General features: G+C 41.1%; 1 protein-coding gene and 1 pseudogene across 1 annotated transcript; one reads left to right on the top strand and one right to left on the bottom strand.

The window, feature by feature from the left end:
- Positions 1 to 100,433: 100,433 nt before the first annotated feature.
- LOC138813146 (RNA-binding protein with multiple splicing 2 pseudogene) lies at positions 100,434 to 101,818 on the bottom strand (annotated as a pseudogene).
- Positions 101,819 to 130,094: 28,276 nt separating this feature from the next.
- On the top strand, positions 130,095 to 226,851 carry Hs3st3a1 (heparan sulfate-glucosamine 3-sulfotransferase 3A1). Its single transcript, XM_070001401.1, has 2 exons — positions 130,095 to 131,604; positions 223,179 to 226,851. Exons 1-2 carry the CDS (start codon positions 130,991 to 130,993, stop codon positions 223,798 to 223,800), a joined length of 1,236 nt encoding a protein of 411 aa, XP_069857502.1. The 5' UTR covers positions 130,095 to 130,990; the 3' UTR covers positions 223,801 to 226,851.
- Positions 226,852 to 288,358: the final 61,507 nt, after the last annotated feature.

Raw genomic sequence — 288,358 nt, 5'->3', positions numbered from 1 at the left:
GGGCCAAAGATTCGTCACCATGGAATTCTTTAGCCACATCCTTTATGCTCTGACCCCTGTGCTCTGCCCAACTCTGATCACAAAGATGGTGACTTTGAAGTTAGCTCAGACAGCAGGCTTTGGTGGTAATCCCAGGAAAGCTGACAGCTTTCATCAGGCTGGTAGTAAACCCTTGATAGGAGATATTGAGACAGGGATTTGGGGACACAGGCTTCTTCCTTGCTAATTCTAGGCCCTCACGTTGCTACTTAAAACTGCCTGTATTTGAAGTTAAGGCAAAAGTGTTTTAGTTTTCATTCTTCTTCAATGTTTTTGTATTTTTATTTTTTTATATATGTTCTTTTGTTTTAAAAAAAAATCTTTTTTGTGTTTCTTTTATTGATTGTGGGGCCTGAACTTAGGGTCTGAGCTCTTTTTGAACCACAGCTCCACTTCTGATTTTCTGATGATTAATTGGAGATAAGAGTCTCATGGACTTTTCTGCCCATGCTGGCTTTGAACCATGATCCTCTGATCTCAGCCTCCTGAGTGGCTAGGATTATAGGAGTGAGCTCCAGAGCCTGGCTTCATTTTCTTCTTCTTCTTCTTGCTGTTGTTGTTATCTTTAAGTAGTTGTACAAAGGAGCTGCCATTTAACAAACTCATTTATGGATACAATATTATCTTGAGCAATGTCACCCTTTTCAACAACTCAATTTTGATTAAATACTCCTGATGCAAATGCTTCTTAGAAAAACTGTACTCCTTTCATCGGGCTCTCAGCATGGCTAGTTGTGAGCTGAAAATCATCTTTCTCTGTGGTAGGCTGCTGAGCACAGCCAAAGGCATCCAGTACCCACCAACATTCTGCTACATGTTGAATGCAACATTCCCTTGCTCTGATTTTCATTCTGTTTCACTTGTTCAGTAATGTTCAGGCTTTATACTTATCCCCTTCTTTTTCACATTGTCTTGCCTGCAGGACTTAATTGGGTGATTGGTGCTCCATTTGGGGTCTGAAGCTTACTCATAAGTCCCATGCATTGGAGGCTTGGTGCTATTGGGAGGTGGAAGAACTTTTAAGAGGTGGGTCTTAGTGGGAGGCAGTTAAGTTATTGGAGGTGTGCCCATGTAGGTAACTGTGAAACCCCTGTCCCTTCTTCTTGCTCTAGTTCATTTGCTTTCTTGCCATAAATCAGGTGGACTTGCTCCACTAATCATGATGAGCTCCTGCTATCTGCCATCATGTTTTGCTTTTCCAGGCCCCAAAGTAAAGGAGTCAGACAACTATGTTCTGAAGCCTTTAAACTCTTTAGCCAAAATATACCTTTTCTCTTTAGGAGTTAATTACCTTAGCATTTCTTTCTTTCTCTTCTTCCCTCTCTCCCTCCCTCCCTCCCTCCCTCTCTCCCTCCCTCCCTCCCTCCCTCCCTCCCTCCCTCCCTCCCTCCCTCCCTCCCTCCTTCACTCCTTCCTTCCTTCCTTCCTTCCTTCCTTCCTTCCTTCCTTCCTTCCTTCCTTCCTTCCTTCCTTCCTTCCTTCCTTCCTACTTTCTTGTTTTCACTGTGTGCTGGTTTTGGAGCTTGAGCTCAGGGCCTGGGTGCTGACCCTGAGCTTTTTAGCTCAAGTCTAGCACTCTACCTCTTGAGTCCCAGTTCCACTTCGGCCTTTTTAGTGGTTAATTGGAGATAAGAGTCTCACAGACTTTCCTACCTAGGCTGGTTTTGAACCATGATCCTCAGATCTCAGCTTCCTGAGATCTACTTAAGATTACAAGTATCAGCCACTGGCACCCAGCTTGGTATTTCTTATAGTAATGAAAGGTTGACTAACAAGAGCAATTTAGAGGTTTAGAAGCAAGATTACCAGATGGGTTGGGGCTCTTTTAGACATCGACACCCCTCTCTGGCAATTTTACCCTGTATTCGGGGAACTGTGGTGTATGATGTGGTGGTCGATGCTTAGTGAAATAAGAAAGGAAGCTTTGAGAAGAAACCTCAGTCTTGCTCCGATTGCCTTTCTTGACTGCTAGCTAGTACTCATATGTCTTAGAAAGATCTAATTTGAATTCGACTTGATGGTTCCCAGGTACAGTCCTGCCTCCCACCAAGAGTAAATAAATGGTCTCTTTGTAGCAACTCCAAAAATTCCAGATCATGGGGACATCTTGCAATTCTGCCCACATGCGGTGGCCAAGGAAAGACTTCCCAGTGAAGAGCTCGCTTTGAGTCTCTCAGTGTCTGCTCACACTCAAAATATCATATATGTCCTTGTGGATGCCCCTGATAAAGAGGTGGTTCTCACCCCAAAGTGGATGGAGTGGATGGAATAATGCCAGATCAGAATGGAACACAATTTGCCGCCAATTAATTGTTTAGTTCTAGAATTTTCTATTTAATACCTTTGGGCAATAATTGGCTGTGGGTGTTTGAAATCTTAGAGAACAAAGCGGTGGGTGAAGAGCAACTTCTGTATGTCTAGATTATAGTCTCACCCCACAGCTTCCCCCATTTATTGAGATGTTTATAAAAAAAAGTCTTCCCTCTTTTTGGTTCTTCTTGCCTAGGCTTGTTGTGGCTGCAAGGGTAAGAAGGAAAAGGAGGCCATCCTCTAGGCGATACTGTTCATTAGCAGTCCCTACCCAATCATGCAGGAAGCGAGAACAAGCAATCTAACACGCAGAAGAAGAAATGTGCTTTATTCCAAGAGGCATCCACAATGTAACTTAGCTTTGTCCTGGAATGACTTTTAAGAACTTTTGGACAGTGACAATAACCAGACCGAGGAGCTAGGGGATTGGGAAGGGACTTTTATTCACATAACAAGCAAAACCCAATTCCCTGGGAAATGATGGCCGATGTGTCTTTGTAGACAGAGCTACAGATCCTGCTCCAAGCTTAGGGGAGACCACACTGCCATCTTCAAGGCCATTCTGTGATGCAGCCTGTCCTAAATCATACTGTCATCACTGCAGTACATTCTGTTCCTTTATGAGATGGCCTGGGATGCAAAAATCAGAGAGTAGCCTTGCAAAGAAAAAAAAAATCCCTGGTGTCTCATTGAATTCTTTCCCGATTCAGACCATTCCCCACACAGCTTTGATAATGGCCTCTGCCCATTTGAACGGTATTTTATGATCAGGTTTTAAGAGTAATCCATCCATGACTGTTTGTCTGCCTGGAACTTAAAAACAACAACAACAATGATGTCCAGAGAAAACCAATAAACCAGCCCTTTTCAACTTGCATTTTATTTATTTATTTATTTATTTTCAGATCTGTCTTGGAGTCTCAGTTTTCCCTGTTCTTGGGATAAGGGAGCCTTTACAGGATGGCTAGACTGGCCAAGTGCTGACATAGATGGCAGCTGCCTGTGATTCCTTGATGGGCCTTTTCCAGAGGGAAGATTGATGGGAGTAAGCAAAGCCCTCATTAGGTGAGTCACAGCATTAATAAAAGGTACAGATTGCAGAGTGGTGTTTATTTCAGTGTTGATGGAAACCAGGGCTCCATGGCTTTGAATCAGAAATAAACGTGGGCCAGACACGTTGAACTTGGATCAGATCTGAAATCTAGGCATTCATTTCTCTCCCACAGCAAACCCAAAGCCAGATCACACCACTGCCTGCTTTGCCCCTATGGACATTGGGTTCTTCAGCCCCAGTGTTTGCTGTGCCGTTTTCAAAGCTGCCCTTGCCCTTCTCTGATTGTGATGTGAATGAGCTTTCCATCATAAAGAAGGGTCTTGTGGTCAGAATCAAGTGGTCCTAGGTTTGAATCATACTCTGTCACTTTCAATCTGTATTGAAAGTTGGTTTGCTATTGAACTTCTTCAAGGTTATGACACCCTCACTATATTCATTGATTCATCTTCCTCCTTTGGGTTCTGTGTCCTTAGATTCTCCAACTTATTTGTGAGGTTAATAAATAGCATCTCCACCATAGGACCTGCAGATTAAGCCAGGCAACATAGCTAATAAAGTGATTGTGATACTAGGCCCATGATAAGAGCATCAGAAATGTCAACTCTGTGATGTGGGAATATAGAATGAGAAAGTGTCATGGTCTCAAGTCGCAGAGTTATGACCGGATGCCATAGCATGTTTTAACAAGCTCTCCTGACCTCGAGTCAGTGTTCTTGCAGAAGCACCTGTGGGACAGGACATAGAACCAAAGATATGTTCTGTGTTGTCCTGCTCGCTTTCCAAGAAAGGATTGTGTCTCACACTTCCTTTCTGATTCTCATTATTTTGTGTATACTCACCCTGATTTCTTTGTCAACTGCTGGGGCACTCTAATGAGAAAAGTAAGGTTGTAACATTTCCATCCTTACTGACCAAGTTAGTAATAGTTTACCTGAAACAACCCAGATGCAAAATGTCTCAGCTGGGCACTGGTGACTCACTCCTGCAACCCTAGCTACTCAGGAAGATGAGATCTGAGGATCACAGTTCAAAGCCAACCCAGGCAAAAAAGTCCCAATTAACCACTCAAATCCTTGAAGTAGTGCTGTGGCTCAAAGTGGTAGAGCACTAGCCTTGAGCATAAGAGCTCAGGAATGGCCACCAGGCCCTGAGTTCAAAACCCCACAACAGACCGAAAAGGTATCTCAGACATCAGAGAATACATGCACATATGTATGTGTATATGTGTGTGTATTTAACTATTTTAGGAATGCTACCCAAGTCTGAGCACTTGTTCATGCTTCATATACGTCTTACATACACAGCTTGAAGGTAATTTTATAATTTTTGACACATCTATGATTCTTTTCTTTCTTTCTTTATATTATATATTTATTGATGCAAGAAGCTATATAAGAAAAAATCACTCTCCTTAAGGCATACTTAGAAGTAAATGATTGTACAAATGATTGAACACATGGATACTATCACAGCCTATGTAAGACTGAATAAAAATATTAAAGAAGTAAAGCAATTGGAAATGATTTATTAAACAGCACTCTAAACATTCATACAGGGAAACCAAAGGAGGATATTCTTAGAAAAGGATTACAAGGGCTCAATAGCTATGTGCCTATGATCAGATAAAATGATGTCTATCAAAATGAACTCCAAGAAATGGGAACAGGAGGTTTTTAATGTATTGTTTTCAGTTCTTTTTCGTTCTTTCTTTTTTTGGTTTATTCCCCTTTGTTGCTATATTTGCTTTCTGTCCCCTTTGTCTTCTATATAAGTTTATCTGATTTGAGGAGGGGAAGGGTAAGCACAGAAATAGTAAAGCAGATGAATTTACCTGCTCTGGTCACAAATGCAGATCAAAAGATAGAAATAAGATCCAGGTGAGGATGTTTCACACCTATAATACCAGCACTGAGGAGGAAAAATCTCACACTTGAGATCAGTTTGGGTTACATTGCCAGTGCAATGTAGCCTAGCACTGGCTAGGCCATCCAGGGTTACATAGTGAGACTCAAAATCAAAGACATGCATAAATTTGAGAACTGACAAATTTAAAACCAAGACTCAGAAAGTACCATCATTTGTGCTATTAAATCATTACCTAAGCAAGGCACTGGTAGCTCATGCTTGTAATCCTAGCTATTCAGGACACTGTGATCTAAGGATTGAAGTTTGAAGCCAGCCCAGGCAGAAACTCCTATCCCCACTAAACTACCAAGAATGCCAGAAGTAGAGCTGTGGCTCAAGTGATAGAGCACTAGCCTTGAGCAAACATAGCTCAGGGATAGAGCCCAGACCCTAAGTTCAAGCCCCAGGACTGGCATTAAAAAACAACCATCAACTATATCTACATTTCTTCTTCTGACATCATTATAATGTTTTTAGAAGCCATAGACATGAGGTAATCAATATCAACTTTTTTTATAGTATTGAGTTTTGAACTCAGGATCTCCCACTAACTAGGCAGACACTCTAGCACTTGAGTTCCATTTATAACTATTTTTTTTCTTTAGTTAGTTTTCAAAGAGGGTCTCATGTTTTCCTCTGAGTCCAGCTTGGGACCACAACTTACCTACCTAGGCCTTCTATGTAGTTGGAATGATAGGCAGGAATTCAGCTTGTTGTTTGAGATGGGGTCTCTCTAACTTTTGCCCTGGAGGTATCCTCCTGATCTCCACTTTCCAAGTAGTTGGGGTTGTAAGTGTGGGCCACCTTGCCCAGCCCACATGATGACCTTTATACTTAAGTATCAGCAAACAATTCAAGAGAATTCTGGTCCTTACTTCCCTTAAGTCATGGATCTAAGCCTCTATTTTGAAAGTCACAACTTCCTGTGGTCTCATTATACCCAAATTTTGGCTGACACCAGTTACAGGAAGATTGGAGTGCAATTTTCCACTTTAGAACATCATGACAACATTAAAAAAAATGGATTTTGGATTTGGGATTTTTCAGATCATGGATTATGTTCAACCTATAGTTATTACAGCCAGGTGGCAAGATCATACATAGAATTGGGCACCAAACATGGTATGTCCGTGCACAAGATTGGCATTAGTTTTACATTAAAAGGTGGCAATCGGTAGGTGACCTGTTCAATATTTTAGTAATTGACTGCTTTTTTTGGTTCTGTTCTGTTTTGTTTTGTTTTGTTTGCACAGAGACAGCCTTGAAGTTTGCTTAAAGGATAAATAAGAGTTAGTTTAGTGCAGGGGTGAAGAAGGAAGCGCTCCATGACAGAAAGAAGGCTGCCTCCAAGGGCTTTGCAGTTGAAGGCTGCAGGAGTAGAAAAGGGAAAAGGAGAGGCAGGGAAGGGAGGTCCAAGCAACCCATAGTAAACACTCCTCTGCATCATGCTAAGGATTTTAGAAGGTGTTCTAAAGGCAGTGACTCCCTCTGTAGCAGGACACACTGACGTAGGTGATTTGAGGCAGTTCTGCGGCTAGCCCTGGGCTTAACACGGAGAGAAATTTGATACAGAAGGAAAACATATCGCTTAATGTATAAAAGCACTCTTTCATGACCAAATAAGGCACCCAACGTCACTCAGGCCATATGTGATTCTTAGGTCATGGTCAGCCAGTGTGTTCATTCCTTAGTAATTTCTAAAGTTAAAAGTTTAATGATTACAAGAAATATTAGAAAAAAATGGAACTGACTCTACAATCCTGGGATAAAAGGAGAGAAAATATAGAGAAATATTGAAAAATATGTCTCCGTAAGATTGATAGCCACCTGAGTAGCTAGGTTTCTAGGCAGGAGTCATCAGCACTCAACATCAGCATTTTCCAGGGTTTCAAAGAAAGAACTATGAAGAGCTAACTTGTAATGTTAATTTTTGTGATGTATATAACAAAGGACTACTTTCCAAAGCATAAGTAGTTTGCTAAATCACCAGGAACACAAGGAATGGCTGTGTGGGTTAATGGTAGCTCAAATAGGATGAAGGACCTTGACTCGCTGAGAATCTCTATGCTTCAATGATATATAAGAAGTACACAGGACCTACTGGCACACAGTGGGCTTCATTTGTTGAATGAATGTGAGATGACCATTAGTTTCAGTAGCATTTCAAAAGAATGTTTTATATATGTGTGCTAGTACTGGAGTTTGAATTCAGGGCCTTATACTCTCTGTTTGTTTGTTTTTTTCCTTGCTCAGAGCTGGTGATCTACCACTTGTGCCAAACCTTGAGCCCTACATTTTGCTGGTTAGTTAATTGGCAATAAGAGTTTCTTGGACTTTGCTTTCTTGAACTGATTCTGAATTAAGATCCTCAGTTCTTAGCCTCTGAAGTAGCTAAGATTACAGGTGTTAGCTGTTGTCACCCACCAAGAGAATTATTTTTTAAAACTCCTAAGATTAATTTTTCAATGATTAATTTAGTCAAGATTAAAGATATTGTCAGAGTTAGAGAAGATGTGGGAGATTTATAAATAGAAATAATCTCCACTAAGGAGAAACCAACTACTACATGTTAAAAATATATCTGCATAGAATGAAATACTCAATAGCCATACAAAAAGTTTATATTTGGGACTGAAACTTTTAAATGATAAAAATAATTCAAGAAGAACTGAATAATTTTACCATTAAGTGGGATATGTGCTTGTGTCTGAGCTTGGATCAGGAACTAGAAGATGCAAATGAGGGCCAAAAGTTAACTATTTTAATCACAGTTCTCAACCAGACTGGAAATGGTTCATGGATGTTTTATTTGTGTACCAAATGAGGCAGCTCAGAGCTATGCACTATGTGATCTCCCCAGCAGGAGTAGGCCCAGGTACCTATGGAGGTGAGCCACTCTTGAACATACTCTGAACTGACTTCCTTCCCTTCTTCCTCTTACCTCCTCCCTTTCCTGCAGGCAACCCCTGGGCTTGCTTCCAAAACAAACAACTTCCATCCCAGTCTCCTCAGCACCTGCTTTTGGGGCAATCCATCTCAGGACAAAATGTTTATTTTGACAATAAAAGGTAATGTACAGATCACATTCCCTTCTTCCTATCGTTCCGAATCTTCTAAATGTGGTACACCGAGTACGTGACCAGCCAAAGACAAAACATCAGTGAGCAAAATCCTCTCACATCACATGGCAGGAACTTCCTCTGTGCTTTCTTAGAATCAGAAAAATAACACACAAGTCCTACGAATGAAAGATGCTCTTTCTCCAACATCAAGAAGCAATTCTTTTGGCTATTTGCAGACTGCATTATCATTTGGAAGGTATATTCACCTACATGGCACAAGAGGAGAATCTCTAAATGTGGTAGATTTTCCCCCAATTCAGGGAAGGCAAATAGGAAGAGAAAAGCTGCCTCTAATCTCTCCACAGGCTGTTGTTTAATGAAGCTGTGACAGAGGGGAGTTATCAGAACCCTTCCTCAGCTGATTCTCTCTTTTCCACCCGGGACCTCCAAGAGGAACACGGAGGAGCCATTTCATTCATCCATCACTTGTATACATTCTCAGTTATTCTCTGCCAATCATTGAGGCAGATGAGGAAAAGAATGAAGTAAAAAGACAGCAGATCTCACATTGTTGTCAGAGGATAGATGAAGAACCAACCAGCCAACTAAGGGGACAATGAAGGGATGACAAAAAGTCTATTTTGTGTTGCTATCACGCAATATCAGAGACTGGTTGATCCATGAAGAAAGAGGTTTCCTAAATTCACAGTTGCAGGAGCTGGGAAGTCCGAGGGCCGAGTAGCAGCCTCTAGAGAGGGCTGTTACTGGGTGATTTCACATAGCACAAAAGTGGACAGGCACAAGTGCTCGGAAAAGAAGAAAGCTATGGGGATAATGATGAGCTCTGTCGCCATTGCTCTGGTGATAACTAATTGGATTAGATCCTATGTGGAAAAAAAATGCATTAATCCCTCTTAAGGACCCAATGGCTTCTAAGAGGGCTTGCCTGTCAACACTACTGCAGTGGCCATGAAATTTCAACTTCAGTTTCTAGAGGACAAACCACAGCAGGTTGTTACGCTGGAGTAAATTAAAACAATGAAGAGGGCAGCCGAGACTTGAAGGAAGACACCAACTCTGAAGAACTGGGGAAGCTTCTAGGTTTAAAGGAAGAATGAGAATCATCCAAAACTGGCTGAGAGCTGCCGAGGTGGAGGTTCATATGAGGGACAAGTGAGCAATGGAGAAAAGAGGGCTATCATTTTGTAGAACAGCAAAACAAGCACTCAAACCCCACACATACTAAAATACCTTCACGTTTAAATATAGAAGCGCTAGCCCATTGTGCAACTTCCCTGCCAGAAAAGAAAGCAACCTCCTATATACTTTTGGTTGGAGTAAATATTGGCACCAACTTTTGTGGGAGTTTTTTGTTTGTTTGGTTTTGTTTTTGTCTTTTATGCTGGCACTGGGGCTTGAACTCAGGATCTCCTGTTTTTGCTTTGTTACTTTTCACTCAAAGCTGGTGTTCTACTGCTTGAACCACACCTCCATTCCAGGTTTTTTTGCTGGTTAATTGAAGATAAGAGTTTCTGGGATTTGTCTGCCTGGGCTGGCTTTGATCCTCAGATCTCAGCCTCTTGTATAGCTAGGATTATAGGTTTACGCCACCAGTGCCTGGCTTGTTAGAAATGATTTAGAAGGTAATTTGACACTATGTGTTTTATACCTTTGAGTTCATATCTTTCTACATTGTAATTTGCAATTTTGTATGCATGTTTCATTTTGCCCTAACTAGATAATGAAAATAATTTATCTGTTGCTTCCTGATAATTCCTATCGTGTCACATATAATTTATAGATGAGTACTCGGCTTTTTGGCAGAAGAGACCTAGTAGCACACAGTCTAAAAACCAAATATTATACAATTATGCAGATATTTCAAGGTGGAATTAAGCAGAGAACCCAAGTTCTTATAGCAGTCATGAAAATGTTGACTCAAATGGAAGAAACCAGCTAAAGCCTATATTATTTTTTTTTCTTTTAATTAAAAGTGTGTTGCTTGAACCTTGTCCAACCTAGGCCTTTCTGGCATTTTTTAAGCCATACTTTTGGGTTCCAAAATTTTCACCATTGATCATATTTTATACCCACTCAGATGGGGAGAAACACAGGTAGGTCTGTGTGCATTCAATGAGCAAGTGTGTGCCAGAGCCAGACTTCCATCACTTCCCCCAGGTGAGCCCGGAAGAAGCTCTGGGCGGAAAAGTGGTATATCGCAGGCGCCAGTTTATTGCAATCAATTTTTCAGTAACTCCCCACTGGGCCAGCTTCAATCCAATAACAAAGGTTGAAAGTGTCTAAGTCTATTAAACTACCAGGTGCTTGAATTTACTTAAAATCACATATTAATTTCCTTTCCTGATCTCACTGCTGAGCTGTCAAAGCTTCATCCTTGTGTCACTAAGTCAACTGTTTGGGGGTCAATTATGTTGAATTGCTTAGCTATTAATTGGATCACAGCCCAGTAGATTGGATTTAACTCTGCAGTCTGAAAGGGTCCTGGGTTCAATCACCCCCACCCCCATCCTCTCTCTGAAAGCAACCAAAGAAATATGTTGTGTAATTGTCCTTAAAACAGAGGCATAGACACTAACATATCAACTAGAGCACAGCAGAGTGTAATGATTGTCAGCTGTGTGTCTAGGTCTCAAGAGCACTGATTTTACTTGAGCCATTAAGATAGAGGCTTGTTTGTTTTTCTTCTTAACATACCTCAATAAATGCAATGGTATATTACGTTCTCAGTTCTCCTCTCAACCCCCGTTCTTTACAACTCTCACTCTTCCATCCAAAAAAGATCATTTTTTACCAGTTACCCAAGAGCTTTCTTTACAAAGTTAAATCCTGTTCATCTCTAACACCTTTACAAGTGCCCAAACTCTCTTGCTTTAGTTTCCTGCTTTTAATGTTCTCAAAAGCCTTCTTTCCTCCCAGCCGACTGGACTGATTCCAAGAGTCCTTTCAGAGGTACTATTCATGGTGTCCATTTTCACCTAGGAAGAAGTGTGGCATCCTGAAGAAACAATGGAAGGTTCTTCTGAGCAATGATGTATTTTGCAGCTCTGAAAAACACCTGGATGTATTCTATAATATTCTTGATGCTTGAGAATGTCTCCTTCCAAGTTGGAATCCAACCCACAGCTGGAAATAGCATGTTCTTCAAATCTCCCTGCCAGAGTTAAATGTCTTCACAACATTTTAAATCATTGAAAGGCACTTAACTGCTCCAAACAAGCATGCATTCTCTCTCCACTCACACGGAGAGCATCACACAATAAACAAAGAGCATTAGAATAGCTTCAAAACCCAAGTTAGAAAGAAAAAAAAAGTAATCAGGAAAAGCAAATACTTCAGAGATTTATGAATGAAAATCTTTACCCAAACCAGATTGCAAGGAACATTAGGAAAGAATGGGCCAGCCATCCACAGTCTCACACCTGAGCTGGCGAGAATTCATGTGTTCTGGCTGACTATGCAAAGACACACACATACACACAGGCTTCTACAGAATGCATAGCACAAACGCCAATGGAACAAAGCAGAGGATTTTAAAAAGGGGAAGTGAAAAAAACCCCATAAGGCTAGGGCCCTCCCGCAGCAACACACACACACACACACACACACACACACACACACACACACACACACACACACACACACACACACACACACACACACACACACACACACACACACACACTCCATTCTCCAAAATGTTTCCCAACCATGTCATTTCTCTCTGTTGTAATCTTCTGCTCACTTTCCACGCTTTCTGGAATAAAGCTTGACTTCTCTTTCCCACTCTTTCTGGAATAAAACCAGACTTTTCTGTGAAGCTTGTTTCTAGCAAGTCACCCTGAGGTGGTCTTATGCTCACTCTATAACCATCATGTTGACTGGTGTTATGAACACAGTGGACTTACTCCAGCTCAGGCCTCTCTTGAGCTTGGTATGCTTACTGCTTGAAACCCTTGTTGGCTGGCTATTTTTTCTGAAGGCTCTTGTCTTGTAAATCCCTGATTAAATGTCATGTCAGTAGTGTTCCCCATTGGCCTGTTGAGACAGTTACTTTTAAGTGCCAATGGACCTAGCATTATTTTTGGTATATTTAGGAAGATTTTTTTTTGTCCCCCCAGAGATTAGTACACATTTGAGTAAACAAGGTAGGAAAAGACTCATCTTTAGGGTGGAGAGGCAACAATCAGGGCAGGCTGGGAACCTGGAGAAAACACATATAGAAAGCCACTTGACCCCACTGAGAGTTGAAATAGACATTTCGGCTGCTGCTTTGGCCAGCAGGACTTCAGACTCCCTAAAGTTTAGACTCTAGGACTTATCCCCGGCCCCACTGTGCTCACTATATTTTGAGTATGGACTCTGGGCTGAGGCTTACACTGTTGGCTTCCCAGTTTCAAGGCCTTTATAATTGGATTATATACCACATCTCTGGTACCCCAAAATCTTCCACCTGAAGATTGCCTGTTGTGGAACTTGGCCTCAAAAATCACATGAGGCAGTTCCTCCTAATAAATCTCCTCTTTTATATCAATGCATAAGTATTATCTGTCTGTCTGTCTCTGTCTATCTTGCTGATTCCATGTCTATGGAGAGCCCTGGAGAATACACCCAACTAAAGCATACACCATTCACTCCCAGCCAGTTTGTCTTACTTAATGGATTTTTATTTCCATGCATTTATGAGCTATATTCTGTTTACCAGTCCCTTGTTAGAATGAAATTGTTCAGGGAGTAGGGAATCTGCCTCTTCTATTCAATATGGTACCCTGAGAACTTAGAGGGCAATTGTCTAATTAGTATAGCCTCTGATGAATATTTGTTGAGTGAATAAATGACAAATGTAAAGAGCCTGCTCCAAAACATAGTGATGACTCATCAAAGCAATTCATTAGTGACCTAAATGCAATCCATTTGTCATTGCGCTTCCTGAGTGAGCTGCTTCGTGAGGAGGTAGCATAATGCCAGGGAGATGTGAAGGATGCCCGAGGAGCATATTGTTCAGAGAAATCATCTTTACTTCCAAGACTCTGCATTCAACTGAGCTAAAGCAGTGCTTCCCAATGCTGCCTTATGAGACGAATCTTCTAGGAGACCAGGGAACTGACAGCCTCCAAGATTTGTCTCCTGGAAATCTTGAGTCCGTGATGACATCTGATAATTTGACTGATTAGCAAATACCTCCAACAGCTTTGAATCAGCAAAGCATGAGGGACACTGTCTGTAGCCAGGTTGCACACTTCAGTACATGTAAGACTCCCAAAGGCCCAGGGTGATCTCTCTACCACTCAAATCAGCATTATTTGTGGGTCTAATTCATATGTCATTTCTAAAACTCTTCATTATTCCAGGATGTCTAGGTTGGCTGACTGCTTCTCTACAATGGAATCTCTCAAACTTCAATTTGTATGTGAACCATTCAGGGATCTCACTAGAATGAAGAGTCTGGCTCAGCAGGTCTTGATTGGCACTTCAGGGCCTGTTCCTTCAACCCTCTACCATGTTAGTGTTGTGGGTCCTTAGACCTAACTTTGAATAACAAAATCCTAGTACATCCACAAATGGTCCAATTCATGGTGACCTTGCCATATGTATGGTATAGAAACCATTATGGTTCTATGGAAAGAATGTGATGCTAGAATGAATAGCACACAGGCATGCCTGGAACTGAAGGATCTTGAAAGAATTCAGAAGCAAGGCCCCTCTGCTCTTTCTCTTGTCCTACTGCATACTGCCTCCTTTTGTTCCTCCAAAGTGAGTCAAAAGACAGCAAGATTCCTTTTCCCCAAGGCAAGCCAATGTCATTGGCAGAATCTAGAAAGGTCATTCACCCCTTTCTCCTTTCTCCCTTCAAGACCCTGTGGGAAGGGTCCTGGCACCATATTGGAGGAAAATGAATTCTCATGGAGAGACCAAGAAGAATCTGAACAGACAAGATGAATAGGTTTATCCTTTCAATGACTTACCATCAGATGTGCCTAGTCATATTTTTACCATCCTGGAATTAATGCCTAAGATAAAAGCTTTTCCTGAGTCTTCGAGACTTCCTTTCTGAAGAGTTGTGTGTCATGTAAAATTGTGATCAAATACATTTGTGATGTTTTTCTCTTGTTCATCTTCTTCTGTTATAGGAATATTGCTAGTGAATTTCTGATGGGTATAGAAAGGGATTGTACTTCTTAGCCCTTAGAGTAGTACTTCTTAAAGGATAGCATGTGAGTCCCTATACAACTGAATTTGTCTAATTCATTATCTTCCTCTTTTTTTTGTCAGTCATGGTGCTTGAACTCAGGGCCTGGGTGCTGTCCCTGAGCAATTTTGCTCAAGAATAGCATTCTACCACTTTGAGCCTTAGCACCACTTCTGGTTTTCTGGTGGTTAATTGGAGATAAGAATCTCAGGGACTTTTCTGCTCTGGCTAGCTTTGTACCTTGATCCTTAGGTCTCAGCCTCCTGAGTTGCTAGGATTACAGGCTTGACCCTCCAGTGCCCAGCTAATTATCTTTTTACATGAAAGCTTACTGCTTAGATTTGAGAGCTGAGTAATACATTGATTTTATTGGTGATACTGAGTTTACTTTTTTTTTTTTTTGGATCCGGTCGTGGGGCCTGAACTCTGGGCCTGGGCACTGTCCCTCAGCTCTTCACCACAAGGCTAGCGTTCTGCCACAGCACCACTTCCGGCCTTTTTTTCTTTTTGCTTATGTGGTGCTGAGGAATCAAACCCAGGGCCTCATGCATGCAAGGCAAGCACTCTACCACTGAGCCACCTTCCCAGCCCTGTACTGAGTATACTTGAGGCTCTAATTCATGTTCAGTGTGGTGCCTCATCTCCTGCAGATAGGACAGTCATGATTAAATCTAGAAATAACTATCCTTACATACAAAACTAGTACTTTGCACCATCTATTATTCCATGACAGAGTTTTCCCCAAAAACATACAAAAATAATTCAGCAAATCTTGAAATCCATAGGCTACCAAGATGGAGGACATACTTCAGATATACTCGTTGAACATCAGTTGTTTGCAACCTTGAAGGCACAATGCACATCCTCATTAATGCTTCAAATCTGATTTAGGGAGCACGTAGGTCATGGTAAAGCTAATGGTCAGTTTGGGGGTTGTGACTGTCACGGCAAGGCCTCTTTATAAGCAGAAGCTGAATACAAAGAAGGAAGCTTTCCTTGACTGGCTGTAGTCCAATGCTTTGCCTTTATTTTCAGTTAGTTAGAGACCTTTGTCGTTTTCATCAGAGAGCAATAATTGATGAGATTAGCTTCTCAATAGCTGATGCAACCTGATCCTTGGTTGATAAAGCCACTTCTCTGTGCATTACTGTACTGAAGATTGAGGGAGAAGAAAAAAAATTTATTTATTTGGTAAAGGCTACACCGTGTCCTCAAGGTGTAGAATTTAGGAGGAAAGCATTATAATTCCTTTTACCAGATCCATTGCCCCTGAGATTTGAATTATAATGCGGAGGTCTTAAACAAGAGAATTATCCTTCTAGTTTGTCCAATCTGTCAATGAGACTATTATTTTTAATTGCTACAAATGTCCTATTCACTTGAGTAAACTTCTAAGTTCTCCTTGTGGAAGAAGAAGCTATATGGAGCATGTTTATGGGGAGGACATTATCACGTAGTGGAAATAAAACCAGTTTCCCACTTGCTAACGGTGAGGAATTAATCAAACTTCCTCCATGCTTGAGGATTCAATTCCCCTCTGTGGAAAGTTGAACTTCCAGGTTCTTTCCATTTTCAAAATTCTGTGAATCCACAAGACTGTTTCCACTGCTCGGCTCCAAAAGCAGCTCTCCTTGGAAGCTGGAAGTTCACAGTTCGCGTTCATTTTCTGAGGGTCTCTGATGACTGTGAATTTTAGGACTTAAGAGATTAACGCAGCTCTGTCTTAATCTTGCAGGCTGGAGAGCTGCATTTTTGCTCTGGAGTGAAGTGAGGCTATTTGTCCTTCAAACTTGGGTCTGCAGGTACTTGTCACTGGAGACAAATTCACTTCAGAAGACTAAGAGGCTGTCGAGCCACACATGTTTATTCAGCCCCTTGCAACCAGCTCCCTTTCAGCACCTTGGTCACACCGGCGTGCAGACAGCGAGGTAATTGCCAAGTTCAATCAGTCTCCATGACGTCAGATCTGGAAAGACCTGTGAATCACTCCATTGCTAGACATGAAGGCTGAGAATGAGGTCATTCTTTAAAAATAAATAAGCATAACCTAATGTCTTTTTAAAAAAATGAATAGTCAACTAATTGCTGCTTCAGAAGAAGGAAAGCTTTGTAGAAGGGAGTAAAAAAAATGGCTCTGACATCACAGCAATGGCACAAGAAGAGCCTTCTTCTTCGAGTGAATGCCCACGTGCACACCTCTACTCACGGGTCAGCTAGCCACTCACGAATCCCCAGATCACGCTTTGTGAGACATGAAGGGGTGAGCAGAGTAATGGGTGCACAGCTGGAAAAACTTAAGAGACTGAAAAATGGCAGAGTGATACAACAGGGTACATAGTAAGAGTCTTGGCTTGGGAGGAAGGGAAGTTGCAGTCAGGGTGACTGTCTTTCTGTTTCTGAGTGTCCCTTTTTGCAGTGGAATCAATCTAAACCTGGGCTCTTACTGGTTCATCACATCAATTGCAGCAAATCGTAAAGCCTTGGCAAGGTATAAGTGGGTAGAATAAAGGTAGGATTGATGAAAGGATGGAAGGCTATGAACACATATGTGCACGCGCACATGCACATGTGCGTGCACACACCCACACCCACCCCCCCCCACAGAAACCATTCATCACTAAAGAAATTTTGGAAGTGAGGTACCTGTAGGAGAATTATATTATCCAGGCATGATGATCCTTAGGTATTAATGACTTTGAAGATGGATGTTTTTCTTCTCTATGGATTTGAATGCAGGCTGCTTTCTCCTTGCGTGATTTAAGTTGTCACCTATCAGGTTGATCCTGAAAGTGTTTCTGCAATAATTTTTGCAGTGCTAGGGGAAAAATTGATCCTTTTATAATCTCTGGAGGATACCCATTATGTTTCCATGGACAGACTCCATAAAATACTTAGGTTGAAATACATAGCTAACGTGGTAGTGGAAACGTGGTAGTGGAATCCTATGTTCTCTATTCCTGTATATAATGTTGGGGCAGTTTGCCTCTAACTTCCATCTGGACTTTCAGTGCTATGTATAGTCAGCCTGAATGTCTTTTGGGTGAACAATTTCTTTTGGGATCATTATTAAAATGGAAAGAAAGCAGGACGTCTTTGTCAAAGGAACATGGTAGCCATTACCTGAACTGCTTAGAGCCAGGGGTGTTTCAGATTATTCCAGGTTTTAAATTTTTTAATTATTAATGTTTTTGCTCATCCTAGAGCTTGAACTCAGGGCCTGGCCACTGTCCCTAAGCCTCTTTGCGCTCAAGGCTAGCACTCTACCACTTTGAGCCACAGTGCCAATTCTGGCTTTTTCTGAGTAGTTTATTGGAGATAGGAGACTCATGACTTTTCTGCCCAAGCTGGCTTGGAACTGTGATCTTCAAATCTCAGGCTCCTGAGTAGCAAGGGTTATGTATGAGCCACTGGAAAATATTTGTGTGTGTGTGTGTGTGTGTATGTGTGTGTGTGTGTGTGTGTATGTGTGGTGGGGTGTATGTATATGTATTTCCACAGACACACACACACACACACACACATACACACACACACACACACACACACACACACACACACATACGATTTCTGACCCAACTCTGAACATTAACTTCATTTATGATTCATGACCCATATGCTCCTTACATACATATATAGCCCAGTGACAATTTCTACAGTATTTTCAGTGCATGTGATTATGATCCATTAACCTTGAGATCGGGTATGAAATATTTTACTTGTGGAATGTTATCAGTGCTTTAATAAGTTTCAGATTTTAGCTGGGTACTGGCAGCTCATGCCTGTCATCCTAGCTACTCAGCAGAGTAAAGTCTGAGGATTGCAGTTTGAAGCCAGCTTGGGCAGGAAAAATCAATAAGATTCTCCAATTTACCACCCAAAAACCACAAGTGGAGCTTGTTTTGCCTTGAGCAAAAATGATCAGGGACAGCAACCCAGGCCTTGAGCAACCCAGGCCCTAGGACTAGCACCAATACAACAACAACAACAACAACAACAACAAAACATTTTTGCCATATTTTCATATATTTTGCATTTAAAGTTTTGGCTTAGAGATATTCACCCTGAATGGGATTCTCCATCAGAGTTCTAACAACTATGGGTTAGCTACAATCACATGGCTCCTGGCTTATCCTTGATATTAAGTCATAGCTAGAGGACTAACTCAGAAGAACTACCTTATAGAAAGGGTAAAATCAAAGCCAGACATCATGGTACACACTTGTAATCCCAGTACTTGGGAGGTTGACTTGTGAGCTTAGGTAGATGACACTCTGTCTCAAAAGCAAAAGTGTGAAGCCATTGTTATGGAGATTTTAACTGCTGAAGTTCAGATGACCCCATTTCCTCTTCCTCTATTTCCAGAACTTCACTGGCCCTGCTGAGAATCAACTTGCCAACTGTGCTACAGATATGAATACCAGGTCTGGCCTTGTGGCTCCTCTGTGTGGACCAAAAAGACCCATGATGAGTATTTGGGTGATAATGGCAGGAAGAAGGAAACGCATGGAAAGGATGAGGACAGAAGAGGAAAGCCTTGCATGTAAGTGGATTCCAACAACAACCGCCTTGCAAGGAAGCAGATAGGAAAGAACACTGGGCCAGAGAACCATGTCAGGAATCCACGAACAAGAAAACCATCAGAAATACGAGGTCAGATGGCTTTGCCAGTTCTCAAAGCGTGATCCCACGGGTCTCAGACTAGATCAGCCTCTGAATCAAAAACCACAAGCATGCCCTGGGAATCTGTGATTTAGACACTTTTCCAAGTACTTCTGATGCACACTGAAGTGAGGACCATGGGCTGTAGAACTCTCCGGAAGCTTAGAACTCTTTAGAAACGAGGCCCAGTTGTGCCTTTCACAGCTCTTCATCTTTACCATGTGACACTCTCTGAATAGCCGTTGACTACAGAAGGTGCCTGCAAGCTAAAGAAGGTGGCTGAGCTGTTTAGTAGTTGTGAACTCCAGGACAAATACAACCACATTCTGGGCCTCAGTTTCCCTATTTCCAAAATGAGGCATGGGCCTGGAAGATCTCTATGGTCCCTTGAGGGCTAACACTATATAGTTCTATGATCTGTCAGTGCTAGGCCTCTGCATTCCGACTACCCAAGGGAAGAAGGGGTCTGAATATACTCTTCAAGATAGCATCACGATGGGGCTGGGAAGGTGGCTCAGTGGTAGAGCGCTTGCCTTGCATGCATGAGGCCCTGGGTTCAATTCCTCAGCACCACATAAGCAAAAAAAGAAAAAAGCCGGAAGTGGCACTGTGGCTCAAGTGGTAGAGTGCTAGCCTTGAGCTGAAGAGCCTCAGCTCTTCAAGACAGCGCCCAGGCCCAGAGTTCAGGCCCACGACCAGACCCCCCCACCAAAAAAAAAGATAGTAGCACAATAAACATTTGGGCTTTATAGATTAAAAAGACCCCTAGCCTTAGGGAAAAAAAAGAAAAGAAAAAAAGAAATCCTGTGACATCATTCTCTGAAGTAAGAATGATATCTGTAACAAATACACATGCTAAATTTATCAGTCCACATTCTTGGGCAAACAATGAAGGTAGTATATTAATGTTTGTACAAAGGCGACAAGTTTTCTAGACATGTTATTCTCAAGTAAACATGGAATGATTAAATGGTAAATCCAGAGGCTACTATAATGAGATCTCCTAATAGATTGCTTGAAGAATAACATGCAATAACCATAAGTATGAGGGCCCCACCATTGGACAACATTTTGGACAGACAGCAGGTGGCACATGCCATAGGTGAGATATCTCTCTGGTTGCATTATTATTTTATTTAACAACTTTTCTTAGTGCTTTTGTATGGAAAATCTAAAACATGAAAATACTCTGCACTGGTGGCTTACACCTATAATCCTAGCTAGCTACTCGGGAGGCTGAGATTTGAGGATTTCAGTTCCAAGCCAACTCAGGCAGGGAAGTCCTTGAGATTCCTATCTCCAATCAGCCATGAAAAAGCCAGAAGAGCTGTTGCTCGAGTGATAGACTACTAGACTTGGTTGAAAAAGCTAAGGGATAGTGCTCAGGCCCTAAGTTCAAGCCTCAATATGGGCACACACAAAAAAAGAGTAAGAAAGGAAGAAATGAGAAAAGCAAGGGAGAGAGAGGGAGGGAAGAAGACTGAAGAAAGAAGAAAGGAAGGAAGGAAAGAAAGAGGGAAAAGAATAAAAGAAAGAGAATGAGCGTTCCTTTCTTCATGTTCCCCAGGCTATCTCTGATTCTGCCACTGGGTATCTCTTCCAAGAGGAAAAATAACTTTTTATTGAGGTGATTAGAGAGCAAATAAATTGTGCACCATTGCAGCTCCTGAAACAATGATCATCATTCTTCCCACCATTAGCTACTGAGGTACTCTAAGTTAGAATCATGAATTTTCTTTCGCTTTGTGTTCCACTAGTTTTCAAATATGATATTTGGCATGTAGAGCTTCTATGGTACTCTGGAATCCTAACTAGTATGCTCAAGTAAGTGACTGTAATAGTCTAGGCTAATGATCAACCATGATAGTTACTCATGGCCCTCAGATACCTGATATTCATGCTTGATAACCCAACTCAAATGCCTTCCTTCTGCCTACCTAGAGCAGTCTAATGATGATTACCCCTCTTCTTTTCTATGGTTTTTACCTGTGCATATTGGCTTTGTTTGTGATATAAAGCTACTGAATAAAAGAAAGTCTCTAGATAATTTAATCTCTACTTCAGCTATTCGCAGGCCTTTTGATGATCATGAGCTTGGCCTTGGGTACATTCTGTGTCCACAGAGAACTCAACAAGGAGACATAGACTTCCTCCGAAAAAACAGGAAGATCTGCAGTTGCCCATCAAGAAGTGGAATGTCTCCACAGAGCGATCTCCTGCCATTAAACACAACTGTTCTGCCTGGCTGGGTGTCCACGTGCTGTACCCGTTTCTCTTGGTCACTTCTGAACTCTGCAATTCAACATGTCTTACTATTTCCTGATTCAAATCAACCATGTGTCCAGCGTGTCTGTAAGCTGACTCTGGCTTGAAGAACTCAAGCTGGAGCTCCAAGTCCCTCTGGGCATTAAAGCATGTGGATCTCTGAGGAGAGAACATTTTCTTGCCAATTCACTGCTCTCAAAACAAGCTCCAGGATGGATGGCTCATTACCACAGGACTAGGAGTCCACCCCCAGCTGTGACACCATGCCCAGCTTCTGAGTGGTTTCCCCTTTCTAGCCTGTTGAGCTGAGGGATATTTCTCTCCACCCCCCTTGCCCCCCCACAATGGTGTCATACTTCATTGGTGTTAAAGTGATCATTCCAGAGAGTTTATATATTCTTGCATTTTCCAGAAATCATCCTTGGATTCCCAAACACCTACATTTACACTGCTTTGAGTTGGAACTGGCTGATGGGAGGCATTAGCTAGAAGGTCTTATCAGAGTGGTATAGAACCTTCTGGAAGTCCAAGTGTCTTCCCCAAGACCAAGTGGCTTTTCCATTCCAAAAGTAGTACCCTTCTCCCCATGCTGTATCCCATACTTTCAATTTTATTATTTAAAAATAGAAAGAAAAAAAAAGTTAGGCACCTGTAATCCTAGCTATTTAAGAAGCTGAGATCTGAGGATTGCAGTTCAAAGACAGCCTAGACAGGAAAGCCCATGAGACTCTTATCTCCAATTTACCACCAGAAAAACGAAAGTGGTGCTGTGGTTCAAAGTGATAGAGCACTAGCCTTGAGCAAAAGAGCTTAAGGGACAGCGCCCAGGCCCCAAGTTCAAGCCCCATAACCAACAACAACAACAAAAATAAAAAATATCTTTTTTTTGTTTTTTTGCCCTGGGGAATTTTAAACATAGAAATATAGATACAATATTATGTGAACTTCCCAATATCCAAATTGAACAATTATCAATGAGAATTCTTGGTGAGTCGATTCCTCTCAGGCAATCTTACAGTCAGTCTTATTTCTGATGGGGCTCAAAATAGGCTATGGCCATGTACAGAGCCTTGGCATCATTTGGGGAAATGATGGAAGTAGGAAGGTCTTTCTGATCCTGTCTTCCGAGGGAGGCTGTGGAAGCTGAGAGGGAGATGAGGAGCATCATTATCACTGATGGTAAAAGATGCAGAGGAATCTGAACACACAGGCTTGGTGTGTTCCTCCCAAGGTGGCTGACCTTTATATCCTGCTCTGTCATGGAGAACTGTGTCTCTCTGTGGCTCACCAAGAATAGCATGAAAATGCAAGCAGCCCTCCACAGCTCCATATAGGTTCTACCAAGCTGGGACCCTAAATATATTTTCAATGGTATCTGTTCTGAACCTATCCAGACCCTTTTCTTTGGCACTATTCCTTCAACAATAACTGTCATTATGATATTGATTTCCTATCTGTATTAGAAGAAACTTGAGAATGGTTTGAAGTGTACAAGAGAGACACATAGGTTCTCTAAATATGTTATATAAGTGATTTGAGCATCACTGAATTTTGGTAATTTTTTTGGAGAGTGTGAGTCGTACTTGTATTCGAAGTCAGCATCCGATGCTTGCCAAGCAGGTGCTCTACCACTTGAGCCATGCCTCCAGGCCTTTCTTGCCTTTTTATTTAAGGTAGGGTCTTATTTGATATGCAGACTAACCTGATCTGTGATCCTCCTATTTGGGTGGCTGGAGATGACAAATACGTGCCACTGTTCTCAACCACTGTGCTTCCTCGGTAGCTGGGATGACAGGTGCATGCTGCTGAGCCCAGCAACAACATGAAATCTCATGAACCTCTCTCTCCCTGAGCTGGTCCCAACCAAGACACTCCAATCTCTACCTCCAAGTAGCCAGGACAACAGGCTTGTGCCCAGTGGAATTTTGATACTTCTCATAGTCTTAGAAACAGACAGACCCCTGTGGATAATAAGAAACTGATAACTATACTCAGCATTTACTGTTTCTTAGAGGCCTTTATTTTTTGTTTCCTGAAGTTTTCTATATCATGCAAAGCTTATATTAAGGGGCTTGGAAGGTGGCTCAGTGGTAGAGTGCTTGCCTTGCATGTATGAGGCCCTGAGTTCAATTCCTCAGCACCACATAAGCAGAAAAAGCAGGAAGTGGCACTGTGGCCCAAATGGTAGAGCGCTAGCCTTGAGTTGAAGAGCTGAGGGACAGTACCAAGGCCCAGAGTTCAGACCCCATGACTGGCAAAAAAATAAGCTTATATTAAATATCTTTGTTAGCTTTCTCTTATTTACCTCTCTTTGTCTCTTGGCTGTGAACCTGGGATGGGCAGAAGGAAAGATACACTTCCTGCCTCTACATTTCTTCTGTGTCTCTCCTAAATTAATTTGAAGCAAACTCTAGACATTGTTCTATTTCACTGATAACTGTTCTACTTACTAAAAAAAAAGAATGCCTAGCCATAGAGCCACCATAACAGATCACATTGAAAAGTTCACAATACTTCTCTGATATATATGACATTCTAATTGTCCATGTAAGTATCAGATTTGGGTTTTTTTGCAACATTTTATAACATTATTATTTTAAAATAATGAGAAATGTAAGACATTGGTTATCCCAAGATCAGATTGATCTAATGATTTCAAAGTCATTAGATGGTTTGTGCATAATTAATGCTTTTGCTGCACCTACCCTGAATCCTGCACTCAGGAAGGAAGCTGAAGAAAGTCCAACTTGAACTTGGCCCAGACAAGCTGACCTCAGACAAGCAGAATCTGAATGAGAAAATTCAGGATAGGAAGAGAGATGCCTAAAACCCTGGAAGCAGAAGATCACAGGAGTAGTTTTAGAGGGCAGCAGGAACAATTGTTTTCACAGAAATTTTGTACCTTCACAACAAAATATTGAAGGATAGTATTAGACATGGGGATTGGATCTGATTCTGAAAATCCTTAAACACGAAGTTCAGAGTTTCTAGTCCATCTTTGCTGACAGTGGAAGTCCTCTGAGCTATTATTATAAAATCAATCTGACTTCATGGACAGTGGCAAAAACTAGAATGCAACATTTTTTTCCATTATTATACAAAATAAATTGAAGAGGAAGTAAGGCCTATCTGTCTTCATCTCGCCACCAGAAAATATAATTAAGGGGAAAAAAGTATCATTTAAATGATAGCTACTAACACACTGAAGATATTAAGATTCTCTATCCCTCTCCCCCCTCCCCCTCCCCGCCTCCCCCGCACCCTGGGCCATTCTAACATCATTTGTCAACAGACATCAAATTAAATTAGGGAAAAAAGAACATGACTAGCTTATGTCTCCAGCAAAGATATTTGAAGTTGTTTATTGAACTGGAATTCAATCTCCATAATTCTGTGGCTCCCTCTTTTCTTCCATCATAATTCATCTCTATAATTAAAGCCTAATGAACCAAACAATTTCTCTCCTCATAATCAAGTTCAGCTGTATGAGTAGCCAATGTCAAAATAAAATCTTTCCAGTAAAGGGAGTTAGTGCTCTTCTTCTTTTTTTTGACATTAAAAAAAATCTTTTTCTCTTGAAAGTATATTTACTTCTATTAGATTTATTTCCTTGAGCTGGCTGGGAGGTCACTAAGAGTAGCAATGGGGATTCTTGATTACCTTCAGAGTTGGTACAATGTTATCCTATTATGGGATTAATTAATGAATGGTGGCTGGGATCTAAAATATGCTGTATCATCTGTGATCTATAGAGAACCTTCTCTCCCTTGGTTATGTGCTTTACCATTGAAAAATACTGTTTCCTGGGAGACGGATGGACAAACAAGAAGAAAGATCCAGTTTTGAGTCTTCGTGCAACATTTAACTGTCTCTGGCTAATATAAGCTTAAATCAAAATGAGAAAAGCAGCAACTTCAAAGTTGAGAGAAGGATGTACTGTTTAAGACACAGATTGATGAAAGTCATTTTTAGGGAAGGAGAAAAGAGATCACTGACTAAGCTCTTCATTTACAGAAAAGCAAGCAGCCCGAGAGATGATGATTTGATGATCACAGTCAAGGCCATGATGAATCAGTGGGAAGAAAGAGGGTAAAGAGCAACATGGGCCTTTGAAGATGTGACATTTAGTAAGGGATTGCAGAATTCACTTTCTCACTATTCCTAAGTCTGGTCATTTCCAGTAGCTTTTTAGAAATGTGTTCGGAAAAACATGTTTTTCCCTCAGACCAGTTAGAATTGTTTAAGTCATAGCATTAGTAATGCAAAAAGGCTTGCTTTTTTATGTTTAGCCAGATTAGGTTATATTTATTTAAAAATTCACATCATGGTCGGGGGAATAGAAAAATGGGTGTTGCTCTTCTAATGGTGTCTTATTTTGTTCCTACAGTGACAGTTACTTGTATTCAATATACTTTATTGTATGTTCAGAAGATGCTCGTATCTTTCTCCTTAATTAGAGTGATATTTGGAAGGATTTTTCCCTATCAACTTAATCTGTATTTAAAAGCTTGAAGTGAAAAAGAAACACAATTTAAACATCTCTTGGTAAGGTAAGGTTTAAGCCCTCATCAGCTAATGTCTTTGGATATGAATGGGTGATATTCAGTTGGTATTGGAAAGGAGATGGGGTAGAGGGAATAATGTGATGAAGGCTCAGACAGAAGAATTGGGGGGGCACAGTAAGGACAGAAGGACAACTTTATCAGTCCACAACTTTTCAAGCACACCAGAGTCAGAGTAACTCAACGCCCCTCTGCTGGCATACACACTAGAGATCAGCATGCTCAAGTACTTGCCATTTCTCCCAGAAACAATAACAAAAGCCCCCCCCCCAAACTTGTTCTGTTGAAATAGTTGTAAGCATTCCATTTCATAAATTAAAAAAAGTTTAATCATTCTTATCTTACTTTTTTGGTAGCTTGCTTATTTACTTATTTATTTTAATTTTTTTGGAAGTATAGGATTTGAACTCAGGGCCGTCAGTTCACTAGGCAGGTAGGTGTTCTATTACTTGGCCCATGATTTATCTTCCCTTTGTTGAGTCATTTTTCTAATGGAGTCTTGCATTATGCCCAGGATGTCTTGCACAATGATCCCTTCAATTCTGATTGCCACAGCGCCGTGATGATGGGCTAGCGACATGTCCAGATTTTTACTAGTTGAGATAGGGTCTCATAAACTTTTTTGGGTGGGGAGGGCTAGCCTCAAACTGTTAGCTTTCCTGATCTCCACCTCCCAATTATATAAGATTACAGGAATGAGCCATCATGCCTGGATCATGTGTTTATTTATGAAATAGAGTCCTGCTATGTAGCCCAGCTGCAAATTTCCAGTCCTCCTACATCAGGCTCAAAGTGTAGGATTACAAGACTTAGCCATTATACACAGCTAATCTTTCTTTTGTTGTCTACCTTCCTTCCTTCCTTCCTTCCTTCCTTCCTTCCTTCCTTCCTTCCATTCTTCCTTCCTCCCTTCCCATCCCTTCCTCTCTCTTCTTTCTTTTTCCTTTTTTCTTTCTTGCTTGCTCTTCTTTCTTCCTTTTCTCCCCTTTTCCTTTCTCTCTCTCATACACACACACACACACACACACACACACACACACGCCTTCCTTCCTACCTTCCTACCTGCCCACTTGCTTAACATTTTTGCATAAGACTGATGCTCTACTATTGGAGTCATACCTGTATTTTTACCTCTTTTGATGATTAATCGGAGATAAGAGTCTCTGAGATTTGCCTGCTTGTGCTTCCTTTGAATCAGAATCCTCAGATCTCAACCTTCTGAGTAGTTATGATTATAGGCTTGAGCAACCAGCAGCCAGCCTTCCTTGTTTTTGACATACAATAATTGTACATGTTTGTAGTGTATGCTGTGAGGTTTTGACTCATGTATACATTGCAAAATTATGAAAGTGGAGTAATTAGCACAGCCATTATCTTAAATATTTATCATGTTATCATAATAAGAACATTCAAATTTCTCTCTCTTAGCTATTTTTAAGTATACAGTGAATTATTGGTAGATATAATCATCCTACAGTGCGTTAGACTACTAGGACTTGTTTCTCCTGTTAACTACAGGATTGCACGACTGCAAGATTGTATTCAACAGCTGCCTTCTCCCAGGTGCCCCTCCCCCTCTTCCTCCCCTCCCCCACCCCACTGTCTCCATTCACTGGAAACCACCATAGGCTGGAGAAATTAGTCCCATACACGAGTGAGATTTTATGATATTAGTTTTCTTGTGACTGGGTTATTTCAGCTAATATATTGTTGTCTAGGCACATCTATGTTGCTACAAATGACACTATTTCTTTTTTGATGGTGGGGATTGCCCGAATAATACTCTATTGTGTCTACTGGTATACAGCATATTTTCTTTATCCTTTCCTCTGTTGACAATTATTTGGGTTAACTCCTCATCTGGGTTGTTGTGAACTGTGCAGTAAACATAGGAGTGTGTGTCTCTGTAACATACTGATTTCCATTCCTTTGTGTTTCAATCCAGGAATCATAGATCTATTTTTTAGTATTCTGAACACCCTCCATACATTCTGAGGACCCTACTTGCTGCTTTCTGTAATGTTCACACTAATATGAACATTCGTTCATATGGTCTTTGAGATTCTCAATAGCTGAGCTTGTGTGTGTGTGTGTGTGTGTGTGTGTGTGTGTGTGCATGTGTGTGCCCATGTGCACCAGTCCTGGAGCTTGAACTCAGGGCCTGGGTGCTTTCCTTTTTCCTTCAAGGTTAGGGCTGTACCACTGAAAGCCACAGCTCCACTTCCAGTATTTTGGCAGTTAATTGGAGATGAAAGTCTCACAGACTTTCCTGTTCAGACTAGATTTGAACCTCAATCTTTAGATCTCAGCTTTCTGAGTAGCTAGGCTTATAGGTGGGAGCCACTGGCACCCAGTTAATAACTGAGCTTTTCAATTGACATTCATTGCCTCCATGGGACCCAAAGTTATAACCTCTTTTCTCTCCAGGATGATTCTTAAGAAGTTCAATCCAACTCTTCCTCTGTTTGTTTGTTTGTTTGTTTATCTTACTGGGGATTGAATTCAGGACCTCATACTTGCTAGCAGTCACTTTACCATGTAAGAAACACTCCAGTGCTCTTGTTTTAAGTTTTCAGATAGTCTCTCGCTCTGAACAAGGATATCCAGGAACTATGATTTTCCTACATATTCCTTCTGCATGGCTGGGATTATAGGACTGTACTACTATGCCAAGCTTCAATCTAATTTATTTTTTGTTATTATAAATATGATGTACAGAGCAGTCACAATTACATAAAACAGGTAATGAGGACATTTCTTTTTTGGACAGTGTCACTTCTTTCCTCTCTCTCTTCCAGTTTTTCCCTCCCCTCCCCATCCACAACTTGTATAGTTCCTTTTCCACATAGTGTCTAGTGAGCACCACTGCTGCATTTGTTTACCCTCTGCCCCTCCATTTCTGTGCCCCTCTTACCTTTCCAAAGACAAATAAACAAACAGGACAAAAAGAAAAGAAAACAAAAACAACAAAAAAGGGAAAACAACCCCCCCCAAAGCTATTTTACAGAAAGATGTGGTTTGTCAGTCTTTTTGTTTTAGAAAATGGGAAGGTGTAACCAAGCTAACCAGATTACAGAAATGTGTAGGCTCCTAGGAACAGTGAGATGTATTCCCTTCTCCCCTTCCCTCAGAACTCCAGAACCCTTTCCTCCTAGGGATACATGGCTGACCGTGACAGCCACCCTGGTACTCATTTCTTCTTATCTGGTGGAGACCTTCCTTTGTTTGTGTATCATAAAATCTGGGAAAGCTACACACAGCCTAGGGGCGAGCTGAGGTGTGCTGTACACTGCCTGCCTATTCCATTAGGTTTCCCTCCTGACAGGTGGGCATCCGAGCCCTCCCTGGTTCAAGCCTCCAGAATAACACTTTTTCTCTGATTATTTCTCTCAATTATTTTCCCTTCATCTTTACCCCTTTCATTTTACTCTTTCCTCTTCTAACCTTTAAACAATCATTTAAAACCTAGAATGAGCTCAAGCATGCCCCACATTTTGGAGCCACAAAAGTCCTTTGTTTGACTTGTTTCTCTTGACCTTTCACCTTCTGCCAACTCCCTGGCAGAAAATTTAACTACCCCAGTGTATAATTTGTCTGCCAATATTATAAAGAGGCCTTTTCAAAATGGCTCTGTCCTCACAGGGCATCCCAGGTACATCCATTTTTTTTTTTCTGCCAATACATGACATTTTTCTTTGTATTCACCATGGCTGACCAAGGGAGAAGAAAGTGGTTCCTTAGCTGAATGACAATTCCAGAGCCTGTTTAGATCAGGACTCTGCCAACATTTTCTTCCAAAGGAGTTATGGTATATGTGACAAGTTGGGCAAGAGACAGGCATGCAGCTTTTGTGAATAGATAGATAGATAGGTAGGTAGGTAGGTAGGTAGGTAGGTAGGTAGGTAGATAGATAGATAGATAGATAGATAGATAGATAGATAGATAGATAGATAGATAGATAGATAGATAAATAGATAGATAGATAGATAGATAGATAGATCACTAGATAACTAGTTGTTAGAGAGTTCGATGTGTAGATGATAGAGAGTTAGATAGATAGAGGAAAGATAGATGATAGATTGTTAGATGAAAGATAGATAGATAGATAGATAGATAGATAGATAGATAGATATAGATAGATAGATAGATAGATAGATAGATAGATAGATAGATAGATAGATAGATAGAAGATAGATAGATAGATCACTAGGTAGCTAGTTGTTAGAGAGTTAGATGTATAGATGATAGAGAGTTAGATAGATAGATGAAAGATAGGTGGTAGATTGATAGGTGAAAGATAGATAGATAGATAGATAGATAGATAGATAGATAGATAGATAGATAGATAGATAGATAGATAGATAGATAGAGAGCCACCAGAGTCAGACTGCAACTGCATTTTTGCTGTTGTAGCACAAGGGACTCTTAGCACATACATCAACAGATAGCTATGCCAGTGTTCCAATAAATGACTACAAAAGGAAGTGGTGGCCAAGACATGGCCAGAAGGGTTATGCTTTGCCCACCCAGTCTTAGATGATGTAACATTTTAAAACTTCTGAGGAAAATCACTAGACACAATCTCCTTCCTTGGTAAAGGGTTAGAACTGAACATAAAAACCTGTCCAGTGGCTATTGTGATATAGATAATCATTAATACTTACTGAGCAGCAACTCTATCCTAGACTGTATAATATTAAACAGCGAGCAGGAAAGAGATTTTCTCCGTTATCAGATTTTGTCGATTTTAGGAAAGAAAAACATGTCCTATACTTTCTTTGGTTCTTATTTGGGAATTGGCAAATTCAAATGATGAAAGATAGACTAGTGGTAAGTTCAAAAATCTCAAGCCTATAATCCTACCTACTTAGGATGCTGAGATTCTAGAGGATGGTAGTTCAAAGCCGGGCAGGCAGAAAAGTCAGTGAGATCCTTATCTCCAATTGCCCAGTAAAAATCTGGTCTCCAGATATGGCTGCAGTGGTAGCATACCCACCATAAGCAAGCAAACTGAGTGAGAGCACAAAGCCTTGAGTTCAAAACTAGAAACTGGCAAGAAACAAACAAAGAATTGAATTCTTTGGGACAGTTTTGCTTTTAAGAACATAACTGGGGTTCAGCAAAAACCTTTTCCTATAGCTGTCCAGTCCAATGTCTTGCTGCTACAAGTAAGCCTTATAAAATGCTGGCACGTTCTGGCTTCATTGAAGAGCCCCCAGGAAAATACAGGCAAGGTTAGAGTGAGGACAAGATTGTATGAGTCACACCCACTGGAGAGCCCAAGTGATACTGGAGTCCACAGGAGGGAGAAGCAGAACTTCTCAGGAGATAGTGATGTCTGAGCTGCTACAGACTGAGGGGGCCGGAGCTGACATGGAGGGACACAGATACCTGGGAAGAATACATCTGGCAAAGGACTCAACCAATGACAAGGCTCAGAGACAAGAAGAGTGAGTCATAGGCAAAAAACACAGTAAATATGTCTCTATGTGACAAAGAAAGCTCTGAGCACCAACCAACCCAGCCTTTTTTCACTCCTGGCTTTCCAAGCTCCCCATTAGCAAAGTTATTACCCTATGGAATTCATTGCTGGCTCCCTGGCCAGGCACAGTGGAAGGGGGCTCAGTGATCTTGTGGTCTGATCATTGAGCACAAGGCTTAATTGTGAAGGAGTGAACGTTTCAATTTTCAATACTTGGGGTGTTTTTCCAGTGCCCTCTGGAATCTGTTTCACATGCTTTTTGGGAATCTCAAGGAGTCCACATCTCCAACTTCACACTTACTGTGAAAAGCAACAACAACAACAACAAAAACCCACATCCAAACCTAGAACTCAGTTCTAAGTTTTTTTAAAAGACAAGTATAGTAGGTAGATTGCAGCCATGAGAACATTCTTGTAGCCCACCCTTGCTGAGCCTCGGACCTATGTGAACATGGAATTTATATCCTCACCCACGAGTCTAGTCTGGTCTGGGATTCACTTTTGCTTACATAGCCAGAAGGACCAGGCCTTGTTCAAGCTCACAGCTGTAGGAGGGGAGAGAATACTGCTAGATTCATAGCTGAGCTGCCTCTAACCAATTATTGAAACAGATGAATGAAAGAAAAGCATAAAAATGCATTTCCCCTAAGTGTTACAGAAGGCAAGAGCCACGGGAAACAAGACCTAAAGAAACAGGAACAAACCTGTTTGTTTTTATGCTTTGGTTTGATGCAGGATAGAGGGTACTGAGGAAGTGAGGTTAGACAACCCAGTCATAGTTCAGGCCAGCAAAGACTTTATGCACATGTTTGGAGATATGTAATATCCTCTATGTAAGCCTAGACTAGCCTGCTTGGTAGCTCTGCCAACCCATGACCCCAAGAACAGTCAGCCAAACCCATGCATATGAGAGATACCACCTACCTGTCCTCTTGGTGTCCTCTAAGTGTCGTTAGATGAGCTATATCAGAGGACCTGGTACATATGAGCAGGCCCATGGAGCTGACTGTTGGAGTAAGGAGCAAGGATTAGAGTTCCCCGGGTTGTCATTGGGGTTGGGTTTTGTTAGCCTTGGCTAACAGAAGTGATGCCATTTAGGAATGTACAGATTGGTTTCCTGCACCCACTGAAGAACTGAAAAGTAGGAAATAGTTTAAAGGAGACAGAGCAAGGTTATTTAAAAGTGATATGTAAGCTGCCCTGGCTCTTTTCATTGGTTGAGCTGGGTACCCAGAGCATTATGGGAAGAAGTGTTTGAGTGAGAACTCACAGTATTGTGGGAAGAAGAAGCATTTGAGCAGGACCTTGAGGTACCATGATAGAACACATGTTATGAGCCATGTGCTATGTCCACTTTTCAATCCCCATCTACCTAACAGTCCCCCTTTCTTTACCTCAGAATAGAAAGGACTCCTATTCCCCATGTTTTCCCTTTATCCACAGCTTTTGTCTTGCCAAAGGATCTCTCCCCAATCTTTCCCTTGTGGCCTCTCTTTAAAGCTAGTTTTCTATTAGGTTTTCCCTTTTGATTATTCATTTTTGACAGGTTCTGGTCACAGTACATGAAAATTTGTAGACCACCTCTGTACACTGACAGTGGAATCTGAATATATTTGAAAAAGTTCATGTTTTGTTTTGTTGTTGATGTTGGGGGAAAAAAGAGCAAGAAACATATTATGCCTCAGCTAACTGTGTGTGCATGGGTGTATGAGTTTTGCAGCATTCCATTCCAACCCCCCATCACAGGATGCAGGAATGGTGTATACCAAGTAACTCCAACAAAGCTGCTCAAGTAGGCTGCTTCCGAGCTTGTTTCTCAGCTAGTAGTAGAACACTGTCTACCTTTTCTAAGTGCAGAGATCACTCAGAGAGCCTGCTCCCTAACTCAATCCAGATGCATACATGGTTTTGTGGAAACAACAAAAATGTGAGTTTTGACATCAGAAGAAACCCCCCTTCTTAAAAAGTCATTGATATGTAACAGTTGTACATATTTCTAGGGTATGTTGTGACATGTGAATCTACATAAGTACACATGATGTAATGATCACACTAGCATATTCATCACCTTGGACATTACCATTTTTCTTCATGAAGATGGTCTAAGCCTCTTTTAGCTATTACAAAATATATAGTAGGAGTATGCTTTACTCCATGGAATTGCATCTCTCTGTCCATAATGGTAGTTACTCACTGAGCTCCATGTCCATTGGACAAAGGTTACTTGACATTCTTAAAAAACTGCATGCCAGTCTGTCACTGTGAATAGTATACCAATTCAGAGGGAACTCTTATGGCCAATAAGGCAAAGAAATGTCCAGGAAAAAGAAGGAATCTGATTTTATACAAAATACCAATAGGAAAAAAAAGTAAAAGTCTAAAAAATTGAAAAAAAATACCAATAGGTGTGTTTACAGCTTAACATTTTCAAAACTTTTTTTTCTTTTAGTAGTTATGACACTTGATGCTTCATTATATTTGGCTAACAAAATAACAAAGACTCAAAGCTACCCTGACTGAGCCATCAGCAATACAGTGACTGAGTGGCTGATATTCTTTAACTTCAAATCCTTTATTTTATGTGTGAATGTTGGTGTCTGTGGTAGGTACTGGGACGAATACCCCCTCAAATATGGAGGGATAATAGTACCTAAGGGTTTAGCTCAATTTGATGGAAGCAGTCAATGTGACAATGGCTGGCAAAGGAGCCCTGACTTAAGCCAGACGTCCTACAAAGCCTGAGCAAAACAGAGTATGAAAATCTACAGGACAAAACTTCATCTGATTTATTTCCATGAGATTTTAGTTTGAAGCTTTAATTTCTCCTTAGAGAATAGAATGTGGTCACATCTAATCATTCAAAAGGTTATACTCTTTCAAGAATACTTGCAACCACTACATTGTTGAGATACTTTGGGTGTTTTTTTTTTGTTTGTTTGTTTGTTTTTTTTTGGTATACATTTTATAACCCCATCCAGGCAAACAGACTCAAAACTATCACCTTTATGATTTTGTCCAACTTGCTCTCATTTGGGATCCACTTATGTCCAAGCTCAGGATTAGCTAACTTTTTCTCTAAGTGTGCAGTGTTTTCCCCCACTTTATTGAATTTTGTCTAGGGGAAGAGGAGTATTGTTCTTTGCATTTTGTAACCCTCACATCTAATGACGTTAAAGGGAGATGAGGTCTCCTCCACTAAAAAGTTAGGAATAGGTAGGCATGATAAAACAAAAATACCCCTGGGCTTTATGGGTTCTGGATCTCAAATGCATGCATCCTTCAAGGCCATGGCCAAATGTGCAGTCCCCTTAACCTCCATCCAATCAAGAGCACTTCCATATTCATGTGTGGAGATGGGGGAACCAATCATAGGGCAGCTTCCATGCTCTTGCTCCAAAGCTGAGGAACCAATCACAGAATCCTTCACAGTGCCTGTCTGCCCCTCGACCAATCAGACCAGACAGTGGAAGGGAGGGAAGGGGAGAGCGGGAGGAGAGAGAGACAGAAATAGAGACAGAGACAGACAGACAGACAGACAGAGACAGAGACCGAGACACAGAGACCGAGACACAGAGACAGACACAGACACAGAGAGACAAAGACAGGAGACACAGAGAGATAGAGACACAGACACAGAGAGACATACAGAGACAGAGAGAGATGCATAGGCAGACAGACAGACAGAGACAAAGAGACACAGAAAGAAACAGACACAGACTGCGCAGACCCTTTGTTCTCAGACACTCCTTGAACAAAGAATCTGTTTCACTGGTTTTTTTCCCCCTCTCTTTCAATAAATCTGCTCTTTCTGCTTTAAACACTATACTGCCATTAGTTCCTTAATCTGCAGAGAAAATAAACCTAAACCCTATATGATATCACAGTGTTATCCATGAAAGAATATTCAGTAAGCAAGTAAGCAGCACCTACACTAGGTAGAAGGGTGCTGGCACAATGCGAGCACTCCAGTACAGTGCATTTGGTGGCAGTGTTGCTGAGAATGGTGACTACAAGCTCCATTAAGCAATGCTGCTTGTAATGACAGCACAGCTGGGAAAATAGTATTCAACTGGAAAAGCAGCCCCATGAACAGCCAGCAGTACATGCAGACACACACACTCTGCTGAAGGCCAACTGATATTTCCAGCATCTGACCAGGAGCTTCACCTCCCACCTTTTATAGCCTTCTCTTTCCATCATTTACTGCACACAGAGTCCTGGGCCTCAGATTTGTCTGCCAGGCTCAATTCACTTGAGTGCATCATGCTTTAGCAATGGAGACTTGGAGGAGGGAAAGGTTGGCAGAAATATACTTAAGTATGTGCAGAGAGCTTTATGGTATTTTTTTTGGCCCTGCCTCTCAGGAGTTAACTTTAAATTTACTTTATGTGAAACCAGAGAAACCTCACTCTGAATAACCATTTCAGGTGGAGTTCAACATCACATCCACACTCCTCCCCACCCCCATTCTTGGGGCTTGAACTCAGACTTGGGTTGGGTGCTGTTCCTGAGCTTTTCTGCTCAAGGTTCGGACTCCACCACTTGAGCCACAGTTCCACTTTTGGCTTCTTTTGGTAGTTAATTGGATTTAAGAGTCTCATGGGTTTTCTTGCCAAGGCTGGATTTGAACTGTGATCCTCAGCTCTCTGCCTGCTGAGTAGCTAGGATTACAGGTGTGAGCCATTGGTGCCTGCCTAAACTCACAAGATTTTAATTACCTGATGACTCTCCCCCAAAACTTGTCAGGTTACCCCTGCACCCCTGGGCCCTTGAGGTCCAACATCCACTCCCAAGAATATATCAGATACATACACAGTGAATATCTGTAAATAAATTCTTCTAGTGAGAATATAGAGGAATATAAAATGTTAATTAACACTATTAATGGTGTAGATGGAAAAATAAAATAGGGCTGCTAACTAATTCATTAGGCAGCACAACATGTAAAAGAATATACTACGCAAAACAATTCTTTAATTTAAAAATATTGTGTTTTAGTTTTTGAATTGGTAACCAATGAGAAATATCCTTTCACCTTTCTTCAATGCTTAAGAGTCTTCTTTGTCCCTACACTGGTTTTATTGAGTCACCAAACATGGTTTCCTGGAATATAGCATCTCTGCTTCCTTTTTGAGATGAAATAATACTCTGAAGGGGCTTATAATGGTGACACAGATTTTTGTCCCTCACTCCAAGCTCCTGCATTTGTAACCCTGTTTTTTTGTTGGTTGCTTTTCTCCTTTATTTTTGAAGGAGTGTATGTGTTATCTCTATAACACAATCACTTGGGGTTTGGATTTTTAAAAATAACACTCAAATGTTAAGTTTTCTTTCTTCTTTCTTTCCTTCTTTCCTTTTTTTAAATCTGATGACATTAGAGAAATGATTTTTACCTTTTTGTAAAAAAAGTAAATTTTGTCAAGTGCCTATTAGATCCAGAGTAAGATCCAGAATAAGCTGTTTTGGGCTAATCTATCTTTTCCAAGTTCAAATTAAGGTGATTGAAAAAACAAATGGAATATTAGAAAATTTATAAGGACTTAGAAATATCACAACATCATCTTTTTTAATTGATAGTTTTTCTTCAGGGAAAGAAAAACTGCTTTGTACTCACATGTGCACATGGATATGTGTAGACATAAATATGCAGATTTTATTTCTTATATAAAATCGGACTCAAGTACATTACAGGGGAACTCACTTATATTTACTCAGGGCTCTTGGCTTCGAAGACAGGAAGTTAACTCATACTAATAAAACACATAAAGGGTCTTGGTGGGTCATATAAATGGAGGTAGGGGAAGGGGTTCAGGAACATTCTCTTTCAAGAGCATCTCTTCATCTGTCTCTCTCACCTATGTTAGGGTGACTTTTCTTTAATTTTATGACTTTTTCTCCACATGGGGCAATACACAGAACAGGCCGCTGGATCTCAAGCTAGCAACTGCAAAGGAAGGACAAAAGACTGGTCTTTCTCTTTCTTCTTTCTTTCTTTTCTTTCTTTCTTTCTTTTTTCTTTCTTTCTTTCTTTTTTCTTTCTTTCTTTCTTTTTTCTTTCTTTCTTTCTTTCTTTCTTTCTTTCTTTCTTTCTTTCTTTCTTTCTTTCTTTCTTTCTTTCTTTCTTTCTCTTGTTTCTTTCATTCTTCCTTCCTTTCCCTCCCCCTCCCTTAACTCTCCCTTTTTCCTCTCCCTCCCTTTCCCCTTCCCTCCCCCCTCTCCCCTCCCACTTCTTCTCTTCTCCTCCTCCACCACCTCCTCCTACTTCTTGTTGTTACTGTTCTTTTTCTAGTTGTTGTTGTTCTTGTTCTAGTTATTGTTATTCTTGTTGTTGTTCTTCTTCCTCCTTCTCTCCTCCTTTTCTCCTCTTCTTCCTCCTCCTCCTTCTCCTCATTCTCTCCTCCTTTTCTCCTCTTCCTCTTCCTCCTCCTCCTCCTCCTCCTTTTCTTCTCCTCTTCCTTCTTCTCCTCCTTCTCCTTCTCCTTCTTTTTTCTTTTTGTGCCAGTATTGGGACTTGTACTTAGGGCCTGGAATTGCTTTGTTGCTCAAGACTGGAGCTCTACCACTTGAACCACTGCTCTACTTGTGGCTTTAGGTGATCATTGGAGATAAGAGTCTCACAGACTTTTCACCCTGGGCTGGTTGTGACTTGTGATCCTTAGATCTCAGCATCCTGCATAGCTGGGATTATAGGCAGTGCCTGGCTTGTTTTTCCACATTTAGTGAATGAAAGTCCCAAGGTCCTTTGTCTATGTCCCAGTCTCTTCATAACACTCAAGCTTGTGAATTGCTTTAGTAGGCCAGAATGAGACTCTTCCCAACAGAGGTCTGTGTTCTGGGAGCAGCAGCTCCCCTAGGAAGGCAAAGGGAGTTTCCCAAAAAGGGACAAACACACACTTGGGAAAGAGTAATACAGAAAATTTGGACATTTCCAGATTGCTTCATTTTTTTTCTGTGTGGTACCTGAGTTTGAACATAGTAGCTCACATTAGCTCAGTGTGCTTGCTCACAGTTGGTGCTCTACCACTTGATCCATACCTCTAGCCTGGCTTTTTGCTAATTAATTGGAGATAGTGTTTCATACTTTTCTGCTGGGCTGGCTTCGAACTTCAGTCTTCCAGATATCAGTCCCCTGAGTAGATAGGATTACAGGTGTGATCCACCAGCACCAGCTTCCTGTTTAATTTTAATAAGCAATAGACTACTTAATGTAGACTGTTTCCAAGAGTCTGCATTCTAATTGTGTTGACTCAAAATACAAACTTTCATCAGGAACTGAATTCTGATTTGAAAGTATGATTATCTTAATAACATTATGATCATGTCCTTCTGAGCCTATTAAGTGCAAAAAAAATCTAGCAATAAATTCATTCTCTTTATTCCTACTGAGCCATTTTTTTTAAAAATCAGGAATGGTTTTAAAAAGCTTTTTGCTTGCATTATTATTTAGAGCCTGTAAGATCAACAATGCATGCAGTTTCTTAGAATTCAGGTAAGGCAGGAACAAAGTCTTAATCAATATTTTACCAAACCGACAATCAAAGCTTTGGATCTTTCTTTAGCTATGATTAGTTTCAACTCACAAAAAGATCAAATTCTCTTCCCTTGTTCTTGGTAAAAGACTTCTAGCAACCTCCTTTATCTACATTAAACTGCCTTTCCCAGCTGCAGGGAATTAAACAGGTTATGAGATTTTCCTCGCAGTAAACTTTCTGAACAAATACAACCTTACCTAACAGTTTTCCATTGTGGTGGTAGGGAAATTTTCAAAGCTTTAATGTTGCTGTGGTTCTTTTTTTGTTTTGTTTTGTTTTAGGTGTTTTTTTTTTTTTTAGTTTTTTTTCCATTAGGTTTTAATTGGCAACATTTTATAAGCAAAATTAACCAAAAGAATCAGATTTTTCATTTACACAAAGTTTCCGATTAGAAGGTCTTAATGAAACAATCCTGCTCTTGCTCTCTATGTTTCCTTTTACAGCATCTAGATGCAGGTGTTCCTGCAGGGACACGGGCATAGCTGGAGCAGGCAGAGCTGGGCCTCCATCTCCAACATATGCACACGTGCTGAGGGCATAGGGTGTATCTGAAGAGGCCTTTGTTCATGGGATTTCTGCCACTGTGAGAATGTACCTGAAACAATCAGCTAACGGGAAAGGGTTACTCAGGGTCACATTTTCAGAAGTGTTGTCTACAGTTGCTTGACTTCATTGCTTTAGGCCTGTGGGATATAGTAGGCAACATGGTGAAAGCCTGTGGTAGAGGAGGCCTGTTAATTCATTGTGGCCAGAAAACAAATAGAGAGGGAAGGAGAGAGAGAGAGAGAGAGAGAGACAGAGACAGAGACAGAGACAGAGACAGAGACAGAGACAGAGACAGAGACAGAGACAGAGACAGAGACAGAGACAGAGACAGAGGAAAAGAAGGGGAAAAAGAAAAGGGAAAATAGAGGGAATGAGTGAAAAGGTAGTCTCTTCAAAGTATACCTCTAATAGCCTACCAACCTCCCACTATGCTCCACCCCTTAAAGGTGGAGCTAGTGGCTCAATAGTGCCACAGGCATGGAACCAAGCTGGAGCTGCTTCTCTTCTAAGTCAGTGTGCTTAGATATTTGTGCCATGCTCAATCTCCTGTGTTCCCAGAGCCTTTGTCAGTTTACAAGTTCCCAGGTCCTAACTGAAAACATCAAGTAGATAAGGACTAGGCGTGGAAATTTTCGTAGATAACAAATTCCTCAGTTGATTCTGACCCACTGAAAAACAGGAATCTAAGGTCAACCCCCAAACTACATGGAGCCGAAGACAAGAGGAGTCTGAGAATGAGAATAATGGTGCTTCTTGAATGATAAAGCTTTGGCTCACTCATGCTTTGTAATGGTGACTTATGCCCCAGAGCTTGTGGGTCAAATTTTTTTGTTACAAAATCCTGTTTGATTTGGAGAATCACAACCTTTGAGGCCAGTCCAGGCAGAAAAATTTGCTTGATTCCATCTCCAAAATAGCCAGCACAAAAGCCAGATTGAAGACATGGTTCAAGTGGTAGAACACCAGCCAAAGCAACACAACTGAATATGCATGCATCTGTTCATTCAAACCCCAGTACTGCAAAAGGAAAATAATTTTAATTTGTGTGTGGTTGAATTCACAGAAACAGAAGTTACAGGTACAAAGGGCTAATTACACCTAAAGCAAAATAATGCAAAGATCTATGGTATTTCCTATATTTTTATAGTGCTCAAGGGTCGGTAGGACTTGTTAGTGATGCAGAATCTGTCTTTCCATTCAATATAGAGCAGAGAAACTAGAAGTAGTCTTGACCTCCAGCAATTACTCACAATGAACTAACATATCTATAGAACTTAGTTTGGTTCCAGTACAGATGTAATCTAATGGATAGACAATGTAGAAACAGAAAATGGGAAAGGAAAGAAAAAAATCCATGGTGACCCCAGGGGCCAGGATGCCAGTCGTATTCTTCATGCAGTTGTAACACAGAGAAACCTGAGAATGTAAGAGAGTTTCTTGAGAAATCTCAGCAAGTAATTCTGGCACTGGCACACTGTATTTTGGGTGGAAGATTAGAGACATTTCTATTTTGCAACATTTGCCATGGTCCCAATCTGAGTCACCATGTCTCATTCATAGTACCTTTTCTCTTTGAGTTCCAACAAGTGGATTTGTTGTTTCTGTTTTCCTTTGAGTGTTCTCTTTGGATTCATCCACATTGAATGAATATGTTTGGGCTCTTTTTGGTGACAAAGAAACCGAAATGCTCAGAGAGTTTCTGAGTTTGCTCCTTTAGATTTCTCCCCTCCTCCTCCTCCTCCTCCTCCTCCTCCTCCTCCTCCTCCTCCTCCTCCTCCTCCTCCTCCTCCTCCTCCTCCTCCTCCTCTTTCTTCTTCTTCTTCTCTTCTTCTCTATATCACCAGCAGGTTCCACAGCCTGAGTGCTGTGTTAATTATCCGTAAGTGTTAGTCTTAGCTTAAGGTCATCTTAAGTCTATGTAATTAAGCCCTAGTGGTACTTAACCCTCCACCTTGGCTTTGTTTCAGCAGACCATCCTCTCATTCTGTTGTTGAATTGAAGACATTCTTGCATTAATACCTGCATTCTCATTGGTGTCACTAAATGGGCAAATATGGTGTGAGCTACCAATTCCAATCCACAAAGCACTTGGCTGCAAAACTCAGTCTCTGACTCTTTCAAACTCGGAAATATAAGCATTAGAAATTCTTCAACATAAGTTAGGTGATAGGGATTGATGCCAAGGCTGAGATCTGGAAGATCACAGTTCAGTCAGCCTGGACAGAAAAATCCATGAGACTCCATCTTGGAAAAAAAAATCCAAGCTGGAAGCATGATTCAAGTAATAAAGTACCAAGAGTGAGCAAGCAAGCCAGCTGAGGAAGTTGGAGACCCTGAGTTCACACCCTTGTTACTGTAAGAAAAAAATTCTTCACCTTATAAAAATGACTCATGTTTCTCCATGAGATAGTTATCTCCATAAATTTCCTTCGCATATCTCAGGCAATCACAAATCTCCATCTACAAATACCAGCTTACCTCATATTTGGATGCTCTTCCAGTCCTTCCTCTTACACCGATTGCCAAAAACAATTAACACAGGGAGATTGGGTACATTGATTTATTGCTGTGATCCTAGGGACGTAGGAAGTGAAGATTAGGAGCATCACAGTTCAAGGCCAGCCCGACAAAACAGTGAGAGCTTTGCCTCGGCAAATAAACCAAGTATGGTGGCACACATCTGAAATGACAGCTTTGTAGACCGTGCTGGTAGAAGGATCATCGTCTGAGGCTAGCTGTGAGCCACAACATCTTTATCCAAAAAAAAAAAATAAGGAAAAAAGAAAGAGCTAAAGGCATGGCTCAATTATAGAGCACTTGCCTAGCAAGCTCAAGGCTCTGAGTTCAAACCCTAGTAATGCCTCCTTCCCCAAATTAACCCAGTGAAAAATGTTTTATTGCCCCGTGCTAGTGTCTCCCACCTGTAATCCTAGGTACTTAGAGGGGTCAGATCTGAGGATCACAGTTTGAAGCCAGCCTGGGAGGAGAAGTTCTCTTAAGACTGTCATCTCAGATTAAGCATTCACAAATCAGAAGTGGAGTTTCGGCTCCAAGGGGTAAACTACTAGCCTTGAGCCAAAGAGCTCAGTGACAGTTCTCAGGCCCTGAATGCAAGCCACACAACTGACCAGAAAAACTGTTTTATTATAAACCCATACTCTCAGCAAACGGTTAAATAATACAAATTAGAAAAAGGCAACAAAATACCTTTCTGTGTGTGCTTTTACAAACAAGGTGAGTGTGTGTGTGTGTGTGTGTGTGTGTGTGTGTGTGTGTGTGTGTGTGTGTGTGTGTGTGGCTGTTTTTTTATTTTGCTTTCCTTGCATATTTTCCCTCTAATTCTTTTTTTTGGGGAGGGGGTAAGAAAACTTGGTAGGGCTTTATTTAGTAGGCAAATGAACAAGCAAACAGGTAAGTGGGCATGCACACAAACAAGAAGGCAAAGGACAGGGGCACTGTCACAGAGTGTGGGGGATCCAAAGGAGAAACACCCCTCTAATTCTTTTAATTTCACCACAGGGGAAAGAATGTTAAAAACCTATTAAGTATCTCCACAATTTATCTTCCATGCTAGTAGAATCATATGAACAGAGACGGGGTCTCCTGGGGTCTTTCAGGGAAGTGATAGGAAGGCTGTAGCTGAGCAAATCATGCATAACAGATTCTGCCAACTTAAGTTATTTTGCCAAGTCTCCAGACTCCTTCTTCTATTGCCAAAGCAATGGATGTTTCAAAACTTTCCTCAAATTCTATGAGGTTGTCTAATAAACAACCTCCTTATTAACATAGGGGGGCTGGGCACATTGGTTCATGCCTGAAAGCCCAGGTACTCAGAAGGTAATTGGGAAGATGTCCATGATGCTTACAATGTGGTTGAAGCAACACACTAGGTCCCGTCATGTTCACCGAATTTTACTAGATCCAAATTTAAATTTCTTCTCCCTAGGCTTCATCCCCAGGACTCTTCTCCCACATGCATTTCCCCAGGTGTCTGCAGAATCCCATTCCTGAGGATTTCCCATTTCTCTTACCTCATAAGCTAGTTTCTCTTGGAGTAAGCCCCTTCTTCCTCCAGGCTGCCTAGTGCCCCAATTGGGTTTAGGGATGGGGAGATCAACAAGGGGTGCTGGCTGTGGTGAGAGTTCTAGGGGTTGCATTTGAGTGAGTTCCTCTGTTATGAGCATTCTGAATTAACATTGAGAGAGTCCTGGACAAACTGGTTTTGCATACCTGTCTTCCATTGTGCCCAGAACATCTCCTTTCTCTTTTTGCCCATGCACATTCTCTCTAGCCTAAGGAGAAGTCTAGAATCTCCATCATATCTGTTACTCCTGTTTTCTCCTAAGAAATCAGCATCCTAGCCTCGTGCCCTCCTGATGATTTTCCCTCAGCATCTCAGCCAGATCTACCCACTAGGGATGATGTGAACAACTGACAACGTCAAGGACTCCTTGTGTTTCATTTCACCCAGGAAGTGTCCCTTTCCTCCTTGAGTACATGACAGACCCAAATCCAGAATCTCCTTTGGAGGGCCTCTCTCCCAGGGCTATTTCTGGAACCTATTTGTAGTCAAGATGCACCAGAAAGCAGGTGGCACAGTGGAAACAGGGTCATTCCAGAAAGGAAAAGTAAAGGGGGGCTCTTTATAAAGTGTGGGTGTGAGAGACTCACGAGGGGCCAATCGTTGACGTAAGCAAGGAGAAAGTGAACTATTACTACTCCCATGGCCAAAGGGACAAGGGTACATATTAGGGACTGGAGAGGATGAGTAAAGGCAGCCATCTTGGGAGAGAGAGGGATTTTCAAAAGGAGACACAGCCAGTGCAGGCTGGCCTCAGGAGGAAGAGTAGCAGTGTTGTCTTTCCCTTTAAACTCTCAGCCAGTGATCCTCATTGGCTGAACCTGAGTAGGGAGAAAGAAGAAAGGGAGTCCTGGTGATGGAGCTCTCCCAAGTCAGCCAGCAAGAGGAGACCCCAGGGTGAATAACAGAGTAGAAGGGATCTGAAAGGGAAAATGAAAGATCTCCCACACAATGTGTTTCTCTTGAACTTCTGGTGTGCAGGGGTCCGTATAGATGTGTCCATATATGTGTGTACATGTGTGTGTATGTATACACAAGTATGAGCATATGTGTGTATGCATGCATGTATAGTCACGTGTGTGTGCATGTGTGTGTAAGTTATTTCAACTATCTTGTTGCTGCTGTTATGGGAAAAACCAGCTCTTTCACCTTGAGTTTAACAATGGAGAGAGTTCACCTTAGCCTTTACATTTTATTTTTATTTATTTATTTATTTATTTTTGTTTTTTTGTTTTTTTTGGTCTGGTCATGGGGCCTGAACTCTGGGCCTGGGCGCTGTCCCTCAGCTCTTCAGCTCAAGGCTAGCACTCTATCACTTGAGCCACAGCACCACTTCCGGCTTTTTTCTTTTTGCTTATGTGGTGCTGAGGAATCGAACCCAGGGCCTCATGCATGCAAGGCAAGCGCTCTATCACTGAGCCACCTTCCCAGCCCAGCCTTTACATTTTATTGTACACCGAGTATTATTTTTACTCTTTGTTTTCTCTTTTGGTCAAATTGATAGCTACTCTAACTTACTTTCTTCTTGGTACTTGGAAGTTTACTGTACTTTTCCTTTCATTTGACATTACCTCCTGTATTCTACATAGTGATTGTTGTATCTTAATAAAATATATAAACATATGTATATATATACATTAATATATAATATCTGTATATATACACATAAATACATAAACATATGTATATACATATATTAAGATATATTACTAAGATATATATGTATGTGTGTACATTAAAAAAATATATATATATACACACATATTAGTTTCTCTTGGGGACTCACTGCATCTATTTTGTCCAAAAGAATCATCTTTAGTATAGTTTTGCTTCTTCCTTCTCTACACCAAGGTTTGTGAGACAAGTACAATTGAGCTTTTTAGTTCCAGAGTATTTTAGGCTTTCTCTGCTATATATCTCCTTCTAGGATTATATTTAACACCTATCACACAAGTTCCTTGCCATTCTGTTACTGCATATTTGGAATTAATTATACATAAGTTTATGTCTCTATTCGTTTGTCATCTTCCTCATTTCAAAGTTTCTGGTTTAACATATTTTCTTGATTATAGTAAGTCTGGTGGCATTTCATACAGAAGGGGGTGCATGAGTGGATAAAGGGCATCTTTTTACGTTTACTCATATCTTTCCCGCTCTGAGAAGGATGATACTCTGTTTGAGTTTGTCACTTTTGATTGGCACTCCTTCTTTGACTGACAGGCCATGTGTACTCTAATAGTAACCTCTCTCTTCCTGTGGTGTAAACATGAACTGAAGTGCACTTGGATTCTTTTCAGTTTAGACTTGAAGTTTGAAGATTATTTTATCTCAGTATTCAAAGATATCGTATGGATTGTGGCCTTATTTTTTAATGAACGCTAATTCTATGCAGGGATTAATGAGCTCTTTCATTTGCAGACTCAGCTCTTTCTTTTCTTATGTTCTTTTTTTAAGTTATTGCCTTGCCTCTGTTTAGTTCTTTTGCAAAGGTACCTAGTGTTTAGCTTAGCTCTCCCAAATCTACCTTTCAAGTCTTTGATTATCTTCTGCAAGCATTTTTTTTTAATCTTCAGTTACCTTTTTCTTCTGTAGTTCCTTCATGATTTTAGATGTTTCTGTCTTTGATCTTTGGATCTTGTGCTCTTTCCTTATACATCTACAGAATTTTTAAACTTAAAATTCACGTTCAAGTCCTACAAAGTCTTTTGACTTTCTTTTGTTGCTGTGTTTGACTTTCTTTAAATGTCTTTGTTAATTATGTTCATGCTAAAGTGGTCAGCTGTTGGCCCTTTCGATCTTGTGCAATCCCAGAGCCCTGGGTTATTTGATCTGCTGTATTTTTCCCATCTGAGCTATTATTTCTCTTTATCTGGTTCAATGGACCCTGCAGGACTGTGTCTCATTCAGATCCTTTCTCAGGGATAGTGCAGGTAGCTAGCTATCAGCAGTTGTCAGCTTCCAGCTTGCCCCTTCCTTGGGAGTCAAACACAGTGATAGAGTACTACTTTGATCAAAATTGGGGAAGACCAACGCCAACCAGTGATGAGTCATTTCCATGAGGGAGATGTGATCTTCTTTCTTCAACCTGGGCAATTCCGAAAGGCCATTTCACCTTCAGGCTCCCTCGAGATTTACTATTTGAATTTTTTTTTTTTGAGGATCAGACTTACCTAGCACCTTTTTCTGGTCTTTCTGTCTCCCTTACAAATGTATTTTCCAAGCGCAAACTTCAGGAACCCTACACACTGCTCCCACTTCAAAACCTGTTTCTAGGGACTCCAGATGAAAACAACTGTATGATGCTCCACTTGTGACGATGTTAAATAGAAAGCTTAGCACCAATGATTTTGACAGGGCACATCCATCCCTTTTCTGTTGGGCTGTGATATAGCATCTGGTAAGTTGCTGGTCTCAGCCAGGGGCCTCATAATAACCTCACATGCTCCTCAGCTTCATTGACCTTGGTTTAAGGGAAGACCTGGCCAGTATGATCTATCTGGTATTTCTTTGCATGTCCTTTGTGGCCTCAGGTCTCTTGGACTGCCCCCTTTCCTCTGGGGTATGTACCAGTCTCTCAGGGTAGCCTTAACAAATTCCCACAGTCTGGGTCACTTCATAAACCAAAGATTTATTTCCTTGGAGTCAGATGTCCAAAGTGAAGATGTTCAGGGCCCAAGTCCTCTAGAATTTAAGGGAAAAATCCTTCCTTGTCTCTCTCAGCTTCCAAAGGCTGTCAGTACTCCCTGGTTTCCTTGACTAGTGGCCACATGACTCCCATGACCATCTTCACATCAATGTCTCTTCTAAGTCTGTATTCCCCCTTCTCCCTCCCTTCCAGTTTTCTCACCTTTGCAATCAAGGCCTGCCTGGATAACAATCCAACAGGATCACATGACAAGATCTTTAACTCAGACACATCTACAGCCCTTCTTCCAATTTTGGTGACACTTACAGGTTGCAGAGATTTAGAAGCTCACGTATGTAACTTCTTAGTAGAGTTTGTGGATTGTCTCAGGTGAAGCCTTAGTCAGAAAATACAATGTGCAAATGCAACCCATCTTCCAGTTTCCTGGTTCTTGGCAAGTCTAGGCTCATCACAGTCTCTTGCTATTTTCTCTGGTACCTAGGCACAATAAGCCCCACCCCAACACAGGAGCAGTCTGTCCAGTCACTGCATCCACAGGAAAGATCCTTTATAGTTGCAATGTCGTTGGGAAAAGACATGCGATGAGGTGAATCTGATATTTTCCCTCATGGTCTCGTCTGTTTCTATCTTTAAAAAAAAGAGCAACAGTAAATTAATATAGAAAATAATAACTTGAGGGGCTGGGAAGGTGGCTCAGTGGTAGAGCACTTGCCTTGCATGCCTGAGGCCCTGGGTTCGATTCCTCAGCACCACATAAGCAAAAAGAAAAAAAAACGGAAGTGGCTCTGTGGCTCAAGTGGTAGAGCGCTAGCCTTGAGCTGAAGAGCTGAGGGACTGCGCCCAGGCCTAGAGTTCAAGCCCCATGACTGGACCAAAAAAAAAGAGAAAATAATAACTTGAAAAGGTGTGTAGAAAACAGGTACCTTCTGAAGTATGTTAGCATAATCTGCACATTCAGATGTGACCGGGCATCCATTATTCACTACTCTGCTCTGTTTAACCACAAAAACACTACAGACAGCTTAAAGGACCAGACTTTGTATTGAAGCTCAAGTCAGAAGAAACAGACCAAAGTGAAAGAGAAGGCATCAGACAATGCTTATTTATTTAGTACTGGTTTTTGTTGTTGGCTTGTTTCCTACCTCAGCCTCTCAAGTACTGAGATTAAAGGAGTGAGTCATCATGCTCAGCTGAGAAAGTTTTCACTTAGAGGACATTTCTGGACTTGGGTATGCTTGACAAGCTTGCACCGATCAGATGGTGGGCAATCTTCCGTCATTAGATGTCACCTAATTACCTCCAGAGAAGCCATTCTCTCTCCTGCTCTTTCAAACTCAGCCCTGGAAAACAACATTTAGCACATTTAGTTAATGACCATGGAATGCAATTATAATATCACTTAATGGGTATGGAATCTGCCTTAACCTTCCTTGTTGGTGACACGTAGGGGAAGGTTACTGGTTCTCAACTCACTTCTTGCTGCTATTAAGGGATTTTATAGTTCATGAGACATTTGCTCTGTGTTCCAAGGCAGATGCACATCTTCCTTCCTTTTCTCTCTCTCCTATTTTCCTCTTTGGGAGACAATGTGTTTTGTTTTATGAATGCTCTACAGAAGAGGGGAACTGGAGACAGGGACATCGGAATAAGATCACCATGGACGAGGGTGTGCAGAGACAGAGGAACATGAGTAGGTACATTACTCATTGTAATGTATCACCCAGGTCACTAAACCATAGCAGACACTAAACCTTCAACACTTTCTCTATCCTAAGATGGATGCCTACCAAAAGCCTGAGGTGAGCTTTGATCCTTTGCCTGAACACTTTGCAAAATGAAGACACTTGCTGCAAACTGCTAGCAAGACAGATAATGTTGAGAGTTGAGAAATAGGCAAGGCACTAGTGTAAACCTAGCTACTGAGAAGATGAACATCAGAAGGCATCATGGTTGTAGGTCTAGGTTAGCCAGGGCCAAGAGTTCACAAGATTCCATCTCAACAGTAAAAGCTGGTCCTGGTGGTGGATGCTTGTCACCCTAGCTCTGGTAGATAGTGTCAATAGGAGCATCGCAGTACAGTCTGACACAGGCAAAAGGTGAGACCCTATCTAAAGAACAACCAGAGCAAAACAGACTGGAAATGTGGCTCAAGTGTTAGGTCATAGACGATCTAGCAATTGGGAAGCCCTAGGCTCAAATTCCAGTACTTATATAAATAGACAGACAGACAGACAGACAGACAGACAGACAGACAGACAGACAGACAGACAGACAGATAGATAGATAGATAGATAGATAGATAGATAGATAGATAGACAAGCAGACAGATAAATATTTGAGAAAGGTATGTTTGTGAATGGGTAATAAACAATACTCATGAAGAAAGTCTCTGTTTAAAAAATTTAAAAATACTCCTCTCCCAGCATACTTCCTTTTGAATGTTAAGTTACAAGACGAGGCAGTGTGGGAAGGGCTATCTAACTCTTGTCTTATTCTTTGGTGAGAACCTGGGATCTCTTCATGCATGGATAAAGAAAGAAAGAATAAAAGACCATGTCTGGCAAAAGGAAGTCTAAAGATCATCTGGGTTTTGAGAGTGACTCACCCATCTTAAGCAGCCAGAATCCTTGTCTAAGGATTAGTATTTATCGCCGGACATGATCGAGTGCATTTGCCCAGCTCAAGAACTGTAAAAGCTACTGATAGAAAGTCCCATAGTGAGTCTAGTTCCTGTGTGGGGAACAGGAAATATTTTTCTCTCTTTTTGCATTTTCCCCCTGTACTTTTAACTCTGTTATTCTAAAAGAAATCCTTGCTAAAACTTAAGAACAATAAAACTCATGTAATTCAGTAGTTTTATCACAGGAAACACACTCACATATGTATGTATATATATATATACATATATATATATACATATATATATATATATACATATAATAAAATCAGTAGGTCAAGGGGCTTTCTGCACTCCAATGGGGACACTATAACAGTCAAGTTACAGAAGTAACTTAAATGCCCAGGGATGATGAATAGATAAAGGAAATGATGAATAGATAAAGGACACACAATGGAATACTATCCTGTAAACAAATGAAATCATGTCTCTTGTGACAACATGGTAGTCCTACAGTTTGCAGGGCAGCATGTAAACTGAAGTAAGCCAGGAGCATAAAGGTAAAAATTCAAGAGTATATCTATAGGTAGGGTCTAAAAAATGTTGACCTCACAGAAGAATAGAACAGATGGAGGGGGGTGAGAGGACTGAAGAGAAACTTCTGGATCTGGCCTCAAGCTACCATTCTCCTACCTCAGCCTCTCAAGTAGCTAGAAGCACAAGTTGGTGCCATGATATCAGCTCATTGAACATTCCTAAATACGTTTATAATGCTCAATTTTCTAATTGACTATATGCTTTTAATGAGCAAGACTTGCTTAATATAGTAGATCCAATGTATTGAGTATTATTATAGAAGAATCTTAATTTCTTTTAAGCATTCTAATTATCTACACCAACTTTGTTTGAAATTAAAAAAAAAAACACCAACGTTTTCCATCGTGCAACCAACATGTGTAAAATGAATCACTGAGTCATGCAATTTCAATTGAGATCCTAAAACTAATCTGTCAGTTTAGGCAATACACCAATCCTTCTGCATCTTTAGAACTATTTTACAGACTATGACTAAATTTAATTGGATGCGTATCTGAAGGGTATTTTCTTCCTTTCCTCTCTGTTCCCAGGCTATTAAGATATAACCCTCCCCACATTCAGAGAAAAGGACACAATCGTGAGTCCATGGCGATGGGTGAGGGTTTCATTGGGTCAGATTGGTGAAGTCAAATAGTCAACTCTTGCCCTTTCCAAGACTTCCACTACTACTGAACTTTGTTTGAATGTTTTCCCAGTGAGATGGCTCAACACCCACAGGCTTAAAATACACCATGATCTATTCCTTCTGTCACCTTCCTTCTCCCCCTCCCCACTACCCCACTCTACCATCCTTCCCCACCACCTTAAGGTATTTTATTACTTGATAGTTCACCTAATTTGTCTCTTGATTTTACTGTAATGTGTAATATTTTTTGTCTAGCTTAATTAAAATTCTCACCCCCACATTTCTGTATGCACCTCTCTTGGTTTTGCGTTCCTTTAAGGTGCATAGCCCATGATCCAACCATCTCATCCAACCTTTCTATGATCATCGTATCTCCATCTAAACTGTCAGCTTTCCTCCTTACCTCCTCCATGTGGTCAACAGAGTTCCTAGTCACACCTTTTCCCACTTGTCTTCCCAGTGCTTCCTCCATGGAAGCCCTAATTCCACACGCTGTGGTTGTTCAAACAAGTTCAAAGACCAACTTTTGCTGCTTCATCTCCCATTAGGGTCTCGGTATCAAAGTCACATCTCTCAACCAGTACAGAATTATTTTTAAAATTATCTTCAAATAATTGTACAATCGCATTTTGTTTTAACATGTCTCTTTTTTGGGGGAGGAGGGGGTTCCAGTCATGGGACCTGAACTCTGGGGCCTGGGCTCTGTCCCTCAGCTCTTCAGTTCAAGGCTAGCACGCTACCACTTGAGCCATAGCACTACTTCCAGCTTTTTTTTCAGCTTATGTGGTACTGAGGAACCGAACCCAGGGCCTCATGCATGCAAGGCAAGCACTCTACCACTGAGCCACCTTCCCAGCCCTTAACATGTCTCTTTATGTGTAGTATGTATCTCGATCAGAGTCATCCCTTCCATCATTTCCCCCTTGCCCATCTATCACATCCTTACCTGTTACAAAAGAAATTTTGATCAATATCATTTATTCTTGTTTATTTCAAATAAGTGGCAAAGATCACTGACAGAATACATCCCAAGATGAGTAGTTGGGATGGTGGGGTTTTATTTTACCTTTATTAGTTTCTTCTACAGTGAATAGGTATGACTTCTATTTAAAAAAACAAAGTATAAAAGCTATAACATGGTCAAAGTTTGAGTCTGAGTTAATTTATGGGTTTTAAGACGTCTGGACATGTTTCTGGTCTCCAATGAATAAAATACCAAACTGTAAACAGCACAGAGAAATGCTATTTGTAAGAACAATGTAGTGACTATCATCTCATACTTGTTCTGGCACCATACTTGCAGTCTGTAGTTAACGGAGGAAGGGCTGCTTTTGCTAATGTGGGGTGTGCTTTTCTCGTGATCTTGCAAACTTTCATCCTTAGAGAACACGTGTAGAGTTAGGCCTTGAGGGCCTCACACTGCATTGGTACTTGCTGAGCCTAGGTTTTTGAGAAGGATTTCTGGTGCCTGGTAGGACCACGAGAGAAGAGGAAGGAAATGTCAGGCAACAGTTAGAGGCCTTCAGAGATATTCTTGTAAAGACTGTAAGGCCCATGATAATAGTGGAAACCCATTTCAGATCCGATGTGGGGAATTCCTGGAAGCTCCGAGAAAATCATAGAGGGGGGTACATTATAGAACACTAGAGACTTTGATTCTAAATGAGGGAGGGGAAACAAGGGAGTGATTATACAGACTGGACACAGTGGCCTAGTGGAGATAACATTCCCTCTTCCTCCTGGGAAACCCAGGTCAGCTCTGAAAGAAACACAGCCACTAAGGATCAGGAGAAGGCTGACGGGAGAAGCACCCCACCCCATGGGCAGTGACCCAACCAGATGCCAGAACCGCTAAGACTCACCCAAATGGATATAAAGGGGGACTCCCACAGGCACTGCAAATGGGCTACTGATTTCTGGGCCCCACTCTCACTTTCCTCCTCCTCCTCCTCCTCCTCCTCCTCCTCCTCCTCCTCCTCCTCCTCCTCCTCCTCTTCCTCCTCCTCCTCTTCCTCCTCTTCCTCTTCCTCCTCCTCCTCTTCCTCCTCTTCCTTTCTTTCCTCCTCATCTTCCTTTCTTTCCTCCTCCTCTTCCTCCTTCTCCTCCTTCTCTTCCTGGCCTGCAGAGCAGGTGCACAAGATCTCATACAGTATATGGTGACCTCCAGCCAAGAGTCCTTGTTGGGGGCTTATACCAATCTGCAATAGCCAAGAGGCCATTCTCACCTCCCAGGTATATTACTATCATTTTCAAATAAACTTTGTCTCTGCTCCAAATTTTCCTCTTAGTTTCTTAATTCATTCTCTCTCTCTCTCTCTCTCTCTCTCTCTCTCTCTCTCTCTCTCTCTCTCTCTCTCTCTCTCTCTCTCTCTCTCTCTCTCTCTCTCTCTCTCTCACTGTGCTAGTCATGATACTTGAACTCAGGGGCTGGGTGCTGTCCCTAAGCTTTTGTTGCTCGAGGTTAGCATGCTCCTACTTGAGATACAGCTCCACTTCTGGCTTTTTAGTAGTTAATTTGAGGTTAAGAGTCTCATGAAATATCCTGCCTGGGCCAGCTTTGAATTGCAATCCTCAGATCTCAGCCTCCTAGGATTAGAGGCATGAGCTACCGGTGTCCCACATAGTTCTTTATTTGGTGGAAGAAAAAAGACCCCAAACCTCTAGATGGAATCACGCAGGAACTGAGTAGCAGGTGAACCTCAGAAGACACCAGGATGCAGTCATAATATTCAATGTACATAGTGAGAATAGAACCAAGTAACTTGAAAGGAGGTGGGGGGGATAGCATAAATAGAAGGGGAGAATGGTAGAAAAGCTGACATTGATCAAGATGCATTGTTACACATAAATTTAACATGTTGAATTGAAATCCTTTTGTATAACTACTTAATAATAATAATAATAAATACCATTTGAGAAACACTAGATAGCTGTCTAATCACTGAGGTATAAAATATATTTTCAGAGCCATGCTTTGCCTAATTGCTCAGCAAATACACACAAATCAATCGATGCTGGAAGGGCCGTTGAATAAATAGATATCCAATAATTGTCAGACATCATAAAACTACCATATTCCAAAGGATGGAGGAAACTCACTGGACCAAGTTGAAGCTGCAAATGTATCAAACTAGGACATATTCTTTCATAACTGATATCTATATATTTCTTTTAGTGGAGACAATAATCCCAGTTACTCCATAATGGATGCCCACATATCAAATAAAGCAGGAGGGACAGTACCATTTTTAGTGTGTCAGACAGGAGGTGAATGGTGAAAAGGAGAGGACTCATTGCTACATGGGAGTGCTGACTCTAGCCTTTCTTAGGACAGAAAGCCTTGTTGGGGTTGTGCAGCAACATGAGAGGTGCAGGTGTAAATAATATCAGTATGCCGAAAGTAGGTTGGGGGAAGTCTCAGATCTGGCTGGCTGGCAGCAGGCTCTTTTCACTTCTGCCAAGAAGAGTGTGTTCCTACTCGCCACTGTCATGTGACTCATCAGAGTGCAGCCCAGTACTTTCCCGGGCACCTGCACCTCCATCCACAGCCTTCAGGGGATGGTTCTTAAAGAGATGCAAAGTCAAGTTGCCAGTATCTTTTCTGTGGGCTTTCTGAAGCCTTGGCAGGTAATTCGATCAAATTCCATTCTCCACCTGTTCCATTCTCCTCTCACCCCTGCCCTACCTGCCAAGAGAGAGAGATAAATAGAATCCAGAATGAACTGTGAACCATCTGAAGTATTGCATTCTCCTTGCTGACTGTGTCTGGCCTAAGCCCCTGGGATTTGGGGGTCAATGCTGGTCCAGGTTCTCTGGGGAGGCCATGGATGCCAGCTGTCTTACAGGTTTCTAGTCTCAAAGACCTTGAAGTAGATGCAATATGACTCCTGGCCCCTGACCCAAGGATAGAGGAAATTAGGTTATACTTTGTCATCCAGACTCCTGCTGCTCCTGCCCTGCATCTGTAAAACATTGAGAGAGAGAGAAAGAGAAAGAGACAAAACAAACACACTCAATGATGCATGCAGATCCCTTGTAGAAAGGGCAAGCACCAAACTAATAGAGTTATGCACAGAAAGAGAAGGGAAAGCATCTGAGTCATTATAAAGGCTCCTAAGTCCTACACTGTCAACATCTAATGAACACTTACTGAGTGTATGTTGTATATAGTAAGTCTCTGCCTAGTGACTTATTTCAGAGTCTGAAACATGCAAGGAGGATATAATAAGGAAAAACTCTGGTATATGACCCTACAGAATCCAGGATCTATATTTCTAGTAAGATATAAAGTTCTTTCAGGCAACAGTCTTGTCTACGAAGCTAATGAAGCTCACAGAAGGCAATGGCTGATCTTCCTATGGGAATCAGGGAAAAATTTGCCAGACAGGAACATTTCACCTACAGGATAGACAGGTGTCCATGTGTTTACCCAGAGGAGAAGACCCGCAAAGGAGGGGGAGTCAGTTTAGGAAGAGATCTGAACTGCAATTCAAATTCAGGAATTAAAATCCAGCCATAAACCTTGTCATTTGCAGCCAAGGGATATGAGCCTCAAGAGCATAATGTTAAATAAGTCAAGCATAGAAAGACAAATAACCTAACATACACCCTCATTTACATGGGGAAGCTTAAAAAACTGCCCTCATAGAGTTGAGAAAGTAGTGGTTCCCAGGGGCTGGGATGGGGGAGGAAGGAAAGAGGAAGGTTAATGGGGAAAGGGATGTCAGATAATAGGAATAACTTCTAATGCCCCATAGGGCACAGTAGATTGGCAACTATAGTTGGCAACTATTAATTGCACATTTCAAAATAACTGGCAGAAAGGGCTCTGAATATCTCTAGTACAAAGAAATGGCAAATGTTGGAGATGGTAAATATTTTTGTGATCCTCATCTGTTCATTGTATGTTATCCACATATATGGAAATATCACACTGGAGCCTATGAATATATATATATATATATATATATATATATATATATATATAATTAGGGTTAGTATGTGTCAGTAAAACACAAGCATAAAAATAACTAACTTTCCAGGTGGCGATGGCTCATGCCTGTAATCCTAGGTACTCAGAAGGCTGAGAGCTGAGGATCTGAGTTCAAAGCCTGCCCAGGGAGGAAAGTCTGTGAGACACTTATCACCAATTAACAGCAAAAAGCTGGAAGTGGAGTTATGGCTCAAGTGGTAAAGTGCCAGCCTTGAGCAAAAAAAAAAAAAAAAGAGAGCCGAAGAAGAGCTAGAGGTCCTAAGTTCAAATCTCAGTACTAGCATAAAAAGAAGAAAAAGAAGGAGGAGGAGAAAGAGAAAGAGAAGGAAGGGAAGGAGGAAGAAGAAAAAGAAGAAGGAAGAGGAGGAGGAGGAGGAGGAGGAGGAGGAGGAGGAGGAGGAGGAGGAGGAGGAGGAGGAGGAGGAGGAGGAGCTACAGAGGCTGGAAAGTGAGGTGGTAGATGATTCTGTTGTGTCCTGTGGACAATTATGGTGTTCATGGGGAGCATGGGCGTGTGTTAAGAGAAGAGGCATGATCAGATTTATTTATTTGTTTGCTTGCTTGTTTACTTGCTGTGACCAGGTGTAGAACATAGGACCTCAAGCTCTGACTTAGCTATTTTGCTCCAGGCTAGTGATTTACCGCTTAACACCTCCACGTCCAGCTTTTTGCTAGTTAATCAAAAAAAGAGAGCCCCTCAGACTTTTCTGCTCAGGCTAAATTCAAACCCAGAGCCTCAGATCTCAGCCTCCAGAGTACGTAGCATACAGGTGTGAGCCACCAGCTCCCAGTACTATTTCTGGTGTTTGACAACCATGGAAGACTTTCACAAAGTGTAGTGTATCAGGAAAGGAGACAAGGTAGAGTGAGACGGGCCTGGAGGCAGGTGGAGGCCCTGTGAGTGTTCGGAGGATATGTAAGTTGGTGGAGGTGAAGATAACCCAGTGGGTGAACTCTCACTCTCTTCTGGTTTTTAGGACATTATGAAACTCACTTTGATGCTTCTGAATGTCAGTCTGACCCTTCCTGGAAGAAGAAGAAGAAGGCAAGCACCATTTTCCTCCCAGGGCCATTTGCAGATAAAAAAAAATGCTCTCTCTGTAGGAAGTGCTGTATGTGAGTTGGGAGGAATAATAATGCTCTGATGGGAAGTAAATAGACAAAATGTCACTCCAGCTTCAAGGTAGAAGGAGGCCTGCTTTTCTTTCTGTGGGCCTCTCAGTCAAAACCTGTATGCTTGCAGCTTCCCTTCATAGGCCAAGACTGACTTCAGAGATCTTTCTCATTCCATTTGAAGATGAGTGGTGTCTCCATCTCATGGAAGTTTTTTTTTCTTTTTATAGAAAGGGAGGTGTCATTTCTCAGGTGGTCAGCAGTGGGTGGAAAGTGGTACCAGGCCTGCAGTGGAATGAATGCAGTAGTTCTTCCATATCTGAATCCATCATTCCTTATTTACTTTGCTCTTCCTCTCCTAAGCAGCACACTCATCTAGATCTATCTGGCCTGCTGCTGGCTAGACCTAGCAGCTGGGCTAGAAGAATACATTGATGGATGGCAATATACTCGTGGCATAAGTGTAGATCCTAAGACCCAGGGGAGAGAAGTAACTTGGTATTTCCTGCTTATTTATTTAGGCCACAGGATTAGTGGTTGTTGGGTGTGTCTCCGAGGTAGAACAGGATCAAGAGATTCCATAGTAGTGACTTTGTGTTTGTATTATCTAAGGGGAATCTAGGCACAGAGGGCATATCAGAGGATACAATTCTTCCTGGTCTATAAGGGAAGCCTACACTTTTCCAGTACACATTTGGCCAATTCCCTCCAATTATTATTATTATTTTCTATTTGAGGTGGAATGTCTATAATATAAAGCTAATCCTTTCAAAGTGTGCAGTTCGGCAGCACTTAGTATACTCACAGGGTTGTATAATCGGCAGCTATGACAAGTTCTAAAGCCGTCCCATCACACCCGAAGAAAATTCCTCACACATTACTCAGGTCCCTGTGGTCTCTATTGATTTACCTACTTGGATGTTTCACATAAATAAAATTGCACTTTCTATGTTATTACAGCTTCTTTCAGTGAGCATGCTATTTTTCCAACTGTCATCTTCCTCGTGGTAAAATCAGTAATTCATTTCTTTTTATGGCTGAATAATATTTTATTGTATGCTTATCCAATCACTCATCATCAGGCACAGAGTTTTCTTTCCTTTGTCTGTGTGATAGGGTTGCTACAAACAATCACCAACCAGTGTTTATTTGAAACTTTCTTGGTTTTTTTCCTTTGGACATATAGCTGGGAGTGGAATTATTGAGTGATATAAGCCCATGTTTAACTTTGAAGAAATTGCCATGGCTGCACAATTTTATTTTCTCACCAGCAATATACAATGTTTTTACTTTTTCCATGTTCTTACCAAGATGCATTATTTTGAATTTTTTTAAATAGCCATCTTCAACTCATTTTTAATTTGCATGTCCCTAATGATGAATTATGTTTAATATCTTTTAAGGTACTGTTGGTTATTTTAATACCTTCTTTGGAAAAAATATCTATTTTAGTTTTTCCCTTTAGTTTTCCCATTTCAGTTTGTTAGGTGTCTCTGTGATTGATTGATGTATTTATCTTTTAGAGGTTGAGTCATAGAAGTTCTTTATATATTTGGAATATGAGAAGCTGTACATGAGTATAATACTAATATTTATACATGAGTGTAAATACTTTCTCCTACTAGATACATTTTATATACTCAATATAGAATTTTTTTAAGAAGGATTGGGATTGGGGGGGAGGGGGGAGGCTGGGAAGGGATGTGAAGGGTAAACAAAGGAGGAGGATGCAATGCTTGGTAAGAAATGTACGCATTATCCTGCCCATGTAATTGTAACTCCTCTGTACAGTATGTTCACAAATAAAATTAAATTAAAAAAATATAGAATTTTTTTAGAAAGTCTGATTTATCTATTTTCTTTCCTTGACTGCTCATGTATTTAGTGGGAGAATTGATTGGACAAGCCAGGAGTGTGAGCATTTAACTCTATCTATCTCTATCTAGCACTGCGATATTTTTTTTCTCAAAGTGACTTGGAATTTTTGCTTTGATTACTGTGTGGTGTGAGGTAGGGATACCACTTCCTTCTTTGCATACAACATCCAACTGTCTCAACAACATTTTGTGAAGAGACTTTCCTTTCTTCCATGAGTGGCCCTGGCATCTTTTAGAAAAATCAATTGAGCAGAGATGGATGAATTGATATCTAGACATTCAATTCTTTTCCTTTTGGTCTCTCTATTCATGGCAGCCCCATCCCATTTTGGTCACTTTTAAGGTAGCACATGCTAGAGACTGGGAGTGAACAGCTTTGTGCCTTGGCTCTGAGCTTTGCCACGTGGCTTGTGTGGGCCAATAGCATGTGAGCAGGTGGACAGCAGTAGTGTTCTGAGGTGTCTTTGCGCTGTGGGACTTGTCCTTACGTGCCTCAGTCATGGCTGTGAGGACAGGCCCACACTCGCTTGCTGGAGGAAGACACTCCTGGAGCCAAGTCACCTAGTTGCCTAGCAGTGGGCAGACTGTATCAGATCACTATGAGACAACCCTTAGGCACAGGAGCAAAGGCAGCTGGAAAGAGCAAAGTGCCTAGTGCACATTTAGGAATCCCATTCTCACAAAAATAACTGTAGTTTTTATTTACCTACCTGAGCCTTTGTTCCTAAGCTCAGAGGAGTCTCAGGTATTAGTGGGTTAAAATGAGTGAAATAACTCTTCAATATCTGCATCTCTGTCTCTGTCTCTGTCTGTCTGTCTGTCTGTCTGTCTCTCTCTCTCTCTCTCTCTATATATATATATTTTTTTTTTTCTCTGCCCAAGGAACAGCAGGAATTCAAGGTAACAATTTTAAGCTGCGCCCTGGTGGCTTGCTTACCCCTATAATCCTAGCTCCTCAAGGAGGCTGAGATCTGAGGATTGCAGTTCAAAGACAGCCTGGGCAGGAAAGCCCAAGAGACTCTTATCTCCAATTGGCTACCAGAAAACCAGAAGTAGAGCTGTGGCTCAAAGTGGTAGAGTGCTAGCCGTGAGCACAAAAGCTCAGAGATAGCACCCAGGCCGTGAGTTAAGCCCTATGACCACCAATTTTTTTTTAAATAGTAAAATTAGTTAGGTAAATGATTTGAATGCTTTGGAAGTTTCTTTTATCTTTAAACACTAGCATCCAGACATTCCAGTCCTTTGAAATTTACTAGAGATACAGATAGGAGTTTTTGCTCATACAAAAACCCAGTACCGAAACAGTTACAGTGATTTTATTCATTATTGAATCAACTAGGAATAACCCAGGCTTCCATCAATTGCTGTATGGATAAACCAGCCATGGTACATCCACACAATAGACTACTACCCAGTAGGTAAAAGAAAGAAAGAGGCCAGGTGCTGGAGGCTCACACCTGTAATCCTAGCTACTCAGGAGGCTGAGATCTGAGGATCACACTTCAAAGCCAGCCCGGGCAGGAAAGTTCGTGAAACTTTTTTTTGGGGGGGGGTCCGGTTGTGGGGCCTGAACTCTGGGCCTGGGCACTGTCCCTCAGCTCTTCAGCTCAAGGCTAGTGCTCTACCACTTAAGCCACAGCGCCACTTCGGGCTTTTTTTTCTTTTTGCTTATGTGGTGCTGAGGAATCGAACCCAGGGCCTCAGGCATGCAAGGCAAGCACTCTACCACTGAGCCACCTTCCCAGCCCCGTGAAACTCTTATCTCCAATAAACCACTCAAAAAACTGTAAGTGGCACTGTGGCTCAATCAGTAGAGTGCTAACCTTGATCTGAAGGGCTGAGGGAGAACACCCAGACCCACAGTTCAAGCCCCACGACCGACCAAAATAGAAAGGAAGAAAGGAAGAAAGAAAGAAAGAAAGAAAGAAAGAGAGAGAGAGAGAGAGAGAGACAGAGAGAGAGAGAGAGAGAGAGAGAGAGAGAGAGAGAGAGAGAGAGAGAGAGAGAGAGAAATTCTGATATACACAATAAAATGGAAGAATCAAATTCATTAGGGTAAGCGAAAGTATCCAGATTCAACATATCATGTATTGTATGACCCTATCTGTATGATAATGTGAAAAAGATAAGCCATAAAAGCAATAATCACTTCCATAGCTGCCAGGATCTGAGCATGAGAAAAATACCTCATTCCTATTTTACTCAGTATGAAGAGAAACCCAAGTTTCCTGATCATAGGAAATGGTAGGGCTATGATGGTATCCATTGCTCATTTCCAATGTGGATTCTCCTCTTTGAAGTTGCCCCACTTTAAGAAGATCTTTGGTAATCCCAAGGAAATTGAAAGGAGAAAACCAAAGTTTGAAAATAATGGCAGTTAGGATCTGAAGAAAGCATATGCTATAGTTTGAATAGACTCTGACCCCAAAGGCCCATGTGTTAAAACCTTAGTCACCCACTTGAAACTTTTGGGAGGTGATGGAAACTTTAGAAGAGATTGTGGGCTCCTTATCTCTCTTCCTGTTTCTCTCTCCAATTTCCTGACTATGAAGTGAGAGCTCCATCTGCCAAAGGTCCCCATTATGGTGTGCTACTTGTCCATAGACCCAAAAGGTCTATGACTGGGAAAACAGTAACGTTCTAAACTGAGTAGAAGTAAACCTTTCTTTCATATAAGTTAATTGTCTCTGATGCTTGTTACAGCAACAGAAAACTGATTAACACTGTATATAAGTCAAACTGTCCTTGAACACTATACAAAAGCTTCAGTGAGGACAAGCATGACTACTTGTAATGCTCAGTGCAGGCCTGCCCTTCCTACAGAACTGGAACAGAGTTCTTTCTTTAGTATGTTACTTGCCAAAGAAGTCACAGTGCACACGATCTTGCACTTGTCTGCGTCTGTACACATTATGTCCACACTCATGGTGATGTGGTGATTGCAAGGAAGGAAATTGAAGATAATACATCTCACAGCTCACCCTGTCTCTAGGATCTTGCTAGGGGGTGAAATATGGCTGGAACCATACCCACTACAGATAAGGTTTCTGCTCCTCTCCCTCTCCCTCTGCCTGTCCCTCTCCTCCTCCCTCTCCCTCCCCATCTCCATCTTTCCCCCTGCCCCTTCCCTTTCCATCTTCCCCTCCCACTCCCCCTCCCTCTCCCTTGAGTTTTTTGGTAACTGTATATATCATGGATTTGTACAAGGGAAAACCAGGTGGCAGTGCCATTGCAAATGAGACACTCCGAATAACTGTCTCAGAGAATGACTGCTGATGGACAATTCACAGAACAATGAGGAAAGACCATTTTCCTTGCTCTCCATTGTCTAGTGATAAGCCCAGCAGTGTTAGCGTGATTAACATTTCATGTTCTAAGTGTATTAACTCCTCTCCCCATTCTCTCTTGTGGCTCCTTTAACATCCATCTCTTTCTTTGCCTTCATCTCTATCGATGCCTAGGGGTCACTCATCCTGAAGCTGTGCTTCTCTAGCCCCTTTCCGACTGCTCCTACATGAAATCAAAACCCATATTTACAACTCATTCTGCATTCTGACTCCAACTTCTAAAATTCATGAAGCCTTCTGAAGAAAAGTAGCTGTTCAAAATTCCAATTAAAAGACAACAAAGTTTGGGATTTGGGGATGGGGCTTAAAAACTTGACATTACTTTATAGAGGCAATCTAGCCCTTGACATGATTTAATTATCTAGAGCAACAAATTAGATATCTTTCATGCTTGGGCACTTTAATGGAGCTCTGACACCAGGAATTAAATTAAGGTAGCAGATCTAAAACACAACCTTAAAAGTCAGACAACCTGTTTCTGGAGCATTAAGCATACACATATTTATCACTTAAGGGTGATGTTATTAAATGGAGTTTATTACCTTATTCCTAAATGGACCAAACCTTGCTGATGATGATATGGCACTTTTAGTTATTTTATCTAGTCAAGTTTTACCAGGAAGAGCACTTGAGGATTAAAAACAACAACAAATTCTCAGAAGACTTTAAACGCTAGAATCCATTTTAAAGGTTTTTAATTGGAATTTTTATTTATGTACTCACACACATACAAACGCTCTCTTTTTGTATGTACTTATTTTATGTGTGGAGATTTCCAGCTGTATATGTGAGAGTTTGAGTGGTCTGCTTAAGATCATTCACCTGTTCCACTTCTTGACATGGGTGGGCATTCATTTCACGACTATATCTTAGTCTTTTGAGGCTGCTATAACAAAACAGCATATACTAGGTTGCTTATAAACAACAAAACCCTTGGATATAGACCAATTGGGGTCCCACATGTGAATTTGATGGGGGACATGGGAGGCCAAACCTTCAGACCACAGCAGCTGATCACTAAATCACACATTCATGTTTATGTAATTTGTATGTATGTCTCACATATTTAACAATCAAGGCTAAATAGCATGTGAATATCTATGCATATATAAAGGTCTATGATATGTAGGTAATGTCATGATATAAAACATACAGGTATATAAATTAATGTGGATGTTATGTATATATGTTTGGTACTGATAAATATTCATGTTCCTCAACTAGTCTGGTCCTCTACCTTGTTCCCCGACATAGGGTTGATGAAGTCCTATCTAAGATAGAAACAGACATTGAAATCAGCTATGCATTGAGAAGGGTTTATGGGATATCTTTGGAAAAACCCCAAATCCCTAGATCTTTAGGGCAGCAGACTCACAGAAAACCCAACTTTGTGGGGAATCAGTGAATGCCTCTCACAATACGAATGGTGCCAGACCTTGCATTCTAAAATCCGTCTCCCTGTTCCACAGTGCTGGGATTTCTAGAGAAACAAATGGCTATCCGGAAGAGAACATCTATTTCCCAGTTTCCCTCAGTGCTCTGTGTGATTATGTGGCCCTATCTCTGGCCACAGAAGTTGACCCTTGAAGTATGAGTTTCTGAACTTTACTCCTTAAGTACCTCTTTCCATTTTGGTATCCATGCATCGATTGCTTGGGATATGCTGGAGACCACACTCCAGCAATGAGTGGTCATTGAGCACAAAGCATCCTGACTCACTGAGAGCTTTGAGCAACAGCTGTCAAATCATCCTGGGCTTGTGCATGTATGGGAACAGCTCTGCCTTGCTTAAACTGTGGTTATGTTGAGGTTACACTTTGCCTATTTCCATCTCTAATTCTAAACAAGTCATGGCTGCTTCCATTTGGAAAAGGGGAAGGGCCAGGGACTGGGTACATTTGCAACCTTTCTGGTCGATGTTTGCAGTTATGTGGAATAAAATATTCCACTTATGATCTGATGGAGTAGGATTTTATTAGCAGAGACAGTAATAATTAAGAAGCAATAAAACCAAGGGCATTATACAGTTTTATAGAACAGCACGCTAACGGCTCTGCGTGAATTTCCTTTTTCTTCCAGAATGATACTTAAGATGAGTTTCTTTTTCTTTTTTTTTTTTTTTGATTATCCTGAGATTTTGAACTCAGAAGCCAAGCCTTGTATTTGGCTGGGAAGGTGCTCTACCACGTGAGTCACATTCCCCACCTCTTTTGTTCTGTTTTTCAGACTTGGTCTTACTTTTCTCCCTGAGTTGGCCTGGACCTCCATCCTCCTATTTATGCTTCTCACTGAAGCTGAGATGACAGATGCATGCTACCACACTCAGCCTTTTCTGTTCACATGGAGGTATCACAAGCAGTTGTACCTGGGCTGGGCTAGCACCGTGATCCTCCTGATCTCTGCCCTCTCATGTTATTAAATTATAGGTCTGAGCCACAGCTGATCTGCCGAGATGGATTTCTTAAATTACACAAATGATTAGCACTTTTGCTATCTATGCCAAAGAAACTGAAGTGTGCAATACTTCATCGTCATAGAGTGAGTTTAAGGTCAAAAGTCAAATACCTACAACACAACTGGTGGCCTCAGAGTCTGGTCTGAATTCAAGGAGATTTGGATTTAAGTCTTTGCCCCATTGCATGACTTTTGATAACCTGCTCAGTTTCTCTAAACCATGGATTCCTTCTCTGTAAAATACAGACAATAACAGCAGCCTCTCAAGTAACAATTTAGTCTATGATTCTCTGAGCATTGAATTAGTTAAAGTATGCAGTCTTGGTGTAATTGCATTCTCTCAGATGAGTAACTTATTGTCTGGTCTCTATCACTGCATGTCTAGAAACACTATGATTCCTACCCTTCACCTTTGCTGGCTCTCTACAGTGTTCTTAAGAGATATTCTGATACCCAGCTCCCCTGCTGGGCAAGACATATCCTTTCTCTCTCTCTCTCTCTCTCTCTCTCTCTCTCTCTCTCTCTCTCTCTCTCTCTCTCTCTCTCTCTCTCTCTCTCTCTCTCTCTCTCTCTAAATGATCACTATCATTGATGCTCTACCTTCGTGTTCTTTTTTGACTCCAGTCTCATGTGGAAAATAGGGAGGTGTCATTGTTATGGTCTAAAAGACAAAAAAAACATTCTAACAAAAAAATCAGGGTCTGGCATGGAATTATGCACCTCCCATTCAACTATAGAGATACATAGGGAAGAGGATTGCAGTCTCAAGCCTGCTGGTTAGGAAAAATAACCTAAAAGAAAAAAGGCTGAAAGTGGGACTTCAGGAGAAAAGCTACCTAGGCCTTGAGTTGAGGCTCCAGTACAGAGAGAGAAAGAGGGAGAGACAGACAGTGATAGAGAGACAGACAGAGACCAAGACAGATAGAAAGAGTCAGAAAGACAAAGACATACACAAAGATAGAGAAACAATGTAGACATTACAGTTACAAAAGACCCAGCAATCTGAATTAATTTAACAAAAAGAAAAGCAGGTTTATACACTCTTAATTTCCCTTGATAGCAATCCTGATTTACAACACAGAACAATTATTGTAATTCATAAGAGTGACACCAATCATCAATAAAAGGTCAAATGAAGTTTAATATGGTCTGTCAAAGGAGCTCTAAAAAATATGTAATACATTTAAAATATTTTATAAAAGAGTAATTTAAATTTTTTTTTGTCCAAAGGAACAAGCCTTAATTACCTGAAAAGCTGACTTATGCATTTCTGCCAAGTGGTACAGAATCAATGAGGCAGCGATTTTTATCATTAGGTACAGCGGCTTTAAGAAAAGACCTGCTGGCTTTGTTCACCTCAGCAATATGACCAAGAATCCACTAAAAAGCATGGTCCTTGATAAATGCTCATGGGCCTATAATCTTGCTTGCTAATGGTCAATATTATTGTATTTCCAATGGCTTCTCCCAAAAATGTGCATTAAAGATTGGCCTTTAAATTGTAAGCAATGGGAGAAATGTTGGAGGAAGTTATTTCATACAAAGGAGCAAACAAAATCCACAACTGCTCAATTGCAAATACAGAACTGATGTGTTTGACTCAGACATATACTAGTTATTGCAAATAAGAGAAACCCTGGGACCTATGTTTCTTTGGGCCTGGCTTACTTCACTTAATATAATTTTTTCCAAGTCTTTCCATTTCCTAACAAATGGTATATGTCTGAGTCAAGCAGCAAAGGTCAGATAAGTTGATGTTAGGGAAATGAACCCTAAGATATGTATTCAAATGTTTTTTTTTCTTTCATGTGATTGTTTCTAACGTATTTATAAGATTATTTCTTTGTTGCTTTGTATGTCCCTCCCCCATGGTATAACCCCTGCTTTCACTGGATTTGATGTCGGTATAATTTGTGGAGGGGAAGGGAAAAACAAATCGTTTAAATAGGGATACAGGGGCTGGGAAGGTGGATCAGTGGTTGAGCACTTGCCTTGCATGCATGAGGCCCTGGGTTCGATTCCTCAGCACCACATAAGCAGAAAATAAATAAATAAACAAATAGGGATACAGGTGGACCCATTGCAACAATGAGATGCACAAGTCGTTATGGTGAAAAATGAACTTTACAACTTTGGTGAGGGGGGGAAGGGAGGAGGAGGAGTCAGTGGGGGGGTGGGAGAGGATGGGAAGGGATGGGAAGGGGAAACAAAGTACATTTCTTATCAATGCTTGATAAGAAATGTACTCATTATCTTGCCCATGTAATTGTAACCCCTCTGTACAGTATTTTCACAATAAAAAATGACAAAAAATTGATGTATTTTACATTTTAAAGTATATAATTTAGTCCAGAAATGTGTTTTGAGAAACAGTTCAGGGATATTTTTTCACAAAATCCTTGAATTAATAACTATTCTAGCAAGAAAGGGAATCTTCTTTGGTCTAATAAAAACATAATTTGGAAATATGTCTAAATAACAGAGAAAGAGAGAAGTTGTCATGTTGAAGTGTAAATTATAGTTTAACAACTACAAGTGAAACCAACAATACCATAACATATAATTCAATTATACACATAGTTTTATTAGCATATATTAATTGTACAAAGGGTTTCATTGTGTCATTTCAATTCGTGCATATCATGGCTGATCAACTTCATACTTGGTATTTTCTCTTATCTCTTTTTTCCTCTTGTTTTTTTTTTTCCAGTTTTTAGTTGGTTTCATTGTGCTATTTTCTTTGCCATCCTAGAGACTTGAATTGAAGGTATGTCACATGTTAAGCCAATGCTCTACCATTGAGCCACATCCCCAACACTTGCAAAAAGGGCTGGAAGCGTGGCTAAAGTGGTAGAGCACCTGCCTAGCAAGCTGAGATACTTGAGCACAAAACACAATACCTTAAAATATCTCAGACAAAAAATAACACTGCCATATGATCCAGCAATGCTGTTATTGGATGTACATCCAAAGGAAAGAAAATCATTACATCAAACTACTTGTATTCCCATGTTTATTGAGGTTCTAGTCACAATAATGAAGACATGGATCTCCCAATGCTGATGGTATTAATGACCGAGTGGCTAATGAAAATATGATAAATATATATAATCAGATACTATTTTGCTATGCAACATAATGAAATCTGGCTACTAGTGGTAGTGAGGATGAAACTGGAAGACTCTAAAATAAGTGAAATCAGCCAGGTAAAGTTATCCAAATGCTATGTGCTCCCACTCCTTTGTGAAAATTAAAATATAAGCTGGTGCTAGTGGTTCATGCCTGTAATCCTAGCTACACGGGAGGCTGAGATCTGAGGATCACAGTTTGAAGTCAGCCCAAGCAGGAAAGTCTGTAAAACTCTTATCTCCAATTAATCAGCAAAATATTAGAAGTGGAGCTGTAGCTCAAAGTGATAGAGTACAAGCCTGGAGCCCAGGCCCTGAGTTCAAGCCCCATGACCAACAAATAAAAATAATAAAAAATTAAACTATATTAATTTTATAGAAGAGAAAAGATTGGAAAGAGTAGGGAAGAGAACAATGAAGAGAGTTTTTAGATTATAGATATCCAAACCAGTTAGATAGAAGGAATTAATTGTAATGCCTATAGTATATTAAGATAACTCTAGTCTCTAGCAATTTATGGTATAGTTCAAAATAATTACAAGGGTTCAGAATTTTTTAACACAGAAAATGTTAGAGAATAAATATTTTAGACTTTAGGGACTACATATAGTTTTGCATGTTCTTTTTCTTTTCAAATTTTGTGCTTTATTTCTCTTTCTTTTCTCACAACCCTTTAAAAATACATTTAAGAAAACATGTTACCTTTACGGGCTATAGTACGAAAACAGACTATGTAGGGAGGATCACAGATTTGAGGTGAGTCTTGGTTATAGAACGAGACTCTTTCTCAACAATCACACACACATACAAACACACACACCGTGTGTGCATGCACACAACCTCCTATCACACAAACAAAAAGCAGCCTGTTTCCAATTGCTGTGATTTTCTGACGCATGCCTGCTCTTGCGAATAAGTTTGCCATGGTAGCATGGAGGGAGTACTCTCCTCAAATTGTGTCGTCATAAGACTATAAACAACCAGAACTCTGAATAGAGCATAGTCATACAAGACTAAAACTATCAGGCAGAACGTTGTTACAAATAGGTTCCCGACTGGAGCAAAGTAAAACTATGTGCCCCTATAAAGACCCCCCCTTCCCCGCCCCGGCTGAGGAGAGATTACTCAGCAGGTAAAAACCACAGTGCAACCCAAAACACTTGTTACCTTTCTTTGTAGCTGATGTGAGGCTCACTCTTTCCGGCCCATCTGTACCGTTTTAACAGCCGTCTTGCATACTTACGGAGTGAGAGCATGCTTCTTGTTGCTACAAACAGCTCCAATAAATGTCGGGGCCAAGTGTGTCTAAACATTACAGCATATTAAACACCTTTAAGCACGAGCCATAACCTTGTAATTGGTACCAAAATAACAAGACCTGTGTTTTCAATGGGAATTTGACTCTGTTGGCTGTTCTCAATCTGTTCCATTGGAAAGAGGCTGGGAAAGTGGGTCATGAGAAAGGAATGGCTGGGAGGCAGGCAAAGCAGCCTGAACTTTAAGGACCTTAAACACCATTTGCATTGATTGCCATTTCTGATCTATGGGGAAACTGAGGCCTAGATATACTCTGTATGACTAACTTATGGTTTCCTAACACTTTATTTGATAATTGCTTCATTTGTATGTATGTATGTATGTATGTATGTATGTATGTATGTATGTATGTATGTATGTATATAGCTATATATTTGGTGGTAGTGGCAGAGCTTGCTTGCTCAACTGGTGCTCTACACTTGAACCACGCCTCCAGTTTGGTTTGCACTGGTCAACCGGAGATGGAATCTCTTCAGGTTTATCTGCCCAGATTGGCTTTGAATCATTATCTTCCTGATTTCAACCTCCTGAACAGCTAAGGTTTACAGATAGGAGCCACTGGCTCCTGGCTGCTTTTACCATTTCAATACAATTGGGCACTGTGAATCTGACCTGTAATCTGCAACACTTGGGAAGCTGAGATCGGGAAGGTCATGGTTTAAGTCCAGCTCAGGCAAAAAGTTTACAAGATCCCATATGACCAATGAAACAGCTGGGCACAGTGATGCATGCCTGCCATCCCAGCTATGCAGGAAGTATAAATAGGAGCATCACAGTCATGCTGGCCTGAGCAAGATCCTATTCAAAAAAATAAAGAGAATACTGAGGGCGTTAACTCGAAGTAGAGATCCTGCATAGCAAGTACAAGGCCCAGAGTTTAAACCCTAGTACTATATTTAAAAAAAAAAAAACAGGAAAAAAACACACTTCTAGTGAAAGTAATAGTTGCTTGAGCGATAGTCACACAGTTCATGTTGACAATCATCTCTATTATTCTCAGAACAAGGCAAAGTTCTGACTTCTTTTGTTTTGGGTGGATATCACCAAAACCTGTCTTCCTTCCAAATCCACTCCAAACTCTCAAGTACTTACTACCAGAATCCCTTTTAACCGTTCCCTGTGTTAACTTCTTACTAAGCGCACAATGTGCTATCAAGAAGGATGATGAATGACTGTGTTCACATTTCAGCCCTGATACTTCTTTGCCTGTGACTTCTGGCAAGCTTCTAACCCTCTCGCTCACACTCATTCCTTCCTGCCCAAGGTTCCTTTGTCTCCAGATGAGAGGCTGTGTGAAATACGCGAAGTAACATTTTTAGAATGTTCACATAAAGATGCTTTCTACGGGCTACACATTTAGCTCTCTTGGGAAATCCCAATGCATGTAAAATGAAATGTGAGTTTCAGCAGAGACAACTACCATGTAGATAACTTGAATCTACAGCAGATAAAAGTAAGCACCCAGCTGCTAACCTCCCCTCCAGGAGCACACACAAATGTATATGGAGGCATTTGGCATAGTTTTCCTAATGATCAACAGGAGTAAGAACATACAAGGTCCTAATGCCATGCCAAATATTTAAGGTTCTGATTTAACAAGGTCTTGTGAGTGGGACTTGGTTAATTCAAGTGTGTGCTTTGTTAGTTTGGTTTTGTTTTCGTCTCCATGCAGCCTTGCATGTTTTCAGGACTCTTGTTTCTCTGACCAGCCCAAATGGGCAAAAACTATTATCATATGGGTAACACTCAAGGGGAAAAAAAACGACGTGTTTTCTTCAACACCTGTTTTCATTAAGTAAGGAGAAGGAAATGAAAGGATATTTTAAATGCTCATCAAGGAAATGCCAGAAGCATTGCATATGTTACCCCTATTTGTTCTTCAAACACAAAGAAGTAGACCCTGTAATTCTTCCTTGGGAAATATTATCAGACTTCCCCCAGATTTAGGAAATGGAATGCTTCTGTAAGTATTAAACTTAGAATGACAAACACAGAGTCCAAGTACAATTATGAATAAAAATCACAAAAGATAAGCATAGCATTTAGACACTGTTTGCATTTGTTTTTGTGCCAGTATTAAGGACTGAACTCAGGGCCTTGTGCTCTAGGTTGGCGTTTTTCTCAAGGCTGGCACTCTATCACTTGAACCACACCTCGACTGCTGGCTTTTTGCTCATTCACTGGACATAAGAGTTTCACAGAACTTTCTGCCCACTCTGGCTTCAAACCTTAATCCTCAGATCTTAGCCTCTGAGTAGCTAGGGTTGCAGTTGTGAGCCAGTGGGGAGCCTGGTACACTTTTTTTTTTTTGTCAGTTGTGGGGCTTGAACTCTAGGGCTGGGTGCTGTCCCTCAGCTCTTCAGCTCAAGGCTAGCACTCTACCACATGAGCTACAGCGCCACTTCTGGTTTTCTGAGTGGTTTATTGGAGCTAAGAGTCTCACAGGCTTGCCTGCCCAGGCTGGCTTTGAACTGCGATCCTCAGATCTCAGCCTTCTGAGTAGCTAGGATTACAAGCATGAGACACCAGTGCCTGGCTGCCTGGTTCACTATTAATATATTTATTGAACAACAATGTCATTGGATAGGACCACTGGTCAGCCACAGAAGTCAGGAATTGAGAGGCAGAGAGAGAAACAGGTGCTGTTGAAGGTTGATGTCAACTAGACATCTTAGAGGAGCCTTCTTTTTGCTTTTTTGTTTTGGTTTTTTTTTTTTTTTTTTTTGGTCTGGCCTTCTCCCATTTGGAGGTGGCTGCCTGAGGCTATTTAGCTTTATTTCATTAAACATGGAATCACCTTCCACTTTCCTGATTTCATGCTCAACAAACAATCTCCTGGTTGTAATTTGACTTCCAAGGTAGGTTTGCCTACAGGAAAAGAAAGTCGCTGATCAAGCAGTTCTGAAGACTCAGGTCCAAGTCGTGTTGATCTTGGGAAATTAATGACAGGGCTTCCTTATTTCATGAGCTAGTCTTGTGACTGGCTAATAAACACAGATCCACCTGACATCATTAAGTTCCGAATCTACCAAGGAGAACCATAGATCCTGAGTAGTGGGTGTATAATTACCAGATAGGCAATCATGAAATTTATAGGAATTAGATATTTACCTTGATCTGGTTGAAAACCACTTTATAAGACCACCCTCTTAACTGTAGGAATTTTAAGATCTGGTCAAAGTATGAACATAAATTGAAAAAATGTTGAAGCATCTAATGATAGAGATACCGGAAGGAAGTAAAATTTAAAAGCAAAGAAGAGATATCAGGAAACCAAAACAGGTGAGCTCTAAGTTTACATAACTCATCCCTGAAGGCATTTCCAATTTCTCCTGTGCACCCCGAGTAATCAAATTCAAGGAGGAAGTGATGGTCTTACTGAAATGCAGAAAAAGAAAAAAAAATGAATTAACAGCTCAGGGTTTCCACAGTTTCTAGAAATAGATGGTGAAGGTACCACTCCCTCCCACCAAAAATAAATAAATAAAACCAAACAAGTGGGAAATACAGAGCAGCCAGTCATCAAAATTTGCATCAAATCCCTACATTGACTCCCAGACTTGGCATATTCAGGTCACAATTTCAAAGAATCCAGCAGACAGTCACAGATGGAAGGTTAAATGCTCTGTAGAGATTTTTAACAACTGCTCTGGTGCGAGAGTGATTGGATTCCTGTCAAGGAGAAAGAACTGGAAAATACCTCGGGCTATTATTAAGTGAAAGCACAAAAGGGCCAGAGACTTAGAAGTACCACATCCCAACCTGAACACTCAGACTATTACATATTGGAAACCTGTAGATGTTTACTATCATTCTCCACATTAGTGTAAGTGATAAACCCATTGGCTTATGACTTTCTTTTGTGCCACCACAGTAGAAGTTTATGGCATCCCTGCCATGATGAAATTTGTCATTCAAAAGAATCTGAATCTGTGTCCCTGTGCCTCTGATACTCCTCCTTGGCTCTGAAGAAACTAGCTCTTATTCTCTTTGGATCGAGTTGTGTTTTGCCTTAACAATGTAAATATACAAAAGAAAACTGGGAAAATGGACAGAATGGATGAGCAGATGCAGAATTCTAGTGGAAACTCAGCAAGAATTAAATTGGAATTTCAGAATAGGAAAAAGAATCATCCCTAATATAGTAAGAACTTGGAAGTCTTCCTTCCTTCCTTCCTTCCTTCCTTCTTTCCTTCTTTCCTTTCTTCTTATGCTGATACTGAGTTTGAACTGTGGGCTTGAACTCTGGGTCTGGGCACTGTCCTTTAGCTTGCTTGTTCAAAGCTGATGCTCTACCACTTGAGCCACAGCACCTCTTCTGGCTTTCTTTCTTTTTTTTTCTTGTTAATTAGTGCTAGGAGTCTCATGGACTTCCCTGCCTGGGCTGGCTTTGGCCCATGCTCCTCTGATCTCAGCCTCAGCCTCCTGAACAGCTAGGATTACTGTCATGAGTTGCCAGTGACTGGGCTTAATCATCTCTTTTCTTGAAGCAAGAAAAAGTAGGTAAAACTACCATCTATGGTTATTGTTGGAGAGTTAAGTGTGATGCTGTGGCAAGGGCTAAGAAGCTGTATCAGAATAAGAATCTCTTTGACTCACCCTTCTTTTTCCCCAAAGCCAAGGGAGGAGCTCTCTGATTTCCCCCATTAATTTCTAGAAGTATTGGCAGCCCTAATTTTCTTTCATTTGACTCAAGGAAATTCTCCCTAAAGAAATTCAATTGTCTTTGGACTTCCTCCCTGAAATTCAACTAACCAGGGAAGGTTAACAACAGAGAGGCAACTCAAAAATACTACCATGCATTTCTGGACAAACTTTTCATCCATTCCTTTGAGGGACCTTATTTGCGTAGCAACATGGCCTTTGTTTAAAATTTGGTTCAGCTATTCCTCCCCCCACACTCCCAGAATTTGGTGCTACCTCCTTCAGAGCCCAGGGGAATTTTTTCTAGGCTATTGTCTGTGCTTTGGGGTCCATCCATCTCTCTTATTCCCTTAAAGTGACCTTTCCCACTTGTTTCTCCCCTATGAAGAGGGTATAGAGCACTCACCATTGGCCCTACATTGAGATTCACATTTTGTGTGCCCCTTATGTTTATATTGCTTTGAATAAATGTGCATTTCTTTTCTCCTGGGAGTCTGCCTGCTGTCAGTTTAACTTCAGAAGAGTCGATTGTTGAATCTTCGAGGAATGGGAAGAAAGTTCCTTTTCCTGTACAGACACATGAGAAAATAGAGAGAGCAGCAAAACTACTATCCAAAATCCTGTAGTAAATGGCTCATCCAGAAAGACACGGTTGAGGTAGAAGAAGGAGAAGGAGGAGGAAGAGAAGAAGAAGAAGGATGAGGATGAGGAGGAGGAGGAGGATGAGGATGAGGAGGAGGAGGAGGAGGAGGAGGAGGAGGAAGAGGAGGAGGAGGAGGAGGAGGAGGAAGAGGAGGAGGAGGAGGAGGAGAAGCAGCTACACATAGAGAGATGGTCTTGGAAGAGTACAAATTCACAGGCTTGTTTCTCACAGGAAAGATCTGGCAAAGGCGCCTTGCTGTTGGGGAAAGGTGCAGAGAATGAGTGATGTGAAATGTACAATAGCCTGATTAATATCAAATGCTTTGTCCTCCATTAAAATACTGTCAAAAGGCCCATTTCTTTCTCTAACCTACACACATAGCCTTCCTAGCTCACTTACGTGAGAAAAAAAAGTAAGAGAAAACATGATCAATAAAGATTCATGCTTCACATTAACAGAATGGAAATAGAATATTGCAGCAAAGGAAGAAGACACAAGCAGGAACTCTGTACTACTATACAAGGTGCAGGATCCAGGACTAAGACCCACTAAACACCACCAGACCCACTAAAACACTTAGACTTTTTCTCATTATTGAAGACTCCACCTTCTTCAAGTGCTACGCACATTGCTACACTGGCAGGCTCTGGTATAATAACAGCAGGTTACAGCTGTGTTGAAAGACAGAGTCTCTTTAAAAAAGAATACCTGGGCCCAGGCACTCTACTGATGGAACCTGGTCTCCAGCATGTTTTTACACACATTGGTTACTTTGAGATAGGTTCTCAATTTGGGGCCCAGGCTGGCCTGGGAGCCCTGGCCTTCCCACTTGAGGCTGCCTATGGCAGCTGAAATGACAATCTCTTGCAACTATGTCCAGCTTCTTCTATTGAGATGGGAGTGTTTTGTGTACATGTCTGCCTTAGCTAGCCTGGAACTGTGATCTTGATCTCATAGCTCGGATGGCAGGCATGGACCAGTATGCCCAGCTATTGGTAGGGAAGGGAATCCCACTTGAGAAGGTCTATTTTGCTTGTGCTAGTTTTCAACTGCCATCTTCCTCATCTCAGTCTCCTCTAGATAGGACTGCAGGTATGAACCATCAGCACATAGCTAAGAAACTTTTAAATAATATCTATCATAAATTTGTCACTGTGGGAAAGTTATAATCAGGCATTCTCTGATCTTCACATGGAATCATTTGGTGGGAAAGAAAGTGAGGAGCAGATTCAGTCACAAACATCAACACTGAAAGGAAGAAAAAAGACAGATGTTTATGTCAGATGCTGGTGGCTCAGGCCTGTAACCTTAGCTGCTTAGGAGGTCTGAGAACTGTGGTTTTAAGCCAGGCAGGAAAATCTGAAAGTCTCTATTTCCAATGAATCATTTAAAAAATGCTGAACTGGAGGCATGGCTCAAGTGGTATAGCACCAGGTTCGAGTGAAAAAGCAGAGTGAGATCACAGGCCAGTGTTCAACACACACACACACACACACACACACACACACACACACACACACACACACACGAGATAGATGTTCAAGATGTGAGTTATCTGGAAACAATTTTCTGTTGACTGTGTTTCTGTGCATTGAAAATCATGTCAAGATATAAAAAGGATCACTAAGTTTTCTTCTTGTGCCCAAAAAGGAGCTATTTGGGGACAAGATCAAGGAAAGGGGTGGAAGCTAGTGTGGTTAATGCAAAGGGGTGGATATCACTCCAGCAGAGCTAGCCTTGGCACCAACTCCAAGTGGAGTGTCTAGAGCGGCGGTACCGACTGCTGTCCTTCACCTCCATTTACAGTCCTTCAGTGATGACTCTTTTTTGTCAGTAAGCTTTCATACTGAGAAATAATTGTGCTTTACAAACTGAGAAACTGCTGTCTAGGAGAAAAATTAGCACCTTTGTTTGTTTCTTCAGGCTTTCTGAGAGTTTACAATGTCAGGCCATCCTTGTTAGTGGTATGACATCTCTTCACTAACACATTCAATTTCTATTCAGCCTCTATTATTCATTTATTTATCTATTTATTTTGGTGGTGATTCTGGGGTTTGAACTCGGAACGTGTATTTGCTAGGAAAGCACTTTACTTCTATGCTACACTTTAGCCTTTTTTTTTAACAACATTATTTTTGAGATAGGACCTTTCTCTTTGCCTAATCAAGCACTCACCCAAGAGTTCCTGTTTTTGTATTTCTGATCATAACAGCATAACAGGTATGTGCCACCGGGCTTAGATATTGGCTGAGAAGGGGTCTCGTGAACTTTGTCTCCAAGTGTGGCCCTCCCAATCTCCAAATTTTGCAGTGGCTGTAATGACAGGTGTCAGCTACTGTGTCTGGCTTTTAGACAACCTCTTCATGAGGAAGCGACCCAAACTAACCTGCTTCTGAGAGCTTGTTTCCACAGAAACAATTGGCATCTAAGAGTTTGCAGTCCTTTGGGTTTATACAAGGAAGTTTTGCTTCCCTTGACCTCCTAAGCTTCCTTTCTGCCCATCACCTCTCTGGGTCCAGCCTCCTTTACATAGATCCTTTCTTTAAGTGCTACTTAGCAACTGCTTCAATCAATGCCAAGGGGTTCATCCTCAGAACATCCTGGAGTTCAAATCTCAGCTGTAGGTGAAAGAGTTACTAGACAAATGGTGTCTGGGGCAGGGGTCAGGGGGGTGTCTCAGTGGCCAACTGTGTGAGTGATCAGAGTGATTTGTAACCATTCCTAAGGCATGGACACTAAGGTCCTCAGGGCTGCAGCAATTGATCCTGAATCAAATGTTGGGTCCCAGCATTCCTCCTCATCCAGCATCATCATATGCCATTGCTGCTGGGGAACCATTGCCCAGAATCCAAAGGAAACCCTTACAACTTTCCCTATGGATTCTTGCCTTCTTCAGCCAAATCATACCCCTACCTCTCTGCATTGTCAAAGGCATAGTCATCTCTCAAGACTTCTCCCCTCAACCAGCTGCTCTATGCAGAGTGAGAATTTGGAGCATCCGTTCTTTCTGACATTGCCTCTTCTGGATCCTTGTTTCCCCAACGGGAGCTCAGTTTAATGGAGTGTGTGTATTAGGATGGTATTATCCACACCGGATGGTTCAGACATGGGGACTTTGTCTTTCAGAACAAAGTGACCGTGCTGTCTGAAGTGAAATAGGTATGGGCAGATCCTCACAAGCATCTCACTGGAAGGCCAAAGGGACTCAAGATGGAGCATGCTTCCATCCACAGAGCTCTTAGGAGATGGGGAGGTTTGATTCTTGGAGATGCAATGATGTTCTAAGTCTAGCTGCCAATCTGTCACTTTGCACAAGGGTCTACTGAGGCTCAGATAAGCTATGTCTATTCCCTACTCACCAATAACATAAAATATCTTACTAGCAGACACAGAAATTTTGAGAAAAGAAACAGTGGAGAAGCAATAGAGACCAGTTGTATTTATGCCATTAAAAAAGCCCCACAATTAAATACATTGTTTAACACTTATGCATAAAATACTGTGCTTTTTTAGCCAGGCGCTGGTGGCTCACACCTGTAATCCTAGCTACTCAGGAGGCTGAGATCTGAGGATCGTGGTTCAAAGCCAGACCAGGCAGGAAAGTCTATGAGAGTCTTCTCTCCAAATAACCACCAGAAAACTGGAAGTGGCTCTGTGGCTCAAGTGGTAGAGCGCTCACCTGGAGCTGAAGAGCTCAGGGACAGCACTCAGGCTCAGAGTTCAAGCCCCACGACCAACAACAACAGCAACAAAATACTGCACTTTTTCACCTGCCCTTGCTTTTTTGTATTGGTACCTGGGCTTGAACATAGGGCAATAAGCTTGTTTGGCTTGCTTGTTCATAGCTGGTGCTCTGCCTCTTGAGCCATACCTGCAATCTGACATTTTGGAGTCTCAAGAACTTTCTGCCTAAACTCATTTAATCATCTAGCTCTTAGACTTCTGATCTGCTAAGATTACAGGCATGAGCCATCAGCACCTATCTACCTTTCTACACACTATCTCAGCTTTTGTGTATGTAATCCAAAACAGACAACTAGGTTGGAGAAGTGGTTGCCCGGAGGCTCAGGAAATTTAGGTAACATGAAAATGGTCACATAATTAGGAATGACCAGAGTTTAAATGTAGAAGTTGCTGGCTTCCTGGTATGTTCTAGTGAATGAAACTTGGATATTCCTATTCTAAGGTTTAAGAGAAGAAAAGGCCAGATGGCACTGTGTGTGTGTATGGGGGGGGGGGGAAGGGGTGTTGTTGTAGGTCAGACAGTCAGTAGAACAAACTTGCCCATCACCCAACCATCCCCATTTCTGATAGCACTTTGGGTAGGGCAATTTGGGGCTGGTGATTTGGGGCAAGAATTAAGGCTAAAAATGTCCATCAAGCAATACTTTTGTGCCCAGCAAATACATTCACTAAAAATGGAGATTAAATAATTCTTTTTTCAAAGGCACTGATAGGTGACATTGAAAATTCCTTCCTGGGCAGATCTTAGCTATATTAGGGAATGTTAAGGATATTTCATAAAGGGAAAAAAGAAAGAAAGAAAAGAAGGTAAGAAGTAAGGAAGGAAGAAAGAAAGAAAGAAAGAAAGAAAGAAAGAAAGAAAGAAAGAAAGAAAGAAAGAAAGAAAGAAAGAAAGAAAGAAAGATGGAAGGAAGGAAGGAAGGAAAGAAAGAAAGAAAGAGAAAGAAAGAAAGGAGGGAGGGAGGGAGGAAGGGAAGGAAGGAAGGAAGGAAGGGAAGGAAGGAAGGAAGGAAGGAAGGAAGAAAGAAAGATGGAAGGAAGGAAGGAAAGAAAGAAAGAAAGAAAAAAGAAAGAGAAAGAAAGAAAGAAGGGAGGGAGGGAGGGAAGGAAGGAAGGAAGGAAGGAAGGAAGGAAGGAAGGAAGGAAAGAAGGAGGGAAGGAAGGAAGGAAATCAAGCCAGATAAAACACTGGGTCATTGAAGAGAAAAAAAATAAGAGAACCAGAAAAGGTAAATATGTGTGAAATATAAAACACCATTTAATAATTCTTACATATCAAATGCTACATATATTTTCCTATATGTTCATAAAATGAATATATTTATTTATACATTATATTATACTAAAAGAAAAACCAGCTTAAAGAAAAAAACAGAAAAAATTAATTCTATGACTATTCTATAGGATTCTTCATCTGCTTAGAAATAAAATATGAGAAGAATATAGCAAAAAGCTGGACGTGGACAATGCCCAAGCCCTGAGTTTTAGCATAAAAAAGTCACACAATAAATACCAGCATAAAAATACATAAAACATTTCTTAATATATCCAGTCAACAGTTATCAGGAGAGGCAAACTATAAACATATGCAGAGGGTAACTTAAATAAGAATATGTGACAATAGCAATGTTGATTAAGACAAGAGGTAATATTTCATATTGCTGATGGGGCCATGATGGAATGAGTGAAATTGATCACAAGTGGTTTTTCTTTGTTGTTGTGTTTCATGTACTATGTGCTATGTGATCTCTTGTTTCTTTTGTATGTTCTTCCCCCTATGGTATATCCCCTGTTGTCACTGTATTTGATTTTGGTACTCTGGAATCATATATATATTTATCTGAATTAGGGAAGGGAAGGGAAACAACAGTTTTTTGGTTAGACAAAGGACAAGGAGGGGGAGCCAATGCAACAGTGATATTCACAAGACAATATGTTGGAAATAATCTGTAAAAGGATGGGGAAGATAGTAGGAGAAAAATGAGGGAAGGGGTAACAAGTTTGACAATAAATGTACTTATTCTTACTTATGTAACTGTAACCCCTCTGTACATCACCTTGATAATAAAAAACAAAACAAAAAGATACATTGTACTCATTGATTGATATGTTGAATTATACCCTTTTGTACAACTTCTTAAATAAGTAAATGAATAAAACTAATATGTAACTGAAACAGAATATTCCATATACATATTAGGAAATTCAATAGAATCCCAGATTTTTTTTCTCATTAACCTATATATATTCTATCTGCCTTCATCACAATACCAGCAGACATTTTGGTGGACTTTGCCAAGTTGTTTCTTAAAACTATAAAAATTCAAATTGCATATTGATCTGTAAACTATTTACATAGGTTTTCATCGATATGACTATGTATATTTTGAGTACTTTTCTGTATATATTACAAGGCAACAAAAAGTCAAAAGTATTTACAGTTTGAGAAATTTTAATTCTTAATGCCTAAAAAAAAAACATGTGCACAAAAGTGTATGTAGAAAAAAGTTGTTTGCCATATTGTGTTTTGAAGAAAGAATTCGAACTATCCAAAGAGTCCGAATTTAAATGAATACAGCTAAATTCAAAGCATGAGTTACCAGGAAGCACTTGTGAAGAATGATCTGTACTCACGCATCTTCCTATGTAAAATATGGTTACAGAATTATAGTTTTTCTTTTCATTTTTCCCCCACAACTACCCAGAGTTTGAACCTAAGACTTTGAGCTCCCATTAAACTTGCTCACTCATCACTGGCTTTTGACCACTGAGCCACACATAGCTTTGGGCGAAGATCAACTTTCCAGTTAGAGATAAAGATTTCCAGATATTTCAGCTCAAACTGGCTTTGATCTTCTATCTCCAGATACCATCCTCCTGGGGAGGTTGGCACAGAGGCATCAGTCACTGTTGCCAACCTTTATGCTAAGTATTTTGAATAAAATATTCCTTGCAAATTGTTTGTGCTTGTACTGGGGCTTGAATGCATGTCTTCACGAGCTCTACCACTTGAGCTATGCTTCCAGTCCAATTTGTGAATGGTTAACTGAAGATAGAATCTCTTCTACTTTTCTGCCTGGGCTGACTTAGAACCTCAGTCCTCCATGTCTAAGCTTCCTGAGCAACAAGGGATTACAGGCGTGAGCCACTGAGACCTAGCTAATAGCTTGCAATTTTTAAAGGCTTCATAACCATTAGTCTGGAGCAATAATAATTGATAAGGTACACATGAAAACATATTTTAAATTACTCTAGATGCATTCCTCTCCATATAATGAAATAGATTTTTTTTACACATGGTGCTCATTTAGATTGAAAATGGCATTATTAATTTGATGGAAGTCACATGGAAATTACTTCATTCGTGCAATAAAGGTCAGAGAGAAAAATCTCCTTGTTACATTTTGGACAATGGAATCATCCGAACATCCATCATAGAAAAGAGAGTTGCATGGCAGGCCTGTACATTCGTACTTTAAAGGCTTGTCACAGCTTCTTAGCTCATTCCATATGAGATGACATTTCAATAAATAAATATTTCCATCTTACGGGTCTTCTCTGATTTCTATAATCACTGAGAAAGCTACACTTACTTCATAAGGACGATAAATCAATTATACAGGAATGTGAGCATACATGTTTATATATATTGACAATAATTTCTATTTCTCTGTAGATTTTCATGAATGTAATGAAGGAAAAAGCCATTTCACTTGCAGAGAACACAGAATCTTTTGGTAAAAATAAGGAAGCACTTATAAAATTAAAAGGTTATTCTTAGGGGAAGATCATAAAAGTGCAATATGATCATATAAAATGATGTTTATTGAAAAGAACTCCAAGAAATGGAAACAAGAAGGTTCTTTTTTTATTTTGCTTTTTGTTTATGTTTTTGTTTTTCTCTTTTGTCACTGTTTTTGATTTACGTACCTTTAGTATTGCATGTTTATTTGTTTGGGGGACAGTAAGGGGAAGCGCAGAAATGGAGAGACAAAGGTGAACAATGTATCAATGATAGTCACTAGACACTATGTAGAAAACAAACAATACAACTTGTGGAAGGAGCATGGGAAGGAAAAGCTGGGAGAAAATGAGGGAAGAGATGACATTGTTCAAAAAGAAATGTACTTATTACCTGAATTACGTAACTATAACTCCTCTGTACATCAGCTTTACAATAACAATTAGCAAAAGAAAAAAATGAAAATGGTTGGGTTCAATAGTTTGATATTGGAGTCACAGTTCATTTGGGGGAAAAATCCTTTCATGATTTTTCTGCTTCACCCACCTACACCATAGGTCCTGAGTGTCTGTTTTCCAGCAGGGTACTGGAAAACTCATGAAGCTGAGATCGGAGGATCCCAGTTCAAAGCCAGCCCAGGCAGAAAAGTCCATGAGATTCTTATCTCTAGTTAACCACCCCTAAACCAGAAGTGGATCTGTGACTCAAAGTGATAGAGTGCTAGCCTTGAGCAAAAGAGCTCAAAAGTGCCCAGGCTCTGAGTTGAAGCAACAACACACAATAACCCAACAAAAAAGAGTTATCCAAAATACAAGTCATGCAAAATGGTAGTAGAAGGTGTCAGACTAGAAGTATAATTAGAATGTGTAAGTCACAGATCTCCGGTCCACTAATCAAATGCTCTTTATATATACTTTGAGAAATGTCAACAGCATTGCCAGATCCAGAGTGCAGAGGAGAATAAGCAGATATGGCTGAATCATCTTCAATGTGAATACCTCCACTGGGCTGCTAGACTATCTCCAGGGAATGAAGACTGATTTCCTCACAGAGACAGCCACAGGGGTACCCCAGGCTGGAAGTTCCAGTGAGTTCCAGTGTCACTGCTGTCCTTATGAAATTAGCACATTCTGTGTGCTGAGGACCAGGCCAAGAACATTAGATTTCCTTGGGGAAGTCTAGTTAATTTTTGTTGTTGTTGTTTTGTTTTGTGCTGGTACTAGGGCGTAAACTCAAGGCCTTGTGGTCTCACTCAACTATTTTGCTCAAGGCTATCACTCTACCACTTGAGCCACGTACTCACTTCTGGCTTTTTTCTGGTTAGTTGAAGACAAAAACCTGTGCATTTCTATTTACTATAGCTAAGATATGGAACCAACCCAGATGCCCCTTAGTAGATGAATGGATCAAGAAAATGTGGTATATATACACAATGGAATTCTATGCCTCCATCAGAAAGAATGGCATTGCCCCATTTGTTAGGAAATGGAAAGGCTTGGAAAAAATTATTTTAAGTGAAGTAAGCCAGGCCCAAAGCAACATAGGTCCCATGGTTTCCCTTATTTGCAATAACTAGTATATGTCTGAGTCAAGCAGAAAAGGTCAGATAAGGTGATGTTAGGGGAATGAACCCTAAGTACATACTCAAATTTTTTTTTCTTTCTTACGATCGTTTCTAACACATTTATAAGATTATTTCTTTGTTGCTTCATATGTCCCTCCCCCATAGTATAACCCCTGCTTTCACTGTATTTAATGTCGGTATAATTTGTGGAGGAGAAGGAGAAAAACAAATCGTTTAAATAGGGATACAGGTGGACCCATTGCAACAATGAGATGTACAAGTTGTTATGTCGAAAACGAACTTTACAACTTTGGTGTGTGTGTGGGGAGGAGCGGGGAGGATTGGGTGGGGGGGAGGGGGGGAGGATGGGAAAGGATGGGAAGGGGAAACAAAGAATGAGGCTACAATGCTTGATAAGAAATGTACTCATTATCTTTCCCATGTAATTGTAACCCCTCTGTACAGTATTTTCACAATAATAAAAAAAATGTAAAAAAAAACAAAAAACCCTGTGCATTTATCTGTCCCGGCAGGCTTCAAACCTTAATTCTCAGATTACAGCCTCTTGAGTAGCTAGGATTATAGGTGTGAGTCACTAGCACCCATCTGATTCTCTTTGTTGGTGTAGTGTAGCCTTAAGTTCTCCTTCTTGGGGAGACTTTTTCTTTTTTATTTGAACTTAGGACCATGTACCACTTGCAATCGATACTTGAGGCATGGAATCTGGCTCCTGGTCCCTTAGCTTTTAGTTTGCTTTCAAGATAATAACTTTTGTCAGGTCTCAAACTCCTGAGTAGCTAGGATTATAGGTGTAAACCACTAGCACTCAGAGCAAATAAAGTTTTTATTGTAAAAGTTGTTGTTATATCCCAGCTGTAAGACCTCAGTCGGTTATAGGTATTGCAAGTGTTTCTCTGAGTGTAGTTTGTCCTTAATTCCCTTAATAGCATACTTTTCTATGATTGAGAGTGCCTTGTTTCAGTGAAGTTTGATTTGTCAATATCCTCCTTATAGCTCATATATTTTGTTTCCTATTTAAGAAATTTCTACCTTTCCCAAGATTGTGTCTTCTTTGGTACTGGGATTTGAATTCAGGCCTCAAACTTGCTAGAAAGGTGCTTTACCACAGGATCCATGCAATCAGCATGGATTTTTCCTTTCTCTTTTTCTGTTGAACTCTTTTCTAGTTGCACGAAAGGCAGACATGAGTATCTCACTTGAAGGGAGAAAATGTGGGAACCTGAAATCACCGATCAAAACAGTGTCTCTCTATCCCTGTGACTGTGGACAAAGATCCACCTCAGTCATTTCATCTAGCCCAATGCCAACCCCAGGGTCTTGTTCAACATCAATGCCTCCTCCTTTCCACTTACACGCTGAATTCAGTTATTACTAAAATACAGCCTCTTCCCTGTAACCAAAGAATAAACATCATTAAGGATGAGAACTAGAAAAGCCTCAGAAATCATTCTGCAGTCAGTCACAGACACATAGAGGAAGTAGGTGAGGTTCCCAGGTCACTGCAGAGAAAGGGTCCCTAGATGGTACTTCCAGGTCATTGCTGAGGAAGTAGCTGACACTTCCGGGTCACTGCAGAGGAAGTAGATGACATTTCTGGGTCACTGAGAAGGAAGTAGATGGTACTTCTAGGTCACTGAGAAAGTAGGCATCCCTATGGAGGAAGTAGATGAGTCATCCCCTAGTGGCAGGCCCAAGATTTAACCACAGAACTCCCCCAGTCAATCCACAGCCCTGCCTCACATTTCAGAGCCTCCTAGAAAGTCCACTGTGTTTATAGAACTTACATAAGTGCCTGCTGCTAGATTGCTTCACTGTTAATTTAATGTGTAAACAAAAAGGGTTCTGCTGTTCTTATTACTTCTTTCTGTTGCATTACCAAGAAGTAATCAGCAAGAAATTAAAGCATAATAAACTTGGAGGGGAGAGGAGGTATGGAAAGGAGAAAATTAAAAAAAAAAAAAAACATTGACCTTGGGCAGCTCTGTCTTTACTAAAGGCTTGCATGTGGAGGGTGATTTTAAGGGGCCTTTGGATTCCTTTCAGGCAGCCATGTTACCGCCCTGTGTGCACCTGCTCCTTTTACCCCAGGCCCAGGAAACTGAGAATCCACAAATGGCTCCCCTTGAGAAAATGCATTTATTTTGACCAGAGATTATACCCAAGAAACTTGCACAGGCTGGAAAAGGGGAAAAAGAGGTCATATGTTTATATGGTTAACAACTGGGCCATTTAAAAAATCCACAATGAGTCTAGGGGTAGGGGAGGATGGGATTGGGTAAAAGATAGAGTTGGTGAGGCTGATCAAGAAGCATCAGACCCTTAGATGGATACATTAAGTTGTAACCCAACTGTACAATCTTGAAGTTTAGAAAATAAAATAAAACTTCAAAATGAATAAATAAACCAAATTAACTAAATTCCCTGGAAGAATAAGTTATGTGATAATACTGGCTCACATTCTGATTTGATAACAGTGTGCTGGAATCGGACCAGCTCACCTTCTCTCAACCATTACCTCTCACCATTTGCACTGTGTACCTTCCTTCCTTGGGCATTGGGCTTGGAGCCTGGCTTTCACAGTGTAAGTTAGGCAACATTGTTCTCTGCTTATAACCAAAATGTGCACTTAACACATACAAATATATATATATATATATATATATATATATATACGCACACACACACAAGTATATATATATATATATTTACCTGCATTTATATGTTTGTGTATGCCTATACTATTCTATTGGCCAATAGTCAGTGCATATATACATGTATAAATATAGTACAGAGATATAGACAGATGGATGAATGGCTACAGATATATTATAGATAAATGATAGAAAGATAGGCAGACAGACAGACAGACAGACAGACAGATAGATAGATAGACAGATAGACAGACAGATAGATAGATTGCTAGATGATAGATAGCAAGAGAGCGAGCTAAGGATTGAACTGTGCCCTCCTATATTTCTATGTTTGATTTAGATTTCTATATTTGGAGGCAAAGCCCCTAGAGCACTAATTAAAGTCAACCAATACCATAATGATCTTATAGGTTTAACAGCTTTATACGAGGAGAAATAAGAGAGCTCACAGTCTTCCCACAGGTAGGCATCAGTGAAAAACAAGGGCCACATAGAATGCAATGTCTGAAACCCAGCAAGGGAGACCTCCCAGAACCCAACCCCACTGGCATCCTCACAGCTCTCAGAAATGTGAAGAACTAAGTTTCCATCTTACACCTCCTCATTGTGGCCGTTTGTCCCAGCAACTCAGGCTACTGATACACATGGTTAGGCCTTTCCAGCTCCCACCACAAGTAACTTGGTGTTGTGGATCCTGGAACATTTACTTCTATCCTATTGGCTGTTAGTTGGGATATAAACATGAAATGCCTCATTGCTGTCTGCTTGGTATGAGTTCTGAATATAAAGTGACTTCAGTGGGATGTCAAACCACCTGGAGAGATTTATTTCTCTAAAGGACCCAATGACTTTCTGGGGCCATCTCAATATTGGAATCCTTGTCTCAGCCATGAATTTTTCTACTGAATTTCCAAAGAAACTGAACAGATTCTTAAAGGGAAGCCTTTAAGAATCTGTCTCTGCCTCAAGTGCCCCAGTTGGAGAGCTGTGACCTTCACCAGGAAGGGCTACAACTTGGGTAAAAACAGTCCAACTTAACAACAAGCTAACCTATAATAGAAAATTGCCTGATTGCAAAAAGAAATATTTTTAAAAGAGACTCATCCCCTTATTCTGATTTAAACAAAAAAATAAAGCCCATAGGATTTTCCTGAAAAGGTTCTGAAATCCCATTATGTTAAAAACAAACAAATGCATTCTTCTTTTGCAGGACAACTATGATGATGTGATGTTTATATTCACTCTCACCTGGGGGCGAGGAGTCTATATCATGTGCAGTTTTGTTTGTTTGTTTGGTTTTTTTTACTTTCTGGAGAACTCTTTCTGGGGCTGTGATGAACCAGGCTCCATTTGTCAGCTCTCTTTCATGAGATGTCATTATCCTTCTGCCACAGCAAACTAATGGATGGCTGGGAGGAGAGAGACAATTTGGAAGCAATTAATTCTGTTTCAAGTCCCAATTCACCAATGCTGAAGAGCTCTTGAATCCTGATTCATGGTTAGAGTTAGAACAGCCTGTGGAAGCCAGCCTGGGCATTCCCGCATGGCGCCATTCTGTAAAGGGTCTGCATTTTGTCCCTGTTCCTCTGGGCCCTGTGCTTGTGGGCAATTGGATCAGGGATGAGACTGGCCTCATTTAGCTTTGGGGGTCTCTAGGATGCTTTGTGTCCTGCAAGAAGGAAAACTCTGTAAGTTGGTGCCTGATACTTGTTTAATTTGTTCCAATTGCAGCATGGTTCAGGCTGCCATCTGCAAGCCAGGCTGAAATAGAAACCCACAAGGAAAGTGCTTGTGTTTGTCTCCCTCCCTGAGGCAGCTGGATGTATCTTCTTGGCCTGGAAATCAAATGATCAAGCCAAAGAGGTTTCAGGCTCGCTAGATGCATCCCAAACGGGAGGCACCCAGCACCCAAGGCCATTCCTAATGAGGATGACAGAAATACCCTCTTCCATTTAGGATTTACAGATAGGAGGTTGTTTGGTAACTGCTAAGAATCAGAAATCTGTAGCTCTCAGGTTTTCTTTTCCTTACTGGCTGTGGGCAGCCCACTGGGCACAGCAGGACCTTCCTCACTAAGAAACCAAGTCAATGGGCTTCATTCACTTCTATCAATTACCTTCCAGAGACTTCTTTGCACCTGTGGTCTCACATCAGGCTTAGCCATTGGTGAGTCACACTGGGTGACCTATCATTTATCCCTGTTTCTCATCTGCACACTAGGGCTGTTGAAGTGTGAGGCAAAGGCTTTGGGCTGTACCTAGCACAGAGTAAATCTTAGTGAATGTGGCTGGTCCTTACCACACTGTATTTCACTCACCCCACACCACATGAAAGGAAGAAATCAAGCACACAGAGCCCTGAGCAGGACTTAAATCAGATCTCTGTTTTCCAGAGCTTGATATGTATCCATTGCCTGAGACAAGGATGACGGGTCACACTTAGTAGCCTTACACTTTACGTGCCATTGTATGTTCCTTCTGTATATTAACTCCTTGCAAAGATCACAGCATCTTCTAGGAGCTGTTACTGTTTTTAGTTATCTCTATTTCCTAAATGAAAAACGTGAGGCATGGAAATGGGAAGTAACCTTTATAAGATGACATGTAATAGAAGTTAGGTCATTGGGGCTGGGAAGGTGGCTCAGTGGTAGAGCGCTTGCCTTGCATGCCTGAGGCCCTGGGTTTGATTCCCCAGCACCACATAAGCAAAAAGAAAAAAAAAGAAGTTAGGTCATTGAAGAGGATAGGAGGACCCAGCCTCTTCCTTCCTCTCTTTTTGTGTCTCAGCTGCCACAATATGGCCAGATTTGTTCCAACTCACACTACCCATCATAATGTACTGTCTCAACCCCATGCCCAATTTACTGTGGACTGAAACCCTGAAAAATGAGCCCCCCCAAAAAAACCCTTTTCTTATTATGTTGATTGTGGCAGGCACTTTGTCACAGAGATGGAAAGCTGACTAATACAACATACTCTCAATCTTGCCAGCATCTATCCCTCAGAACTATAGAGAGATTTCATCTGAATTCAGGCCATGCACGGCCTAGCTCCTACATAGGAACTGAACTCTTCCACTCTGTGGAAGAGGAGGCTGTGGCTCAAATGAGCAAGGTGTTATGGAGGTTCTGAAATCAGGAAATTTGCTTCTAGTTTTTATCGAGCCACACCTACTAGCTCACTTAGCTTTTCTAAGAGATCCCATATCCAGTGGGATCAGTCAACACCTGACTTGCCAGTCTGTGGTGAGAACCACTTGGGCTGAGGCTTGGGCATAACCAGTGCTTCTTGAATGGTGGCAATGGTCACTCTTCTTGTGCTTAGATAACTCATGTAGCTGAGGCAGGAGAGCCCAAAGGTCTGATGCCCAAATCTAAGTCTAGTTCCATACCTCTTCCCACTGCTTGCTGCCTGAAGACTGCATAAACACACACACACACACACACACACACACACACACACACACACACACAGAGGTTTGCATGACAATGTCCAATGCCGATTCTTTTCTGCATGTAGAGTTCTGTCCTCCATCCCAAATCCCCACAGATATAAAATGAGTAATCCTAGGAAGATTGTTCACCAGAAGGCAAATGTCCCATCCACTGAGATCAGAGAGATAGGAAAGCATCTTAGGTGTTCGTGGATCTTCCTTTTCCAGACCCTAGACTATAGAGCTAAATTAATCTTGTTCTTCACAAGTACCAGATGTTTGTGAAACCTGCATCTGTTTTCAAGCAGAAGTCCTCTACCACATTGCATTGCTTCTCAGCATTTATGGAGCACTTACTGGGTACCAGGCACTATTCAGTGCACACTGCATACCTTACCTTTCCGAGCCTTCAAAGAATTCTCTTGGAATAGATGTTATTTTTCCTTCCTATTAAAAAAAGAAGATGCTTAAGAAACTCAGCCAATGTCATGGAATACGAAAAAGAGGGAGCTGTAGAGCTGACATTGCCTAGCTCCATGATCTACGTTCTTTTTTACAGTAGTATAGATTTCCTTTTATTTCCCCCTATCATGTTAAACACTCCCAAATTCAATCTGGAATTTAATAATGCATATTTAATACTATGTAAATGTTAAGATATTCTTTATTGTTACTACCAAGGCTTCCTTTTAAAAAAAATCTTAGGGATAAAAATCCTTCCTGTCTAGTTCTGCAGTGGTATTTGATGGCCTTGTCACATAGGACATCAAAGACACCTATGATGGTGACCCTGTGAACTCTTCCAGTAAGCACTCCCCTAACCCAGACTGAGGTGGACTAAGTCTTCTCTCAGGTTGATCCTAGATCTCATGAGATCTCAGAGATCCTACATGTTTTTCCTTCCTTAGATGGTCTCAACTTCCAGGATCTCTCCAAACAAGATCTCAGTTTTGACCTTAGGATATACTTGTATGTAAAAAGTTGTCCCTCGGTATCATGGGGGATTGGTTCTTGGACACCTCCCTCCTAAACACACACCAGAATCTCCTGGGCCTTTTCTCTAACACTAGAAATCACTTCTGTATTGCAAAATCCACGGCCTCATTGTAGCTGTTTTTATAAATCTTTTATTGATTTGGTGTTTGTTTCATCTTATTTTGAATCCTCTTGTGCATGTATTATTGAGATGCTTTCCTTGTCTGATGTTTATCTCCCAGCTCTGTCTCTTCATTTTGCCCCACCTAGGACAGGGGTGCAATAGGAGGGTGGATCTGCAGGTGAATTTAGGGATGCACAAATGACCCTTGAACCTCAGTAGAGTGATCCATTTGTTTCTGCTTCCCCTCTAACATTCTCACTTCAGGGCTCAAAGTCCTGCATCCTGGGGTGCCACCTCTACTCCCCATTTTAGACAGCTCAGAGTAGTTGGTTACCCCATCCTAATAGGACGGGGATTAAAAAAAGATGTGGATATAAAATCAGCCTAAAATACCAACAGGTAGCTGTCCAGAGTTGCTGTGTTTTGGAATGAAGGAGCCTTCTACAGACCAGAGTTCCCTGGAGGGGGCATGGGAAACAGAGACTCCATCCAGAGCTCCTGACTCAGTAGGTCAGTCCAGCATGGAGAATCTGCATGCGGATGCTGCTGCTGCTGGCTTGCCAGGGACCACACTTTGAGGAGCTCTGCCCCACCACGGATGGACCTCTTTTCTGCCCTAAGTGCAGGATTGCTTCCCTTGCAGGAAGCCAGATCCATCTTGCCACTAAGCCTGACCTTGTACATGCCCACTGAGCCATTTTATCCTTGCTAAAGTCTTTATTGTTTCGAGAGAGAGGGTGAGTGATAGACCAGCAACACGATCGCCATTGATTAATGAGCCCCCTGCTGCCTTGTGCCTTGGGGACACTCTGGCATGCAGCTTTTGCCCTCGGAGCCCTGAATTTCGAGAAAAGAAATAAGAGGTCTCTTTAGAAAGCCTTGAAGGGCGAAGGCTAGAGGGGTTGTGCAAGGATACAGATCACTGGAGAAATACCAACCTGACCCTCTCCAGCCCATAACAAAACCTTTTCTTGAGTGATTAGCCCCAGAGAAAGGTGATTTGTTAAGACCCTGGGTTCATGCTTTTGTGTCCTGGATCTTGGACATCTGGCAGGAGACGGGGGGCTCTCTGATACTGGGCTTGAGCCCCCATTCTGGTCCACTGGACTGTGCATCATTGAAACACTGGCCACTCATTCTCATGCTAATCCGTGAACTCAGAGAGCAGATGTGAAACATTTGGTTCTGTTCTTGCTCACTTGTAAAGAACTAATGCAACTTCTTTTAAAGGGAAGGGCAGAGTTGGGCTGAGAGAGGGGCGAAGGTGAAGGAGGAGGGAGGCAAGGAAAGGGGCGTGGGGTAAATTCCAGAAAGAAATAAAAGTTTACTTGAATGACTTTCTGTCTTGATGGGACCCAGTGGTAAAGTTTATGTGAACTTCAGCCATACCAATAGAAGGCAGGAAATGCAAATTAATATTGTGAGTTATGTCCAATTTGTAATACAGACAATATTTGAATAGTGTACAGACAGAAAGATATAGATTCACTCCAGTGAGGTCTTATGAATTTCTTTTCTGCCCTGTGCAAAAGTTTTATCAGTTGCACAAAGGTTTGCTCAACCAACTTATGAGTTTAATAATTTTATATTTAGAATGACATTCAAAATTGAGAATATCTTCACCAGAAGTTGGTAATTATCAAAGGATGTTTCTATATATATTTCCTTTATTATTATAGTAGAGATAGATGGATAGATAGATAGATAGATAGATAGATAGATAAGATAGATAAGATAGGTAGACAGATGAGCAGATAAATTTCCAAAGTTGTCAGACATTTAAGACTATTATTCCTATTTGGTTCATTTGACTAAAGTACCTGTGTTATTGATGAAATTGTAAATTTGTTAATGACAAGAATGATTGAGTAGAATATCTAGATTTGTTTCCTACCCTGTCATCAAGAAAATTCTCAGGGAGAAAGACTTATGATACATTTGCTGATGGCAGACTGTCCCTCTTGTCCAGGATTGGTGGTTGATTTAATACACACTACAGATACAGGCTGACATCTGCACAGCCTGCCAGCTCGGGATTGTTTACAGCTCTCACCCAAATGTCCTCTACATTCCACCACCAGCTAACATCACTCACTTTAACAGTCCTGCTCTGTCAATAGTCAGTGCATGCTAAGTGGTCAGACTTCCACCTTCCACTTTCTTCAATTAATTCTGCCTACATTTCCCTAGTGGTAAGAATTATCTGGAAAGCTTATTAAACTTACAACTTCCTGGGCACTCCCCTAGAGAGTCTCTTTCAATAGATAGGGCAGGTCTATTGGCTATCATAGGTAAGCCTGTTCAACAAAGCAGTCTGGGACATATTGTCCAAAAGTGTGTTTTCCAGTTGTCCATAGGATGATACGGTCCCAATATATAAACAGATGCAGGTGCCCTCTGGTGTCGCTGTTTCTCCTCAGCTCAACAATACTGCCTTGTCTGCTTTTGCAGGGCAGGTATTTGGAGGGCTATTTTGACCTTAGGATGCTCCTTTCCCCTTGGCTTCCTTGTACTGGTATTTCTGGCCATTTCTCTGCTGTAATCTCACAGATTCTGCTTTTCAGCAAGTGATTGTTTCTTGTTATCATTCCATGTGTCAGAGTAGAGGCAAGAGGAGGCTGAGAAGAAACTCTTTCACTTTGAACAATCATCACAGAGAAAACAATGCTCTCCAAAAGAGTGGCCCAATACCATGGGGAGGAACATACAAAGCAACAAAGAAATAATCTTATAAATGTGTTAGAAACAATCGCGTGAAAGAAAAAGAAAACATTTGAATACATATCTTAGGGTTCATTTCCCTAACATCCACTTAACTGACCTTTTCTGCTTGACTCAGACATATACTAGTTATTGCGAATAAGGGAAACCATGGGACCTATATTTCTTTGGGCCTGGCTTACTGAGGAAGGGAAAAAAGCAAATCGTTTAAATAGGGATACAGGTGGACCCATTGCAACAATGAGATGTACAAGTCTTTATGTCAAAACGAACTTTACAATTTTGGTAGGGGGGAGAGGAGGGTTGGGTAGGGGGGTGGGGGGAGCATGGGATGGGAAGGGGAAACAAAGGAGGAGGCTACAATGTTTGATAAGAAATGTACTCATTATCTTGCCCATGTAATTGTAACCCCTCTGTACAGTATTTTCACAATAATAAATAAATAAATAAATAAATAAATGAGTGAGTGACCCGAGATCCTGGTTCAAACGGTTATTTTTAATTTTGACACCTAGAGAGACTCAGAGAAGGAAGGGTGGTAGTTCAATCACTGATCTGGAAGATACCACCTCATGATTGTCCTGTTTTGAGTTGAACCCACACCAAAGTTCTTTTTTGGTGACATTTTCTCATTAGTCTCCTTTTTCCCACCACAAGCAACATATAACACATCTATGTACAAAAAGACACATATAGTTGTTCAAATGCCTAATAGCATGCATGGACACAATAATAGTTTTAAATGTCTAGCTCTGCCTATGGATAAGGTTCACATGTTTTCTCAGGGGGCAACTAGGTTCATCTGAATAAGAGTTTTCAATGAGCCACCTAGACAGGTGATCATATAAGCATCCATATATACATAAGGAAACCTTTTCTATAACCTGAATCCAAAACGATTCACAGGTTGCTGTAGGCAGGTAAGCTGTTTACTACCTGCCATCTGACTTTATACTGTGTTACATACTGTTGGTGTCATTCCACATCATCTGTTTATAGATTTTCTGTTCCATCTGTGGACTCCATGTTGGCATTCCTTCCACCAAATTTTATGTCTACAACAGAATAGTTCCTTTCTTTCTTTTATAGTTCTTTCTTTAAAAACTTTTTCAGTGTCTATGCTATATCCCAAAGTAGATTGTAAATTCGTAGGTTAGGCACTAAAGGTACCAACTGTGTCCCAGGGAGTGCTAGTTGTTCTCCTGGCTCTGATGGGCTGCCAGTTTTCTCCAGCTAGAATCCGTGTTTATTTCCTCAAAGATGATTGCGTATGCTAAAACTTCTCTGACGATTGCTAGGAGACTTTCAAAACAAAATACAAAATACACAGTCTGGATGTTTGGCTATGCAATTTTTCCATAGTTAGGTCTAAAGAGAGACAGTTAATGAACTGAGACAAAGACAACGACAATATTTACCATTTGCTGAGCATGTTTTAAGAGCCAGATACTTTATTAAGCCTCTCATACAATATCAACTCATGCATCCATCACAGCTCAGTTGCCATCATCTCGTGAAATTATGACCACTGCTACTGTCCCCAAGTTACAGATGAGGACACTGAATAGAAGACAGAGAAATAATGTGTACAGATAAAGCAGAAACAAGGAAGGTAGAGCCAGGCTCAAGCCCCTGGCTCACCCTAGCTCGTGTTCCCTGGGGGCGTATCTAAAGTCCTGAAAGTATAAAATAAACAAATAGTGGCCACCCGTTGTTAATTCTGTAACTTAGCTTGGTCTTTGTCCAATGAAGTTAACCATTTATGAAACTAATCATTTTTAGTTTTCATTGCCTTACTACATTATAGCCAGAAAGTAAGATTTATTAAATTTATGCTTTTGTGAAAATATTGAAATTTTTTATAATTTGCTCATTTCTATAAATGTATATTGGTTAATAGGGTATAGAATAGATGATAGCTCAATGATAGATTAGGTTTTTTAACCACATTGTATGTATTTATGAATAAATGAGCATGTTTCTTTTATATTAAGATGTAACTGCTATGTTTGATTCAACCTTAAGCATTTTAATTTGTGTTCTCTGGTGCTTCTTTTCTTTCTCCTTTTTCTTCTGTTTCCCCCCCCCCACCCCCGTGTGATACTAGAGTTTGAACTCAGGCCTTTGCACTAACTTTTCCCAGGCTTGTCTCAAACTACAATCTTCCTGTTTCCACTTCCCAAGTAGCTAAGACTACAGGATGAAACACCATTCCTGGCAAAAGTTCATTCAGTCTTTTGTGGCTAGACGTGATAGCACTAACCTGTAATCCCAGCTACCCAAAGAATTTTGGCTTGTAGCCAGCCTGGACACAGGTTAGCAAGACTATCTCACAAACAATCTGCGTGTGGTAGCACATGCCTATAATCCTTGCTACTTGAAAGGTAGATGCAGGGGGATAAAGGTTCAAAACCAGCCTGGGCAAACAGTGCAATAAACAGTCTGAAAAATAATTAAACTGACTTTTCTTCCTATTTAAGCAGCCTTTCCTCTCTACCTGATGTTTGTGAGTACCTTCTGCTTATTAATAATTGTCTTCTGTACGTCTACTTCTTGTAATGTGAAGATTTTATGTGTTAATTTTGCTCTGTTCAACTCAAGCAAGTTTTCCTGGAGTTTAAATTGATTCTTGTTTTTGTTACATTTGTTCTGGAACAGAACTCAGGAACACCAAACATTGATTTGTATGCTCAGTATTTCTTTGTTCTCCATTTTTGTCATCATTTTTTTAAACTAACATTTCTCTTTCCTGCCATTCTAGGATAATGTATAGTTTTTGTAAGTTACTCTTCATTTCCTAATTTTATCTTTTGGAGATAAATATTGTTCATACTGTAATCAATTGGTATACTTACCACTTTTTGTGATATCATCAATCTTCTCTTTTGATTTGTTTATCTGACAGTCTTTCCCCCTCCATTTCCATCCCATGTTTGTCTCATTTCAATGAACCAATGTGTATTTTGTTTTATTTTCTCTTTTATTGAAAGTTCATCAAATTCACTCTAGAATAAAGGGTGCTATCTTGAAATTTTTATTTCTCACGATGTTTGACATCCTTGAATTTCTTCTCTTTATTCAGTCAGACCTAGGAATGTTATTTGATTTCCAATAGGGCTGATATTTTTTTGTATTCCTTTGAACTCTGTATGTTCAATTACAATTTCAATGACCTCATAAATGATAAGTATGGGAAAAGTGAAAAAGAGTTCTGTCACATAAAGAATAACTGGGTGGGGAAAAAAACAAATTTAAATTCCCTTTGTCCATATATTTAAAGGAGATATTAACCTATTCATCACTTGAAATGTTGAAAGAATAATTGAGCTGACATGTCTAATACACCACCTGGGACATACTTATCAAATATTACTCTTGTTAGTATGGATTAAAGGATATACTTATTATCCAGAACATTCAAATAGTATGGGAGATTATTCTGCTGTCAAGATTTTGGCTATGTAAAAAGTGGCATTCATGGATACATCCCAATTCTTCCCTAATTTTTTGATGGGCAATGGAAAATACAGCCAGGAGCTTTTGTATTTTATGTTTTCATATTAAAAGAGGCTGAAAAACCTAACTGCAAATGACTCCTTTCAACAACTCCCCAAGTCCCTGTAAACACTACCCTTCTGGGAGCTTCTCAGAGGAGATAAGAATTGCGCTGATTCATCAGAAGGTAGGTGGTGACAAGCAGCCTAAGTTGAAATAGTAGCTTCATCTCTGCAGTTGTCTCAACAAGCCAATTTCACTAGTCATTTTCTCTGGTTGCACTAATTTTTTTCCATATCTCAATCATTATAGTTAGCATAGACTCCAGTAGTTATCCTTACCTGGGTTTCCCTTTTCAGGACTTTTAGCTACTAAGGTTCAACCTCAGTTTTCAACTATTCAATGGAAAGTTCTAGAAATGATCAATTCATAAGTTTTTGCTGCTTTGTTTGTGTGAGGAGCTGCTGTGACTAAATCTTGTACCATGCTGATCCTGAAGACATGAGGCATTCCTTTATTCAGTGCATCCATGCAGTAAATGCTACTCACCCATGAGTCACTTAGTAGCCATCTTGTTTATTAGGTTAACTGTCACAGTATTGCAGTATTGTGTCCAATTGGCCAATTCTTACCTGAATAATGGCACCCAGGCCCAAGAGTAGAGATGCAGGCTAGTATGTATGTGGAGAGAAGCCTCATCTTCTGTCATTACAAGAAAGGCAGATAGATATGGTACAATGAGAAGTTATTTACATTCGCATATGGGGTATAGTCCCATCTGAAGTTTCAGGCACCCTCTGGGAATCTTGTCCTAGATTGTAGCACTGGCCTAATTAATTCATATATTTCAATGCTTTCATAGTATTTAACACTTCAAATTTTAAAGTATCTATTTCCAAGAAGTGTTCACAGGGATACAATAATATACCTTTCCCCCTTTTCTCTTGTTCAATTAATACTTTAGGATTTTGTGGTTTTTCTTGTTCAACATTCTTATCTATCCCTTCCTTACCAACATCTTCCCCTACTCTTCTTAATTTTATAGGATAAACCTTGAATTCTTGATAGATGTAAAATTCTTCTTTATATTTGTCTCCATAAGAATTTGTCCTAGGCTGGGAAGGTGGCTCAGTGGTAGAGCGCTTGCCTTGCATGCTTGAGGCCCTGGGTTCGATTCCTCAGCACCACATAAGCTAAATACAAAAAGCTGGAAGTGGCACTGTGGCTCAAGTGGTAGAGCGATAGCCTTGAGCTGAAGAGCTGAGGGACAGTGCCCAGACCCAGAGTTCAGGCCCACAACTGGACCCAAAAAAAAAAAGAAGAAGAATTTGTCCTAAAAAGGAAATCAAAACAGAACTTAGAAAGTGGCAAAAAAAAAAAAAAAAACCAACAAAAAACTCCCATGTTCCTGGATTGGAAAGATCAACATCATGAAAATGGCAATACTTCCCAAGGCTATCTACAAATTCAATGAGATACCTATCAATTTTCCAACCTCATTCTTCAAGGAAATACAAGAGGCAATCCAAAAATTCATATGGAACAATAAAAGACTCCGAATAGCAAAAACTATCCTCAACAGAAAGAACAGTGCTGGAAGAATATCAATACCAAATTTCAAACTCTACTATAAAGCCATAGTAATCAAAACAGCTTGGTACTGGAACAAGAACAGACCTCAGGACCAATGGAATAGAATTAAAAACCCAGAAATGAACCTACAGACCTATAGCCATCTAATCTTTGATAAGGGAGCTAAAAAATAGAATGGAAGAAAGACAGTCTCTTCAGTAAATGGTGCTGGCAAAATTGGTTAACTACTTGTAGAAAACTAAAGCTAGATCCTTATATATCACCCTGCACCAGAATCAACTCCAAATGGATCAAAGACCTCAAAGTCAAAGCAGACACCATGAAAACATTACAGGATGGAATAGGAGAAACCTTAGGTCTCCTTGGCACAGGCTGAAATTTTCTTAATAGAGACCCAGAAATACAAGTCAAAGAAAGGTTGGACAAATGGGATTGCATGAAATTGCAGAGCTTCTGCATGGCAAAAGACATAGTTAGCAAGATCAATAGAAAGCCCACGGATTGGGAGAAGATCTTCACTAACCATACAATGGACAAGGGTCCATATCTAAAATATACCTGGAACTCAAAAAATTAAATCCCCCAACAACAAATCTTCAAAGAAACAACTGTCCAATAAATAAGTGGGCTAAAGACTTAAAGAGAAACTTCTCTGAAGAGGAAAGAAGGATGGCCAATAGACACATGAAGAAATGCTCAACCTCCCTAGCCATAAAAGAAATGCAAATCAAAACAACATTGAGATACCACCTCACCCCAGTTAGAATGGCTATAATCAAGAACTCTAATAACAGCAGATGCTGGAGGGGATGTGGACAGAAGGGAACCTTACTGCACTGTTGGTGCTAGTGTAAACTAGTTCAACCACTTTGGAAAGCACTATGGAGGTTCCTCAAAAGACTCTACATGGAGCTCCCCTATGACCCAGCAATCCCACTTTTGGGCATTTACCCAAATGTTCACAAACAAGACCACACTAAAGCTACCAGCACGACTATGTTTATTGCAGCATTATTTACCATAGCTAAGATATGGAACCAACCCAGATGCCCCTCAGTAGATGAATGGATCAAGAAAATGTGGTATATACGCATAATGGAATTCTATGCCTCTATCAAAAATAATGACATTGCCCCATTTGTTAGGAAATGGAAAGACTTGGAAAAAATTATTTTAAGTGAAGTAAGCCAGGCCCAAAGAAACATAGGTCCAATGGTTTCCCTTATTTGCAATAACTAGTATATGTCTGAGACAAGCAGAAAAGGTCAGATAAGTTGATGTTATGGAAATGAACCCTAAGATATGTATTCAAATGTTTTTTCTTTCATGCGATTATTTCTAACACATTTATAAGATTATTTCTTTGTTGCTTTGTATGTCCCTCCCCCATGGTATAACCCCTGCTTTCACTGTATTTGATGTTGGTATAATTTGTGGAGGGGAAGGGAAAAAACAAATCGTTTAAATTGGGATACAGGTGGACCCATTGCAACAATGAGATGTACAAGTTGTTATGTTGAAAACGAACTTTACAACTTTGGTGGGGGGGGAGGAGGAATGGATGGGGGGGCAGAGGGAGGCTGGGAAGGGATGGGAAGGGGAAACAAAGGAGGAGGCTACAATGCTTGATAAGAAATGTACTCATTATCTTTTTTTCTTTAACGGTACACATGAAAAAGTCCTTTATGATGCATAAATATTTTGTTACACGGGGTACAAAAATACTTTCACGTTTTGGTTGGAGGCTTGGGGAGGAGCAGGCCAGGGAGGACTCTGCGTGTGGGGCTGGTGGATGGTGAAGGGAAGGTGGTCTGGGACGAGGCATGAAAGGTGCACACGGTGTACATGTTAGGTGGGGGGGGTTGGGGGAATGGTCAAGCCTGGACTTGTTGGGGGACGGTGCGGGCGCTGGGCCCTCAGGGTAGAAGTGGCCACTGGGCTCAGGGTGGGTCTGGAGGCCGGGTGTGGAGAGGACCAGGCATGGTGAACCCTGAGTGCCAGGACCTGTTGCTATGGCGACAGTGTGGGAACAGCGTGTACACTCACATATACACAAGTTTGAAGTGTCTTAAAGCTGTGCCAGAGGACATGCAAAATAAAACGCCTCGTTCCCTTGAGGGGAGAGCTATGGAAGGGAGTTTGTGTGGGAAGTCAGGCCAGGCTGGGGTCCTAGGGAGGCCTCTGAGCAGGGTTTGGGGTGTCTCAGCCAGAAGTTCCCCAATCGGCCTGGAAGGTTTAGGAGCCAGGCTGTGGGGTGGGGCGGAGCAGGACTGAGGAAGGGGAGAGGGGTCCACTGAGGCAGGCTTAAGATTCACAGTGTCGGCAGGGCAGCGGCAGCTGTGCACGAGCTGCGGGGAACGGAAGTCCGGGTCCTGCTCTGGCCCCACCACACAGTCCCAGAACCAACTCCCTGGTGAACAAGACCAAAAAAACTAACAGAACTGGCGGTACTTCCATCCTTGCTGGGCGCTATCAGAGGAGGGGTACCAGCGCACCTGAGCATGGAGAGCAGCAGTGGCGGCAGGGTAGGTGAATGCTGAATGGGAGATGGCCGGGGTCAGCTCTGTGGTGTACAGAGGGTAAGGAGCCCAGGCCTCTGAGGATGCAGGGATCAAAGCAGCCCCCATCAGGTCATAGGGGTCCCGTGCGATGAAATGTGCTCCGAGGGCGGGGTGAACGTTGGCAGGATTTGGTGTTGCCATTAGCTTGCTCTTGGCCATCTTGGTGTTGGCTTTGGCAAACTCTAGCCTCAGGGTCTGTGAGTTCTCAGGATCAAATCGAATACCATTCAGTGCATTCTTAGCTGCTTCGGCTCCTGCCCGGCTGTCAAAGATTACAAAACCAACAGGCTGTCTGGAGGTGAGCTTGATCAGAGACCCTTCGTAACCCTTGAATGGCCGGAAAAGTAGATAAAGTTCTCTGGGTTTAATGTCCACGGGGAGGCCACTGACGAACAGTGTCCGGACCTCTTCCTCCAGGCTGCCGCCGGAGCCCGTGCGGGAGCCCGCGCTGGGGCCGAGCTCGCCGTCTGGCTTCAGGCCGCTGCTCATGGTGTTGTACTCATTATCTTGCCCATGTAATTGTAACCCTCTGTACAGTATTTTCACAATAAAAAATAAATAAATAAGTAACCATGGAAAGCTAAAGGAAAAAAATAGATTAACATGATTTTTTTCTCTTTAAAATGAAAAAAAAATTGTCCTATTCTCTCTCTGTGTGTGTGTGTGTACATGTTTGCACATATCTCCTGGGGACTAGGTGCTGTCCCTGAGTTTTTGTACTTAGGGCTAGCACTCTACCATTTGAGCCACAGCTCTGGTGGCTAATTGGAGATAAGAGTTTCATGAACTTTTTCTATCTGTGCTGACTTCAAACCATGATCCTCAGATCTATTTCCCAAGTAGCTAGGATTATAGTCTTGTTGCACCCTGCTGCCCTATTCTTTTTTTTTAAAGTGTTTGGTGCATTAATTTAAAAATATCTTTTCCCTCCAACAAATACAGGAAAAGGAATCACAAGAGACAAAAGATGCTTAAATTTGAAAGGCAATTATTCATTAAGTGCCTTTCGAATTCAGCAATGTGACAACACCTTTTTCTCTTCTTCGTTTGGAGAGGGACACATGCAAGGAAGTCTAGAGCGAATGGAAGAAGAGGAAAAGTGGGAAGACAGATAGCTTCCCAAGCTGAGAATCTCCAACATTTGCAGGTTTGTTCACAGAAGTGCAGAAAATTCTGTAGTGCTCAGGGCATGAACCTTCCTATGGGGTTCAAATCCTGGCCACTTTTCATTTTACACCTCAGTCTCTTCATCTTAATATGGGAAAATTACCTTGTAGAGTTATTCATGAAGGTTCAGACTTCCTATGTGTGAAAACACTACATCTGTCTATAAGTGCTAGCTGCTTTAAACCCCTTAGTTCCTTATTTATAAAAGGATATTAGGTTAGATATCGATAACCCCTGATTTACTGTAGTTTGTCATTTTTTCACTTTGCTATGATAAAAAAAAAAGCAATACCCATCCAATAGAAACTGTACTTTGGTTTTATTTTCAGGTTAACAATAAGTGGTCCAAAATTCTTTAGTAATGGTAGGTCTCCTCTTCTGTAAGCCTCTATTTCACACCTACCACTTAGCTGGAAAAGTGATACTATTTTTTGACAGATATCTTATTATTGTCTTTAAGTAGTTGTACAAAGCGTTTAACAAAGCAGTTTATGAATACAATGCATCTTGAACAATTTCACCACTTTCAATATTCTTACCCATCCTTTCCCCACCCACCTCTCCCCTTACTCTTCTTAATTTTATAGGACAAACATTGAATTCAACATTTTAAGTGTACTGTGTGACTGATTGGATTGTCCAGTAGTCAAGTTGTGGTGGTACACATTTTCACTTGGCATGTTTTTTTTTTAATTTAATTTAATTTTATTTGAGAACATACTGTACAGAGGGGCTACAATTACATGGGCAGGATAATGCATACATTTCTTACCAAGCATTGCAGCCTCCTCCTTTGTTTACCCTTCACCTCCCTTCCCAGCCTCCCCCCTCCCCCCACCCAATTATACCCCCCTCCCCCCCCACACCGACATTGTAAAGTTGGTTTTGACATGACATTTTGTACTTCTCATTGTTGCAACAGGTCCACCTGAATCCTTAAACGACTTGTTTGTCCCCATCTCCTCCACATGTTATACTGACATCAAATATAGTGAAAGCGGGGGTTACACTGTGGGGGAGGGACATACAAAGCAACAAAGAAATAATCTTATAAATGCGTTAGAAACACATGCATGAAAGAAACGAAAACATTAAAATACATATTTAAGGGTTCATTTTCCTAACATCACATTATCTGACCTTTTCCGCTTGACTCATACCTATACTAGATATTGCAAATAAGGGAAACCATGGGACCTATGCTTCTTTGGGCCTGGCTTACTTCACTTAATATAATTTTTTCCAAACCTTTCCATTTCCTAACAAATGGGGAAATGTCATTCTTTCTGATGGAGGCATAGAATTCCATTGTGTATATATACCACATTTTCATGATCCATTCATCTACTGAGGGGCATCTGGGTTGGTTCCATATCTTAGCTATGGTAAATAATGCTGCAATAAACATAGTTGTGCTGGTAGCTTTAGTGTGGTCTTGTTTGTAAACATTTGGGTAAATGCCCAAAAGTGGGATTGCTGGATCATAGGGGAGATCTATGTGAAGTCTTTTGAGGAACCTCCATACTGCTTTCCAAAGTGGTTGAACAAGTTTACATTCCCACCAACAATGAACTTGGCATGTTTTTTGACTTACAGTGGTTTATTGGAATGTTACTCCATTGTCATAAACTGAGGAGCGTCTGAACATCCACATTTATTTCTGCAAGGAGTATATGATGAGAACTACATCCGCTAAAAGTTCCAAGCATTTTTTAAAAAAATGATAATTTTATTGGATTGGGTGTCTTCTGTTAGTGATTAAGTGTTAGATTATGACTCAACCATGATTCAAGTGTGCATAAAAGTGTAATTTATCCCCATTTTCCTTTTCTTAGTAATCTTTCAATATGTCGGTCTAGTGATGTAAATTGAATGGAGTTAAACTTCAACAGCTGAGAATTGTATAAATGATGGCAGTGTGCTTCAATTCTAATTGCTACTTGATCCAAGCATTGGAACAGAACACCTGGCAAGCAATGCACCAGAAGGCCTAGGCTATTAGCAAGTGCTTGCTTCCCTGAGAAGTCTTGCTGATGGTCCAAACTGAGAAAGAGAACTTGCCAAAAAACCTTTTTATTTGTGTTGTAAGATAAGGTTTCACTATGAAGCCCAGGCTGGCCTCAAACTTGAGATTCTCCTGAGATGACAGGTGTGAATCCCCAGAGGGGCCTGGGCACTGTCTCTGAGCTTCTTTTGCTCAAGGCTAGTACTCTACCACTTGAGCCACAGTGTCATTTCCAGCTTTTTCTGTTTATGTGGTACTGAGGAATCAAACCCAGGGCTTCATTATGCAAGGCAAGCACTCTACCACTGAGCCACCATCCCAGCCCCTAAAGAGTCTTCTTAAACAGATCTTTGACCCTTGGACCACCACAAGTACCCAAGAATGGGAAGATCCCAGATAGATAGATCCAAGATGCTCAACTTTTTGAACATGGTCCAACATTTCTAAGATCCTAGAGCAGGGTTGGAAGGTTTAGAGTTCAAACGGCTAAACAGCCAGCATTGAGATACTATCTACCACAAGTTCAGTAAGTAGTGGCTGAAAATTAATTCATGTAGAAGGGTGAAAAATGATATGACGCATGGGGAAGGAATTATGCAGACCTGGCTTTGGAGCTATACGATATTAGAAACGATCCATTTCTGCCATTTTCTAGATGGATGATGTTGCCTACCAGATTTTAAATGTATAATCTTCAGTTTTACATTCTACGATTTGGGGATAATGTCATGAGAAGTTGTGTATGGAAAAGCTAATACATGTGGTGTGAATGACTAAATGTGTGAAATAGTACCCATTCAGTAGAACATTCTTCCCTGATCACTCTATCTTATATGGTTTTCTTCTTTTTCATTTCTTGCTTGCTCATATTACTTGTCCATATTGGTTTATTTTCTTTATCATAGCACTTATTGGATGTTTGGGATTATTTACTTCATGTCTAATTTCATATTCTTCTATAGATTCCTTCATTAGTGAGAGATAGAATTGGTCCCAGTGTTCTAAACCCTCAACACTTTGCATGTGTTAAGACATGGGATTAATATTTGTTAGGATGGGCCTTGTGCATCACAATTGTAATTCCAACACTTGCACAACTGAGACACGAGGATGGAGAGTTGAAGAGTAGCCTGGGCTCAATAGCAAGCTCCTGTATTTTCTTAAATGTTTGCTAAATGAACACAAAGAATTATCATGATGTTGATTATTGACATGATATACCATCTTGAATCAAAGGAAACTCCCCATTTTTAAAGTGTTTTCATCTTCTGAATTAAAAGGATTTTCCAACCCTTTCACAAGGTTTACAGTCCTGAAGGTTTCTCACAGGCACCAAATATTCCCCTGCCCTTTTTCCTAAGGTTCAACCATTGCCAATGATGAAGTAGGCTATAAATAGGCCTCAGGAGCACACACTAGGCTTTGAATTTTCTTGGTCTTCTCTCTGCTTTGATTTCTTAGCATTAATGAGCATGGGGCCCATGCAAGTATAGTTAGTGATGGTCACTGACAGATTCCAGACTAAACACAAACATCCAGCATTGCTTTCAGGGGATTACTGACTGCATTGTCATAGGTACCAAAAGAATTAAACAGAAGGATTTCTAAACATTTCTTAACTTCCTCCATCTCTACTGTGCTCACCAAGAGGTAATGAGGGCTGGGGAAGGGAGACAGCAACGCTGGAAAACACACAGAAGAGATTCTAATTTTAAATGTGTTCTCTGCATAAAGTGCCCAGCGTAAATTATTTTTATGGGCCGCAGCCTTCTGAGATGTTAGTATTATCATGTCTGTGTTGGAGATATGGAAGCTTAGAGTCTTACGGGTGCTGCATAATCAGACTATGATTTGAACACAAGTGAGCACACAGATGTGACTCTTTACCTTAGATTTACAAGTTAGCAACCCTGTGGGTTGGGTCAGTATCTGTATTGTACTCATTTCTAAGTCAGAATAATATTTGAAGAACAACTGCTATGCTGTCCTTCCCTGGAAATGTGTGCAATTAGAATGTATCCTTGCTAATTATTGACTAATAGCTTGATATTTTCCTTATCTTTTCAAATCAGAGTTCACACTTGGATCAAACTCAGCCCAGCGTGTATAAATCACAGAGTTTACCATACTAAGAAATGAAGCACTAAAGTATTAATTACAAACGTGCGGAAAGAAAAGCACTAACTCCCTTCCTTAGAGGCAGTTAGGCCTTTTAAAATAGAATTCCTAAGGTATTCAATTTGGAATTGTGTGGATTTTAATTGCAGATCGTGGGCAAATATTTATCTGTGGCATTGGAAAGGAGCACATTAAACTCTCATTTATAGATGCAAATAGTTGCAGATGCAATTATAAAGATTCCAACATTGGTAAACACAATCTAGGAAGAAAATCAACTCATGTGGGTACTGGTTCTTCTTCGGATGTTCATTTATGTTTGCAATAGATAATACGAGTTAAACAAAAACCATCACAAGAAATCTTTTAATAGTTACCAGGAGATATGTAAGCACATATACATTAAAAGTCTTATGGAGCTGGTGGCTTACCCCTGTAATCCTAGCTACTCAGGGGGCTGAGATCTGAAGATCGCACTTGGAAGTCAGCCCAGGCAGGAAACTCTATGAGACTCTTATCTCCAATAAGCTACTCTGAAAAGCAGGAAGAGGTGCTGTGGCTCAAGTGGTAGAGTGCTTGTCTTGAGCAAAAGAAGCTCAAGGACAGCACCCAGGCCCAGAGTTCAAGCCCTAGGACAAGCAAAAAAAAAAAGTCTTATGTACAAATGCTCTCAGCAACATTTATTTGTGTGCATGTGTGCTAGTACCTCATTCTCTTGCTTAACTTTTCCCACTCAAGGTTGATGTTTTACTACTTGAGCCACACCTCCACTTCCAGCTTTTTACTGGTTACTTGGAGGTAAGAATCTTCAGAATTTGTCTGCTTAGGCTGGTAACTTTGACCCTCATTCTTCAGCCTCCTTAGTAGTCACTGGTGCCAGAATAGCATCTTATTTTTAACAACTGGAAATAACCTATGTCCCTAACAAGTGAGCTGGTAAAGATAAAACAACAACAGATTGTAGTACATCTATATAATTGAGTAATACTCAACAATAAAAACATCAAACTATTGACATTACGACAACATAGATGAAGGTCACTCTCAAAGTCGCTTTGTTGAAAGAAGTCAAGACTATAGATAGAGGTCACAAAATAGATCACCCTATTGGGAGAAAATTCAGGAAGGTGTGAGAAATGGGTAATGAATATGTTTAGTATCTTGATTTTAAGTATGATGAGATCTACATGTTAAATCATTTTAGACAATTTTGTAATTTAAATATGTGCGTTAATTATGCCTCAAGAGTGCTCTACATGATTTTTCCATTTAAACAACAAAGTGTGAGTATGACTGGGGCTACAACCTAAATTATAAAATGATAACCTGTCAGGCACCAGTGGCTCACGACTAATTCTAGCTACTCAGGAAGTGAGATCTGAGAACAATGGTTTGAAGCTAGTCCTAGTAGGAAAGTCTACGATACTCTTATCTCCAACAAGCCACCAAAAATCAGGAAGTAGAGTTGTGGCTCAAGTGTGAGAGCATTAGCCTTGAGCAAAAAATGTTCAGGGACAGTGCCCATCTGAGTATAAGCCCTAGGCCCAGCGCAAGAACAAAGGAAAAAGAAAAAGATGATCAATCCATCATCAATTATTGTTGACCTCCATATCCATGTCGATGACTCATTCCAAACTGTAGTTTCCTATTGCTTGAGATTCTCATTCCCACCATCCATTCCACCTAATTTTACAGTTACACCCAGCACCAGTGTTTCCCAAACTATAAACCATACTATGTCTGTGATGTGAATTGAACATGAGAGACACAACCACAACTTTTTATAAAACAGAAGGCACTCTAAAAGACCAGAATTTTTCCAGCACCATCTTACTGCATTTTCAATACCAAGTATGGATTGCAAAACTTTACCGATGATGTATATGTGAAATACATGTTTGTATACGTGTACTGAGCTACAATATTGTACACTGTAGGCCAAGGTCAGACACCTATAAACTATTGTCTTAGATCTTCTCCTTACCCAGAATCATACCAATTCCAATAGCCTGAAGCCATCACCTCCTGTTTTTTATGTCACTTACCATGTATCTATTCATTTCCCATTTTCCACTGTTATGAATTATTTTCCTACCCCGTTTAGATTCCATGGACTTTCATACAATTTCCATTTTGTATCCATCCTCTTTAAATTCCCTTTTCTTCTTTACTTAACAGTGCTTTTTAAAATTCCTCTTTGATGAATCCCACATCTTGATCTGTTTCAGCATGCAGTCAGACATCTCAGTAAGACTCAAGAAAATGCACCTGTGCTGACTTGTATTTTGAGTTCATGACCACAAATGCCAAGTGGGCTGTCCGCACTGCATTTCCTGGCAAATTGACCCTCTTGCCTGTAGGAAACACAATTTCATACCATCTCTCCTCCTTCTCCTGCACCAACTCTCTGCTTCTGTCCTGGGAAAACAGAAATGAACAATGTCAAATGGCTAAGTGAAAAGTGCACAGGAAGCCCTCTTGGGAGGCTGAAATGAGATTACCTGAGTGAGCCAGCTGTAACAACAGGAAGAGGCGGGTGGTCCAATCTGGAAATATTTTGGATTTAATCCTCACACCACCAAATGTGCAACTCTCCCAGAGAATATCTAGGCTTAGATACTCTGCTTGAACTCCTGCACCTGTCCGTTTTCTCCACCTGGGAACAAGACTCCCTCACGACTCACCTACCTCATACTTTCTCTCCTTTATAGACTCGTTCTCATCATAGCATATCACATAGAATATATGTCATAGAAATACAAATCTTTCCCATCGTCCCCTCCAGTCTCCAATCCATTGCTCTGCTCCCCTTTATTGCTAAGCCTTTCTCAAAAGTTACCTGTACTTGCCTTCCTCTCTATTATTTCCATAGGGAAACAAATATGCCACAGATGAGCAATTTATATAGACAATATATATCCCAATATCTCACTAATCAAACAAGACAGTTCTTGCTCTGATCTTCCATCTCAGAGCTTGGTCCTAGTCACTCTTCTATGACACTGTTTTGTACTCTCTCCTCAAGACAAGGTTCAGTTTATTCCCACAGCTTTAAATACATTCAGTAACCATGGCAGCTCCACAGTTATATCTTTAACTCTGATTTCTCCACTGATGACCAGACTTAACATCTCTCTGACATCTCCATAAAGTCTGCTAAGCATCTCGTACTTAGTATGACCAAAAAGTCTAACTTTTTGCTTCTGTACTGGGGCTACTCTACTCCAGGTCATTCATGCATTAGTCATTGTGAGCCGTCTTTGTTTCCCTGTATATTCGTGTGAATGGCACCAGCATTATCTGAGTTAACACCCTTGACAACTCCCCTTGCATTCTGTCAGCAGATCTATTGGCTCTTCTTCCAGAATCCATCTTGAGGACCCCTGCCTATCAGACCTTCAACAGCAGCACCCCATGCAAGAGATCAAGGCTTCTCCTGGGGAACACCACTCCAATCTCTGTACTGGTGTATCTGCTCCTTCACTGCTCCATTGACTTTATTTACCATGCAACCTGGAACAGCCTTTCATAATAGTAAGTCATGTCACATTACTCTCATTTCAAATTCCATCATAGCTTTATATTCCCTTTATATTCCCTTTCCTAACTTTTGAGATCTAAACCATGTACTCTTTATCTTTTCCATGTGTTATATGTTCAATGAATTAATGAATAAATTAATGATAAATAAAGGCCATAGAGCTTAATATTTGTGAGTAGAAGCTCTGGTAATAGATCGCCTGTGCATGTATTTTTACTACTAATAGTTATGTGATCTAGAGATTTAACTCTCTAACAACTGTTTAGATTCTAATAGATAGGAATTACTTCAACTTACCAGATCCAGAAAGAGAATATTATACAACCAAGAAATCCAGGTGATGATTCTGGTTTAAGTACATTTGGTTGTCGGTGATCAGATGACCTCATTACAATCTTGTCTCATTTTTCCTTCAAATCACCACAGATACTCCTGTGTTTGTCTTTGATCTCAGAATAGCCCTACCCAGAATGAAGCAAGAAACTTCCTGCTTTTGTTTCATTTTAGAAATAACAATTCCATGGGAAAGAGGTTTTTCATTTGTTTTTTGTGTTTGCTTTCTCCCTGCAACTTCCAGCACATTCCTGGAGGACTCCAGTTGAGTGGTTTGGAGTCAGTTGCCTAGTCTTGAATTGTGACCAAGGTATAGCTACTCCTGGGCCACATGTCTACTTGCTCCTGTAGACACCCTAGATCTGTGATTCTCATGGAGATTTGATGGCTCCTCAAAGAGGAACCTCCATCCCTTTATTTGTAAACCAGATAAATGTTCCTACCTTTTCGGGTTGTTGCATTGCCAGAATGGGTTGGTAGATAGTAGACATTAGCACACAGCAAGTCACTCATTAGTATTAGCTGGATACTCGCAGCCCAAAGAACACTGTAAGAGGTGGACAACGTTCTACATAGATTAAAAAAAACTTACAACCCTAAACACTTCCATCATTGAATTTTTTTTAAAAGGAAAATAAATACACTCTCTCTTCTTGCTCAAGATCCTAGAGCTGCACAATAAGAGGCATCTGAAGAAAGAATAAAGGAACCAATAAAGTTACTAGCAAAAACAATCAACAAATTGGAAAATAGGAAATGATAACTATATCTCTCAGTTGCTCTTCTGATCAAAATAAATTAGGCATGACATGAGCAACCTTTAATAAAGGAATGTTATGCTGTATGAATGTCTTGAGCCCTATAGAATTTATCATGCCCAAGTGTATTTTTTTTGTCTTTTACGATCCAGTGTATTTCCTTGTAGGCTTATAGGCACATTCTTATTACTACAAATGAAGAAAATCATATAACCTACATTTCTTTGGCTCTGACTTAGTTGGCTTAATATAATTTTTTTCCAAGTCCCTCCATTTCCTTACAAACGGTACAATATTATTCTTTCTGATGGAAGCACAGAATTCCATTGTGTTTATATACCACATTTCCATTTGTCTGCTGAAGCCCTTCTGGGTTGATTCCATATCCTGGCTACAGAAAACAATGCTGCAATGAATATGGTCATGCTCAGTTTTTATGAGCTCTAAGTTTATTTTAGGTATGAGGCCCTTGTCTGATGCATAGCTAGTAAAAATTTTCTCCCATTCTGTGGGCTTTCTATTTATCTTGCTAGCTGTGTCCTTTGCCATACAGAAGCTCTTCAGTTTGATGCAATCCCATTTATCCATCCTTTCTCTGATTTATTCTAATTCTGAATCTTAGAAAGTTTCAACCCATGCCTAGGAGCCTTAGTGTTTCCTCTACCCTTTTTCGTGGTATCTAGCCTTACATTGAGGTCTTTGATCCACTTAGAATTGATTCTGTGTCAGGGAGGGTGATATATAAATAAAGATCTAGCTTCAGTTTTCTGCATGTCTATAACCAATTCTGCCAGTACTATTTTCTTCCATTCAGTTTTTATGGTTCCCTTATCAAATATTAGATGGCCATGGGTCTGTGGGGTCATTTCTGGCTCTTCTATTCTGTGCCACTGGTCCTCGGGTCTATTCTTGTGCCAGTACCAAGCTGTTTATATTACTATGGCTTTGTAATAGAGTTTTAAGTTTGGTTTTTATATTCCTCGAGAGCTGTTCTTACTGCTAAGGATTGTTTTTCCTATTTGAGCTTTTTTTTTATTATTTCATATCTTTATCATCGAAGAATGTTGTTGGGATTTTGATGGGTATTGAATTGAATTTGTAAATAGTTTTGGACAGCATTGCCATTTTTCACAATGTTAATCCTTCCAATCCAGGAACATAGATTTTTTTCCATTCCTTTAATCTGCTTTTAATTTCTTTTTTAAAGATTTTTGGTGTTTTCATAAAAGAGGTCTTTAACATCTTTGGTTAAGGAGGATATTCTTAGGAGAGGATCACAAACTCTCGACAGCTGTGTGCATATGATCATATAAAATGATGTTTATCAAAATGAACACCAAGAAATAGAATCAAGAGACTTTTGTTATTTTGCTTTTTGTTTTTTTCTCCTTTATTACTGTTTTTGTTTTGTACCTTCTGTCTTGTTTGTTCATTTATCTGTCTTTAGGAACCTAAGAGGGGACACAGAAATGGAAGTACAAAGGGTGAACAAATATAGCAGTGATACTCTCTAGACACTATGTTGAAAATGAACTATGCATCTTGTGGGTGGGAGGCAAAAAAACAGGGAGAGTGAAGGAAGGGGTAACATTGTCAAAAAAGAAATGTACTCTTTCTCTGACTTATGCTACTGTAACCCCTCTGGACAATCACCTTTATAATAATAATAAAAATGCACAAATAGGAAGATTAAAGAAAGTGTATTAAATAAATACTAGGATTATTATATAGAGATCATCTTTCTAGAATTATAGTTGAAGTATGTGACCTATTTGATGAATATAATTATTTTAGCCTACTTTTAATGCCCATTTAATAATAATCAGACACATTAGATGTAAGCATATTATCACAGAAGGAAAACAACCAACTTTGACAAAACAAATTATGCTCTCTTTTCCATCTCTCTCCACTAGTACTTGTCAATAGCTGGGGTCCGTGCATCAGTGGTAGAATGTTTAACCTACCATGCATGAGGTTTGATCCTCACCATTGGGAAATAAAAGTTAGGTGTTGTTATTTCCCTACATTGATGCCTTTACCTGTGAGTGTAATTCTATTTTCTCTGTCACACATGTAACATCATTTTTGCCCATACTGCCCTGGAATGTGCTTTTCCATTTAAACAATTAAGGAGGTGATAAACCTAGAAAGTGATGTATGCCATTTGCCATCCAATTTTATGGCCTCAGAGTATGCCCCAGGGAGGTTAGCTTTCTAACTATTTAATTACTGTATTGATGGACATTTAGGATGTCACTGATTTCGCTACTACAAGCAACATAGAAATCAAACACTTCTGTATACACATTTTGAGGCATGAGTACTACTGGTATTTCCTTGGCAATAATTCTTGGAAGGATTTTCATTTCTGTTTTGATAGAAAATGGCAACTTGCTTTCCTAAAAGTCAAGATAATTTTTTGCCCCAGTAAGTCTTTGGCTTTTTTATTTTTCTGCTTGCTTTTGAAAATATTTACTATCTTTAGGGTTTGTGTTCTGCAGTTTGGGGAATTCATTTCTCACATTCACACCTCCTCAGCAGCAAGTTCTACAACTCAGTGGTTTGAAGAGTCAAAACAAACTCCCTCATTCCATTTTCTTCTCTCTCTACTGAGTTAATACAATTTCTTTAAAAGAAAATATTCCAGAAGGCTTTTGATGGCTGAAGGGAGGTTTTGGAGCCTAATCAAACCTTATTCCTCTACTCTGTTCTGATTTCTCTCTGAATTCACTTTCTAGTCTTACCTTTTTAAGTAGATGAATTTTGGAATAGAGCCTAGGTAGATCAATTTATCATGTTTGCTCATACTGGAAAAGATGTTTTCTATGAAGAAATTATAATTGTGTGACCAATGTCTAATCTTTTTGAAGAATGAAATCTTCTCCGGATCTTCATTGATACTGATTTTATTCATTGAAAAGGATTTTGTAGCTGTTTCCTCTGCTAGCTATTTTATCTTCCAGCGTTCTTTCTTCTCTTAATCCAACTATTTCCATCTTCTGATGTTTCCAATCAGGTGGAACCAATTGTCATGGATGACAGTTTGTAACTAACAAACCCCCAGCCTTTCCATATACTCATCTAATATTTGGCAAGTCTGGTATGAGTCTCCATTTCCCTGCCACTATTTTTCCATGGAATTTGGTCACTATGAAAGGCATGGAAGCTGACATCAGCCAGGCTTCTGTGGACGGGAAGTCTGACTACATATGACCATTCCATACAAGCAACTATGTGGGCAAAAGAGGCAGGAAGAGAGTTGAGTATCATTTCCTGTTTTACCACCTGGAAGAGCTGCCCCTTCTCTTTTTCAATGGATCCTTCTGGTGCCTATAGCATGAGAGACATGCACGTGCACATAACTCTGCAATGGTTTTCTCCTCCATACACAAATCAGACATCTCCATTTGCAAAATTCATTCTTCTTTCTTGACATCATTCATCTTGCATCATTTTGGGCTTACCTGTTCCTATTGCTTACTTTTTATTCCCTTAAATGAATGGGGGTTTCTTTTGAATAGGAAGAATATGGATGAGAGTGTTTGCTTAACCATCTCGTTTTTTACTTCTCATGAGTGGTTTTAAGAAACAAGTACCATAAGCCAGGCATCAGTGTCTCTGTCCTAGAATCCTACTTACTCAGGAGGCTGAGACATGGAAGACTGCAGTTTGAATCCAGTCAGAGCAAAAACGTACTTGAAACTCTCAATTAAATAGCAAAAACCAGACTAGGGGCATGGTTTAAGCAATAGAGCACCAGACAAACAAGCTAGCTATGTGAGTTTAATCCCTTGTAGCGGCATGCATAAAAAATTAAATTTAATTAAAAATAAATTATCACTGGTCTAACAAATTGTTGAAAATCAGAATTCAACAACCACAGAAAGCAATTTTTCATTACCAGAAGGTGCTCTTCCTCAACAAAGCTACACCATATTTGAATTTCTTTTGGCTAATTTAAAAAATATTTTCTCAAGAAATGTATAATCTGTGATTGCACTCTTTCAGAGGAGAGAAAATATAAAGACCAACCACAAAAATAAACAATATTTAAAAATTAAGCCATTTTATGTCATTTCAGAATCCTAGCTTAAGTGCAATAACAAACCTTATAAAATAGAATACAACAAAAAGCTCACCTTTGAATTATGAATCTCCACAAGTACAAGCCCCCCCATGTTAGTAAAACTCATACAATAATATAAGAAATACTAATTTCCAAGTGGATGAACTGAGTAAAACAAATTGATATAACATAAAGTGTTTATATATTACAGAGAGTAAACAAAAAAGAGAAACTATTTCAGTATTTGTACAAAGTTGGTAAATGTAATTTTAAAAAGCCATTAACAACAGTTGCATGCTTTTAACATCAGAAGTAATATTAGATAAAAATACTCCATTAGTAGACTAAACGAATGGATGTCACACTCAAAAGACCAACCTATGGCAGGATCCTCAGTAGTAGCACCACTGGAAGAATATCTACTATCTTAGTATTACTTTGTTTTGCCTTACTCTGGCTATGCTAACCAGTGCAAGTAATAAGAAACATGAACGATTTTGACTTTTTTGAAAAAGATAATTTTAAAGTTTAATTGCCTTTGGTATTCTACCACTATGCCACTCCAATTTTAACTATTTATATATTAGGCAACTGTTTACTGAAAAGCAATAAAACTAATTAAAGTACATGAAAAAGATGGCAACTAACACATATACACATAGGCACATATATGTTATCAACTTGCTTCTATATCAGAAAAAAAGAAGATAATAACCTTAGTAAATGACACAGGAATCTCTCTCCCCCTCCTCTCTCTCTCCTCTCTCTCTCTCTCTCTCTCTCTCTCTCTCTCTCTCTCTCTCTCTCTCTCTCTCTCTCTCTCTCTCTCTCTCTCTCTCTCTCTCTCTCTCTCTCTGCCAGTCCTGGGGCTTGAATTCAGGGCCTGGGTGCTGTCCCTGAGCTTCTTTTACTCAGGCTGACTCTATACCACTTGAGCCACAGTGCCACTTTCAGCTTTTTCTGAATAGTTTATTGGAAATGAGTCTTACAGCCTTTCCTGCCTGAGTTGATCCTCCTATCTCAACCTCCTGAGTAGCTAGGATTACAGGCAAGAGCCACTGGCACCTGGCTGCCAAGATGTAAGATTCTCACGTGAGCAACATGAGGTTGGCAGAACTACACCCTTGACTTCTACAACAGTAAGAAACATTCATAAGTTTCCTGGCCTCAACATTCTGTTATAGTAACTGAAAACAGACTAAGATATAGGAAACTTTACTCAGAATTTCTTTCTTAGTAATCTCCTGGGTTTCCCTTTCTTCTTGGGATATTTATTGCAGGAGCTAGTTTCCCTATCTGCAAAAACAGAATTATACAATACTCAAGTAAAGTAGGGTGTCTTCCCTTTAAAGCCACAATATGGTCTTGTCTAAAATGTTATTTCTTCCTGTGAAATGGGTCTTATAAAGCCACATTTCTATCTAATTGGGGGATTTGAGGTATTCGGAGGGTTTTCAGGCAGTGAGACTGGAAGCTATGAGAAGCTGAAGAGGTGAACTTGGGCTTCCAGGGTCTCAGAAGTGAAGTTAAGTATTGGCTCTGCACCCTCAGCTAATACTGTTCTAACAGATGGAAGGGCAGCTTGCTAAAGACCAGAGGCGATCAGATGGATAACATGCTCCTTCCCATCCAGAATAAAAGTCACTTAAGTAAATGGCACAGTCTCACTCTGTCTCTTCCTTCTCTGTCTCTGTCTCCTGGTGTCTTTCTCTCCCTTCCCCCTTCATCTCTCCCTCTCTCACCACTATACTCCTCCTCTCCTTCTCCTTTCCTCCTCCTCCTCCTCATGGGATGTAAGAAAACATTTCTATTAGTCTTACAAATGCAAGACCCAGCAAAGGACTGAAGACTGAGTAGAAAAAAATATATTTGAATAATAATCACCTTTTAAGAAGATGTTTAACTAGGGAGATGCCACCACCCCTAGTTCAAGTAATCCCTGGCTTTGACTGAAACGGGGTTGTATGCCTGCCACTTCCTAGCTGTGCAGGTTTGGGGGTGATTGCTCATCACTGAGTCTCCATTTCCCCATCTGTCAAATGGGATAATAAAACCTACTTTCAGGGGACACGAGAACAGTGGTGACAGGGCATTTCACATTTTGTGAGGTTCAGCAAGAAATTAAAGGTATTAGCTGCTGCGATTATGCTAATTGATGAAGGTGGATTATGGATTGAGTTACGTCACCTCTAAAGATAGGCTCAGGTCTGAATCCTTTGGGCCTGTGAAGACAATCTACTGTGGAATGCTGTCTTTTCAGATTCTGATGTAAGTTAAAATGAGATCAGACTGGATAATAGGAGGAGCCCAAATTCTAATCCCTGGTTCTCTACGAGAAGAGCCAGAGATGTAGAAGGACAGAGGGAGCAGGTGACAGTGGCTCACACCTATAATCCTAGCTACTCAGGAGGCTGAGATCTGAGGATCATGGTTCAAAGCCAGCCTGGGCAAGAAAGTCCATGAGACTCTTATCTCCAATTAACCACTAGAAAACCAGTAGTGGCATTGTAGCTCAAGTGGTAGAGAGCTTGCCTTGAGCTGAAAAGTGCAGGGACAGCGTCCATGCCCAGAGTTCAAGCCCCATGGCTGAGGAAAAAAAAGGGAGGGGGGCAGAGGGAAGACAGCACATGAACATGATGGCAGAAGTTAGAGCTATGCATGCATCCGCCCAGGACCCGTCACAGAATGTCATTAGAAGCTTGGAGGAGACAAGGAAATGCCTTTCTCTCCAGCCATCAGGGTAAACCATTTGGGTCTTCATCTCTGATGGATAGAAACAGTGCCTTTGAGGAGAAAGAACGGAAAGAGGGGGTGTGAGAAATAACAGGGTTAAGCCTGAACGCCTATCTGAGCTGGAATGGAAACCCCACAGAGGAAGGAGATTAAAGCTCTCCTTTGGTAACTACTGACTACTTCATTTTCAGTTACCCAACAGTGCTCCAAACGTGTGTGTGTGTGTGTGTGTGTGTGTGTATGTGTGTGTGTGTGTGTGTGTATGTGTGTGTGTGTGTGTGTGTGTGTGTGTGTGTGTGTGTGTGTGTGTAGCTTTGCAGGTAATTTAATAGTCTCCACCATCTCCACTTATTATTATGTATACTTTATACCCTAACCCACTGAAGATATATTATGTGTTTTTACTGAGACTGTCTCTCAAAAGCCCATGCACTGTAAGAGTTAATATTTATGCTCAGACACATACTTATTGGAATGGGGGTTTCTGGGATTTATACTCAAGGCCTTGTACTTGCTAGGCAGGTGATCTACCACTTAAGCTATGGCTCAAGCTCTTTTTGCTTTTTCCTTTCTGTTTGTTTGTTTGCTAGTTGTGGGGCTTGAACTCAGGGCCTGGGTGCTGTTCCTGAGTTTTTCTGCTCAAGGATGGTACTCTACCATTTTGTCCCACAGCACCACTTCCAGTTTTCTGGTAGTTAATTGAGAATAAGTCTCACAGACTTTCCTGCTTGTGCTGGTTTTGAACTGTAATTCTCGGATTTCAGCCTCTTGAGTAGCTAGGATTACAGTGCTCATTTGCTGTTATTTTTTTAATAGTTGTTTTTTGTATATAGTTTTACTTCTAGTTTTCTAAACTTGTTTTTCTTCTTTCCTGGGTTGATCTGAACCACGATCCTACTATTTATGCTTCTGATGTAGCTGAGATGAATGGCATATACTGTAATACCTAGCTTTGAGTAGGGATGGGGTCTTACAAACTTTTTGACTACACTATCCTCAAAATTCAAGTTTTCCAGTCTTAGCCCCCTGAGTAGCTGAGATTACAGGCATGAGCCAGTGGGCCTAGCTCACAGAATTTTATTCTTTTTTTAAAGTCAATCATCAGAAGTATATACAAAATGCATTCTAAAGGGATAGTCTTGTCTAATCACTTGCAGTAAATACGAACATTTGTGTTCCTATATGTTTTTATTCTTAGGATTCTGGTTGTTGTTTTTTTTTTTGCCTTTTATAAGTATTCCAGAGAACAATGGGAATTAAATTATTTTGGCCAAAGAAATAGACTCTCTCGTGTTAGAAGTACCTTAATTCTTAAAAGCTTCATGAACATTTAACAATTTAATCAACTGTTTAGATCTTTAGGGGATTAAACCATGTAAACTTCAAAACTGTAACTTTTAACCAATGTGTATGAAAAAAATCAACATTAATTCTTCAAGTGCTTAATAATATTATTAAAAATTCTATTCTGTTGTGAGGAGAAAAAGAGCACTATAATTTTTAAACCATTTGTGGAAAGAGGAAGTGTGAGAGATGTTTTCACACGTGTCAGACATATGTTATCATTGGTAAACACTTTCACTAACTGATTTTAGAGTGTTGCAAACACAAAATCTCAGGCCAGATAGTAAGCTGTGCAAAAAGATAACTGTCTAACACTTTTTTGGAAACTAAACTGAATTTCCATTTTGAAGGCTATGTTGGTAATAACACAAACAAGGCTCAGCGCCTTGTTTCTTGTCAGATTCCTTTAGACCTGTATAGGGTCTCTGTCATTCCGCCAACCCCTGCTAGATCTGTAGCTTAGGAGTGACTCCTGCTCAGCATCCAGCAACATTTCCCCCAACATCTTCCCCTCAGACTTACCTTCCCTCCCTGTAGCATAGGGAAGGATGTTTTCAAGCCTCCTGAAGAGGTGTGGGGGATGTGTGTGCATGAAACTCACCTGAGTCCCCTTGCTTCTCATATGTCCCCTATTTTTCTGAAGCCCATGAACATAATTAATTCAATTTTTTAAAAATCTTGACTATGTAAAGCCTACGATGTTTTTTAAAAGAAAGTACCAACATGCCAGAAACACAAAGCTAACCATGAACTCTATGTCCCCAACTTTCAGAAAGCAAATGGAGCAAAGACACATAAAATAAACCCAATCGTTCTCATTGGGCCAATTTTAGCACCACACATGACTTATTTGAACATGTCTCTTTTCCCAATCAAGGCTTCTTATGTCTTCTGATGCTTAATTTTTATTCCAGCCAGTTTTGAAAACCTATTTAAAAGATCTCTCCAATGTAATACAATGCTAATTCATTTCTTGATGTGGAATCTTTTCGAAGCCTAGATCCATTTCTCTCCTAAAATCACAGAATCCAAGAGAATTGACTCAGAACAAAAGCAAGACCCATGAGATTACTATGTAATTGTCCATCTTTCAATTATTTTTGGCCAAATCAATAATTCACAAAAATCACCATTTATCAGGACTTTAGTTAAAGCCCTATCCCCTGGAGAGAAGCTGAGAAGGGGGGGGGGGCTCAGGAGAAATAATAGAACAAAGAAAATCACAAATACTTGGTGTAATATTCTCCACTTGGTCTTAAACCAAACTAAGCCCTCACTGTATGCAGCTGAGGCTGCAGTAAGTTCACAAAATATTTATTCTTTGAGATTTCCGACATAGCAATCCCTACAGAGTTTAGGGTTGTGTTTCTTATGGCGCCTTCTTCAGAACAACACACATTACAGGCTAAGGGAGGTGTCAAAGGGAATATGTGGTCCAAAAGGCTCAGAAAACATTGGCTAGTACACAAACTTTTTAATGGCTCTTCTGAAAAGTCATCTCAGTGCTTATACGCTGCTCATGTCTACCAGGAATATTCAAGAGTGAATACGGTCTCTCAAGTTGAGGGCATTGTAGAATAGAATGCTCTAGTAGAATGTTTTAATAGAATGCTTTCCATGATCAAGGTTCTATTTGGAGGCCCTCTGGCCTCTTCCAGCATTGGGAAAGAAAGAGCCCTTGGTGCTCAGTGAAGGCTTGCTCTCTGTAAATATCAGCCCTTGCCTTCTTTTCCAATCAAACCTCCCTTCCCCCCATCCCCACAAATTTCTTACTAATGATGGTAAGAACACTCTTTGTAATTGTCATGTAATATATTCTCTGTTGGCTCCTCAATCTGGCACCACCACTTACGCTTCTCCCTCTGCAAAAATTTTACTTCTACAAGGTCTTGACTATGATATGGCATTGAGCTTAGGGATTTTCTGGTGATTGGTCTCTGGTTTTTGAATTCACTTTCTGTAATGCACAGTTTAACAACTAATGCATTTTTAATCACTAACACTCAGAAAACGATTCTGACAACCCCCACCCCCATGAAATAAGTAAGAATTGTTAGTGATTTCTGCAGTGGTTGAAATAGTCATAGGGACTTCAGTTCAATCCTGGTTTGTCCTTTGAAAAGAAAGAACTTGTAAACAAGGGTGCAGGCTCACGTCTGAGAGTGACTTGGCCCAGACACTATTCTTACATGACCACTTGTCTCCTGCCCACTCAGTCCACCTGTCCAGTCCTATTGGCACATCCCCAAGTCAATTTAGAGTAGGGAACCAGCAGGCAAGATCATCAAGTCAGATGCCAAAACCAACCAGCACATATACCAGACCAACTGTCAAAGAACCAATTTGACATTTTCTTTCATGTACCTGCTAGATCTCCCCTATTCCAAGGTTTTACATGTCTTCCTTTGCAAGGTAGTTTGAATTTTTTTCTATGTGTCCCCCCCCTCTTACTTATTGTTGTTTTGAATTATATGCTTTCATGACTGGCCTCTGACTATAGCTTCAACACTGGGTGGTCTCTTTAAAACTTTTCCAGACTATATCTAGCATATGGTCTTCAAGTAAATTTTCTTTAAATGCTCCTTTGTTAGTTAACTCTAGGTCTGAGAACTAAAGAAATCAGATACTTGGAGTCTGAGGTCTGCAGCTACCTTGTACCCTCATTTTCTCTCTCTTTTTTTTGTTTGATTTAACTCTAAATATATCTGAGGGGTTTTTTGTTTTTCTTTTTTGGTACTGGTGCTAAGGTTCAGCTGTCCCTAAGCTTTTGTGCTCAACGCTAGTCCTCTAACACTTGAGCCATAGTTCTACTTCCATGTTATTGGTGGCTAGTTGGAGATAAGAGTCTCAGTGGATGGGTGCTGATGGCCATGCCTGTAATACTAGCTACTCATGAGGTTAAAATCTGAAGATCGTGGTTCAAAGCCAGCCCAAGGCAAGAAAATTTGGAGACTCTTAAACAAAACATCTCAAGACAGTACCCAGGCCCTGAGTTCAAGCCCTACAACTGATACTTTTTTTTTAAGTCTCAGGGATAATTCTGCCCTGGCTGGCTTTGAACCACAATCCTCATATCTCAGCCTCCTGAGTAGCTAGGGTTCCAGATATGAGCCACCAATGCCCAATAATTTTGAGATTTTAAGACCAAGTAGCCTTCTGTTTCAAAAATGGCTGAATCTGATTTCTGATATCTCACTACTCCGGTGTCTGAAATGAATTCAAAGAAGCAGTTGGTTGTTCTCCATTCAGCAATGATCAAGCTTTTTATAAGCTTCACGGAAACACAATTAACTGGATTCACAAGCTAGGGCTCCCACAGTTTAGCAAATAGTCTAGTTATGTGCTAAACCCCTCATAAGGTAAACAAAAGGCATCTTAAAATGCCAGAATTACTTTTACCTGTGTTAGGCTTGTAGGAGTTAGGCTGAGTCGCTATAGTTCGATTCATGTTAGGCTGGGGACAGAAGGACAGATCCCATCAGATGGGATGAGATCAGGGTCTTAGGTGAGATCAGGGTCTCAAGTTCGAGCATAAACAGTATAACAGGAGTCATTAATAAGGTCACCGACTAGGTTGAAAATGAACTATACAACTTATGTGTGAGATAGGAGGGAAAAACTGGGAGAGAGCAAGGGAAAGGGTGACATTGTCCAAAAAGAAATGTCCTCTTTCCCTGACTTCCAGAACTGTTACCTCTCTGTATATCACCTTTAAAATAACAATTGAAACATTAAAAACAAACAAACATAAGGTTACTGCTGTGCACACCTGTCTAAGGAACTGAGGAAACCTATAAGGTGGAGAGAAAACCAAACTGGATACAATTGACAGATACGTGATACTGGAATCTTCCAGTAAACTCTAAAAAAACAATGGATAACAACAACAGGGTTTATAAGTAAAAGTTGTTGGGCGGAGATGGGAATCCAGAGTCCCAAAGTGTGCTGGGCTCTCCCCTTCTCTGGCCTTCTCTCCTTCCTGTTGCTCACCTCCCATGAATCCCTGTGTGGGCTCTATCACAGAGGAAAACAGGACCTCCAACGACTCAGACACATATATCCTACAAGGCTGGCAAGTGGAGGGAAATGGACACATCCTTATCAGCAATTTCAGCAACGTCCTGGAATTGAACACCGGCCTCCCTTTATGTACTTGCATTTTCTAAACCAAACCCTTTGGATGTGAAGCTGAACTATTTTAACACTTAAAGCCGAGGGATGAGATTAGCTTTATTAGGAATTTGAGGGCTGGAGGCATGATGACATAAGAAGTGTTTGCCTTAAAGAAAATCTAGGTTGGGGCTGGGAAGGTGGCTCAGTGGTAGAGTGCTTGCCTTGCATGCCTGAGGCCCTGGGTTCGATTCCTCAGCACCACATAAGCAAAAAGAAAAAAGCCGGAAGTGGTGCTGTGGCTCAAGTGGTAGAGTGCTAGCCTTGAGCTGAAGAGCTGAAGGACAGTGCCCAGGCCCAGGGTTCAGGCCCCATGACCGGACCCCCCAAAAAAAAATTAAAAAAAAAAAAAGAAAATCTAGGTGCTCGTATCAGGAAAAAGGAAGATGAAACAGAGGTATTTGTTGGAATGGGTTCCTATGTCTAGTCTTCCTCTGAATACATACAGATGGGACGAATGAGTCTCACACATGTCAAGAGCAAACCCATCCAGGAGAGTGCTGGAATTCATGTGGCCACACCTGACAGCCCTGTGCAAGTTAAGATTGAGGTGATGTCCTTCAGCATATCTGATGTCAGATGACAGAATACTGTCATCAATATCACGATCTGTAATGCAGTGGCTTGAAAATTGTCCTCCTAGAACTCACGCTGTAGAAACAAAACCTCCAATGGCAGGTTATTCAAAGTGGGAAACTGGCAGGTGATTGGCTCTTGAAGACTCTGCTGGATGAGTGGATTAACTCATTCAGGGGCAATAGGGGACCACTGGAGAGGGTGAGTTATTAAGAGTGTGTCTATTATAAAAGCCACTTTGTTCAGCTCTCCTGAGCTTCCCCTGTGCTGGTTTGTCGGGAGCAGCTTCAGGATGCAGTAGGAATTCTTAACTAGAAAAAAAACACCTGATGGTTCTTGCAGGTTGGGTTTCCTAGCCTCCAGAACTGTAAGAACTAAATTTCTTGTCTTTATAAATTACCCAGGCTCAGATGTTTACTTATAGCAACCTAGAATGGACTAAGACAACTACGAGGTATAGGATTCTCCTTGCAATGAATGGATTCTAACCTAACTATGTTAGGACCAGGTTAAATTAAACAAATAGAGTATTAATTACACCAAGGAAGAAGGAATTTAACTGGGATAATTAAGTCCCAGGACCTAAAAATAATAAGAAAGGGGAGCAAAACTGTGGCTTGGCATTTACCAAGAATTGCAAAGCAAGTAAAAATAAGTCTACAAGGCTTACCACCAATGTCTCACTGTCTGTTTTTGGTGATTATGTTTGCTCAGCGAATGTACAAAAACAGGGAACTTGACCTTTGCAGTTAACTTTTATTGATTAACAGAATAAGGCCAAACTTGAAAGATGGGATCTCCGTTTAGAAGAAAACCCAAAACTGGGAACACAGGGAAGAGCAAGGATGAGAACTTCGTCTTGATTGATTATTGAAACTGTAATCACCATTTATAATTATTAACTGCTAGCTCTGCTTCTGTGACTTGCTTTCTTACTGATTGCAAAATTACCACTGACCACCTGAGAGGGGCCTCTGTGGTTTTTGCCTTTATATTCCCTGAGCTATATGACTTTGGGGCTGGTCTTCACTGTCTCTTGATAGTGGAGGTCAGTCACCACAGCTAATAAAGATTCCTAGCCTGTTTGAATGAGTGCTGGTGACTCCTTTCCTTATCATAGGTTTGAGTCTCACCAGCCCCAGAAGTTGGGATACTACAAACTGTACAAGGCTAATCTAACTATGGCCTCATGTTGGCTATTTCTTTGTTTCCTACATCTCGGGTGAACTGGAGAAGAGGCTGACTTGGCCTGATCATCTCTCCACTAAATCGACATCTCCTAAGGGCCTTATCTATGCCATTGCTGCTTCTCTCTCCTTGTCCTCACCTCTTTATTTATTTTTTTATTGTGAAAATACTGTACAGAGGGGTTACAATTACATGGGCAAGATAATGAGTACATTTCTTATCAAGCATTGTAGCCTCCTCCTTTGTTTCCCCTTCCCATCCCTTCTCATCCTCCCCTACGCCCCCCCCCACTGAATCCTCCTCCTCCTTTATTCCCCCTCACCAAAGTTGTAAAGTTCATTTTTCACCATAACGACTCGTGCATCTCATTGTTGCAATGAGTCCACCTGTATCCCTATTTAAACGATTTGTTTTTCCCCTTCCTCTCCACAAATTATACCGATATCAAATACAGTGAAAGCAGGGGTTATACTGTGGGGGAGGGACATACAAAGCAACAAAGAAATAATCTTATGTGTTAGAAACAATCGCATGAAAGAACAAAAAAACTTTTGAATACATATCTTAGGGTTCATTTCCCTAACATCACCTTATCTGACCTTTTTTGCTTGACTCAAACATATACTAGATATTTCAAATAAGGAAACCATGGGACCTATGTTTCTTTGGGCCTGGCTTACTTCACTTAATTTTTTCCAAGTCTTTCCATTTCCTAACAAATGGGGCGATGTCATTCTTTCTGATGGTGGCATAGAGTTCCATTGTGTATATATACCACATTTTCTTGATCCAGTCATCTACTGAGGGGCATCTGGGTTGGTTCCATATCTTAGCTATAGTAAATAGTGCTGCAATAAACATAGTCGTGCTGGTAGCTTTAGTGTGGTCTTGTTTGTAAACATTTGAGTAAATGCCCCAAAGTGGGATTGCTGGGTCATAGGGGAGCTCTATGTGGAGTTTTTTGAGGAACCTCCATACTACTTTCCAAAGTGGTTGAACAAGTTTACACTCCTGCCAACAATGCAGTAAGGTTCCCTTCTGTCCACATCCCCTCCAGCATCTGTTGTTATTAGAGTTCTTGATTTTAGCCATTCTAACTGGGGTGGTCCTCACCTCTTTAGATGTAGGGATGGTAATTGCTCCAATGCCATTCATCCAGAACTATTGCACAATATCTAGGCTTTCTCTTTGCTACTCTTTTGAAAAGCACATGTTTTGTAAATAAACTCTATGAATTATCCTAATTGGAATGTGTTGTCTCCTAATGAGACCACCCCCTACCACCCAAGACATATATGTCTCCTATGAGAATAATATCACCTTCTAAGCTGTCCAATGGGGCAACCACTAGTCACTTGGTGGTATTGAGCATTTGAAATGTGATATGCATGAAATAGATGGAAGCCAGGAGGAGGAACAGAATAAGTGGGAACAGCCTACACTAAGCAAAAGGAAAGAAATGTAAACATCACCTGATGTGGAAAAAGTAATTTGAATTGTCAAAGCTCATAGAATTCACAGACTGTATAGACCATGATGACAATTTGCTTTGTGAAGATTAAAGTGTGTTTGTAACTTTAACTAAGTATCATTATTCCACAATACTGTGAAATATGTGAAATTTATGTAATCACCTAATCTCAGTTAAAGAAATAAAATGAGAGACTGGATGGGTTAGGAGAGATGGGTGACAATGTTGTCAGACACTTTGTATTCATAGACTGTTTTGTAGAATGGGAACTTCTTTGTACAACTACTTAAAGATAATAATAATAATAATAATAATAATAATAATAATAATAATAAAATGAACTATACAACTTGTGGGTGGGTTGGGAGGGAAAAATTGAAAGATAGTGAGAGAAGGGGTGTTCAAAAGGCAATGTACTCTTTGCCTGGCTTATGTAACTATAACCCCTCTATTTTTAGCATTTTCAAATAAAAATTAAAAATTTAGAAATAAATATCATATATATAAAATGTTAAATGGATATTAGGTCAGCCTTCTTAATTAACTAATTTTTGTTGCAAATCTCATTTTTGCCTACAGAATATACTGTCAGCTTGTAGTAACAGTAATTTTGGCATGTGAGTTTTCCACCCAACAAACTGAAATGGGAAATTTCTCCAGGAAAAAAAAAAAAAGAAAAAAGAAATGTGGCTAGACCCAACCCAGTTGCAAACTATACCCTGGAGTCTGAAAACCTGGAATGAAAAGAATGAAGGCATCTTTCATCTATTTCTGCTGCTACCAGAGACTTGGTAAATTCTAACTAATAGGGAGTCATGTGGTATGAGGTGCAGGATGCTGACTGAGAAGCCAGATAGCAGGTTTGTGGATGGTTCCGTACATTTCATCCCATTTGAAAAATCAGAAGGGCAAGTGAGGTCTTAGGACAGAGAAGAAGAGCTAAGTTTCCTCCTTCTATGACTAACACATTTCATAGATGGCTTTAATTCTCTCAGGAAAGTAGAGCCCACAGGAGCTAAACACCCCCTTAAAGGTCCCACTGGGTGTTCATAGCATCAGAAGGGCATGTAAGATGTGTGTGTCCAAAAGTGTGCACTTGGGCTTGAACTCAAGTTCTAGGCACTGTCCTTTAGCTTTTTTTCCCACTATCACCTGGAAATGAGAATCTCCCCAACTTTTCTGTCCAGGCTGGCTTCAAACCTCCATCTGCAGATCTCAGCCTCCTGAGTAGCTAGGATTACAGCCCCCCCCCCCCAGAACAACTTTGAGACACAGTCAATGCGAAGTCAGCATTAAATTTCCAGGGGCTTGTCAATATCCCATTTGAGGAGTGGGGGAGGGAAAACTGTGAAGCTTGGGAGCACTTGCTGCTTGCTCACTCTGGTAAACATCCAGAGCTTTCCAGCAGCAGAACCAAAACAGCTCATCACCAGTGGTTGTATGTAGACTGGGTTGCCTGTGCGATTGATAGTTTGTAACCATAAACCAATAGTAGTAGCCAATAAGCATGCAGCAGAGCACAGGTAACATGAACTGTATTCAAACCAAGAGGTCTCAGTTTGGGAAAGAAAGAAAGAAAGAAAGAAAGAAAGAAAGAAAGAAAGAAAGAAAGAAAGAAAGAAAGAAAGAAAGAAAGAAAGAAAGAAAGAAAGAAAGAAAGAAAGAAAGAAAGAAGAAAGAAAGAAATAAAGAAAGGAAGAAAGGAAGGAGGGAAGGAAGAAAGGAGGGAAGGGAAGGGAAAGGAAGGGAAAGGAAGGAAGGAAGGAAGGAAAGAAGGAAAGAAAAAAGGAAGGAAAAGGAAAGGAAAAGGAAAGATCTCCCTGACTTTGGCTTTCTTGGCTAGATAGACCCAAGGTGAAGACAAAACATCCAGGTGATGAGATGGAGTGGTGACATGAGGTTGGGCAAGCAACATTTCCAGGACCTTTGTGAGCACCCTCAGTGAGCCCAGAAAATAGACTCCATGGCTTGTGGCACCGAGTTGGTATGAAGCAGCTGCCAGGCCACCACCCACATTGCCTGGAGTCCCGGGGAAAGCAAGGAAGCCCAGCAATAAGGAACAAATAGGACTTGAACAAAAACCACCCCCTGCAGGCTCCACGGGCCGCCTCCCTCCATTAACTAGCCGGGCAGTTGGTATCCTTTCCTGACCTGCTCTCCGGGGAGCACCGGAAGAGGATATAGGGTCAGGGAAGGCCAGAGAAAAAGGAAACCGCTTGGTTATGGAAAAGGCATTTAACCTCTGATTGCAGGCGTGCGTGCAGACACGCGCGCGCGCGCGCGCGCACACACACACACACACACACACACACACACACACAGAGACATACACACAGACAGACAGACATATACCAGTACAAACAATATTCAAGTACACATCACACACACAAAACTGAGTAGTCTGGACTTTGGAATTGGGGGCTGATTTAAGAGAAAAAAAAAACCATTATTAATTCCCGCCTTTGATTTAGTTATTGACTTATTTCCCAAGAACTTGTTCCTTTCGAGGTCCTGGGAGACCTTCGATCAGTTTCAATAAATCCAAGGAGGAAAAAAAAAATCAAAAGCAGCAGGAAAAAAATTACACACACACACACACACACGCAGGAAAAAAATTACACACACACACACACACACACACACACACACACACACACACACACACACACACACACACACACACACACACACACTGAAACCGAAGAAAGAGTTAGACTCAAGAGCGCGCCACAGAGTAGGAAGAAGCAAAGTTGGTGCTAGGAAAAATTCCGTTGCACTCCCCCCCTCCCCCCGCCGCGCACAGATCCTGATGGGATCGTGGGGTGCGGAGAAGGCTGAAAACTATCCCGAAGAAACTTCTGAAGGTGTGGGATCCGGTGGAGGAGGTTCAAGGCAATGCGGGAGCGGGAGCGAGGGTTGGAAGGGGAAAAGGAAGGAGAGGATGTGGAAGAGACTTGGAAGGGAAGCAGAGCCCTGGGGTGCTGGAAACCGGGATCACGGCCTGCAAAGTGCTGCACCGAGTTGGAGAGGCCTGATCACCTCTAATCTAGCCAGGGGCTCCGGGGGTGAAAATCAGGTTCCGAGTGTGTGTGTGTGGGGGGGGGGATTCAGCACCTTTTAACTGTCAGACAAGCTCGTAGCCACAGCAAAGCACCGCTCTGCTCCAAAGGGGAGCAGCGATCCGGAGGGAGGAGGGGGGGCCGGAGAACAGAGGGGAAGGGGCGTCGCCCCAGCCTCCCCCCGCCCTCCCAGTGCCATTGGGCGGCCGCGGCGGGCGCTCGCACCACCTTCTCTCCATCCCAACCCGCCCGGCCCCCCTGCGCCCTGGGTCCGCGCCCCGCGGCGAGCGTCCTGGGACTGGTTCGACCTGGGCCGCTGACGTAACCGACAACTTTGCTGCCCCTGTGCGCCCCACGAGCGGGGCGGCGGCGGCGGGGAGCGCCCGCCCGCTCCATCCAAGACAACCGGGCTCTCCGCCGCGTCACTCACAGGTGGGGGGGACCCCCCCAGTGCAGTTTGGAACCTCCGGGTGCGCACGAAGAGGGGTGCAGGCCTGCTGCGTCCCACTGGGACACTCCGAGAGACGAACGGGGGAGCTGGCATTGGATGGCGAAGAAGATCTGAGCCCGGACGGAGAAGGGCGGGGGGTGCCCCGGCGAGCGAGGAGACGAGAGCAAGCAGGAGTTGGGGAAACACGGTCTCTCGCTCGCCTCGGTCCGGAGCGCACGCAGAGCGTGGAGGCGCCCGGAGCCGCGTATCCCCTCCACCGGGACAGAGCCGGGGATGCGCGATCGCTGAGTGGAGATCCGCACCGGAGAGGCTGCGCGGGGCCGGCCCGAGCCGCGCGCCTTCGCCACCGCCACCGCCGAGATCCCAACGGCAGCGACTCCCAGGGACCCGGGTGCCGAGCGCTGCCCCTTTAGGCGCAGAATCTGAACCTAAGACGATGGTTTCCTAAGCACTGAGCTCCCCTTCCCCCTTCCCAGACTCCCCCTTCCCCATTTCGGACTCGGTTCCCCGGAGGCGCCCCGGCCGCTGCCTCTCCCGGGGCAGTTGGCACCGCCACAGGGACGCACGGGCAATGTGGCCTCGGTCCGGCGACCGGGCCTGCCGGGGGGATGCGATGGCACCTGGCGGAGTCCCGGCCTAGCATGGCCCGCGCGCTGCCCGCCGTCGCCTCCGGCTAGGATGGCCCCTCCGGGCCCCGCCGGCGCGCACCCCAACTCGGCCGAGCCGCTGTCCCGCCGCATCTTCCGCAAGTTCTTGCTCATGCTCTGCTCCCTGCTCACGTCCCTCTACGTCTTCTACTGCCTGGCCGAGCGCGGCCAGACCCTGTCCGGCCCCATCGTGGGCTTGTCGGGCGGCGGCGAGGAGGCGGGGGACCCCGGTCGCGGGGTCCTGGCCGGAGGCCCGCGGGAGCTGGCGGTGTGGCCCGCGGCGACGCACAGAAAACGCCTCCTGCAACTGCAGCGGCGGCGGCGGCGGCAGCAGCAGCAGCGCCGGCCTCCGGCCCCGCGCGACGACAGCGACCAGACGGTCTGGGAAGAGGAGACCCCCGGGCTGGCGGTGGGTCCCGGAGGGTCCGGGGCTGGAAGCAGCGTGGCCGAGGCCCCGCCGGGAACCCTGGCCCTACTCTTGGACGAAGGCAGCAAGCAGCTGCCGCAGGCCATCATCATCGGCGTGAAGAAGGGCGGCACGCGGGCGCTGCTGGAGTTCCTGCGCGTGCACCCCGACGTGCGCGCCGTGGGCGCCGAACCCCACTTCTTCGATCGCAGCTACGACAAGGGCCTCGCTTGGTACCGGTGAGCGAGCGCGCCGGGCTGAGGTGTAGGGTTGAGAGAATGGGTCGGGGCAGGGGGGAGGCCCACTTGGGAGAGGCCTTGGGGACCCCTCCAGTATGCCTCCCACCCCGCTTCAGAAGACCTAGGGTCCCCACAAACCGTTCCCAAGTTGAGACTGCCATTCTCCATTGAGGGAGGGCAGTGGAGGATGAGAGGAAGGAGGGAGAGAGGGAGGGAGGGAGGAAGAGGGGGTGGAGGGAGGGAAATTTATGTCTTGGGGATTTTAATTCGTGAAAGTCCCTTTTTTTTCAGACAGACCTATTTTTCCTCCCCTATGAGAAAGTACCCATGGATTTAGCTAGAGGGGAGCTATTTTTTTAAAGTCTTTTCCAAAATAAATTTTTAAAAATCCGTTTCTTCTTACCAAGTTACCTCTCTGCAGAAAGTCTGCTGGGATTTTTTTTTCTTCTCTTTATCTCTGGAGCAATTCCCTGTGGTCCACATGGTGTTTGCATCACGAATTTATTTACCTTGACCCTTTGCCAGATAGTTGTACTAGGTAGAGTGTAATATAGAGACTTAGTAAAAGTGTCAAGCTCCTGAGAGCCCAGGTAGTTTGGATAATCTATGTTTCAGCCAGTACGGGCTCCCTTTGGTTCTTCGTGTTTTAAACAACGGCTTCCCTAGTAACAACTTTTGTGGGGGTAAGGAATGAATTTGGTAAATGTGATCTTGCTCTTTATAGAGAGAAATGAGTTTGCCTCTGGTAGACTTTTCTAAAGATCTTCAAATAACCTAACTTTACAAACTTTTTTTTTTTTTAAGAAAGAAAAGTAGAGACCAATCCACTGCTGAAACTCTTTGGATACAGTTGAGGCAGTAAATCTTATTTAGATCGTATGTAAATATTATTTAAATCTTAAAGTTGCCAATCTTCTCATAATCAGGTTACCTTCAATACATACAAGGCTGGTGTAAACTCATTAGTTCTATTATTGTTTAGATTATATTTTTTGCCACAACATAGTAAGCTTTTTTAAAAAAAAAATTCCTCCAAGTTCAAGGAAAAGTCATGTGGCTAGAATTTTCCATTTTATAAAGTTTAGTTCATAAAATATTCATTCTCCTTATTTTAACTGAAACAGTATTAGAATAGTTACACACGATTTAGATACACACTTCAAGAGCCCACTAAATTAACCATTCATCCCCCAAACAGAAAAGGACACGATTTGACAAGTTTATTGACTCCAGGGGTCAAGCACACCCCTCAGATTGATTTCAGGAGCTGAAATTATAGTAGTTCAACTCATGAGAGAAGGTTTAGTCCCTTAAAAAAATTCAATTCTAACATTAAACACTTCTAAAACAGTTAACTTTCCATTTGCTGGAAAGAAAAGCAAACAACTTGCCCTTAATACAGATTATATATCATTTAAAATCATCAGCCACTTAAAATATCCCCTTGTGTTTCTGTCATTTATGTTATATCCTCTGGGAAGTTCTTATAAAAATGACCTGTTGAATCTGGAAACAACAGGTCCTTCTTTTTAGCACAAAGACAGCTTTGTTCCCCCCCCCCCAATCAGCGATAGAAGAAAGAAGTGTTTAAACACCCCTAAAACTCTTATCTACAGCAGCCTGCCTCGTATTTGGCCTTATATAGGACCAGAAGTGAACACATCTTAAGTGAACTGGGCTGGCTGAACCATCCCAGCCAAACAGGGTCTTGAGATGCCATGAAATAGGGTGACATATTTAGTACTAAAACCTTTTGTTGTCACTTTGTCATATAAACTTTTATTTCCACAAGGTAGAATTGTTTCTTCTCCCAGCAATGAGTATCTGAGACTATAGTGGATCTGCAGACCTGGATTACATTTTCTGTAGAACTTTCTAAACTCTAAAGAGTAGAAAGGTTTCAAGGTAACTGGAAACACAAGTAGTTGGGGAGGGGAAAAATAAAGGAAAGAAAAGGACCCATAAACTTTGAGGCCGCTCTGTCCTTTGGAAACTGAATGCATGCTATAAAGTAAATCTCTGCTTAGATTGTTTACTCGGGCAGAGGAGTTCTATAAAGCAATTTATGATGGTTACAAAAATAACTGCACAGTAGACTTCATGGTTTGCTGAATCTAATTTTCCAAGTGTTGGAGAAAATGTCTTTGTTTTTACCATTCCCAATGTTTTGGTTTTTCTTTTAATTGAATGCATAAATTTAAGCTGAACTCAATTACACCGGGAACTCTTATTTTAAAACTCCAACCTATGGGGTCTGGATTATTATATGATTATTCAATGAAATTTTCCCACATTTTTCTTTTTTTTTATCTTGGCTCTGAAGTCAGAGTTTGATGTTTGCAGAATAGACTGAAGATTTAACTGTGTGTGTGTATACATCTCACACAGAAAGTCTCTTAACTACATACACACACACACACACACACACACATACACACTGATATTCACACCCCAATGTGGATTACAAAAGGTAAAAATCTGTATAATATTTGTAGATGTGTTGACATGGGAGGAGCCCCCAAGTATCTAGTCTTTTTCTTTCTTTTTTTCTTGTTTCTACTCTTAGTGGAATCTATTTCCCATAATGCATAATAGTTTGCTGTGGTAGTGCCCCCTACTGTCCGCACAAAAGGAGAAAAGTTGCTGTGAAGTTTGAAGAAAATCTCTGAGAGTTTCAGAGAAAAGCTTGCTGCTAAGATTAAGATATTTCTACTCCTTTTCTTCACTTGAAAGAAACTGAAATGTCTTATAAATGATGTCTGGAGAGTAGAGTAATACGCCCTTGACTGCAGAAAATGTACAATAAAAGATACGACACAAATTTGTTCTTCAAAAACACTTTTGGAGAAAGGCTGTTGCTCCTCTTGTTTAAACTGTTTTAATATCCTCAACAAATTCCCCCACCAAATTTCTCTAGGTGTGCAGATTTGTTCTAATAATTGAGGACAGGTCTGTGGAGTTTCCTGGGTATGAAACTTCACCCTGATGGGTTTCAAAAACATTCCTCCTTACTTAATTTAGCAGACAATGATATCAGCGCAACAAATGTCTGCCGCTTGTGTGTCCTGGGAAAGCAATCTGCTGTGATGCATAGTCTGTCTCCATTGTGCGTGTGGTGAGTTCATAAAGGAACTGGGGAAGTGATTGTGGTTGCTCTGGAATATTGAGATCTTTACTGGAAGCCAAGACCGAATTGTCTCCACTGGGGTTTCTGAGCAGGTGAGCCCAGAATTTAATGAAGCCTCCCTATCTATCAGACCTTCACTAATGAAGGTATACTGTATTTTCACTTCTAAGACAGAACGACACCAATTGGTAAAGTATTTAATGCCTTTAAAGATATTATAAATAGCTGTCTCATCTTAGAAGGAATATTAAATAATATAACACATGTGATATATAACAATATAATATGCATGTAACATAACATATAATATATAACATATATAATGATACATAATATATAACTATGTTATATTATTCTTATATGTAATCTCTGAAAATAATGTGGAGAATTGTCCCAGGACTCCCAGTACATTCCTTCCTCCTTAGATGCTCAAGTATTTCATTAAAATGGGTGTAATATTTCTATTACACCATATATAACCTACATACATCCTTCTATGCACTTTATATCATATCCAGAATACATTAAATATCTACTACTACATACATACTTATTATACAGAGTCATTTAGGGAATAATGAAAAGATAAGGAAGTCCATACACGTTTAATTCAGATGGAGTTTTTCTAGATTGTTATGACCTATAGTTGGTTGATTCCATGAATGCAAATGTTGTGGCTACAGAGACCCTACTATGTGTCTGTCTATCTGTCTATCCATATGTACACACAAGCATTTCGGTCTTATTTGGCATAGGGTAGGAAGCCCACATTGCTCCAGTCTTTTAGCTGATCACACCTCCTTCCTGTGTTTTACTTTTTTTTGCTTTAGTACCAGGAAGTATCAGAGGTTACTGAGCTTGGAGTTAGTGTTCTTTCCTTCCATCAGTATTCAAAACGTTATGTTCTAACGACTGGGGCCTTGTCTGCTTGAGGCCACTGGAGAGGCGAATCAAGCAGAGGTACTTTCAGTTCCTGAGAGGAGAATTTTGTAGCAGCTGGGAGCAGCTGCGCAGAACCTTCATGAACAGTTTCCCACCCTCCTACTCTTTTGCATGAAGCTTTTGACATGAAATTCGAGCCAAGAGAGATGCAGAGTCTCGCCACCCATGCAAGGTCCTAGGGACTGAAGTCCCATTCGTTGTACATGTTCAATACAGATATAATCCAAGGTCACTGGAGTCCAAGGCTCTGTCCGCACAGTGCAGGGAGGCCATTGGGAAGGGATGAAGGGGCTGGAACTAGAGTCCACCATGAGTATCTGTGGAGGGAGAGAGAGTAATTGTCTCCGTGCATCTAGTTCCCAGGAGATTTCAGTGCCTGAACTGTCCACCAAGGAAAGGTTGAGCCAACATTGCTGTCATTTTGTTTGCTCCATATCCGAACTCTGGGTTTGTCCGCAGGAGAGCATATCAGCAATTGCTGATCAATCAATCCATTGTGTGTGTGTGTGTGTGTGTGTGTGTGTGTGTGTGTGTGTGTGTGTGTGTGTGTGTGTGTGTGTGTGTCCCCTCTTACTCATGTATGGGTAAAAAATGTTGCAATTCATAAGAGGAAAGTTATCAAGTGGTAGAGGAGCATCTGAGCAATCATGGACATGCTATGGTATGAAGCAGGCAGGCATTAAAGAGCAACATTTCTGGTGAATCTTGAAATTGGAACACTTTGTGTAAGTGAGCACTCACTCCTTCACAGTGATGAAGATTGCAATGTATAGATAGACCTTGAATAAAAATGGGTAGGTACCTACAGGAGGGGTGAGTTTACCACAGCATCATGACTTCTTGTCTACTTCTTTAAAAACAACCCCCCTTGGGAGGCTAAGAACTGAGGATCACAGTTCAAAGCGAGGCCAGGCAGAAAATTCCATGAGACTCATTTCCAAAAAAGCCAGTACAAAGCTGGGCTGGAGACATGGCTCAAATGGCATAGTATGAGCATAGGAAAGGCAAAGGCCTTGAGTTTAAATCCCAGTCACAAGAAAGAAATAGGGGGGAAGGAAGAAGAAAAGAAGAAAGAAAATGGAGAAAGAGGGAAGGAGAGGAAGGAAGGAAGGAAAGAAGGAAGGAAGAAAAGGAAGGAAGGAAAGAAGGAAGGAAGGGAAAGAAGGAAGGAAGGAAGGAAGGAAGGAAGGAAGGAAGGGAAGGACAAAAGAAAAGGAAGGGAGGGAAGGAAGGAAGGAGGGAAGAGGGGAGGAAGGAAGAGAAAGAAAAAGGGAAGAAAGGAAGGAAGAAAGGAAAAAGAAAGAAAAAGAAGAGAAGAGAAAACTAACACCCTGGCCAGAATATGTGTCTCATGCAAATAAATGATCTGTTGATTGTCCAGGGAAGAGTATGTGCCAGCTCTGTATTTTGCAGGGGTCATGGGAATAAAATAACGCCTGTGCAATTAATGACAACAGAGGTTAACTTTACATAGGCCAGCTGCTCACATCATCGAGAGAAGTGTGTTTCTCTCAGAACAAACAAACTTCCTTGATACGAACAAACAACAAAAAAATGAGCCTCATATTCCTATGGGAACAACCATTTTGAAAAATTGGAAATTGCAGTTACTATCAGCCAAAGTGTTGGATCCAACTTGATAATATCCAGCTCTTTTCCTCGAGGACAGATCTTTCTCCACCAAGTTAGCAGATACCAAGTTATCAAGAGACACTCTCTCTTGGTCTTTGTTTCCTAATAATTTTAAGAGCCTGAAGCTTTGAGAAAATTTGTTTCTGTTCAATTGTAAGTTACAATAAGGAGAATAAAATTATTATTATGAAATATGCCTTTTATAGATAAACAGAGGAAATTTGGCCAAAATAATACCTTCATTCCGCAGTTTTGAGTTTGATAATATTGTTCTTAAAATAGTTGTACTTTAAGATCTCTACTAGGGAATACAATTCGAAAGTCTTTGAGTGGAATATTAATATAGCTTATACACCTATGGAAAGCCAGAATTTAGCAATTCATGCAATGCTGCATTCAGTAAATTAATAAATCTCATTCTTCCCATGATGCAGACCTTGAATCTTTTGCATTATTCATGACTGTTCATGAACCTGAGCATTTACAATTATCTTCAGGTCATTTGAGTGCTACAATCCAGAGTTCATATTTGACCTGTTTCAGAAGTTGTCTGATAGCAGTGAATTTTTTTTTTAAAGCTGCAACTGGTAGTAGGGATATTTATTCAGAATGCAGTTAGAGAATTTACTGTGAGGAGTGCAAAGGAGATGTCTTGCACTCAAGGTAGAGCAGCCCGCTCTGAATGTGATGTGCAACACCACCTAGTGGCAGGCGCAGTAGCGGGGAAATGGCCTCTCCACCTCAGATGGAAACTTCAACCCAATCATTATCAATGTGTATCTGTAGTTCTACAAGAAAGAAAGAAAGAAAGAAAGAAAGAAAGAAAGAAAGAAAGAAAGAAAGAAAGAAAGAAAGAAAGAAAGAAAGAAAGAAAGAAAGAAAGAAAAGAAAGAAAGAAAGAAAGAAAGAAAGAAAGAGAATACAGGGATGACAAACTATTTAGGCAGCATGGACAGCCAAAGCTATCTGCCTACCACAGCTGAGATAAGGTTAGTTCACTTCCTCTGTGCAGGAATTGGTTTTGTGAAGAGAAATGAGAGAAACTCGACAATAAACCCAAAGAGCTGGCTATAAACGATCAGAGGATTTATATTAGAAATGTATATGACTGAAAGGAATGCCATATGCCCCGGATTACTTTTGTTAGTGTGTTTTGCCTCTGTGTCTGAAAGCTGGCTTCAGATGAAAATACTTCCAGATGATTTTATTCCAGCAGGAGCAGTGCAGCCTTTTCCCTTCCCCTGTGTGGTACAGGCTCTGGAGGAGGGCTTTGTGTCCTGAACAAGCACCCCCCCCCCCAGAAGCCATTTAACCCTTTGCACACACACAGGAGCTGTCCTATGGATTAGCCCCCATGTGCATGCAGGATGACACAGCAAGGTACTGAAAACTTAGTTGGAGGAGCCCTTCTGTGTCTTCATCCCAGGGTCTGGGGGCTCCTGTGTCGACAGCCTAGGGTCTGGGGATTCATGTGTGTCCCTCCTAGGAAACTGGGATTCTAGGGATGTGGGGGGAGGGGGGCAGTCCTATTGCATCCCAGAGGTGGCAGTCTAGGGAACTGGGTGGTTAAAACGGGTTAAAACAAAGGCAGGAGGGAAGGGAGGGGCATTTCATTGGGGAGACCCTGACCAAAGCACCTTTCCCACATAACCAGCGCTAATGTCCCCGTGCTGTCCTGAGCTCTTGTTTCCCTCACTTGTGGCAGTGAACATGGCCGTTTGTGGGTGATCCTGTTCATTGGCCAGTCTAGCAAGAGTGAACATGAGGAGACAGTCTACAGCTGAGAGGAATCGTGCAGCACCAAGAGGGTCAAGGTGGCATGGAGCACAGCTAGACTGATCAACTCGGATTTGATTTGGGTTCATTGCTAATGAGGGAAGAAAGACAAGGTGTGGCCTCCACTGGAACAGAAGAAAAGGCATTTATGGGAAGACGGGGAAAGGAGAAGACTGCGTGTCATTGAGTTAATAGCACCGTAGGGTAGTCTCTTCTCAGCTGAGGCTTGATTTTCTGAGGTTCCCATTACTTGGGACAATCCCAGTCTGAAAATACTAGAGGAAGAAGTTCATCGGTAAACATTTTGTAAGTTTTAAATCTCGTGTCTTTCTGAGGAGCATGAGGGAATGTGGCCTTGTTCTGTGCAGAATGGAAATCATCACCTTGTGCCGACCTTACCCCCCTGTATGCTCCACACACTGAAGGGGGAAACCACTAATCACCTAACACTCACTTAGCACTAACTGTGCTTCTTGGATCCACTGCTTCAGTATCCCAGTGCTTATGTTCAAGTTTTATTATTGTTATTGTTGTTGGTTGTGGGGTTTGATCTCTAGACCTAGGTGCTGTCCCTGAGCTTCTTTGGCTCAAGGCTAGCATTCTACCACTTGAGCCACAGCCCTACTTCCAGCTTTTTCTGAGTCGTTTATTGTAGATAGGAGTCTCACAGACTTTCCTGCCTGGACTGGCTTCAAATCTTGATCCTTCAACCTCCCAAATAACTGGGATTACAAGCATGAGCCACCGGTGCCCGGCTTCTCTTCTAATCTAAACATCTAAGTCTCTGGGTAACACAGAGTAAAGCCCAAGAGCCCTCCTTTTTTCCTTCCTCAGAGCAAGAGTAACCCACCTCACCTGTTTGCAAAAATAGATCTCCATTTACTCATTCCTAAACCCTCTGTCTCTAGCCCTTGCTGGTTGGACTTAGGATATAAAAGCAAGAGTTTGCTTTTATACCCTATCTACCCACAACTACCTTTCCCATAAGCCTTCCTACCAAGGAACTTGACCTAGTAAGAGTCAGGCTCTAAGGGGTCATGAATGTAATATATGTGAGGTGCCCATGGCTCACATCTGGCTGAGATCTGAGGATCTCAGTTTGAAGCCAGCAGGGATAGTCCAAGAGACTCTATCTCCAATTTAGCCATCAAAGAACCATAAGCAGAGATGTGGCTAAAGTGGTAGAGCACTTTCAGCTTTGAGCTGAAAATGCTAGGCGACAGCACCCAGGCCCTGAGTTCAAGGCCAGCTTCTGGCATAACACACACACACACACACACACACACACACACACACACACACACACACACACACACACACACACACACACACACACACACACACACACACACACACACACACACACACACACACACACAATGCTATGGGGTACAGGCATGGCTTGGTGGTAGAGTAACTGCTTAGCAAGCAAGAGGCCCTGAGTACTATGGGAGTGTACATATACTGTGATTATACTAGGGAGGTTAACAGTGAGGGGAGGAAGAAAGGCCTGATTCATCACAGCTTTCAATTAAGTTTGACCCTGTCAGTGATGCCATAAAGGCCACACTTTTTTTTTTCTTTCTTATTCTTGGTAGGTTGTGGGGTTTGAACTCAGGGCCTAGGCACTATCCCTGATCTCTTTTGCTCAAGGCTAGAGCTCTAACACTTGAGCCTCAGCACCACTTCAGGTTTTCTGGTGGTTAATTGGAGATAAGAGTTTCAAAGACATTCCTGCCCAGGCTGGCTTTGAACCAAGATCCTCAGATCTCAACCTCCTGATTACATATGTGAAAAGAGCTAAGCAGAAGAACCTAAAGGAGTCAAAGAAAGAGGATTTTGCTAGAATGTTCCATCAGTGCAGTGCCGTTCTCTTTTCATGTTATTTTCCCCCTTACTCCTGGGGCTTGAACTCAAAAAATTAAATAGCAAGAGATCCAGTAACTCAGTTAATTAATGGGCAAATGAGCAGAACAGACAGGTCACACAAGAAGAAATACAAATGGTTATAGATAGATGAAGAACTTTTCAATGTCTTCAGCCACAAAGGAAATGCAAATCAAAACCACCCTAAATTCTAACTCACTCTATTGAATGTGTCAGCTATTAAGAAAACAACAACAGGGCTGGGAATGTGGCTTAGTGGTAGAGTGCTTGCCTACCATGCATGAAGCCCTGGGTTCGATTCCTCGGTATCACATAAACAGAAAAGGCCAGAAATGGCTCTATGGCTCAAGTGGTAAAATGCTAGCCTTGAGCACAAAAGAGCTCAGGGACAGTGCCCTGAGTTCAAGCCCCAGGACTGGCAAAACAAACAAACAAACAAAAAAAAACAAATGCTGGTGAGGATGGAAGGGCAGCGGAGAAGAACCCTCATATTATGGCTGGTGGTGACATAACCTTGCGCAGCCACTAAGGAAATCTGCCTGGAGGTTCTTAAAAAAACTATAAATAGAGTTTTGTTATGACCAGTATATTACCATTATTGGGCATATATCCAAAGAAGAGAAAATCAACGTAGTACTCTACCGCTTCATCCACAGCACCACTTCTGGCTTTTTCTGTGTGTGGTATACTGAGGAATGGAACCCAGGGCTTCATGCATGCTAGGCAAGCACTCTACCACTAAGCCACATTCTCAGCCCCACACTAGTATCTTTTACTTTGGGCAGCCCATGGCGGGCCTTCCAGATTCTCTGTCCTATAACACCCATTGCTTCCATACATGAATCCTCCTTTCACTTATTCCAGAGCACAAATGATTCCTGCTTCGCCACCTACTCACTCAGTCCCCAAAACAAGGACAAAGAGAATTTTATTTTCCTTCCAGTTCTGGGGCTTGAACTCAGAGCCTGGGTGCTGTCCCTGAGCTGCTTTGGCTCAAGGCTAGTGCTCTACCACTAGAGCCGCAGCACCAGTTCTAGCTTTTTCTGTGTATACAGTACTGAGGAATCAAGGGCTTCATGCCCTTGATTTAGGGTGAATTTAGGGTGGTTTTGATTTGCATTTCCTTTGTGGCTGAAGACATGCCTATGGTATAGACGCTGGCTTATGGGACTGAAACAGATGTGGAGGGAAGAAGAGAGAATACCCAACTGAGATCAGAGAGTCAGGATGTGTGCATACTCCCAACAGTTAGTGATTAGGCTTATAGTATCTACCTAGTCCTCACTACCAGTATTAGCAGAGTCCAACTTCCTATCTAGACAGTGTGCTGGCATTTTCTCCCTCCGTTTTTAAACACACAATTGTGTATCTGGACTGCAAAAAAATATCTTCCAAAAAAAATATTTCCCCTTTGAGGGTTGGGAATGTGGCTTAGTGGTAGTGTTTGCCTATCTTGCATGAGGCCCTGGATTCCAGTCCTTGGTATCACCTACACCAAAAGCAAATAAAACTAATTTTAAAAAAGTAGATTCAAAACTGAAAAAAAAATATTTGCCTTTTGAGAGGGATAGAGGGTGAGCACACAGTCAAGAATTCAAGGTATATGCTGCAAAATGAAAAAAGTGAAAGGAGGGGGGGTTTGGAAGGGACATAGATCAAGACACATTGTATTCATAAACAGCTTTGTAGAATGGCAACTCCTTTGTTTCAATTACTTAAGCATAATAAAAAAAACTTCCCTTTGATATTTAAAGCAACTATAAAAATAGGGATTTATCCCTAGTTCACTTTTACTTAAACAAAACAACACAAAACCCACTTCATCCTAAGATTCCCTGGAGTGAACTGTATTTCCTTTGATTTGTTAGTTTTTTTATATTTGTGGAATCTGTGTGAAAAAAACCCTTCTTCCTGCAAGGCATAGACTGTGAATGTGAATGTAGAGAAAAGAATAATGTCTGTGATTAAATACAAATTCTCCATTTGTTGGTGTCGCATCCATTTTAGTAGGTATGCACCTCACCTTGTATTTTTTTGAGCCACGTTAAAATGGCTGACTATTTGAACTATGTGAAATGATGGAGGCCATCATTTTAGAGGGAAAGTGACAATAACTAATGTGTGGAACCTTTGCGGGAAACTCTATCAAATACTAAATGACCCGGGGCACATGGTGACCTGAATGGTCATGGTCGTTTGTTACATAGGCCTTATTATTTAACGAAGGTGCTGTTATTTCCTACATTGTACATATCAGAAAACAGAGGCTTGGAAAGGTAGAAGGATATGCCTTAGTTGTAGAACTAAGCAAACATTAGAAGTGATGCAGTGTTGACCCTAGACTCACCGGGTCTAGCACAGGAGTGCTTCCCTTAAATGTATCAAAGATAGCTGGGCGCTGGTGGCTCATGCCTGGAATCCTAGTTACACAGGAGGCTGAGACCTGAGGATCGTGGTTCCAAGCCAGCCCAGGCAAGAAAGTCTTACCTCCAATAAACTACTAAAAAACCGGAAAGGGCACTGTGGCTCAAGTGGGAGAGTGCTAGCCTTGAGCTGAAGAGCTGAGGGACAGCGCCCAGGCCCAGAGTTCAAGCTCAATGACTGACAAAAAAAAAAAAAAAAACTATCAAAGATGCTGTCTGTCCCAATCGTCCCAAGATGGTGGGTAGGGAGGTGACTTGGACCTATTTGGTTCTGGTGTTGGATCTTTAGTGAGAAAATGAAGTGAAACATGAAAATCCAGTTGAAAAAAGAATTAAACAACATTTAAGTAATCATGTTAGTCTATTCATGTTGGCCTATGATGGGGTAACTAGAGCTGCCTCTCTTTCTCTCTCTCTCTTTCTCTCTCTCTCTCTCTCTCTCTCTCTCTCTCTCTCTCTCTCTCTCTCTCTCTCTCTCTCTCTCTCTCTCTCTCTCTCTCTCCCACACACACCTTTGGTCTTGTCCTCCCACTCATTTTCTCTCTGGAATATGACAGAATTCATTGTCATGAGTATATCAGAAATCTGAGCCATCCAACTGATTTTTCCCCCTATTGGTTAAAAAAAATGGCCATTTAAGAAAAATTCTTAATAAAATTTTAAAAAATCTTAAGTAGACCAAGTGAATGACTTCTAAATCCCTTCAAGGAAAAGCCTAAATCTCATCAGGAATACATTGCAAGGAGGCTCCTGGCTCATGCCATTAACGGCAGGTGTGTTGGTGGCCTGTGACTGGTGTCTGGTGTATTGGTGGCCTGTGACTGGTGTCTGGGAGGACCAGGCATTCCTGTGCTCCTGAGGGCCCTGAGCAATGGACTCCAGCCAAGCACTTTGCAGACACATTGCTGAATCAGTGTTTACAATGTCTTCCTTGCTTTTCTGTACTTCCACTCCTGGATTGGCATATTAATCTTTAATTTTCCAGTTATGTTAGTACCACCAAATCAAAGCATAGCCTGATGGTGAAGCCAGGCACTATTTTATCTTCATTATTTTTGCTAATAAGATGTCATCAAAAAATTGACAAGACTAAATCAAATTGAAGAAAAAGTTTCTGGACAGGGAAAGGAACAATCACTAGCATCAGGAGACTTTCTACCAGATGGGAGAAAAACATCTTCAGCAGGTGTTCAACAGATAAAAAGAATAATATCCAGAGGGCTGGGAAGGTGGCTCAGTGGTAGAGCACTTGCTTTGCATGCCTGAGGCCCTGGGTTCGATTCCTCACCACCACATAAGCAAAAAGAAAAAAGCCGGAAGTGGCGCTGTGACTCAAGTGGTAGAGTGCTAGCCTTGAGCTGAAGAGCTGAGGGACAGCGCCGAGACCCAGAGTTCAGGCCGCATGACTGGACCCCCCCCCCAAAAAAGGAATAATATCCAGAATATACCAAGAACTCAAAACATTAAATAGCAAGAGATCCAGTAACTCAGTTAATTAATGGGCAAATGAACAGAACAGACAATTCTCACAAGAAGAAATACAAATGATTATAGATAGATGAAGAATTTTTCAATATCTTCAGCCACAAAGGAAATGCAAATCAAAACCACCCTAAATTCTAACTCACTCTATTGAATGTGTCAGCTATTAAGAAAACAACAACAGGGCTGGGAATGTGGCTTAGTGGTAGAGTGCTTGCCTACCATGCATGAAGCCCTGGGTTCGATTCCTCAGTATCACATAAACAGAAAAGGCCAGAAATGGCTCTATGGCTCAAGTGGTAAAATGCTAGCCTTGAGCACAAAAGAGCTCAGGGACAGTGCCCTGAGTTCAAGCCCCAGGACTGGCAAAACAAACAAATAAACCAACCAACCAAATACTGGTGAGGATGGGAGGGCAGCAGAGAAGAGCCCTCATATTATGGCTGGTGATAATATAAACTTGTGCAGCCACTAAGGAAATCTGCCTGGAGGTTCTTCAAAAAAACAGAAATAGAGTTTTGTTATGACCAATATATTACCATTATTGGGCATATATCCAAAGAAGAGAAAATCCATGTAGCAGAAAGACATCGTAGACCCATGCTTGTTGTAATGGCATTCACAAGACCTAAGTGATGGGTGGCCAAAGGAGCCCAACAGCAGGTGAATGAATAAACACAAGGTGATGAAAATGTGATACGCGCATGTACACACACAATGGAATATTACATGGCCTTAAAGAAAAATGAAATCTCTTTTGCAGGAGAAAGGATGTAACTGGAGTATATAGCCAGTGAGACACTGCTCATTTGTGGAAGCTAGACATAAAAGACTTCCATATCCATGTGCAAATACCTTCCTGTATCCATATGCATAATGTATGTGTGAGAGAACTCAGAACAGATCTAACAAGGGGACTAACTGCTTAGAGACAGGGAAGGGAAAAAGAAAAGTAAAGGGTGAATAATTTCAAAATACGTTTTGAAAGAGGATGAACACATAGACTGCACCATAAAGATAGAAGAGGGAAACTTGTTGGAATTGTTTTGGGAAGGGGGGACTGGAGAGTGATGGAAAAGTTGAGACCGATTGGAAGATACAGCACACGTGCTGAAATGTAACAGTGAAATCCCCCTGTGCATAACGAATGTAAGCTAATAAAAAGAAGAGATGAAGAAAAAAAATAAGGTTTATCGAAGTGATTTTCTTCCAGCTGACTGTCATCAGTATTAAGCCTTTAGCGGGAGTGCTTAGACCCTTAAACACATGGCTGTCAGTTTGGGCTTTCTTTAAATCCAGTGAGGCAGAAATATGGACAGATATGATTATTGGAAGGAGTAAATATCTTCTAGATAAAGATCGACTTGCATATAAAGAAGCAGAGGTGCCTTGCCCAAGAATCAAAGCCCAGCTTCACAGACCTCAGTGGCTCATTCATATAATCCTGGCTAGTCAGATCTCAGCTTGAAGCCAGCACTGGCAGGAAAGTCTGTGAGACTCTTACCTCCAGTTAACCATCCAAAACCCAGAAATGGTGCTGTGGCTCAAGTGGTAGAGCTCCAGCCTTGAGCAAAGGAGTTAAGGGACAGCACCTAGGCTCTGAGTTCAATCTCCAATACTGGCATAAACAGACACAGACAGACAGACAGATAGACACAGACACGCAGACAGACAGACAGACAGACAGACAGACAGACAGACAGACAGACAGACACACACACACACACACACACACACACACACACACACACACACACACACACACACACACACACACACACACACACACTTTCTACTAAGAGACCAACTCCAGAGGATGCAGTGTCCTGAGTTACATGCACTTGATTTTAGAGGATTTGCAACAGTGACAACTTCCATGTATTGGACCAGTTAGAAGGTTACCTTTTTTCCTTCCAGAACTGGTTAACTGACACATTAAATGGAATCAGTTCCGTTGAGCCTGGGGGGCTGATCATCTTTGACATCATTGTGCTTCCTCTAAGATGTTTTGTTCATTATTTTGATGCACCCAGGTTTTGGAATCCATTAGCATGATTGGCCTTTGGATCTTTGCTAAGTAATTTGTGTTTTATGGTTGTTGCCTGCTTGTAAAAGATGAGTGGGGGAAAATTCTAGCCCAGACAGGCCAAAAAAAAAAAAAAAAAAAAAGCGTGCCTTCTTCTCTCATGAGTGTTCAGAGTAGGAAGTAATCAATCAAATTATGGGAATAAAATTTCCTGCCCTCCTTTTAAGAGTTCTTACTGGATTTAGATCTCTCCTTTCACTAGGAAATATCAAAGTTGCCAGGCTGGGTTGAATGGCAAAGTCAAAATGATATGTTGGTTACGGTCATAAATCTTTGCAGATTCTCATTATGTTCAGGTATTTAACAAAGCAACCCAGATTAAACTGCAACCAGAGTTACATTCCCACAGTTAACCACACCCCTCATCACCTTTCTTAACTGAAGCCCTGTTTTTGCTGGAACCTGGTGTTTAGAAGAGTTCTTGTGGGAGAGTAAGGAGGGAAATGGAGCTGTGGGGCAGTGATTTTGTGCAAGAAACAAAGCTTGCAGTTTTTTCTCTTTATTTTTTTTCTGTTTCCCTTCCCTTTCCTTCCCTTCTTTCCCCTCCCCCCTCACATTCTCCTTCCCTTCCTCCTCCTCCTCTCTCTTTCTCTCCTTCCTTACCTCCCCTCCCTCTCAATTTCCTGGTTGAGGGTAGACTAATTATTCTTGTAGTTTCTTTCATCATATGTTGTGGGTTTGCTTTCTTTTTTTTTTTTTTTAAGAAAAAGGCAATTTATTTTTCTTTTCTAATGGGGCCTTAAGCATTTTTCTTGGTGTAGGAGGCCTTGAAATTCCAACAGTATCTGTTGAAAAGGCTTCCTGTGAAGCCAGAGGGTCTGCTAGAATGGCTTGTGGTGGTTTAATGATGGAAAGGAAACAAAATGGATCTGTTTTCTGTTTGTATGGGAGAAGGCGTTGGGCAGCCAATACTTGTTATGAACTGATGCTTGCAATTTTCAGGTGCCTTGGCCCTGTAATGAAGGGGAGCAATAGCACATGTGCAGGAAATACTTCGAAGCCCCTGCTGAGGATTGCTATGTAGAAAAGTAGATTCACTTCCGTGTCCTATGAGTGACCACAAGAACTTCAGAGTTCTGACTTCTGGTGAAGACCAGAGCTAAGTAATATGACCTACCTTCTTTCCTTCCTTCCTTCCTCCCTCCCTCCCTCTATTCCTCCCTCCCTCCTTCCATCCCTTCTCTCCATCCCTCCCTCCTTCCCCTCCCTCCTCCCTCCCTTCTTTACTCCTTCCCTCCTTTCTTTCCTTCCTTCCTCCCATATAGCTAACATCTAATTTAGCATGTAATCAAGATAAAACACAGTTAATGAGAGTCTATGTGCATTGAATACTTGCAGCACACTTCAATTCTTCTTAGCTGCATTTCCAGAGTTCAATAGTACCAGAAAGCTGGTGGCTGTCATGTTGGGTACCTGCCACTGTAGAGCCAGGGTTGGGGGAGGGGGAATGGAAGGCTGTCTTTACAAGGAGGAGGGGGACTGATTTTGCAGCCACCTCTGGCTCTGCTGTGGAAGCCTGCCTGATTCTCACAGGGTAGCTTAAGGTAGGCAGCTGTCGGGGAATCTGGAACCTGAGATGGAGGTATGGTCTAGAGCCATGTCACAGGCATAGGAAAAGGAGAATGATCATCTAAGTTGTTTTATTAACAGAAATTGCAAAACTTTGCAAGGAGATCAAGGAGAGAAATAGAGAGTATTGGAAGATTTGTAGCCTGGGTACACAGTGGAGGAATAGCAAGTTCCAACAAGAATGAGAAGCTTTATTTAGACACGGGGAATGGAAAATGCTCCAGGTACCTTGGTGCTCATGAGTAAGGTCAAACTTGGAAACCATCCATTGTGCATATCATTAGTTAAGATCATGCTAGTCATCAGCTCAGGTAAGATGCAGAGATGTGGGCCACAACCCAAAGGGAGTTGCTCCAATGCTCACCTCAAAAGATCATTTCTTTAGTTCATGACAGGTATACACACATTTAGAAGATGCTGCTATGATGTCTGTGATTTACTTTGAAGCCTGCTTTAAAAAGTAGGTGGATGGATAGATGGATTTCTTAAACATTTTAATAAGAAGGATAACAGCTATATTTCAATAGAGGTATAGAAGGTGTGTTTAGAATTGATTTGGCCTATAGATGAGTGTTTATTGTGCAATTGTCTCAATTTTTTGCTACACTGACATATTTCTTAAGAATGTGGATGTCTGGAGGAGGGATAGTTTCAAGTTTTTCAGCACCAGAAGCTCTGGAAAAGTTGAGTAGATGTTTGTATTTGTCTTGGGGTAGAGAGATATATTTGTGACCTGGAGACCAGGTAAGCTTTGGTGATATACAAAAGCCGGACAGTAGCAAGTTGAGTAAGTAGGAGTTCATTGGAAGAGACAAGGGATGGGATGAACTCCACCTGCTGAGACATCTTCCCCCCACTACTTGGGTTTACTGTTAAATACTGTGGCAAATCCTTCCTATAAATAAATCTCCCATGATGCAGCAGGGTATACCATGTTTAAGTTTATTCAATTTGTTCCAGGTTGCCTACTTACAGAATAATGGCACAACCAGAGTCAGGACAAGGCTTGGTTTGGTCTTACAATCGTGTTCAACTACATGTAAACACAGGGTTTGAATCCTGTTTCCATGTACTACTTTGGTTTACATAAATACTCAGAACCTTGTTTTCCAAACCCAAAGGTACCACATCTTATTGAATCAAATGAAATACAAATTTTGCATCCTCCTTTAAAAAATAAATGAGATGTGCCTGTTATTATTGTGCTTCTTTCGAACCTGTTAACTTATAAATGATGATGTCATTGATGTTGTCCTTATCACAGGGTTGTAAGTGGGTGCTGTGATCTTTGGATTGATGCATATGGGCCTTCAGCATCACTGAGCATGCATAGCATCTGACAGGCCTGTTTAATTTCCTTGAATATTTTGGGAGAAGGGTGGAGTCTTTTCCAGAGCAGCAAGGTACCAGCCTGAGCTAAGATACCACTGCAGAGGTGAAAAGAAAACCCAGTGTACTCGTAAGAATCTTCCTTATTCATAAATAACTCCATTGATTGCCTTTCCAAGTGGATCCATCATTTTGGTCGCTTAGCACTTGCTCTCACTTCTGAAGAGTGAGCCGCCCAAAGCACCATCTCCACAGACATTAAGCCATCCTCCCTATCCAAGAAACAAGGGGCCGAATCTCATGAACTAATAAGCAGGCTCCTTACACACCACCAAAGTGGAAGTTTGAACCTGTGGTATACTGAGGCTGAACATTGAGGACATGACCCTGTGTACTTCAAATACAATTTCCAGTAGCTTGCTTTGTTAAGGGGAGGAAGTAGGAACAACATATTACATCAAAGACGAGACCATTGCTATACAAGTGTAAAATGGTTGATTATTATGAAAAGCTTAGAAACCTGTATAGGAAGTATACTTTTTTCTCTTTAGCAATTTATCAAATTGTATCAGTAGATAGACATTGACTTTCTTGCAAGCATGTTTCTTCTTTATTTAAAAAAGAGTTAATGCTTTTTGTTTATTTATTTATTTTGTTGTTCTTGGGGCTTGAACTCTTGGCTTGGGCGCTGTCCCTCAGCTCTTCAGCTCAAGGCCAGCGCTCTACCGCTTGAGCCACAGAGCCACTTCCGGTTTTCTAGTGGATTATTGGAGATAAGAGTCTCATGGACTTTCCTGCCCGGGCTGGCTTTGAACCACAGTCCTTAAATCTCAGCCTCCTGAATAGCTAGGATTACAGATGTGAGCCACCAGTACCCGGCTAAAAAAAGTTAATGTTTACTTAAAAAGTAAAAATTATGTTTGTAATTCTAACTACTTAGGAGGATGCAACCTAGAGGATCAAGAGTCAGAGGCAGTCTGGCTGCAAAAGACTAAGGGGTTCCATCTCCAGTTAACCAGCAAAAAGCTGCTGGAGGTGTGGCATAATTGGTAGAGTGCTGGCTGAGTTAGCAGCTAAGCTAAGCATGTGGGAGGCCCTGAGTTCAAAACCTAGTACCAGGGGGGTAAAAAAGCAAATAAACAATAGTTCATCTACAGATCATTATTTGCACATTTAGATACCTTGTATAAAAATATAGAAAATAAAATATAAAACATACTTATTATCCTAATATACTCACAGAATTTTATTGAAGGTTCAGGCAAAAAATCATTGCCCTTCAAGGCAGGAAGTTGTAAAAAACAAATTAACAGTTGGCTATTTAAGCAACTTCAATATATTGATTCAGACATCTGACTTTTATATATGCCTATTATCAGGATTTTATAGAACAGGCCGGCTCCGTTTTGAAAGCTCAGGCAAAACCATTTTCCTTGAAAACAGAAAGTTCTTTTTCTTCCTCCCCAAGGGCTGTAAGATATGTGAACTATTGAACTCAGATTTGAGCGATGATGTATGATACTTTGCCAAGTGAGTTGTTTCCCCTTTATAACATCCATCAGGAAAAAAAAAAAAAGGAAGTGTTTAGTTGGACAAACTGTTTCCCAGAGAAGGTCCTTTGGGTATTTGTTTATTTTAAGGCAAGATAATTTTTTAAATGAGAAGAAAATTTCACACTGTTCTCAGGTAACATTGAGACCACAGCAAAGCACGAGACTGCAGGCTGGCTGTGTTTCCTGGCACAGTCATGCCAAGATAAAAGTTCAAGAAAATAGGTGTCACAAATGGGAAGGTTAAATTGAAATCCCTTTTCCAACTGTTTGAAGATAAAAAACTATTTAAAAAGATTAAAGAAAAAGAAGTAGGTGTATTCCATACCCCCTAAGAGAGTAATTACTAATTTAGGCTTATTAAAAATAGTGGGGATATTTTTTAAACGACTACAGTGGATTGTAAAGTATATTTTGACCTTTTTCATATGAATTAGAACTATGTAGGCTCAGAAGAATGTGATTGGATTTCAAGTCAATTCCTATTCAAAAATCAAACAGTTTGTACTAAACCTTGACCCTTTGGGAACTAAGCTCATTTATTCTTATCTAAAAATGAAATACCTCATTATGAAGAAAAAAGGACACTATCACTAAATCTTATTATTTGCATTTGAAGTGACCTTGGGGTTCTGTAGTCTCGTATTTATCTGATGGACTTGAGTTTATTAAAACAGTTCTGCAGCTATTCCAGCCATCGATAAAGTTTTTGAGATAAGTTGTCAAAATACTGATATAATGTAATTTTTTTTGGAGAGTAAAATATTTAGTTAGTCCTTTGCTTGTCTTACCTGATTCTTGTCAAGCAGATTTTTTTTTACTCATGTGACTAGTGGTTTTGATAGTATAGCATGTGTAGACAACTTTAGGAGTGTTATTTTATTAGCTCATGTTAGACTTTATTTATTAGGAGGATAGTAATGCAAGTCTCCTGTAACACTTTCTCGGAAATTGTTCATTTTTTCCATTGAGATTAGTATGTTAGGGAACCGCTGGAGAGTAAGGTGAATACACACGTATACATCTGCATGTATTTATATACATTGTGTGTGTGTGTGTGTGTGTGTGTGTGTGTGTGTGTGTGTGTGTGTGTGTTGGTACCAGGCCTTAAACTCAGGGCCTTGAGCTCTTCTAGCTCAGCTTTCTTGTTCATGACTGGTACTTTACCTCTTACACCATGCCTTCAGCTGGCTCTTTGCTGGTTATTTTGGAGATGGAATCTCTTCTCTGTCAGGTGGCTGAGACAAACTCTGTGATATTCTTTATTTCCAATTAACCAGCAAAATGCTGGACTGGAGGCATGCCTCAAGTGGCTATGAGGGAAAAAAAGGAGAACGTATGAAGTCCTAGTTTAAGCCCCCAGGCTGGTTATTAGACATAAAAGACACACCTGAAACATGACACAAATGACAGCTGCACTGATTATAAACATAATAAGGTACTTTCTAGAAAGGATCTAGCCTGGGTTTCCTATAAATTGCTGAGATGACTTGGTTTCTCTGGGAGGAAGGTTTTGTATCTTCTTACAGTGCCTGTTGGTTTTCTCCAAGTGTGAAATTGTCATGTTGCATCTTAGAAAGCTGTGGCCTAATGTGTGTGTGTGTGTGTGTGTGTATGTGGGGGATGGCTTCTGAATTCCCCATCTCTCATTTTTACTCTTCCCCTGAGGGACAGTTAGCTTTGCTGGTTTCCTCACCACACTCAAGGTATAGAGGGAGGCAGCCATCTCTAGTAAGGAGAGGAGGATGATAGTCACAGGGAAGACAGGTTAGGAGGGCCGGGAACTGGTGAGGTCTTCACCCACACTGGCCAGGCAGAACCACAATTTATGAATGAGAAATATGCCGGATCAGTCATCCCACAGACCAAACACCAGTTCTGCTACCAGCATTATGCAGGAAGGTGGTCATAATTGCACCAATCAATTTGCTAGGAAAAAAATCATTTAAAGTCATTTCTTACTTTAGGAGCAGTGAACTTCTTGAGATGTCTTTGGATTTCCTATGGAGGAGATGTCAGTGCTAGGTGACATGCGAGGTGTTTGGAAACCTGTGACATTGTTGCGGGGTTTTTGTGATGTGTCTAAATTCTCCGATATTCTTTCCTTCAAGAGGTGGAGCCTAAGTGTCCTGGAGCTAGTGACACGCTTAGAACAAACAGAAGATAGCAGGAGTGACGTGGAGTTTACTTCTAGCTTGGGATCCAAAGGACTGTGCTTTGGGATTTGGGTATGTTTCTGTCTTAGATGATTGAAGCTGGTGTGTGTGTTTGTGTGGCGGGGTTAGGGGAAGTAGCTGCCCTGTTTTATGAACAGCCCTGTGATGGAGAGGGCCACATGACCCTCCCTGCAAAGCCATGTGTGTGAGCTGGAGTGGAGATCTCCTCACCTGAGCCAGAACTACCCACAGAAGCAGCTGCAGGATCCCTCACCTTCTAAATGATGTGATAAAATCAGTGCTTATTGCTTTAAGTTATGAAGACCTAGTGTTCCTTCCTGGGCATCAATTATTAGAACTTCATCACCAGTGCTGGGTACCACTTTCACTGGAGAACTCCTTAGAAGGGAAGCTCCTAAGTTTGGGACTGAGGAGCACTCATATGGTAGACTCAAGGGGACAGCCACACATATCTGCATCCCTAACAAAAATACCAAGTGATGCTGAAGTTGCTAGTTTGAGGCAAGGCCTCTATTTGCTTTCTAGAAAACCTTATTGTATGTTATAGGATACTCTCTGCAGGGTCAACATTCTCCACCTACTTTCCTGAGAAAGTTTCCAGATTGTCCCAATTCACATGGAATTTCTGCTTGCACCCCATCTCGGAGGGGACTGGGTCAATGTTGACACTGGACACTTGGCGCTTCTAAACCCACTGGGCTCTCCATAATCATCTCAGCAGCTAATCCTTTCCCATTTCATTCTCTCCCTGCACAGTTTCCATCCCTTCCTTTGCTTCTGTTGGTGGACTCTTGGCTAACCTCTTTGTGTGGTCTCATGCTTTCTGGGAACCTTTTAGACACAGGCGGAGGGGACTAAAATTTCTGAATGAGCTGTCATGTAAGAGCTATAAGCTGATAAGCTTTTTCCATTGTTTGTTTCCTCTCTGACACAAGTAACTATTATTGGAAGAGCAAAAAATCCTAGTTGGAACTAGGAATGAAATGATACAGATCTGCGAGCCCAGAGGCCCATTGGTGGCTCCTTTGTCAGACACTGCACTAATGTGAGCAGTGCAGTTTCATGCAAAATGTCTTATACATCTAGGAGATTACAAAATCAAAACACCGTGAATGATGCTGGGTGCTGGTGGCTCACACCTATAGTCCTAGCTACTTAGGAGGCTGAGATTTGAGAATCCCAGTTCAAAGCCAGCTCAGTAGGAACATGCACGGGACACTTACCTCCAAGAAATCAGAAGTAGAGCTCAAAATGGTGGAATGCTAGCCTTGAGCAAAGAAAGCTCAGGGACAGCACCCAGGCCCTGAGTTTACAACTGACAAAACAAACAAACATATGTAATATATATATATATATATATATATATATATACATATACACATACATACATATATATGTATTTATATTGTGAAAGGGTTTTTTTTCATAGTACAGGAAAATGAAATTTATGGAAGAATATACATACATACATACATATATATGTATTTATATTGTGAAAGGGTTTTTTTTCATAGTACAGGAAAATGAAATTTATGGAAGAATCAGGAAAGACTCTCAGTGTTCGGTAGTGTGCACAATGACAGGAAGAATATAATTATCATGAGGGAGAAGGAGAGTGTTGTAGTATTTGGGGAGAATACCTCTCAAGAGAGATGGAGCTGTACAAAATGAGTGAGAATCATATAAATAATGAAACAATGGATGGAAATCACAGCTAGGAGTAACCATCAAATGTGGTTGAGTGGGAAGGAGATTAATTTGAGGAGTAGGTATTTTGACTTGAAGCATATTTCAAGATGACACAAGAAAGACGAATGTGATGGAAGTCAGTCTAAAAATTTTTAGATTGCTGTCTGTAGAACTGAGGGAAAGTTTTTGAGATTTTATATGTCCTTAACTACTTCTAGAGGGTTGACACAGTTCTGGGGATAGAACAAATTCATTGGGAAGTTGTTGGATGAGAAGTAGGGGTGAATATTCCATCCAGGAGGTTGTGTTAGAACATTTGAGCTGCTGTAACAAAAATACCTTTGTCCTGGGTTTTGTAGGAAACTGTTGGAGTAGTAGGGCCTGAGAAGGTCCAGAGAAGCACTACAGATCTGATGTCTCATAAAGGACACTCTTTCTTACACACAATTGTTCCCATGTATTCTTAACATATAGAGGGAGTAGGGCAGGAAATAAGGTCTTTTGTATATCTTAAAGGGCACTAATTCCATCATATTCCTCACCCAGTGTCCTTATCCAAATCACATGAATAACCAAAGGCCAGACCTCCTAACACAGTCATGCTGGAGGTGACAGTTGTACCCTTAAGAACTTTGGAGGAACACAGAGCGTTAGTTTGTAGTGGCTGGGTAGGTGTTAGGAATTAAGGTAGAGGGTACTATGAAGGTGGGCACTCCATCAAGGAGATGACTATAATGCTTTTGGCTAAAAGTGATGAAGACCTTGACCAGGTATGTTTGGAGAGGAAGAATCATCAGATTTTTGGGTCTGGTTGGTTTGGGAGAATACACAAACACACATAAGCTGGTCCCGTAATCCTAGTTACTCGGGAGGCTGAGATCTGAGGATCATGGTTCAAAGCCAGTCTGGTCAGAAAAATCCCTATGAGACTCTTACCTCCAACAAATTATTCAAAAAAAGCCAGAAGTAGTGTTGTGCTCAAGTAGTAGAATGCTCACTTTGAGCATAAAGAGGCTCAGGGACAGTGCCAGGCCCAGAATTCAAGCCCCAGGACTGGGGGGGGGGGGGAAGGTTTGACATACCTTTTGACTATATTTGGTTGTCTTTAGAGAAATGTGCCCAAGGAATGAATTCACAGAGGTAAAAAAGACTCTACAAGGTATAGAATGAAGAAAGATGTGGGGAATAGAGTCTGGCATCAGTTTGGTTTTTGGAAAGGCATTTTCATTTCCTACCTTTTTCTCTGTTTCTGTTTCTGTCTGTCTCTGTTTTGGTTTCTGTCTCTATTTCTATCTTGATCTAATCTATCATCTCTATCTATTGATCTATCTGTCTGTCTCTCTGCCTGCCTGCCTGCCTATCTGTCTGTCTGTCTCTGTCTGTCTTTCTCTTTAATTTTCTCACTGAGCTAAAGAAGTTTTATGTGAATACTACACTGCCTAGATCCTATTCCTAGCGTTTGATCTGTTTCACCACATACTTTCCATCACCTTATTTTCTGTGTGCTGTGGATCCTCCTCTCTTTAATTTGTCCTTCTTGGTAGGTTGTCTGTAAGAAAGTCAGGAGACATTGTCAGCCAGTCATTCACCTAAACTGGAGGTAGCAAATTAGTAACCCATACCATTTTTGGGATGCTTTCTGAGAAAGGTTTTTTCCCTGGAGTCTTGCAAGCCCAACATTCATTCAAAGAATGTATCAAGGTGGAAGTGGAGCTGTGGCTCAAGTGGTACAGCACCAGCTGTACCAGCTGAGCAAACAACAACAACAACAATAAAACAACTCTGGGATAGTGCCAAAGCCCTAAATTCAAGCCCCAGTACCAGCACACACAAAAAAAGAAATCAACTGAGCAGTATGAAATACTATGCTAAGAAGATGGAGTTATCTCATTATAAAACAACCACTCACACGCCTAGAATTTGGAGATGCCAATAAACAGTGTTCATCCATGCAGCTTCCGGCAAGGCTTGTAAATTCTCTTCACTACTGGCATCACAAGGTATTTTTTTCTGGAATTCCCTCTCAGAACCACATGTAGCAAGAAAACAGACTTACTGTTTCTGTATAAGCTGCACACGGATAGGCCTCAGAATCACTACTTCTCTGAGCCACCTCAGACTCCCCCATACCCTTTCTGCCTTTAGCTCCATCTGTGGGTCTAATTTCAACACCTCAGAGCTTGTGTGGGCTGGAGTAGCAGGTGTGGATTCCCCAGGCTTCAGAAACATGTAAGAAGGAATTGCAAGTAACAAGAAGCTTTTCCCTATCTTTCTGTGGTGTGGGGCATCTCATTCTCAGATCAGATGACTTAGTTTCCTCTTCTGTAAATTATGGCTAAGCATTCCACCTTGTTCCAGTTAAAAGTGTTTTATGTTTGCTTGCTTTTGTTTGTTTGCTTTGAATGATGCTCTGCCAGGTGCTAGTGGCTCTAGCTTCTCAGTGGACTGAGATCCAAAGGAATGGGATTCCAAGCCAGCCTGGGAGAAAAGTCTGAGTGACTCTTAGCTCCAAAATAATCAGCTAAGAGCTAGGCTAGAGGCATGGCTCAGGTGGTAGAGTGCCAGCCCAGCAAGGATTATAAGTCAAACTCCAGTATCACTTTCACCGTAAGAAAGAAAAGAAAGAAGCCAGCACTGGTGGCTCATGCCTGTAATCTTAGGTACTCAGGAGGCTGAGGTCTGAGGATTGCAGTTCAAAGCTAGCCCAGGCAGGAAAGCTTATCTCCAGTAAACTATTTATAAAAAGCCAGAAGTGGTACTGTGGTTCAAGTGGAAGAGCACTAGCCTTGAGCCAAAGAAACTCAGAAACAGCACCCCAGGATTGGCAAAAAAAAAAAGAGAAAAAGGTATTTAGAAAACTAGTACCCCTAAAAAATTTGTAATATACAGGAGCCTTATAATTATAAATTGTGTTTAAGTTATAAGGCAAGAACGGAAACTGAACTAAATGTATACAGTTGTCACATGATGGCACTGTAGATGAACGATTCTTTCTTTTTCCTGTTTCCAAAGTCAGTGGAACAAGATAATCTTTGTCATGAAAAAAGCAATCAGCCAGAATCAGAACCAGACACCTTAGCATTCTTAACATCTTAGGACAAAAAGCCAAAGGACACAGCCAGCCACTGAGAAGAGAAACTGAACAGTCATAAAGAGGAGGCGTCATGTCTAACAGTAGCCCTCATGGCTGATTTATTTCCTCCACATCCTCAGAGCCTTGCTTTGCAAGCCAGGCAAACAGCTGGAGTTTCTCAGATGGGGTGAGAACATCTGAACATCAGTGGTTCTTGAAGATCTTATCACATCTGAGCTATAAGAGGATTTTGGTCTTTGAGGGGAGAGAAGGAGGAAGGGATGAAGATAACTGTTAACCTGTGACTCCAGTCTTCCGCATGGTGACACACTCGCCAAGTGGGATTAATGGTGACTCCCAGAATAGAACTTTGCCGTTTACACATCTAGGACACAGCTTCTGGGAGCAGGAAGGTGGGCGGTGTGTGGAATGACTGAAGGCCCATTTTAGATGGAGATGAATGGGAATGTGGCAGAGGTTACAGTCAGCTCCAAAGAGGACATAACTTTGGGATTATTTGGCTGTGTTATTTGTTCCTAATACACATTTGTTACCTTTGGCCCCCTTAGTCCCTACACTCACACACATGTGCAAATGTGCACGCACACACAGACACGCACGCACGCACACCACACTATCTTTCCCAAATGGATTAAATTCACATCAGAATCTGACTTCTGGGCTCCGTCTCTTACATTAAAGTTTCAGAGGTTGATTGCTGTGGAAAACGAACATCTTAAAAATCCTCACTGGTGGTATGGAGCGGTAGACACGGACAGAGATGGCAGAGAGGAAAATCCCCTGATTTGTACAGGGTTTGTGTCCTACCTTAAAGTTCCACAGCCTGTCCAGATGCCATGCTCTCGTGGTGTCTGCCATGTCTTTCAGCATTGTGTGAGGATGTTGGATGGTTCCTGAGGCTGTGGCACAAATCAAGCTTCCTAATGAAAAATCACTGATGTTCTTGGGAACTTCTATAGCAAGGAGACTAAGGAAGGAGATTTAGAAGATGAGCTTTCACCCTTAAACACATAAGGATGATGTGTAAAATAAAGCAACTGCCACAACCAAAATAAACACATGTAGACAAAATCAGAATGAGAAGTGATAGGACTCTTGGTAGAGGTTGCAGGAACTCAGCTGGTGAGTAGCAGAAAGGACCTGGAAGAAGAGGCAGGATTTGGTAATAGATAAGACTTACTTAAAAAGACAAAATTGGGCCCCTTAGATGAAGCCAAATGCTTTCTTAAGCCCCATATTCCTTGATCTTTTTTTGTAGGCTAGAGAAGCCCCCTTTCTTGTTCTAGAAAAATATGTCAAGAAGTGGGTGCGATGGTTTATACCTCACTTCCCAGCTATGCAGGTGACAGACTGGATCTCAGTGTTGAGTTAGTCCAGGCAGAAAGGTTCATGAAACCCCTATCTTAATTTTTAAAAAAAGATTAAAAAGCTGGGCATGGTGATGTGTGCCTCTTGCCTCTGCTACATGGGAAGTTATAAATAGGAGATGATGGTTCAGTCCAGACTTGGCAAAAACACAATCTTGTGTGAGAAATAACTAGAGCACAAAAGTTTGCAGGGCTGCTCACGTGGTACTGTATCTGTGTAGCAAGCACAAAGTACAGTATTACCAAAGAAAAAGAAGTTGCAAGGAAGCTTGCCTTTTCTGTGGGCTTTTGAGCAACACAAAACAGAAAATCCCTCACGAGGAATTAAAACCACAGGTCCGGGGCTTCAGTTTGCATGTGCTGTGCATTCCTGCTTCCTCTAGAGTCTGAGAACTAGGAGCTGAGCAAGGGCTGGAAGAACTGGTCTCTGTCCCTCTGAAGTTCTTGCTGGCTGGCAGAAAGGTAACAGGAACTGCAGTAGATGATTGTCCCCTCAGCTTGATTCTCAGGAGACTTTCTCAGAACCATGAGTTGGTCGAGCAGGAGTTGCCCAATTAGAAATCACAGTCATGTGAAAAATAGCCATCGGAGTGAATTAGAACTCCCAGCCAGCCCCAACACAAACCCCAGAAACATAAGGCTTCGGAAGGGGGCTTGGTGCTTGTTTCAAATGATTACAGGACTAACATGCAAAATTATAAAGTGTAGGAAAGCGTAAGTTTAAGAAAGTGCAAAACAGAATGTTAAAAAAACTGAATGGCTATAGTAAAAGGCAGGTTAAGCTAGAAAAACCTATGGAGAACTAAAAGGTAAAGGATGAACTTCTCCAACAGCAGACATATTCACAATGGGTAAAACCGAAAAACTTAAAAGAGGTAGGCATTGAAAGTGTGGTTTGGAGACACAGAGAGTGATCTGAGTGAGTGTCAGATCCATTTAATAAGACTTAGAGGACAGAATGGGAAGTTACTTTAGAAAAAAATAATTAAATGTGAACAGACCATTGCCAAAACAACTATAAAATGCCCCACTGGAGTAGAAGAAATGATCCAGAAGAAAAGCACTATGAAAAAAAAAACATATGTTGAGCCAAGCAAGGTGTAAACACACTCAGACATCTCAATGAGCAATGACTATCAAATTAATAAAAGGAGTACATTAGCTGGATTAACACCAGTTTTACTGGTGGTGAAAATTAGGAGAGAAAGGTGAAACAGAGGGCAAGGTTGAAATATTTTAACCTTTACATTAATAGAAGGATTGCAGCATTAACATTTGACTTGTTCAAATGAATTACTTTGCAAAAGACATGTAAACGTGAGCACAAATCAAATAATTTCTTAACTGGAGGAGAAGATAGCTTGAAATGAGAGAAAAAAAAGTTAACCACTCCAAGAGAAGAAAGGAAACATAAATAGGAAGTAGTGATTGAGGTGTTAGACAGTGTGTCCAAAATTGTGAGTAATCAAAACAAACGCAAATGGATTAAAATAAAATATTAAAGAATTCTCTGATAGATATGTCCCTCTGAAAACAAATCTCGGCCCCAAAGATCTTGAACATTTTGAGAACCTGCTTTCAAATCTTTTCAAAACACTTGAATTCTGGTATCTTCTACATCAGGGCTATCCACCAGGCAGAAGAAAATTGGTACATAATAGAAATGTTAGCATTAGTTGTCCTCATGTATTTCGTAAGACACTGTAATGCTCATATTCTACTCCATCCTCTCTCTAGTTTGCTGGCTGGTAAATAGTAAATTCTGACAAAAACAGGGAAGGCCTTTTCTGTTTAAATACTAAGGGAATTGATGTAATTGGGAATGAAGGTGAAGATTGGAAGCAAGGTGGAGAAGATGGATGGAATGAATGTAGAGGAGCCGTGAAAACAGTGGAAAAGTTGGTTACACTACTTGTGGGGAGGCTAAAATCGAGGAAGGTTAAACGTCATAGTTTCTTCCATTTTTCCTGTATTTTGATTCTGGAAGAAAGCTGGCTTTGCCCATTTCTTACTTAAAAACGTGGCAGTAAATCCAGTTGTCTGATGGGATCTGTGTGAAGTTAGCTGTGTCTGTATGACCTTCCCCAGAAAATACTGTGAAAACAGTGGAAAAGTTGGTTACACTACTTGTGGGGAGGCTCAAATTGAGAAAGGTTAAACGTCATAGTTTCTTCCATTTTTCCTGTATTTTGATTCTGGAAGAAAGCTGGCTTTGCCCATTTCTTACTTAAAAACGTGGCTGTAAATCCAGTTGTCTGATGGGATCTGTGTGAAGTTAGCTATGTCTGTATGACCTTCCCCAGAAAGTACTGTATAATTAGTGTGCTTGTAGGTGTTAACTCCACCATCTTTGTAGTCTAATGGAATTGTGAGTCACCAACTTACATGTTTCTAATTTCTAATCATGTCAGTTATTGAATGGATATCACCTTAGCCTGCTGATTTCTTCTTCTTTCTACAAAAATTAGGTGGAAAATTAATGCAGACATGTGTTTGCAATAAAAAGAATTCATTTAAAAATAAATTAAAAATATCATTAGCATTCTGGATGCCAGAGGTTCATATCTGCAATCCTAGTTACTCAGTAGGCCGAGATCTAGATGTTCATGGCACAAAGCTAGCCCTGGCTGAAAAGTTTATGAGATTCCTTCTTCAGTTAACCAACAAAAAGCCAGGCCAGAATGATAGAATGCTAGAAAGCAAGCAGAGCAAGATCATTGCCCTGAATTCATGCCCCCATACCAGGAAAAAAGTGTACTAAACTGTTGTCATGGAGTTCTACTGATGGAAAGCAGCATTGCTTCTTTTGGAGTTGTACTAAAAGCTCCCTAAAAGTGATATGAAATCTTTAACTTTCTGAAGAGCAATGGTAATTGAGTTCTTCAGTTCACAGGACAAATCTAGATGCTTTACTGTGGAATAGAAGATGGGTCTACTTATTCAACAATAAATGGTGAAAGAAAACTGAGCTGGGTTCCAGTGGCTCAGGCCTATAACCCTAGTTACTCAGGAGATTGACATTTGAGGATTGCCACCTGAAGCCAGCATAGGTGGAGAAGCCTAGAAGACTCTTATGTCCAATTAAAGCCAGAAGTGGAACTGTGGCTCAGTGGTAGAGTGCTAGCCTTGAGTAAAAATGCCAGTACTCTGTTCCTGAGTTCAAGCCCTAGTATGGCATGAAAGCAAGCAAGCAAGCAAGAAAGAAAGAAAGAAAGAAAGAGAAAGAAGGAAAAGAAAATGATATGCTTTGTATCAGTTCTGACAGTATTAGTTTTGTGGTTTAACTCACACTCTCAGTTATGTAATAGCACTGAATAAGTGCAGAGTGCTGAACTCAGTGCTTGTGGTTCTACCTACTGTGGAAGCAACAGGAGGATTGCTTTAGCTTAGAAGTTTAGTACTAGCTTGGGTAGTTTAGTACATAGTGACACCATCTCTCAAGAAAAAAGATTCATAACCATGTTCAAGAAAGAGAGGAGCTGCGCCCATGTTCTCCTCCAGGGACAAATCTCCATAGCCAGAAAGGAAGGGAACAGCAGCCTTCATCCCAACCATGGAGATCAATGTGGCTCAGGCAGGCTGTGATGTGATGTGCTGCTGGGCTTTTCTCTATGTTCTGCACTCCATTGACTTAGTGCTTCTTAGAGTCAGGAAGGGTTAGAACTGAAAGAATCTGTTGGATTTCCAGCCCCTCAAATTGCTGGAGAGATGAGAGAAGACCACTTAAATGTTCCAGACACATCTGGCTAGGGGGAGGAGGAGGTGGGGTGGGGTGTTAGCATTTCACAGTAGCTGGATGTGACCCACGTTTTATTTTCCAATAATCCTATTCTTAGATTAACTAAAAAAAGTCCTAGTCCTGTTGCCTCTTGCTCCAGCTGACTAAAAGTCTGTGTGTGTGATGATTTGAATGAAAGGAAACTTGGATATCAGCCCACCCAGGCACTCTACTAGTACTTGAAAGAACAGAGGCATGTCCCTCCCCCTGGATTTTGTGATTGGTAGGTCTCTGGCACTCCAACTTTGGTCTCCTTCAATCTATGAAGGAGATGTGATCCTGTCCTTCCCCAGGGTTCTTCTGGGATATTTGTGAGACCCAACACTCCCTCCTTTCTGACGAGATCCGCAGCCAGGTGGCAGCGACTCATACCTGTCATCCTAGCCGCTCAAGAGGCTGAGGTTGGAGAAGAGTGGTTCCAAGCCAGTTTAGGGAAGCAAAGTGTGTAAGACTCTCTTCTCCAATTCATTAACACAAAGCTGGAAGTAAAGCAGTGGCTCAAATGGTAGAACATCAGCTTTGAGCAAAAAAAAAAAAGCCAAGAGCTTTAATACCTTTACACACATACACACACCAAAATAAATCATGGGATCCATTTATCCCAGAAGGTACCAAGAAGGGGCAATTAGAGCTTATGGAATCCTGCTTAGGATCCCTATAGGTCTAACGTAATTTCTTTACCCCTACAAAGAGTGATCTAACAACAGCTGACTGACTTAGCATTTCAGGCTGTGTCTTCTGCATCTGATACACAATCCCTCCCTCTTTAAAAAAAAAAAAAAAGAACAAGGATCTTGCAGGCAAGTGAAGTTAAGCAAAAGCAATCTTTTTTTATGAACTCAAATACAGTTCTGTCATAGTAAATATAAGATGGTTTACAGTCACAGTGCACTTCCATTGGCTTCATAAATGCAGGCTGCTAAAGCTCTGTTGGGTGCCTGGATATTTGACTCTTGGCCTGGTAGAAATGTTTGCCAGTGGTTTCCATCAGTGTAGAAAAACAGGACTTACAGCCTGTAAATTCTCTGCCTGGTCAGAGGTGGGGATGGAGGGAAGGGGGGTGAGTGGGTTGGGGGGAGGGGGAGGGGAAGGGAGACATGGCTGGGGGGGGAGGGCTAGAAGACAGAGGATAGAGGATGTGAAGGGGCTTCCATTGGGATTATGTTTCTTCAGTTTTTGAATCTGTCTTTCACACTGGACATTTTTATTGGGCCATTCAATCCCAGGATGTAATGGAGATCAGAGCTGGGAGGGAGGGGGCTGCCATGTCAGGAATTGGATAGGGTTGCGGTCCCCCTCCACCCACCGGGCCCTTTCCTCCTGTGTGCCCTGGCAGCCACCCTGGTGACAGGATGTGGAATGTTTGCCCAGTGGTCTGGGATGTGTGTCCTTGCTGATGCATTTGTCCTTACCTCTCTTGGCTTGTCGCAGTCAATCCTGTGGTGTCTTTCCCATCTCCTGGCACTTGGTAGGCACTTCATAAACTCTCGCAGTCTGCCCCAGCAACTTTGGAGACAGAGCTAAAGTTACTTCTAGCCTATTCCCCCCCCCAAAAAAAATACAGAGTAGGAAGAATGGGAGATGGAAAAGAAAGAGCATCAACCAATCTACCATCTGTAGGGTTCAAATGCTAAGCTCTGCTTAGGGAATGTATAAGGGATGTTTGCAGAATGACTTTGTTAGCTGGGTCTGTCCTGCAGCTGAGCTTCCTGGAAGCTTGTCCTGAGTACTTTTCAGGAAGCTGCTTTGGGCCCCTGGGAAGCCAGGGAAAGCGGATCTCAGTGCCTTTGTGCTGGGACAGTGGCATTGGCAAAACCCCCACAAAACTGAGTTATCTCTTTGATGCCTCAAATTGTCTGCCATCTGGGGGTGACTTTTTTTCTGCTGTTGCAATAGCCCAAGTATCTTCCAGCCTACAGAGAGACTCGGTACTATCTAGCAATGCATGTATGAATAGTTCTGGCCTGGCAGTGTCTCACCAAGAGATAAGATGACAGTTCCTGTCCCTTCCCAAGACTAAAACTCACAGGGTGGCAGAGAGCAAAATACACAGCTGTAACCAAGGTGGGAGTGTCCTTTGCATAGGGGCCGAGGGTCCCAGTTGCTGGCTGCTTGCTAGCATCCCCTGGGGAGCTTGTAAATACCATCATCCCCATTTGGTCCCGAGAGCCTTCGGATTTTATTGGCCTAAGGTGGGTTTCAAGGCATCTGTGCGTTATTTAAAAGCTCCCAAGATGATTGGTATGGTGCCTAGAGGACCAGAGACCTCTGCCCAAGATGTGTTATAGAAAGAACCAGGGGGAGGGAGGCCGCTGGCTTCTAGTCTTTCTCTCTGGCTTTTTGTTTTTAATACATTTCCCCAGGCATTAAGCAATTTAAGGTTTTGTGATTTTTGCTGGGCTGTGTGGCAGGAACGGAACCTCCAGTTTCTTCAACTTTTCCCACATTTTTTTTCCCCTTTTGACTTCTGTACATTTTTAAAATAACTTTTTTTTTTTCTGTCCCCGGCTTGCATGCTGGGCCTGGCCCGGGCTCTGTCCTTGAGCTCCTTTTGCTCCTTTAGCACTCTATCACTTGAGCCATAGTGTTATTTCTGACTCTTTTCTGTCATTAATTGGATCTTCAGATCCAATGGTAGGTGCCAGGCTGAGAAACTTCTTTTTTATTTTTAAAAAAGATTTTCCTGGAATACTTTTTTTTTGGGGGGGTGGAGGTACAAAACTGGATTCTGTATTTAGGCCCTCGTGTTGCATTTATATTCTGAGTAAAACAGAATTCTAATGCTTATTGTTGTGGTGGTCAATAAACTGTATGTTTAGTGACGGAGGGTCATGGCTTTGCCGGGGGAGATGTGAGTTCGTTTATCGTGGCCATGTGCAGGGAGAGCAGACAGAAGAAGGGAAGTCCTGGACTCCAAACCAAGAATACAGACACAGGTTATAAAAAGAGTGAAACAAAATCTCAATGTGAAATACCCCAAGTGTGATAATGGCAGAATGACTACTTAGAAGAGCATGCTTGTTTTCAGGAAATACATGTGGAAGTGTCTACAGTGAAATATCATGAAACCCCTTTCCCCATTATTACGTTCAGCCAGAGAAGGGAGGTGTTCATCCAAATGCATGGAGAGGAAGGGGACCCAGCACAAGTATTCTGGGTGATTCTGGGTAAAGACTTTGCTGTTACTAATGGTACTGCCCAGCAACTGAAAAAAAAAAATCTCAAAATAAAAATGGACAAACAGCATTGTTCAGGGCAAAAGTTAGTGGCCTTCGCTGTAAAAAAAAAAGTTGTAACCTAAATTAGCTATTTAAAAAAGAGCATTCTGAATGATGCAACATAAAAATGAAATTTAAAAAGTTATATTAAGTGAAGTAAGCCAAGCCCAAAGAAACATAGTTCCCCTTATTTGCAATAACTAGTATATGTCCGGGACAAGCAGAAAAGCTCAAAAGCTATGTACATATGCCCAGATAAGATGATGCTAAGCAAAATCAACCCCAAGATAGGAACATAAGTGTTTTTTTTCTTTCTTGCTATTGTTTCTAATGTATTTATAATGTACCATGTGATTTTTTTTTGTTTCTTTGTATGTTTCTCCCCCATAGTATAACCCTGTTTTCACTGTATTTGATGTCGGTGCCTTGCATCTTGTATATACACTTCTCTAATTTGGGGGGGGGGAGGAAAAAAACAAAATGTTTAAATAGGGATACAGGTTGGCCCACTGTAATAATGAGATATACAAGACACTATGTAACAATGAGATGTACAAGACACTATGTTGAAAAATGAACTTTACAATTTTGGCGGGGAGGAGGATGGGGGTGGGGAAGTGGGGGGGTAGGGGTGGGAGTGGGTATAGTTGTGAAGGTGGGAGGGAAGGGATGGTAGGGGAAAAACAAAGGAAGAGGCAACAACAATGCTTGACAGGAAATGTACTCATTACCTTGCTCATGTTACTGTAACCCCTCTGTACAGTATTTTTACAATAAAAACTTAAAAATGAAATTAAAAAAGAATGCAAGCTTGCATATTAATGTTCAGTCTTTTAGTTATTTTAAGAAAGTTTTCATGTCTGGGGAAGAAAATGCTAACAGCTGTGAGCTCTTCACTGAAACTCCTACAATAGGTTCATTTCTAGAATTTTTTGCTTTTGTTTAGGTTGTGGGGCTTGAACAGCCTGGGCACTGTATCTGACTGAGCTCTTTTACTCAAGGCTAATGCTCTACCACTTTGAGCCACAGCTCCATTTCTAGTGTTTGAGTGGTTAATTGGAGATTAAGAGTCTCATGGGGACTTTTCTGCTTGGGTTGGCTTCAAACTGTGATCCTCAGATATCAGCCTCTTGAATAGTTAGGGTTAGAATTATGATTCATAGGCACCCAGCTCATTTCTAGAATTTTATGAAAGGATTCCTTGAAAATAGATAGCCTCTGCTTACAACCTTAATAATGAATAAATTGCATAATACAACTTAAAAGTAGGCATAGCATGAAGTTATTTATGTATTTGCATATATTTTATATAAGACAGATATATACAATTAAATATATAATACAATTCTACATACAATATTTAAAATCAGATCTTGAGCTGTGTGGTTAAGAACTTCAATAGAGGATATGAGGAGGTGATATTCTTTAATAGAAAGAATAGAAAGAATGACATATTGGGATTTGTCCTGCTGGCCATGTCCAGCCAAGGGCTTAGGGACAAGAGATACTGAGGGTCCTGAAAGAAGTATTTCCTTCCTTCCTCCCTTCCTTCCTTCCTCCCTTCCTTCCTTCCTTCCTTCCTTCCTTCCTTCCTTCCTTCCTTCCTTCCTTCCTTCCTTCCGTCCTTCCTTCCTTCTTCCTTCCCTCCTCCCTCCCTCCCTTCCTCTGTCCCTCCCCCCTCCTTCCCACCTTCCTCCCTTCCTTCCCCTTTCCTCCTTACCTCTCCCTCCATTGCTTTCTCCTCCCTTCTGTTTTTCCCCCTTCCTTCCTTCTTCCCTCCCTCCCTTTCTTGAGATCTTGCTCCAGAACACACATCTTGATTTTCTGCCTACTTCCTTCTTGTCCTTCTTCCTTGCTAGCTTTTCTTTGCAGACTGAGAGGAAAGTCCTTCAAGCTAATGAACCTTTTTGCTTCTGCATTTCGAGTTTCTTTTCCAGATTTCCCCTGTTCGCTTCTCATTTCCTAGTCTTACTCTTAGTATTTCCAATTCTAGTTTTGTGAGAGTTGTAGACAGGTATGACTTAAAACTTATTAGGATTTGCTTGTCCTATTTATTCTCCTTTGTCCTCTCTTCCTACTTAGAGGTGGTTCCTGTCCTCTAATTTTGTGGCTTCTGATTCTATACCTGATGTGGGTTTGTTACCTGTTGACTCATGCTTGAATAGTCAAGGTTTTATTCCAGCTTTTAATTTGTTCCAAAAATAGAGCGCATGATTCATTTTGGACAAACAGGAGATCCAGCTAATGAAAAATCCATTCTAATTAAGTGTTTGAACAACTGCCAGCTGGGGATGGGGGGTGAGAGGTCCTGCAAGGTCACCTCCTACCCCTGCTCATGCTAGCTAGTCTACTGGACTGGGTGGAGGTGTTCTGCCAGGTGGGTCTGTTTGTTGGGAGTTTATTGTTTTTTCTTTCCATTTGGAGCAAGCCGTGCCCTGTCTGGGTGTATGATCTGATAGAAGGTCCAGGCTACGACCTGCAACTTCTCTTAAGAATATTTTCTCTCTGACCCAAGGGTTTCCTGACAGGTTTAAGCATGGCTGCCATTTCATTTCTAAGTTTCTAAGTGTTGGTTTTAGGATTTCTCCTTGCTTTACAACTCTCCCTGGATCTGGAGAGATTGGCATTTTCCTGATTTAGCTCCTGTTCACTTTTCATCTTATTATGCTCACTATGTTGTTTTAGCAAAGATACCTGGGCCCAGGGCCACAGATATCATGCCTTATCTCTACCTGTGCCTGGCAGGTGCGTGTGAATGTTTCCTGTCAACTCTGGTTCAGTCCTGAGCAATGTTTCCATGGTTTGCATTCTCATTCAGTCATTTTGTTTGAGAGGGCTGAGAGGAGCTGAGAGGCAGCAAGTTCAACAAAGCCAAAGGAAGAAGAATCTTTTTTTTTTTTTTTGCCAATCCTGAGGCTTGAACTCAGGGCCTAGCCACTGTCCCTGAGTTTCTTTTACTCAAGGCTACTAGCACTCTACCACTTGAACCATGTCCCTGAGTTTCTTTTACTCAAATCTACTAGCACTCTACCACTTGAACCACAGCACCACTTCTGGCTTTCTCTGTTTATGTTGTACTGAGGAATTGAACCCAGGGCTTCATGCATGCTAGGCAAACACTTGACCACTAAGCCACATTCCCAGCCCCAGGAATAGGAATCTTCTACTTCAAAATTTGACTCTTGGACTTTATGCTTAGAAAGCATCTCTCAAGGAATGACTGTGTGTTTGTCTACATTTTTAAGTTCTAACATGGTATATACCATATATAGATGGGCAATTAACACACTTGGGATTGACTTTTATATGTGACTTGACATTCCAACATTTTCTGCCAAAGGTAACTGTTTTTTAGTTTTCATTCTTTAATGGAAAGGCACCACAAATATTTTGTAAGGGAATCATGTCTTCTTTAGATATAAATGTTAAATTCTATGACTTACTCTGTTTTCTGTGGTTATAACTAACTATGTGAGGCTAGACCATTTATACAGAATAGAAGTCGGGCTGGGTGCGGTGGAGCATACTTTTAATACTAACTAGGTAGGAGGTAGAGGTAAGAGGATGACAGTCCAAATTTGTCCCCAAGCACAAAGCACAAGACCTCATCTGAAAAGTAAACTAAGGCAAAATGGACTGGAGGCATGGTTCAAGTGGTAGAATACTTCCCTAGCAAACACAGGCCCTGAGTTAAGACCCCAATACTATGTAAAGAAAGAAAGGAAGTCTAAGACAACAAAGTATAGAGGTGGCTGTCGAAGGGATGGTTGGCAGGAAGGCAAGTAACTTTTTTTTTTTGGTCATGCGGTTTGAACTCTGGGCCTGGGCACTATCCCTGCACTCTTTAGTTCAAGAAGGGCACTCTACCACTTGAGCCACAGCGCCACTACCAGTTTTATGGTGGTTTATTGGAGATAAGAGTCTCACAGACTTTCCTGCCTGGGCTGGTTTTGAACTGAGATCCTCAGATCTCAGCTTCCTAAGTAGCTGAGATTACAGGTGTGAGCCACCAGCGCCCAGCTTTGACTTTATCTTAAAAAGAAGTTCAGAGGCAGCATTTTATATTATCTTAGCAGATTGTGAACATCTGAATAAAACAGTTTTCCTGCATACAAAGCAAAAACAAAGCAAAAAACACAAACCTTATCTCTATCTCAGAGGAAGTCTTGGTTTGCTTCTTAGAAGAATGTTCTGGAAGGTTCAGAGACAGTCCTAAGGCACCTCTCCTATTTCCCCTTTCCCCCTCCCCCCAGGAAGGCAAGGAAGGCAGAATTTGTCCCTGTGAGCCTCTTGCCCACAATAGTGTTCCAGAGGTCCCAGCACCACACAGGGGCTAGTGGCTGTCAGATGGCAGCTTTGGTAACTATGATATCTTGCAAAAACCTCACAAACTTTTCCAATCCCCCTTGTGAGCACTCTTTATTTTTTTTCTTCAACATTTTTAATAAGCTCAATATATTATACATTGCTCATTTGCTACTAAAATTGGAACCAGTAGAGCAATAACCCGCAATTACTTCCCTAGTGCTGTGATGATTTTTTTTCTCCCTGCTACTTTTCTGGAACAAGTAGAAGGCTCAGAACTGCCTAATATAACCAGACTGGCTTTAGGCTTTGTCATGGGACTGATTGAGTTGAGCAGCCTCTGTCATTCTGGGAATGGTGGCTGACCACTCAGAAAAAAAAAAAAAAAAGTACCAGAAAAAAAATCAGTCTTACAATCTGATGGTTATGCGCAATGTCTTGTTTATGAGACAGTAAGTCCCCAGGAATGTCCTTTTACCTTTTATATCTGTGACATTTGTTTGAACTTCCATGGATTCTGGCAAGAATGATGGTCCAGTTCCCTTTATCTTAGTGTCTAAATTTACCAGAATTTATATAGTAATATTATTACATCATCCATTTCCCTAAAGCCCCTATCTGTAAGGGTTATCAAAAAGCATGGAATTATTTCTGGATATTATTTGAGGGGAAGTTTGATAAAAAGATATGCATAATTCAGCCATGATCCTACTGTGTGTGTGTGTGTGTGTGTGTGTGTGTGTGTGTGTGTGTGTGCATGCGTGCGTGCGTGCATGCTATTGAGACTTGAATTCAGAGCCTCAGGCTTTGCTAAGCAAACACTGGTTCACTTGCTTTGTCTTGTTTTGTGCCTGGGCCAGGCTGGACTGCCATCTGCCTGTTTGTGCATTCCTGTGTTGCTGGGATGGATGGTGTTTATCACCATGGCACCCAGTCATTGGATGTGATAGAATCAGCTGCTTATTTCTGATCAGGCTGCTCTAGAGCCATGATGCATTCATTGATCTCTGCCTACCAAGTAGCTAATATTACAGGGTTGTGCCACTGTACCCAGTTACTTACAATTTTTAAAGGAAGTATCTGGGAAGGAAAAAGAGTGAGGAAATGGGAGTTAAACATGAATCCTTTGGAAAGAGATAGTCTGAGAGATTAGTTTTATTTCATGTGTCCAGGAAGAACTCTTCAGAGTAGGCAGAAAAGAGTCAGTTAGCTAGTTAAGGGCATCTCAGAAGAAAAGCCTTTACATAAAATGTGGGATATAAGTATTTGACAGGTAAGAAATCACATTCAAGAAATCACAGGGGACTTGAAGTACCACTTAGAGTTTTAGCATATGGACTTTTAAATTTATGGTCTAATCTGATCTGCACTTGCTGTTGAAGTCCCTTAGAGTAAAGAAAAATCTTTGTATTTTTATCTGTTGGCAGATGGGTATAATCTCAGGGCCTTCTACTTCCTAGACAAGTATTCTACTACCTGAGTCATGCCCCTAGCTCTGTTTTTTTTTTTTTCTAGCTTTGTTCATTGTGTTTGATTTCTTTTTTTTTTTTTCTTTTTTTTGAGTTTGGTTTAGGATCTTGCACTTTTATCCCAGCCAATCCTCAACATGGATGTGTTTACCAACATCACCTCTGGCATTTCACATCAATCAATTGTCCTACTTTCTGGACCCCCGTCCCCTTCAGTATCTTACCATTTAATTCTGCTTTGATATTTCCCACCTGAAGTGGGTGGCAGATGCCAGGTGTGAAGGCTCAGTCCAGGATCACATGTGCCTCTCATGCCACCCACCACTCCTAGTCTTCCACATGCATTACTTGCTTGTTACATGTGCAGAGCAGTGTGCTCACATGTAATGCAGTACCTGTGGCATCATCCCCAGGCTTAGCAACATGCCCAAACAGCTCTCAGCACTCAAGAAAGCCTTGGGTTGATGGATACTGCCTTATCTGAAAGGTTGTGACTCAGAAATAGCCAGGGAAGAGATACTTCCCACGAGGTACAGAAGGAGAGGAAGGCCATCTCTTCTTGGGGTGCTACCCAGATCTGAGACCTTGACCTAGGGTTTTTGTTTTTTCTTTTTCTTTTTTTTTTTTCTTTTTTTTTTTTGTGGTCTTGGGGCTTGAACTCTAGGCCTGGAGGCTGTCCCTGTGCTCTTCAGCTCAAGGCTAGCGCTCTACCACTTGAGCCACAGTACCACTTCTGGTTTTCTGGTGGTTAATTGGAGGTAAGAGTCTCGCTGACATTCCTGCCCAGGCTAGCTTTGCACCATGATCCTCAGATCTCAGCCTCTTGAGTAGCTAGGAATACAGGCGTGAGCCACTGGTGCCTGGCCTTCTTTTTCTTTTTTTAATCAGTTGTTGGGCTTGGACTCAAGGCCTGGGTACTGTCCCTGAGCTATTTTGCTCAAGGCTAGTGCCTACCACTTTGAGCCACACCTCTACTTCCAGGTTTCTGGTAGTTAATTGCAGATAAGAGTCTCAGAGACTCAGGTTTGGCTTTGAACTGCTATCCCCAGATCTCAGCTTATGGAGTAGCTAGGATTATAGATGTAGGCCACCAGCACCCAGTTGGTCTTATTTTTTTAATGGAAGTTTTGTTACCCAGGCATTGATGTGTAGCTCAATTGGTGTTTAGCTCTCCAGCATTCTTGTTCCTCCACCCAGAGGTTGAAGGGTGGGACTGACTATTTCAACCCCCTAATTCTGATTTAAGCTTCACCCTCTCTAGTCTCCCTGTCATTCTGAAGTCATCCAGGAGGTCACAGCCCCCGTCATCTACACTTCCATTACTTCAGAAATCCCAAAGGCTTTTAGCCACATGCCAGGAACAAAAGCACAAAGACATACTATTCCTTCCTTCCTTCCTTCCTTCCTTCCTTCCTTCCTTCCTTCCTTCCTTCCTTCCTTCTTTCCTTTTCTTTCTTTCATTCATGGTCATTATGCTTTAAAAGGCAAGACACCATGTTAGATACTGGGGCCAATATCAAATTGAAGATTCCTTTTCTTTCCCTGAAATGAATAGGAGTGATGTGGGGTGGATCTCTGTCTATATAAACAATGTGGTCACATAATTTAATAACCAGGAGGAAATTTGGAAATCATTACATCTAATGTATGTCTTGTAGAGGTTCCTAGGCAACCTGCAAAACATACGTTCCGTGTTAAGTGAGTCTGGTTAGTGTTGCATACCATACCATAGTCCCAGAGAAAAGACTAAGCATACTTGTCTCAACTCTCCTCAAAGTTATTGGTCTACAAAATCTATTTTTATGGTCCATATATTTTATTAATTCATCAAACATCTTTGTCTGTGTGTGTGTGTGTGTGTGTGTGTGTGTGTGTGTGTGTGTGTGTGTGTGTGTGTGTGCCAGTTCTGGGGCTTGAACTCTGGAGTTTATAATTACCATCCTTGCTTGTGGCTTGTGCTCTACCATTTGAGCCAGGCCTCCTGTCTGATATTTTCTTGGTTCATTGGAGACTGAGTCTCAGAGACTTTTCTGCCTGGGTTGGCTTTGAACCACAGTCCTCTAAGTCTTGGCCTCCTGAATAGCGAGGATTCCAGATATGAGTGTCTGACTTATTCAACAGATACTTATTGGATATTCATTTTGGGGCACATTTGAAAACAAAGGCTGGCATTTTAGAGAAAACAGTTTGAGAAATGCTGACCTTTTTCAACTTCTTTGCAAGTGAGGAGATGAAGCTTATGAATCAATAAAGTAAAAGGTGGAAATCCAAGAAAGAATTTAGAAAGGAGGTGCTACCTTCTGAGAAAGATCAGTTAGCAAAACCTCACTGCAGGTGGATGGAAGTGAAGCAACGGATAGAGCTGACTGTAATGACATGTGGGGTATTTCTTTTAAGAGAGTCATGTAAAGATGGAAGTCCAGACAAGATGCATATGCACACACCTCCTGGGTGATGAAGAGTCTCTCCTTAGTCTCTCCTTAATGTGGTGAAGTTGGAGAGATAAGATTGGTGGAGATGACACAGAGACATGAACATGCCTCTCCCATACTCAAGCAACCCCTGAAACTAGCAAGATTCTGGAGAGATGGATTCACCTGCTAGTCTTGAATTTGAGGCTGGCTGCTCCAGGAGATGAAGGCACAAGTAATGGAAGGTCTTCAAGACCTCATTGGAAGAGTTGATGGCATCTAAGCTGTAGCACTACAGTTGTTCATTTCCTCAAGCTCAAGGGAGTTATTTCAAGAGATCAGAGGACCAAGGTGTAGTCCAATGGAGTAGGACAAAAGTTAACAAAAACAAAAAACTCTCCCCCCTCAGAGAGTATATAGCTAGGGAGAAAGAAGAGTCTTCCCAGATGGCAAGGGCTGCTTAACAGAAGAGGAAGCAGAAGTCAAATCTCTACCGTGATGAGAAGCAAATTCTGCAGAAGTTATTTGGGGAGGACGTTTTCTCTGGAGTGCACCCTGATGTCCCAGCATTGTGCATGTCCTCTCACAAGGCTCATTACTTGCACACTATCTGGTGTCATTAAGATATCAATTTCACTTAGGATATCTGCATTGCAGTTTAATTATGTCTGGGTAGGGCTAGGTATTTATTCATGGGCGATCTTTGGTAGTTGTCAAACACCATCCTGGAGATGAAGACACAGTGCCCAAAGAATGCTAATGCTCCCTAGCCTGCCAGTCGGTCCAGCACACATGCCCGTTATTCCCAACCTGATTATTTCAATCATTAAGAACACATACATCAACCTCCTTCACTCGAGATTGCCACATGCATTCATCTTTCCATAAACAATCATGTGACAGCGCATTGAGAATTGATGTCCTGGGGGGAATTGCCTAACTCAAGTCGGTCACAGGGTACAGCAAGCTGAACACTCATGTAAGCATCATCATTTCATTAATCAGAGCAGGACAATGACCCATGGAGTGAGCACCATGTTCATCAACAATAACCTATCAGGTGCCTTTGTGTTGTCGGTGGCCATGGCTGCCTGTCTTTTTATAGGATGCTGCTTTGCAGCTCCCTTCAGAAAACCTGGGTCTCCGCTTATTCTATCACCCGACCCATTTATAATAATTACTCCTGTGCCAACGAGCAGAGAGTGGCAGAGGCTCTGCATTGGCAGAAGCACCATCTGCTCCTCATTGCTCACCTGAGTCTCAGCCTCCTCTCTGACGTTACTTCTTTGCAGCTATGTGAACCAAATGGAGTACACAGAGATGCTGGTCTGAATCACACTACGGGGCCTGGAAAGTGAGGCATGAAAGAAATGGAAAGTAGTATGGAGGTTCCTCAAAAGACTCCACATAGAGCTCCCCTATGACCCCAGCAATCCCAATTTTGGGCTTTTACCCGAATGATCACAAACAAGACCATATTAAAGCTATCAGCACAGCTATGTTTATTGCAGCCTTATTTACCATAGCTAAGATATGGAACCAATCCAGATGCCCCTCAGTAGATGAATGGATCAAGAAAATGTATATATACACAATGGAATTCTATGCCTCCATCAGAAAGAATGACATTGCCCCATTTTGTTAGGAAATGGAAAGGCTTGGAAAAAATTATATTAAGTGAAGTAAGCCAGGCCCAAAGAAACATAGGTCCTATAGTTTCCCTTATTTGCAATAACTGGTATATGTCTGAGACAAACAAAAATGGTCAGATAAGTTGATGTTAGGCGAAATGAACCCCAAGATAAGGACTCAAATGGTTTTTCTTTCTTGCTATTGTTTCTAAAATATTTATAAAATGATTTCTTTGTTGCTTTGTATGTCCCTCCCCCACGGCATAACCCCTGTTTTCACTGTATTTGATGTTGGTGTAATTTGTGGAGGGGAAGGGAAAAACAGATTGTTTAAATAAGGATACAGGTGGACCCATTGCAACAATGAGATGTACAAGTTGTTATGTCAAAAAACAATTTTTATAACTTTGGCGTGGGGGGTGGGAGGGAGAGGAGAAACAAAGGAGGAGGCAACAATGCTTGATAAGAAATGTACTCATTACTTTGCTTGTATAATTGTAACCCCTCTGTACAGTGTTTTCACAATAAAAAAAAAAAAAGAAATGAGAAGCACCAAAACAAAAACAAACAAAAAATCCTGCTCTTGGGCAGACAGCCCTCTCACCAAATGGTGACTCACAGACGAGGAAGTTTTCCTTAGTTGTCAAGGGCACCCCAGGACCTTCCAAGTGTAGGACTGTCGCTACCACCTCGACCAGCAAGGAAGACGCGACACCGGACTCTTCTCTCTGCAGTTTATTCAGGACCTTTGAGTAATCTTCTGACCCCAACCCCGGGGAGAATTCCCCACAGCCTTAAGTACCCGCTGGGTAGCCAACCCTGATACGCCACGTGGGAACCACCAATAGGTTCAGGTGCGCGGAAGCAAGCCAGATTCTTTGCCTTAGCCATATAAGGAGTTGTTTACCACGAGAGCACTCGCCATCGGGAAGGCGGAGGGCGGAAGCCGGCGCCATCTTCCAGGTGCGGCCTCTCGCAGCTCTCTACAGTTCCCCCTTTTTTGTTTAAAGAACACAGATGAGAACAGAGGTCTGATCCCTGTTGTGCAATGCAAGGACTGATACAAGCCTTCTCCCAGAGGGTACCTTCTCTAGGGATGACTCAGCCTGTCCATTGATTCGTTTTTCACAAGGACGGGAAAAGGCGAATCGAACCCGTGTGCAATCAAACATGCTCTCCTCGAGGGCAAAACTCATGCCTCTCGACTGCAGTACTTTGGCTTTGCAATCTGTGTTCATTGTTTTAGGGTGGCAAGCCACGCTTGGGGGGACTGACCTGCTCCAATGGCTGTAAAGGCTTGGATAATCATGGCTGCACTGCGACGCTGAGAACCTCTAATTTGGCACATGCACCACAGACATACCAAGGAGGCTAACACCAGGAGGCCTGTCAGGGCTCCCAAACCTGCCCATTCCTTAAGATGATTCATAGCAGTGGAGATCCATGAAGATAACCCCTCCGCCAATCCGGCATCCACTCGGGTCGAGTTCACCATGACGATGGCAACCCTGAGCTGTTCCATCAGGCTGTCGAACTTCCCAGTTCAATTACCTAAAAGATAACTAGACAACTGTTTAGACAAATTTGCAGCGTTTTTTGAATAGGTTTTTTCCTGGGCCTGAACTCTGGGTCTGGGCGCTGTCCCTCAGCTCTTCAGCTCAAGGCCAGCGCTCTACCACTTGAGTCACAGAGTCACTTCCGGCTTTTTTCATTTCCTTTTGCTTATGTGGTGCTGAGGAATCGAACCCAGGGCCTCATGCATGCAAGGCAAACGCTTCTACCACTGAGCCACCTTCCCAGCCCCTTTCTTCTGGGTTAATTGCACCACAGCAGCAGCTAATCCAGCATTAGTTAGTGGTCCGCCCAGCTCTCTGCAAACTTTCATCCATGCTTCTAGTCCCCTATTCTTATATGGGGTTATGGTGGCTCTGCATTCCTTAGTGCACTGCTCGTAAACAAGCTGTTTAATTAATGGCATGGCTGCGTCTGGGTCACCAAAAATTCTGCCAGCGGCCTCAACCATACAGGCAACAAAGTCCGAAAACGGCTCCATAGAGCCCTGCAGGATTTTGGTGAGATTGCCACTCACCTCGCCTTTATTTGGTAAGGCCTTCCATGCCTTTATGCCAATTTTATTGATTTGTTCATAAACTTGAACCGGGTAGCCTATCTGCTGATTGGTGAATCTCCCCTGTCCAAGCAGCATATCTCTGTCCCAAGCTGGGTTTCCCCCAGCCTGATTGGCCGCAGCCTCTTCACTAGCAAATTCAATCAAAAAGGCCTTCCAATCTAAATACTGACCTGGGCTCAAACAAGCTCGTGTGAGCCCAATCCAATCACCGGGTGTCATGCAATGTCTGTTTAGGGCCTCCACCTGGGCTACAGTAAAGGAGGCTGTGATTCCATATGTCCGCACAGACTCAGCTAAAGATTTTATAACCTTAACATCTAAGGGTTCATGATACCGCTGTCCCTGTGGATCCTGAAATATTGGACAGGCTAGATGTAACTCGGTTCTGACCGCTTTCCACACGCCTGGGCTGAAAGAACAGCCACTTCCAGGGTCCTCCGCATAGAGCGGAGGGGCCGAGGGTGTGGGGCGGTGCACGGAGGGCGTGCATTCGTCTTTATCTGGGTCCTCTCTCTCCTTCCCTTTCCTCCTCTTTCTTATCTTTGTTTTTTCTATTTGTTATATGAGTGATTGTAGTTCCTCTGAGTCTGTAGACTCAGAGGTCTCTAGTTCGGCAAAATCGGGGTATACCCCCCCCCCCCCCCCGCTCTCCTCCTTTTCGCTGTCTGCCCTTTCCGATCTTTCTTCCTGCAGCATTTCTAGGGCGGCCTGACCATTCTCTACCGCCTCACTGCAACGCTGGTCCTCGAGACAGCCTCTTATCAGTTTCCATATTGGTCTCACTCCGCTCTTAAGCGTTCCTTGTTCAGAGGCAAAATCTAGGTCCCTCCCTAGTTTCTCCCAAGAGGCCACCGTGAGGCTTCCGGAGACAGCGAACCACGGGGCAACGATGTCACATTCATTCAAAAATCTCTCTAAAGTACTCTTTTTTATTTTTAACTTTTTTGAGTGCAGTAGCTCATTGAGAGCCAAAAAAATTGGGTGCGAAGAAGAAGCGCCCATGTTTTAAACATTTAAAGCTGGTAAACAAACTTTTACTTTCACTTTTGGCTACTCTATTGACTAGCCCCGGGTTCTCACTCTCTCTTTATCTACCGAGAAGAGCAAAAATCCCCCCCCCCTCTTGTCGCGGATTCCCCTTTTACCTGGGAACTTACCCCCGCTTTTGTCGCGGATTCCCCTTTTACCTGGGGAGTTACCCCCGCTTTTGTCACGGATTCCCCTTTTACCTGGGAACTTACCGGTGCACCACCCTGACCGCAGAGTTCTGAGTCCTCATTGGGGTTATGGCTGAGTTCCCCTTACGGGCCACCACGTGTCGCTACCACCTCGACCAGCAAGGAAGACGCGACACCGGACTCTTCTCTCTGCAGTTTATTCAGGACCTTTGAGTAATCTTCTGACCCCAACCCCGGGGAGAATTCCCCACAGCCTTAAGTACCCGCTGGGTAGCCAACCCTGATACGCCACGTGGGAACCACCAATAGGTTCAGGTGCGCGGAAGCAAGCCAGATTCTTTGCCTTAGCCATATAAGGAGTTGTTTACCACGAGAGCACTCGCCATTGGGAAGGCGGAGGGCGGAAGCCGGCGCCATCTTCCAGGTGCGGCCTCTCGCAGCTCTCTACATAAGACTAGTGTGTGTCTTTTTACACTCATAAGTGTTCCTGAGACCATCCCTCCATCTCAGCTCATTTTGGAAAAGAGATGCTGCTGTCACACTTTGCTTTGACTTTTGTCATTGTGCTGCTGACATCTCCAACGGTTTGGATTTTTACTAATTCTGTGCTACTGCCTTTTTAGTGACACTGATTTTATCTTGTCAAAATCAAACACAAGAATAAAAGTATTGTTTATATTTTCTAATTATCTGAATGGAAAGCATTATACTTTGGCAATGTTTTCCCGTACCTGAAATATTTTCATTTGACAGTGCTTGTAATGTCATGGTAATGGTGATGGTAATGGTAATGGTGATGGTGATGATAATGGTAATGGTCATGTAATGGTGATGGTGATGGTAATGGTGATGGTAATGGTAATGGTGATAGTAATGGTGATGGTAATGGTTATGATGATGATGATAGTGGTGATGATGATGGTGACGGTGATAATAATGGTGATGGGGTAATGATGGTGATGACAGTGGTAGTGATGATGGTGATATGGTAATGGTGGTAATGATGATGGTAATAAGAATGGTGATGTGCTGATGATGTAGTGGTGATGGATATGAGGGCAGTGATGATAGTGTTGGCAATCATGCTATACTGTTGGTCATGGTGATAAATATACTTTTTATTCATATATATCACTACTGTATTCATTTCTGATATTCACAAAATTTAAACAAGCTTTTATTTTAAAAAGATTTGAGAAAGTGGAAGACTCTGTGTGAATTAGTCAAGATCAGGAGCTGTTTTGTGCCACCCTTTGAGATATCTCCTTAACCTGCTTTTCCCACCTTAAATCAGCATCGAGCCATAACAGTCTAACATCCTATGTGAGGACTGGAAGCCTTGCCAAAGCTTAATTCCTTTGAGTACTATAGTTCATTCTTATTCTCCTTGTGAATAACTTTTCACAGTTACGAGTTCTGATTTTATAGTTGACCTCAAATCGTGATCATTTCCAAACACCATCCAAGTACAGAGAGAATAAATTTCCTTCTCCATTTTGTAACCCTCATCTTCAGATAGTTAAAGATAGCCATCATATCTCCCGGAGGCTAATTTCAAGTGTCTTAATCTAGTTGATACCAACTAAGCTAGAGGGGAAAACAAACATTTTTTAGGCTCTCTTGCAGACCCTAGTTGAATGTTTTCTTACCCAATTCAATTCTGACACTGTCTACGTGGAGAGGTTGGCATATACCTCTGACCAAATGGCTTGTACATAGAGGTTCCCACAGCCTTACCCTTGACCCATTATTACAAAGGATATTACAGAGGACAAAGCAAACAGTCAGAAAAGATGCATGGGCCATGGCCTGTGGGAAGGGATTTGAAGCTTCCGTCCCTTCTCCAGGCAGCTCCATTTGCTCAGTTATCCCAACAGTTCCCCAAACCCAGTCTTTCTGGGTTTTGATAGAGGCCTTATCACACGGGCATGATTGTTTACAACATTGACCAATAGAGATCAATTCGCCTTTCAACACTTCTCCCCTTCTTGGTGGAAGTGTGTGATAAGAGGGCAGAAATTCCAGCTCTGGGATCCCATGATTGGTTGCCCTGACTGTCAGTCAGACTCATCCAGAGGTTATCTGGAAGCACCAGCCCTCAGATATAATAAAAAGACACAGCACTTAATATATGCCCAGTGTTTTAAGAACTGTATTCTGGGAAGAACACCACACCAGTGTTCTGATAACAGACTATCACAGGCTGGATATCTAAAGTAACAGGAATTTATGTTGTTACCATTCTGAGTATGGGAGGTCCAAGATGGAGAAATTGGAAGGGTCAGTCTCTCCTGAGGCTACCTTTCTACTTTGTGTACAGATGACCATCTTACTACACTGTCATCCTAGGGCCTTTTTCCTATATAGCTCGTCTAGCTCTGTAAGTTTGTCAGATCTATCGGATTGAGACTTTACTCTTAGGTTTTCATTTATACCCTCACTTCTTTTGAAACTTTATGTCAGATAGATTCACTTTGGGAGTTGCACTTGGAATGTTTCACAGTGTAGGGGCTAGAGCAGAGACTGTGGATGATACCAGTGAAGCAAAGTCTCCATTTCTTTGGTATACTAGATAAAATGTCCATATTTACATTTGAACCAGAGAAAGCCAGGTGCATTCACAGGCAATAGGTTGCTGAAGGTGGAGAAGGGGACTGTGTAAGCTCTGACTTCCATTTCCTTTCTCCAAGTGGCCCCTCAGAATTTGTGTGCGCAGAATGAATGCTGCATAAATGACCAGCAGATGGTCTTCTGGCCAAGAGGTCCACAGACTCAAACCTTGAACATTGAAAGCTGTCAAGACGAACACGGAGGCTAAGATTCACATAAGAAAAATTCTCCAGGGGAAGTGGGCCTCATGGAACAGACTCTGTGTTGCTGCCTGAGATGTAAGATCTGCATAACTGCCCTTTCACATCTCAGACCAACGAGACTGGTAGATTGTTTTCTTAGAATATATTGGGAAGGTGGAGTGTGTGATTATATAAGCTGGCCCTTCCATTCCCAACATGCATAGTGTGAGTGAGTGAGACAGTGATGAATTACTCAGGATGAGGTTAGAATAATTTAATAAAAAAAGAGGTGGAAATGGGGTCTTTAAGTCCTAACCTTTGGAGCTGAGGCTAAAATCCATTAATAGAACATGGATTAAGAAGTCCAAAATAAAATTACTCAGCATTACCTACAGTGAATCATTCTGGCATTTGGGTCGGAATTAACATCTGAGAAGTCTTTGAAACTTTATGGCTGGAATTTTCCACTCCCCTGGCTTGGCTTTTGTAGCATCTCTTAGCAGAGGAGATAGACAATCTTTGGCAGCCATTCAAAACTCATTGAAACCACAGGGTAGGTCCTTGCAGCTGGTCTTGGAGGATCAATGGGTCAGATGTGAATAGCTTTTATCACAGCTTTCAGTTTAAAAAATGCTTTTGGAAGGGCTGGGAAGGTGGCTCAGTGGTAGAATGCTTGCTTTGCATGCATAAGGTCCCGGTTTCGGTTACTCAGCACCACATAAGCAGAAAAAGTTGGAAGTGGCACTGTGGCTCAAGTGGTAGTGCTACCCTTGTAGAGTGCTACTCTTGAGCTGAAGAGCTGAGGGACAGCGCCCAGGCCCAGAGTTCAGGCCCCATGACTGACAAAAAAAATGCTTTTGGAGAACATTATACAAATCAGTTTAGCAGGATTTCCAAATCCTCATTCATTCCCTTCCACAATGTATTTCAAACATGTGAGGCTGTTAGAACTATTGTCTCAAATGAAGTTTTACACTAGAGAAAATGAGCAAAACTGACTTAGAAAAAAATTCTCTGTTTAAATATGAATGTGGGTGGGTCTCTTTGATCCTTTGAGTAGCTATTAAGGGTGAATGCTAGAACTATCTAAGACCATTCACTGGATGCCTTTTTTCTATACTATGATGTCCATCTAGAGTGAGTGAACCTTCTCTCTATGAGCCCTAAAACATATAGGAAGGAAAAGTGATCACAAGTAGAAAGACACCCTTTCCCTAAGTTTCAAAAAGTATTTTGAAAATTCTGGATTGTTTTCTAACATAAATACAGAAGTTTTTCTGTCAGCAGGAACATTCAAAACTCTGTGACTATGTAAAGGAGGTTGCCCCAAATGATTAATTTAAACAAATCAATTAATCCATCAAGCTAGAAAATATGAAAGATGGAAGGAAAGTTCTGTCATCAAGGGAGATAATTACCTAAAAACACTTCCCAACTTATGAAACATTTTGCAAGGATGACTGTTGATGGTGGCATTGTTCAACTGCTTCTTAATTTGCCTCTACTGGTCAACCTGGAACCCATCGATGGGACATGAGAAAGGAAAAACTTTTGTGCTTAGCATAAGCCATTAGTTAGTGACCCATACCACATCAGAACATTATAGCTTGTTTCTCAAAGAGATTGTGGCCAATCATAGAAGCTTTAGTAATCACCTGTCAACTAGAAACCAAGAAGAAATAGGTACACTCCCTTGTTCAACAGCATATTTCAGATATACCTAAGCTATATACCCATGGAATTACTTCTGATGGGAAAACAAAGAATGAGTTTCTAAGTCTCAGTCTGCAACTTGAAAACATTTCACATGGAGAAAATTTTGGTTTAATTACCAAGCCCATACTGGAAAGCAGGACATTCTCTATTATTCTACATTGGAAAATGTAGACCATTCTAGAATAGAATTTTATCTTACATGGTTGGTAGTTTTTGTTGTTGTTGTTGTTGTTGTTGTTGTTTTCTAGTCCTGGGGCTTGAACTCAGGCCTGGCTGATATTCCCTGAGCTTTTTTTTGTTCAAGGCGAGGGCTCTACCACTCGAGCCACAGCTATACTTCTGGCTTTTTTTTTGGTAGTTAATTGGAGAGAAAAGTCTTACAGGCTTTCCTGGCTGGGCTGGATTTGAACCATGATTTTCAGATCTCAGCCTTCTGAGTAGCTAGCATCACAGGTGTGAGCCACTGATATCTGGGATAGTTAGCTCTTATAATGAGGGTAGATGCTAAAGACTGTACTAAATCAGAATTGGCCCTGAGAAGACTCCAGATTCCTAGAAGCTCAATGAAGAATAGTATATATTGTTGTCTATGGAAATTTAACTGACATTTCCTTTTCCTGTGGTTTTAGAAGCCACAGACTCTTCTGAATCCAGGGAAGATGCGTAAGTAAAGGAGACGTTGTCAGATTGTCTTCTTTGGAGTTTAGTCTCTTGAGGAATTGCATGTCATCAGATACCCTGTTCCAGAATATTCCAGTCTCATGGGACTTGAGACTCAAATAAAGTTGTAATAGACTGGAATATGAATTTAGAGGAACAATGGGGGCGGGTGTTTTGAGTGGTTGTCTTCCAACCATTCCTCTCATCCACATTGTTCATTTCACTTCTTCTATCAAGATTCGAGACCTGCTTACTTCCTCTCAAGCTGATCTGATGACTCTCATTGACCAGCAGCATGTAGCTGACATGAGCCGGTAACAGTTCTAGATCTAGTCATTCAGAAGCCTGACAGCTTCTGCTTAGGCTCCCTTGGAGCCCTAGGCCTCCAGATAAGGAGTGCAACAATCCTGCAGGAGAAAGCCCCATCCGGTCCCCAGCTCTTCTGCCACTGCACAGGACCCTGACATGTGAGTGAAACCTTCCCCATCATTCTCACCCATCTCCCACAATAAGAAGGACAAGAACAGCCAGAACAGATGATGGGACTGTAAGATCTCGCCTAGAGTCCCCTGATGTAGTTCTTGGCTTTGTGTAAGTGATCACCAATGCAGGGGGTAGAGTCATACATTTCACATTGTGATTATTTTACTGATGCTTGGGTTTTGGGTTCATCATTAAGCAGACAGTAGCAGGTGGCAATTACATTCAAAAGGTTTCAAAATAGCAGAGAGAATGGGTAGTGATAAGGATCCAAAGTGGGAAATGAGACAATTCTAGGTTAATCTGGGAAAAGAAAATGCTACCATAGAGAAAATAGCAAGATGCAGTTTCTACGTGAGTGTGTTGCTGAAGCAGATTTGGATGGATGGCCTGCAGACAGTCACTGATCCATTTCAGTCATTGAATTAAACTGAGTTTTCTCCAACTTGCAAAATAAATTTCTCTGGGAAAAATTCAAATAACTATGTATAAACACCAAGAGCATCGTATCCACCTCGTACCTTGATGACATTCATTCCCTAAAATGGAGTGGCTGGGTTAAGCTATGACTATTAAGCAATAAGATCTACTTTTATTATTTATAATACAGTGTAGCACTCATGGACAGAAAATACATGTTTCTGTTCCTTCCTTTTCTTCTTTTTCTTTTTTGTACCATGTACAGAGGTTTGAATTCAGGGCCTCCTACACTAGCTTGGCTTTTCCATCTCAAGGCTGACACTCTACCTTTTGAGTCACATCTCTTCTGGCTTTTTGCTGTTCAATTAGAGGTAAAAGTCTCACAGACTTTTCTGACCAGTCTGGCTTCAAACAGCGATCCTTAGCTTTTACTCTCCTGAGTAGAATTATGAGAATGATATGCTTAGATGTTTCTTAATAGAAAACTGTTTTTTTAAGACACTGGCAAAATGCAGTAATTGTTAGAGGCTATTGTATAAATAGAAAACCCAAGTAAATTCATCTAATCTCACATTTTAACTTTCTCCCATTTGATGGCACCAAGTATTAATGAATGGGGCAGAGATTGCTGGTACCTTGGCATAGTTTTCTACCTGTGAGTTATAGGGAAATATTTTGCCACTGCTCCATCCTACCTTTTCTTGCTCCCTACCCCATTCCAGAAGTAGCTCTGCCCTCCACTGACAAATATCTCCTAAGAGCTCTCAGTATGACACCAGTTGTTTCTAATGCCTGAAGGAAAATTGAATGGAAGGACTCAATTACTCAGTGTGAAAAATGAACCTCTGATCCAATGTGTGGCCACCTTTAGGATGCTTGTTTGAAAACTGAATTATAGGTGCAATCCATTTGCCAGAGACACAAGCATTAATTTTTCTCAAACCACTCAAGATTGGGAGGACAGAGTAGGAGGGAGCAGAGGGGAAAATAAGATAATAAGTGCTTCATGTTGATTTATTCACCTTTGTGTTAAGTATCAGAGACAGCAGGGAGACAGCCTCAGGAGCCTGGGAGAGTGATGGGGGGCTACGGAAGGAAGGATCACAGGGCAGCTTGCCAGATGCAAAGTCAGATTGTTGTTCTTAGATGATATAAGCTTGCTTTATTTCTCTAGCTGCTTTATAAAAATACATAGGCATAAAATCTGCCTGATGATGCAGCTGGAGTTAGTGAAGACCTCTGTTCTGTTTATCTAGGAGAGGTTTGTATTTCTAACCGGCTTGTCTGTGAGCTCATGCCTTACTTAATGATAAACTGAGCCTGTGCGTAGAGAAGCTGGGTTGGGTTCTGGTAGTGCGTGAGAGATTGGCTTGTAGCCCACCTAGACAGATGGATGAGTCCAGAAGCACAGTGCCACACAGAAGTCTCTGTGTGTGAGCTGTCCTAGTTCCAAGGGAGGTCTTGTCTCTTGCAGACGTGGTGTCAGATCAGTTAGTGTGTGTGGGAAAGTCAGAAGACCAGGAACTTGTATAGTCTTCTCTCAGACAATAATTAATGAGATCCTAGCAGGACCAAGGTCATAATTACTAAGTCCTAGTACAATCTGAACATATGGGATGCTTTAAAAACATACAGTGGAAAAAGCACAAGCTCTTCAGCAAATGGTGCTTGGAAAACTGGCTGCTGACATGCTGGCCACTAAAACTAGACTCCTAACTCTCACCTTATGTAAAAATCAACTCCAAATGTACCAGCGATCTTAATGTATGATCTGAAACTTTGAAATGACTACAGAGAAACATGAGGAAAATCCTGGCAGATAACAGGCATAGGTAATTATGACATGACTAAAAGTCCACTTGTTAAGAAAACGAGTGCAGTAATTCACAAGTGTGACTGTATAGAATTAAAAAGTTTCTGTATAGAAAGCACATAAAGCAATAGCAGAACCAAGAAACAGTCCACAGAAGGGGAGAAAGAAATTTCACCAACTCTTGGAAAGGTAAAGAATTAATATCTATAATATATAAAGAATCCACAAAATCAAATAGTAAAGGGACAAATAACTCAATGAATGGACAAATGAATTAAACAGACTGCTCTCCAAAGAAGTACACATGACCAGTAGATACATGGAGAGATATTTCACTTTCTTAGCCAAAAGGAAATAAAAATGAAAAACCATACTAAGATTCCTTCTCACCCCAGTTAGGGAGGAGTGACAATCAAAATTACAACCAACAACAAATACTGGTGAAGATGTGGGTGGAAAGGAACAGTCATGCACTGTCAGTGTAAACTAGTGCAACACAATGGAAGTCAGTATGAAGGGTTCTCAAGAAACTAAAAGTAGACCTACTGTATGACTCTGCCACACTACCATTAGAAGAATAAACCAGTATACAAGAAAGACATCTGCATACCTTTGTTTACTGCAGTGGTTCATTTACAACAGCCAAAGTTTATAAATCTGCTGAGGTGCCCAACACCTGATGAATGGATAACAAAAACGTGGCACATGCATATCATGGAATATTATTTTCTGTCATAAAGAAAAATGAAATTACGTCATTTGTTAGAACATGGGTGGAGCTGGAGATTATTACGTCAAATGGAGATAAGCCAAAATACCACAGCTTTTCACTCATTGGTAAACTATAGACTTAAATGATATGCATGTATAAGTACATACATACATACAGATCATACATACATACAAACATACATACATACATACATACATGCTCTTTTTATATGAGTTGGTCTGGGAAATTGCCGAGGAGGAGGAAGAGAAAGATGGAGGATGAATTACATTGAAATACTTTGTGTCTTGTTTCTCAAAATGGTTTAAGGAAATGTGTTGAAAGCTGTTGATAAGGAAGGGGTGATGGAGGAGGAAAGAACAATAGAGGAATTAATCTACTATATGTATGTATGCATGTAATATATATTATATATTACTATATCTACTATTATATATAGTACACACACATATAAAATCCACTGCTGTACTATATACCATGTGTGCATGTAACACCATAATGGAACACCCTTGTGCAAGGTTAATAATAGGTTACTGAATCTGTCAGTCCCATGCCTGGGACTGGGAATTTCCTGTGGACCCTATTTAGGTCTAGACCAGCCCAGCTGCCATAATGCCATGACATGTGTGTCTACTGTGTCCTGTCTCCAGGTTCATCTCTGGTCACCATGGTGTCCCAATTCAGTTCTCCATCAGAGCTGAATTGGCTTTGTTGGTATTGTTTATGTCCTTCCTTCCTTCCCTCCTTCCTTCCTTCCTTCCTTCCTTCCTTCCTTCCTTCCTCCCTCTCTCCCTCCCTCCCTCCCTCCCCCCTCCTTTCTTCCTTCCTTTCTTTCTTTCTTTCTTCCTTCCTTCCTTCCTTCCTTCCTTCCTTCCTTTCTTTCTTCTTTCTTTCTTTCTTTCTTTCTTTCTTTCTTTCTTTCTTTCTTTCTTTCTTTCTTTCTTTCTTTCTTTCTCCTCCTTCCTTCCTTCCTTCCTTCCTTCCTTCCTTCCTTCCTTCCTTCCTTCCTTCCTTCCTTTCTTTCTTTCTTTCTTTCTTTCTTTCTTTCTTTCTTTCTTTTTTCTTTCTTTCTTTCTTTCTTTTTCCTAGCTGTGATATGTGTATTTATAACAACAGCTTTTGTAACAACTGGCTGCCTGCAGCCTGTTAACTGTATAATAAAGACTCCAATATTTCATATTCCAAAATGTGGCTTCTGGGATGATTCACCTTACAACAGTATCTGTGTAAATGGAGAGGATAACATAGAGGGTGAATGAGGGTGAATATGGTTAAAGTACTGTATTTGCATATTTGAAACTAGAACTGTGAAACCTGTTGAAATTGTTTTAATTAGGGGGGAAGAGGATGAGGAGGAAAGAAGGAAGGGGTGAATTAAATCAGAGTATATTGTATACAAGCAATACAAATGTCACAATGAAACTTCTTGCACAACTAATATGTGCTAATCAAATGTGGTTTTTTTCTATTACAAAAAGGAAATAGCAGGGATATTTGTTAAGAAATGACTGGGATATCTAACATTAAACCAAGTGCCCCTTCTATGCATGGGGACCTTCCGACTGCACAAGTTTGTCCTTATAGACCATTCTGACTCAACTGTTTCCTAACAAAAAAACTTCCCATGTGTTAAAATCATGCAAAGAGAAGAGATCAGTATAATACATGGGTGGACCCAGTGAAGAATATTATTGGTACATTTGGATGAGTCTTAATTCCAAAGAATATCTCCCCTTCTGTGTTGAGAACCATGCATCTGTATATCATGAGCCAAGGACCTTCTTTTGGATCAAGAATGTGAGGAGCAGAAAACTGGTGGGCATTGTTTCATGGAGCAAAAGAAAAAGTTTAACAAAGAGAATGTATTTGTCCTTACTTCTAAAATAAGCATTTAAAATTAATCACTAGCTGGGTGCTAATAGTTCATGCCTCTAATCCTGGCTACTGAAGAGGCTGAACTCTGGTGAAGATCACAGTTTGAAGTCAGCCTTAGCAAAAAAGGTCCAAAATAACTTCATCTTAAAAATAACCAGCAATTAGCTGGGGGGAAGCCATGGCTTAAGTGGTCGAACACCAGCCAAACAATCAAGTCAGTGAGCTTTGAAGCTCTGAGTACAAGAAAAACATGAGTACTTGCTGTACTTTTAAAACAACATATACTTTTGTCCCCAAGTAGAATTTTTTAAAATAATATAAGCTCATTTATCTTTGACCTAGCATTGCCAACAAAATTGGCAGGTGTATATGCTTGAGGAGAGATCTTGAAAGTTAAATGCCCGTTAACACTGGGCTCAGAAGTTGAACTTTTGGGAGAACCAGTGAGAATGTAGTGAGTCTAATTTTCCTCATGAGAACCATAAATGTACCACGGAATTCTATCATCTAGACCTTGGGAGTCCTAAAGAATTTCACTCTGTTTAGATGGTGAAAAATGTGAAAAATGCTTCCCTCAGTGGCTCCATATCTGACTCAGGGAAAGTTCTGGAATTGCCAGAAACATTGCTGATATTTCATTTCTTAGACTTAAAAAAAAAGTATATACACTAACTCAACAACAATTGTTTCCATTGTTTTATGTCCCTACATTCATAGAGTTTGTTCTGATCAAATTCATCCCTCAGTTTTCGGTCCAAATGAGAGAATCTGGTATAATCCTGTGGATTTGTTCTCCTGTTCCCCCTTTATGATTTAGTGTCAGGAAAACTCTAGAACCCATCTGTTAACATAGAAAAAGCAATCTCATATCAACTTGACATGTTTCATTGAACTGTGTGTGCTTCTGACCTGCAGATATGTTGTTTTCTTTTATAAGAGGGAGAGAAAGCGAATCCGGCACCATAGACATATACCCCATAGCATTTGGCTAGCATTTATGAGTTTCATATTTCACTTTTTTAGTCATGCATTTAACATATACAGTCTATTCTTGTTATTTGCGGATTTACAAATTTGTCTAAACACTGAAGTGTTTAGAGATCCCAGAATCAATACCACAGCAGTGCTCTGTGAATGTCCACAGAGCTGTGAAAAAGTTGACATTCACAGTCAGGGTTGAACAAAGTTGACAACTCTGCCTTTCCTTTTTGCAGATCTGACATTATAAACTGTCTTCTTAAGAGATCTCTGCAGTTACTTGCTCTTCATATTTTTATATCTTCTATTGCTTTCATTGTCCAAAATAGACCCAAACATGGTCCTGAAAAGCTGGCTGGTGTCTGAGCACTAGGAAGCCATGATGTGTGTTTATGGAGAAAATAGGTGTTCAATAAATAGCCTAAAGGCATGCATTATGGTGGTGTTGGCTGTAAGTTCCATGGCAACGAATCAATGAAATTATGAACTGAACAGTTACCAAACATGTATGACCCGGACCTGTCAGGGACCTAGCCCTGTATTTCTCCCAGAAACAACTGTGGTTCAATATTCAATAAGTAAATATTTGTGATGGCTTTAGAGAGCTTAGCTACTTAGAATAACAAGCCCTGATTCTAAATGTTGAGAGCCCACTGCTCAAAGTACCTTGAAAGTCTCAAAAGAGGATACAATGTATCCTATCATCAAAGTGTTAGTGTCAGTACATGATACTGTTGAACTTATTCTAAGCACTTCAAAGAGTCTATCTGCTCTAATTCACTAATTCTATACAGAAGACATTTACCCCACTTACTTACAGAAACAAAGACTCACTTTCACACAGTTTGTAAGTAGCATAGGGGAATCTGAACTAGACTCCTATCATAATCTCCTATTTAGGTAGCCTAGAAAGAAATTTACATGCTGCCATTTTTTCAAAAAATTAATACTTACGAGTGCTGATTGAAAAAGAAAGTTAACAAAATAGATAATTTTTTATAGTTTTTATTTTCTTTTGGTGCTAGTCTTAGGCTTGAACTCAGGGCCTGGATACTGTCCTTCAGCCTTTGTGAATCTGTGCTCTACCACTTGAGTAATAGCTCCACTTTCAGGGTTTTTTTTTTAGCTTTTGTTTTTGTTTTGTTTTTATAATTAATTGGAGAGAAAAGAGCCTCATAGACCTACCACAATCCTCAGATCTCAGCCTCCTGAGTAGCTATGATTACTAGCATAAGCCACCAATAAAACACACCACATAAAACACCAGTGTGTTTTGACTCATGACAAAAATGGAAGAAACATAGCCGCTATTAGCAGTGGCCTAATAACATGTAAAAATTCTGTATTATATCATGCATATGTTGGGTGTGTGTGCACGTGTGCATGTAGAACACCATCCCGCTTACTAGTTAGAAATATTTCTTGGAAATATTTAGCAGAGATGACAAAACAAACAACAACAACCACAACAATTAAACAACCCCAAAACCACTAAACCCAAAATTTCAGGGCCTGACAGCTGCATGCTGCTTTTGGTTGCCTTCCTGCTGTCCTTGGAAGTTCCCAAGTTGAGATTGATCATCCTCCCTCACCTCTGACATCCTGTCAACAGGTACTAACAGACTGCTTCACTATCTCCCAGACTCCAGATACTCTGATTCCTTATCTGTGTGGATTTCTGTTTTGTTTTCTTTCTGAATCCCTCACACTTTGAATTCTCCAGGAGAAAACTCAACTCCTCAGTCTACCGATTCCATCTCCTTTTGTGACTTGAGTCTTCAGCTTGAAATGTTAAACGCTTGGTTGCATAGTTTCTGGAACTTTGACTTTTCTCTTTAGAACTTGCCTTTCGTCTTCTCCAGGCTTCAAACTACCCTTTGGCAGTATGAATTAGGAGCTTCTTCCTGGGCATCTCTGGGTCTTCCTTGTATTCTTTTACTAACTGGAACAACTCAGCATTTCTCTCCTGTGGCATGATGGCCTTCTGATTGGTTACAAATGGGACTGTAAATGAATAAATGATCTCTGTGTGCAGGAGACCCTAAGTTCGAGTTGAGCAGCCCCTTTTGCGTCTGTGCTAGTAATTACCCAAGAAGTCACTGGTGAGCCCCAGTCCTCAGCTTTTCCGCCTGGGAGTAGGCTGATTTAACTCATCTTGCTGATTGTGTTTCGAAGGCAGCTTGATTTTCAACACTAATTACCAGCCACTAATTCAAGTCTGGCCTCCCGATCATTCATCTTTTAAGTGTTGGGCTGCTGAATTCCATTTGCTACCCTGTCCTCCTTCTCATTCCCTACCTCCTCCCCTTGATGTGGCCAGCATAGCGAACTCGGACAATTAGTAAATGCTGAATCATTGAGTCTGTGAATGAGGCAAAGTCTGTGTGAGGTATACAACTTCCTGAGTGGGTTTAATGGGAAGCCTAAAGAGATTTTTCACAGATTCATGGGTTTTCAAAGGAGAAATTTGCATATTAATAAGAAGCTGTTCAGACTGATTCGCTTAATGTGTTTGGAGTAAGTATAATTAAATGTCAAGGGAGATATATCATGAAGTAATGAAGCTGAAGCCAATTTATCAAAAATAAGGTCTGGGGAGAGACACAAATAATAAACAGTTCTCTAACCTTCCTTTTTAAGGTGATTTGCTTAGTCTGGGCCAAGATTTACATGGTTTTGGAGACTTGGTTCAAACAAAGATGCTGGGAACGAGGCTGGGGTTGGGGTGGGGGGAATGAACATTTTTCCTATTCAACTTTATAACATTCACTGAAGTCTTTCCTGTCTGAGACACTTTTAAAGGGGACAAAAACCTACTTAGTTTTCTACTCTCAGATGCTGGGATGTGGTTTGGATCAGTTTCCAACCACCCCCAGCAAATACAGCTGCCATTACAACCTCTGTGCTGAAGAGAGGGGAGGTAATTCAGGCATTCTGGAATTGTATCTATCTAAACATAGATGAAACTCTGACCCTGGTTTCTGGACATTGAAGAGCAAGCTCTTTATGAATGAGCATGTTCAAGGAGTTGAACCACCTCCCCCCCCCCCCACACACACAACTCAATGCATGCTTTGCTGTGAATTTACTGGTAGGAGGAGTTTTGTGATACATTTACATAGCCACCTTTATTGTATTTTGGTCTCTTGATTGTTGGGTTGAATTGATCCAGTTTATTAGATGAATTCTCTTGATTCTAGCGGATATGAAGGTGATCCTGATCAGTTGGAAACACCTTGATTTTGTTGTCAGAATGGGACTGTTTCTATCATAATCAGAGCCCTAGATGGACCAGCCCAAAGAGGAAGTCTCAAGGGAAAAAAGGAGAGTGTTGAGTCAATGCCTCTAAACCACTGGGTGGAAAAGAGGAAGTTCCAGCTTCATGCTTGTTTGTCAATCACAGAATGAAAAGCCACATACAGAAATGGAAATACTTAGTTGTTTGCACTTGCTCTAATTGATGTTGTGCTGATTGGGGCCCCCAGGAGAATGAAGCACAGAATGGCTTCATTAAGTCATTAATGCAATTTGACTTGAATTTTGGGTGCTGACAGGTTCCCTCAATTCCCACAAAGACCTAACTCTGAAAAGCATTGAGAATAATCTATTTTGTCACCTAATCCAAAAGTTTGTTTGCAAACTTTTTTTTTTTTAAGTTAGTATGACCCTCTGCCTCTAAGGCGGAGTTGCCTTTGTTATCTACCTATTTTGGTTTAAGTTCCTACAGTCTTCCTTATTGCCTAGGTAATTTTGGATGAGATACTTTTGTTATCTACAAAGTAGAGATAATAATGCTTACCTTGTTTGGTTTTTGTGAGAATTAGAGATGATGTCAGTTATCTTCTTGTGATTTTGATCACTTTTATGAATTCTTAACCACATGTCTTATCCTTTTTAGATCTATGATTTATACACCTTAAAAAAATGATTAGAAGCAAGGGTGCCTGTGGCTCAAGGCCTATAATCTTACCTTTGCAGGAGGCTGAGATCTGAGGGTGATGGTTCAAAGCCAGCCTGGGCAGGAAAGTCCATGAAACTCTTATCTCCAATAAACCACCAGAAAACTGAAAGTGGCACTGTAGCTCAAGTGGTAGAGCTCTAGCCTTGAGCTGAACTGCTGAGGGACAGTAATCAGGCCCAGAGTTCAAGCCCCATGACCTACAAAAACAACAACAACAACAAAATAAAACAAGCAAACAAAAAAACCCGAGATATTGAGCCCTGCAACTTCTTCTTGATACCTTCAAAGCTAAAATTAAGAATTAGATATCAGATAGGATTTTGTATGTCTTCAGGGAACTGAATGTTGTATCTATTTTGAACAATGAAAAGAACAGTATTTCTTTCCTGAGATCAAGTTGCTGGTCATGTTGTTTTTGCTGATGCCTGATTGACCTCCCTCTGTGAATGAGTATATGGTATTTGCAGTCAAATAATGATGATCCATTGTTTATGGATGGGTAGACAATTTGATAGTAGATGGATGGTAGGTTGATGGCTGGATGAGGGCTGAAGAGCAGAAAACAGAGACAGACAAATAACAGGTACAATTTCAAATGTTTGTACTATTAGAATTTTTCCTCTTTTTTAAATATATATTTTTTTGCTGGTCATGGGGCTTGAATTCTGGGCCTGGGTGCTGTCCCTCAGCTCTTCAGCTCAAGGCAAGCACTCTACCACTTGAGCCAAAGCACCACTTCCGGTTTTCTAGTGGTTTATTGGAGATCAGAGTCTCACGGAGTTTCCTGCCCAGGCTGGCTTTGAACCATGATCTTCAGATCTCAGCCTCCTGAATAGCCAGAATTACAGGCCTGAGCCTCCAGGCCCGGAGCATATTGCTAACTCTTGACATATAACATAATCCATGATTACCACTAGTTTAATCATCTACTCACCTTGTAAGGTAACCTCAACCATTCCCAAAGGATCTCTAAGCTGTGTCCATCCTAGTTTGAATGTGGACACTATTGGGCTGTGTTTTCTCTAACTATATTGAATGGGTTTGAATCATTGATTTAGTAAAATGAATTTCTACCTCATCACTAAAATGTAAAAGGAACATAAGAATGTCACACTATGATCACAAACAGTAAGACAATTTTCTATTAATATTTCTTCCTCTTGCAAAAGGAAGATCTTCCCTAGGCAAATTGGTTGCTAATCCAGCAAACCATGAGCCTTGAAATTCTTACTTATATATTCAAAAGTATGTTCCCTTCACAAACAACATGTTGAATATTCTTGGATCCCACTGTTAATGAGAATTCCCAATGAGTGATCAGTTTGGAAGGGCTATTCATATACCTTATTAGGAAGGAAATGCTTTTTTTGGGGGGGAGGTCCGATCGTGGGGCCTGTACTCTGGGCCTGGGTGCTGTCCCTCAGCTCTTCAGCTCAAGGCTAGCGCTCTACCACTTGAGCCACAGCACCACTTCCGGCTTTTTTCTTTTTGCTTATGTGGTGCTGAGGAATCCAACCCAGGGCCTCGTGCATGCAAGGCAAGTGCTCTACCACTGAGCCACCTTCCCAGCCCAGGAAGGAAATGCTTTTAATTCCTCAAAATCATCCCACAAAATGCATTCCTTGTATTGTTGTTGCTATAAGAAATGGCAGTGGGGAAAGTAGGAGAATGTGATTGACTATACATAGGGAAATGAATTCATCCATTGTAAATGGATTTTCATTTGGATTGGGGGGGGCATGTTTCTAGTATTTACTATGAGAGGTAGAATAGGATTTGTCATATACCATGTTTCTCACATTGCAGTGACCAGACAGTATGTATCATTAAAATCTCATAGTCTCTGTGTTCCTTGGCACACAGTTTGGGAAAGAATGCTTGGTTTTCATAAAGCATGTTTTTTATTGTTGGTCATAGGTTTTGAAGCAAATTTTTTTTTATAAAATGTAATCTCATATAGGATAGATGGTCATTATTGTCATAATTAGATCTTAAGGAAGTTAGTTTTTGGACCCTAAGAGCATATCTTTTCTTATCCTGAATAAGTAGTTTGCCAATTTCTTTCTCTTTTTTTGAAAATGTGAGTCTGGAGAGTGAAGTACTATATGATAGATTGAGATTATGATATGATTGATTTTACTGTACCATGGGACAAGCAATTCATTCTCTCCCTAACAAATAGCAGGTGCTATTTGTTCAAGGAAACCACCTACATAGAAGTAAAATATCTTAGGCCTGTCAAAAAGTAAGATGCTGTGGAATTCTCTGTGTTTTATTGCTTTGGGTAGATCATCATTCTCCTAGGATTACCAATTTCCTTTATCAGCGTCTACAAGCCAATGGGAGTGTATATATCAGCCATTTATGACAAGTGTTTACTTTAGATCCCATACTGCCCAGCTCTCCCTTCCAGCCCTGCTTATAGCCACACTCCATTTCTATCCTCTACCCAGGGCCCACATCCTGCCCATTACATCATCATTTCTTCCTTCATGTGTTCACCCACTTGCTTGAAATATCTGTGTTCCTCTTTATTTACTCAGTGTCCACTTATTTGGTCCCTTGGCATTTCTCAGTTCCCCAGGGTTTGGAGTTATCAAGTGGTCTTAGTTATGTGTCCTCTCATTTGCGCTTCCTTTTCTGTCATCAGTTGAGTTTTCCAGGAGACTTAGAAGGATTCTTAGGAGCTAGAAGGACAGCTGGTAACTTGGGGAGGCATCTCAATAAGGGAGAAAGGGAGCAGGCTTGCCAGACAGACCCCTGGTCAACCTGACAGTTTCTAGCAGTCCAGAGGATTGCTCTAGAGTAAGAGATGGTTCATTCTTGGAATCTCAATCCTGCATTAAGTCTTCATGTCACCACTTTCTTCACTCACTGACTAAGTTCTGGTTGGAGCAAAGCACAGGCTATGATGGAAACGAATGGTTCTAATAACAGATGGATCCCAACAGCCAGTGACTTTTCCTACAGCAAGATGGCAGGCCCTTAAGGGAGGTGTTGTCTCGTTGTCTGTCACCTTTCCTTTCAGAGTTCTGTCAGAGCTTTCATTTCTTTACCTATAGATCCAGAATATTAGATGTAGAAGGACATGGAGTGTCATAAAGCCCAGACTCCATAGTTTATAGATGAGGGAAACAGACATTTATTGTACCTGCTGGAGAATGATTATCTTGATTGTGCAGTCAGTGTGAAGTGGACCCCATGTCAGAATGTAGAAGGCCATTTCTACCACTCTCTCTCTGCTGCCTCTTCCAATACCAGGCCCCTGAACACGGGTATCTGTCACCCAGTGACCGATAGCAATAAATGCTGATAGATGTAGGTTAAGAAAATGAGAAAACTCATAGTGGTATCTTGCACATGCCATTGTAGTTCAGTTATACATTTAAAAAACAACCACAGTATTTATTGACACTAAATATTAGGCTTTTGTGATTTGAAGTCCCCAAACAATTACAGATAGTGAAAGAGAATTGAAACCCATCAAGTCAGATCAGCTGCAGCAAGAATGACAAATGTATTGTTTATAAAAGGAAGAAAGTCAGTAAGCAGAATGGAAGTACATCACAGCCAAATTTGTGTTTGTGTGAATCAACTGTTCCTCAGAGAGGAAGCTGGGCTGCATGGTCATTTTAGATACCTTTCTGAAGATTCTGGCCATTGTTTCTGGGTGCTGTGTGGTGAGCCATCTCCATCTCTGTCTGGCTGTGTGGTGGTGGTGGTGGTGGTGGGGTGTGGCTAGAATGGACGTAGACTCTCCTCCCCTCCCCCCGCAGGGGTCTGTGCCACTGCAGCTCCAACTGACACTGCCCTAATTACCAAACCCGAAGCAGGTGATGTCTGTCTGTTTGCTCCTGAGGGCTCTTGATTACTCCACTCCCTCCCTAAAAGGAAACACTTTCCACATCAATAATTAAACAGAGCAATTAGGGGAATTTAAAAAGTATAATTAGACAGAATCAACTCTGCATCCCTTGAGCTTTCTATATCTTTTTCTTCTTTATGCTCTACCTCCTCCCTCCTCCCTCCCTAAAGTGTCATTTGGTGAATACAGCAAGCCTCTGTTCTGTTTCTTTAAAGCCCAGGCAGGAAAAGAGTGGGGGGAAAAATCAGTGTGAAAGGATGAATGTGAGGAGTGGAAGGTAAGTAAGCACAGACTCGCTTGTCTGGTTTCTATCCTGGGGCTTGTTGTTTCTGACATTCTGATTGTCTTAACTCCTAAGACCTGGTGAGGGCCAGTGAGGAGGTTATTTGAGGCCTTGGCTGCCAGTTGGGCGTGGGGGGGTGGCTAGCCTAGGGTCTCTGGCACAGGGTTTCCACTCCCAGAATGAATGCAGGACAAGGGTCTGCTGCAAGATTCTCCTGCCCTTTTTATCCCCCATCCTCTATGTGGTATTTGCAGTGGAGGAAGAACCCAATGTTCTCTTTCTACCTCAAGGAAAGAGCTAGAGAAAGTAATCATGGGCTGTGTTGCATGATTTTTGTGTTGCTATAACACAGTCCCCCAGGCTGGATATAAGCTGGAGATTCTGGTGGTCTGATGGTCCAGACCCATGGCAGCCTGGCTCCTTCATAGCACAGCAGGGAAATGGAAGAGAAATTGCCCCATGCTGAAGAAACCAAGTATGTGATATGGCTTTGCGTTGTAATAACTCCTCTTAGGGAGAATTGATTCACTCCTGCAAGAGCTAGCCTACTCTGTGTGACCAGCTCTAATCCACTGACTTTTAATGACTTTTGCACTGCACACCTCTTAAACGAGTCCACCACCTGGAGGACCAAGACTCTAGCCCCTACAACCTTTTGAGCAAACTGCCTCCCAACCCAACACAGGCCAACCTGGAAAGAAGATAAATAAGAAACTTAAAGGTGCATCATAGATCCATCTGATAATATGAAATTTTGTGTATATGGCCACGGAAATAGTCACAGCAAGAAGAAAAGCACTTTGGTAATAGGCTATGAACTATCACCCTTTACCTGCTCAAAAATGAATAAGCTTCTCTAAGATAGGATGCAAGGGAAGTGTGGGTTGGAGGGGTGAGTACTCAAGACAGAGCCTTTAGGAAGAAGGTGAAGGACCCCCCAGCAGAAGCTCAGACACCAGGGCCAGAGGCCTCCCTAGAGAGCCAGGAAGAGCCAGGATGAGGTTATTCCTGTTGTCTGACCTTGAGCATCCTCTCCATCAGAGGTTCATGTGAGAATCCTGAGAATCAGGATAGCTCCATCTAGTCTTCACCTGGGCTTAGAGTCCCTCTGTACATCTCCTGCTATCCTTTCCATGGGATATTTATTTGACTTCTAATTTGACAAAGGGAATCAGAGTAGGAGGGGGGGAAAAAAAGAAGTAGCATTTCTCTTTTCTCTTCCATATTGCTGATAGATTTCCACCCAAGTTCAAAAACATACACATTTATTTCAGTTCTAAATATGGACAGATAGACATTCACCTCTGGTGTTGTGTATCAGGTTGTCAGGGAGAAACATGGTCAAGCACAAGTCTGAGTTATTTAAGAGAACACAGAGCCAATTGTATGAAACACAGTGAATGCCCTCCTTCCCCATTTGAGAAAATACATTGTTTGCATCAAGATTTCACCCTACAGTTTTAAAAGGTTCACTGAGTATCATGCAAAAAAATGATACAAAGTGCCTAAAAGTATCCTTATGTCATATATATGGAAACAAAAATAAACCCCAAACAAGAAAACCTTCCAAACCTGACAATTAGCTAGGTGACCAAAGGAGGATGAATTAAAAGAAGAAAAACAACTGGGCTTTAGTGGTTCATGCCTGTAATTCTAGCAGTTAAAGTCCTTCCCTGAATTCATTTGGTTTGTCATTGCCACAGTACTCTATTTCTTCTCTGCCTTTTCTTCCCAAGTTTCCCTCCTACCAGGGTTCCCAAGAATGTGGCTTTTTTTCCCTTCCTAGTGTAGTGTCCTTTGCATCTCTTAACTGATCTAGTTTCTTTCAGAAGAAATAAACCCTACCCATCACATTCTTTATCTTCTTTTCCATTTCACCCATGTTCCACACAATGGCATGAGAAGATCGTCTGCCTATTTTACATTATTTCTAGAAAGGAAATAGGTAAAACAATGATGAACACAACTTCACCTGATCTTTTGATGTACTTTTGAGCTTTGGATGGTGAACTCCTTGAGAGCTTGTGGGTTTTTTTTTTCTCTCTCTTGTGTAAATTTTCTGGCTTACATGGCTTCTCACTTTTGATTATTCCCCCCTGGTCTGATTGACCCATTTTCATTTCATTTCAGAGTATTTAGAATGTCTAGTTAACTCACTGTGGTTGTCTGTTTTAGCTTGAGTATCTGATCTGCCACAGCCTATAAAGCTACATTATGGTGCATGATCACCAGCAAGCATGCAATAGATGTGTAGCCCCAAACTTAGGGCAGTCTAGACCAAAAGTAAGAGCCTCCTCTTCTTCTGCACTTGCTTCTTGATTGTTGTCCTGGCTTGTTTTAAAGTGTGATCTAAAGTAATGTTGATCTTGTTCAACATGGTGCTAAGGCTAAGGAAACTCTAGGAGGTAGGCCAAGAGGGAGGAGCTTAGGTTATTAGGGGTATGGACTTAAAGGGGAGATTGGGATCCCAGTCTTTCCTCTTTTTCTCTTCACTTCCTGGCCACCATGAGGCAGTTGGTGTGGCTGCACCACCACAGTTAGTTTGCCTTGACCTAGGCCACAAAGTGATGAAATGATAGATTGACATCTCTGAAATGGTGAGCTAAAAGTAACTTATTATCTAAAAGTAACTTGTCACAGCGATAGAAAACTAACTCACTATTTTGCAGCCATCTATTTGAGTTTTTATGAGCTCATGTCACATATGCCCAGTTGATTGCAGATGCCATATTCCATATAATTGATATTCAACTAGCAATGTGTCGTTGGTCCACAAAATAAAATTTGAGTAGACATTGTCTAATGGGCTCTTACTGTCTAGGAGATAGTAAGTCCTGAGAGATGAAAGGTAGTAAGGCTTCACACATTTCTGTTCTTCTTCTCAGCATATAGTAAACAGTAACTAGTCTCCTGCATGAGCCACAATGTCTTGTTTTATTATGATGATGATAATAGTAATTACTCTTATTACACTGATAATTTATTATTAAGATAAAAATAAATTCTAAACTTGTCTTACTGAGTTTTTTTTTTAAATAACTACAACAAAGTTGTTGCTGGACATATTAAAAGAAAATGATATTAAATTACAATCAAAAAATAAAATGCCATATGTTATTACTGAGGGCAAAGAGAAATTTGGAAGTGGAAAATAAAATCTACCTCCTAAGCTGGGTGCCAGTGACTCACACCTGTAATCCTAGCTTCTCAGGAGGTTGCGATCTGAGGATTACAGTTTTCAAGCAGCCCTAGCAGGAATATCCCTGAGACTCTTATCTCTAATTAATCACAGGAAAAGCTGGAAATAGTGCTGTGGCTCAAGTGATAGAGTGCTAGCCTTAGCAGAAGGAGCCCAGGGATTGCACACAAGCCCAGAGTTCAAGTCCTAGGACTGACAGAAAAATCTGCCTCTGAACAATAGCACAGGGAACTCAAGATACTCTCTTCAGCAGTTTGGTCTTTATTTTTACTATGATCCATATTATTTACATGAAAGTATATCCAAAAAGATATGAAATTCATGTTTAGAAGGATTCTTTTCTCTCTTTTTTTTTTTTTTGGGTCCGGTCGTGGGGCCTGAACTCTGGGCCTGAGGGCTGTCCCTCAGCTCTTCAGCTCAAGGCTAGCGCTCTACCACTTTGAGCCACAGTGCCACTTCTGGCTTTTTTCTTTTTGCTTATGTGGTGCTGAGGAATCGAACCCAGGGCCTCAGGCATGCAAGGCAAGTGCTCTACCACTGAGCCACCTTCACAGCCCCAGGATTATTTTCTTTCTTGTACAATACATCTAGTATTTTTATCCTGTCATATTTTGTTTTATTCTATTGTTCTTTTTGTACCAGTCTGAGGACTTCAATTTAGAGTTTGGGTGCTGTCCCTAAGCTTTTTAATTCAAGGCTAGCATTTCACCACTTGAGCTATGCTCTAAGTCTGGCTTTTGGCAATTATTTGAGATAAGAGTCTCAGTAACATTCCTAACCTAGATAGCTTTGAACCACAGTCCTTAGATCTCAGTCTCCCAAGTAGCTAGGATTACAGGCATGAGCCACTTGGTACCTAGCAGTTTTGTTCCATGTTTACTGTTTGTTGCAACCTTTTAAAGTAGTGTTTGTCAACCAAAGGCATAATTTCCCCTTCCCCTAGGAGACATTCAGTTATGATTGGAGACATTTCTGGTTTGAGGGCAAATGGAGGATGATTAAGAGTACTATTATCATCTATTGAGCAAATCCAGGGATGTGCAAATCCTATAGTACCTACGACAGTCTCACAACCAAGAATGATCCATCCTATAATACCAGCAGGGCTAAAGTTGAGAAACCCAGATATAAATGATGAGTTGCATAGACCTAAAACAGTTCCCTCAGTGCTAGACTTACCAAGAAGGAGGAGAACATTACCCATCATGGCATTTCAAGGTTCTTCCAAGGTGTCTCATTAGAGCTATTTCTGTCTTTGTGAGGATCTCACCAGGTAAGCCCATTTCCTCCTTATTCCAGGGAATTGTTTTATTTTCTTCTAGTTTATGTCAACGTGTGAGGCTGAGGTCTTCAAGGCCATCCAGGGCACTTGGAGGTTAAAACATCAGTGAATGCTTCTCTAAGTGTCCATGAAAGCTGATTTATCACTTGGGTGATTAGCTGTGCTGGGTTAGAGCTAATGAGCTTCCAGTGCCAGTAGTTGGTATTTGAGCTTAGTGGGGCATTGAGACTTGAGAGCACTCAACTTCTTTCTGACCTCGTAAGCCTCTGTGACTTCAAAACCCAGTGGTGAGAAAACTGCTGAAATGGCCATTTATTCCCCATCAGGCTAATTACTTCTTTTCCCAAGATCGAGACTATATTGGGAAGGGCTGAGCCATTTGAAAAGAATGACGTCCTGTTTACTGGGGCAGCAAAGTTCAGGCAGTTTTTGTGTCCCTTCAAAGAAATGGGTTGTTAGCAAAAAAATAAAATAAAATAAAATCTAAAAGCAGAACACAAAGTGAAGGGACTTCTCTCATGTGGCCTGTCAACCACCAGCCAAGAAGCAAGTGATGACCAAAGCAGGAAGTTAGGAATGTAGGATGTGGGCCATCAGAGACAGCTGCTGCCATCCAGGAAGGAAGGGCCACAGCGGGTCCAGGAAGCCCAATAGAACCCTCATAAAGGAAGAGAAGCTTTGAATAGCACAGATGAAGGGTCTGGTGGTTGGAAAGGTGTGAAGTTGTCATAGAAAGGGCAAACCAGCCTTGACAGGGTGGAATGCAATTCTAGTTTTCTTATGAGAAGGCAGTGTGTATTTCTTTAGACTCCAAATGGAAATATCTACATTTTTTTTCAGCATCGTGTGACAAATTCACCATGGAGGGTTTGACTTTTCTGTCATGTACTGGTTGGGAAAAAATTTTAGATATTAATCTTTCCTGTAATGAAGGGTCTTAGATGTTTTTGTTCCTATTTTGTTGGTGTCATTGAGGATAAGTTACTTCAATTTTCCTGGAGGGTTGTTTTTTTTTATAAGTATGTGGTAGGTCGGATATAATTGCTAAAATTTTGTTGGCTTTCAAACATATTACAGATTTAAGAGGACTGGTTGATAATGTAATTTCCCAATGAAGTAAATCTATCACTGCTTAGACAGGTTTTAGAAAAGAACTAAAGCAAGTTAAGGAGAAGGAAATTAATAATGGGTCATGACTTTTTGGGTCCAAAAGATACAGTGTTCATAGCAATTGAATACCAAATGTCTATTGCCAGATTATTAACTAATTTGAGTGCAGAGTTAGGGAGGAGGAGGCACATGACTGAATTTGATTTCTGTAGCAAAAATGCTTTCTTTTATGTTCATCGAATAACTAAGGAGAGTTAGACACAGAGAAACTAAGACACTATGAGTCATATAGTTATTAAGTGAGATATTTGTGATCCTCAAAACTTGTGAGCAGGAGTTTCGGTTAAGATCCTCAGTCCTTTCATTCCTTGGAGAGATTTAAAGCAAGACAAAAGTTATAATAAAAGCAACAGCAAAGTTTATTAAGACTAGGGGTATTACAACTTGTCTGGAGGAAAGCAGGTCATCTTAGAGAAGTGACCCATCACCCATATCTTTGTGTGTCAGCTTTACAGGGTGTTAAGAGGAAGATTTGAGAGTCTTTCATCAGTTTATCAAGACAGCATTGAGTCTTAGCAGTTTTAACCTTCTGTGATTCACTTTTAGCCTTTTAATTTTGTTCTTACCTGCTTGTTTTATTTTGTTGGCTTTTAGACAAAACCTTATTTATATGTACAATCCATTTTTATTCCCAAAATGCTCTTGTCCCATTTTTCTTTTTCACATCTTTCATCTCCTGCTCACTAGTTCCTTTTTGTCCTGCCCTCTGACTACATAATAACAGCACTTATTATGCAAACTTTATCATGGCTTGAATTTTCTAAAAGGTCTTTTTAAACAGTGTCTCCCCCCCTCTTTTGTCTCACCTGAGACTTAAAAGTTACAAAATGTTACATTGTAGGGCTGGCTAAGATATCAAATTTGCAAATGACCTTGAACAGCAAAACTATCATAGAGTAAAAGAGAAAATACAGAGAGACCCCAATCTTTCCATGTTAACCCTATAGTTACAAGGCAATCTGAGGGGAAATGACTGGGTCTTTCCAGACATAGAAGAGTGCTATGCACATCTTGCAGCATACTTATCCAGAATGAGAGAGCAGTAGTGAAAAAGTCACCCTTATTAATAAGGGCTCAGCTGTCTTATTACAATCAGAGAATAAGTCACCTGTGGCTGAGTACTTGTCTCCTTGGTTTGTCTTGACAAAATGTAGCCCTGAGTATGATTACTAGGTGCCAAGGCCAGGGAGCTGTTTTTTTTTTATCTCTAGGAGAAAGAATTTCAGACTAGACACAGAGAAGACTTCAGTAGGAGCATGTTTCTGAATGCAAAGAAAAGTGAACCCTCTGAATGGGAGGGTGAGAGATTCCAGCGGCAGCACAGTGCTTCAAGATTTTATTGGGGCCTATGTAGATAGAGGTGGGCAGTCCTAGAAAATGGGGATATGCATTATTAACTTCCGGAGAAGATGCAATGTGTCATAACACGTGGGCACAGGTCAGGCAGGGGGAGTTTTTGTCTTTAGATGGTCAGACTGGGACTATTATTTTCTATGGGCTCCAGGGACTGTGGGTGAACAACCCTTGTTGTGTGGCACAAGCCACACAATGTTAATGTCAGCCGTCCAGAATGCCATTCTTTATCAACATCCAAGCTGTAGCTTTCTGCCATCAGTTTTTCCAACTCTCTGCCTACCCCATGTAGGTCAAGCAGAGCTACTTCCATGTCATTTTCCCATTCTACTCTCTCTCTCTCTCTCTCTCTCTCTCTCTCTCTCTCTCTCTCTCTCTCTCCTCTCTTCCTCCCTCCCTCCCATGGATGCTATGAGTTACACAGGGAGATGATTCTCTGGTATTTAGCATCTACCATTATTTTCAGTGCCTTTTAGGTAGTTAACAGTAGTTACTGAAATTTCATGTAGGGTGAAAAAAACAATCAAATCAATAATGCTTCATAACTATTCATTATTTCTCTGCTAAGTTTGGTAAAGTTTAGGCAGTACCCATCCCACCTCTGATGTAGTTGGCATGAATGGACAAAATTACTGTAAACACTGGTATCTAGTTTGGGGTAGAATAACTCAGGTATCTTCACCATTTAAAGGCCCAATTTGATCAACCTGGAGGCATTTGACAGATTATAGGGCTGTCTGCTGTGAGTATAGTCATCTTCTCCATCATTGCCATCACCACCATCCACGTCACCATCACTTTCCTAAGAACTTTCATTGTCCCCTACAAGTGACAGCATTTCAGGTTCTCTCAACTCTTTCTGCCCATGACTTTTCCTATTCATGGTAAACACAATCATGAATTCAGTGACCTCCCCCCATACCCAGTAGGAACCACTTTCCTCTTTACAAAGGAAAAATGGGCAAAAAGAGAGTTTACCGGGCTCATGCACTGCTGTTCCATCTATCCGTGTTGTAAACAGAAACAAAAGCTGATTATTCTAAAACAGTGGACAATGTCAGAACTCTGTTCATTCAATCTTAAAGCCCTAAGGAGCTACCAGGATTATGGCTTTCTTATCGAATCTATTTTTTTGGCATTTTAAAAGCAAGTTAAGGAAAGAAAATGAATCAAATCAGAAGGAATGGTTTTGTTTCTTGGAGTACATCAATGCTTCCCTTGTACATGTCCATGTTGGGTAGTAATTCCATTCCCTATAGGTAACTGTTGTTAATAGCCTGGTATGCAATTGTCTACATTTTGGTAAGCTTTTATCATATGGATATCAGTTATGGATGGCTAGAAGAATGCTTCATAACATTATCAGAAAACCTCAGAGACATTCAACAATGAGTTGTTCTGCAAGTCTGCAAGGTTGAACTCAAATAGGTTGCTCTGAGTCATGTATGCAGCTGTGGGTCAACCAGGTGTCTCTGCTGATCTTGGCTGGGTTGCTTGATTGTCTGGGGAATCTGCTACTGAAAGCAGGTTTACAGACGCTTCTGCTGGTATGACAGAAGTGAGATACTTTTGCTTCATCTGTCTTTCACCCTCCAAAAGGTTTGTCCACATAGCTTCCCACAGTCTTCCCATGAGGGGACAAGAGGATTTCCAACCCTCTTCTATTGCAACAACCAAAGCTTTTATGCCTTTTTTTTTTTTTTTGATAATTAGGCAGGTGCTAATGGCCTATGCCTGTAATCCTAGCTTCTCAAGATACTGAGATCTGGAGAATCAGAGCTCAAAGCCAGCCTGGACAGAAATAGACTGTAAGACTCCATTGCTAATTAACCAGCAAAAGTCTGGGCTAGAGGCATGTTTCTAGTGGCAGAACACAAGCTAGTAGCAAGCTTGAGTTCAAGCCCCAATATTGCAAAACAGATGGATGGGTGGATGGATGGATGGGTAGATAGATAGATAGATAGCTCATCTGGCAAACAGCTATGTTCTCCATGGTCTCCCCTAGAACCTAGACTGCTTTATTTTCTTGTGTTGAAAGAAGGGGACCCTTGTTCAGTCATACAGATGTGAGACAGCAGTAGCATCTCCACTGTGGTGGAAACATCTAGTACATGGGAATTGCTTCTCTGGAAGGTTCAGATCTTGACAGCCCCAGGCTTATTTGGAATCAAGAGTCCTGTCTGTCTGCCTTGCTTTTCTTTATAATGATGTTGCTGAATCCTGGTGCACTTTTTCAGGCACACCCTTAGTATTTTCAAGTCCCTAGACAAGAATACAAATGAGGGCTTGGATACCATATGTCTAAACATTTAAAAAGTTATAAATCAAGCTAATAAACTATTCGGTGAAATATGTTCTAGTCTCCTTTTTTGACATACACTCTTTTGTAACCACAAAACAGAAAAAAAAAGGGTTTATGTGTATTGTTTTTGTACGTCTGGAGGTTGGCAAAATCCCAAAGATGACTCAATTTAATTATTATTGGTCATTTGGGTAATCTTGTGATGGGCCAGAGATGTTTGGATGAGTCATCAAGATGTACACAAATCATCAACTATGATATACTTATACAATGCAATTTATTTTTCATTCCTTAGTTTCAACAAAATAACCGATTATGTGACAGTCAAGACGTTCATGTTAATTTTAAGCTTGACAGTAATGGTCTGCATTAGGGGTAGAAAATTCTTTTCTGCATAGATTCAGACAATAAATATTTTAGACTCTACAGGCCGTATGTTTTCTGTCACGACTCCTCAGCCTGGCTGCTGCGGCTGCTGCTGTTCCAAAGCCATGTACATAATTCATAAACAAATAAGTATGACTTCATTTCAATAACACTTTATTGCTAAAAATAGCTGATCATCAGCGTTACCTAATTCTAGAACATTCTTCTCATTTCCAAAGAAAGTACCCCACATGTGCTAAGCAGTCCCTCCATACTCCCTCCTCTTCTCAGACTCTGGCAAGGTCTACCTGTTCATTGTCAGTAAGGGCTGGCCTACGCTAAATATTTCATATAAATAGAATCACAAAATGAAAGAAAAAGAGCTAGATTTAACCTGTGGGTCATATTTCAGTGACCCCTCCCATGCGCCCCTATGGTTCAGGGGTACAAATTACAGGTACCCGTGCATGTGTGACAGATTGTGTCTCATGCCCTGTAATTCTAGCTACTTAGGAGCCTGAGATCTGAGGAGCCTAGTTCAGAGTCAGCCCAGGCCGGAAAGTCTATAAGACTCATCTCTACAGTTAACTATCAGAAGTGGGAATTAATTCCAGAAGTGGAGCTGTAGTTCAGTTGATAGAATGCCACTCTTGAGCAAAAAAGTAATGGACAGCGCCTGGTCCTTGAGTTCAAGCTCAGATAACAACATGTGCACACACACACACACACACACACACACACACACACACACACACACACACACACACACACACACATTTTCTAAGACAATTTATGTCACATATTTGTGACTATTGTATGTGGAGGGGGGCATCTTTCAAAGCCAGAGCCTGTCTTTTTGTGTGTCATCAAATCGATGACTTGAACCTTTGCAGTGGCTTCTGGGATGGTTGTCACACGGACTGTTGGTATAGGGCTTGCCCTATTGTTCTGTCAGCTTACATTCTCTGACACCATGATACCATTATTTTGTGGGTATCTTTTATATCATACAGTGGGGTGATGCTAAAAGTTCTGTTCTGATCCAGAGTGACAAAAGGTATGTCCGTTTCCTTTATTCAGAATTGAGGAAGCAAGGCATTAGCTCAGGGTGTTGATGACTTCCTTTTGAAAGAATATTCGGCCAGTCTCTCAGCCTGCGGTAGTTTGCCAGCATCAGAGCCTCCGCCTGCTTTTCCTGTTCTAAGCTAAAAAGATCTACTTATTTACCATCTGCTCAGTATCCAGAACTTAATAATTAGAATCTAAAACAAACAGAAAAAAAGGGGTGAAGGTGATGGGAGAGGAGGAATGAACAAATCAAAGCCCTCCCCGCCCCCCGCCCCCATTGCCAAAGTATAACAAAGACCGTTTCTGAAATTGCATATTTATCCTTCCCGGGGTCCTCATGGTGTTCCTCTCTCAGTCTCCCAACCCTGATGTCCTTCGATTGCTGATTTCTAAGCCAGGCCAAGCAAGCACGTCTCCCCTCTTATCTGCAACCACCCATATGCAAAGACCTGATAATTCTGGGCTGATGAGAGAGCGCTGCTCTGAAGCAGCTGTCCACAGTAACACAAACAGCTGATAGCAGGGCTCTCAAACTCATCATTTATAAACTCCTGTCAGGAGCCATGATGAGTCTAGACGGGGTGAGGGGAGGGGGGAGTGGTTTGCTGTGGCAGCCATCCCTGAAGCACGTATACCCGTCCCCACTGACCTGTGGTATCTGCACTTTCATTAAGAATTCTACCTTCCTCTTCTAGCTGACTGACTATAAGGTAGATGGTTGAAGGTAACAGATAGGCTGAAGAAAACCCATCTCCCTTTAATGAACATCCCTGTGTGATCTAACTGTCTGGGTTTAGAAGCATTACACTTCACCTGCGTGCGCGTGTACGCACACACACACACACACACACACTTCTAAGAGCTTATTAATTTCAGCGCTTGGATTCTAGATTACAGTTAGATTTTGTTTCTACTGTTCATTGTCATTTCCTAGCTACCTTGAGAATGATTTTTTAAAAGTCTCCTACTGGTTTTAGATGGCCTCTCCTTTTACTTTTAAATACACAGACTTCCTTCATGGTGGAACTTTGCACTTTTTTATTCCCCTGTTCATCAGCTAAAAATGGACACACAAGTGTGTTTGTTCAGTTCTAAAGTTTACACAGGTGTTATTCGTCTTTTAACTTGCATATCTGAAAATGCCATTCTGATACTACTTCATATCAAATCCAACTTTGCTACATATAAAGGCTCCCCCTACCCCATACTTAAATGTTGGCTACCTTTGGCACTCAGAGTGAAATCTAGGACCACATTCCTCCCCTTTTTTACTTCTGTAAACTGGTTGTGTTATTTTGTTTCCCCTTTTCTGTGTATGCCCTTGAAATTCTCTATTCTCAAATGCTGAAACATTTACTTCTCTTTTACAGTGTGGATCAGCGCCAGTGATCTGAATAAGTGGCTGAAGACTTGCTTTAGAAAAAAGATGTAGAAATTCTCAATTCACAATTCACAATTGGGCAAGGGGGAAAAAGCAAAAACATTGTTAGTGTTCATTTGAGACACAAGGATCAATCCAAAGACCTTCCTGCTGGGGGAGAGCTTAAGGAAGTGTTCCTATCCTTCTAATGGTTTCTTGGGCTCTGATTGCCTTACCAATTGACAGAAAAATGTCAGTTCTGATGACTCAGCTATCATATTGAATGGAATTTAGGAAAATGTATATGAGTTAAGATGGCATTTAAAATTTGTAAATAACTGAGTTCCTCAATGATGTAAAATTAGATGGGAGGGAGGAGGTGACACTCTGAGCCTTGGAAAATACTCATGTCTCCGTAATTACTTATACCTCAGAGTCAGTGAATCAGATAATGAGGTACTGTGAGGTATTGTTTGGGAAAGCCAAGAATCAACACACACACACACACACACACACACACACACACACACACACACACACACACACACACACACATCACACATCACACCTCGCATCTGTGATCCAAGAAAAATCTCGTCCTTCTCTTTCAGAATGGCTCTTCCATCTGATCTGACTACAAATAGATTTTCTGTCCTGTTGGCAAAGTTTCCCCACATTAGCAATCAAAAATCCTTGACTTTTCTGTCCTCCCCCAAAGCTTTAGGAATGGCCATGTTAGGCTTCCTTGAAATAAACATTGGTGCATATTGTATCATAAATCCTGGGGAGATCAGGACAAACCATCAGAATGGTTTGGGCTCTCTTCCGTGACTTCATCATTCTGAGACTGGAGGAAGGAGTCTGTGATTCACAAAGACTAGTACGTATCCCAGCCTCAAAGTCTGATATTTTCAATGTCTTGCTGATGGTTTGATTGCTCAGAATTACATATCCAGATTGGGTCAGTGGGGGAGGCAGAGCGGAAACATCAGTCTTGCTCTTGCTCAGAAGCCAACTCAAACATTATCTAAAGGGAGTCTCCTTTCCAGGCGTACAAGTCACGTTTTGAGTGGAGTTTCTTGTAACAGCAGCAGGGAAAGAATTATTCATGTAAGTTGGGCTTGGCCTGAGGGACAGCCCGTTGACAGCCCTGAGTTTACAGCAGTTTTCTCTGCTCCCAGACACACGCCAGAAGGGACCAGGAGGAACAACTACCCTCTCACACTATGGCCATGAAAATGACATGTTCTTTCTAGAATTTTCTGCTGCTAGAGGCTTGCAAAAACAGATCCTATTTGATTATACAGACCTAAAAATAAACGGTGTGGCTATGGGCCAGATTTATTTATTCCTCAAGGTAAATTGCCTTTTCTTGACAACCTGAGACTTCCCGTTGCACAATATCCTAGAAGATGGCTTCTGAATAACATGTCATATAGATTGCCTATTTGCAAGATTCAGTGTATCTGAACTCTGCCTAGATAAGGTTTGAGTTGCACTCTGAGATGAATAGGAAAGGAATGCATTTGTACCCACATATATTTTTCAGAATGTCAGAGACGGATCTTGTGTTTGGGAAACTTGAAAGAACACATACTTCAAAACTAGAAAGAGGCTGGAATTTCATTCGGTCCTTTTTATTCATAGCCATTTGTCTTTGGACAAGCCACATTATCTCTCTGAGACTATGTTCTCATCTGTGAAATTAGGATAATAATTCTAGCTTTTCCTTGTTGCAAGACTTGGGGAACAAAGCATCAGGACTTGGACTATGGTAAATCTCTCTTGAGTGTTCATTTTCTTCTGTCTTATTTTTGCTAAGGTATCTGATCTGTTATTTTAATGTAGCCCAATCCCTGAACTTCAATCATTTTCTAGTTGAGACATTTTATTTTGATGTTTCAGACACAAAGGAAGAAAAGAACAGATATGGGTCACCATTGTCACAGTCCATCCAATGCAATGAGACCAGTTGGCTTATGAACTCTCAGGTCTCTCTGCTGCCCCCAAAGCAACAGAGAAACAAAAGCTTAGCTTTCCTAAGGACCAACCTCATTACCTTCTCTGCACATCAGTTACTTGAATCCTATTCTTTGAGGCTTCATTGATTTTGAAATCAGTCCTGTTGGTGCAGAATTGCTTGGCCTAGTTAGACAAAACTCTTGATTCAGGTGACCCAGTCACACTTCAGAATGGGGGGAGTCTTAGAGAAAGTCAGACAGAGCTTTATATTAAGACAAGTTGATAAGGAATTAAAGTCTCCAAGCCATACACGGAATCTCTGAGATAAAAGGTCATGGAGACATTGAAAACCATAGCTTTGTTTTGCTTGTGAAGAAACTGTGGCCCAGAGAATGGGACTGAGGAACCTGAAATCTCACAGCTTATTCATAGCAATGGAAAGATTGAAATCACATTCCTTTCCCCAGTTCTGAGTTCTCCATAAAGCCACACTGCCCTCATGGGGCTGTGGGAATCATCTAAGACTCCTTTAGAGTAAGACCAAGAATATTCTGTCTCTGTTCTAAGGCATAAATACTAACTTCTAAAAAGCAGTTTGTTTCAACTTCAATGAAGTGAAAATTATATACTTATTTCTAACTGGTGGTGCAGACCGGACTTCTTTTTTTTTCTTCTTATTTTTGTTTTTGCTGGTTCTAGGGTTTGAATTTAAGGCCTCACTCATACTTGGCTGGTGCCCTACTACCTGAGCCACACCTCTAGCATTGCTAATTGGAGACAGAAGCTCACAATTTTCCTTCCCACGATGGCTTTGAACCTCAGTCCTCTTTGAGATCTTTGAAAAGTTTACACACAGCTGTCTAGTATCCTCAGTTCTCCCCTGGATATATCTCTCTCCTATATATATTACCCTCCATCTCAGGTTGCCATTATCAGCATCTAATTGAGGGTTTTATTTTCTCCAATTTGGATTATGTTCAAAGAACCTTTGAGAGTATGTAGCTACTTTGATTGTTTTCTTGCACACTGGCTTCAGTTTCCTACATCCATGACATTAATTGTACTGTGATATTTCAGTCTGACTAGAGCCAGCTCTCAATTCTAGCAGACCAATCCCTTCATCTTGACTACATACAACCCAGAATCCTGTCTTCTAGGATCTTCCAAGTACTTTCTGAATAGCTTCAGGTCCTTGTAGTTAACATCTGTTGAATGTTTCTAACCAAGCTGGTGTTGATATATTCTTTTACCAATCTCTTTAGTATGACTGTGTGTGTGTGTATGTGTGTGCGCGCGCGCGGGCGTGTGCGCACACGCATGAACTGGATGGTCCTGAGGCTTGGACTCAGGGCCTGAGCACCATTTCTGAGGTTTTTGTTGTTGTTGTTGTTGTTCAAGGCTAGTGCTCTACCCCTTGAACCACATCTCTATTTCCTGCTTTTAGGTAGTTAATTGGAGATAAGAATCCCAGGGGCTTTCTTGGCTTTGAACCTAGATCCTAGAATCTCAGCTTCTCAAGGAGCTAGGATGAGAGGCTTGTGCTGCTTCTTATCTGAAACTGTGCAAGGAACCAGAAATTGGTGATAAGGAGTTAGTAGAGAAGCTGTTAGTCAGGGAACTTCAGCTCACAGATGGATAAACTGGTAAACCACCACCTTCTAGACAATCAAATGGGGGCAGGAGGAAGTTAAAAGGATAAAGGAATGAGGAAGAGCCGAGGACAAGATCGTAAATTTTTGACATCTCACCCTTACAGGAAACAGAAAAGCAATTCACTAATCAGAACACCATTTTTTTCCCTCACCATTGAACTAGAGGCCTAGATCTGGAAGGAGGAAGATGACCCAAGATGGGAGAGTTAAGCTGAGATACTACTGTTGCTCTCTTTCTCTGTCATATTTCTCTTCTAATGAACTCTCCTATTGTTTTTACTTATGTTCATGTCTTGCCTAAACTCTTTTCTTGCCAGATGAAAGGATGGAGGTTGTTTAGCTGTTCTGAATTTTCTGGTACTACTTGTTGGTGGGATTAAGTATGGATTTTTCTGACTTACCAAATAGTTGCATTGGAAGTACTACACCACTTCCTTCCTGTTGTAAAAAACTGAAGCGTGCTGCCTGGACATCTTTGCATGTCTGTGTCTTCATCAGGAAAGAAGTTGAGGGCAATCATAGTACCCACCTTATTTCTCTTACAGCCCTGAAAAGGTTACATCCGAAAGCAATTGCTGAAATGTTTTGCAAACACAGCTTGCTTGTCAGGTTACCTATTTGTGCCACAGTCTGAGACCCCCTTCTGTATGATAGAGTGGTGTGTGCTGGTCAGGAAGGTGGATGACCAGGTGTTTCAGCAGCTCCTGATCTGGAAATTTGCCTGGGGATGGAGGACAGGGACAGAACCCTGATTCTTATGTGTGGGTGTCAGCTCCATGCCTCTTCCTTTGTGATTGCTTTTCCATAGACTAGAGATATAATTGGTTTAGCAAATGCCTTTTGGGGTTGTCTTATTTTGTTTGGGTTTTACAAAATTCATGTTTTCTTAGGGGGGAGGCATCTGTTTTTTTATAAGCCTAGTAAAATATTTATTCATGTATAACTTTAGTCTACAAATAAAGGACACATATCCAAGATTACAACCCAATGAGCTTTTACAAAGAGCATGTACTTATGTAACAAGCAGCAACCGTGTGCTCCGCCCATTTCCAGAGCCTCTTATGCCCCTCCCTAATTACTGAGTCCCCTTAAGGGAAAACACTGTTGGATATCAAATGCACGAGGCAACAGGTGAGTTTATCTGCCTTTGTCCTTTTTATAAATGAATGCATGCCTATTCTTGTCACTAGCTATGGTTGTTAACATTGCAAGATGAATCTGCACCAACAGGCACAAATGACAGCACCTCTCAGTTTGATGGCTGCATGGTATTACGTGTGTGTGTGTGTGTGTGTGTGTGTGTGTGTGTGTGTGTGTGTATACACTCTTCTGATTTATGTGACATTTGTGTACTTTGAGTTCAGGACCGTGATGATTGTCTATGATCTCCATTGATCATGCCTTTTAGAACAGGTCTGGGATACCTACTGAGTGCAATACTGCGAGTGAAGTTCAGGGGCACCGTGTGTGCACATGCTCAGCTTTAGCAGAGTGCCAAGCAGTTTCCTAGTTTAATTGTGCCAGCTTGATCTCCAATACAGGAAGTGCCAGAGATACTTTATCCTCACCCACATCCAGAATTCTCAATGATTTTTATTCTAGTTGGTCTATAAATGCATAAAACATTATTAGAACTAATTAATCAGTCATCAGGGAAGCAATTACATGTGTCATCGCATGAGACTGAAGTTTTATTTTTTCTTTTCCTCCCTTCCTCCCTTCCCTTCCCTCCCTCCCTCCCTTCCCTCCCTCCCTCCCTCCCTCCCCCCTTCTTCCTTCCTTCCTTCCTTCCTTCCTTCCTTCCTTCCTTCCTTCCTTCCTTCCTTCCTTCCTTCCTTCCTTCCTTCCTTCCTTCCTTTTGCTAGTACAGGGTTTAACTCATAGCCTGTCACTTGCTCAACTTGCTTGCTCAGTTGGCACTTTACCATTTGATTCATATCTACAGCCTGGCTTGATGGAGTCTTAGAGATGCCTCTGCTTGGGATGGCTTCAAACCTCAATCCTCCAGATCTCATCTCCCTGAATTGCTAGAATTACAGGTGTGAGCTACCAATGCCTGGCTGATACTGGGTTTAAATTATTGTTTTTCTGAAGACGAAAGAATTCTGATGACTTTCATAAATTTATTAAGCACTTGAATACTGTCTTAAGTATATTGTGGTTGTCCAAGCTTTTGACTCATTTTCTTTTAGGCTGTTAGTTTTTCTTGAATCTATTGATTCATAATGGCTCTTTATATATGATAGATATGACTTTTTTGTCAGATACCTTTATTTTAAACATTTTCTTCCATTCCTATGTTTGCCTTTCTACTCAATGGTGTTATTCAATAAAAAATCCTTATTTTTGTTAGTGTAGTTTAATTCAGTCTTCCTTCCTTCCTTCCTTCCTTCTTCTTTCTTTTTTTTTTTTTTTTTTTTTTTGTCAGTCGTGGGGCCTGAACTCTGGGCCTGGGTGCTGTCCCTCAGCTCTTCAGCACAAGGCTAGCGCTCTGCCACTTGAACCGCAACGCCACTTCTGGCTTTTTTTGCTTATGTGGTGCTAAGGAGTTGAACCCAGGGCCTCATGCATGCAAGGCAAGCACTCTACTACTGAGCCACCTTCCCAGCCCAATTCAGTCTTTTTTTATCATTATTTCTTTAATACGATATCACAATCTTGGCCTCCCTCAAAACCGTTAAAATGCTTTCCTACGGTTCCTTTAAAATGTTTAATTTGTTTTACCCTTTCTGTTTATATCTGTGAGCAACCTGTCATTGGTTTTATGTAGGGTCAGAGATAAGAGGCAAGATTAACCTTTCCTTACAAATAACTAACCAAAAACTATTCAAAACATATGGGGGCAGGTGTAGTTACAGATTTATTAGGAGGAGCTACTTCCAGTAGCAATACTAAAGGAAGTGAGGACTACAAAAAGACTCTGAGAATTGAGAGGAAATGGCCCAAGCTGAGAAGAAAGGAGAGGTGGTTCCTCATTTGCCTTTCCTTGTGCATGTTACATGCGTGCTCAGTGTCATGGCAGACTCTCCCTGAATGGAGCTGTGATCAAAGCAGACCCAGGGAACTGGCTGTTTTCTCACAAGGAAGTCCTGCTTCTCTGATGGTCACGGAAACCAGCCACAGAGGCAGATCTGAGCCATCGCTGGTGTGACAGCAGGAAAACACTCACACTGTGAGCAGATGGAGTTTATCCAGGGTAGACTGACCAGATCAAACTGAAATCTCCAACACCATGAGCCATAAGATGGCACAATATCCGGATGAAATGAAATGTTGCCTAACGGCTTTTTCTTGTCATAATTCCTCACATACCATGGAAGAAGAGGGAATCCTCTTAAGCCCCAAGCTCAGTTCTGATACCCTAACATGTCAATTTCTGCTCTTCAAAAGACAACAGCCCTCTCATGGTCTTCAGAGTACGTCTCTTCACTGTCTCAGCATCAAGTGGTCAGATGCTTGGATACAGGAGAAACATGACAGAGAGGCCTACCTCTGGTCTTCTCTGAACCCCTCTTACCTGGACCAAATGAGGGTCATTTGGAAGTTGGGAAGACAGAACCTTGGGTCTCACTTCCTTAAAATCAGTCATTGGCAGGCCAGACACGGTGGGAAATGCCTATTATCCCAGCTACACGAGACATGTAAGGAGGAAGATCATAGTTGGAGCCTAGCCAAGGGAAAAAAGTGTAAGATGCTAGCTACCAATTAGCAAAAGCAAACATGACTCAAGTTGTAGCTCGAGTAATAGAGCACCTGCTGGGCAAGTGCAAGCCACTGAGTTCAAACCACAGGACTGCTAACAAAACAAAACAAGCAATAACCACTGCAAACAATGCTTGGTAGGTGCCCGGTAATGATGGTCATGCGGACACAACCATTGTGGTCCAGATTTCCTCAATGTTGGGACTGATTTTCGTGGTGAGATGAAGAAACTTAGCTGAGTGAAATTAAATGAGTGGCTTGAGGTCACCCAGCCAAGCAGTGAGAAGAGATCACTTTCCTGCTTTCAGATCCCCAGAATGTCATAAATTATTTCATGCCCCTTTGGTCCAGCAGGAGGAAAACAAAACCACAGCTTTTTCAATACCTGGCTTCAATACTTAATTAATTGCAAAGCCAACTGACTCCTTTGTCTCCACTAAATGCTCTCCTATCCATTCATGCCTTCGCTCACTCCTGCATGCTTCTATAGAAAAGAATTATTGTAAAATATACATAACCAAGTTTATGTTCTTACCTGTCTATAGGTTTAGTATAGTGTTAAATAGTTACACATGGCTATGCAATCAGTATCTAAAACTCTTCATCTTGGGAAACTCTAACTCAGCATGCACCACTCTCTCCATTCCTTTTCCCCACAAGTCTTAGAAACCAGTTTGCTTTCTGTCTTTATGATTTAACGACTTGATATAACCTCACTAAAGTGGGATCAGGCAGTAGTTTTCTTTTGGGCTTGGATTATATCATTTAGCATAATGTCATATTCTATCACATGACAGAATTTCTTTCCTTTCTATAGCCCCATAATATTGCTTGGCATGTCTATACCACATCCAGTTCATTGGTGAGCAGTTTAACTGCTTCCACTTTTTAGTTATTGTGAATTCTCACCGAGTCCTTTAGAGAAAGAACCTGGTAATAGTAACTGGCTTGTGAACACCTTTCTCACCTTTGTATCCTTTAGGACACTTTAATTTCTTCTTACCATTTGGTCTCTACCCCATTCTCAACACCTACTAGAAAAGTTTCCAACTCTTCTTCACAATGTAGAGATGAAATTGGAGCCGTGCATACTATGTAGCCTGGAAGTATAATGTCCTCTGGGACCTTTCCCTCGCACCAATCAGCTCCATCTGTAAGGAAATCCCCTGGGCTTCCCAGAACCTGGCTGGGTTTTCTTCACACCCTTCATGATGTTAGGGCTTTCACTGTCCATACATGGCCCACCTGCTTACATAGAGTAAAGACCTAGCATATGCCTTACAGGGGTTAAGGAAGGATAATTCCCAGGTCCTCTCAAACCCTGGGAATCCAGTATTCTGCCTTACAGGTACATTTCATTTCATAAGAATTTCAGCACCATTTTTTAAACTTATACTGAATTTATTAAAATGTGTTATATAGTTAGGATCAAATATCAGGTGGATATAAGAATAGACTAACAAAAGCCAGCCCAGACAGGAAACTCCATGAAACTTTTAAAGTTTGTAAAGATATTGTACAGAAGGGTTACAGTTAGATGAGGAAGGTCATGCATGAGTCCATTTCCAATCCAGCATTGTTATCCCCTCCTTTGTTTTTCCCCTACCATTCCTTTCCTCCCCACCTCCCCACCTCCTCCCTCAGCACCATTTTTTGTTTTTAAATTTTATTGGAAAGGTGATGTATAGAGGGGTTACAGTTACATGATTCAGGTAATGAATACATTTCCTTTTGAATAGTGTCACCCTCTCCCTCATTCCTTCCCAGTATTTTCCCTCCCAACTTCCCCCCCACCCAAATTGTATAGTTCATTTCTAACTGCTGAATCGGTTCACCCTTTGTCCCACCACTTCTGTTAGCCCCATTTTAAACATTCAAGTCCAGTCTGCAATAGGAAAATGACTTAAACAATTAAAAAGGGTAGTGCAAGTTAATGTCTCAGGTGAGGCCTTTTACAAAGTAACTTGTTCTTTACAATCCAAACTTAAATTAGAATTTATTTAGGCTACCACTTTTTGGGTTTGGGTTTCTTTTTTTTCCCAAAAAGCCAACATGGGTTAAGCCTGACACCCTTCCTTCATACCACCCAGTCAGTTTTCATCCTGCTGACAACTGTCTGTAATTAATGTGTTCTTTTCTTTCAAAATCCTATTTCAGCAGTTTCCTTTTTAAGCTCCTCATTTGGATAGTTCTTTACCCCACTCTATTCAAGTAATTTTAGACAACAGTTCCCTCTTCAGTTGTGTTAGTAGTGTTTTCACAGTCTATAGCTTCAGTCTTGAAGAAAAGCTCTTGGGTATCTCCCCCGCCCCCCAGACCCCCACAAGCCAAACCAGAAGCTCCCCACTGAAGTCTGATACCTGTGTGTGAGAGGCAGGCCAAAACTTAAAGTAGTTAAAAGCCAAAGCTTATAGGAAAGGAGACAGGAATGTTGACCTTTTGTATTTAAATCAACAAATACTTTTTCTTATCACTGTGGTGCATTTGGTGTTTGCTTTTACAGACTGAACCATTCCCACACATTTGATCAAATTTCTTTCACTGAGAAATTCGAACCATCTCTGAGTAGATCTCCCAGCTTATCTCATACACAAGTAACTAACCTGAGCTCCCTCCCAGAGCTTGTTGGCCTGGTCACCTCTGAGTTCTCTGAAGGGAGTCGCACTGTGAAATTGACACTGTGAAGTTGGAAGGGATAGTGAGGAACAATATACATCTCCTTGATATCTCCTCTTCGCTAGGTTGGCTATCGCTGGCACTTAAGGTATATGTAAAGGCTCAGTTTTAGTGAGGTACATCAGAAATAAATGCTTTTCAAAAACAAATTACAAATTTCTTTTAAAATAAAAAAATCAGCAACAGAAATCATATATATGTATATGTGTGTGTGTGTGTATATATATATATATATATATAAAACTTTTATTCTCCCTTCAAAAAATAACAGAAGAACATTTTGTTGAAATGATCACAGAAAACAAAGGTAAAACCTCTGTCATTAAATTAGAATACATCAATACCACAGAAATACTTTGTCGGGTGAGGAATTGGTGTTGAATATTTAACCTGCAAACTAATAGACCTGATGTCTGTGATTAACTGTAAGTTTATTTATTTGCCATGTTGGGGATGCAGATGAAGGGATTTATGAATGAAACTGGTCATTAGTTATGAATTTTGTCCTGGTACAAGGGCTTGAACTCAGACATCACATTCTCACTTAGCTTTCTTGCTCAAGACTGGCACTTTACCACTTGAGCAACACCTCCACTTACAGATTTTTGGTGGCTAATTGGAGATAAAAGTCTTATGGACTTTCCTGCCCAGGCTGGTTTTGAACCATGACTCTCCAATCACAGCCCCTTGGATCAATACAATGACAGGGTGTGAGGTACCAGTGCCTGAGATTTTGAAGGTGAATGTGAGAACTTATGATTCATTTTTGCAATTTTATTTACTTTCATATTTGACACTATGTATATGCAAACAGAATAAATGACAAAACTTGAATATATCAACAGAGGGAATCTCATTCAACAAAGTATTTTATTACAAATTCAAAAGAAAAAATAACTGTTTATTGAAACAAATCAATCATCAGAATTAGAAATAATAAATTGCAGTGTGATAATAATTTATAAGAAGGCTAGTGGAGAAAGAAACTAAGATATTTATAATATGATAATGAGGGCATTTCAAATAATCAAATAAAAGATAGATTATTTAATATTCTGTTGGTCCCACACAAAAAAACTTCCCTCAGGAATTATGAAGACAAGTCACTGTCTTAACGGGCAGGTAGTATATTCAGTGTAGTCACTGGAGGGTAGAGAACTAAGAGATGGGTAACATTATACAATGTGAATACATTGGATGAAAAATGATTGACACTGAGCAGGATAAATTGACATAGTGAAACAATTCATCTACTCAAAATGGCACATGATTTTAGACTTACAAATGGCTTATTTCTAGAATATCCCTTTAATAGTTTTGGACCACAGTTGAAGGTAGGTAACTAAAACCAGGCAAAGTCAAACCAGAGCTAAGGAAGAACAACTGTGCATGATGATAGTATGTTAACTATAATCTCCAAGCTGCTGGTGGCTCATGCCTATAATTCTAGCTATGCGGGGAGGTTGAGATTGAAAAGATGGTGTTTCAAGGCCAGCCTGGATAGAAAAGTCTGTGAGATTCCATCTCCAAAATAACTAGCAAAAAAGCTGAGCTCAATTGGTGTAGCACCAGCTGAGCAAGGGCTGCAGGCAAAGGGGCCAGGCCCTCCTCCCTCCTCCGATTCTCACAAGCCTTTTTATTCTTGCCTCTCTTTCCAGGGAGCTGATGCCCAGGACCCTGGAAGGGCAGATCACCATGGAGAAGACGCCCAGCTACTTCGTGACACGGGAGGCGCCCGCGCGCATCTCGGCCATGTCCAAGGACACGAAGCTGATCGTGGTGGTGCGCGACCCGGTGACCAGGGCCATCTCCGACTACACGCAGACGCTGTCCAAGCGGCCCGACATCCCCAGCTTCGAGAGCCTGACGTTCCGCAACCGCAGTGCGGGGCTCATCGACACATCGTGGAGCGCCATCCAGATCGGCATCTACGCCAAGCACCTGGAGCACTGGCTGCGCCACTTCCCGCTCGGCCAGATGCTCTTCGTGAGCGGCGAGCGCCTCATCCGCGACCCGGCGGGCGAGCTGGGCCGCGTGCAGGACTTCCTGGGCCTCAAGCGCATCATCACCGACAAGCATTTCTACTTCAACAAGACCAAGGGCTTCCCCTGCCTCAAGAAGGCCGAGGGCAGCAGCAAGCCGCACTGCCTGGGCAAGACCAAAGGCAGGACCCACCCCGACATCGACCCCGGCGTGGTGCAGAGGCTGCGTGACTTCTACCGGCCCTTCAACCTCAAGTTCTACCAGATGACCGGCCAGGACTTTGGCTGGGATGGATAGCAAATATAATTTAAAAAAAAATCTAAAATATAATATATTTTTTTATCAATTGGTACAGAAAAGGCAGTGTAATGTTTGAGCTGGAAATATTTGTTTCAGTATTTTCTTCCTTCAAAGAATGAAGGCCCCCCCCCCTTCCATCTTCATGTGTAACCAATGCACCACATTTGGGATGAACACAACAAGAAAACTGCACTCAATTAAATACGCTCACTTGTCAGTTCTTATTTTTATTTTCCATATACCCTGTCATAAAGGATAAGTATTAGTAAGCATTTTAGAAAGCCGGGTAGGTGTCTTGGCTCATACCTGTAATCCTACCTGCTCAGTAGACTGAGATCTAAGGATGGAGGTTTGAAGCCAGCCCTGGCCAGGAAAAGCCATGTGGTTCCTATTTCCACTTAGCCACCAAAAAAAAAGCAGAATTAGAGGAATGGCCACAAGTGGAAGAGTGCCAGCCTTGAGCAAAAATGTTAAAGGAGGACACCTAAATTCTTAGTTCAAGACCCAGTATAGGCCCAAAACAACAACAAACAACAGATAGAATCTTAAGGGTAAACATTGCTCTCTTCTCTTTCTATTTGACAAGCTATCCAATCCTCATGTCTATTCTTATCTCTCCTTCCCTTGGACTCATGTCACTTTATTAAATTAAACATATTTTCCAGTTACTCCTGTACATTTGCACACCCATTTTCACACTGCTTTCTGATCTGTTTTTGATCCTTATGCTAACACATGCTACCAGAGTACATAAAAATGATTATTTCCATTTCACAGATGAGGAAATAACAGTCTCAGGGAAGTTCCATGACATACCTTAAAGCAAGATGTGGATCCTAGACAAAAATCCCCCATCTTCCACTATTTTATTTCATACCTTTTTGCAAGGAAAGATGGGAAATAAGATAGGGGCTTTTCAAATCCAATATCTGAGAAGAGACAAGGTGGTGACTAATGTCTAAGCTCCAGTTCTTATTCCATAATTGTGTTCAAGAAAACCATTAAGACCTGGACATAGTGTCTTGTAAGAGCCTACCTTGGCTCTTAGCCATTTACTCTGAGAAAGGGAAAGTTAACAGGCTGATGGTTGATTTAAGCTTAAAAGAAAATTACTGAATTCTTCTGCTGAGAGCAAAATAGACAGCTACACTCAGAATGTGGGAATATTATATGTTGGTTGAAATGACTATTTTGTTCTTGTGTTTTAAGGAAAAACCTAACTGGGTGCTGGTGGCTCACATCTGTAATCCTAGCTACTCAGGAAGTTGAGATCTGAGGATTGTGGTTAAACGCTAGCTAGGGCAGAAAAGTTTTTGACACTCTTACCTCCAATTAAGCACCAAAAAGCCGGAAGTGGAGGTGTATACCTTAAATGGTAAAACATCAGACTTGAATGAAAAAGCCAAGTGAGAGCACAAGACCTTGAGTTCAAGCCCCAGGACAGGCACAAAAAATAGAGTAAGGAGAAACCCAATAAATTAGTTTGCAAGTGTGCACCTTACCTTTCCTTAACCTCTTTGTGAAGAAAGAATGGCTACATTGATTGTAATACTGTACTTGTCTGCAGCTAGGACTAAAACCTTGTCACTTGACAACTCACTTGAAATACCTTCATTTTTATGGGTAGAACATGGTCACTTGCCACTTTACACCTCCCCTCCTCCCATCCCTCACGCACATCAACTACTGAATACTCATTAATAGTTGGAAAATATTGTAAGACATACAGTCGTGGTAAAATGGTGGTTTTTCCTTTTCTATCACCTCCCACACATCCCCCTATTTCAATGGTCTAAATAAATCAATAGTTTATTAAGAGTATTCCTTTGCTCTCTGAGTGGGTATTAACAAGATTAGCATTAATGGGAATTAAATTGGTTTAGCAAGGAACCCATCTGCACAAAATATATAAAACATTTATAATTAGTCTGTCAGCAACATTTTATTACAGGTTTAAACCCAAAAGGAAAATGTCTCTTCTTATTCCATGAACCTTTCTTTATCTACCAAAACTTAAAGGACCAGACTCTCTACTGCATCGATATGATATTCTGCTTCTTTTCCAATGCTGTCAATCAAAAGAAACTGTAGTTGGTTTAAAATATGCAATGTCACTGTACATGTATATTGCATGCCACATTGGGGATGTAAATATTTCTGGAGAAGACTAACACAGGATTGAAATGAAGGAAAGGGTGAGGAAAAACAAGCTCTTGAGTTCCTAGATATTTTGTCATTGCTCCAAACTTTTGGGTTTCTTGTTAGTATCCATTTGTGGGGGTCAGTTAGACCCTGAATCAGGCAGCCTTTTCCAGTTGCTCTCCTTTACTTCTGTGCCCTCAATTTCTAATTCTGTACACTATCTTCCTTCTACATGATTCATCACCAGCAGCAACAAGATACTCATTTTAACTCTCCCCATCTTGGAACTCATTTTGTTTGTGTCTCTGAATCTTTTGTAAGAACTTGGTTGCTTAGCATTATGCAAAAGTTGCCTGGCACAAAGAAACAATCACACCTAACAATTGCATTCAGTTAACCTTCCTCTTTTTGTGTGGAAGAAATAAAAGAACAAAATTGAGTGCAAAAGATCTGTTGCACAGAGCATTTTTTGTTCTTGTCATCTGAAGAATGAATGACTACAGAACCCTCCAGGAAACCTTGAAACTTCTAACAATCCCCAACAGCACTTGAAGTTATAGATCTCAGCAGACTATAGAAAGATCTAGGTTTGGTATGCCCTACGTTTTGCCCAGAACAGGAACATTCCAGTTCTGTCTGCAGTGTGCCATTTATTCCTGGTGGGCTCTGAGTCAGCCTTGTGTCTACTTTTAATTCAATTAGCTGTACCAAGTAATAGGTTTTTATATTGAAGAGAACACCTTAGATATCTTTCCTCTAAGCTGATTTCTCCAAAGGTGCTTGCCTTCTGCAGAACCTTGTCTTTGGAGGAGAACATTAGAAGCCCTTTGCTTCTGAGGTAGTGGCTACAGCATACGCTTTCTCCAGATGAGCACTTGCAAGGCAAATTAACTTGATATGAATATCGTATCTTAATGGATATTGATTATTCTAGTAGAATTAAGCCCACTCTCATTGTCTTCTTTTCTGAGGACTTTCAAAGTTACAACAAATGACTACAATAGGAGGGTGGATTGACTTCCCATTTGGCACTCAAGCACAGGTTTTAAAAACATATAAATGTGTTTTGAAGTGCTTAACTTCTTGGTTTTCAGTTGTGAGCAGGATAAATTTCTCCTAAATGCCCTCATCGTGTTCTGCCAGCTGAGACCTGCCAAGTGCCATAAAGAGATCCCCAATGCATTGCGGGAATCGACAGCTCTATGGAATAATATAGTACCTTAGGTGCACATAGATGATCACTCTTTCAGGTGCATCATTTCATCTGAAACAAACTAGCTCTACTCAGACAGGGCAGCTCAAGCCTGTAATCCTGGGTACTTAGAGGGTAGAGATGAAGTATGGAGGTTCAGACCAGCCTGAGATGTAGGGGGAGTTGATGAGACTCCATGGGTCAGTGGTGCACATGTGTCATCTTCAACTATGGAGGGAACAGAATGGCTGGGCATAGAGCTGTCTCCTGTTCTCCTAGCAACCAAGAGAAGTACACACAGGAGGCTCATATTCTAGGCCCAAATGGGCCTAAAGAGAGACCCTATCTTAGAAATAACCATGCAAAGAAGACTGGAGGCATCAGAGAGGCATGATGATAAGAGACCTGCCTAGCAAGCACAAGGCTTTGAGTTTAAACTCCAGTACTGAGCCTCCCCACAACCCCCCCCAAACCCCTACAAACAAAAAACAGTAGTTCTCCACTTTCACGGGAGAAGCTCCACAGTTGAGACCAACGTTTAAGATGGGTTCTTTTTTGTGTACCTGCTGATAGTGAGGCTTGAACTCGGGGCCTTGTACTCTCACTCGGCTTTTTCACTCAAGTTGGTACTCTACCACTTGAACCATACCTGCGCTCCCAGCTCTGTATTGGTTAGCTGAAAATCAGACTCTCTTGGATTCGTCTACCTGGGCTGGCTTGGAACCACAATCCTTTCATCTAAGTCCCTGCAGTAGCAGGGATTACAGGTATTAGCACCTGATAAACACCATTTTTTTTTTGTTTTCTTTTTTAAACAAAAGGGGATTTTTGTACCCAGAACAGTATTGGGAGGCTTTTTGTCACAGAGTTGCCTCAAAGTTGCCACTGGTGTCTCAGGAATACTACTTAAACACCCGTAAGGCACACGTGAGACCCCCCCCCCCAACAAAGAATCATCTCAAGCAAAATGTCCGTCTTTGTTGAGGTTCCTGGCTAGAAATGAAGCAAATTAGTCACACAGCATGTGTGTGCCAAGCCAGCTTCACAAAGAATCTTGGCGGCCACACTAGTTCTTTTCTTGGAAATCATAATGAAGAGATCAACATTTAATGTTATACTTTGCCATGAGGGGCATTAAGGGAGCTGAACCGAGTGACGTGCTCACAATGAAGATAAGAAGAGCAACTTGTAACACACGGATAATTGCATTTCTGTGGCATGGGATCAGTCGGCTTCAGGTGGAAAAAAATAACATTGCAATAAAACATTTCCTAAAGCTCTTTCACGTTCAAGTCTTGTAGTTTCCGTTTGCCAGGATGACAGGGAGATGACAATATTTCTTATCACCTGACAACCCCGACGTGCCGAGAGAGAAGTAAAGATCCTCCTTTCTGTGAAATAGCAAAGTTCACACAGATGCACTCTGGCTACCAGTGTCTCTGGGTTGCTAAGAAATAGCCAGGAAAAGCATATTCCTGCTTCCTCATAGCCTAGAAACCCCAGACCTTTGCACCAAAGTTTTGCCAATCAAGGAAGATAGGAGGTGATCATTCCCAAGTATAGAGAAAGTCATTGAAATACTTGCCCAATGCAAAGCCCGATGTAAAAATAAAGCAGAATCCTGCAGCCTTTGCTGAGGAGGGGGCCTTTTAAATCTCACACCTCAAGCCCAGCTAGAGAAGCATGAGTGTTACTGGAGAATTGGTGTCCCCTGAAATACCTTCATCAGCTTGCAAACAGGTCTGTATTCAGTCTCAGTGACCTGGATAATGGGAATGATAAATCTGCTTGCTATACAGCAGAAACTTGGAAAGGATGCATTGGAGAAACTGAGGCAAGTATAACATGATACACAGTTAATAAATGACAGTTTTGTTATGCCAGGAGGAAAGAAAATGGAAAGTAGAAATTGCCTTCTAATATCTGGATCTACAGTGGGGTATTAGAAGATGAGTATCTATTTCAGGCTATATACCCTGATTTTTTAAAGTTAATTTCCAATGTGGTATTCTGACAATAGATATATGCCACACAGCTTACTCTCTTAGTATTATTGTCACACTACATGGTGACAATAAGTGAAGATACATCATCTGTGGTGAGTCCTTTATCCCCGATGTCTGGGTGAGGTGTTTTGGATCTATTTTAAGGATCTGGTGGGAATGTAATTGGTCCATTGTTAGCTCTCCTGGGTGAAACTTGAGTGGACTTGATTTTTAGTTCCATGCTAACCTGTACTATCACTACAGTCCACAGGCTGGCAAGCTGTGGTCCAGACACTCTGTCTCTATGAGTATCAGTTTATTGTAAAGCCAGCGTGTTCAGCAACCCTGAAGGTCTTGCCTGGATTGCAAATGGACTGATGTCTCCTTTTGCCTCCCACTTCTCTCTACACACTGTCTCCACTTTTAGGTACCTTCTGTTGCCACTCACTGCCCCGAATCACTGCCCTAAATTCTTTCCTCTGTTCCCATCTACCACTCTTAACGATGCTTACTTCCTGTGAAAGACTCCTTGGACAAGTTCTCTGAGCTCTAAGACATGCTATTGGAATATTGCGTCTTTGCCTCAGGTAGATCTGTGTGTCAACACAGATCAAATAGATCTAACTTTCCCCCAGGAGTGTTTTCCTTAGGGGAAGAAGGCTCCGAAGGAAGATGGATGAAACAGATGATCAAAGATGAGGCACGTTCACAGACAAGATGGGGATGCTGCTGGGCAGAGACATACCTGGCTTCCCATGTCTTGCTTCTCACCCTTGACCAGACCAGACAGGGGCGGAGCTTGGCATTCTGCTTCTGAAAGGCTGTCTGCCTCTGGGCTGCTATTTCTGACTGATATTTCACTGCCACCTGTTATCTCTTATCTAAGCTCAGATGTCTGTATTTCAAGCCCGTAACAGCTGGTCGAGCAGAGGATAGTAGCATACAGGAAACCTTAGAGTCCTTTCCTTAGGCGGGTTGAGAAGGAACAAGGGCTCTTGATTACTATGAACTGATGCCCCCATAACCTAACCTCACTCTCCTGCTAGTCAACTCCATCCCAAATACCTAATGTTGTTCTTTGTTATTAAAAAAAACCAAACACCAACTACATGTTCTATAATACTTCTACCTGACCTTCAGAGAGCAGTGAGCCAAAGCACTTTTTCAGTTCTTCTGTTGTTCTTATAAAGGTGATGTACAGAGGGGTTAAGGTTATATAAGTCAGGTAAAGAGTACATTCCTTTTTTGGACAGTGTCACTCCTTCCCTCTCTCTTTCCTAGTTTTTCTCTCTCCCACCCATCCACAAATTGTATAGTTCATTTTCCACCTAGAGTCTAGTGAGTACCACTGCTGCATTTGTTCACCCTTTGTCCCTGCATTTACATACCCTCCTCCTACCCTCTCAAAGACAGATAAAAAACAAGGGGAAACAAAAACAACAAAGAAAAAACCTCTTGTGTCCTTTTCCTGGAGTTGATTTCGATAAACATTATTATATATGGTCAGATGCACATAGGTATTGTGTGTTTGTGTTTCTCTCCCAAGAACATTCCCCTTTAGTCTCACTGAGTGTAAATGCCTAGAGTCCTATATAATTTACCATGTCCCTATGTATTTTAGATCTAGCTTCTGCATGTGAAAGAAAACGTGCACTGTTCATCTCTCTGAGCTTGGCTTACCTCACAAGATGATTCGTTCTAGGTCCATCCATTTCCCTGCAAATGACATAATATTCTTTCTAATGGCTCTATAAAATTCCATTGTGCATAGGAATCACATTTTTGGGTCCATTCATCTATTGTAGGGCATCTGGGCTGTTTCCCTAGATTGGCTGTTGTGAATAGTGCAGCAATGAACATGGCTGTGCAAATGTCTACAGTATACTAGCTCGTGATGTTCTGGATACATGCCCAGGAATGAGCCAAAACATTTTTATATCCTACTTTAGACCTGAACTTCCCCCCCCTTTCTTCCTAGATTAAAAAAAAAGTTAATGTGATTAATACATCATTCCTAACAAAACCATTGGTGCTCCAGCTATTATTTACGACAGTCTCTTTAGCATCTTGATCTCCCCCTTTTTTTGCTCCCATTCTGTTTCTCTTGGGAATAAACTCTCACACTTCAATATTTCCTTATATCAAAGTTCTTTTTATCAAGTTATCTAACTCTGGGTGCCAGTGGCTCATGGTTATAATCCTACCTACTCAGGAGTCTGAGGTATGAAGATCCAGGATCAATGAGAGTGTGGGCCGGAAAAATACCAAAAAGCTGGAAATAGAGCCATGGCTCAAGGGCTAAAGTGTCAGCCTGGAACAGAAAAAGAGCATGAAGTCCTGAGTTCAAGCCTTGTAACCAGCATATACACACAAGAACTTATTATCTAACATATTTGTTTTGCCTCATCCTTTCTTTTCAACAAGAGCTTTGGTTTTGTTTTAACCATCTCATTCCAAAAACATATATTTTATTTCAAATTTTTTGACCTTTATCCTATCACTAAAGAAAAACCTTCTTTACCTTTCTCAGGATGTGTCTTTTTGTTGGGATGCAGCTTTCTTTTCTTTTGTTTTCTTTTTTAGTTCAAGCCAATACCATGGCTTGAACTCAATGCCCCAGACTCTTGTTAAGTCTTATTGCTCACAGCTTGTGCTCTACCAATTGAGACATATCTCCAGCCCAACCTTTTGCTTGCTAATTGAAGATCGAGCCTTTTGGAGACTGTTCTTCTCAGCCTGGCTTTGAACTGTGATTCTCTGCATCTCAGTCTCCTGTGTAACTAGATTACAGGTATGAGGCACCTACACCCAGCAGATATAACTTTGTAATCTCCTCTGCCTTACTGCCAGGCAAAAAATACCAGAGCATGGCTTTCAGCTATTTAGATTCCACAGTTAACATATTTTGTTCTCCTTCTATATACACATATAACATAACTAATGAGCTTTCCTCCCCTCAACTCTTGAGCCTCACTGTTTGATGAAGTCAATAATAATACGTTTTATATCAATAGATGATAAATTCTATTGACTCAACCTATACATATCCAACACACAGAAAATATGGAAGCAGGTCTAGCTTGACTAGCTCACCCTGATTTTCACTTAGCTGGCAAATCTCTGACGAGCAAAGATGACTGACTATGTTCTATTTCTCTCTCTGAGGTTTTCCCCTCAATGTCTTCAGCCTTGACACAGCTTACTTATTTCCAGTCATTCCCATGATGCTTTCATCTTATTTTACTTGAGTTGGGTTCCAGTCTCTGCAACCTCTCCTTCCTCAGTTTCATGGTCATGTCCTTTTTGTTGTTGTTGTTGTCATCTGGGCATCTAGAACTGAGCTGTGTCTGTCTCTGTCACTCTGTCCTCCACATGAGCAACCCTCTTTCATTTCTCTCCACTCACTGTTTGAGAGTAGGTAGAGGTGTGGACATACTAGTGGATAATACAAGCATGCATTTATTATACTTACACAGCACTGAATATTTACCTGCTTGAAAGAAGAAAGTGAAGTAAGGAGCATATAATATTCACTGATCTTACATCTTCTCTACTTCTCTCTCTCTTTTCTCTTTCTTTCCTTTCTTTCTTTCTTTCATTCTTTCTTTCTTTCTTCCTTCCTTCCTTCCTTCTTTCTTTCTCTTTCTCTCTCTTTTTCTTTTTTTTCTTTCTCTCTCTTCCTCTTTCTTTCTTTCTTTTTCTTTCTCTCTTTCTTTCTTTTTCTTTCTCTCTCTCTTCCTCTTTCTTTCTTTCTTTCTTTCTTTCTTTCTTTCTTTCTTTCTTTCTTTCTTTCTTTCTTTCTTTCTTTCTTTCTTTCTTTCTGTCTCTTTCCTTCCTTCATCCTCTCTCCCTCCCTCCCTCCCTTCCTTCCTCCCTTCCTCTCTTCCTCCCTTCCTCCCTTCCTTCCTTCCTTCTTCCTTCCTTCCTTCCTTCCTTCCTTCCTTCCTTCCTTCCTTCCTTCCTTCCTTCCTTCCTTCCTTCCTTTACTAGGATTTGAAAACAGGAATTCACACATACAGCTAGGCAAATGTTTTACTACTGAAACCAACCTCCATTCCTTTTTGCTCTGATTATTTTTGAGATAGAGTCTCACTTTTTGCCTGTCTTAGCCTGGACTGTGATCCTCCACTTTATGCTCCCCACTGTCGCTTCTATCACAAACATGAGTCGCCACATCTGGATTTCTTTTCTCTTGAGATGTGGCCTTGTGAACTTTTTATTGCCCAAGCTGGCCTCCAACAGTAATCCCCCTAATCTCAGCCTCCCAAGTAAGAAGGATTCCAGGTGTACATTAGTGCCTTGCACATTTCCAATTTTTAATGACTTGCTATTCTCTGTGTCCTGATAATAAAATTCCATGCTTTCTGGACCATCTTATAAGTAATTTTGATGTTCTGACAAATGATAAAGTCTTGCACGAATCACTCAAATACCATGGAACCTCAGTTTCCTCCCTTATTAAAAAAAGAGAGTAATAAAGAGTACAGACAAGCCCTGTCAGGCTCTTTTTTTCCCCCAAACAATGATGTGTCTACTAACACCGATGAGCATGGCTGTCCATCATAACTATTTCCATCTGCCTCTTTAAGAGAATGATCATTAAGTTAATCACCGATTTCCTATAAGCTACCAAAAATTGTGACTAAAATTCACTTTCTAATAATTATCAATTCCAGTCACAGTGACGGTGTACATTTTTATTTAATCCTAGCCCTTAGGAAGCTGAGAGACAGCAAGATCACAAGTTCAAGGCTAGGCTGGGCTACTTAGGGAGATACTGACACAGACAGACACTGAAATCCAAACACACAATGACAAAGTGGTTGTTGCTAGCTGACCAGCAGACCTGTTTTTTCTATACACTGTGAATGTTTCTGTCCATGCCAAGAGTGTGTCTTCTGCTACCTCCCCGCCCCCAACCCCTGATGTCATTCTCTTTCCTAAGGCTATACCTTTTCTTCCTTCTGAAATAGCCATTTGAAAAGAAAAAAAAAGTTCTTAATAGCAGTTTCTAAATTGGGGTTATCTTACTCCGTTCATTTGTGGCCTTTTAATTTACAGACGACCCCCTACCTTGAATCGTAAAAATATAACTCTAAAGAACTTGTTCATTCCTGGGTTTTCCTGTGCTAACCATTACTTCTGGCCTTCCTTTGATCTGGTCCAGGCAGACTGTTTGCTTTGACATATGCTATTTCCTGGGAGTGTTGGCTCTGGTTTCCCTGCCTCCCCCACTTGTCCCTGTGTTTGCAAATTACAGAGGTAGGAAACTTATCTTTTGAATCCTTTCTGTGGAGAGCTCAGCGTGCACACACAATCAGAAGCAGAGGCAGTATTTCTTGCCCCTTGATGAACACACAAATACCATCTTATCAAGATAATTAAAGATGATCAAGGGCCAGAATAGGCAATGTCTGCTGTTTTGTGATTCAGCCTCTTCTGGCCCTCGCCAGAAACACAGTTGGCTTTGATTTGTGGCAGTTTATTCCCTTTCATCTAAAAAAAAAAGGAACCTTTTCTTCCAGGTACTGGGGACTCATGTCTGTCATGGAAGCCCCCTCAAGAGGCAGGGATCTGGAGGACTGAGGTTTTAAGATAGTCTGGACAAAAAAAAGTCCATGAAGTTCAGTTTCCAAAAGATAACCAGCTAAAAGCCAGGCTAGATGTGTGGTTTAGGTGATAGAGTACTAGGTAAGCAAGGTAAGCAAGCAAAGCCCTGGATACTAAAAAAAGAAAGATTTTTAAAATTTTGTTTATATATATATATATATATATATGTATGTATATTATCACCATAGTCAACATGGTTTTCTAGAACCATTACCTCTATCCAGTTCTAGTATGATTTTATCCAGCGAAACAGAAAATCTGGACTTAAAAAACTAATTTCTCACTCTCTTCTTCCCCTATACACATTCACCAGTCCCAGTATTCACACTCAGCCCTCCAGAGAGAACACATTCAATCTCAGCATCCGGTACTGCTGGGCGCTTGTTTGCTCACTGGGACTTGCTCTGCTGGCATGTTTCAATCAAGTGACCTCTGACCTACTCAGATCTGGAATGAACGAATAGTCTAGGTATTTGACTACCAGCCGTAACCTCGAAAGTTCATAAAGACGTAATTTCCTTGATGCTGCACCCCCTTCCACATAAAAACGTCACTGATACAAACTCCAGCAGTACCAGAGTTATACACAGAGCCCACGGTGACTTTACCAAGCCATCATTCTCCCTGCCTTGCACAGATAAGCAGCCTTGAACTTGAGTCTACTACGAAGCATTGCTGTGTATTAAAACAGATCCAGCTGTGGTTCATGGCTTTCATTTCATAAAACAGATGTGTCACCACAAACTAAAAGATCTTCCTAAGTTATTGCTGCCATGGAGATCAGACAAATGCTATATACCAGGAGCAAATGAGGGCCACATCAGCACTCAGAGACCAAGCTGACCCTCTCCTGGGGATACCAAGCCCTAAATTTCAATGGGCATTTACTCTGTCTGAGGCCCTCCAAGCCTTGACTTTGGGCACGCAATCTGAAACAATGCCCGCTCTATCCTGGATTATTTATTCTAAGCATATCATGGCTCCTGTGGATATCCTATAAACATGGCATGATACACCTATGATAGCATAATGGAACAATTATAGCAGTATGCCATGGTAAAAGTTATGGAAATGTTATATTTTTTCCTCCCATGAGATCATCCCCCTTTTTTAAAGAAGTTTTATTTTGGCTATTTTTTTTGAAAATGTCTTACAATCCTCTAGGCAATAAAATTGGTAGTAACTTGAGAGGATTGTGTCAGTATTTTCTTTCTTTTTAAAGATTTCCCATTTTATTTGATGTACAGAGGGATTACACTTACATAAGTTAGGTAATGAGTACATTTCTTTTGGACAGTCTCACCCCTTCCCTCGCTTTTTCTCCATATTTCCCTCCAGATCCCTCCCTCATTGTTTCATTTTCAGCATAGTGTCTAGTGAGTATCACTGCTACATTTGTTCACCCTTTGTCCCATCATTTCTGTTCTCCCCATACCTTCCCCAAAGCAGACGAACTTATATACAAGGCAAAAGGTACAGAAAACAAAAGAGCAACAAAAGAAAAATAATAAACCTTGTTTCCATCTCTTGGAGTTCATTTTGATAAATACATGATATCTTATTATATTTGCATATTTTACTTAGAGGAAATACTTTGTAGCTTCTGCTTGGCATCTTCAAACAGCCATATCATTAATATTGTGCTTCAGAACTATATCAAGTACAGGGAGTGCTACTTGAACACACTCAGTTGGATAATGTGGCACTTGATCTTCAATGAAGTGAGTAGAAGGGCCAGTAGCATACACCACATGGACATGCCAGACAAAGGGAGGATCCACATTCTGGCCAGGGCAGAGTCAGACAGTGGAAGATTTCATGTCACTTAGTATGCAATTAAAAACAGATCAGTTAGTAGGGCACTGGTGGCTCATGCCACCTAGCTACTCAGGAAGCTGAGATCTGAGTATCATGGCTAGAAACCAGCCTGGGCAGAAAAGTCCTCTTGAGATTCTTATATCCAATTAACCGCCAGCATGCCAGAAGTGGTGCTATGGGCTAAAATGGTAGAACTCTAGGTTCAGGGACAGTGCCCAAGCTTTGAGTTCAAGCCCCACAACTGACCAAAAACAAACAAACAAAAAACCTGATCAATTATTTCTGGGATTTCCCATGAAAATTTCAGGCTCCCCTTAACTGGGAGCTACAATCTCTGGAAACAAAACTACAGCCAGTGAGGTTAAAGCTCATTTTATTATTCTGTAACCGTGCTACCAATTGTGTTACTGGCTACCTTTAAACTTGGGTTTTTAGCCTTTCCACTACTTCTTACATTACTCTAGGATGAGGAGGCATGCCTAGCCTTTTCCCTGACATCTACAGCCAAATCTAACTTGCTGTCATCAACTCAGAAGTTTGCACTCTGGCCTTCTATTTGAATTTGTCCAAGCACCCAAACTCTCTCTGCATTTTGTTTGTTTTTGTTTTGTTCTCTCTCTCTTTCTCTGTGTGTGTGTGTGTGTGTGTGTGTGTGTGTGTGTGTGTGTGTGTGTGTATATATATATATATATACTGGGGATTGAACTCAAGGCCTCATATTTCCACTTGTTTTTTTCTTTTGTTTTTTTCCTCCCTCAAGGTTGGCACTCTACCACTTGAGCCACAGCTCCACTTCCAAGGTTTTTGGTGGCTAACTGGAAATAGGAATCACATGGATTTTCTGGCCCAGGCCGGCTTCAAACAGCAATCCTCAGATCGTAGCCTCCTGAGTAGCTAAGATTATAGGCATGAGTCATGGCCACCTGGCCACTCTGTTGATTGTATTGTCTTAATGACCCTTCTCTGGTCTATGTGAAAGACAAAAAAAGCTTAGTCATAAAGAAATTATTCCAATGTTTACAGCCATTTTTTTTGTCAGTCATGGGGCTTGAACTCTGGGCCTGGGTGCTGTCCTTGAGCTCTTCAAACCAAGGCTAGCGCTCTACCACTTGAGCCACAGCACCACTTCTGGCTTTTTCTGTTTATGTGGTGCTGAGGAATCGACCCCAGGGCCTCATGCATGCAAGGTAAGCACTCTACCACTGAGCCACCTTCCCAGCCCCCTATTTTTTTTCTTCTAATGTGAACGTATCACTGGTAAGGGATTTTGAGGGTGGCTTTTATGCTTCCAATTTAACCTCTGAGTGCTGTTGCTTTGTCTTGGAAGCTTTTCTTTTCTCTTTCTTTTTCTTTCTTTCTTTCTTTCTTTCTTTCTTTCTTTCTTTCTTTCTTTCTTTCTTTCTTTCTTTTTGCTTTTTTGGCAGTAATTGTGATTCTTCTTTCTTTATTTAAATTTTTATTGTTATTATAAAAGTGATCTACAAAAAGGTTAAAGTTACATAATTTAGATAAAGAATATTTTTTGGACCTTGTCACCCCTTCTCTCGCTCTCTTCCAGTTTTGCTTTTCCATCCCCACCCACAAGTTGTATAGTTCATTTTAAACATAGTATCTAGTAAGTACCACTGATGCATTTGTTCACTCTTTGTACCTCCATTTCAGCAGACAGATAAACGAATAAAGAAGACAGAAAAGAAAACAAAAACAGTAACAAAGAAAAAGTCCCCTCTTGTGTCTATCCCTAGAGTGGAGAAACTTTTTTCTTATTTTTTTGGGGGGTCTGGTCATGGGGCCTGAACTCTGGGCCTGGGTGCTGTCCCTCAGCTCTTCAGCTCAAGGCTAGCGCTCTACCACTTGAGCCACAGCGCCACTTCCAGCTTTTTTCTTTTTGCTTATGAGGTGCTGAGGAATCGAACCCAGGCCCTCAAGCATGCAAGGCAAGTGCTCTACCACTGAGCCACCTTCCCAGCCCCTGAAGAAACTTTTTTAAGTCTCCTGTCTACGTAAAACTGTCTTTCCTCTTCATTTGTTTCTTATAGTTCATTTGTTTGTTGATCAGTTTTAAAATATTAAATGATACATTCCAGAAATATGCACTTGGTTAAGTGTTTGATCTAATGCCAGTTTGGTGAGATCTCTCACTGTCTCTCTAAGTCCTCCTATCTCTTGAATTCATCAAGTGTTCTTCCCTTACCATAGCGCCATCCCTGCCATAGCTTCCTTTCAGGGCTCTTTTCCCGTTTTCTTCACTTTGGTATTCTTTTGTTGTTGTTTTTGTGCCTGTACCAGGGTTTGAACTCATGGCCTGGAATTAACTCTCAACTTCCTTGCTCACGGCTTTTCTCTACCACTGGAGCCACCACCTCAAGCCTGTCATTTTACTGGTTAATTACTCAATTAACCAGACTGTGATAGACTTCTGTCTGGGCTGGGTTTGAACTGTGATTCTTCAGATCACAACTTCTTGGGAAGCTAGGATTACAGGCTGAACCGCAGTCAACTGGTTTTGGTTGTGTTTGTTTGTTTGGTTTTGGTTTTTGTTTCTTTTGCTTTAGGCAACTTATAAGACTCCATGAAACCTTAGTCCACTTCTACTTGCTTGACTCTTAGAGAAGATACATTTACTCTCCCAGTAGGAGGTGATCTCTTCCCATTTCACCCCTTCTTGATGGTGACCTCTTAACTCCTAACTTTCATCCTCAGTTGGTTCCCCCATCCTTATCTTTTGCACCTAGCTGGTCACCATCCCCTGACAAAGGGAGGTTCGTGGTTTAGCGCAAGAAATGAATGATGGTCTCTGAGATGGGGCACCCTTCTGTCTGCCCCGATTTATATAGCATGGTAATGACTTGCTTTAATTTCAGCCGGTAGTGCCAGATAAAAAGTGATCAGCACAGACCTAAACCCCCAGTGACTTAGGAAACCAGATATGTTAATCAAACCCACAAATCACCTGACAATCTTCCTAAGCCCTCCCAACCCCACATTTAACAGAATCTTTTATTACTGAGAATCTGTAGGCTATTAGTTAAGAGGTGGAACTTTTGGGTTGAATTCTGGATTTATGTACTGCTAGCTGTGTGATGCTGGGACTCCTGCTTCATCTCTCTGTGCTTCGGCTCTGAGGCGATGACAATAGTGTGATCATTGTATTCACAATACAGGGTACTTATGGGGATTAAGCTATTGTCTGACACTTTCCTATCAGTGCCCTGCACACAGGAAGTAGGAGGTGTTTTAGTTATTATATTAACTGTTATTTAGAGTCATTATATTGCCTTACACTCTAGTGTCTGGAAAATAAATGTGTGTGTGTGTGTGTGTGTGTGTGTGTGTGTGTGTGTGTGTGTGTGTGTGTGTGTGTGTGTGTGTCTTCCTGTTCTTCTTTGCTCTTCCAGGATGATGAAACTGGGGAGAAATGCATTATCTTTTGAGGTTATTTTATTTTAAAATTAAAAGATTGTTCAAAACCTAATGTGAAGTTTTCAGGTACTAAAGCTCTCTAGCAACTTCTAAGTAATTGGAAGGGAAAAAGAATGATTTATAACCAGGAGTGGAATTGCTGGGTCCTAGGGAAGCTCTATCTTTAGTCTTTTTTTTGTTGTTTGCTGGTCCTGGGGCTTGAATTCAGGGCCTGGGCTCTGTCCCTGAGCCTCTCTCTGCTCCAGGCTAGTACTCTGCTGCTTGAGCCACAGTTGCACTTCTGGCTTTTTCTGAGTAGTTTATTGGAAATAGGCGTCTCTTACCTAGCTTCTAACCATAATCCTCGGATCTCAGCCTCCCAAGTAGCTAGAAGTACAGGCATGAGCTACTGATGTCTAGCTATGTTTAATCTTTTAAGGAACTTCCGTACTACTTGCCTGAGTGGTTGAACAAGTTTACATATTCACCAACAGTGAAATAGTGTCCCCTTTTGGCCACATCCCCACCAGCATCTGTTATTGTTAGTTTTCTTGATAATGGTCATTCTAATTGGGGTGAGGTGGAATCTCAATGTTGTTTTGATTTGCATTTCTTTTATGGTCAGAGATGTTGAACATTTCTTCATGTCTCTATTGGCCATTCTTACTCCTTCTGAGAAATCTTTAAGTCTTTACCTCATTTATTAATTGAGTGGTTGTTTCTTTGAGAGTTTATTTTAGGGTGGGGTATAATTCTTTGAGCTTTTCGTATATTTTAGATATGCGGTCTTGTCTGATAAGTCATTTTTTCTTTGTTGCTGTTTTCTTTACATTTTCTGTTGTTTGTCTGCCTTTAGGAGGATGAGGGGAGAGCACAGAAACTGTGGGACAAAGAGTGAACAAATGTAGCAGTGGTACTCACTAGATACTGTGTTGAAAAATTAACTATACAACTTGTAGGGGAGAGGGACTGGCAGGGAAAAACTGGGACAGAGTGAGGGAAGTAATGACATTGTTCAATGAGAACTGTGGTCATTACTTGACTTGTCTCATTATAACCCCTTCATACATAACCTTTACAATAACAATAAAACACACCCACACATACACACATACACACATATGGTGATCTAAACCCATTGTCTTCTTCCCATTGTCCTCATTTAATTGTGTTACTATCATGTAATACTGTAGTAGTCTGGGAGTTTATCAACAGCAGTAAGTTCTTTCTCACAAATATGGGGGCTGGAAGTTCAAGATCGAGTCACTGGCACTTGCTGTCTGGTGAGGGCCAGCTTCCTGATTCCAAACTGCCTTCTCCCTCTCTTCTCATGGTAGAGGGTGAGGGAACACCTGTGGCTCTCTTTCTTAAGGCCTCTCTGATCTGGCTCACCACATCTCTGCTTTCATGATTTAATCACCCAAGATAGGTCCCACATCCTAATCGAACCTCGCTGGGAATTAGGGTTCAACAAATAGATTAGGGATTTGGGCCACACATATTCAGTATGGTACCTGCATTGCAGGAGTCTGGTTTTGTCATTCCATCCATAGTTTACTTCCTTACAATCTGCAAAAACAAGTGATGAGTGGACGAGATTTCCCACGGCCACTTAACAGAGAGCAAAGCTTGAACTGCAGTTGCTTGTGTCAAGACCTTGGCTCTCCCCAGTGAAGGGCTGAGAAAACCTATATGGAGCAGCCCTCTCTTTCCCACCATCCCCAGCCTCAAGACCTGGGGGGTTTGTGTTTGACGATCACTGTCTTGTGATATTAAATCAACCCTTTGTTGTTCTCAATAACGCTGGTTTTCCCATCAAGGTGTGGAGAAATGGTTTCCCTAGTAACTGTAAAGAAGTAGACATGCATGGCTCAGCCAGTGGTGAACTCTGGGACGATGTGGCTCAGAGGCAGAGCCTAGTTGGTTTGCATGTGTGTTCCTAAAGGTGGCTACTTCCACCTTCATCACTAAATATGCCCAGTTATGCCAATGACACCTTGGTAACACTGTGGCAGGATATTGTCTTTTTTCTTCTTTTGACAGTATTGGAGATTGAACTTGGGGCCTTTCCTGTGGTAGACAAGTGTTGTACAACCTGAGTTATGCCCCCCAATCCTGTTTGTTTTCATTTTTTTCCAGATAATGTCTCAAGCTTTTGCCTGAGACTATGATTCTCTGCTTTCTACCTCCCCCGTAGCTGAGATTTTAGGCATGAGTCATTGCACTCAACCAACTTAAAAAAAACAACAACCACTTTTTAAAAAGAGACACAGTTATGGTGTGGTGATTTGGTAGATTTATAGTCTATGTCATATCCCATGTTGACAATCTTCTAGTGCAGAATAAAAATTACTTTCAGATTTTGGATTTTTGTTAAAGAAGGAAGAAGGGTGTGGTTTAGCAATAGAAAATAAAGTTCTGTTTCAATTAATAAGCTGTAGGGAAAAATTTACTAGCAAGAATGCTTGTCTAACTTAAAACAATCACAAAAACTGGATGAAGGAAATTGGGATGAACTGTTTACTAGCATTTTTGGAGAGGGACATGGAATGAATTCACACTTACCACTGTATAATCTTAGCTTGAAAAAAATTAGTCTTTAGCAGCATAACACAAAATTAAAAGTGTTTATCATTAACTGGAACCTACAAACTATGAAATAGAGGCTCAGAGTCTGACTTTCTAGACTAGCACTATTTGCATTTTTATATCAAAATTAGCCACACAATTTTCTAGCTTTATTGCCTTGTTTAAAATTAAAGGCTGTAATTTTTCAAAGGAAAATCTTGGCAACCTAGAGCATTTTGAAAATATATTAAGATTCATAATAAATGAATAGATTAATAGCTCCCTTGATGGTTTGGTTCAGTTCATCCACGTTTTTTCCTTTTTGTGTATTTACTTCCCAACTCCAGCAGGAAAGGAACTAAAAGAGGACCATTTTTGATGATGATAGTTAATTTGATGTCATTTGTTTTTTTCATGTTTGATGAAGTAGAAATTATATTTTTATATGTGCTCTATTAAGGAGGTACTCTATTCAAAGTTCCAAGTTTTGGGGCACTACTTGGTGATCATTAATATTTTAAAAAAGCTTTTTAATGGGTCTCTAAAATAGTTTTTTATGTCTGAGTCATCAAAAAATTAACCTTTATGTGCTTCAAGTCTTTAAAATATTTTCAGTCCCTCAATTTGTCTCTGCCCCAGAAAATTCATCAGTTTCTCAATAGAAGTGACTTCTTTTTATGTTTACAGTTCTTGATTATTTCTTTCAAAAGCTACCAAACCACCTTTCCTAGAACACATTTCTCTGAAACCAGTCCCTGGTGGCTCATACCTGTATTCCTACCTACTCAGGAGGCTGAGGTCTGGTGGACTGAAGTTGAAAGCCAGGATGAGAAGAAAATTCCATGAGACTAAAATAACCAGTAAGAAGTTGGGATGGAGGTATGACTCAAATGATAGAGTAGAGGTCAGCCAAGAAAAGTAAACGCTAAATTCAAATGTTCCTATGGGCATGCAAAATAACACAAAATAATTAAGAGCGTTTTCTCTGTGAATCTGAAGCAATCAGCAGATTCTTTACCGCAGGAAAGATGAATGGTAGACCTATGTCGTGTTGACTTAATTTACTAATTTCTTTTTTCTGTGTGTGTATGAAGGTATTAGGATTTGAACTCAGGGCTTTGCATTCTTGCTCAGTCTTTTGTACATACTAAGGGTTCCATCACGGGAGCTACATGGGTAGCCTGACATTTTGCTGGTCAATTGGAGATGGGTCTGATGTGCTTCTCGGTCTGGATTCACATCAAATCTTGATCCTTCAGCTCTCAGACTCCTGAATACCTAGAATTGCAGGCATCAGCCACCAGTGCCTGGCTGGAACAATTTAACTAGTTTCTAAGAAAGTTTACCAGTCTATTGTTTCTCCTTGTGTTGCTTTGATCAGACCCAAGCTTCACATGTCTTTTATTTCATTACCCTTCTTCTCTCAGACATCTCATAATTCCCTTACTTCCTCTGTTCCTGCTTCTTTTTCATTCTTCCTTCTCTTCTCCAGTCTCCTGAGAATGCAACCGACACCTGACATGACTAGAACCACTCAAACAGACAAATACAAAATAACATATGCATAGACACAAGCACACGTGTGTATGCCCACACCTTGAAGGAACTCTAGCCTTTCTTTAACTTTTGTCAAATCCCTGAGAGCAAGGCTCCCCTTTTTAAAATCTGTTCCAATACTGATGCCTCTAGGCATATTCCATTTATGGTGAAAGACTGATGTGCTCTCAGCAGAACAGCTCCAAAGTTAGAGATCCCTACCAAGCTAAGCTGCCCCTCTGGTCAGGGATCATGCTCACCTGGTCTCTTCATACTCTATCTCCTCACCCTCCACCAAATGGAACTAGTTTCCCTAGTGCGCGGGCTATGTTCCTCGCACAGAGCCTAATGTCCTATCTCCTAGCATCCTCCTCTGTCCCTAGTCTGCTCTACACCCCACCCCATTCCTCACTTGTACTTCTCATCTTGACTTATTGATGAGAAAAGAAAAGGCATTCTCCATTCTGAATGACAATGCAATAGAGGTAGATCAGCGTTGCATTGAGATTCAAATAAAGCAGCTTTAGGAGGGTCTATATCTGTTGAAACTCTTCTCCGAGTCTTCTGCCTGGCAATATGAGGCAGTAGTATAGAACTGTAACTTCAGAGAAGACATGCATAAGATCATGGCTGGAGGTGTGAGATCAGAAGACAGCGACAGCACTGTGCTACTTCAGAGCCACTTCCTACAATACATAGATTGACGAATTCAGTTGTTGTTCCAGGTTCCTATTGATGTACGTACAGTCTTTGACTCTTTTCCAGTGCTGTAATTAAAATACCCACTGCAGGTTATTTTAGAAAGAAGGGAGGCTTAGGAAGCCTATACTTTTAGAGGCTGAAAGTCTAGGGCCAGCAGCTCCATCTGTCTGACCTCTGGTGTGACCTTCTGCATTACAACACAGCAGTGTCATAGTAGAGAGGGAGAGTGTACAAGAATGGGAAGAGGCCTGAGTGGAAGAAGAACCTATATGGAGGGGGAGGAATCAGGAGACCAATTGAGGGTGCCAACCTTGCTTTATCACAGCCTGTATTAGTCCTGAGCAAGAACTTACTCCCTGGGGAAAAAAAACATTCCTCCCTGATAATGATCTAATTACCTTTCAAAGGAAGCATCTCCCAATACCACTCAGGAGACCAAGCTGTAACATGTGGTGATCCAAAACCCAGCTAGTGTCAGTGTATGTGTCACCAGATGACAGGGAGGGGGGGTTGGGCATTACCCCACTCATCTGCATTCTAGCATTTGGGTGTCCCACAGAAGGCTTTGTTAATCAATCCCTAACTCTGATGTATCAGGCCTGTATTTGTCCCAAGGTTCCTCCTGAATGCCAGCCATTGAAAGCTACTGCTCAGAGATTGAACCTGGGACATGCCACCTGACTTCCTCATCATTTTTCTAGAGTTCAGAAACTAAACAGAAAAATAAAAACAAGAGGAAAGAGGAATAGGCAAAAATCACTTGCATGTCAAACGACAGCATTCTCTTTGTATAGTATGTTTAACTTGATTATATTTCCACTTCCTGGTCCTATAATAGACATACAAATAGATATTCATGATACCTGATTTTGCTGGCGATGATAGAATTATTTGTTTTGTGCCAGTACTGAAGCTTGAACTCATGGCCTAAGGGCTGCTCCTTAGCTTTTTTTCCCTCAAGGCTTTCTACCACTTAGGCCCCAGCTCCACTTCCAGGTTTATGATGGTTGGTTGTAGATAAAAGCTGTGTAGACTTTCCATCCTAGGCAGACTGAACCACAGTCCTCAGATATCAGCCTCCTGAGTGGCTAGGATGACAAGTGTGAGCCACCAGGACTTGGTAGCATTCTTGACAGATTTCATAGTCATTTGTAAAGTGGAAAAATAGAGACATTGTGTTTATAAACGTGAAGTTCTGCAAGTGATGCTTTAGTCTGGCAAGTGCTTGGTAAGTCTTAAGGATTATTGGTAATTAAGGAGGATTTTGAAGTATCTATGCTCTGGGAGAGGCTGGAGAGATGACTTGTGGGGGCTGGACTTCATTCTGCCTCTGCTGCAGGGGTATCTGTGATGCTGTGTGAAGGAACTAGAAAACTCTCTACCCTGGCTCTACATTTCCCATGCAGACACAGAGGGGACCTATCTGCAGGGTTGTTGTATTGTGTGAATCATAATAAACTTCCCCAGTGCAACCTGACCCAGACCCCTTGCTGTGTCTCATGGTAACTTTTCCTTCACCTCAGAGAGACCTTCACGGAAAATGTGGTTTTAAAAGTGATGGAAGAATTTGTCATCGGGGACCTCTTTGGTTACAGAACCCATGTGCAGCAAACAGGGCAGGAAATACATCTGTTCTGCAGCTCTGGGCTGCTTGGGTAGGTACAAAGCTTTCCAACTCCAGGGAAATGCTCATTCACTGGTGTTCTTTATCATAGCCACCTTCCCTGATAAAATCCTACATCAATTGCTAGGTAAGGAGAAGTAGTATTCTGGAAGGGAAGGCTTGATTTATTCAAGGCTTGATTTATTCATCCATCCATCCATCCATTCATTCATTTGATGGGACCAGGAGCTAAAATGACCTGCCTTCTCCCTTCCTGCCTTATTACATTCAAAAGTAATTAAGACACTAGACACTGTGTTGAAAATGAACTATACATCTTGTGGGTGGGGATAGGAGGGGGAAACCTGAGAGAGAGCAAGGGAAGGGAACACATTGCCCAAAAAGAAACGTACTCTCTACCTGATTTATGTAACTGTAATTCCTTTGTACATCACCTTTATAATAATAGTAAAATGAAAGAGAAAGAAATAAAAAGGTAATTAAGAAAAGTGGTTTTTCCATGGAGCTCCCAGCTACAGATGCAGTTATAGTACACAGAACTGTAGGCTTGATGGTGGATAAGGGTTAGAGATGTCTACCTATGTTCGCAACAAAGCTAGTGATCATCATCATCACAGCCTTTCCCCTCCTCCTTCCATCTCTCTTCTGCAATCTAAAAGTAAAAAGAATGGATGAACACACTGGTTGCTTTGAAACAAAGCCGTGAAATTTGGAGCAAGCTGGCCCTCAGGGACCTTCTTATTATACTAGGGTCATACTTCATGTCTGAGGTCCACATAAGCCAGGGACTCAATCTGATCCATGGATCAGAAACCAAGGCTTGGTCAGCAGGCATAAGGGAACCCTTCTAGATTAATAAAGTGTTTGGAGATTTCAAGTTCTATTCCAGACGTGGTACACACATCACTTCCTTCTCTTTGTGCCTCTAGGCTACACATTACATCCTCCCAAGGACTGTAAAAGGGAAAATGAGAAGAAATGAAAGCATGTGGCAAATCACTGGGTATTTTAATTTTTGCTCTAAGTAGAACATATTTGAAAAGAATGGGGGGAAAATCTCCCAATGGAGCCAATGATGCCAATTTTTGTTACTAAAAATGTCTTGTCTCATTCCCTATTATATTTACTACTTTCCCTTCCACAAAAACATAAGGGATGCATTATTTTTTAATGTTTTCTAACAATTTAAGACTAGGTGTGTATGTGTGTTTATGTGTGTATGTGTCTCTTTGTGTGTACGTGTGTATACACATGTTTGATAGGTCTTGAAATCAGGGCCTGAATGCTGTCCCTTAGCTTTCTTACTCAAGGCTAGTGCTCTATCATTTGGGCTATGCATTCAGCCAGGTTTATTTGTTTTACTAGCTAATTAGAGATGAAGTCTCATAGACTTTTCTGCCTGGGCTGGCTTTGAACTGTGATCCTCCAGGTCTCAGCCTCCTGAGTAGCTAGGATTACAGGTGTGAACCATTGGCACCCACCTATAACTTAAGAGTATTAAAGATAACAAAGCAATTCCATCCTTTCCCAGTGAAATGTCAACTGCAGTGCACAAAATCTTTTCTAGTTCTTTTCTTATATTTCAATTGAATTTAGTGTGAAAATTGAAAGCCATATTTTGGACTTTACTGTGATAGTTGTTGAAGCCCCAGAATCCCCAAGCAATCCATTGGTCCTTTATTCTAGCAATCACATCTTGACTACCTTGGCCTTCAAAGGGTACAGGAGAGGAGACCACTTGACTCTTCTTATTCTCCCAATTGTTTAAAAATAGAGAGCTTAAAGAGGTCATACACAAGGATCCAGGTGCACAGTGTTTATTTTTATCCCTACAGATGCAAACTTTATCTGATCCCACGCTGACAACATTCCTTGAACTTAAAGAAGAGAGGAAATGGGAGAACACAATATTTGGACTGGAAGTTGCTGACTGCCACTAATAAACTCATTCCTTCATTACCTTGGCTTTGATGGACAGATGTCAATCTAAACCTACCTCTATAATATACCTGACTACTGTCATTGGTCTAACATTCTGACTGATCTTATCTTCACTTCCATACCCAGCTTTCTGGCGCACTAGCTCCTGAGTACCAACCTCCACAGGATGTGGAGCTGCTTGCCCAGCTCTCAGTTTGCTTCTTTCTGATTTCCCTGTGGACCAGAATGGAGCACATCAGGATGAGCTCATTCAGTAACTGGTGCTTGAGGCTGGAAGGTAAAGCAAATACTATTATATTCTATGGGGCTCCACTCAAGGGTTACTGTAAGTCCTTTATCAAACATTCCAGCAACCCTGCTTTATGCTTAGGAGACAATTTCCAAACCTCCTAGTGGATGCATGAAACCACAGGCAAGTCCTATGTTATTCTGTAATTTCTTTCCATAGACACCTATGATGAAGCTTCACTTACAAATTAGATACAATGAGAGATTAAGAATGTCTAAAAATAAAATGGAACAATTATAACAGTATACATGTTAGCAAACTCTGGACAAAAAGATTAGTTGCATCCTGGGTGGGATGGAAAGGGAAAACATGAGATTTCATTGTGTAGCTCAGAATTCAAAAACCTATAAATTATTCCCGGATTGTGCCGTAAATATTTTCTGGCAATGAATCTGGAAAACCATGGATAAGGGGACTACTGTGCTGTAAGCCACACTTAGTATAAGGGCATGGGAGTGTTTTCATATGATCCACAGAGCCAGAGCCTATGACCAATCAAATTCAAGTTGTAGCAGTTAGAAGGAGTTGAGTATGGAGGAACTTCCTGTGTCAAGTTTATTCTGATGTGTGGATGCAGTGGGTTGGTGAAGATCAGATGGAGACAAACCATTTGAAAACAGTGTTCCACACAGGGGCTTAGGGAGAGAAGAGGAAGTCAGCTTGTTGGGTATGAGCTGATTTGATTGGTGAGATGCTAATACCTTTCCTCCAGGTTTATCCCTCACGTTCATCCTTGCAACCTGAAAAGCCTCACTCAACAGTCCCAATTCATATGGATGGAGCTGACCCAGGTCCTTCTGTATAGATCCTTCACAGAACAGACTGAGTTTATCCTCTAAATCAAGTACTATATGAAATCGTGTTCGTTCCCCCTTTGGATGTGAGCCAGTATTGGAAGCAGCGATCCTGCATGGTAAATGATGGACGATACACTTTTGAAATTCTATAATGATCATTCATATTCTAAACCCTGGCCCTGCTACATGTGTGGTGATTTCTTCTGTACATTCTTCATGATCCATGTCCAGCTCTCCTGTGGTTTGCACTGTCACCCCACAAAATGTCACTCTCCTTGGCTGGTACTTAAAAAACAGAAGGTGTCATCCCAGGAGACCGCACTCTAGCTCCAGAAAGTCCATCTTTCAAAGCTCACCTGTGTCCTTGTATGACCTTTGATATCAAGCTGGAAGGATTATTAGTGGAAGGAAGCTAACGGCCAACAATGAACATGGCTTGGGGGGGGGGGAACCATACAGTATTCAGATTTCTACATTTGTCTTCCTGCATATTAAACTCACATTTCCATTTGGTGCCTTGTGAACATCTTGAGGATGTATCTGTATTCAACTATACACTCTTTAATTTAAGCCATCATTGTGGGTCTGAAGGAGGAAACTGAGACTCATTCTTAAATACATTACTGAAGAAAGGAGCACCACTAATAAAAACCTCCTGGGTCAAGAACCAGGCTCCATGGCAGTGCCTACCAATGTATGCATACATGTGATAGACAATCCTTCTGCCCTTCCTTCACTCCTCCCCAGAACCCCAACGTTTCCCTTTTATCTGGGTTCATGTTTATTCTGGGGCATTGCATGAGCAAAGAGGTAACAGGAGCTAAGCAAAGTCTGGTGTGCCATTACAGCAGTAGAAAATGGACCAAGAGAGTAAAATCATTTCCAGGAAGAAAGGACTCTTTGTGCTTCTGTTAAATAATGCACTGGCAAATGCATTCTCATTCTATCTTTGTATCTCTTCCTCCACGACAGATGATTTAGCCTAGCCAACGATGGAAGAGAAAAGGGCAGTCTGAGGAGGAGAAATTCTTTTTTTCTTTTTTAATTTAATTTAATGTTATTTGTGAACATACTGTACAGAGGGGTTACAATTACTTGGGCAGGATAATACATACATTTCTTACCAAGCATTGCAGCCTCCTCCTTTGGTTTACCCTTCACATCCCTTCCCAGCCTCCCCCCTCCCCCCCAATCCCAATCCTTCTCCTTCCCCCCTCCCCCCCAATCCCAATCCTTCTCCTTCCCCCCTCCCCCCCCCCGCACCGACGTTGTAAAGCTCGTTTTGGACATGACAACTTGTACTTCTCATTGTTGCAACAGGTCCACCTGTATCCTTAAACAACTGGTTTTTCCCCATCTCCTCCACAAGTTATACTGACATCAAATATAGTGAAAGCAGGGGTTATACTGTGGGGGATGGACATACAAAGCAACAAAGAAATAATCTTATAAATGCATTAGAAACACATGCATGAAAGAAAAAACATTAAAATACATATCCAAGGGTTCATTTTCCTGACATCACATTATCTGACCTTTTCCGCTTGACTCATACATATACTAGATATTGCAAATAAGGGAAACCATGGGACCTATGTTTCTTTGGGCCTGGCTTACTTCACTTAATATAATTTTTTCCAAGTTTTTCCATTTCCTAACAAATGGGGCAATGTCATTCTTTCTGATGGAGGTATAGAATTCCATTGTGTATATATACCACATTTTCTTGATCCATTCATCTACTGAGGGGCATCTGGGTTGGTTCCATATCTTAGCTATGGTAAATAATGCTGCAATAAACATTGTTGTGCTGGTAGCTTTAGTGTGGTCTTGTTTGTAAACATTTGGGTAAATGCCCAAAAGTGGGATTGTTGGGTCATAGGGGAGTTCTATGTGAAGTCTTTCGAGGAACCTTGAGGAGGAGAAATTCTGAGGAACATGCTAGTTCCAGAAAGCCATGAAGGGATCACAGGTAGAATGTTCACCACTAAAGTGAGCTTCATTGAGACTGTGTCTCTGAGGGGCTTCACCAAGGAACATGCTGTTGTAGGTAGATTTCAGAGACATAAAAATGTCCTGATCCATTCTGTATGTCAGAGCACATTAAATTTCCATCCAATAAAAAGAAAGGTATACTTCCATTAAAGAGAGGTGGATAAGCCAGGTGTCTCTGGATCAAATCTATAATCCCAAGTATTCGGGAGGCGCAGACTCCATTTCACTATTCCAGTATCTACCAGCTTTGGTTGAAAAGTGTGAGACTCTATCTCCAATTAGCCAGCAACATGTTGGACTGAGTTGGGTGCCAGGGATTCACCCCTGTGATCCTAGCCACTCAGAATGCTGAGAGCTAAGGAAAGCAGTTCAAAGCTAGTCTGGGCAAAAAGTTTGTGAGACTCTTCTCCAATTAACCACCAAAAAGCCAGAAGTAGAACTGCAGCTCAAGAAGTAGAACACTATTAGCCTTGAGCAAAAAAGCTCAAGGACTGCTACCCACCAAGGACCTGAGTTTAAGCCCCAGAACAAAAAATGCTGGACTGAAGGCCTAGCAAATAGAGCCTGAAATAATAGATTCAGAGGGCTGGGAATGTGGCTTAATGGTAGAGTGCTTGCTTGCCTTGCATGCACAAAGCCCTGGGTTCAGTTCCTTCATACCACATAAACAGAAAAAGTCAGAGGCAACACTGTGGCTCAAGTGATAGAGAGCTAGTCTTGAGTAAAAGAAGTTCATGGATGGAGCCCAGGGCCTGAGTACCAGCCCCAGGACTGGCAAAAACAACAACAAGCCATGTGCTGGTGGCTCACACCTGTAATTCTAGCTATCAGAAGGCTGAGATCTGAGGATTGTGGTTCAAAGCCAACACAGGCAGGAAAGTTCGTGAGACTCTTATCTCCAATTAACCACCAGAAAACCAGAAGCAGTGCTGTAGTTCAAGTGGTAGAGCGCTTGTCTTGAGCTGAAGAGTGCAAGAATAGCATCCAGCCCCAGAGTTCAAGCCTCACAACCAACAAAAACAAAACAAAACAAAACCAACAACAACACACACATGCACATAAAAAGAAAAGAATAGATCTAGACATCCTGACTTCAGATCCTTCACTTCATCACCTGCTTCTTTTCCACCTCTGGGTATGACAGACACATACCCTGAAGTCTTAAAGTCAAGTGAATCCTATTAACAGAGCAGTCAACAATCTTATGAATAAAGCAGTTACTACACACTAGGCTTGATGCTAGAGGGTTTGATACTTACTTTTACTACAACAGCCTGATGAATCTATCTCATTTCATTCTAGCTTTTATTCATGGGCAGATAGATTTATAAACAGAAAGTGACATCTTTTCTATAGAGGCTGCATTTTGTAGAGAAAAACCCAAAGAAGGTTGAATGAATCTCATTATCTTGGTTTCCTTTGATCATTCCTACCTTATTCACACCATTGTGCATTTAGCCTAAGTAGAAATCATCTTTCATTGATGGCAGTCACCCAAGGACTGGCAGAGTGTCCATCTCTACTCCAGGGCTGGTATTGTAGGTCTCATGTATCCCTTTCCTCAGTGCCAGACACTGCATGGTTATCTTTTAATACAAATATCATCCTGATGGGAAAACAATTAGTTCAGTGTTGTATTACTTATCTGGATGGATCAGAGAAGTGGAATCTTACAACTTTTGTGTTCTGGGCTTCATGCTATCCAGAAATTGTTGAGTGTCTCTCTCTTAGACAGAAAATTTTATTGAGCTCATTATTTGTGTAGTGAAATCTAGCCACTCCATCTATCCTTTAAACATTTTCCCATGATCTAGTCTGAACTGTTCTTTTTTCTGATGTTATCTTCAGTGATTCTTTCTTCCCTCTTCCAGTCCTTAACTGTCTTGCTGCTCCAGTACACAGGTGTGCACTTTCTGGGACATTCTCTTCTGATCCTTTTTGCTTGTTTTCTCCACAGGTTGTTGAGCTGTGACTTATTCAAGACGGGTTGACTTGGCCTATTCTCATTGCCTACTTCAACATCTCGAGTGACCAATGAGTGAGTGGTTCTTTTTTTTTTTTTTACCTGTTTGGTCTCCGGCTGCAGCATCATATGTATTATTCCTCCAAATTCAAGCCACAGCCTGCAATGCTCCTCTCATACATCTGCTCTCCCAACACATGAATCAGGAACCCTTTTTAGACACCCTTTATTCCCTGCCAGTCTTGGGGCTTGAACTGAGGGCGAGAGCACTGTCCCTGAGCTTCTTTTGCTCAAGGCTAATACTCTACCACTTGAGCCGTATAGCACTACATCCAGTGTTTTCTGTTTATGTGGTACTGAGGAATTGAAGCTAGGGCTTCATGCATGCTAAGGTAAGTATTCTGCCACTAAGCCACACTCCCAGCCCTAGACCCCTTTTTATATGTTAGTTCCCCCCACCAATCCCTATAATTATACTCTGCATGTAGCCTTTTATAATTAACCAGTCAACTTGTGACTCAGAAGTGCAAATCACACTGACTCAGGAAAGCAGTGTGAGTCTGGTTGGCTCAGCCCAGGCAGTGGTTTTCCTTCCTTCTTGACTTCACAGACATACTTTCCGAGAGGATGTGTAGGTAGGTCCACATCTACCCTGGCTATTTGTACTTGGGAAATTAGAAAACACAACAAATATGGCTTCGTTAGGAGGTTTTGTTTGTTTTTTTTGTAAACCAGTCCCAGGGCCTGGGCACTGTCCCTGAACTGTTTGGCTCAAGACTAGCACTCTACCACTTTGAGCCACAGCTTCACTTCTATTTTTCTGTTGGTTCATTGGAGATAAGAGTCTCAGGGCCTTTCCTGCCTAGGATGGTTTTGAACTGCGATCTACCCTGAGTAGCTAGGGTTACAGGTGTGAGCCACCAGCATCCAACGAGCACTGTTGTAGCATGTTCACTAAATGCCACTGAAGTGAACCAACAGCGATGTTTTTTGTTTTGCCTGGGGATAGTGCTCATGATCCTCCTGCTTCTGTCTCCTAATCACTGTTATTCCTAATAGAAAATACAATACAGAACATCTGCCCAGAGGAACATTATTCTACTTTCTCTAAAAGAAAAACATGTCCATGCTTCTTTGAGGTCAAGTCCATGTGAAAAACTGCAGTCCTTAGCTACTTTCTCAAAGGCAAAGACTACTCAAGTAGAACTCTACAAATAGCCTGCATAGTCATCTTATTTCCATCCAGTGCTAGATTCAGGTAGTGCAAATTTTCTGATCCCCCCCACCCCCGAGTCTGGTGAACTTAGGCACGAACTAGGGGTTGAAGGGGAGTGGAAAAGCCAATGGCCTGATTAACTTTTTAAAAGGACAAATGAAGCCAATCAGTATTGAGAACAGAAAGAACTGCTCCCATTCCAGGCCTCCAACAGACTCTACTGCATTTCCTTGTCATGCTGGCTATAATGAGAAGTGACAGCTGATGAAAGCTGCTATTCATGGTCATCTGAAACAGCTTTTCCTCCCAGATGAAATTCAGTGTGGCATGAGTCTAAACACCCGGACCAGAGGCTGGGGGAATGTATTCCCCAGGTCCCCAAGGGCTGGCAGAGGTGATTCTGTTTGCAAAGGGGGCTTCCTGATTGGGCATCAAAGAGGATCACTGTAAACAATAAGGGTCTTTATGCCTCTCTTAGGCTTAGGCCTGAAGTGGTGGTCTCAGCCCCAGACATTGTCCATCTAAGATCCCACTCTTCGTTATAATCAACAACAGGCACGGGGGTGACTTTGGGATTTCATGACTAGCATTTTCCAAAACTGTGATGAACAAAGCTTAGATTTATCCTCAATGCCTTGTAAGGGGACCATTTCTCTCTAGGGTACCATGTTGGGGTGGGTGACATGATGTATGAACTGCTGCAGCCCCAAGATGATGACTCCGACACTTGGTCCTGAAGAACCAAGAGCGATTGTGAGTTGTAGTCAAAGGGACATTTGTACAGAGTTTAGGGATGGGGTAATCTTGGCAGCCTGGAGACAGAGAGGCAAGCAAACACTGTGGAACAAGGAGCCAAAACCTCTACCTCATACCTTGACATCTGACATTGACATGAAGTCATAAACATATGGTTTCCATCAAAAAAGAGTTGGTGGTATTCTGTCAGCCTTGGAGTTCTGGGTTTAGTAAGGAAGGTAGCTGGGGGTCGGGGGGTGGTCACTGGAAATGGTACCATGTAAAAGAGTCAAGCCTAGACTACACTAGAGTGAGCACTGGACCAGGTAGCAGGAGAAGAAGGTAAGACTGAGAAAAATGTGAATTCGAGAATATTTTGAGTAACCTATGACATCCCTATAGCTGCTCTTCTTGCTCTGAAGTTAAAACTACCAGAAATGTGACAGGAGATACACAATAGAAGAGGTGAACCTATTTTACATCAGGATGGACAAAGTAAGCCCACAAGCCAGGAAAATCAGAGCAAGATGCACACATTCCTCTCTGCATTCTGGATTCCTACAAAAGTGTCCATGAACCAACAGTAATCTTAGGTATACATTCACATTTGTGTGTGTGTGTGTGTGTGTTGGTAGAAGGATTTGAACTTCGGGCTTGAGCACTCTCCCTTAGCTGGTCTGTTACCACTTGAGCCACAGAAACACTCGTGGCTTTTTACTGGTTAATTATAGATAATAGTCTCACAGACTTCTCTGTCTGGACTCACATTGAACTGTTATCCTCAGAACTCAGTCTCCTGAATAGCTAGGAGTACAGGCATGAGCCAATGGCTCCTGGTTCAAACTCACTTTTGTAGGAAATGTGACTTTGTTTTCAAGCTGGATCTTACTTTCTCAGTTGAGATTCTTTGCCACTGGGTGGTAAACACCTAAATTTCAAGCATACTTCTCTTTCTTTTCTTTTATGATATAGAGCGCTTAAGCCAGTTATTGAGGGTGGAATCTTAAGTTCCCTGTCCCAACTGATTCAGCATGTGTCTAAGTATCTTGAGAGATGCCAAGGTAGGCATGTGTACATATACCTGTAAAAATGTACCTGAGTGTTTATGTGGGAGGTGGGGGATGTCTTGCCCTAGATTGTATTTGCATTAAACATGCTACATCTCTTGTTGCTTCACAGTTCTTGTCGCTTCACAATTCTTGTCACAGGCCTTTCCAAGCCCAGCTCTTCCTCAGTATTTTCTCTATCGGGAGCAGTCTAGAGTAAGCATCCATCCATTCTCATGTGTCTTTCCTAAGCCACAAGACCTCTGAGCCCTTGAGACCTAAAGCATGAGCCCTTGTATTCTACAGCTCCCTTGTTGTGCTGGTCAATGGGTTTCTCATCTTCCCAGGGAAGAAATATGCAATTATTATTCATTACTCTGCATTCCAATCCACATGGTGTTTATTATGCTTCCTTTCTCAGAACCAGGAGGGCAGTAGCAATCTCTAACTTACTTCTCCGCCTCTGAGGCCCTTCCTTGATCCCAGTCTGTGGAGTCTAGTAGGGGGGTGGGATAACTTGACTCGTCTTCTTTTCTCCAACTGTCACATCTATGGAAATATTGACTGGCTCATGTATGTCTTTGAAGATAGAAGGCTGAGGTCCATGTGTCTTCAAAATCTTATTTCTGTAAACAATTTCTCCTTGCCAGGGGTTTCCAAAATCAATTTTGATCCAAAGCTGACTCAATTCTTCTTTCTTTTGGCATGGCTGCTGGAATATCTTCCCCAGCTAAAATGTGAGAGTGGAATATTCCATCTGTCGGGGAATATACTAGCTCTTAGGGTAGGAGGAGGGAGGAGGGGAGACTCCTGATTCCCACATCAAAATATTGCTGTGTTCACCTGCAGCTTTGGGTCAGACAGATGCAATCTAATACCCACTGAGATTGTCTTTGTCTCTGTCTTCTGAGGGATTGTTCAAAATATTTTTCTGGAAGATTCTGTCATAAGGTAGCTAGAGTATGAGATTAAAGGGGACCTGGAGAATTAGAATCTGACACAAACTTTGGATGGGAAAGAAAAAGGCTCTTCATTTTTCCTCTAGTCTCTCTGATGGGGAAAGCAATGCACCATAGTACATTTTATGTAGGAATGCTCTGGTAGATGACAGAGCTTACCACTCATGGGGAGCAGGCTTAGATCTAAGAGTCACTTGGTGCTTTTCCAAGATGTCTGAATTTCAGAGCTTTGTCCTAGGGTTAGGGAGAGAAAATATAGAGAGCCATGCCAGAAAGCCTTTCTCTCAAACTTAAAAGTGGATAAGCATAAAAACCAGGGTTGTAACCTTTTTGTTCTTTTTATAAACCTCCTGCATATCATTTCCTAGTACCATTATTGTTTCTTGTCAGGACACCTATCCTGTGCCCTGGTGAACAACTCTAAGTCTAAGCCAGGAGTTGTCAACCTTGCCCCAAAATGATTGCAAGACTTGTACTTTCTTTTCCAGAACAGGTAGGGATACTAAGTCTTGAGAGACATGTGTGAGTGAGCAAGTGTGTACATATCTGTACATCAGTGTGAATGGGTGTACATGCATGGTGTGCACAGGCATATTTTGATGCCAGGAATCTGAGAAACCCCTATCCTAGTGTCTTCCATACTACCTTCAGGACATTCTTCACTTTCCTTATTAGAAAGTGCAACTTGATTTAGCAAGTACTCGATTTGGCAGCAATGGAGTTTGGACTTAGGCCTTGTACTTGCTAGTCTGTCATTCTACCACTTGAACCATACCTCTAGCCCTATTTTTGCTAGTTATTTTTGAGATACAATGTTGTGAATCACAACATTCTACTTTCACCTTCCCAAGTAGTTGGGATTATAGATATAAGTCACTGGTGCCTGGAAGCAAGTACCTTTAAAAAGCAAACAAACCAGCTGGGTGCTGGTGGCCCATGTCTGTAATCCTAGCTATTCTGGAAGCTGAGATCTGAGAATCACAGTTCAAAGCCTTCACAGACAGAAAAGAAAACTACATGAAATTCTTATCTTCAATTAAACACCAAAATCTGGCAGTGGGGGCTGTGGTTCAAGTGATAGAGCCCTAGCCTGAGCAAAGAAGCTTAGGAACAACAAGTCTGGAGTTCAAGTCCTCAGGATTGGCAAAGGAAAACCAAAAAGCACTGACCACAAAACCTATATAATTTAGAAAAATGTGGAAACTAATTAATGATTTATACTGCTGCATGAATTAGTATCTCAGGAAGTTCTTTTAAATATAATAAACAAGTTAACTTTGTAGAAAAAAAACAACCACCTTGAATCTCAGGGATTACTAAGAATGTAGAGCTAGAAAAGGGTAGTATTCTGACTTCCATGGGGAATCACCTTCCCATCTCATGAGTTTAATCAGATTTCTGGCAGCAAGAATGCTAGGCACTGATAGAACAAGGGTTTAACAAGAACCTTGGAAGGGGAGGGAGAGTCAGTGTGAGTGGTGAGGGCTCTGATTTACCCATGACAGGAAAGGTCAGCTCGAAACCTCTGCATACCAGGAAGTGTCAGAAGGAATATGTAAAGGAGAGTGTAAGCAGGAAACAGACATTTTCTGGAGTCTTTATTCAATCATGATGACAGCATATTAGTTCCATGCTAGACACTGGTGATGGCAATATAAGCATGAATAAAAGATGATCAAGAAACCGTTGAATAGAGCAGCCTATGAAAGGCTTCTCTCTTTCCTTTTTGGTATGCTGCATCTTGGTTATTTATTTATTTTTATTAAAAGCATTAATTTGTCCTCAGAAGCAATGGAGACAGGAGTAGGCCATCTTTGTGATGAGGTACCACCATCTTCCACAGAGACTGGAGACTGGACATGCACATTTGCTTTGAGGTTGCTCATAGTTTGGGCTCACTTTGAATGGGATCTTTACCATGGTTCCATCTACCAGCAAAAAGAGAAAGGCAGAGACTGCAGTGACTGAGTGGTGGACATAGGGAAGATGGACAGGAAAACTGGCCTAGAATGTGAAGATCTGGAGAAGAAAAAAGAAATGGCTGAGGGCATTAGTTTGGGTCATCCACCAAAGGAATGAGAAGTGGCAATTTTCATCTGGGGAAGAATAACTGCTTATTTTTCAGAATAAGAAGAAGAGCCACCAGATGTGATGTGGGCCAGACATTTGCAGAAGGCAACAGAGAAGGAAGATGTAGTAGAAACAGCTCTACACTGAAGGGCAGCCCAAAGGAAATCTCCCTGATGAAAAGCCCCAAAGGAAAAAAAAGTGACCCCTGAGGTAAGCGTGGCCTGAGTCCACTGGCTCAGCTGGAAGCAGCTTGGAAAATCGTGGTCTCAGCATGGAGGCCACATGGATCCACAGGTGAAGCATCTGGTGGCTGTAAGTCAACCTTTGCCCACTTAGTAGGCTACCCAAAGAGAAACTAGAGGCTTGGGCCTGTAGTTAGTGCACCTGAGTTGCCTCAGGTTGGGCCAAGGACAGGGCCCAAGAATGGACTCCACCTGAGGAGCTAGGTGAGGAACTCAAGGACTTGTCTTTTGCTAGTGGCATGGCTCCAGTGTTTCACATCTGTGTTGGGTTAGAATCTTTTTCAGCCAACCATCCAGCCTTTAAATGAGAGGAGAGTTCACACTGTCTGCATCAAGAAAGTCTCCATTTGTAAAGGAATGGAAAGACTTGGAAAAATTATATTAAGGAAAGTAAGCCAGACCCCAAAGAAACATAGGTTGTATGGTTTCTCTCATTTGTAATCATTAGAATGTGCCTATAGATCTACAGGTAAACACATTGGATCCTAAAAGACAAAAAATAATACACTTGGACTAGATAAATTAAAAACAATTCTAAATATTCACACAGTGAGACCAAAGGAAGATATTCTTAGGAGAGGATCACAAGGGCTCAATAGCTATGTGCCTACAATCATATAAAATGATGTTTATTGAATGAACTCCAAGAAATGATAACAAGAGGTTTTTTGGTTTTATTTTTTGTGGTTCTATTTTTTTCTTTCTGTTCCCCCCCTTTATTCTGTACCTTTTGTCCTGTATGTAAGTTTATGTGGTTTGAGGAGGGGAAGGGGAAACAGAGAAATGGTGGGACAAAGGGTGAACTAATTTAGCAGGGATGCTCACTAGACACAATGTTGGAAATAAACTATACAACTGGAGGGTTGTGGGGGGTGTCAGGGAAGAAAATACTGGGGAAAAGGAGGGTAACACTGTTCAAAATAAATGTACTCAATACCTGACTTATGTAACCCCTCTGTACATCACTTTTACAATAAAAATTAAATTGAAAAAACAAAAGAAAGTCTTCCCATCTGGCTGCAAAGAGAGTAAATCCTAGCTCATGCATGCATGTCTCCTCAGTAACAATATGAGTGCAGCAGGCCACAAGGGTTGCTTTATCTGCAATGGGTGATAGAAGGTGGCTAGCATCTTTATTTTATTGCTTGCATTTTAAACAAACACACACACACACACTCAAACACACACACACAAGCAAAATGTCTGAGATGATCAGAGTTAGATCTGATAAGATCTGATCTCATCAGAGTTAAGATGAGTGAAAGTTAGATTTTAAAGCTATGAAGCGCAGTTGAGAAACAAGGTTGTCCTAAATGTTTCTACATTAGGGTCAGAAAAAAATCAGTCCCTTTTCCCTGAGAAGATGTGTGTTCACAGAACTCAATTAATGTTCAATAATGTGGTAATTCTATTTTGGGAGACGGAAGAGCAATGAGTGTTCCACTGAATGAATACAATCCTGATCTCTTCCTTCTGTCTTGATGTTCAGGCATTTAACCCAAAGGGGACAAATGAAAATTGTATCATGAACTAAAAATCTTTTATCAAACATACAGCTTACACAATGCTACATGTTGTGAGGTAGAGCATCGACCACAATAAAAAAAGAAAATTACCTGCTTTAAAGTAACAAAAAGAGACATGCTCTTATGCATACAAAAAGCTTTACTTGGAGACAGAGAGTTCTGGATAAATAATTGATGATTCTTTCAGCCAAATGCACAATGGATTGTTGCATTATAAATAAATGAGGAACCTTTTATTTATCCAGAGAGACTTCCTTTGGCACACATGTGCAACATCAGTCTTGTATGATCATGTTCACTTAAAGGCTAACCAGCTGTTCTCTCTGTGCTCAGTGAAAAAGAAGAAATGGTTCATGCAAATGAAAATAGCAAGTGAGTATCAGAACTTGGTACTGCAAGGGCCTTGATTTGATGATATTTTATGCTATTTTCTAAAACCTCACATTGTTCCTAGAAGATGGGCTTTCATAGATCTGAATTGAGTGTAGGGGCATTTTGTAAATTTTTCATTTTATATTTCAGTACAAAACAGGAAGCAAGGTAATTGTTTCCTGTTGGCCATTTTGCTTCTCACTGAGTGAAGAGTTAAAACCAGCTGTGAGATTCAGTATCAGGGGATTACATTTTCCAGTCAATTAAATATAATATCTTTAAAATAATTAGGCAAGAAGATCATAGCAGTTTGAAAATGTGTACACAAAGTTTTTGACTCTCCTGTTCTGCAGAGGGGGGAAATCTATGTCCCTCTTCTTGAAACTGCATAACCTTATCCTAATCCTTAGGGATTAGTCAACTCATATACTCTAGTGCATGGCTGAGTGGATTTTGGTGTTTAGCTAACCAGTACAGTACAACCGGTACTGTACAGTACAATCGTACAACCATTTCAGTTAAGCTAGAGACCTGAGTTGCCATAAACAGTTTCCTGTGGTTCCAAGTATGCCATATTGTGAGGAAGCTCAATGTAGCCCATGTGGGAAAGCATACAGAGAAGCTTCAGTTTAAGTAAAAACAGGGATGAGTTAACTGAACTGTCTTCATATCCCTAGCCTATAAAACTGCTGGAGATGAGAAAATGACTTCTCAATTTTCAGCCACAATGTTTTGGGATAGCTTGCTGAGTAGTGAGAGATAACACAAATACTTATTAGTTACATAGGGTGTGGATAATGCTCATCAATTTATTTTTGCTGTAACCAGCTTTGTTCACACTATCCAGATCATGAGTGCATGAACTACACTGCTCTGCTGGAATTGTGAAGCTGCCAGGTCCATGAACAGCATTCTTTTTTCTTGGACAACTTGAGACTTTACAGTCTTCTTAAAGCTGTCTTAAGTCTAATAAAAATGTCTTCCTAACATTTTTCCTTTTTATTCCTTCACTCACATAAAAAGTAAGAACCACAATCTCTCTCCTTAGATTGTATGCCCCAATCCACCAGAAGTCTAGCTAGTAGCTATATTTTGTAATGAATTAACTCAATTACTTCAATCAAGCAGCATATTAGCATGCTGGTTCACCATGATAAGTGAGATTTATCTTGGTGGAATGGTGCATTGACAAAGGAAAGTTAGTTAATGTCATATGCCACTCTAAAGTCTCCAAATGGTCAGCTCAATTAAAGCAGGATATCTCAATTAAAAATGTGTTAAAAATCTAACACCTTTTAAGATAAAAAAAACCACTTAAAATAAGGAGTAGCCCAGGCACTGGTGGTTCACACCTGTAATCCTAGCTACTTAGGATACTGAGATCTGAGGATCACAGTTAGAAACCAGCCAGGGCAGAAAAGTATGTGAGACTCTTATCTCTGATAAAATACTCTGAAAAAGCTGGGAGTGGCACTATGGCTCAAATGGTAGAGCTGTGAGTAAAACACGCTCGGGGACAGTGTCCAAGTCCAGAGTTCAAGCCCCAGGATCAGCCAAAAAAGAAAAAGAATGAAAGAAAGAAAGGAAAACAAAGCAAGTAGGCAAGCAAGCAAGCAAGCAAGCAAGCAAGCAAGCAAGCAAGCAAGCAAGCAAGCAAGCAAGCAAGCAAGCAAGAAAGAAAGAAAGAAAGAAAGAAAGAAAGAAAGAAAGAAAGAGAAAAAGAGAGGAAGAGAGAAAGAGAGAAAGAGAGAGAAAGAGAGAAAGAGAGAAAGAGAGAGAAAAAATGATGATGATGATGATGATGATGATGATGATGATGATGGGAAGGCAACTTCCTTATGAAAAATCCAAACTCAATATCATAATGAATGATGAAAGTCTGAGAAGAGAACAAGGACCATTCCCAACATCACTACTCAAGAGTCTGCTGAAAATTCTATCTAGATACTTTAGGTATGAAAATGAAGCTAAAGTCATCTTAATTGGAAAGGAAAAGTAAAACTATCTCTATTCACAGATGACATGTTTTTCCATTCAGAAAATCCTGGACAATGTGTTTGGAAAAAAATAGATCTAGTAGAATAACTCCACATAGTTTCAGGATATATATTAATATACAAAATCTAGTTGGATTTCTGTATACTGTCAATAAAACATCCCAATATGAAATTAAGACAACTACCCTTAAAATTAAGACAACTGCACATTAAAAGTACATAAACAAGAAGGTTCACGAATTATACACTGAAAATGACAAAACACTGCTCAACAAAATTAACAATGAGAATACCTAGAGAAAAATTCCTTTCATATGAAAAGCAAAGTATACTATTGTTAAGATGCCAATATATCTCAAAGTAATTTATAGATTCAGAAAAAATTTCTACCAAGACTCCATTGGGACTTCATTTATGGAAATTTAAAAATATTGTACTAAACTCATACAGAGTTCCAAGGGTCTCTGAATCACCAGTTTTGAAAAAGAATAACAAAGTTAAAATATCTACACTTACTCAAAAGAGTTACAAAGAATGTTATTGTGCCATTTGTAAAGGACTGGGAAGACTTGGAAGACATTGTGTTAAGTGAATTAAGTCAGGCCACAGGATCTGTGTTTTCCTTATATGTGGAAGCTAGATTTAGCTTATAAATGCATAAGTAAATACATTGGGTGGTATGCAAGTAAATACAAATGTATTCACTGAAATGGGGGTAGATTTCAAGGGAGATTTCATATAGTAATTCCTTAGAAAGCCAAAATCAACATTTAGCAAAATAAAACACCAGGCAGAGGGTGCTGGAAAAGGATGGGGTGAGATCATGGGGAAAGAAGGAGATAAATGAAGAGGGAAGAGGGGGAAATGCAAACAATAATCCAATGTATAGCCCACAAAATTATTGAGTGATGGAAGTAGTTGGTAGGAAAGGCATGAGTTAAAATGTTGGACAGGGTAACATTGATCAAGCTAGATTGCATTTATAAACTGCTTTGTTAGCATGAGTTAGAATGTTGGACAGGGTGACATTGATCAAGCTATACTGCATTTATAAACTGCTTTGTTAACTGGCAACTCCTTTGTACAACTACTTAAAAATATCAATTACCACAAAATTACTATAATCAAAACAAGATAGTCTTGGTATAAAGATAGATACACGAACCAATGGAATACAGTTTCAAGTACAGGAACAAACACAAAGATCTTTAGAGCTGGTTTCCAATAGGGGTATAAAAATCATTCAATAGATTGATAACAATTTATTTTATAGTGTTAATACCACTGGATAGCTACATACAGAAAGAACAAACCCGGGCCTTCTACCTCACACTGTAGACAAAGATGAACTGAAAATAGACAGAAGTCTAAACTTTTAAAACTTTTGGAAGAAAATATTGGTATAAATCTTCATTATTGGGCTGGGAAGTTGGCTCAGTGGTAGAGCGCTTGCCTTGCATGCCTGAGGCCCTGGGTTCGATTCCTCAGCACCACATAAGCAAAAAGAAAAAAGCCAGAAGTGATGATGTGGCTCAAGTGGTAGAGCGCTAGCCTTGAGCTGAAGAGCTGAAGGACAGTGCCCAGGCCCAGAGTTCAGGCCCCACGACCGGACCCCCCCCCCCCCGCAAAAAAATCTTCATTATCTTGGGTTTGTCAATGGACTGGCAGATGATACCCAAAGCACAAGTATCAGGACAAAAAATAGACAAGCTCTGAAAAATTATAACATATTACACATCAATGTACACTGTCAACCAAATAGCAAAATAATCCCAAGACAGGAAGAATATTTTCAAATGATAAAGAAGATAAGATTCTAATACAGAGAGTGTCTAAAGACTTCCTACAACTCAATAGCAAAAACAAAGTAAAAATGGGCCAATGACTTGAAAAACCTTCCCTCCAAGAAAGGTACACAAATGACAATAAACACATGGAAAGAAGTTGCATGTTGCTGGCTTTCAGGAAAACACAAAACAAAATCACAATAATACTCCTTCATGCCCAGTAGTATGGCTCTCATTTTTCTAACCCAAAACTTTAAAAGAAGGAATGTTGACTAACAAATGGAGCAATAGTAACCTACATACTCTGCAGTTGGGAATGATGCAAGTATAGTAGAATTGCTTGAAAGTTCCTAAAATAAATATATAATTATCATATGACCTAAAACAAAATTCCATCTTCCATGATCTATTTTAAGCAACTGAAGCAAAGTATTCAATTACATAGTTGTGCATACATATTCATAGCAGCACTGTTCACAATAATCAAAAGATGGTGACAACCCATTTGTTGGTTGAGTTGAACGGCTAAACAAGGCACAGTCTATGCTTACAATGGAATATTATTCAGTTACAAAAAACTATTAAATGAATTCATAGAGATAATAACGCAGATGAATCCCAGAAACATTAGATCAACTTTAGAAAGCAAAATGCAGGAGCTCAACCATTGCATGTTTTTACTTGTAAATATGGAGTAAGTATAATGACCATTTAGATGATTTGAGGGTCTCCTCTGGGACTGAGCAAAGCAATTCAGAAGTAGATAGAGGTGAAGGTTGTACAGCATTGTCAACGTTCTGAGTGCCAGTGATTGTTTGCTGCAGAATGGCTCTAATTTCCTGTCATGTGATCTTCATCTAAAATATAAAGTACAATGTCTTAATAATTGGATTTAATTACCAACCTGCCTCATAAATAATTGCTTTAATTACCAAACTTCATTAAGGCTAAAGGTAGTAAATCTCCATTTGATCACTGAAATTATTCTAAACACATCTATGTGCATCCCAGAAAACAACACAGAGAAACTGAAAGAGTTCTTTAAAGCTATATAACAGTTCATTTTCTGATGACCTTGGAGTTCTCAGGAATTATTGAGCAGCTGGGAAAATTGTTCTATTCCTGTTGCTAAATTAATTTAGTCTGCCTAAGTTATTAGCACGTTTTTTATTAAACATTAACCAGATTATTTTGAAATTGCAGATAAGCAAAAAAAAGTGTGTGTGTGTGTGTATGAGAGTGAGAGAGAGAGAGAGAGAGAGAGATGCATCATCTTATATCTGTCATTAATATGCCAATCTATTGGTGCATAACTTGATGTTCAGTTTCACAATACAAAAATAACTTGAATATGATGAAGTTAAGTGAAATGAACCCCAAGATAGGAACATAAGTGGTTTTTTTCTTGCTATTGTTTTTAACGTATTTATAAGGTACCATGTGATTTTTTTTTGTTGCTTTGTACATCCTTTCCCCATGGTATAACCCCAGTTATTATTGTATTTGATGTTGGTATAATTTGGGAAGGGGAAGGGAAAAAAACAAAATGTTTAAACAGGGATACAGATTGACCCATTGAAACAATGAGATATACAAGACACTATGTTGAAAAATGAATTTTACAATTTAGGCCAGAGGGTGCGGGGTGGGGGTGGGGGACGGAGTATAGTTGTGGAGGTAGGAGGGAAGGGATGATAGAGGAAAAACAAAGGAAGAGACAACAATGCTTGATAAGAAATGTACTCATTACTTGCTTATGTAACTGTAACCCCTCTGTACAGTATTTTCACAATAAAAAACATTTTAAAAAAAGGAAATGACAAGAGGAAAAAAAACTTGATTTGCTAATTAATGAAAGCCTTACATTTTGGTAGTATAAAGTAAGTTTTGCCGTTCACTCAATCTTTGAGTCTATTATTCACTTCCAAACGTCTCCTCCACTCTGGTCTGAGTTTTACAACATACATTTCACAGTCCCAGAGGGAGCCTCTGGTTGGGATATTGGCAGGTGAAAGGAGGAGTGAATCCCAGTTCCTTCCTGTTTCTTGAAGCATCTTCTGCAGGAGCTATACCTCTGCTGTGGTCCCAGTTGCTGTCAGGACTCCCCTTTCTCTATTGTGTCAGTTGTTCAGTCCCTGTAGGGTCTCTCATGCCCAACTCCGGGTCTCCCTAGTCAGGTGTGCCAATCCCACCTTCTCTTTATGTCTAGACACTCACAGGGGTCATGCTGGCCTCCAGTGACTGCTAACCCTTGGATTCTCTCAATCTTCCTAATGTTTGTAGTGACTCCTTTTGCTAGATTGTCTGTATCTACCTGAGGAAGGTATTCCATTTTCCCACAGCAACCATAGCATACAGCTAAAGTCTTTTAAACAGATCCTTTGACAGCTGGATATTGTCAAAGTCACACTCTGTCTCCAAGTAACATACACTTTCTTGGTGAGTTTTTTTTTTTCCTACCACTCTACCCTTGAACTTGCTCCAATTACAAATCTTAGAATTTTTGATCAGCTAAAATGTTCTGTTGTCGTCTCCTATTTTTTCTTATCTCAACTTGTGTGTGTGTCACACCCACTTAAACCTTGGTCTCTACTTTTTATTCTATTTTGCATGTGGAGGAAAGGGTAAAAAAAAATATCTTCCTGGAAAGTTTTGGAAACAAAGAGCCAGCATTTTCTCAGCTGTTACCCCCTGAATGATCAACCACATTTTTCTTATAAGCAGGCCACACCCATTGAATTGTGTGTGCTATTCACTTACAGTTGTCATCAATCACTGCCAGCTGTGGAGCCACCATTCTGCACCTGATCCTGGGCTGTTGACCCCAGCAAACAGTGCACATGCAGCCTCCTGTTGTCCTTCAGGCCTCTTGTTGATTTAGACAATAATTATGCACATGCATTGCTCTGCATGAAGTATCCATTTGGGGTCCTTGGAAGAAGATCTTGGATGATCTAACCGATGGCTGAGAAACCAACAGTGAGTCATTATCATGGGAGCACAGCCATCTGGGTGTGTGGTTCAAAAGAAAGAATGGTCCACTTGGCTCCACAGCTCCAGGGCAAGCCATCTTGGTCCCCTGTGGTACTTGGGATAGAAAAGTTCTGTGTAATCTAATTGAGGTCTATTTTGACTTGCTCCACTATCTTTCACATTGTACAGATTCTTTCAGCTTTTGAAGGGGTCCCATCCAATCCAGCCCTCAGTCCTTTTCTAGTTTTACAGGGGGTAACTAGGCTTCACACATTCTCTCGTGGTACTATTCATTTGGATAAATTAATGAATGATTTTGAGGCCCATGTGTCTCTGGTGTTTGATGTCCTCTGCTCCACAGGTTCTTTCATGCCTGCTCAAAGCTTTTGTGTCCTGTTATCCCAGGTGAAGACTGAACATCTGTTGAATTGAACAGGATGAATCACACTGGACTGAATGTCTGAGAGCAATTCTTGGTGCAGAGATTTAAACTCTGGGAACTCATCACTGATCAAAGTAGAAACTTTTCCATGATACAGAGGGAAATGGTGGAGGTCCCCAAAATCATGTGTGGAATGTTTTTGGAGACTGTTTCCCACCCCCTCCCCCAAGGAAAGCATTTTAACACCAATTACACTTTAGTTTTGACATATTTATTTTTCAGTCGTAGCTTGGTTGGTTTGACCTTTTCAGTCCTCTCAGGTCCTTGTTATCATTAAGTCTCCTGGTTACTCCATCCTTGAGGATTACTACATCGTCTGCATTTTATCTATCTCTGCTCCCTTCCTGCAGGCCCCAGAATGGATAGGCAATGCTTACAAGCCAGAAAACCAAACTACAGTGAAAGAATGTGATATCTGCTTGGTTCATTCTTGGTCCTCTCTCCCAAGACATCGCTGGCTGCCCCAGGCAGTTGAGAACAGGCATTCTTTGATCAGCTATTTATACCTCCTTGTCTGCTAGACTTCAGGGACATTTAATTCTGTTCCTACCACACCCTGTCTTTGGACTTTAACCTTTAATAACCCTAGTTGGCTGTGTGTCTTTGAAAGGCCCAGGAAGGGCTTCAATAACAGTCTTAAACTTCACTGAGTATAAGTTCAATTTCTACATTTTAAGGAGAATACATTTCCAGATAAAATAATCATTTTTTCTTAGGTTCTATTTGTTTGCCTTATTGAACCCACAGAAAACATGTTTTATATCCATTAAGACATATTAGACATTTCATTTTAATCTTCTGTCTGAAAGAAGAGAGCGATGAATCTACCCTGGATAGAGGGAGGATGGCATTGTTTGTTCTTTTGATTGTTTGTTGGTCTGCTGTTTTTAGTTTATTTCAAGAAATCTGCCTTGGTACTTGGACACTCCTGTCTGTATGGTCATGCATGCTCATGACTAGCCACTGTTGGTGACCATGCTTTGAAGGGGAAGAGTGATCTAGCCTTATGTCTCTTCTACATCCTCCTAAACTTCAGAACTTATGCTCTTCTGTCCTAATAGGCACATACAATGCAGCCAATGTCTCTGGCAGTCAACCACATACCAAATTCATTACACGCTTCTCATGCACTCAGTAGTTAGCTCCTCAATGCCAACCATGGACCACTAAGTATTGGGTATGAATAGAAAGATAAGACCTGATCTCTTAAGTTGTTTTACCACTCAAAGGAGACATGACATACCCCAAATAAAATCTCAGAGTAAATATGAATTAAGTATTATCTAATTATGTCAGATGTTATGGAGCCCCATCTTGTGAGGAAAGAACTCAAATCTGACTTATAACTATTTGCAAAATATATAATTAATGGAGCATATTTTTCAGTTTTTGTTATGAAATCAAAAAGAGAATTCTCCCAAGCATTTCTTTGTAGTAAAACCGCTTGACAAATTAATTTAAGATGCATGATCGGTTATATAATTGAAAGAAATAAAAACAAAGGGGAGAAGGGCAATATAATATGATCCCCAAAATTCTTGAGGCTTGAATGTAAGGTCACATCAACTTAGGACTCTACTACTTTGCCCTTCTTTATTCTGAAGGCAGCAGTGTAGTTTGATAAAAAGAAAGCTATCTGACAAAGATCCCAGTTCTATCATGATGTAATGGCCAATCAGACCCTTTGATTCCCATTGGTGTGGTGAAGGTTACCATAACAACCTATGGGTCAAGGTGAACACTAGGGAAGAAAACAGATACAAGATAGCAAGTACATTTTACAACTAAGTAGAGCTAAACCAAGGTCATTTGTTTCCACTTCCTACTCTACTGAAGGTCAAATTGAGACCCTCTCCCTGCCTACTGACATTCCCATGGTACCCAGCGGCCATATTCTCTTCTTTTGCTAATATAAAACCCTTTACATGTAGCAACATATGCGGTTCTGGGTTGGGCTCAGCTAAAGTCCTCTGAAAAATCATCATAATAGGACCCTTAGAGAAGTTGGAAGCCCAGAAAGCAGCTAAGATTCCATCAGTGACCATTTCTCCACAAATACATCCATTTGAATTTGTATTCACACAACACACTTAACTCTCCTCAGCTAAGAAAGTCAGATGAGATACTGTCCCTTAACATTAGTATAACCTTAAATGATGCATTAAAAAGGCAAGAAGGATATCAACCATGATGCCTTCTACTTATAGACAGACATATTGAATGGCAACCCCTTTGTATAACTACTTAAGGGAAAAAGAAGTGTAATTTTACCTAGGCACAGATGGCTAAGACCTGTAATCCTAGCTACTCAGGAGGCTGAGATTTGAGAATCACCTTTGAAGCCAACCCAGGCAGGAAAGTCCATCTGACTCTTATTTCCAATTAACTACCAAAAAAACTGCATATGAAGCAGTGGTTCAAGTGGTAGAGTGTTAGCCTTGAGCAAAAAGCTGCAGGACAGCATCTAGGCCCTTAGTTCAAGCCTTAGAACTGAAAATAAATAAATAAATAAACAAATATATACTTTACTGTTTTCTTTAATATATAATCAATCAGTGTCTTGTCAATATAGTTAGCTGGTTGATTGACCTAAAAATTATATATACCTATAAATATATATATATATACATATATATCATTTTGTACATATATATATATATATATATATATATATATTCTTTAAAATATAAAGAAAGGACAAGGAGTAAGTCGCTTGCCTTACTCCACTCCCAACACCAAGCAACATGAGGCAATACTTCCTGCTTGGGAAGAGGGAAAAGTAATTATCTCTAAGCCTTCCATGTGAAGCCCAGTACCAGGCCTGTCACAGTGAAATTTGGTGTCAGGCAGAGCCTCCCAACCCCAACCTCAAGGCCTACATCTACAGACTGCCAGACTGGTTACTAGCAGGTGACCAAGGGACCACTGCCACGCTCTTTTACCTCCTTCTCATCTTTTGGCAGTAGAAGGAGGAAAAGAACCCTCACTGGAATTGAGGTCATGAGCACCAGCAAAGGACTTAGCTTTGAAGCTAAGTCCTGACCCAGCTTCAGGCAGTGATGTGGATCCAGCAGTTCGACGAGAGTAGCTCTCTGCATCAACGATTGCTTCAGAGAAACCCAGGGCATCCCCCATCCCCACAAGCTGAGTAACTCACTGAGTCTGTGAGCCTCATAGAGACTCACGTTGCTCTCAGTCTGGGCCAAACAGCAGTCTACGGGCAAATCCCCCTCTAAATCCTCCTTGAACTCTGAGCTTAACTTTCTTTCCTATCACTATCACTGTCTTATCCCTGTTAAATTTAGATCTATTAATATAGCTTTCCTTTCTCCCTTTCTTTCCAACACGAATTATACACAGGTTGTCTTATCTTACTCTAGCCATTTCTTGAAGTCTGTTAATAAATTTTCATCTGGGGGGCAGTCTTTATGAGTTGAGCAAGTCTGATACTTGTGTTTGTTTCGTTTCTCAGTAAAGACAAATATCTTAGGTTCTTTGTTATGTCCAAAGAACTTACATGCAGCACAATGCAGTCTTGAAGTCTTCAAGGTATACTTTGGTTTTCTGGGGGTGATACTGGGTTTTAAAAAGAGACCTAGGCATTTTGACTGCAGAGTTGGAAACTAACCAGTGTTTGGACACAGAAAGTAAGGGGAGCTCTCATAAGCTACCTCAGAAAGTCAGGTAAGACAGTCCATGGCTTCATGCTGCATTCTGGAGAAGTACTGGCGCTGAGGAAGTGTTCTGATAAAATGAGAATCATAGAGATAATCTCAGGCATGGAGGTTAATGACCTGTTTTCCTACAGTGATGATGCAGGAAGAGACAATGATGTAAAGGGCATAGCTTTGGAAGGGAATGTTCTCGAATGGGTAACATTTCTAAAGGCCATTACCATTAGCACAGCGGCATCTTTTCAATGACTCTCAAGCACGACAATAACTTTCTCATTTCCAAATGCAAGACCATAAAAATGTATTTTGGAAATGCATTATATATCAAATGGATGAGGAGAGCCAAGCAAAAATCACCACACAATCATGGCACTTAATGCCTTGGAAATGCAGTTATGGAAATAGATAAAAAAAAAACTCATAGCATCTGCTCAGCACGGGGATTTACAAATCCAATACAATAATTTTAATGTTACATTTTTTCAGGACATCCTTCCTAATAGATCAAAAGCCACACAAAATTTAAATAATAAAGCCTATCATCTGGCAAATGAGATTTAGAAGGAAGGTTCATCACGGGATTGTGGCATTTTTTGGGGTGGGGTGGGGAAGTGGGCAATGATACTGGTTTGGTAAAGACCCTATTCTCCAGATTCAACACCCAGATGATATTTTGTTCACAAAGCATTTAAGCAGCATGTCATAATTAACAATACCAAGTCATTCCTATTCAAACACTAAAGAACTTTCTGGAAATGGTCAGGATACCAACCAATCCAGGTACAACATGAAGTGTTGGAAATAATAGCTTTTCAGAAATGGGATGTTTTCAGAAATGTTTTATAGGTTCTGTCAGCAGCTGGGTGAACAACTCTCTTCAGAGAAGAGAGAAGTCTGTGTTATGAGCAGGGCATACCAGTTCACCAAAGTGAAGCTCTTAAGTGACCAGACAACTCATGTGAGAATGAAGGCTCATTAGAGGCCCACCACAAACCCACTTGGCTTTCTGGAATTACTATCTGTATAGATGACACTGAATGCACAATGATTAAATTCTGTTTGCTTTTTCTAGCTTTCCTGTAGATTGATAATTTTGTTTTCCATTGTGAGGCTGTAACTCTGGGTTGGGCGCTGTCCCTCAGCTCTTCAGCTCAAGGTGAGCACCCTACCACTTGAGCCACAGCGCCACTTCCAGTTTTCTGGTGGTTAATTGGGGATAAGAGTCTCACAGACTTTCCTGCCCCTGCTGGCTTTGAATCATGACCCTCAAATCTCAGCCTCCTGAGTAGCTAGGATTAAAGGCATGAGCCACCAGTACCCAGCTTAGATTGACATTTTTAACAAAGGAAACAAAAGCAGAAAAGATAGTAGTCCTAAGGTAGTTATAGTAGGTTTAAAGAATGGCTTTTTGTTTAAATCAAATTAAAACTAAAAGCCAAGTGACCCAGGATGGTAGAAGGAGATGCTTTACAATATCTCAGCTTAGCATGATGAGAGCTGGGGGAGAGAAATGACAATGGATTGTTTAGACCCCAAAGGTTGAGATCTGTCTCTTAACATATGTCCTGGAACTGAGTGTTTAGAGTGGGGTCACTGGATGGCTGGAGGTGGCCTTCTGTGACCACACAGTGGCTGTGTTAGAATCATGATAGCCAACATCCTCAAATATATCATGAACAGTCCTGGGTTAAGATTATGGGCCAGTATCACCAGCCAAGAAAACTGGCCAGGGTTGGTACTGACTTGAGGGGAAACTTGGAGTCAGATCAGCTTTTATCTAAAGATTATAGACATTCCTCTCCTCTGCATGGATGAGTCCTAAGATACCCAGGGAGGCCATAAACAATGTAATTTCAATGTAGAAACTAAGACTTCTCAGAGATGAGGGACTATAACGAATAACAAAATAGAACAATTACAAGAAGGTACAGTGATCGAAACTGTGTTAATGCTGTCTCTCCAAATATTCTCCTGCTTTACGTTGACCCTTCTTGAGTTTAGTCAGGGAGATATAATGCCTGTGGGTGGAGATGAAGTGAGGTGAATGACAGAAACATTCTTCCATAGCATTAAGCTGTCACTGACCTTCTGAAAATAGGTCAGAAAGAGGATCATCAGACATGACATGGACACCTAAGATTTCTGTGGTGAGGGAAACTGCAGGAAGTTCAACCACAGAGAAAAGAGACTGGGGTGAGGTCTCTTTCCAGGATTCAGGATTTGAACTCAGATCTTTTGTGCTTACTCATTGTGTTTGCTGGTTTGGCTGATACTCTATCACTTGAGCCATGCCTCCAGCTCAGACTTTTGCTGGCGATTTTAGAGATGGAGTCTCACTTTTTCTGCTGGCCTCTAACTGGAATCCTCCAGATTTCAGTTTCATGAGTAGTTAGGATAAGAGGCATGAGAGACTGGCACCTGGCCATGATTTGTTTTATATTACATACAGTGGGAAATTTCTATTTAGCTCCCTGGATCTCTTCTATGCCACTTGTCTGTCTGTCTATCACAATGTGAATTTCCCTAGGATAGGGCAAGGAAGAATTCAGATTGATTAGAGTTTGTGGTTCTCCATTCTGAGGCCTCCACTTGACTTTCCAGACAATTCATTTTTCTCTACCTTATGTAAACTTGAAACTTTGGGGACTGTTACATATAGCGTAACCAGAGACAATACCCCAAAGGTGAGAAGAATAACTAATAACATGTCCTGAACCCCAATATAAACTTATTCCTTTTCTCTCTCTGTCTCTTTGTCTCTCTCTGTTTTTCTTTGTTTTCTTCCCTCTTCATCTTTGTCTTCCTGCCCGCCTCCAATTTTCTCTCTTTTGTCATTGTTTAAGTTTTCATCTGCCTGTTTGTTTGAGACAAGATCTCACTATATAGCTCAGGCTAACCTGAAACATTCATCTTCCTGCTTCAGTCTCCTGAGTGCTGGGATTACAGGCATGTGCCACCATACCTGGTTGTTGAAATAAGCAACCCTCAAAACCTACTCCGCTTTATAGCATTTCCATCAAAACTCCTTCTCACTTAGAACCCTGACCACATAGAAGATGTTAGGTTGTCTGTATTTTTGGTTTTGTACAAAGATGAGCATGAGAGTGGAAATGAAGTCATAATAACCATAGTGTCCCTTTTTTTGTCTCTGTCTTTCTCTGTGTGTTGAGCAGGGCTTTGTGTGGTAGGTATGCATTTCATCATCTGAGCCACATTTCCAGTTCTTTTTCTTTTTTTCCAGTTGTTTCTTTATCAGATAAGATCTTGAGCTTTTTGCTTAGAAGGCCTGATATCTTGATCCTCCTACCTCTGCCTCTTATTATATATAGCTGTGATTACAGATGTAAGCTACCACATCTGGCAGGATTTTTCTTTTTGTGGAGGAACAGTGCGATCAATTCAGGAATAAAGATCTCCCTGCAGCCCTGTTGGCCTTAGTAAAACTGAAGCAAAATGAAAACCGATTACCAGAACCATCAAAGCTGAAAGGCAGTGAGGGAGGAGACGCTCTGTGTTTGTCTTTTAGTTGTGAGATTATACATGATTGCATAATTGCTGGATCTAGACTTGTAGGTATGTTGTACTGTGGGAGGAGGGGCTAGCCCCCCATTTGTGCACTGTGATGAATTTTCCAGCTAGGCTTGTAGGGAAAGTGCCTAGAAAGAGGGCTGTCCCACGCCTTTGAAGGAGTTGACTTTGGCAAATTACCCACATGGATAGAAAATGGCCAGGGGCTGTGGGGCTGCACGGCCTTCAGTTATTGTTTCTGCCAGGGACCTTTGCTCTCCAGAAGTTTCCTAGAGGAAATGAGACGCGGGGTCAAATCAGCTGCCTTACCATTGAAAGTGGTCGCTCCACTTTGATTGCCATCGTCCACCAATGAAAAGAAATGGGTGTCAATGTGTTGCAGTAGAAGAATCTTTCCAGAATCTCTTTTTAGAGTTTGCAAAAAGCAAAAAAAAAAAAAAAAAAAAAAAAAAAACGCTGCAAGATGGATTAGCGGTAGAGTGCTTGCTTAGCATGCATGGAGCCCTGGGTTTCATTCTTCAGTACCACATACACAGAAGATGCCCGAACTGAAGCTGTGGCTCTAGTGGTAGAGTACTAGCCTTGAGCAAAAGAAGCTCAGGGACAGTACCCAGGCCCTGAGTTCAAGTCCCAGGACTGGCAAGAAAAGAAAAAGGAAGAAAAGGAAAGGGAAGGAAAGAGAAGAAAAGAAAAAGGAAGAAAAGGAAAGGAAAGGAAAGGAAAGGAAAGGAAAGGAAAGGAAAGGAAAGGAAAGGAAAGGAAAGGAAAGGAAAGGAAAGGAAAGGAAAGGAAAGGAAAGGTTTCCATGGGATGGAGCCAGGGCTGATCACTGAAGGAAGCCCTTGGGGCTCTGTCTTCTTTTCCAAGCACATTTGACATCCTTTTATCAAAACAATCTGATAGCTTATTGATAATGTTTTTTAAAGCACAGAGAAGTTCTGAGGTACTTGCAAAAAGATAAATCTCGATATTTAAAAACCCCTACAAAGTTTAACTTGATTTGGCAAAGGGCAGTGAACAGGAGCAGAGCAAATCCATGCTGTGTCTTTGGGTATAAAGAACTAGGTTCATTTAATCCCAACTGCCAAGCTCAAAGATAAAGCATGGAGGTACCCCACCATGGGCAAATGAAAAGTGTCCTGCTAGGATCAGATACTGCAAACAGAAATTGAGCATAGTAAACAACACTGTTTGCAAAATTGAAAAAAGGAAAAAAAAGCAAAGGGAGATGATTTGGAGGCAATAAGGGAAATGTGAATATCAGCTGCATGGACTCAATTGATGTTAGACCTTACAACTTGTATTTTATTGTGATTATTATTATTATTATTATCATCATCATCATCATCATCATTATTTTGTGGTGCCCATCCAGGGGCAGCTAGGATTCGTATTATTTTTATCTTTAAAGAGTTGCCATTCCGAAACCAAATAGTATAGGATGATTCTTAATTTTTTTCTTTAACAATATGATTTTTAATCATATGAGGCTATCTTCATATATATTTCAACCCTGGAGAATGAGTGTTTTTAATAGATATAAGATGAAGTATTGAGGAAAAAATGTCATTTACAATTTACTCGTATGTGTGTTTGTGTGTGCATGTGCACACACACAAATGTGCCAGTCCTAGGGCTTGAGCTCATGGCCTGGGTGCTGTCCCAAAGCTTTGTTACATAAGGTGAGCACTTTCCTACTTTAGTCACATCTCCATTTCCAGCTCTTTTTGGTTGTTACTTGGAGATAAAAGTCTCATGGACTTTCCTACCTAGGCTGGCTTTGAACCATGATCCTTAGATCTTAGCCTCCTGAGTAGCTAGGATTATGCCTGGCACTGGTGCCAGGCTTATATTTTACTCTTATAAAAGCTTGCCTTGCCTTATAATGTGGATACATTCCAATAAACCTTCAATAAGTTGGAGATTTTGTAAATCAAATTCAGCCTCTTGAGAACATCAAAACTTAGAGGAAGCTGCTATAAACGGTTTCACAAAAGTCAAAGTGTTCTGAGACTATAGCTAGCAAAACCTACCAATGCAAAGCCCATTTTAAAACTTGGTGTTAACTAGCTCCTGTAAGTTATTGACTATTTTACTGAAAATGTAAGCCAAAGTGATTCTATCAGTATTCATCCTTATTAAACATACCTAGCTTATAAAGAATGTTTAATGTCTGAAGCACTGAACTCAGTTAACCACTGGGCATTGAAAATGATGAGGATGTTGGAGCAAAAGGTCATCTTTTTCTGACTGAGAGATATAGCTCTCTGCCACTGCCCAGACTTGTGAAAGAATCTAGTGCCAATTACAACCAGCCTTCGATAAGGCCAAAAGTCAGAATGTGGAATAAGGCTTCTTTTTACAATCATTGATGCAGTCACTTATATGGATAATAGATCCAAGAAAACCTAGGATTAAAATAGATACAAAATATGGAGACAAAAAGATGTCCTTCCACTTTGTTCAAAGGAGCACAATTTGATTCTGTCACTTGGGATTTATAGGTTTTTTTTTTCATTTTATCTTCAATCACATGATTCTATTCTTGGGGCAGTCCTATTGACTTGAAAAAAAAATGTTCTAGGCTTTTAGATAATTGCTTCAGGCAGAGGAGCTCAGGGTATCATGCTGAGAGTTCTACTGAGTGGGAGATTCAGGAACCAGTCAAAGGTAAAAACGCAAAACAAGGCAAAAGTGGGCTGTGATGTATGTGAACAATGTTCTGCAGTGCAGCAACCACAGGAACAAGACATCTAGTTGCGCTGTGAAATAGCTCAAGTGGTAGAGCACCTGTTTCTCAAGCATAAGTCTCTGATTTCAAATCCTAATATTGCCCCTCCTCCCAAACAAGGAAAAGAAAATCCAGGAAAAAGTTCTGTCTGTACTGTACATGTGCAGAATTTTTTTTTGACATTTTCTAAGCAGTGTGGTGTTCACCTCTTTCCATGATACATATTTATGTTGTGTTAGGTGCTGTAAGGAAACAACGAGGACTCAAAACTGTTAGTGAGAATCACCACAGTCACCTGCAAATATTGTGCCATTTTCCATAAAGGAGGTAAACATTTTTTGGAGTTTGGTGTCCATGGGCCCTCTGGAACCCAGGAGCTAATGATAAGAGGGGAACTATGTGTTTTAAGGGTAAGAAGAATAATATAAGATAAGCTTTCTATTAGGTGTTGAGGACTGTCACATTCACTTACTTCATCTACAAAATAAATGTGCAGGTAATGCCATTATTACACTCATTTTACACATTCTGAAACATGCTCAGATGCTGGGTGCTGGTGGCTTGTGCCTGTAATCCTAGCTACTCATGAGGTCGAGATCTGAAGACCATGGTTGGAAGCCAACTTGGGCAGGAAAATTGGTAAGGCTTTTATGTCCAATAAAACTACTCAGCAAAAGCCAGAAGTGACACTGTGGCTCACGTGGCAGAGCACCAGCATAGAGCACAAAGAGGCTCAAGGGCAGTGCCCCAAGTTCAAGCCCAGGACTGGCAAAAAAAGAAAAAAAGTAAAAAGAAAGAAACATGCCCAGAGAGATTATATAAATTATCCAACACCCCACAGCTAATCTTAGTTTTAAAGGTAAGATTCAAATCCAGCATCATGCTTTTGTCCTGGTGGTCTTCAACATCAAAGTGCATTGTACAAAGGCCGGGTGCTTGAAGCCCTTAAGTGGTACTTAACCACTTCCACAGACATGAGCAGCAGCAGGGGGCCAACTTGGAATCTCTGTCTACCAAGGAGTAATCCTTAATACCCAGCACTGTTTCTTTGGCTTATTTTCTATCAGCTTTTCATCAGAGTCTCCGTCATTTCAGAAAAGACCCAAAATGAACCTGCTAAAGAAGGCCTTGTTTTATCTGCTAAAGAAAAAGAGAACACTTGGCTGTCTTTGTCTTTCTCTTTTTGGTTCAAAAAATAATCACCCTTGTCTTTAAACCAAATATTGGTCTATATTTTATAAGTATTTTCTCTGGGAACATAGTCCTATTTTTTTCTCAGTGACTCTGTTTTCTTGCTACAATGACAGAGTTAAGAAAGCTACAAGAGACTCTGAGGCTCGAACACTGAAAAGAGAAAGTAGTTGGGTAGTTCTTGAACCACAGTTGCTTTAGATATGAGCCAATAACTTCCCAGCCATAGGAGTGTGCTAACATTGTATAGGAAGGATGACAACCAGTATTCTGACATTGTCAAGTCCATTCATCTTTTTACAAAGAAACTTTATTCAAGATTTTCTAGACCTTAGATACCAAAAGTGAAGCCCTCTTTCAGAGACAGGATTCTAATTATTGTTTCAAAGGAGTTTGTAGTGAGACCCTGTCAACCAAATTTACACAATTAATATGTCAGATGACAGACAATCTAGATTCTGTGGCTAACTTGGACAATGCTTTGAATTAATTTTACTCCCTCTCTTTCTTTCTCTCTCTCTGAATTGTCTTTTAGAAAAGTAAATATTTAGTTTCTATTTGTGTACGTATCTTTTGCTGGGTAAACATTGATTTATTTTTTCTTCCTGGATCACTAAACTCCCAAGAAATAAAACTCCATTTCGTAAGACACCGTTTGTCACACCATAGTAGAAAGTAGCCACATTCATAAAAGTCAGATGAAATGAATTTTATTCATTAATTCAGAGAATAACTGGTGTTGATGATGTGAAAAGAGTATCAAGGTAGAATCATAGCTTCTGAAAGGAAAGACAATTAATACTTTTCTAATCAATTTCCCAGGAGACAAATGTTTGTGACCTGTTGTGAAGTTTGCTGCTCAGCTGGCTTTCCTTCAGCCTGTCGCCCAATCTTTTATCTGAGGAGTAAAATGGGACCAGCTAGATAAACTTCTTAAAAGATACTGGTGATACTTTCACAAATAGTAGTCACATGGTGCATTAAGAAACATTATCAAGATGTATTATTCATGACACATTTATTGCCTGGACCTTCTTTATTATGCCATAGGAAAAGATAGTTTCTATACACAATCAAAGGAAAAAAGAAGTCAGAGCAGATGATTTTTCTAAATCGGGATCTTGAGGGACAATCGCTTTCAAAATTTATGGAGTTTACAAATGCCACTGACTTCTTGAATTTGCAAGGATGGAATTCCCATATTTGGAGAAAAAACAACTAAGCCCTCCCCTCAAAAACACACAGAGAAAAACAACCATGGGGGGGGGAGGAATGTGAGTACAAATCAAGAAATAGATCTCAAGGAAAATCCTTTAGGAGTGACTGTGACCAAGACAGGCAGAAAATCTGAGCTATCCCCTGATAAGTGGCCCCCAAATTGCCACAGAGGTTAATCCATTCCTGATGCTTCTCTGTGGAAAAGGAGATCATTACCCAGCGTGTCACACTGAAAGAATAACCCCTGTGAGCCTGCCAGTCACCTCATAGCCCTGGCTACGCAGTCAAGAGGCCCTGCGCGAAGGCCAGATCTTTCCCATCAAGCAGAGAATTTCCCCTGGGTTTGCTGACCATGTCTTAATTCTTGCTAACTGATGGTAATTTTGACCTGTGAGTTAACAGGAACTGCCCTTTGAGTTTCTTTTGGCCTTCACACCATCTATTAAGGCACTTCAGCTCCTGTCTTTTACATAAAACACTCCTACGTGGTGGTTTTTTTTTTTAAAAAAAACATAACAAAACAAAACAAACTTTTAAGTCAAAGAAATGACAGGGTTAATTATTCTGAAATACGCTGTTTACAGCCCAAACTCCATAAAACAGAATACATGATTTAATACACCATCCAGGACGGCCCTGGTTTTCATTTCTGCACAATCAGGGACTAAATCTATGTCAGTCACTCCCCGATGTGTGCTGGGAATGGTTTCATGTTTCATCTTACTTTAAATTATGCACATCAAGATCCTAATAAGACACAGCCTAGTTTCTTGCCAAAACCTGCTAGGTTAGATCATCTATTAAACTCTATTTATTTTTTATGACAAACAAGAAAAATGACAAAGCAGCTACCGAATGCTTGGTAATGAACACCAAATGCCTCTCAAAGTTTCCTTCATATTGCACTCATTTGTTTGGGAGCCTAGTTAACTTCCTCTTTGATGCTCTACCTCCCCAAAATACAAAGAAGAAGCTGGTTTTCATAAGTCACCAAGTAGTGAACTGGCTACCATCTGCCTCATGTGCTGATTCTGGGGTCAAAAGTTTGGTGCAGCTTTGACAATGCAAAATTGTGTTAAAATGAAGAAATCACACACACACTCCAGCACATGTGCACGCACACGCGCGCACACACACACATCATTGAAGTTACTCAAAGAACAAATCAAATAAGCAAACTGAAAGTGTTATTTGAATCTAGAACAAGTTCTAGAAGGAGTTTCAGAGGAAAACTTGAATAAGAAATGACCAAGCTTAAGACAGGGCATTTGGAATCAGTCTGCTCAACTGTTGTACGTTTTTATGGATTTGTTTGACTACGTTTCTAAGTTCCATTTACAACTCTCTTTTACCTACCATGTTCTGGGGAATACGATTGACATAGCCAACTCAAGAACAACTTCCAGAATGCACTAGTGCCACACATGTCCTTCACATACTTTGTGCCCAGGGAATTCTGGGATTGAGTATCTAGCTATAGCAAAGATGGCTGTGAGCATCTGAGGCAAAGCTCAATGTGTTACTTCTTTACAGCACAGCACAAGGAATGGGAAATAGCTGCCTAATCCTATAGTCCTTATATAAATCCCACTGTAACAAGTGGGCCTTTTGCATGTGCCCCGTAGCTTATAAAACATAGACCACTTCTTTCAAAAGGTTTTAGTCAGGCCAATGAAACCAAACTAGAGTACACAAAGAAAAACCAAGTCTTTTGCCTCTTACCTACTGGCTATTTTCTTTGAAAATATTCACACATACTCGTTGTTAAAAAAAAATTCTAAACCAAGTGCTGGTGGCTCAGGCCTGTAATCCTAGCTATTCAGGAGGCTGAGATCTGAGAATCTCTGCTCAAAGCCATACTGGGCAGGAAAATCCTTGAGATTGTTATCTCCAATTGATCACCAAAAAAACAAAAAGCCAGAAGTAGAGCTGTGATTCTAGCTTTGAGTACAATAAGTTAGAGACAGTGTCCAGGCCCTGAATTCAAAACACAAGACTGGCACACACATACACATACACACATATGTGTGCACACACACCCCAACTGTCCCCCCCACAAATTCTGTCTTCTCAAGTCTTTAAATGATAGGTTAAAGGGGTGACAGTCAAGCAGTTACTGTTTTGAACTGGAAATTTGTGATGTTCTCTTATTTGTATCATACTGGTTATTATGTTATTAAAAGTCATGATGTTATTTGTAAATCTTTTGGAGCTGAACATGTAAGGTGAAAACATGGTAGCGTTTACCTTTGGAAGGTGTTAAGTAAAGCATAGGAAATGAAGTACAGAGACGGGAAATATCCATAGTTCCTAAAGAAATAAAGGCTATGTAGGCTTTTTCTAACCCTAATATGAAAAGATGTTCTTATGTAGTAGGCTTGGGATGTGTGTGTGTGTGTGTGTGTATGTGTGTGATTGTGTGTGTGTCTGTGTGTGTGTGTGTGTCTGGGTGTTGTAGTGTAAAACATGGAAGGAGAATGTGAAGAAAACAGAATGCTCCCACTGGCTCAGAATATTGTGGCTTTTAGTTAATACTCAGGAAACAAGCTTTCACCATCCATCTGCTTTGTATATGCTGAATAAGTCTGTTAAAGTAATTCCTGCACTGAACTCTTTCACATTCATGACTGTGGCCACCTTTCTTTCCACCTCTTCCTCACATAGAGGCTTAGGGCCAGGGCTTGCTTCATTTGTCTCCACCTCAAAGATGGCTTCATCCAGCTACATCCTGGTACTTTCAGAGCCATTAAGAGAGTTTAGCTACTTTATGTCTTTGGCAGACAAGTAGGTTTGCTAGCTAAATGATAGGATTCCCAAGTAAATTTGAATTTGGAGACGAAATGAATAATGTTTTAGACCCATCTTTCAAACATTGCTTGGGAAATACTTATATCAAAAATAATTATTCATTATCAGAAATTAAAATTCAGTTGAGTAGCCAGAAGTTTGTTATTTTTTGTTATTATATCTGACAAATGTACCCATAGGGCTTTGTAGTTGTCACTTTTAAATGACTATAAGAAAGAAACCAGAAAGTTGTATTTGCCTGCTCCTGTGTTTCTGAAAATGGCAAAAAAAATCCTATTTGTATAGAAAAGAAAAAGATTCATGACACAATTTTAGGAAGTTTAGCTACAATATAAACTCTTTATGTAGTCTATACCAATGTTTGTGTTATGTGTGTTCTTAATGGGAACTTACTGGCGAACTCTGATTCCATTAGAAAATAAAACAAATTGAGATTACATGAAAACTCAGAATTTATTACATTAAATTTGTTTCTAGTTTCACCTCAATTTACTAAAGCTCATAGCATATTGGAAATCTAATTTGTCTTTATATGAGTCTAAATAAACTGGGCCAAAGTAAGAAACAAAAACCTCCAGTGGAGAGATTGACTAACTGGTTTCCTAAAGAGTCACCAAAGAAAAAGTCACAAAGAAAAAGGTGTTGGTAATGTTTATATCTCATGAAAGGGCAGAGAGAGAGAGAATTCTCTGACTTAGGACATTGACAGTTCATACCTAGAGTCATTGTTTCTCTTTTAAGTAACAATTGGTCATAGTAATAGTAAAGGTATAATTGGATCACAATTATCAGTTGAACATCCCTAACCAAATATCTGAAAGCATCCCAAGTCTGAAACTTTTGAACACCAACATGCAATCATACTTGGAAAATTTCACAGCTGACCTCCAGGGTTGAATTGTGGTCACAATGAAGGCACATTATAAATACTGCATAAAATTACCTCCAAGCCATATTTACAAGGTGTATATAAAGGGATTTTATGTTTAGATTGGGTTCCATTCCCATAAGAATCTCATTATGTATATGCCAATACATGTAAATAAGAAAAATCTGAAATCCAAAACATAATGGGTTCCAAGAATTTTGGATAAAGGATATGTAAAAGAGAAAGGTAAAATTTGTAAAATTCTACCTTTAAGCAGTTGTACGGCTGTAGTTTGAACACCGGGAAATGCATAACCATTGCATTGTTTGTGATTTCTGTTTCAATTTACGTCTAAATGGATCAGGGTTCATGAAGTTTCCTTATGGAGATCATTCAGTTACTTCACAAAGGAAGAATAAGTGGATACTAGTGTTCTCAAATATTAAATCTGAGCTGGGGGCATGGCTCACGTGGTAGAGTACTTGCACGACAAATGCAAGACCTTTAGCTCATAGTACTGCCCATACATTCCATATCCCCACTTTCAGCCAACCCCATACATGCATATATACATAGCACGTATATAAGATTTGAGTTGCACCAAGACTTGACCAAGAAAAAACACAAAAGGATGGAGGTTGCAGAGTCTGTGGTTTCTTCCTGGGCAGTTGCCAGTTAGCTCTGTGCCAGCTGGAGAATCACAGAAACAGGACAGGGCAGCACTCCATGCTGGCTTGGTCCTCTACAGGGGAAGTGTGTCCAGATGCTGCCTCAGAAGCTGGTCCCTGGGCAACAGGAGTCAAGACAAGAATGTGGAGTGTAGACAAAGCTGTCCTTAAATTGGAGGAAATCTAGGAAGCTTGTGGCCAGAGATCTCGAAACCTTCTTCCAAAGGAAACATTTAAGAGTTTAAGGTTCCCGATCTTTAGGCTTGGGTTTGTTCTCCCATTCCTCTATGATGTACACCCTTATTATTTGCTGGTGGGGTCTTTATCTGTGCACAAATCGTTTGAGAGAAACATTGATACTAAACCAGAAATGGGGGCCTGATATTTATTGTGTTTTTAATTTTTAATTGCTATCATAAAGGTGATGTACAGAGGAATGACAGTTACATAGGTCAGATAAAGAGTACATTTCCTTTTGGACAACATCACCCCTTCACTTGCTTGGGTCTGAGATGTAAAGGAAGAAAACTTCATGGGAGCCCCATTAAGGTAAGAGCAATGCTGATTTAGGCATCAGTCAAAGAGGCCAATGAAGACCTTGTAGGGCAGTTCAACAGTAAAATACACACACACACACACACACACACACACACACACACACAGCCCTCCCATTGGGCTTAAGAACTACTCTTCAGTAGTTTATTCCTGAGACTTGTCTCCTTTGCTTTATTTTCCAACTACCTAGTCCTTGGCTCTTGACTCCAAAGCTTAAAGAAATATGAAGCTTGATAAAAAGCTGTAAGTGGTAAAAGTAGGGGTCAAGTCCAAGAGCTGTCTGGCTGTAAATTCCAGCTCTTAACTCTATACTATCAATGAGAAACTATTCTGTAGTTCAAGGCTGCTGATTCTGTGTGAATCTGAAATAGGAAAATTTGAGAATGGTCTTATTTTATGCCAAAATAAAATGTATAGATGTCATATTTCTTTTTTTGGGGGGAGGGAGTCTGGTCCTGAGGCCTGAACTCTGGGCCTGGGCGCTGTCCCTCAACTCTTCAGTTCAAGGCTAGTGCGCTACCACTTGAGCCACAGCGCCACTTCTGGCTTTTTTCATTTTGCTTATGTGGTGCTGAGGAATTGAACCCAGGGCCTCATGCATGCAAGGCAAGCACTCTACCACTGAGCCACCTTCCCAGCCCCAGATGTCATATTTCTTAAAGCTAAAAATACCAAGTCTTGCAAAATTAGAAGCCAGTCAGCATGCTCGATGGTTAGTTTTTATCTCATTGCCACACAACAGTGTCAAAAAAATAATATGTGCATGTGCACACATAAATCCTTGATTTGTGTCAGTAATCAAAGAAGCAGGTTGCGATTAATATTCATTAGTACTCCTGAACCAGTTTAATAATCATGTTGATGTCATAATATGTATCATTATTTACTGCAATTCTTTTGTTTGTGTGTCCTAGTACTAGGACTTGAATTCAGTGCCTGAGCACTTCTCATAGTTTTGTACTCAAGGCTGGTACTCTCTCTTTTGAACTACAGCTGCATGTCTGGCTATTTGGTAGTTAATTGGAGATAGGAATCTCACAGACATTTTTGCTGTGGCTAGCTTCAAACTATGATGCTCAGATCTCAGCCCCCCAGAGTGTAGTAAGGATTACAGGTGTGGGCTACTGGCATCCAGCTATAGTTTTCTATTTAATAAGTAATGCTATTGTTCATGTAAGCCTCAAAAACCACCTTCTTTAATATGACCACCCACATCTTCCCTGTGTCTCAGGGTTAGAGCCACTTGAGAATAGCACCTGGTACTCTGACATTTATAACCATGGTGGAAGTGGTAAAATGCTGTAAAGCAGATCAAGCTACTGAAAGTGCTGTGCTGGTGAATTTGGGGAAGAGTGCTCAGAGACATAATTAGAGGTACTGCTGAGAACATGAAAAGCAGTCTTAAACTTAAAATTATGTATCAACAGTTGTCAAAGTCTATGGTCCTCAGTTTTGATAGTCTCCTTCAGTCCACATTTGCATGCATTCCTAAGGGGCAGGGAGCTTGAATTATGCTAGTTTTCTGGAAAGCATTGCCGGCCTGGAGGACAACCACCCTGCATTTTTCATTAAGTATCTGACAATATTTTGCCTTCTGGCTCAGCCGCCTGAATGTCCTGTGGTTTATCAACTAGAATGGAATTTCCATGAGGATAAAGAATCAAGTAGCTGCAGAACAGAATGGCTGTGTTCACATGCTATAGAATACATTCTAATACACATCTGATGAATAAAGTAACTGAATAAATCCAGTCGTCCCTTGATTTTCACATCAGACTTATTCTATATGATGTTCCCAGGGAATCACAAAAATAGGAATGTTCAAGCCTCTTCTTTAAACTGGCAGAGTGTCTGGTTATAATTGACTCCCATCCTCCTGTATGCTTTGATTGATCTCCACATTACTTCTAACACCCAATAGGATGGAAAAGCTATTGAATAATTACACTGTTTTGTACGGGGAATGTGGTAGGGAAATAAGTTTGGTACATCTTGGGACACATGCAATTTTATTCTCTAATATTTCCAGCCCATGGCTGAGTATGCAGGTTCGGGCCTGACTCTTTTATTACCTAGATAATTTAGCATTGCTAATGATCCCCAAAATTTCACTCCTATACACCTACAATCATTTATACTATGTATTTCCTGAGAAAGAGCTCAGTAACTCTCATAAAAGCCATTGACATTACCCCTAACCTTGCCTGTCACATGACAAGCAATGAAACCATTTAGTCATCCCTATGGTAACCAAAATAAGTAAGTCTTTGGCAGAAAATTGTTTCAAAAACAACGAAGTCTGCTGCCTCTGGGGATATCTATTCAATGCTTTATGACACTTCTGTCTTTACTGAGAGGAAATGAGAAAACTACCTTTTGGAACTG

The sequence above is a fragment of the Dipodomys merriami genome, unplaced genomic scaffold (assembly GCF_024711535.1).
Source record: "Dipodomys merriami isolate MVZ:Mamm:240054 unplaced genomic scaffold, mDipMer1.0.p SCAF_59, whole genome shotgun sequence".
NCBI classification, from domain to species: domain Eukaryota; kingdom Metazoa; phylum Chordata; class Mammalia; order Rodentia; family Heteromyidae; genus Dipodomys; species Dipodomys merriami.
The sequence above is the reverse complement of the archived record's forward strand: the minus strand, read 5'-3'. Positions and strand labels throughout refer to the sequence as shown.

Excerpts from the sequence above, each read along its gene's own strand:
- Hs3st3a1 (XM_070001401.1), top strand. The coding sequence starts at position 130,991 with ATGGCCCCTCCGGGCCCCGCCGGCGCGCACCCCAACTCGGCCGAGCCG. Across the intron at positions 131,605-223,178 it reads AAGGGCCTCGCTTGGTACCG|GGAGCTGATGCCCAGGACCC; the intron begins GTGAGCGAGCGC and ends CTCTCTTTCCAG.